This window comes from Eptesicus fuscus, chromosome 1, assembly GCF_027574615.1.
Source record: "Eptesicus fuscus isolate TK198812 chromosome 1, DD_ASM_mEF_20220401, whole genome shotgun sequence".
Taxonomy (NCBI): domain Eukaryota; kingdom Metazoa; phylum Chordata; class Mammalia; order Chiroptera; family Vespertilionidae; genus Eptesicus; species Eptesicus fuscus.
The window spans coordinates 10,361,843-10,650,200 of NC_072473.1; the positions used below are offsets into that span (position 1 = coordinate 10,361,843).

At 41.2% G+C, this 288,358-nt stretch overlaps 3 protein-coding genes and 2 pseudogenes across 3 annotated transcripts in view; 3 read left to right on the forward strand and 2 right to left on the reverse strand.

Moving 5' to 3' along the window:
• Window positions 1-8,239: 8,239 nt before the first annotated feature.
• On the reverse strand, window positions 8,240-69,946 carry PHKA2 (phosphorylase kinase regulatory subunit alpha 2). Its single transcript, XM_008154552.3, has 33 exons — window positions 69,846-69,946; window positions 56,268-56,426; window positions 54,269-54,316; window positions 53,182-53,350; window positions 51,654-51,736; window positions 49,192-49,272; window positions 47,631-47,729; window positions 45,445-45,591; window positions 43,380-43,433; window positions 42,669-42,791; window positions 40,973-41,068; window positions 37,689-37,796; window positions 37,228-37,306; window positions 35,753-35,887; window positions 34,978-35,087; window positions 33,702-33,846; window positions 33,355-33,433; window positions 29,332-29,504; window positions 28,419-28,595; window positions 22,863-22,951; window positions 21,725-21,864; window positions 21,157-21,313; window positions 20,257-20,336; window positions 19,977-20,055; window positions 19,752-19,881; window positions 19,085-19,186; window positions 16,737-16,855; window positions 15,953-15,982; window positions 14,459-14,512; window positions 12,557-12,727; window positions 10,131-10,184; window positions 9,233-9,433; window positions 8,240-8,714 (listed from the first exon to the last, which is right to left on the reverse strand). Exons 1-33 carry the CDS (start codon window positions 69,921-69,923, stop codon window positions 8,544-8,546), a joined length of 3,720 nt encoding a protein of 1,239 aa, XP_008152774.2. The 5' UTR covers window positions 69,924-69,946; the 3' UTR covers window positions 8,240-8,543.
• Window positions 69,947-75,588: 5,642 nt separating this feature from the next.
• On the reverse strand, window positions 75,589-193,259 carry ADGRG2 (adhesion G protein-coupled receptor G2). Its single transcript, XM_054720648.1, has 29 exons — window positions 193,248-193,259; window positions 161,538-161,582; window positions 148,673-148,788; window positions 125,844-125,879; window positions 123,017-123,061; window positions 122,893-122,916; window positions 121,218-121,256; window positions 119,290-119,331; window positions 116,568-116,621; window positions 109,965-110,020; window positions 109,054-109,109; window positions 106,595-106,634; window positions 106,086-106,123; window positions 104,279-104,373; window positions 103,555-103,621; window positions 102,676-103,064; window positions 100,159-100,330; window positions 99,816-99,972; window positions 98,339-98,482; window positions 97,481-97,603; window positions 96,827-96,872; window positions 96,599-96,702; window positions 95,681-95,802; window positions 93,066-93,334; window positions 86,856-86,955; window positions 85,998-86,281; window positions 83,591-83,692; window positions 82,059-82,211; window positions 75,589-77,325 (listed from the first exon to the last, which is right to left on the reverse strand). The coding sequence occupies exons 3-29, from the start codon at window positions 148,785-148,787 to the stop codon at window positions 77,141-77,143; spliced, it is 3,057 nt and encodes a 1,018-aa protein (XP_054576623.1). The 5' UTR covers window position 148,788; window positions 161,538-161,582; window positions 193,248-193,259; the 3' UTR covers window positions 75,589-77,140.
• On the forward strand, window positions 110,585-111,956 carry LOC114227396 (scavenger receptor class B member 1-like; annotated as a pseudogene).
• Window positions 193,260-262,922: 69,663 nt separating the features above from the next.
• On the forward strand, window positions 262,923-263,629 carry LOC103297833 (vesicle transport through interaction with t-SNAREs homolog 1B-like; annotated as a pseudogene).
• Window positions 263,630-275,166: 11,537 nt separating this feature from the next.
• The window catches only part of LOC103297834 (40S ribosomal protein S20-like), a 13,828-nt gene continuing 636 nt past the window's right edge, over window positions 275,167-288,358 (forward strand). The window contains exon 1 of the mRNA XM_054714871.1: window positions 275,167-275,206. Within this exon, the coding sequence (XP_054570846.1) occupies window positions 275,167-275,206 (40 nt within the window). The remainder of the gene's footprint in view (window positions 275,207-288,358) is intronic.

Consider the following 288,358-nt stretch of genomic DNA (forward strand, 5'->3'; position numbering starts at 1 on the left):
GCCGAGGACCCTCAGGGCACAGGCATCAAAGCCCCATTCTCAGAAGTGTGGCAGGCAGAGGCAGGCAATGGCTGGGTACACAAGTGTGTATGTTTGCTTGAAAATGGTTGAAGGACTGCATGGGGTTAGGCCTGAGATAGGGAAGGAGAGTTGAGGAAGAGAACAGGAATAATTTCCCTGTCATTCAACCATTCAATTGCCTCCACTTTCCAGCTACCAGATTCTTACCCCTAAACAGCTGCAAAGCAGAAGCTGCTGCAGGAGCTTCTGAGCCAGCGGAAGGAAGTTCAATTATCTTTGGCACTTGTTCCCTTCCCCTCTCCCCCCCACCCCACACAGTCCCTCCAAACCTGATGTACAATGAAACCCATCTCCCCTCTGCCCTGCGTCTTCCGGTAAAGCAAATATCTTTGGAAGAATTGGCAATGATTGTGTCATTCCTTTGTCTCCTCCCCACCCCCACCCCGCCAAAAGCCAAACTGTAAGCTCTTCCCTTTGATGGCTCCACTTCTGCCCTCTGACCTCCTTCCCCTTCTGCAAACAGATGCATTCCTGCCTGGGGCCTTTGCCCTGACTGTTCCCTCTGCCTGGCATGCTATTCCCCTAGGTGTTGCCTGCCTCCATACCTCACTTCCTCCAGGTCTCAGACCTAATCCAGCTTTATCAGAGATTTTCTCTAACCATCCCATAGGACAGACCCCACAACTTGTAGGCCTCTTTGCCCTTTCTCTACATTATTCTTGTCCTGTCCACAGCTCTTGTCACCCCCAGACGCATTATGCATCTAATTGCTCCTTTGCTTATTGACTGGGAGGAGAGAGGGAGGGGGAGTCAGGGGCTGGTTTCTTAGCCCGCCCCCCCCCCTGGCTGAGCTTCAGGGAAACCTGCAGATGGCCTCACCCAGTTGCTATATCCACCCCACTTCCCCCCAGCACCAGGCTTTGACATCTATCAGTAAGACAAAGTTCTTAAGAAGCTCTTGCTTGAGGCCCAATTTTTCAGGGGCGTATTTTAGTCATCCTTGACCTGCTGTGGGTGGGGAAGACCCATCACATCCAGGGTTTTGAGGAGTCAACAGGTTCCCTCCCATGCAAATCCTTCCTGAGCAGTGCCGGTGTGGCCTTCTCCTTCCCCCTTGTATCATTGAGAAAAGACAGCCGGTCCTGGAGGAGTAGTGCCTGGAATCCAGTGACAGGGCTCTGCTATGGCCTCTCTGACCCTCCCCCCTCTGACCCATCTGGTTCCAACCTCTGCTGGCCCAGGGCTCAGAGTGAACCCTTCCCTGGCTCTGGGCTCCAATTTGACCCCTCTCTCCCTATTGACTTCCTTATTTAGTCTCTTCCCTTACTAGGCCTGGAGCAGTCTACATCGCAGACTGCCAAGCATAGCACCAACCACATAAATGTGTGCTGACAGCGCAAAAGCTACTAGTATCTCTGGTCTCAATCAGGGTACCGGAGAAAGAAACACATATGGCAGGTGTGTATGTGATCACTGCAGCACGCGTCAGCTCACTGCTTTGGGGATTAGAAGCCCAGACACAGCCGGAGATTCAGGCTTTGGGGTCAGCTCAAGCTCCCGTGCTTCATGTCAAGAGCCCACTTAGCCGTTTCTTCATCTCCTGGCACAAACAGCTGCCTCGCCACCCTGGAGCCTCCTGGCCCTTTTGGCTCCAGATCTCTCTCTCTCTCTCTCTCTCCCTCTATATATATACACTTTATTGATTTCAGAGATGAAGAGAGAGGGAGAGAGAGATAGAAAAACATCAGTGATGAGAATCATTGATCAGCTGCCTCCTGCATGCCCCACACTTGGGATTGAGTCCACAACCGGGGCATGTGCCCTGACAGGGAATCAAACCGTCAACTCCTGTTTCATAGGTCGACACTCAACCACCTGAGCCATGCCAGCCGAGCTCTCTCTTTTTAAAATCCTCACCAGAGGATTTGTTTATTGATTTTAGAGAGAGGGGGAGGGAGGGAGAGAGAGAAATTGATCAGTTGCTACCCAACCACCACCCATACAAGCCCTGACCAGAGATCAAACCCAAAACCTAGGTATGTGCACTGACTGGGGATTGAACCTGAAACCTTTTGTTGTAAGGGATGACACTGGATTTGTTGTGGTTAAGGGGGGAGAGGGAACAGCCATGGGAGCTGGTGAGTGGGAGAGGGAGGGGATCAGCAGAGAGAGGCCAGCTTGCCTTGATGGCTGTACTCCCTGGAGCCCAGGAGAGTGACTCGGATGCATGGGAGAACAGTTGAGGGAAATTATCTACAATGTCAGGAGAGAGGCTTACATCTGAAAGCAATTCCAATTCTTTATTTTTAAATCCCCCAGCGGGATAAAGACTTAGAAGGAAAGAGGCAATGATCATTTGTGTCTTGTTCCAGACGAGCTGTCACTCAGGGTCCAGAAAAAGGCTAATGGGGCTGGGCTGGTGGTCACGAAAAACTGTGAGGCCAGGTAATTCCTCCTTAGAAGCTGAGCGCTGGACAGTGGTCTGCTTGGTGGTCTGGGCAGCAGTAGCAGCGACTCAGCCACGATGACTCAGTGACATTTCTACCCAAAAGAGCACTTTCAATTGTCCTAGTGGAGCCCAGAGTGGGCAGTGCGATGGTCTGCACACACCTAGCACACTCCTGCACAGCCTTCACTGCTGCTGCACGACCTTCCCCAAAGGGCACATATACCTCTTAGGTCATTCCTCAGGGCAGACTGAGTGGGGGAGGCACAGGTCCTTCTTTCTGGACAAAGGAATAAAAGCCAAGAGTCCTGGCTATAGTGGACACTTAGTTTTGGGTGCTTGGCATCGAACCCCTTTCTGGGTCTGGGGAATCCCCCCTGTTATGAAGCCAACCCCACCTCCACTTTAGAAGGAGGAACTAGAAGATACTGGCTTTCCCAACCTCCCTCTCAGCTAACAACCTGTCCTCCTCCACCCAAGCTGAGGCAAGACACCTGCCTGAGACTGAATTGACAGCTAGTGGCTGTTGAAATCCACTCTGGTGACAGGTGGCAGCCTCTGTAATGAGTTTCCAAAAGAGCAGAGGCAATGATCCTAGAGATGGTGGCTGGTGTGGGGGCATCTGTGATGTAAGCCCTAGTGTGTAAGCCCGGGAGCACCCAGGAGTGACATGGGGAAGTGCCACACCTGGTGACCATGTGACTTATCCAATACCCTTTAAGAAACATACTTCCTACCCAGCCAGATTTGCTGTAACCTGCAAATAAGAACTCTGACACAGTGCCAAAAGGTGACACTGAGGACATGAAAGATTAGAGCTAATGACAGACTTCTCCTTGGCGTATCTATCCTGGGTTTGTATCTCTAAAAATCTTAAAAAGGAGACATGGAAGGTACAACCACTATCTCATGCCCAATTCAGATGCAGCTTGGTCCCATGTGAACAACCCAAAGTTGTGCCCTTTGCAAAGCCTGGCGCCTCAGTTACACCAGCTGGAGGTGGAAGTGTCTGCAGTCATTCTGCTGAGAAAGAGGCCAAATCTGCTCAGGATTTACTTTTGAGGAGTGGAAGCCCTGGTAGACCAAGCGCTAAGAATGCTTCCACAGGAGGCTTGGAAGTGTCCTTCCTTAGATGTCTTCACAAACAAAAGAGCGATCTTTTTTTCATCTCCCACCACCTTACTCCATGTTACTGCAATGCACAATAAATGCTTTCTGAGCAATTCCTTTTTCAGAATAGTTGACATATTGCAATAAGGCAGAGGGATGAATCACATGACATCAGAGTTCATTGGTTCCAATTATTCCAGTCTTTCTAAGAAGGCATTTTTGCCAAAATTGCACATATGTTCCTTAAAACACACACACACATAATTATTTTCTGATGGAAGTTTTCCCTCTCTCAGACAAACCATCAGTCAAGCACTCCATGCATTAGACTTGAGTACAGTCTCTCTTTCAGGTCTTCTCATTCCTCAGAAAACTGTCTTGGTAACTCAAGGACATGCATTTTCCTAAATGGCTTTCTGAGGGGAACATGGAGGCTCTCAGAAGGTGACAGCAGCTTTACTTTCCTCTCACAAGAAGAGCTCTTGGTGGCCAAGTCTGGGAGAACAGAAGGAATTCTGGGAGCACGCAAAGCGCAGAGATGCACACAACAGACGGCAGGGACTTCAAAAGCGTAAGTCACCTTGAAGAATAATGGTGCTAAGGGAGGGAGTGGGAAGCTTTTGTACCTTCTGACAACAAGGAAGCAGAGAAGACAAAAGCTATTTGCCAGACTTGTGCACAAGTCAATAGAACTGAGACATGGTTCTGTAATTTACATCAAGGGAGGCCAAGTCTCCTGTCTTCTTGTCTAGAAATAAATGGCTTCAATCAACTGACAAACTGTTCTCTTGCCTCCTGATCTTATTTTTTTCTTTTTCTTTCTTTACACAGGGAGCATGTACATGCTCTCTATGCAGGTAGCTAATCGGTAACAGTCTCTTCTTCCTTTCATCACGCCTCAAGTATTGCAGAAGCTCGAACTCAGTGGTTGCCAACCTTTCAGACCTCGCGGACCACCAGTGGTCTGCAAACCACCGTTTGGCGACCATTGCTCTAACTGACCTCCTGACAGACGGCCACCCCGGGAGACACGGCATGACCAGTAGAGCCCAGCCCTGGTCACCAAAAGGCATAGCTGGCCAGAGGTGAGGGAGTTGGGGGTTCCTGTGATTCCTTTGTGCTTACTCCAGTGGCAGTCTGTAGGCTTCTTGCACATTTTCCAGAGGGCTAAGTGGAGACACAAGGCTAAATAACTCACCTAGGTCAGAGCTGGGAGGGAAGGCTGGTTGGAGTCAGAGACAGAACTTTCCTCCTTGCTGCTAGATTCACCTGGGTCAAAGCCAGGGTGAGCAGCAGGTGGGGCAGCTGGCTGCTTTTTGCCTGAGGATGTTAAATGTTTGTTTCTGGTTCTGAGACAAAACATTCTGCCCTGAGTCCCAGCAAAGGTCAAAACTGGCCTCTCCAAATCTTAGCTATGGTGAATTGTGCTGCTAGGAAGTGCCCATCAGCAGGTGAGTGGATTCAAAAACTGTGGTACATCTATACAATGGAATACTATGCTGCAGTAAAAAAGAATGAATTCTTACCATTTGCAACAGCATGGATGGAACTGGAGAGCATTATGCTAAGCCAGTGGTCGGCAAACTCATTAGTCAACAGAGCCAAATATCAACAGTACAACGATGGAAATTGCTTTTGAGAGCCAAATTTTTTTAAACTTAAACTTCTTCTAATGCCACTTCTTCAAAATAGACTCGCCCAGGCTGTGGTATTTTGTGGAAGAGCCACACTCAAGGGGCCAAAGAGCTGCATGTGGCTCACGAGCCACAGTTTGCAGACCACGGTGCTAAGCGAAATAAGCCAGTCAGAGAAAGATAAATATCATATGATCTCACTCATTTGTGGAATATAATGAACAACATAAACTGATGAACAAAAACAGATCCAGAGACAGAGAAGCAGCGATCAGACTGTCAGACCTCAGAGGGAAGGTAGGGGAGGGAGGGGGTAAGAGGGAGAGGTCAACCAAAGGACTTGTATGCATGCGTATAAGCAGAACCAATGGACACAGACACCAGGGGGGTGAGGGCATGAGTTGGGGGGTGGGGGGTCAATGGGGGGATAAGGACACATATGTAGCACTTTAATCAATGAAGAAATAAACTGGCTTTTCTTCTCTGAGGAGGGAGATAGGAAAGTGCACATCCCCCCAACACCACGAGGCCAGGATGGTCGGGACAAGGCCTCCACCATCCCCCTCCACCATCTGTTCCTCTTTGCTGCGTGGGCCTCAACTGCTCGTGAAAGGGATCAAACCTCAGAAGCCTGTTCTCCTTCTTTGAAGCTGACAGTTTGATGCCTGTGGAAATGCAGTACTATTTCAGGATTTCATTTGAAAGAGGTTTCAAAAGAGTGAATTGAGGGCTCGGTTGAATTGCTTATTATGGCTCTTCTCCTGGCCCGCGTCTCAGTTGGTGAGCCCAAACACAGCATCTGTGGCTTTTGCACGTCATCCACAGGCAGGTGATTGTTCTAAATTAGCACCTGGCTCATTTTGGAGGGCCGTAACTCTTCCTGAGCCTTCTCCCAAGACGCAAGCGGAACTTTCACAGCTTGTACCTCTCCTATATTATCTATATTTGAAATGATCCTCCAGGAAGTCTACCAGATAGATTATATGAGCCCTGTTTATGGCAAGCATGTCTTAAGGACACCAAAAATAAAGGCTATGAAAATGCTACTATGAAACCTGGGTGGCTGTGACCCCCGCCCCCCGGACCCTCAAAGGCAAACAGGATAAAACAGGTTTCCCAGGGAAGATACAGTATGAATTGGAAGGCTCTGGGGCACTGCAGGAGCTTGGGGGAAGGGGAGCATGATGCCCACACTGTTGCTGGGATCTGCCCCACCAGTGCCAGTGTTCGGGGCATATTCCACCTTGTCTGCCTCTCTAATACTGCCCCCACCACACTAACGCATGGTCATCTTTTCACACAGGTCTTTCTTGAGTCACGTCTCATTTATCTTTGTATGCCCACACTGGCATAGAGAAGCATTCTCAACACATGCTGATGAATTAAAGAAGGATCCAGTAATCTGAGGGGAACGGTTTTACATACTAACATGAAAAGAGGGGGTGGGGTGTGAAGGAGAGAGAAGGAAGAGAGGGGGAATGTGGATGTCCATGGGAGTAGAAGCTGAGAGCCCGGGGACCTTTTCCTTCAGTAATTACTCTCTACCTTATAAAGGAAAGTACTGTGCGTTTGAAGAAATTGAAAACAGAGGCATTGAGGTTCCCTGTGTACGGTGCCAGTACACCACCACGTCCAGGTAGGTACACCAGGGCTTGTATTCTAGACGGTCTCTCCCAGGGACAACTGCAAAGTATCTGACAAGAGGAACTTCCCTCTGCTTCCAGAATAGCCATCAGTACTACATTTTGACTCTGAGGGGTGTCACACACAGCGATGTCCCCTCAAAGCAGCTAGAGCATCGGCTTTCTCCACCATCACTTAAACTTCCAAGCAAAGATCCAATGACCACATCCCCATTTCAGAGGCGGAGTTATCACAAAACCAACCTATCACTCTCAACCAGCCAGAGTTCCCCATGTGGCCACCAGTTGACTGCCCTTTCAAGTCCTTTATTCACAGAAACTGTTTTTCTGTTGTCCCTCCCCTTCCCAACCCTGAAGACAATGCCTAGAGAGAAACTCCATCCCCCAAGGACATTGGCAAAAGATTGACAAGGCCCTGTTGGGTCAGGATTTATCCTGGCTCCTCTAAAATCAAGGCCACCAACCACACCTCCCTGAGAGTATTAAGATGGAAGTGCTTACAGGAGAAGGGCTTGAGTCCCCAGCCCCCAGGCTGGCTTTATCATAATAGAGAAGCATTATTTTTGTGGGAGCACACCACCACCAATTTCCATGACCTCTGGTGTTGCATACTCATCACCTGGCTCCCCCCAGAGAACAGGGGGAGGTACAGCCGGGGTGGGAGAGTGATGAGGTGGGGCACAGGCCTTCCAGAGGGACTCCCTGCCCGCTTGAGCCCCAAAACAACAGCTGGCCTACCCAATAAGAACAGTTCACTCCGCCGCCACCACCATTCTGTTTTGTTTTGCTAGATTCCGGAAAATGTGGGATTTTTCAGAAGGCAGGAGAAACCCCTAATTCATGGGCAGTCAGGATAAACTCCTTGAAGACCATGAGCCAAAATTAATGAAGGTAGCCATGCCAATGAAACAAGAGGCCAAGAAAGAAAGAAAGCAAGCCACAAGAAAAAACAAACTTCCCCAGAAAGAGTTGCTCTATTTAGAAAACAGTTTGGTCCACAGAAGGACCAAACTACATCCTGTTAAGATGTTCCCCTTGTCAAGGTCTGCCTGTGCAGCTACTGCTACTAGAAGGATCTTCAACATGTGCAGTAGCTCACCAAACCTATTTCGGTAACTCTCTATGAGAGCCAATTTAAGATGGATTTTTAGTTCATTTTGCACTCAAAAGATACCAGTTTCCAATTCCTCCTTAGACTCCAGGAGACCAGATGCTATGACAAAATGTTCCAGCAAAATAGACCTGAACAATAATCCTATGCCACTCCTTGGGGAAGCACAGGATTCCTCAGTTCTTTCTTTGGCTTGGACATATACTGTTTTCAGGCCACTGCCATCTCTGCCTTGCCAGCTTTTTTTTAAAAAATATGTTTTTATTGATTTCAGAGAGAGGAAGGGAGAGGGAGAGAGAGATAGAAACATCAGTGATGAGAGAGAATCATTAATTGGCTGCCTCCTGCACACCCCACATTGGGGATCGAGCCCACAACCTGGGCATGTGCTCTGACTGGGAACTGAACCGTGACCTCCTGGTTCATAGGTTGACGCTCAACCACTGAGCCACGCTGGCCGGGCCCTGCCAGTGTTTCTAATGGGACATGCTTTTGTGACAGCACAGGGGATCTTGGGCAACAGAAGAAAGTTCCCAATGAGGCTAGGGGGCAAGTGACAGACTCACAGCACCAAGGCACTATTGCATCTGGCAGCCTGAATTGGGCAGCAATTCTTGCAAATGAGAAGCCACTGCCTTTGTTAGATAGGTCATTGTCCCATAAGCCCCACTTGGAGCACTGTCGTAAAAGAAGTGGCAAATGCCTGTGGCTTGGTCTTTCTCCAGGGTGTCCATGGCGCCAATCGACATCTGCAGCAGGAAAAGGCAGAGTAAAGAATGAGCAGACTTCAATTTTACAGCCCTGTGATGGCTCTGTGTGCTGCAGGCCCATGGCCCGTGGAGTTCCAGGCCTGGGGAAGGAGAGCCTACAGTGCCCGGGAGGACATTGACCTCTGCTCCGGGCACTGCACTGGGTTCCCACATGCCCCAGTTCACTCTAATAAGTGGATGGCTTCTCCTAATGCAAAGGGAGTGGTTTTGTCTACCCAGGGCTATATATGAGCAGGGGTAGTATTTGCACTAAAACCTATGCTGAAATGGACCAGTCCACTTCAAAGGTCTTTAAATTTCCCAAGTGGCCACTGTGCCATTTTTTAACCAAATAGTTGACATTTTCCACCATCTGTGACGACATTTTCTTTGTTCAAGAACCTTCTTTCCTATTGGACTCAGAATCTCCCATATTGATAAATGCCAGCCTAACTGGCTACCCTGCCTCTGTCCTCACCTTGGCTGTGGGGTGAATGAACAGGCCCGGTCACACCCACCTGGTCCTGCAGGAACAGCTGGTTGGCCATCTGCACGATCTGGTCCACGTGGATGATGCCCCCGATGCTATTCATCTCTGTGTCTGAGAGCAGCGTTAGCACCATGATGGCTTCTACCAGCAGCTGCCGGTACTCGGGTTGAGGCACACGGTTCAGCACTGACTCAACATGGACAGCAAACTTGATCTCCTGCGGAGTCATCTGCCAGAGGGTCCAGTCAGGGGATCAGGAGTGAGCCAGGACAGACACAGCCTGTCACCAACACTAACCACAACACCCACTGGGTTGAGGTCTCAGCTCAAATGTTGCCTCCTTGTTGGTCATTGGCCTGATTCTGCCAGCAGGAACCCTCGGAAACAAGAGGCCGAAACTCTGCTCTGGGAGGCAGTTGGCCTTATCCTAGCTTTATTTACCTAACCCACTGACCTTTGACTTCCTGGGGTCAGGGGCCATTTCATATTTCTCATTCTTCTTCATCATTCTTGTAGCATATAGCATGGTGCCTTGGGTAGGGTAAAAACTAAAAAAATCCATTTTTAAAAGAATGAATAAGAAGAAAGAAACCAGGGAAGATGGCTGCTCTCAGCAGAGAGGGGTCAGAGGAGGCGGCACATGGGTTTGATGAGTGTGGCATGCGGCTTTGCTCTTTTCTCTTAATAGGCTTTTATGGGGCAAATCTAAAGACCTTCACAGTCAGAAATGCTATTTCTGAGAGGAAGGAGAAAAGGTGATGCTAATAAGTGTGGGAAAGAAACTTTGCAAAAATTGAGGATAAGTAAGCTAAAAAGATCGGACCTCCAAATGGCCTGTCTATATATGTAAGAAGCTTGAAAGAGTCCGTGACAGAGCACTTGGTAGAAATGGTGGTAGGCCCTTGTTTGGGTTTTTCCCATCGTACCTCTCGTGTCGTTGAGGACGGGAGCACATAACCATCGATGGACAGGCCATGGCACTGCAGGCAGAACACACACATCACATTTCAGTCCAATTCTAGCATGTGATTGATAAGTATGCACACACATGCGCACACACTCAAGTTGCTCTGCCCTGAAAACCTGCATGAGGGCTGGAACACGCCAGACTGTCATTTATTTTTAGAGAGCTGTTCTCACTGCCCACAGGCTGTGTTTTCGATGGAACAATCCTGGGGAACCAGCAGGCATGTTTCAGATCTCTCACGAACAATGCCCTAGGAGCTGCCGGGTCTTCATACACTTGGCTGAGAGGCCCCCATCGGTGCCATATAAAGGGAGACTTTCATGGCTCCTGCTGGTGAAGTGATACTTCTGTGCCTTTGCAAGGCATCTATTTTTGAGATTTCTAAAATAAGCAGCAATCACACAAAAAAACTCGAGCACATGCACAGACACGCACACGCACACCCATGTATATAAATATCAAGCGCCAACTCAATACAAAATGCTGTTTTTTCATAATAAAAGTGTCTTGGTATTGAGTCAGTGGAAGTCTAGATGAAAGCGTGTGATGCCCCAGGAAGAGTGAGGAGATTTTTCTAGGAACAGTTAGTTCTAGTCTAATTGGCTGCCTTCCAAATCCCCAGTGTCTTGGCCGGCAGCAAATGCCCACCCCTGTCCCTGGGGGGCTGAGGACAGAGTGGCTGCAAACACTAGTGCCCCTGACAAGAGGCAGAGAATGGAGAACTAGAGGCCCCTGTGGGCTCTGAGGGCTCTAATACCACGTGGGGACCAGGAGCCCAGCTGCATAAGGACAGGAACGACTCTGACCGCCCTATGCCCAGCTCAGTAAGAAAGACAGAGAGGCCAAAGGCTCTCTAAGAGTCCACAGAAATACCACAGCTGAGTGATGCTGTGGCTTTAGGAAGGATCTTGTATGCACTCATTTGGGATGACTTTTCTCTCCTCTCCTACTGTGAAATGAGCTAACAGAAATAGCTTATGAAAAAAATCCGTCCTGCCCATTGTTCCTGGTTTGCATAGAAGCTTTTTATTAAATTTCTTTTTTTATTGGGTTTATTGGGGTGACATTGGTTAATAAAAGATTTCACTTATATGTGGAATCTAATTAACAAAATAAACTAACAAAGCAGAGACAGACTCATGGATTTAGAGAGCAGACTGCCAGCTCTCATGGGGGAGGAGAAAGGGGGCTGGGTGAGAAGGGTGAAGGGATTAAACAAAGAAAAAAAACCAGAAAGACTCATAGACACAGAGGACAGTATGGTGATTGCCAGAGGGAAGGGAGGTGGGGGAGGTAGAAAAGGGTAAAGGGGGATAAATGGTGATGCATAGAAGCTTTTAACTGAGGCTGACTGCCCCTCCGGGCAAGAGGAAAGACAAGATCTATTGGGACCCAGGGAGACACAAATGCTCTGGGGTTTATGTAGAAGGGGGACAGAATGTGGGTACAGAGAGCAATGGCCATGGTTTCCCCCACGGACCCCCCCCCACCTTGGCCATAGGCATTTGGGCTGGGCTCTCCTGCACTCAGGTGCATGCAGTGCATGCTGTCTGTGGCTGTCCCCTTACATCTGTTTCTGATGACCTCTGCTAAGATTTTTGCAGGCCACAGGATTAGTGAGCACTAAAGGGAGGGGTCTGAGGTCCCTGACCTCCATGTGGAAGCCCAGGGTATGTAGAGCTTGTGCTTTAGGGCACCTGGGACCTGGAGTCTGACTGGAAGAGCTCAGGACCCAACATGGTGCCCTGCAGATGGGAATTGCTCAATCATGTCACTGACAGACGTGGATACCATGCCTGTCTGGTCATGTAGGAGACTAAGGGATGGGGGCGGGCTGTTCAGGGTCCTCTATGTCATGGTGTTTTCATCCAAAGCCTTCCCTGCCTTCTCTGGTTCTTATGTATCTTCTGACTTTTCTACATTCCTAATATGTCAAAGGGGACGGCCCCACACAACCTGGGCTGTCATCTCATCTAACTTGCTGCGGTTCCAATCAGCAGTTCTCAACCAGGGGTGGTTTGCTGCCCAGGGGACAAATGGAGACATTTTTAGTTGTCACAACTGGGGAAGGGGGTGCTATTGGCATCCAGTGGGTGGGGGCCAGGGATGCTGGTTAATATTCCACAATGCACAGAATAGCCCCCACACAAAAAAAGAATTCCCCAGCCCCAAATGTCAGTGGTGCCAAGATGGAGAAAGCCTGTTCAAGGTATCCAAGGTCAGGGGCTATATGTTCGCTTGTTCTGCAACCACGTGCTACTTGATGATACCAGTAGGTGCCACCATGCCTCACAGAGGGAGTAAGGGGGGATTGGTTCATTTACCTGGGAGTGTGTGTCCCCTCGCCCCAAGGCCTGCGGAATTCATTATAGTGGCCAAGCTCACCTTCTGAAGGATCTTCCACACCTTCTGGTAGAATCCCACAGGCACCCGGTTGATGGCCCCGTCCAGCCTTCTCCTGCGCAGCCACTGGCCCTGTCGCTCCCCCCAGCCAATGTGATGCCCTCCTGAGTCTGATGATGATGTGCCAGTGGGCGAAGGTGGGGTGCTGGACCTCTGCAAGACAGTGCGTGGCCTTCAGAAGCCTCATAGCTGGCGCTGCAAGACAGCTCAGTGAATCAAAACACCAGCTCACCACTTGCCCATAGAGGACTGTGCTGCCTTGATTCGAGCCTAACCATTTCTTGAAGCTGGATTGACTCTTTCCCACACTGGTTTGGTTACTGAACTTGTTTGGTGCACAAGGACCCCCAACCTGAGGGGGAGGCCAAACAGCTGACAGTGTGGGCTCTGGGATCAGCTGCGAATCCCAGCTCAGCACTAGCTGTGGCAAATTCCTGACCCAGACCCTGGCTCCAGGCCTTGACCTCATCTACACCTTGGGACACAGTTGGACTGTCCCGCAGCAGTCACTGAATGAAAATACACAAAACCCCATGAGCACGCACGGCTGGTGGGTAAGTGCCCACGGGGGGCCTTGGAGTACGTGAGACCACCCACCCAGAGGTAATGCAGCCCAGGGAGACAAATGCCAAAGTGCCCACTTCTGCAGTGCCACAGGGAACTGATCAGCTCCCTATAACATGGGGCGAGGGTGTGGTGGGTGGGGGAGGTTTTGGAGCCAAAACCAAAAAGAAAAGGCTGGGGATCCCCATTTAATAGTGAGGACCCCAGAGAGCATTGTATGTGCATTTGTCCTTTTCAATCTGCTCTCGGCCTGTTCTCAGCACAGCGCTTTATCCTAATTTGGGGTAATGGCTGCCTCGGTGCCAGGCAAACATGCTTTGCTGAAGCAGAGGGAAAGATGTCATATCCTGCCCACCTCTCTGCCTGAGGCTAGACTTATTCTGGCCTCTTCGAGGGATGTGCTGGGGCAGGGCCTGCCCATGACCTCAGAGGTGGCTCTGAGAGGCTCCCATCAGGGACCTGGAGACCAGGCCTGAATGTGGGGACCCCCAGAAGCAGATGGGGTGAAGCCATACCGTGCTCCCTCCCCGCAGCAAGGCTCTGGGCCTGCCTTCTTCCCATGGATGGATTCTAAGCACATGGTCTCCAGGTTGGAAAGGGATAACCTACATCCTTACCATTATCTTTGTTCTGGACTACCTGGCATTTTCACTTCTCAGTGCACAATACTAAATTGAAAGGTTTAAAAATGAAATCCGAATGTTAAGCATGCTACTAGGGCAGGAGGCAGGAGTGTTCTCCGTGGACTCATTTTGACTTCATGGGATCTTATTTTGAAAAGGCTGTTAGGCTGGGCTATTCCATTGGGCTCATTACTGCAATTTAAATACGGCAACAATTAGATACAAATAAAAGTAATTACAGCCGCACTCATCAATGACTCAGCTGGTTTCCTCCTTTTCATTTCAGGATGAAGATTCAGACTCGCCTCAGCGATTCCCACACTTCCTAGTCCTCCACTTTATGTGAGGCCTCATGCCAAGCAGAGCATTATGAGCACACAGTGCTAATGAGCACATGCGGGCAATGGTTCACCACCATGGCACCAGGGAGAGGCACAAAACCAATGCCTCAAAGGTTCCAGAAGCTCCTGGACAAACAAAGCTCAGTTCAAGAACTTCTCAAAACCCCACCCCCCGAAAAAAGAACTTCTCAGCTTTCTAGGCTCTATTCCTAATGACAGGCAAATGGAAACATTGAACGCTATTTAAATCTTCAGGAATTAGGGATGAGGTGGGAGCATGAGAAGGGCAAAAGAGGACTGACACTCCACAAACAAGGAGGCGGCAGTGGGGACAAGGGTTGGGACGCATGGTTTACCATAGACTTGAAGCAATGCGAGGTGCTGGATGCGGCCTGGCTCACAGAAAAGAGCTACAAGACAAAGAGAGTCCATTCAGTCATGTGACGTGATACCAAAGGATGCAAGCAGAGAGGAGGAACATAGAACAGTGTGGAAAATACCCACAGAAAGAAGGTGCAGAGGATGCAGGTGGTCAGACGATCTCATTCAGCACCCAGGCAAACAGCCCTAGAGACCAGGCAGGCAGAGATCTGGGCTCTGCGCAGTGAACTTGGGAAATGCTCTTTCTCTCAGTATGAAATGGTACCACGTTCCACTCAGATGTGGAGGGTTCTTCATCAAGTTAGGACCCAATTTATTCCCAAAGTCACAGCCATGAAAAGCTAATCTTTTATGTTAAGAGTTGTGAAAATCTACAGAGAGCAACAAAATACCCATAAACAGCATTTAGCATCTGGCACCTACTGGCATTCAATAGATATTTGTTAAATGAACAAATAAAATCAGGCTGATGACCTTTGGCCAAATAAGTATTTCCTCATCTAAAACTCTAGAATGCACCCTTAATATTTCCTGTCATACACATGTGCACCCACGCGTGGTGTTCTTGCAAAAATGAACAGACATTTCAAATGCCATGGCAGCTATTAAATTTTGGATAGAGAAAATGTTTCCTTGATGGAAGTGGCCAAATACAAAACTTGTACTTGGCTAACTGAGTCTAAAGCCATAAAAAAAAACCAAAGGTGATCATTGTATCCCCATAATATGCAAGGACATTAAATGGAGACAGAAGAAACCACACATATTCCCCCAGAAGGTGCCATGGGGATGTGAGTAAACCAGAGGGATGGTGCCACCGAGTGGCTGGGAAAGGAACATGTTTTGGAAAGTCTTGGAAAGAGCTTACATTTCAATGAGAGAGCAGTGTTTTACCCTGGGACAACACAGAGCCTGCATGTCATTATATGATTCCTCTATACTCTCTGTCATGGAGACATTAAATCATTAGGAAGGTGACTCCCATTTTCTGGAGGAAGGAGAAGGAAGCATGGAACAAGGGTGATATAAAAGAACGGTACCCTTACATTTTTTTCCTTTCAGGGTTAAATCCCCCCAAGCAATCTGGGGATAGGAATAGGGTATTCTTTCTACTGTTATAATCAATGGCCACATTTTACTTTTCCCTATTTATTTCCCTTTTATTTAACAGACACCTCTGATGGAGCAAAGCCCAGAACCATCTCTTTCACAGAGTATCCTACAAAACCCAATAGTTTAATAAATGGACTTGGTTTAAAGGCCGGAGCAAGGCCATTTCTCCTGCTTTCAAGTCCAGCACTCTGCCTGTCCCCAGGGCTGCCTGCCACATCTGTGGAGTTACATCCACCCAAGCCTGACCGTTCTCCAAACGTTCAGACTCTGTATTCATAGCCTTGCTTCCCACATTCGAGCCAGAAAGAACATGAAGCACGCACAGCAAAGGGCGAAACAAGACAAAGATGTTTCACCTGTCCATCGGTACTAAATCGCCTAGTCATCTGAAAGTAAAAATACATCAGGAAATAAATAAACCAGTTTCGAATCAAGGGTGCCCTGCTAGACAACCCAGGGAAGTGCTGTTCCAAATGCGGGGCAAGTGACCCGTTATTGTCTCCTGGACTCTATCTAGTGGGTCATCATTTAAAGTGGAGAAGAAAACCCGAGTGCATTTCACGGTCAGAAGGACACTATTTTCTCCTGTAGATCTTGGTCAAGTCCTAGCACAGTACCAGCACATTTAGACTGAAAAGCTTCTGACTTGTAGTTCTGTGAGGTCAGTTCAGAAGGAATCTATTGTGGATTAAATAAAGGTGAGCAAAGAAAAGAGACACTTGTGACTGGTGGAAAATATAGGTAGCACCAGCATTCCATTCTATTTCTAGATCCCTCTGGTTATTTCATTTGAAGGGCACATTTGATGGAGAGATGATGCAGTTACTTTTTGAACATCTCTATGTTTTAAATGGCTCTGGCCCTCTCAAAAGAGCGATTCTCAGCAACAGAGGCAAACATGGAGAAGGGTGTTTTCTGGAATGTTCACATAACATGTTAAAGCTAAGGATGAGCATGTGTGAGTAGCTCTGGGATATGTGGGTACGGGGTGTGTTCAGATTCCAGGAGAGAAGGAATCTCATCCTCTACAAAGAGCAGGCTGCACCCTACATGCCCTGGGTTTCTATCACTTTCTGAGATGAGCCCAGGTAGGAAAACCACTTCTCTCCTGGCACCGTCGCCACCAACAGCTCTTCTTACCTGTTTCATCTCACTTCTTAGCCTGTTGATGCCACTCCTCTCAGTTTTGGTGACTCCAGTATGTCCCACCTCGTGGATGGAGATGGCAGGGCTGGATGTACAAGAATGGATAGGTCGCACTGGAGGGGAAACACACATGGTTCTTAGAAACTATATAGCATTCACCCTGAGTAAGGAATATGTGCAATGTGCTTATTTTTATCCACATCTCTCTCCCCCACCCCTTGACTATAAACTCCATCAGAGGAGACCTCTTCTGCCCTCCTGGAACCATACCTGCTACACAGCCCAGGCTCAATACGTGTTCGAGTGAGTGGATGAGAGAGAACATCGCTTAAGCAGCATGCAGAAAACACCGGGTGGTCATAATATCCTTCATGAATTGGATATTTTAAAAGTAACTTCTTTACTTCTCCAAAAGCACACCTCCCTCGTAGAAAACAGACCACCCATTTAAGGGGCTTTGGGGCTGGAGAGGGAAGTCTTGGGAGAACAAGCCAAACCAAGGGCTAGAGGCAGAGAAGATGTGGCTGCCTGAGGGTCAGTGCATTGCTGTGTCACAGAAGGGGCAGGGAGGCCTCCATCATCTCACTCTCAGCCTGCTGCACTCACACCTGTTTGTGGCCCTGCCCCCAATACCTGGTTCTCCATGCTGTGATCACAGCGATCACTCTAAAAGGCAAGTGTGATCATGTCACTGCCCACTTGGAATCCTTCCAAGCTTAGCTCTGTCTTCAGGATAAAGCTCAATCAGTCCTCCCAGAGGCACACAGAGCCCTACGGACTTGAGCCCCACCTGCCCCTCTTAGCTCTCCACTCCAGGCTAGTCCCACCTGCTCCTCACTGCCCGGCATATCCTCTCCTTCTGCAGGCCCGATTCAAAGGTCTCTTCCTCAGGCAGCATTCCCTGCACGCCCAGCCTTCCCAACAAACTTACCACTGAAGCCATGCAGTGGAGGACAGTGCCCAGGGGAACAGAGGCAAATAGGGAGCCAGGGGCACCAACATTAAAAGGACAGCAGAGAGGAAGGGACCCACAAAGGAAACAATGATTAGCTGGAGAGGGAGGAGGGACAGGAGGAAAGAAGCCAAAAGGGTCTGGGAGGCGACAGTGGGGCCTGTATGGGGTGAGCATTAGCTGGAAATATTTAACTCAGACATCTCAGGATTTAATCAAAAGTCTAAGACTGTTTGAGTTTTGTAATTTATAAAACTTGAACAATTAAAAAGTACAATTAACAAATGATGTTATAAAAAGACAGGGCCTCTTCTGGCCTTGCTTGCAATTAGACATATTTATGACATGACTCTGTTCCCAGTTTTGTAAGCATCTATAGTTTTATATCTGATAACACAATTTTAGTAATTATCTGTGTCAAAGCATGTATATTATTTTGATGAGCAGAACACATTAAATATTTATCTTGTACATTTACATTTCAAGGATCGGGCATTGAAAGAACTGAAAATTACTTTTGGAAAAGAATCTCAAGCACGCCTTCTTCAGGAAAGGAGAAAAGCCACCAAAACCCCTCTGAAGGCACAATGCGGTCTTTGTTAGCCGGCTGGCGCACACTCTGGGGGAAAATATTAAGTACCCAATGTCCTTCTTATTAAATAAAAAGAATGACAACCCACGCTGCATTTCTTTGGCTTGATTAAATAAATTCACAAATGTGTCTGCAAATCATTTTGCTCTATTATGAGGAGAAATGATAATTGCTTCAATTACAATTAGAGAGCATTTGAGAACAGTATTCCACCAGGACTTGGGTGATTATATTTCCTAACACTGCAAACAGGGTGTGGGTATAGATAAAAACGGAACGGACCATCCGGGGAGGAAGCAAAGTCACTCAGCAAGAAGGCATTGTAAGGTTGCAGAGGGGTCTTCTCCGAGCCCCATAAAGGGGACTAGGATCTGCTTGAGGACACTTCTGTCCAAACCAACGGTGGGGCACTCAGGTGTTCAGAAAAGACAGCCCTTCCATCCTGATACCCTGACTAACTCACCCCTCCTAACACCTGTGCACAGTGACAGTACCTGGACCTGACAGAAGGAGAAAGGCAGCAGACCAAGGTGCAGAGGTGTGCTCACCACACCCATGTGGGACCAGGGCTGTCCCAGCAAGCCTACGAGGGTCACAAAGCCTGACAAGCCGGAACCTTGTCCCTGGGACTTTGTCCATCTCGGTAAAGTAGGAACCTTATCCTTATACATTATGCCCTAAATTGCAATTACTGATGTCAAGTTGTATATAAATGAAGCCATTTCAGGCGATGCTGGATGCATCAGTCAGGCCCTCTCTGCTCTCCTCCCCACAGAGGTAAACTGAGCATTTACTTACTGCTTCTTTCAACGCCAAATTCCTTTCCACTTAGAATATGATGCAGGAGATTTTTCATATCAAAAGGGCTTAGGTTCATCAAACTTTCAGAAGCTTCTTCTCCTAAAAAGAAACATTTTGTAAGTGTCTCAGATACAAGGCTGGTGGTAGGTGAAGGCAGAGTTGGTTGGGCCTTGGGGTGACAAAGGATGCTGTGGCAGGTTTCCCTCCTCAGGATTACCTCTCTACTGCTTCAGGGCTGAATTGTACTGATCCTTGGTGATTCTAAATGCTACTGTTTAAGTTGTGTATTTTCTTAACTGTCACATGCATACTTTCACACTGTAATGATTCTGATATTAGAATGTGTCTTGCAGTTCATTTACAGATTTCAGTTGGTAGGATTTGTCCCAGCAGATGTTATTAAATAGGTGATGACCTCAATGCAAGGAACTACGGTGAGGAACTTAGATGTCAGGAGCAGGACAGAAGATTCTAATGCCTCTTTCCCTGACATGAAATTCAACAGATTGTTCTGGATAGTCTGGTGGAAGTTACATCTAAACCAGAGAACCAGGTGAAGCAACAGCATGTGCAAAGGCACAGAAGCCAGGGTTCCAGAGTGCTTGGGCGGGGTTCCGCTGGACTGACCACAGGAGCCTCCCGAGGGCCCGCCCACACTTCGCACCTGAACAGTTCAGGCTCCGCGCCAGCTCCGTGGCCATCACCTGAATGATCAGTCCGACCCGGAGCCGGAGCATCTCCACGAAGAGGCTGGGCTGAGCCCTGACGTACATGGCCAAGTAGACCACAATCTCCTGCCACAGACACACATGGAGACAGCGTTTCAGAAAGCAGGTGGTGGCGGAGGCCTGGAGAAGGCTGCAGCCCTGCCCCTCCCCAGCCAGCTGACCTGTGTGAGGACGGCGATACTAATGTCCTGCCCGCTGGCTTCGTAGATGAGTTTTGTGAGCTCCTCTGGGGGAAGGGGCCTAGGAAAGAGTGTCAGGACACAAACGCCATGAAAGATACCTACGAGGTGTCTCCTCGCCCTCTGTGGAAGACCCTTATTTTCCTGCTGGAAGCTCCGGAGTGACAGTGTCCTTAAGGAGACCCTCTTCCTGAGTGGCGGATGGCACTGATGTTTTCCCCATGGCCCCCCCAAACCCAAGGCCCCCAGGCTGAAGACTTACGCAGAGATGATCTTCTCCCGAGGCTCTGGCGGCAGGCCCACTGTGAGCTGCGTCTGGTGGGACAGCAGGTCCGTGCAGGCCTACTCATTTAGGGGAATGGGTGAGGGAGAGAGGGAGAAGGGAAGAGAGGGAGAGGAGGAAATGAGCAAATTCAAAGGGGAAAGGGTATTCCAATAAGATCTTAACTTTTTACCTTTACAAAATTTATGACACATGTTGCCATTTATTTGAAAAATTCATTCACAGACCCCAGACTGAGCAACCCAGGCAGGGCTGTATCCCTGTGACCTTTGTGTTCCCAATATGTGGCCCCAGGCTGGCTCTGCAGGCAACTTCTGGTGGGTATTTAATGCCCAGCTACTGCAGCCAATACATTGGATTCCCTGATATGCTACAAGCGGTTGGGCTGTCGGGAGTCCTGAAATACCAATGTTAAGAGTTAATAACCATATTATACTCTTAAATTGTCAGCTTCCCCGTTATTCACATATAATAAATACCATCTCCTTACCATATCACTGAACTTTAATGTCTTAGAAAGCAGTTCTGGATTTTGCAGGGCCATAAGGTTAAAAATATTAATGATGATTATACCGTGGTTGTACAGAAATAAGAGAGCTCTGTTTAAGAGGATGCCAGGCCACAGAGCATTTTTGTTTTACTTCTTAGTAAACCTTTTTTCTGCAGCTAAGAAGGAACAAAATGAATCAACTTCAATTTCATTTCCTCTGCTCGCCTTCCAAGAAGCAGTGGGAGGTCCGGAGAGGAGAGCCCGCTCCACCCGTATATTAAATAACTGGTTTCCTTTACAAATAAGAGGTGCTTGCCTCAAGCTTTCATAAAAGGAAGAGGGCCTGGGGCTAGAAAAGACAGATCGACAGCCAGCACAGTGGCTCTGACCTCAGCCAGGACCTCCACTTTCTTCCTGAGCAGGCCAGAGATGTAGCGGATCAAACCCCACTCCTGGTTCAGGCCGGCTTTCCCATAGAGCTCACTGAGGAGGTTTTGAACCGTGACTCCATGCTGTCCGGAGAGATTTGTGTCCCAGCTGGGGCCCCTGTTGAGAGAAAACCCTAGAAGTGTGGCCCACAACGTTTACAGGCCGGATTCTCTTGCAGCGGAGCTCACTTGGCAGGGAGGGGAATGAATCACTGCACACTCTGCCAATGCTCAGGGCCCTCCTACTGCCTCCGAGTCTCAGGATTGGGTTGAGTCTTACCAATGCATCCCTCTGTCCACTGGAAACAGATGCCTAACATCAGGAAACAGTGAGATTCTGGCTTCACCTAGCCTCCTCGTCCTGAGAGGCCAGCATGAATAGGCAGTAAAGGGGATAGAAGTCTGTTTGCCGTGATCCTGGGTAATTTGGGTAATATATTCATGACCCAGCTTGCCGGAAGGCCAAAGAGACTAAGACAGAATCAAGGAGATGGGGGAAAGCTCGGACTAGCAAAGACCAGAAACTTACTTTATTACATACAGAATGTACAGAATGTCTGCTTGGTCCTGTAGGTTTGAACAGTCTTTCAGCTGCTCGACCAGCCTCTCACAGTCCATATCGCCATGACCATCTCTGGGCCACTGCAAGTCACCTTCGGGGACCGGACCCTACAAAAACCAAAAAGCAGGGGAGAAGAACTGAGCATGCAAACTTTCAGATCCGAAGTGACACATCAACCTGGTCTTGGAACTCTGCCACTGTACTCCAGGTTTTCAGTGAATCTTTTGTAGCTTTTTATGTATGTGCTTTGCTATTTTTGATCAGTGAGTCACTGCATTAGTCAATGTTTGCAAGACACTGGACTGAACAGGTTAAAGTATGGATGAGTTTTATTTATGCCAAGTTCAAAAACAGCAAAACTAACCCCGGGTGTTAGGACTTACGCTATCAGTTACCTTTGGAGTGCAGGGGTGGAAGCGACTGGGAAGGGCACAAAGAGTGGTTGGTCATTTACCTGTGTCTATTGGTGTGGTGATAATTCAGTGAGCTTGTATACTTACACTCTATACACTTTCCTATATATGTTATACTTCAATAAAATATTTTTTAAAAACAAGTGCAAAAATATGTGAGTTTGAAACAACCTAAAATTGAGGTTAGGTTAAAATATTCTCCAATAGATACTGAATCTCTCTATTCATGTGGGATAAAATCAAAGGAGATTTCTGGATTAAAAAAAACAGATATGGGAACCAGTGGGAAACACCCTGAGATTTATTCTCCTGAGGAATCTTTTCTGATTTGGTACCCTATTCTGCATGTTGCCGGCCTTGGCTGGCTGGCACAGACAGGACAGGGCTAGGTAAGTGAGCTAGCTTATTTCCTCCAGTGTGACATAGATTCTGATGAGTGGGCAAAAAGTCAGTAGCATTTTCCCAAATGCAGAAAATAAAGGTTTGCATCAAATTCAAAGTGCATACTGACACAAAGCAGATTTTAGACAACTGAGTGGGTTCATATGGAAAACCAGAACTTCTAATCCTAAAAGTCCTGGATATCAAGAAATATGCTTTCTTTTGAGTTCAACCATTTAAAAGATTTCTTGGGACTACACCAACATCAAAGACTATTACATTTGTTAGCAAAGTGATTCTGAATATTTTACCTGTTTTAGCAGTGGCTGAGGAGAATCAACAAGATTCAGCGATTTACGGTGGGTATTTAGAGCTTTAGTTGGCAAAGTCATGGGAACAACTGGAAAACCAAAGAATAAAGAGCATTCTTTTGAGGAGGAGGAAGGAGAAAATATTTCTTTTAAGAGGTACAGTAGTTACCCCTTATTCAATACAAACCAATTAAAAAAGTGATTATTTAATTAGTTTAACTTCAACAAGAATTTATCATGTAGCTACATCATGTGCTGGAAACACGTGAGCAGGACATGGATCTGCTTTAAGGAGTAAAATTTCACTTTTGCCTCCTGGAATTCAGGGAAAAATTACATAGCGTCTTAGGACTGGACTGAGCCTTAGAAATGATTAAGCCCAATTTCTTTTTCTTTCAGATGAAAAAAACTGAGAATCAGAGAGGGTAGATCATTTATCCAAGGTCACTGGCCTTCTCATAATCAAGGTGTCTGGGCTTCCTATCCAATATGTGTTTCACTTTGCCACTGCCAGGCATTAGGATTTATGTTTTCTAACCACCTTTGGATGTTATCATTATCAGTATTTATTCAGTAAGCCACCTGTGTCTTCCAGGCTATCTCATATCATCTTGGGAAAACAGGAAGTTTTCAAGGTAAAGATGAGACATATATAAAAGGCATTTATATACTTTCAGGTTATATTAATGCATTAAACATACATTTTCATTTTACTTCCTCTCAAATCCCAACTAACACTACAGAAAAAAAATATGTTTTAAAAAAGACAAATCCTCAAGAATAGGGAAAAGCAGGAGAGAAGATATTAGTAACATCATTTTGGAAGTTGGGAACGCTGATGGATGAAAGATAACTGACTTAGCCGACATAAGGCAAGGCAACCACACCACAAGTCTGCAGTGGGGAAAATCAAGAACCAGTCAGATTTGCATCAGAGAATCCTCAGAAGTGTCAGAAGCTTGCTGCACTATGTACCTCTGGAACTGGCAGGGAGAGTCTAGAGGGAATGGTCCAGAATAAGAAAAACTGGATAATTGCTGTGTGAGAAGCAGTGAGCTCCCTAGGTGTCTTCCTCAACACCATACAGCCTGGCAACTGCCTTGTTCCACCTTCCCCCTGACAGAAGAATAGAGGGTAATTTTGAGGAGGGTCCCTGGAGTGGGGGCTGACCGGCATGTCTGAAGGCCTGTGTATATTCCTTAGGGGGAATAAGGACCAGATCCTTACCTGTCAAAGAGGAGAACAGAGTATCTCTGGGAAATCTTCCCAGTCTATACCCATACACCCAACAGGCCCCACCTACATGCTTTGAGATTCTCACGGATGAGCAGATAATCAAGGAGCACCCTGCATTGAAGGAAAGGCTCTAATGTGGAAGATAGAAAAAGAAAGAAACAGGAAAAATTGACTTGGGGGAAATGGAATCCACTCAGGGAGAAGAAAACAAAAGCAAAAACCCTGCCATTAACATTCTTAGAGTAATAAGGTATTATATTGCATATATGAAATAAGAACGAATGCAATTCAGAGAACAAAAAAATTAAAACATGATATCAAAAGTGAGAAAATTCAATTGAGAAGGTGGAACAAAAAGTTGAAGCAACTTCCCTCAGAAAAGAGCAAAAGACAAAAAAAAAAAAAAAAAAAAGGAAGACAGAAGAGAAACGATAAAGACTTCACCAGGAAGTCAACACTGAAATCATAAAGTACCAAAAGATAGAACAGAGAAAATGTAAGGAAGGAAATGAGTCAATAAATTATTCAGAAAAGCTTTACAGGTGTGACAAACATAAATTTCCAGATTGAAAAGGTCCAATGAGTACCCAACACTGTGGAAGAGAAAATACACCCAGATCAAGGTATGTCACTAAAATTTCAGAACCTGGGAGCAGAAAAGATCCTAACATTTTTCAAAGAGAAAAACAGTTTATATTTTAAGGATCAAAAATCAGAATGGGCTTTTTTGAAAGTAACTCTGATATAAGAAGATAATGAAATGATGCTTTAAAAATTATGAAGAAAATTTTATTTTTCAATCTAGAATTTTATATCCAGCCAAACTCTCAAATGGATATAGAGTATTTATAGATATTTTCAGACTTGCAAAGCCTCAACAATTTGAACCACCATGCAATGCTTTTTGGGAAACTACTGGATGTCCCCCATCAAAATCAGAGAGTAAACTAAGGAAAAGTTGAGACACAGAAAACAGAAGAGCCATCACAGGAGACAAGGAATTGTCAAGGAATGCTCCAGGATGATGGTGAAGGAAGATCCCAGGATAAAATCTATATCCTGGACAAGGAGGGCAACCATGCCAAAGGGGCAGTGAATTTCAAAAATTGAGGGTTGTCATCACCATACCCTCTTCCATTATATTATTTTTTTTAACTTACTGGAACTATTCTAAAAGTGCTCCACCAAAGTAATAAATTGAGAAAGAAGAACATGCCAGATTCAGGAAATAGGGAACCCAACTGTAGAGATAAGCAAAGGAGATTCCAAGAATTACAATAAAGAGAAGTCCTAGGGGTGCAACAGGCTTAGAGCCCAATCAGCCAGACAGAAGGAGACTTGTGGATTCTATTTAAAAAAATTAAAAAATAGAAGATGGCAGCATAGGTAAACACCTATACTTGCTGCCTTTCACAACCACATCAAAACTACAACTAAAAGACAAAACAAATATCATCCAGAACCTCGGGAAAGCTGGCTGAGTGGAAGTTCTACAACTAGAAGGAAAGAAAAAAGTGCATTGAGACTGGTAGGAGGTGCAGAGGTGTGGAGGTGCAGAGGTGCGCACGAAACTGGCTGGCAACTGGGTGTGCTGTTGTTGTTTTCAGTCAGGAGGGTGATACAAGCTCCTGATTGCTCTGAACTCCAGTTCCGGACAAGACTCTGGGGACCCAGACTCATACGGGGAGAAAATGGACTGTCTGGCATCTGGCCGGAACACGAGGGCAACTTTCTCTCAGAGGTGCTCACAGCGATCATTGTTCCTGCATGGGGCTGCGGGACACAGAGACCTGGGGACCTCTCCTGGGCAGGGCTGACTGGCAGCTATTGCTGTTTGCTCCACCCTGGTGATTCCCTGAGACTCCACCCCACCCAATTTACAACCCCACCCAAGCTGTGCGTAGCAACTTTTGCATATGAATGGCCTGTCTTTTTGCAACCTAAAACCTAACAAATTGTAGCTGGATCAGAGAGCGCTAAAGCTTCCAAAAGAAGGCCTAAGGCCCTGCAGCAGCAGCCTGCATTGCTTCACAGCTGGGCCTCATCTGGGCACTTCCAAACCCCAAACAAAGAGGAGGAATCTGCAGATCTCTCTGTAGCTCCTGCTGGGTGGCCTCAGGCAGTGGCTGACTTTGCACCTCCTTGGAGATCCAAGAGCCAGTGTACCCAGTGGTCAGTGTGAGACCATACCGGATTACAACTCTTCACATCCATAAGTGACACACTGAAGGGGCAGACTCAGTGAGCACCAAAGCCCCATGAAGCAAGTCCTGCCCCATAAGGGTGTCTCCTGCACAGCAGTTTTCCCATTGTAGACACAACTGGTCCTCACAGCCAATTGACCTGGAGGTCAATTCCTCCCAGTGATACCAACAACAATCAAGGCTTAACTAAAACAAGACTGTGCACACAGCTCACAAAGGGGTGCACCAAGAGTGTCCACCTCAGGTAATTGGGGAGGCTGAGCTACTGGGCCCTATAGGACACCTAGCACACAAAGCCACTCTACCAACTCAGGGAAGCAGCCAAAATGCGGAGAAAAAGAAACATGTCACAAATGAAAGAAATGGAGGAAAGCAAACTACTGGATATAGAGTTTAAAACCACGGTTATAAGGTTACTCAAGAATCTTCTAGAAACCTCTGAGAAATTTAGTGAGACCCTCGAGCATATGAAAAAGGACCAATCAGAAATTAAGCATACACTGACTGAAATAAAGAATATTATACAGAGACCCAACAGCAGACTAGAGGAACCCAAGAATCAAGTCAAAGATTTGAAATACAAAGAAGCAAAAAACACCCAATTGGAAAAGCAAAAAGAAAAAAGAATCCAAAAATATGAAGACAGTGTAAGGAGCCTCTGGGACAACTACAAGCGTACCAACATCTGAATTATGGGGGTCCCAGAAGAAGAGAGAGAGTGAGATACTGAAAACCTATTTGAGGAAATAATGACAGAAAACTTTCCTTACCTGGTGAAAGAAATAGACTTACAAGTCCAGGAAGCACAGAGAACCCCAAACAAGAGGAATCCAAAGAGGAACACACCAAGACACATCATAATTAAAATGCCAAGGGCAAAAGACAATGAGAGAATCTTAAAAGCAGCAAGAGACAAACAGGTAGTTACCTACAAGGGAGTACCCATATGACTGTCAGCTGATTTCTCAACAGAAACTATGCAGGCCAGAAGGGAGTGGCAAGAAATATTCAAAGTGATGAATAGTAAGAACCTACACTAAGATTACTCTACCCAGCAAAGCTATCATTTAGAATTGAAGGTCAGATAAAGAGCTTCACAGATAAGAAAAAGCTAAAGGAGTTCATCACTGCCAAACAAGTATTATATGAAATGCTGAAGGGTATTCTTTAAGAAGAGGAAGAAGAAGAAAAAGGTAAAGATAAAAATTATGAACAACAAAGTGACAACAAGTACATATCTATCAACAAGTGAATCTAAAAACCAAGTGAATAAAAAATCTGATGAACAGAATAAACTGGTGAATATAATAGAATCTGGGCATAGAAAGGGAGTGGACTGACAATTCTCAGGGAGAGGGGGTGTGGGGAGTGCAGGAAGAGATTGGACAAAAATCTTACACCTACGGACGAGGACAGTGGGGGGGTTAAGGACATGGGGTGGGATAGAAACTGGGTGGAGGGGAGCTATGGGGGCAAAAAGAGGAACAAATGTAATAATCTGAACAATAAAGGTTTATTAAAAAATAAATTAAAAAATAGTGAAACAAAAAAATTCCTAGATATGATTGACCTGGTGGAAATTTGTATCGAGAGGCCATTGGAAAGTATAAAAAGGAAGATAGTAAATTAAAAGATAGGGCAACTATTAGCTTTAGAAAAAAAAAGTAAAAAACAATAATATAATCATAGTATACTACAATGCTCAGTTGGGAATAATATTTGCATACAAACAATAGCATAAAGAGTGAGTACTGATTTAACTTCGTTTTAATACAACTATATCTGATGGCTAGGGAAAGTGAAGCAGAGGGAGAGGTGGTGATTTAAGACAGCTAAACCTCACCCCATTAGAGAAAGTCAACAGACACTGAATAAAGTCAATGCATCAAAAGACAGCAGTATACACACATTATTTTAGAATTATCTTAGAAATGTGGAGCTATATAAATGCCAGAAGAAATAAATAAGAGTTGAATGTGGTTGCCTCTAAGAAGGACTGGGGGCAGTAGGGAGGGGAGGGGTGAGGGAGAAAACATCTGCATTTTGTTGTCTCTTTGGCATCTTTGACTTTGATTCAAAATGTATTTTAACAGGCAGAAAAGAGTTAATAACATACATGGAATTTCGAAACCCTTTGCTTTTGCCATCACGGAAAGTATATCCCGAGTGGAGTGGATAGCACTGAAAACATGGCTGTCTTCTGAAGTCTTCTTACGAAGAGAGGGCAGGTAGCACTTCAAGGATGTGCTCTGCAGGAGGTGGTTGATATACTGGTCAAGTTCATCCTGGCTTTCTGTAAGTGGACAGGCAAGCAAAAGGGCCAATGAAAACAAGCTGCAGAAATATTCTAAAGGCATAATAGTGATTATGTGTAGCACACAGCACTAAGTAAATTTAGTGGAAGATATGTGCACCCCTCCCCAGAGTAAAGAGATTTACACAGATAAAGCTACTGTTTGAAGAAAACAACTTCATCCTAGGAAAAGATAGTGTTCATATGAGAGCATCACAACATGAACTGAATATGTAAGGCACCCTGAGGGCCAGCAGCTGACACCTGCTTTTTGTTTTAATTTGTCATGAGTGAGCTAAGTATTATGGAATCCCCAGCCCCAATTCCAAGTACTATCCCAAAGTAAGAAACAGGTCACTTCAACCCCAAATGCTATTCAGTTTGAGAATGTTATACACATAGGATTTCAGCTCTCAGATCCAGCCAAATGTAGATCATTCTACCGTTCCTTTCAAAATTCAAGCCCTGTGTTTTTGTCTTTAGAATACTGTATATTTTGTGAAAAGTCCTCATTCCTGAAACTCTTTGTCACTCTAGGTTTTAAAAAGCCCCACTTTTGTAATTTAGGTTTTTAAAGTGGCATTGTATTCATTTTAATGCCTACAAGTTTCCAAAGCCTTTTTTGTTAGGTTAATTAACAATCATTTTCTGTGTTTGTGTCTTAGGGCAATTCTACCACAATGCTAAGGTTTCAATAAATTCAATGAACAGCCTGCAAAGGCATTCCTAGCTATACCTCGATTGTAAGTCTCTTCGAAATATCCTCCCAACTCTGAATCGCTATCAGGACTGATGCTCCCTTCGCTGGAATCATCATCAAATAACTTTTCATCACAGTCTGGATCCAGGAAGGTCAGATACGTGTAGAAAGACGTGGTGAGAAATTCCGAAAGGCTCCCTAATTTTACTCTGCCAAGGAGACACTATGTTAGAGATATAGGTGCACATGGACAAACTTCCACTAATGAATCATGGAAATACTTTTCAAGAATCAGGTAGCACTTCTGCCAGGATCAATAAATATGTCACTCTGCAGTAGTCAGCCAAGAAATGAAAGTGAAAATTCAATAGCAAGTATAAAGTGGAAGTACACAGCATATTAACAGCCAAAATGAATCACGGTGGTTTCTTATTCCTGAGCCCAACACAAACAGAAGTATATTTTACTGAACCAACCAAAGTTTTACAAAACATACTGAACAAAAAAGAAAGAAAGAAAAAAACATATTGAGAGAACCACTTTTTAACCAGAACCAACCTTTCAGAGGTTTTTTGTTGGACCAGAACAAAACCATAAGCAATGATTCTCTGGGTGTACTTGTGCCATCATTTGAGTCCCTACCATGCAATGGGGTCACACAGGTGCAGATGGCATGTCTCAGAGCCCAAGTTCTGTCTAGAAGGAATGTGATGGGTGGGCCATCCCCAAACCAGAGTAAATGCTCAGAGTGGCCCTAGTATATTACCAGGCTAGGAAAAGTTCCACTGAAAACTGAGAGGTGGCTTTGCCAGTGTGGGGTCCCGCTGCAAAGGCAACCAACAGCCTTTGAGCTCTGCAGGTCCACCCCCAGGTTCGGGGAGTAGTGGGATGTCCACGCTACAGAAAGAAAACCTCTTCTGTGTGCTTCTTAAAATGTTAGATCTGGAGGCAGCAAGATGCCTTGGAGCTACTAGCATCAGATTAGGACTTAGTTGAAATGGCTGAGAGAACCATTTAAGGAATAAATTAAAGCAGTGATGCAAATGAATTCATAGGTGGTTGAGCTTCAATGGGCAAATGGACTACATCATAAACAAGGCCTGAGGACAAGAAAAGCCTTCCCTTCATAAAGGAATAACTTTCCCCCCTAGAGCCCTGGAGTCAGTTCTAGTGATGGTTTTGCCCTGAGGTTGGGGAACAGGACTGGTGAGGCAGAGCCAGGAAAAAAGACAATGGAAAGTTTCCCTCTGATTAAGTTGAAAGGCGTCAGGTCAAAGGTGGAAAGGCAGTAAGTTGATAGCAAGCTACCCCAGCTGGTTCCAGGAAGTAGAGACCAGCATCTAGGGTGAGTTCAGCTTTTACAAGACCCTCAGACCCAAAGGAAAAAGCAAAATGAGATTCAATTATAACTGCAGTGGACGAAAAGGGGCCACACGCTAACCTGACAAGCTCAGGGAAGGCCTGTGTGGCAACCTTGCAAATTCACAGACCTAAAGTAACTACAAAGGAAGGCCTGAAATTAAAGCGTTTTAAACTAAAAGCAGTTTATGGCAGATAGTCATGTCCTAGACAAGAATCTTCCCTAACAAAGGTCAGTCTTTACCTTAACTGAGCCTGTCTATTGTCTTTTGCATCTATGATAACAGAGCTTTATAAAGTCAGGGTAACTTCCCTTTTTTGGGGGGCCCCTCAGGGCATAACCAATGCACCAGAGCAGATACTACAAATCCTCTCATTGTTATTTTTATCATGTTGTTGACTATTAACTATCCCAGGGATGGGCAACCTTTTGAGCTTGGTGTGTCAAACTTCGCCAAAAAACAGAGCATAACTCGGGTAGTGTGTCACTTTAAGGAAAAAACATTATTTCGCAAATGTTTCATCCTCAGGAGCAGCAAATGTTTCACCCTCGGCATGCGGCCGCTTTAGCGGCCGGCCGCGTGTCATCAGAAATGGCTACGCGTGTCAGTGCTGACACGCATGTTCATAGGTTCGCCATCACTGAACTATCCTGTACCCACCTATGTAAAAGCTGTATCACTTTACTTTTCACCCAGTCCCAGAGGTTTCCCTCTTCTGCTTTCTCCTGCCTCCTTAATCTATTACCAATGAATTTCATGTAACCCACTTACACCTTCTCTTTTGATTGTAATGCATAAAATAAGGTGCAAAACTGCCATTCTCTGGAGCTTTATCTGATTATGTTGAGATTTTGCTTCCTGGCAATTGCCACAGTTTGGTTCAAATAAACTCACAGAAATTCTTTACAGGTTTGAATGTTTCTTATGTTGACAGGATCAAGAACTCAGTAGGAAAGGATGCCGATGGAGCCTCAGCATTCCTGTTTGGTTCCCTGGTTCTCTGAACCATTGCCATACTCTGTAAATGGGAGGTTCTCCCGATTCCTATAAGCCCTCCGCCAGCTCCACATGGAATTAGAGCCTGGTTTCTGGATTCACACAGAGCTTCTGCACCCATTTGTCTTGTGTGCTGGCTCTCTGAGGTGACTGCTCCTTCTCTATAAAGTGGGAATACAGCCCACGTGACAAAGTGAAGATTCAATGTGACAATGCGTACCACGCAACAAAGAACACATTGCAAGTGCTCAATTAACTACAGTGTCCTTTTGGCAATGGTTATATTTCAATTAATATATAATTTTGAAAAACAGTTAATTATGGGCATATGGTATTTTCTCCTGGTTAAGATGCTGTACACCAGGTGGTAACTTATTCAAAATGGAGGTAAAATGGATGAATGTGGGTGTTGACTGAAGGTATGGCACTAGCGCTGGAAATGTAGATGGCAAAATGCTGGGGACGGTCTCAGTGACACTCCTGAGAGAGGCCAGGAGCAGCTCAGAGTGAGAGTCACTTCAAATCTAGAGCAAAACTGGCAGTAGGCTCTGTGAGCAGAGGTACCAACCCCAGCACAGTGACTCAACTCTAAAGACATCAGGCTACATGAAATGAGCCAGTCACAAAGAGAGAAATATTGGATGAGTCCACTTGCTACCAAGAGACCGAAAGTAGAATAGTGGTTCCCAGGGGCTGAGGGCAGGGGAAAATGGAGAGTTGTTTAATGAGCACAGAGTTTCAGTTTTACAAGATGAAGAGAGTTCTGGAGGTTGGCTGCACAACAATGTGAATGTACTTAACAGCACTGTACACTTAAAAATGGTTAGTGGTAAATTTTATTTTATGTGGATTTTACCACAATTTGAAAAAGTTAACTATGGCATCAGGGTCTCTAGTATGGGAGGATGTGAGAAGAAGGGCTGATTTTAAGGCCCAATCAAATTTAGCAAGTGGCATTCCATCAGGGACCAAATGGAAGCCTCCCTGAGCCTGGGAGAGGCTGGCTTCCCAATGAGGTTCCCCTAGGGTCCTTCTGGAATATCCCAGGGAATTCAGAGAGGCCAGGGCCTAGATGCTCCAGAGAAAACCTCTGCCTTGTGACAGGCAGAGGGTAAAAAAACCAAAGGGGTTTTACTGGGACGTGAGCCCCCATCACTCAAGATGCTTAACCACAGTATCTGGGAGCTTCTGCCATACCGTGGGCCTACAAAGGAACGGGTATCATTCCACTGAGATGAGGGGACAATGGTCTAGGCACATTCAGGTGCTCTGCTCTTAGGGCCACTAAGTAATTTGTAAAGTTCTGTGAATCATTCTTCAGGTGATAGCACACTCAAGTCAATTCAAGGAGCATTTATTGAGCACCTACTAGATCTTAGGCACTGGGTCTTTTCTTTCACGCCTTTTACTAGAAACAGCACAGAATTCCATACATGCATTCCAGGAATGCCACTTCAGAGAATTGATATGTTTACCTCTCTATGCCCCAGGCCTCCTGGCGCCCACAAAAGCTTCACAAACACCCAATGACTGCTGCTTTAGAGATTATTTCAGTTTCACATGGGTCACTGGAGTCAACAAGTTTTAATTTCCTTCTTACTCTAAAGCACCATGCTTCTATGTTTAGCAATTGACATGAAAAATGGGAGAAAGGCCGCAAAAAGACTTTAAGAAAGTTACTTTTAAAAAAATAATCAATTACCTAGCTCCTCCAAAATATCCATCCTCTAGTTTTCTAATTGTAGAAAGAACTGCAGGATGAATGTCTGAGCCATCATTTGCTAAGAGGGAAAAAGGAAAAGATGAGTTAGTTTATTTCATCTGGGAATACTTTGTGTGTGTGTGGGGGGGAGGCATGCACCGAAATGTTTTCATCAACACAACCTAATTAAATACCTATGTCATAGAAGATTCCTGAGCTAAGAGACTGAACTGCTGAAAAACCCCTTCAATACTTAGCTCTGTCCACAGGAGCCATTTTAAACAGTGTGAAAAGGGCCCAAACCAATAGTGGGATATGATTCAGGCAGATCAAGTGCATGGAGTTACTGAGCATGGTGTGGGTGATCGGGAAGGTGAGCGTGGGTCTGCCCGTCATCCGCCAGCAGGTGCACAGGTAAGCCAGCTCAATCCTCAGCATCTCTACGATCATCTCATTGTCCAGGGCCAGATAGAAGTGATGCTGGTCAGTGAACTGCAAGTCAGAACAGGCCAAGTAAGAGGTTGTCCTTCATTTCCCTCGACACAACCCCAGCTGTCATTCACGGCAGCACTAATCCTTGTGCTATGTTTCCAGAGAAACAGCTCAATCCTGGTTATAATCCACCTATCATGGGGCTCTCAGACAAATCGACCTGTCACCTGCACAGGAGCTGCGGAAGGGAAAGGTGCGCGGCTACATCTATTTACAACTCCTCAGATGAGGATATAAGCACCAGGCCCAATATCCCTGTCTCCTAAAGGAAATCAATAACTCCCTAATTCTTACTCCTCCAGGGCTGCTGGGCTCGGAGATGCTTTCCAAGTGAGGGCACGGAGAGCAACCGAGATGTGGGAATTATGATTACCTGATTGATGGCCTGGCTAATGTGAACTAAAGGCACTGTGACCTGATGTCGATGAAAATCAAATTGGTCTTCTGGCCTCTGGACTAGTCTATGCTCAGTTCATGCTCTGGTCTGAAATTTGTTAGGAACAGAAATAACTCACAAGATTTCAGTGAGCAGTGTGGGTTAGGGTGAAAAAGAACAATCTGGGGCCACTGACCCCTGACTATGTGCCTAGGTAGTGGGGGTGCTGTGCTCCATGTTGACAAAGTGGTACCACAGTTGGTCTTTCTAGCTGCCCAAATGGATGGAAAACGTTTGGTTTGGGTACCAGAGGACAAGGTTTTTTTGGAAACAAAAACTCTGAAAGTTCCATATTCAGTATATTCAGGATCCCATCAAGGGGGTTGGGGGCCTGAAAATCAGACTGGCTGTGTGTTACAGGGGGTCTGATGACAACTTAAGCAAGGGTGAGGGACTCTTATGGTTAGGGACACAAGGGCTATGAGGCAAGTGATATGTTACTAGCAAATTTATAAAGCGGTGTGAATTTCACTACTAATGACTGGAAGTTATGACACACTCAATTCGATTCAAGGCACAATAATTGAGCACCTACGATGAGTAAAGAATTGTACTAGGGTAATGGGTGTCATCCTAAATGTCTCTATTTGAACATATGCATGCACATTCTAGCACATTCAAAATGGCTCACCAGCCAGAAAAGAGAGCTTAATGAAAAGATGCTTGTTGGTTTCCTACTGGCATGCTCTTCTCACCTGAGGTGTGAAAGTAAATATTTGGTTCCTAATCACATATAGTTTAGATGTTCCAAGGACGCCAATGTGCCTATATGGTCGCCCGCTCAATTTCATATTCTTATTCCGTCCTATTTGAAAAAAAAAAAAAGAGAGAGAAATGGTGTTAGAGTAAATACAGTAACATCTAATCCAACTGACTTCAGCTAAGACTGGACATATTTTTATGTCAAGCAACCCATTGTGGGGTTTGGTTTCTCTCAACACCAGTACATCTTTAAATAGGACAAAGAAGAATTAAAAACAAGTCCCACCCCCTTTTCATGAATGTATCGGAGTAGTACCTGATTCAACATCTATATAGAAAAAACCGTTGCAAGGATTTAATTAATGTTTACTTCTAATTTACTAAACGAAGTCAGATTTTAGAAAAAGTAAAGAGAACCCCCTCCTATTTTAATGGGTAAATGACCATTTTTCTGAGACTATAGTTGAAAATTAAAACGTTATCAAGACACAAACCACTGTTCCAATTGTGAATTTTTCAAAGGTGGCTGCATAGTTTACAACAGATTTGGCAAATCACATGGCCAACCTGTAGTGACATCTACTGAACCGGCATGAGGAGAACGTGCTGGTTTGCCCATTCTTCTTCACATGGAAGTGATCAAACCACCTGCTATAGGGCTTTGCCCAAAATTCTAAAGAATTTATACATATCACAGTCTCCCCCCAGATCCAAAGCCTAGAACAGAGATGCCTCCTTGCCAAAAATGCCCTATTTCCCCAAACCTACCAAGCTTGGCGTATATGTGACTAAGGATCCGGCCTGGTTGGACTCGGATTGGGTGAATGTCAGCAATACTCTGGACGTCTATCCCATGCTTCCTCAACAAGTCCTTAATGTGGTTGTTTTCTGCCAGAACAGTAACTGCAAATAAGAAGAACACACAATCTTCATTACATTGTGGCCATTGTCTCCTTACATGGATATATGTATCATTGACTGACCTCTTCTTTGGCCTATGATACACACATTAGCATGCCCTCCATGAACTAGGTGTCTTTGAAAATGACAGCACATGTACTGCTGCTCTTCCTGTTTCTCTCTGGCCTTGCCTCTTCTCAACACTCACGATACATATTTCATGTACTCACAATGTACATGACAGTCTGATAAGAGACTTCTAAAAATGTTCTTCAACAGATCCCATGTCAAATTACCCCATTTCATATGATGTCTTGCTTTCCCCTGGATCTACATGTATTCTAAACCTGCCTGGTGTTCTTTTCATATGTGGTCAGGAATAGACACAGCTCCACATGGAGTACCAGGAGAAACCTGTGCCCCTCCTCCCAAAGGACATAGCTTCCATGCTAGCACATGCCACCTGCGTCACCACAAACATGTGAGTAATGTGTTCCGCTATGATGTTACAAATTAATATACGCTAAAGCATACATATATCATACACACTTAAACAATAAAATAGAAAATCATGGAACATTTGCATTAAAAATACATGGGTTTTCCCAGAAGTGGAATCGCTGGGTCATAAGGCAATTCCATGGGAATCTATCCTAAGAATCCCGAAACAATGATTAGAAGGAATATATGCACCCCTATGTTCATGGCAGTGTTGTTTACAATAGCCAAGATTTTGATGCAACCTAAGTGCCCAACAGTAGGTGAGTGGATAAAAAAGCTGTGGTACATTTACACAAGGGGATATTAATTGGCTATAAAAAAGGAAATCTTACCTTTTGGGACAGCATGGATGGACTGCGAGAGTATTATGCTAAGTGAAATAAGCCAGTCAGAGAAAGACAAGTACCATATGATTTCACTTATATGTGGAATCTAATGAACAAAATAAACTAATAAACAATATAGAGACAGACTCATGGATACAAAGAACATATTGACAGCTGCCAGAGGGAAGGGGGGTTTTGGAGCTGGGTGAAAAAGATGAAAGAATTAAAAAAAAAAACCTCATAGACACAGACTACAGTATGGTGATTGCCAGAGGGAACGGGGGTTAGGGGAAAGTAAAAGAGGGTAAAGGGGGGATAAATGATGATGGAAGGAGACTTGACTTGGGGTGGTGAACACACAATACAAAGTGCAGATGATGTATTATAGAATTGTACACCTGAAACCTATATAATTTTATTAACCAATGTCACCCCAATAAATTCAACAAAAATTCAAGCAAAAAATACACATAGGTTTTACAAAGTTAAATAAAAACAGTAAACAGGCTCACAAACCTTGTACCACAACATCAGGTTTGACGGAAGTGGAAAATCTTCTATTTAAGGGGTCAATTTCACCAGTGGCAAGGAATCCCTAGGGGGAAAAAAAGGAGCATTAACACTATGAAATATTGATTAACCAAAATTTAACCTAAATTTGAAAATGACATATTTTGGGGCTCAAAATATTCAGTATTTATTCCCTTATATATTTCAAGTCTATTGCTTATTTTCTCTGAAACACAGTAGATCATTTAGATAGGCACGGATAAATGTGTTATGATTTCGGCACCTAGCTCCCCACAGCTAGTCAAATATGCCACCATCTTATGTGAGTAAAGAGAACAATGGTAACGAATATTTCAGAGCAGCTGACTTTAAAGCCATGAAGATGCCAAAGACATTCACCGCCATAGTGGAGAGAGAGCCACTGTGCTCTTCTGGTTCCCCATCTGTGAAGCCCCCAAGTTGCCTACCTCTGCCAAAAGTGAGCTGAGGATGTACAAGGACTGACCCCACAGATGGGGCAGCTTCCCCAGAGGAACTCTGTCCACCGTGTGAGGATTCTTATACTCTTCGTCTACCTGGCAAAGAGAGAAAATCCTAAAGTCAGAATGTCAGAGGATAAAAAGGCCAATGTCACCATACACTAGAGAGCACACTGAGGATTTACAAAATGCTACTCATTTGCTCCCCCAGGCCAATTCTGTGTGAGAGCTGGAATTGGGAGGCCAAGGAGGCTAAACCTTTGCGCTGGTGGTAGTGGGTGGGAGGGGTGGTTCACACGTAAAAGCAGCAGAGGCAGAACTCATATCTAGGCCTGGTTCCAGGCCAGTGCTCTGCCCACAAGCACACTGATGGCAAAAGGCAGAGAGACAGACACTGGAAGCCTGGCCAGCCTTCTTTGAGCATAGCTCCAGGCAACAGGAAGTTGCACAGCTCATGCTTCCATCTGGCTGTATTTTGGATACAATGATCTAAAACATCAGCCTTCTGCCATGGCAGTGCCTCAGTGGATGCTAAGTCAGGTTACTTTGATCTTGCTATCCCCAGGAGTTCATAAACTCTGTATGCTTACACAAGAAAATTACCAGAAGGTGGCACTATTTATTGAGAAAAGAACAATTGTACTATTAGATCAGGAAGTTCTCATCAGGGATTCAAAAAGCTGAATCCATTGGGGGCTCTTGACTCATCTAAGTAAGTTACAGTTCTCTTTCTGATGGACAGTGCTGGCTATGCACTATAAGAGTTAGTCTACAACTTTCTCTGTTGTAAACTCCATGCTGACCTTTGGGTTTTTATTCATTACAACGTTGGCTGGGGGTAATGTCAGTGACCACTTTTTTCCTTCCGGAAAATATCAGTCAATCAAAGGAAGTAGAAACATTTATCCTTCTCCAAAGGGGAAAATCACACCACGAGGGCAATCATTCTTTGTGTGTTAATCAGTGATGTTATTAATATACTTAGTAAAATTTTTAAAACTTGCTGTAGTAGTAAACATTAAGAAAACCTGAAGATCATAAACTAAACAGAATTAAACATCACCAGCAATCAAATAATCAAATGGGATACTAGTATGAAATGAGATTCACCAAAATGTCACAGTGGTTATCTTTGGGTAGTAAGATTGGAGATAGGTATTTACTTCTTTTGGCAGAATTCTGGATGTTTTGCAGTGTGCAGGATTACTTTTACAATCAGATTGTATGTTAAAGCTATTGAAATGTAAGTAATGTCCAGAAAGACTGAAAAGATCTAGAATGAGAAATAGTCTATGCAAAGAACAGAAGGCAGGCAAGGTGTCCGGATCACAAGACAGCCTGGCTCTACCCTGTTGCCACCCATGGGCTGGCTCCTGCCTCCCTCTAGTGGCAACTCCTCCCCCTTTTCCACCCCTTCTGATCTGCTTGCAAGTCTTTCAATGCATTAGGTCTTTGCCACTACCACTCCTGTGTCTGCACTCCATCCCTGGACTAGCTCCTCTGACCCCCTACTAGCCTGCAAGCTTGCAGAGGCAGAGCTGGCATTGCAACTCTTTTGTGCCCCAGGATCTAGTCTGGTACCGGGCCCGGAGCAGCTGCTTAATATGTATCTGCTGGGCACACTTGAATTAGTCTCAGGCTATGCAATGGAGGACCCCATGGATGGTGGCCCTTTGTACAAGCATGTCTAGCTGAGGAAGAGTGAGGCGAAAATCCAGGCTTGATGCCACTCTGGCCTGGGGCTGCAGCCACTTCAAGGATGAGGCCCTTTTTCTAATTTGCACAAAGGTGCCATATGGGTCTGGGTGTCCCTATCTTCAGTGGTTTCTTCACGCCACTGTTGTGATGGGTGCACCGTCCCACGTGTTCTCTGGAAGCAGCCTACACACACTGTGTTCGACATAAAATAGTGTTCAAAATAGGTGCCTTGCTTAAAGGTCAGTGCGAAGTTTGGAAGAGAGAAAAGTTGCAGAGTAATTTTTTTACAACATGTAGCCAGCACTGTTCACACCTAGCATTTACTACAGTCAGGAATATTTGCCTTTTAGTAGAACACAGATGGATGGTTATTCTCTACCATAAAATACGTAAAATACCCATGAAGTCATTTATTTCCACTTGCTCTGCTTCCAGGATCCAAATGGCCTCCTATTACTAATTTTGCTAGGCCAAATGCCTCAGTATTGGAAATGGGAAATCTGAACACATAGTTGCTGGGAAATAACTACCCAGACCCGACCATCAGCCCCTCACCAGCAACACATACATATGAACACATGTGCAGGATGCCTAGGTCTCTGACACTTAGAGAGAAAAGAGCCCTTGTAGGCTCCATGGCCTGATCAGTAACCAAAGTGAGGGACTCTCCAACACCTGGAAATGTACTACCCATTATGCGACACCTCGGGTCTGGTCCCAGGTGGACCAGTGCTATCTGAGCACTAACAGGTTCCAGAGCCTCTTTGGGCAGAGGCACACAATTTCGGAGGCCCTACCAGTCCCCTGACCATGTGCTTGTGGGCCTGATTCAACCACAGAACCCCTAAACCCAAGCTATGGCATGACAGCTTCTGCTGGATTATGATCTCCTGCTGTTCCTGTCAATTGGAAATATGCTGCTGTTTGAAGTCTCTACTTCCTGCAAATACAGAAATGGAGCAATAGGAACAGATGAAGGACAAACAGCCTTGAATCAAGAATTCTTTTCTTCTAAACATGACACACATATAGGGAAATCTTCCCACCAAGATATATATAGGTCCATCATGGCCCAATTTAGGAAACTGGATAGAACAAAACTATCTTTAGGCATCTTATTGGAACTGGCCAATTTCTCTCTCCCTGATATAGAATGTCTTCTAAGTGATTACTTGGGCTCTAGCTCTGGAATGGCTTGATTCAAGGGAAGGGATTCTCAACTCTATTTACACATCTCTCCTCCTTCCCTAGGAAGATTCTGTCTGGTTTCTTCTTCTGTGGATATGCGTGAGAACATGGTGTCCAACAGTGTTTTGTGCATTTGAAGGTTCATTTGGCCTTGGGCTCAGGTGAGGAACAGATAGCCTCTGAAGGTCCTCCATTGATGCCTCACTTGGACTCCCCTTTGCAAGCATGGCTCCAAAGCCATAACTTCTGTGATAGACAGGAACACTACTGAAGGCTTTACAAACCACTTCTCCTGGGAAAAAAGTGTTAGTTCTGGAAAGGGGGTGAAAAATATGAAAAGGCCAAGCACCAAGTCACTTTGTTCTCGATAAGCAATGCCTGGTTACCTTATTAGGCGGGATGGCATAGAGTTCTGGCACCAGGTGGATCCCATTCTTGCCCCTGATTAATATTCCCTCCAGGGCCTCTCGGTATTCCTGGACCTGGAAAATAGTCCCACCCCCAATGGTATGAAAGAGGGGTCCTTAATGCTGTAACATCAGTGCAACACAGAAAAACACCTCTCTTGACAACAAACAGATTAGAAGTAGGACACGGGGCCAAGAAATGCACAAATACCTTTAACTCAAAGAGGGCAGGAGGAACTGGGACTCTTGCTGACAGCAAGTGTTAGGAGGAGCGAAACACAACTGGTCTTTTCTGTATGGCCTTTTTCTTTTTTCTCTGTGTGGTCTTTAACCCATGACCTAAGAATTTCACTCTTAACTCCTCACATATTTACATTTTGTCTTGCCCTGGACAGCATGACTCAGTTGGTTAGAGCATTGTCCTGTGGAAGGTCACAGGTTTGATTCCCGGTCAGGGCACATACGTTGGTGGAGGGTTCAATCCCTGGTCAGGGTAAGTAAAGGAGGTAACCGATAGATGTATCTCTCTCACATCAATGTTTTTTTTTCCTCCCTCTCCCTGTCTCCCTCTCTAAAAAAATAAGTAAAAAATAATAAATAAATAAATAAATAAATAAATAACTACAATTTGTCTCACCAGCTAGACTATAGGCTTCTTGGAGTGGAGGCCGGATCATAAGAAGTGCATCCCATTTCCACCTATAGGTAGTTTTACACTACAAGGCCCTCATTCAAATATTTATTGCTCAAGAAACACTTGCTGAACAAATCTCATGTGAGGAAAAGGAAGTATACATACTATGATCGATGTACCCCTATTCTTAGGATGCTGTTGATGTAAACATTTTCATGAAATTAAAAAGGCAATGATAAAAATCTACATATTAAAAGGAAAAAGAAAAAAGAGAGAAAAAAACCTTTAACTAGCCACCTGCTACTTAAGATATTTCATCTTTGGAGAGCCCAGTCAAAGCATGACCAGGGGTGCATCATTTTTTTAAATGTCATTGGGCAGCAAGTAGAAGAGACAGGGTAGGCATAAGTGTAGTAAATTCTATGAGACCTAGAAAATAAGGTACTAAGTACAGTCTTTTGTGTCTCCTTAGTCTTTGTTTGTTTCTGATCATTGTCAAGCTTATTCACAATGGAAATTCCAACTCAATCTTTTTGAGATCTTTCAGTTCTGGGATAAAAAGAAAACATAAGATCCAAGATAATCACTACAGTATAAAAGTGAAAATGAACAACGGGGCAACAGTAATATTTCAAGCTTGCTGTTGTTTCTGCAGCGCCCCCCAGCATTCCTGAGCAGAGGCAGCTTTCAAAAACTAAAATAAATCTTAGATTGTTCACCCCAACCTAGAACACATGATTCAAGCACGTTAAAAAAATGTCAGATCTGAAAGTTAAAAAAAAGCAGCAAATCTTTGAGTTTATCAGTCATGTACATAAGCTTCATAAAGACAGATTTGTTTTGCTCACCAAAGTATGCACAGCAGCAAATGCTAAAGAAACCTGTCTTGAACAAATGAACGCTGCATTAACAAATATTTACTGTGTACTTACTATGTCATAGGCACAGGGAATATGTTGGTGAACTGGATAGAGACCACCTCTAGCAAAGTCCTTTGACAGATAAGTGGAAGATTAAACATAATACCCAGCATCTTCTTACCTGAACAGCGTCACCACTGAAGACCCCATCGATTATGAAATATGTCCAGAACACGGGCCATTCACATTCAATGTTTTCAAAGAGCTTGAGTTCAGCAGGGTCATAATGCAATCGGTTTGGGTCCTGTAATTAAGTAGGTAAACCTTCTAAACGGTGATGTCAGATACATAGATAATACCATTGTACCTTACTGGATTTCCCTCACTTGTCTGTTTCAATGCAGTTTTGAGGTTGGTATACCATAATTAGGATTCTGCTATAATGGGGAGATGCTATTTTTGGCAGTTTTCTATGGTAAAATATCAGAAATGTACACAAGACTCCTTGGTAGTTTATTAAATTATTTCCTATATCTCTAACAAATAAATAGCAATTTATCTCTCACAGTGCTTGGCAGACTTTTATTGATATTATTCTATCAGTCACTATGGCAAAGAAACCCAAGGAGGCAGCCACAGTTGGTATTTAAAAACCCATGTGAGCCACAGAACTGTTTGTCCTGTCTGCAAGCTGGTTTTAAACCACCAGCTTGCTGTCCTCCTAATGATTTTACTATTCTACTGTCTAACTCCAGGCTTGCTGATACCAAAATTAAGACTTCTCTTTGCAATATTCTAACATGTAATTATAATCAATAGAGGGAGAACACCACAGTGGCAACTTAGATATGAAGCAGTTAAGGAATGTTAAGAAACATTATTTAAATACAACCTCTCTTGGGGTTTTATAACCATCTCGAAGGAAGCGACAACATCCATAACGCCCCTAAGAAGATAAAGAAAAACAAACACATTTGAGGACATCAGAAGAATTTCTTTGCCTTTTGATTTTAACTCCAGTCAACCCTTTGCCCCCTTTTCTCATGAATCTTGTAGTACTGAAATGTGTACCAAGTGCTCTTTATTATCGGTACAAAAAGTTATTTTTAAGTCAGTCCTACGTAAAGTAAATTCAGGTTTGAAGACAATTCCAAAATACTACATGAAACTATCAGAGGTGTGAGAATAATCAATCACTGAGAGTTCAGTGAATGACCAGCCTTTCATTCTGATTTGTCATATTATGCAATGAAGCAAAGGGAACCTCACTGCTTGGAAAAGCCACCATTCAGATACCTGGATTGGACTGCTTCTACTTGAAAGACTGGAAAACTAACAGTGCATTCCAGATTCCTTGCAAGTAGGCTCTATTCACAAAATTCATGTCTTCCACTGCAAAGGAGCCTGCATCCTGAAGCCTGACAGGGAGGCAGATGGGGCTTCCTGTGACTTAGAGCTGTCACTTCTGGTTTTCCTGCTGCAGGCTCCAGTGTTCCTGTCCAGCTTTCTGGGTGTCATGAAAGAACGGCAGTGGCAGGGCTCTCTTAATCTGCCTTTCCAAATCCCTGGATAGCAGCTTTGGGTGACCTTTTCCCAATTTCTTAAGTGTGTATGAGTTGCTCTAGTGTAGGCTGTGGAGGCAAGCACTGCCCTAGTGGCCAGTCCCAAATGGCTCTGGGAGACCCAATTAGAATCTGCTCCCTATAAACACTTTATTCCCTGCACTAACTCTGCCTGCTTCAACTATCTAAAGAGGTTCCTTTTCCACCACCGAACCCTGACTGAGAGAGCCACCGTCTTTTGGGGATATGCTTGGAGTCCCTTTAATTCCTTGTTTCCAAGGACGAAAAGCATTTTTCACGGAATCTAAGTAAGATCATAAATGTGAATTTTGGCTTAGGAAACATATTCTTTGATAATTTTACCAATAACTTCAGTTGGCTGGAATTTTTTTAAAAAACTTGTTGCCTGGCTGGTGTGGCTCAATGGCTGTGCATCGACTCATGAACCAAGAGGTCCCTGGTTCCAGTTCAATTCCCAGTCAGAGCACATGCTTGGGTTGCAGACACAATCTCCAGTGGGGAGCATGCAGGAGGCAGCCGATCAGCGTTTCTTTCTCATCCATGTTTCCATCTCTCTCCCTTCCTCTCTCTCTTAAACAAACACACACACACACACACACACACACACACACACACACACACACAAAACTTGTTAATGAAACTTATAATATTTTTTCCCATTGATTTTTTTTTAGAGAAAGAGGAAGGCAGAGAGAGAGAGAGAGAGAAACATTCATGTGACAGAGAAACACTGATTCGCTGCCTTCTGCACAACCCCTACTGGGGATCAAGCCCACAACCCAAGTATGTGCTCTGACTGGGAATTGAACCGGTGACCTTTTGGTGCATGTGATGACTCTCAACCAACTGAGCCATACCAGCCAAGGCTGGCTGGGATATTTAATAACATTCTCACTTTGATGTAATGTATCATAGTTAGTTACTCAGAACAGGGATTTTTAAAAAAATTCAATTTAACTTTGGGATCACTAAGTCCCCTGATATTGTGTGTAAAGTTTGAGGATATTGAGACATGTCTTTTTTTGTCTGGCAGGGACTCTATAGCTTTCAAGACATTTTCAAAGGAGTCTGTGACTTCTAAAGGGTTAAGAAGTTCTGCCTTAGAAGTACAGGAATGGTATGAATTGGGGCTCAAAGATGACGGCTTGAGTCAACCTCTGCAACTTAGGAAGAGAACCAAGTCACTTGATCACTAAGAGACTTAGTTTTGTCACCTGTAGACTCAGCTTTGGATACCTCACTCTATGAGCCTACTTAGATAAACCAAGCTATTAGCCTCACGGAGAACCAAGGCTTGGGTGAGCTGCTCCAAGTCATAGTGTGAAAGTGGCACTTAACACAGGGCAGATCAACACTAGGGTGACCACTGCTTACCTGGAGCTTAGAAATAATTTCATTTTTGGTCACATTCACAAGGTTCATATCTTCCACTGCAAAAGCCGGGAAAGAAATAATAGAAAGAAGTCCAGCATCAATCTCTTTAGACGTCGATGCTCTTGGCAGCATGGAGAACAGAATAGACTGAATGAAAAACAAAGGTGGTTTTAACCTGTGACATACTAATAGTTATGTACAGTATCTAGAAATCATGACCTTTGCCCCAAAGGAACATTCAAATAATTAGAGCTTTGTCCTACCAATATGACCCTGTTGTGCGACCTTGCCCACCCAACCAATGCTTCCTGTTCCTTGGGGGAGAATAAGGAGTTGGCACTGCCTGGAGACCATGCTGAGAACTCCTTGTCTCCCTTCCTTCATGACTTCTGCTGACTTTGCTGGGCCTTCAGGGCATGCAGGGAAGGAACTAGGGGCTACCTGTGTCAGCAGGTTAGGATGTCCTGATGGTGAAGAAAATGAGAGAGAAGAACACACATACAGGGCCACTATAGAGAAATGTCTGGCTTTCATGGAATGTGGCCAGTTGGACTGTAACTGAGAAACCACTTAAAGAAAAAGTCAAATCCAGAAGACCATAAGAACACGCAGGCAAAATGGTAACAACAGTATTTAGTTTAGTCCTAGAGAGAATGGGTTACTTAGTGGCACTATAATATGGCCTCAATTATAAGGTGGTTGGATTAGGCATTGTAAAATAAAGGAAGTTGAGATTACAAGGAAAAGTTTGGGAAGGAAAGAAGCTAATCCTGAGATTTAACATGTAAAGACATGGGGCTAGACCCCTGAAAACATAAGCTTATTAAATCTTCCATATAAAGAAGGAATTCAGGTACTACATCCAATTCACACATGAGGACTCTTAAGACTCTAAGTACAAAGACTCAGTCTAAAGAAATGCAGCCAGTATGTGACAGATCTAGGATTCCCACCCAGGACCAGCTGGCTACAAAGCTCACACAATTTCCACTAGACTATACATCTATTAAGATGCACACTAGCTTGACTCTATTAAACCATACTTCAAGAAATCGCAGATTCCCCACTAACAAATATTTAATGGGGGGAAATGGAGTGAGCTGGACAGTGGGATAAAAATGGGGGGTGAACCTTCAGCTTCAGAGTAAAACCTCATTTTTTATAACCAACTGAACCCTCCCCCCATCCCCGCCCCAAGCTTAGTTCTTTAACTAGTTATTCTTCCCTAGGCTCTCTCTGCCTGGAAACATACACTCCCTCCGGAAGCTCTCTGCTTACAAGTTTTTATGTATCTGACTCCCATAGCCCTAGCACACAGTGGGCCCTCACTAACTAAGAGTTTGGTGATTGACCAGTAGTTGGTGACCTACTATCTGCTTAATCTTCACAAAATCACTCCTTTCTCTGATTTTTATTTCATGAAGGTTCTACTACTTTGCCATTTCTCCCATCTCATCTCTCCACCATTACCCATTCTGCCCATCTCCTCCTCTCTTCCCAAGTGAACTAGCGCTTGATAGTCATTCAATTTGGGGGCATCGTGAAATAAACCTGGGAGAAAACCACCTATGTGCTCAAAACAAATAAAATAGATTTTGTCTTCTGCAAAACAAGGTGTCTTGATTGCTGACTTCATATATACACTGAGTGGCCAGATTATTATGATCTCTGAACGCATAATAATCTGGCCACTCAGTGTATATCCTATATAATAAAAGGCTAATATGCAATTTGTCCCCTCGACCAGGAGTTCGACCAGCAGGCAGGCCGGCCAACCACCTATGTCCCCGCCCCCTGGCCAGGCTGACCGGACCCCACCCATGCATGAATTCATGCACTGAGCCTCTAATATATGTATATATACACTGAGTGACCAGATTATTATGCATTCAGAGATCATAATAATCTGGCCACTCAGTGTATATTATTGTTGTGTCTTATATTTGCATGGTACTTTCTGGCTTACAAAGTACTCTGACAAATTAAGTTGATTTACTCTTATCCTTAGGACCACCTTGTGCAGCAGGAGGAAAAGGGCCCAATATGCCCACTGGATGAATGAGGGAACTAAAACTCAAAGAAGCCAAGTACCACCAAGCTAGAAAGGTAAGGAAAACTGGAGCCCAGGTCTTCCCTTCATGAGTCTCCTATCCAGCTCTCTGGAATGTGAGAGGCTGAGCTGTTACCTGGCAGTGTTCAACCTCATCAGGCAGGACATGGATGACTGACTTGCGTCCTCCATGGGCTCCAAAAAGATCCAGTTCATCAATTGCTTCAAGTGCTGCCTACAAACACAGGTCAGAATTACTTTTCCTTTCTAGTGAACATGCACTCCCATATCTGATACTCCTTTTTCATTAAGCAATCTAGTGTACATGTTTTCCCAAAGGTGATGAAACATTATCTTTAAAATCCAGCTAAAGAGTCCTATGGTCATGTTGTATCCTTATTTTCAGTAGATCAGAGCTTTCCTAAGTGTTGCAGCTCATTGCAGGAACAAGCAGAAGAAAATAAAAATATTTCCCCAAATGAAATGATTATACAAAAATGAAATATTAACAAATTAATAACTCTGTGTGTGTGTGTGTGTGTGTGTGTACGCACGCACATACACACACAGGGGGCACTAAATTCATGGTTGGCTTTTCTTTCTCCTATTTTAGTGATTAATTCCTAACAGCATATCTGGCACTTGAGAAAGTTAATTCTTTTAGTACTAAGTATGTTGTCTGTCAGTTGACCTTAACAGAGCATATTTTTTACTCTTATTATTTATGTACTTATTTTTTATTATGACATTTTTTTTCACTTGTAGTTTGCATTCAATATTATTCTTTATTAGTTTCAGGTATACAGCATAGTGGTTAGATAATCATATACTTTACAAAGTGTTCCCCCCAACATTTCCAGTACCCACCTGGCACCATACATAGTTATTACAATATTATTGACTATATTCCCAATGCTGTACTTTATATCCCCATGATTATTTTGTAACTACCAATCTACTTCTCAATCCCTTCACCTTTTGAACTCTCCTCCCAACCCCCTAGAATCTGGCAACCATCAGTCTGTTCTCTTAACAGAGCATATTTATTGTTGCTTTAACAATTCTAGCACTGGAGTCTTTCCAAAAGTACACTTTGGTATTGAGGAGGAGAGGAAAGCATGCTAAATGTCTAGGACAAGAGATGAAAACTGGTAGCCTGCAGACTGAATCTGCCCCACAGGTGTCTTCTGTTTTGACCTAAGTACGTTTTTAAAATGATTTTGAACTGGAATACCTTTAGAAAATGTCCTCAGTATCCCCAATACCCCTCGATATTTTTCTATCTGGCCAACTTCACATGTTTATATTTTACTTGCCTGGCCCTATAGACTTTTGAACTTGTAAGCCCTGCCCTACAAAGTGGTCATGTTCTTCAGCCCTCTTTATGACCCAGAAAAGAAGAATGAAGATCTACATCCAGCTTCCTAGACAACAGTAAGAGCTTAGACCCGTGGGTGATAACAATGCACAATGAGGAAGGAGTGCCCTTATTTTCAAGCACATGCAGATTTCAGTGCAGGAAACCTACATTCTTTACCTATAATTTCAGTTGGCTGGGTACACGCACCACTTGAATTTCATACTTGCTGTTGACTTTTGAAAAATATACTAATCAGATTAAGTTCATACTTCTAATGAGGACCAAGTCAAAGCAGTAAAAATGCACAGAAGGAAGAACAAGGAGGATGAGCCGTCACCTTGGCCATTCCTACAGAGCTTGCATTCAATTCCGGAATGCCCTGATTAGTCTTATCGCCACGTTCCCACATTCCATAATCCTGCAGGAGAAAAAGGCAGTAATCAGAGCAGGAAAAAGAGGAACATGAGAAGTGCTATGGAAAAATGATTCCTTTATGTTACTGCAGGCATAATGGAACATGAATATCTCTTCTCCAAGACCACCAAATTCATGGTTTTACACACGCAGGCTGTGTTTTTCCTCGATTTCAATTCATTTGACCTTTGTGCAGTGTTAGAAGTAAATACTCAGGTGGAACCAAAAATGCATGCAAAAGTACTCATAATTTTCTTATTCCTAAAAATTATTAATTTGTGAGAAACTCTTGATTTGTAGAAAACAAAATATTTTATCTTAAAATCAAATAAAATGCTGCCCCTCAATTTAGCTAATTCCTTTAAACTTAAATTATAAGATGGAATAAAGAAACTTTAACAAATGGGTTAGAAATAGTTGAAGCCAACCAAACCATTTAAAATAATTTAATATCTTTTTCTAGCATTACTTCTTGGGGGAAGAAATGCTCAGCAAGTAATAGGAGCCCAAGTCAAAACTAAGGCACAGAATACTGAACTTTCTTGGTATTTTAAACTGGTTAATATGAATTGGCTCAGAACACTCGGTCCACATAGAGGACTTGATATATGCATATCTAACTTTTATAATTCATACTTGCTCTTAAGAAACCTAAGCACTGCATACTGTTTTGAAATAATGCTATGTGCACTATTGAAAGATTACAACCCAACAAGAACAGTACCAATGCCAACATTTCAGTATTTATTATCTGGTCTCTAAAGATGAGCATTTTCAAAATGTGAAAATTTCAACTTAGACACACCAGAGTGACTTTAGACTCTTTGCCTTGTAGCTAGGACCTAGGACTCCCTCCTTCAGTATTCCTCACATCTGGGCCTTTCCACATTCCAACCCATCTTCACTCCAACTCAAAAATTACTTTGATCATCTCACTTCCTGCTTAAGAGTCTAAAGTGACAAACTGTTTATACAACCCTAATGGATCCTGTTCAAATCTCTCTCTCTGGATGGCCATACTTCCATTATTTGGCCTCTCCACCTCACCCAGCACACCCACAAATTGACTATTTTCTACCAGTCTAACACTCAACTTTCACCCTAAGTCTACTCCTTCATTCTGCACCCCTTTTCCCCAAGCATCCTCCCAAATACACACACTCAGAGCCTGTTCTTGCCTCTATAACTGCTCTTGCTATTCCCTTAACGCAAACACCCCTTTTCCTCCTTCTGTTTATCTAACTCTACTCATCCTCCAAGGTCCAACTGAAGTCCCACCTTTTACATGAAGATTTCTTGAGTTTCTTTAGACCAGGATTTGTCAACCTCCGCACTATTGACATTTGGGGCCAGATCATTCTTTGTTGTGGGTGCTGTCCTGTGCACTGTAGGATGCTCAGCATAGTCTCTGGACACCACCCTCTATATGTAAGTAGCACCCTCCCCAGTATTACAAAAAAATGTTTCAAGACATTGCCCAATGTCCCCTGCGAGGGGAAGATTGCCCCTGATTGAAAGTTACTGCTTTAGACCTGGGGGTAGTAAACTACAGCCCTCGGATCAAATCTAGTTTGCCACCTGATTTTGTAAGTAAAGTATATTTGAGACACGGCCATGCTCACGTGTTTACATGTTGTCTATGGCTACTTTGGTGCTACCATGGCAGAGGTGAGCTGCAGCAAAAGAGATCATAGGGACCACAAGGCTGAAAATATTTACTCTCTGGCCCTTTGCATATAATGTTTGCTGACCCTTGCTTTATCAGGGGTCCTCAAACTTTTTAAACAGGGGGCCAGTTCACTGTCCCTCAGACCGTTGGAGGGCCGGACTATAGTTTTAAAAAAACTATGAACAAATTCCTATGCAGACTGCACATATCTTATTTTGAAGTAAAAAACCTAAACGGCAAAAACACCCGCATGTGGCCTGCGGGCCGTAGTTTGAGGACGCCTGCTTTAGATCATAGTGGCTTCCTTTTTCAAACCAAACTCTACACTTTCCTTATCACCCTTAAAGTTAATCCTGAAGGAGCTGGGGTTTATGCACATTTGTACCTGCACACACCTGGCCTGGGGCACACATCTGGCTCTGGCCCCTCTACCTGTGGGCTGCATGGGGTGATCACCTTGGCATAGCAGCTCCCACTGAGGTGCTGCTGCTGCCCTTAATCCTGAGTCAGACCAGCCAGAGTTCATGTACATGCCACATGAACTCTGCAATTGTGTCCCAGGACAAAAATGTGCACTTTGTGTGTGGAGGTGACATAATCTTACACTTCTACTTATGCGAAATTTCTGGTCAGCCCCAAATAGCATGGCTCTCGGAGAACCATATGATTTTTTATTCTTTTTGACAACTGAAAACACTACCGGGATTTATACTTACAGCAACTTTATATGCAGCTTCTATATAAAAAACAAGATTCTGTATGAAGGCAACCTCATCGAGGGTGAAAATAATACGTAAGCCTAGTAAAGAAAAGCAAACAATGAAATTATGAAGTTGTGCTGTAAAGAGAGCTGCCAATTACAAATATCACACTAGGGAATGAATCCTTTTACCCCATTTTAATTTTTTCTTTCTTTTTTTTTTAACTTTTATTGATTGCTCAGAGAGGAAGGGAGAGGGAGAGAGAGATAGAAACATCGATGAGAGAGGATCATTGATTGGCTGCCTCCTGCACGTCCCCTACTGGGGATCGATCCCGCAACCCGGGCATGTGTCCTTGACCATAATCGAACCCAGGACCCTTCAGTCTTCAGGCTGACACTCTATCCACTAAGCCAAACTGGCTAGGGCCCCATTTTCACTTTTCTTACTAGAGCATCAAACATTAAGTCTGAAATAAATTTTAACATGATGTCTAGTAGCAGAAAGAGGAAGGAAGGAAGGAAGGAAGGAAGGAAGGAAGGAAGGAAGGAAGGAAGGAAGGAAGGAAGGAAGGAAGGAAGGCAGCCTATGTGTGTGTGCCTACAAACAGAAAGGATTAAAAGGGAAGGTGTGGGGCCTTCTGCACTCCTTGAATGAAATCTAACTAATGGAAGGAAACAAATAGATATGGGTCAAAGTTGGTATTGCAATATTAGTTATAACAGCAAAAAGGAAAAGAATAAAGGAATAGTTAAATTAATTGTAGCATATTCACTGATAAAATCCGGGAGAAGAAAACTTTAAGAGGGGGCATGACACTGCAGAGAGTTGAACTTTTGAAGGTAGATCTCATCTAGGTTGTCACCCAGTAACTAGGTGACAGTGACAGAAAGGAAGCTTTGGAATTAACTACAGAGATGCTAATCAATAGCCCTCATTCTGCAAGTGCTCAGGAGTCTGACTACTGGCATGTCACAGAGTCTGTGCTCATCTATATATATAAAAGCCCAAGCGAACAAATGACTGAACGACTGGTCAACCCATCACTATGATGTGCACTGATCACCAGGGAGCAGATGCTCAAAACAGGAGCTGCCCCCTGGTGGTCAGTGTGCTCCCACAGTGGGAGCACCGCTCAGCTGATCAAGGGGCACAAGACCCCGGGCTCACAGCTGGCAAGCACAGCTGCAGCGGCGCAAGCCTCTCCTGCCTCCGTGGCAGAGCTACCAAGTGCTGGTAGGTGCAGTGGTGCTGGGATGAGCAGGAGTGTCCCAGCACCCAGCCTGGGCTCCTCCCCAGCTGCCTGCTGCTTCGTGCACTACTACATCTCTTTGGGGGTGTCGGATTGCAAGAGGGTGCAGGCCAGGCTGAGGGACCCCACTGGTGCACAAATCTGTGAACCAGGCCTCTAGTAATATTATAAGGAAGCATGCTTTTTCTTTACATAAATAGCTTATTTTGAATACTGATCAATATCTGCCCCTCCCTGCACCCTTCTGGATTGTCACTCCCTGTACAATGGGCTCAAATGGCCTTGGCTCACCTGAAGCAGTCATCTGGGCCAGGAACAGGAGGAAGAGGGAGGTGGCATCCACCTGAAGGTGGCCCCACTGGTCATCACCCACCACGGTGCTGCAGGTGGCAGTGTTGTACTTGGCGTGCAGGCTGTCCTTGGTACTCTGAGTGTGCTTGAACTTCTCCACTTTATCCACCTGAGGGAGAAGGTAAGCCAGCTCTGCATAGCTAAGAGGTTCATGCCTGGCAAAGGCCACACCTAGGTTCAATCTCTTGGATGCAGACCTCTTATATGCTACCTCTGGGAGCCAAAGGGATGGAAAATGGGATTTTCACTAGTGAGCACCACACAGAGGGACTGTGTGGGGGATTCTTCTTGCCCATCTTTAGGAATGTCCAGCCCAGTGAGACTTGAACTAGTTCTGTAGGGGCAAAAGGTCAAGACAAGGGGTTTCCATGCCTGTGTATCCCCAGCATGAGCCTTAACACATGGTAGGCACTCAATGAGAGAAGGAGGAAAAGAGGGTGAGAAGGATAATAGGAAGAGGGCCTGTTATGTTGAAAGAAAAAGAATAACTGTCTTTGAAGACTAGCAGGCACATGCTGATGAAGGGTGGGGACAGTATTGTAGTCATCTTTGTATCTGTTGCAGATCCTAGTATGATGCTCTGTATACAGTATGTGCTCAATGAGTTGTTTTATTTAACCCTTACAGAAAATACCAGTAAATAGTAATGTCAAGTTTTAGAAACTCAAGCATTTCAACTCAAAAGAAACACTTTTATAAACTCAACAGAATAAACAGCAGTACATGGCTTTCTAGGAGTGGCTTTTAAAAACAATATTTTCTTCCCCATTTATTGAAAAAAGATATGTTCTCCTTTTACACAAGCAACTCTTCAAAAGAGATTCTGAGACACAGCATCCTTTGAGTCTGTTAGTCATATAGTGTAATACAAGTATTGAAGATAATTTTAAAGAAAAAAGTAAGCAAAATATTTTCAATTTCTCATCTTGAAAAGTTCAAAACGCTTTAAGAATGTTAGTTGACATCATGAAAATGACAAAATGCCCACTCAGATGATCCACAAACACATTTGTCGTTTTCCACCTACCTGTCTCATCATGCACTGGAGAAGACCCCGCATGAGTTTCACCACGTTCTGTAGAAATAAAGTGGGACCAGTAACAAGACCAGCTTCCCTGCTCCATGAAAACCTCACCAACACTGCCTGGAGACTTCCCTGAGAAGGCAGATGCTGAGTGTATACAAGTATTCTGATTGTTTAGTTATTTCCACCTCTCCACTCCATCACAAAGAAAGAAAATTCTGACAAAGTGACTTATCTCAAATGAAGGAGTTGGACCAGATGGCATCTCCCAGCTCTGAAATCTAGTGACTCCTCACTGATATTTTAGCAAGCAATTGTATAAAGCCTAGTACCCTGGAGCTTTATGGAATAATTCTTAGTAATTTATTTTTGTTATGCAAGGATGAATTAAGTCCACCATCCCTGTCCCAAGTAATACTGCTCTGTGCCAAAATAGCCATTTGTGACACCATTACTGAACTGTTGAGTAAAGTTCTTACAAAATGTAAGTAGCTGCCAAGGTTTCTTAATAATATATATTGTAACAAATTATTATAATTCTTCTTATTATTATTATAAATAGAAATAGTACTTTGATAATCAGATACTATGTCCAGGCATTGTACAAAACACTTTACCTGATTCTCTCTAATTTTTCCAACAATCTTTTGAGGTAGGTATTATTATTACCTCACTTTATAGATGAGGAACCAGAGACTGAGAGAGATGAAGTAACATTGCTAAAGTTTCCCAGTGGATAGAGCAAGGACAGAGTCCAGGCCATTTGACTCCAGAGTTTGAGTTCTGAATCAATACATTTCCTTCACAATTCAGGTCTTAAATGTGAATATTGAAAGACTGATCTTAATATGTCCTATGTTTTGTTAATCTTCACCTGAGGATATTTTTTCCATTGATTTCTTTAGAGAGAGTGGAAGGGAGGGGGAGAGGGAGAGAGAAACATTGATGTGAGAGAGACACATCAACTGGTTGCCTCCAGCACGTGCCCCAACCATGCTGGGGATGGAGCATGAAACTGAGGTTCATGCCCTTGACTGGAATTGAACCTAGGACTGCTTCACAAGTGGCTAGAGAATAGGATTGCTCAAAGTTGCCTGGCTGAAAGAAGCTCACCCAGGGCCATGAGCATCTCCTCTCATGTACATGGTTTGCAGTGAAGGATGTAGTGAAGGGTCATGAAAACTGAAAACACCTCCTGTGCTTAGGGACAGATTATTTACTTACATACTCAATGATGCTAAATCTTTTCTTTGGTGGGTATCTTGGATTCTGATTTTGGAAAACAATAAAAGGACTTCATTGAGCTATATGGCAACATAAGCACAAAAATTGGATAATACCAACATGGGAAATTCCAAACATGTTTTAAACGGTAGCAATACTGTTTGGATGAGCATCCTTTCAACATAACTACTTGAAAGGTGTATACTCTTTAGAATGTGTAGTTCTGGTGTACTGACTTTTAAAAAACAATAATATTAGTTTATATAACCTCATATATAACTACTAGAGGCCCGGTGCTTGAAATTTGTGCATGGGTAGGGTTCCCTAGGCCTGGCCAGTGATCAGGGCCGATTGGGGCCTTCTGGCTGCCAGCTGGGGCCTTCCTTCTGTGCCACCCCCTGGTGATCAGTGCACATCATAGCAAGCGATCAAACTCCTGGTCTCCCAGTTGAACTCCTGAGGGGACACTTTGCATATTAGCTTTTTATATATATAGATATATAAGATTAACAGAACATGTGTGTGAGAAATAGCTAGTTGAAAATTTGAATGCTTTATTTTCCAATTCATTGTGATTATTTTTTGGAAGGAAAAATCTCAAAGGGAAAAACAAATGAGAGGTTGAGACCACTTAAGTGCTTCCCCAAAACATTCTATAGCAGAAATGGATCCAACATCTGCACCAAACTGTTCTGTACACACAGCTACTTCCTTGTAGGCTTTTCAGTTTAAGGAAGAGGTGCTGCACGGCCAACACATGGCTGACAATCAGCATTACCTGCTCCAACTCATAGGCTTTGGCCTTGTCCTCATCCCGGTCGGCATTCTTGCGGTAGGCCATGCCCAGGCCCCACACGGCCAGGATGCTGTAGATATTATCCCGCACCCAGGCATCCTTCTGTTCATGACTGGCAGACAGCAGCCCTGTGATGGGATTCTATTAAAAAAGAGACACAAAATGATTCAACAACACCCTTTACCCAGCTCCTGGACAAGGAATACTTGTCTTCAGAGGCCAAACAAGGGTCAGGATTACAAGTGAAGAAACAGGAGTTTCAGTTCTTGCTCTACCACCAACAGTGTGATCGTGGGCGAGAAGTGACATCACTAAGAAGATCTCTAAGGAATATTGTCACTTTGAAGTTCTTGTTCTTTTGCTTTCAGACCAGATCACACTATTGGAAATGACAAACAGAAAAAAGAGCAAACAGAAAAAGCCTGCAAGACTTTTATAAATATGTGCACTTCGGGCTTTAGGACTTCTTCTGCCTTCATGTATCCACACAAATTGGTAAAACATTGTCACCGATGTGTACAGCAATGCCAAGCCATGCAATGCCATTGCTAAATGATAGTCACCTCTTTTATTCTTTAGCTTGGGCTTAACTGTTGAAGTGGAGTTGGACCCCACTGAAGAAAAAAAGAGATAGAGTGATGGAGTGGGTCTTAGCTGCCTCATCTGTAATCCACACACTTCATGTGCCTAAAAAGAGGTGCTGAGAAAGAGGATAGTGGGAGTGCTATTTAGCTATTATATAACCAGTATTTTAAAGACCAGATGAGTCACGAAAAGGCCAGACCGTCACACATAAAAAGTATATACGATGTTTATAACAGCATTATGCGTAATAGCCCCAAGGAAGAAACAACCCAAATGTCCATCAACTGATGGATAAACAAAATGTGGTCTACACAAATAATGGAATATTATTCAGCAACAGGAAGGAATTAAGTACTGACACATGCTACAACATGGATGAACCTTGAAGACATGATGCTAAGTGAAAGAAGCCTGTCACAAAGGACTACATATTGTATGATCTCATTTATGTGAACTGTCTAGAATAGGCAAATCCCTTGAGATATAAAGTAGATTAGTGGTTATCTAGGGTTGGAGGTAGGGGTGAAGTGAGAGTAAATGGGAAGCAAGTGATGGTTAGCAGGTATTTTTCCCTTTCTCTGGGTGATGAAAATATTCTGAAGTTGATTGTAGTTAATATATTAAAACCATTAAATGGTATACTTTAAAGAGATGAATCATATGATAAGTAAATTATATCTCAATAAAGCTACTGCTTTTTTAAAAGCCAGCCCTAATAAACTCTGTACCTAGAAATAAAATAGATAAGAGGAGTCATAGAAGACTCTGTTGACTTTTCCTGAAAATATGCAAAGAAATATGCATCTAATAAAATACATTATAACAATCAGAGCCTTGCCAGTTTAAAAAAGGGCACCAAATTATTTACAAGAAGGCTCATGAAAAAAAACTCTCTTGGGTACTTTCAAAGTGATACTGCCAAGGTTATTAGGCAAAGAAACATTGGCATAGTTTAAATTTGTCTTACCCAAGGAATTAAATATTCGACTCTCCTCTTTAATCTATGCCCTTAGGAAAAACATCTGAAACTCAACTGATACTGCTCTCGGGGGCAACAGCATTCAGTGTATTGACATAGTTTTACAGCCAACAACTACAAATCAATGATTTTAAAGTCAACTAGAACTGAAATCTAGTTGGTTGACTGAAGGTACAAGTCTTATTCCAATAGTGGACGTCTGGAGTTATTTTTTTTTAATCACTAAGCACCAACAATGTATAACGTAAGTATCTTTATCTGTTCTGAGGCCAGTTGGCTAACCCAGGACAGGAAACCATCAGGACGTCCAGGGAAAGGACGTGGCCCCTTTCTGGCATACCCATCAACCCTGAGTCCACAGAGACAAACAGCCTTGTGATGACACAGCAGGGACTGCTTGCACACAGTGCCAAGTGTGGTTTGGATTATGAAATGTCACTGTCCTGCTAAATGAAAGTCACCTCTTTTATTCTTTAGCTTGGGCTTAACTGTTGAAGTGGATTAGTTCATCCCTACTCAGACTATATTGAACCCCTTGTTGGTGATTCTCACATTCAAAATGCATAAACAAGCCATGCTAAATTGGGGTACTACTGCACTCAACCAAAAGAATACTTACTGTCATGAACTGAATGTTTATGTCTCCCCAAAATTTGCATGTTGAAATCTAATTCCTCCTGTTATGGTATTTTGGAGGTTATGCCTTTGGGAGGTGATTAGGTCATGAAGGCAGAGCCCTCATGAATGGGATTGGTGCCCTCATAAGAGGCCAGAGGAGCCCTAGCCGGCTTGGCTCAGTGGATAGAGCATCGGCCTGAGGACTGAAAGGTCCCAGGTTCGATTCCGGTCAAGGGCATATGCCTGGGTTGCAGGCTTGATCCCCAGTAGGGGGCATGCAGGAGGCAGCCGATCAATGATTTTCTCTCATCATTGATGTTTCTCTCTCTCTCTCTCTCTCTCTCTCTCTCTCTCTCTCTCTCCTCCCTCCCTCCCTCTCCCTTCCTCTCTGAAATCAATAAAAATATATTTTAAAAAAAAGAGGCCAGAGGACTCCCTTGCTCTCCTTCTTCCACGTGAGAAAATAACAAGAAGTCAGCTGTCTGCAACCCAGGAGAGGGCTCTCATCAGAACTCGACTGTGTGGTCGACCTGATATTGGACTTCCCAGCCTCTAGAACTGTGAGGAATAAATTTCTGTTTAAACCACCCAGTCTGTGGTATTTTGTTAGAACAGACTGAGCTGACTAGGACTTGCTTCTCTCTTTAAGTCTATAAAAATGATATATTGTGTTGGAAGAAGATGTGGAAGTGACATTTTGATGTGTTTCATAAAAACTGAAATGACCATAGACTGGGGTATACTTTGTGACCTCCGGCCTGTTGTCCATTCTTTTTTAAAAACTATATTTTTATTGGTTTCAGAGAGGAAGGGAGGGAGAGAGAGAGATAGAAGCATCAATGATGAGAGAGAATCATTGATCAGCTGCCTTTTGCATGCCCCACACTGGGGATCGAGCCTGCAACCCGGGCATGTGCCAGTTGACACTTAACCAATGAGCCACACCAGCCAGGTTGCTGTTCCTTCTTATAAGAATGACCCAGTGGTTTTGTTGTTGAGTTATTCCCCTAGTAGAGGAGGATTGTGCTCTATCATCACTCATAGTCACTGATTTTTGTGAACCACCCAACAGGTCTATCTCTTTAGTGCCCTGGGGTCTCCTGCTTACATTAGTTATCTTAATGGAGGGGGGGACAAAAGGCCTCCATATCTGATGCAATTTTACAAGCTAAACACAAACAGGCAAATTGAAGACAAGAGGAAGGTAGGTATATTTGTCCATGTTAAGCCTATGGCTTCAGATATGTCATTTTAGCTATATGCTACTTTCCAATCTTTTAAAAATTTAATTTGATCTATACCCACACATAACCTTCAATGTATTGTGTTTAAGAACACAGGCTCTGGAAACAGACTGTCTGTGTTCAAAGCTCTACACAATGCAACTGTGACCTTGAACAAATTATTTAATTGTCTCCCCATCTATCAAATGGGGATTAGAGTAGTGCCTGGAACTCATGGGGTTGTTTGTGAGGATTAAATAAAGTAATTCGTATTAAGCATTTTGTCTAGCAGTACAAATCAGTGCTCAATAACTACAAATATATTAATATTATTGACCTATTTGAATAATTTCATTCACATTATTTATTTTTCATATAATTACTTTAGGAAATCAGATGAAGATACATGGTTAGGGGAAGAATCTACAAGTTAGCTCAATGTAACCATCATTATTTTTATTAGGAAAAAAAAATGCCTGGGTGTCCTCTTTTATTTTTACTGTTAATACTGCTAGTTTTATTCCGTTGATATGGTTGAGACAAAAACCCTGGCAACTCTGCACCCTCTCTACCCCCAGCTCTTTGCCTTTCCCCTTCTTTAGGCCTGGGTTTTGCTTACTTATATAAATCATTCCTTTCTGTTTTACTATACTCTGTGTACTTTTCTTGAAAAAATAAATTAATATCAGTGATAAATTCTATAATAAGAGCCACTCTACCACTCGATAACTATTTCCTGAGTTGACAGGTGTGGGGCCATAAAGGAAGAGGATGAGGCAGATCTCAGTCAACGGCAGCTATCAGGAGAGCTACTAGTACAGAGAGTCAATGGTAGTGGCCCAATGCAGTGTTAGAAGAGACAGCACAGACCTGAGCCAAAACCTGATCAGTGCCCCTGCTGCAGGGGAAGTGAGTCATGAAGTGTGAGTCCTCCAACTTTATTCTTTTTTTTCAAGATTATTTTGACCATTCTGGGTCCCTTGCATTTCCATAGGAATTTTATGATCAGCCTGTCAATTTTTGCAAAAAGGCAGCTGGGCTCTTGATAGGAATGCGTTGAATCTGTAGATCAGTTTGGGGAGTAATGCCATCTCAACATTATTAAGATTTCTGTCCACAAATATGGATATCTTGCCTTGGCCCATATGTCTCACTTGGTTGGCACGTCATCCCGTGAACCAGATGGTGGCAGGTTAATTCCCAGTCAGGGCACATACCCAGATTGCAGATTTGGTCCCTGGTCGGGGCATGTGTGGGAGGCAACCAATTGATGCTTCTCTCTCTCTCTCTCTCTCTCAAAAAAATAATTTAAAAATGGGATATCTTTTTGGCACAATCTTAAGTATTGTTTCCATGTTTTAAACTTCCTAAAGGCAAAGTCTGCCTTTTTAGTTTACCACTCTAACCCAAGGTTCTGATCTCATTAGGTGCTAAATAAATAAATGGACAAATATATAATAAGGGTTATATTTTTACTGATTTATAGCCTGAAATATCTTTCCAAAGATATTAAAAGTGCATATATCATCTATCTATATGTGTATTATGTATAGTTAATACAAGTAATTTTCCCTTTAAGAATGCTTGTTTCATTTTTCTACACATTCTTTGGTTTAATCTTTCTTCAGGAAACCCTGAAGAAGCAAATCAGGTTTGTACAACATGAACCTTAGGAATGATTCAAACAGGAGGTAAAACCTCATTTTGCTTTAAAAGTAGAAAAGTGAATAAAACAGGGAGCTGCTTCTAACACAGGAAATGACATTACTAGATGAAGAGAAGAGATAGGTGAAATAGAGAATAATAACCTCACAGGACAGAGGTGAAGTTTGAGAAGGCAGAAGGTAGGGCAGTGAACTTCACAGGAGCTAGGGGTACAATGCTAGAGGGTGACCAGAGAAGATATGGTACATGACTCCCTAGGATGGTATGTGTAGTTTAAAAAGAAATATTCAACATTATTATTATCTCCTTGAAAAAATTTTTTTGTTAATCCTCACCCAAAGATATTTTTCACATTGATATTTTTTAGAGAGAGTGGAAGGGAGTGGGAGAGAGAAGAGAGAGAAACATGAGACACATTGATTGGTTGCCTCCTGCACATGCCCTGACCAGGGCCAGGGATCAAGCCTGAAACCAAGGTACGTGCCCTTAACTGGAAATGAACCAATGACCCTTCAGTCCGAGGGCCGACACTAATCACTGAGAAACCAGCTAGGGCTCTCCTTGAAATTTTTTTAAAAAGCTAAATTCTTCATCATACAAACTCAAGAAACATCACTTACACAATCTTCTTGGCTGGAGGCAATACAAAGATGATTCTCGGAACAAGCAAGGGATAGGGCAGATTTTAACAAAAGGAAAGGGCAGAGATGCTGAAATGGTGATATCTACTGCTCCTAAGAGGGTATGTGCATATAAAGGAAGGGGCATGTATGGGCTGCAAAGTAGGTGCTGAGCCAACACGAGAACAGCAGACTACTTTTGAACTTGAACAATAGGTTGGAACAAACTAGACAGAATTCAACAATAATTTATTTCTTGGGCTCACATGTTTTTATTAGCCATTACTCCCACACTTTTGAGCTGACTCAGCTCCCTATGCACATACACTCCCACTCCCAGGGCTCTAACAAATCTTTAAACAGAACCTCTTCTCCCTTTTCCAAATAAGGCCCCCCTCTCCCACCCTAGCAGCTACCCTGTGACCCAGCCACATCTTACCCTAATACTTAGATGCAAGAAATTTCAACTATAAAACACTGACTACAAGTTTTAACAGCAACCTACCAACAGCATGTGAATGGATACCAAAAGCCAGTGCTGTGTTAATGGAAATAGAGTTTTCAGAACAAGGAAAATGAGAGTTTCACTGAACTGCCAGCCTGGCAGAGTGCATCTGGTGTACTTTGTCACCGACAAGTACCATGTTTCAAAAGGGACATCTGTTATCTGCAACATACCTAGAGGGTGGATCAGGGCTATGAAGAGGCTAAAAGCCAAGTCTCACGGGAATAGAGGAAGAAGATGGGTGTTTAGAGAAGGTCCCATTTACATGTGAATGTGTTCTGTAAGATTCCACAACACTAGGTTAAGGACTGACATCTCACTAATGCCTCACCTTACTATAGCAATTAGTGAGAAGTAAAGAATAAAAATCTCTTAAGAGTGATAAAGCCAGTACATCTACACAGTGGAATACTACGCTGCTACAAAAAAGAAGGAATTCTTACCATTTGCAGCAGCATGGATGGACCTGGAGAGCATTATGTTAAGTGAAATAAGCCAGGCAATGAAAGAAAAATACCACATGATCTCACTCATTTATGGAAAATAAAGAACATTATAACCTGATGAACAAAAAGATAGATACAGAGGCAGTAAAGCACCGAACAGACTGGCAAATTACAGTGGGAAGGCTGGGGAGTGTTGGGGAGGCGGGGAAAGAGATCAACCAAAGGACTTGTATGCATGCATGTAAGCACAACCAATGGACACAAGACACTGGGGGGGGGTTGGGATGAGGGCCATGCGACAGGGGGTAGGGGAGGCTGGGGGAGGGTCAAGGGGGAAAAAAGGAGATATATGTACTACTACATGTAATACTTTAAACAATAAAAAATAAATTTAAAAAAGAGTGATAAAGCCATTTGCACGTTAGAGGCCCAGACTGGGAGTTTTGAAAATTATAAGTTTAAACACCACATATATACCAATAACTCCCAGGTTTTTATCTCCAGTTCAGACCTCTTCCTTGACTTCTAGACTCATATATTCAACTGCCTACTTACCAAAGCTTCACTAAACCCCTTATCTTCTTCCCCAAACTTGCTTCTCTACAAATTTCTCTATCTCAGTAAATAGCAAATCCATTCTACCAGTTGCTCCAGCCCAAAACCTTGGAGTCATTCTTGACTTCTCTTTTTCCCACACACCTTACACTCAATTCACCAGTAAATCCTGTTGTCTCTATCTTTGGAATTTCTCCCAAATTCCACCACTCTCAGCTGTCTCCACTGCAATCACCTTGTCTGAGCTATCATGCTCCAACTGGAGAAGCTTCGTTATTTGGTCACACTGCTTTGCTCCTTTGATTCATTCAATTTCTTTAATGGTTATAGGCCTAATTAGGATTTTATGTTTTTCTTGAGTTAATGTTGGTAACATTTATCTTGAAAACTGTCCATTTACATTTTCAAATTTACTGCCCAAAAGTAGTCATAGTATTTTTTCCATTTTCTCCTATATTGTTGACGTGCCCCTCTCCTCCCATTGCCCTGCCAGTTTACTCATTTATTAGTCTTTTCTAAAAAACAGCTTTTGATTTTGTCAATATTATTAGTTTTATATTACATTATTACTTCTACCTTGTTATTTAATTTCCTCTATTTTCTTGGATGCATCCTGTTGGCCTTTTCTCAATCTTGAGTTTATTAATTTTTAAATTTTTCTTCTTTTCTAATATACACATTTTAAGGTTTTAAATTTCTCTTCAAATCCCACTTTAGCTATATTCCATAAATTTGTGGTTGGAATGTTTTTGTGGTTATTCAGTTCTAGATATTTCATAATTTCCATTTTAATTTCTTCTTAGATCCATGATATGTATATCCATGACCTACTTAGATATATTTAGAAGTGGGCTTAGTAAGATTCCAGACATATTTGGGAGGGCTTTAGCAATTGTTTATTATCGCTCTCCAATTTTCTTGTATTTTGGCACAAAAATGTGGTGTACATAAAGTTGATTTTTCAGTGTTTTTGATACTTTCTTTTTTTGAAAGTATCATAAAGTATGAAAAATCAACTTTTTTGACACTAGAGGGGTGAGGGCATGTGCTTGGGGTGGGGGTGGCCAGCGAGAGGTCAATGGGGGAAAAAGGAGACATATGTAATACTACATGTAATACTTTAAACAATAAATAATTTAAAAAAAAAATATAAATATATATATATATACTTTGAAAGATTGAAAAATTACTATTTCCTATTGGTGGAGCACAGTGTTCTATGTATGCACACTTGATCAAGTTCATTTCTTAGGGTGCTCAAATCTTCTGTCCTAATTATTTCTCTGCTTGATCTATTAGTATCTGAAAAGGGGGAGTTTAAAGACTCCCACTATGATTATGGGCTTAACTTCTACAATTAGGTCAAGTTTTGCTTTATACATTTTGAAGCAATGTTGTTAGTATTCTGTGGGTTTAAAAATGCTTTATTTTCTTGGTGAATTATCCTTCTATCATTTAGTAATAACATTTTAAAATTTTAAAATCTACTGCTTGGTATTAGTATAATTATAACAATTTCTTTTTGGTTTGCATTTGCTTACTATATTTTGTCCCACTAAATTACTTTCAACCTTTCAATATCCTCTGTTTTAGGTTTTGTCTCTTATAAACCACATGTATCTTTATTTACTTTTATTGATTTCAGAGAGGAAGGGAGAGGGAGAAAAAGATAGAAATATCAATGATAGAATCATTGATCAGCTGCCTCCTGCATGCCCCCACACTGGAGATAGAGTCTGCAACCCAGGCATGTGCCCTGACCTGAAATTGAACCATGACCTCCTGGTTCATAGGTTAATGCTCAATCACTGATCCACGCCGGTCAGGCAAACCACATGTATCTTAAAATATTTTTTAAATAATTTCTATTATCTGGCTAATTTTAAAATTTACATTTATTGTGATTACTAATATAGTTGGACTTATTTCCATCTTCTTGTTTTGTTCTTTATGTTTACTATGTGTGTGGGTTTTTTTACTTCCTGTTCTCCCCAAGCATTATTTTCCTTCCTTCTCGTGGAGTTGTCAAATTTTCTTTGTTCCTCCATTGCTTTAAAAGTTATATATTCCACTTATTTTTACTTTAATGCTAATGCTTAAACATGAACTCCTGACTTAAAATATGTAATACCTCTATCTTCCTTCTTAATGTGATAAGGGTCTTAGAATGCTTTACCTCCTGTCTCCTCCCATTCTTCTGCCATATTATTACTTTCCAATATTTAATTTTATCTTTAAAAAATTATTACTATTTTTTCCATTATTCCATGTTTTATTTTTTCCATCCTCATTTTAAATTCCATTGCTGTTAAATAGCATTATTTAGTTACTGTCCTGGTCTCTTAATAATCTGCTTTTTATAACAAACTAGAGGCCCGGTACACGAATTTGTGTACCAGTAGGGTCCCTTGGCTTGGCCTGCAGAAATGGGCTGAAACGGGCTCTCCAACATCCCCTGAGGGGTCCCAGATTGTGAGAGGGTGCAGACCAGGCCAAGGGACCCCACCAGTGCACGATCAGGGCTGGGGAGGGACGCAGGAGGTTGGACAGTCAGGGAGGACCACAGGAGGGCTCCAGGGCATGTCCGGCCTGTCTTGCTCAGTCCTAATTGACCAGACCCCAGCAGCAAGCTAACCTACCAGTCGGAGTGTCTGCCCCCTAGTGATCAGTGCAAGTCATAGCAAGCAGTTGAGCAGCCTTAGGATATCATTAGCATATTACGCTTTGATTGGTTGAATGGATGACCTGACACTTAGCATATTAGGCTTTTATTATATGGGATAATCTGCAATTACAGTGACTACTGCCTTGATCATTATTTTTCTATCTGATCCATATTCTCTTATCATCACTTTGTACTGAACAGTTTTATAAATGAGCCTTCAAATAGAGCTGATCTTGAAGAAATGCACAAAGTTAGTATTTCTTATCTGAGCCAAAATAAATCTAGGAATTTCTTTTTTTTTAAGTCAACAAATATTTGAAGATACTTCCTAGAATACATACTTATACTCTCTCCATATATAAAACCAAACTTGCAAAGGATATTTTTTATAAACATAGCTCTTTCCTTCTTTTATTGAAGATTCAAATAATATTAACCAGCAAATATATTTGGCAAATTACTAATGGAAAAAAATTCTCTTCCACGGATATAGGAAAAGGAATTGGTTGACATGCTAGCTGATATAAACAAACTATTGCCTCTAAAGACTGTTTATGAGTTTGACAGTAACACTGAATGATTTCTAACACGTGAAATCAATGTAAGTTGATCTTGATTTAAAAAGAAAATCAGAAACAGAGTTCAAAGCTGACATTGAAAAAATGCCTCATAAACATCTGCACATATCTACTGTAGATGGGGAGATGTAGCACAAACTTTAGAAAGCATTATTCTAGCTCACTTATTTTCTTATTGTGGAAAAGTATACATAACAAAATTATTCATTCATTTTTACAGAGTGGTTAAGTGGCATGCCTAAGACCACTCAGAAAAGATGAAGCTCGAAATGGGTTGTGGTTCTACAATTGTGAAGACTAGTCGTTGGGGTAGGATGGGTGTGGTTGGGGGAAAGTGGAAAGGAATAGGAATCTACATGTTCAGGCTCATGGGATTTCCCAACAGAACCATACTTGGAGTATTCTGGTTAGCCAGCAGAGCTTGACAATGCAGCCGGGAAGGGGAAAAAGAGGACAAACATGAAGGCTTTTCGCCAATCACCCCCAAAATAAATATAACTAAAGGTTCAGTCCACTTTGTAATCATTAAAATGTTAGAGAGGAAAGTCCAACACTGCAGAATTGCCTTAACAAGAATAGTTCTTTTGCTTCTGGGGGACTGCAAGTCTGGATCAATAGCTAGGTCATTAGGATGGCTCAGTGGCCTGCAGGACTTAAGAGTAACTTTCATTTGTGTGGAGCACTGCTTGATGAAAAGGGAACAAAACTAATGAGGTCTCTATGTTTAAGGATCTCACCATATCAGTGGAAGACATGTGTTCGAAGACCAGAAAGAATCAGTAACTGGATCTGGGCCTTTAAGGAAAGGGAGCAGCGTGGGCCAGGGTGGTAAGGCAAGGACATTTGGCCTGGGTGTGTATGGCCTACATCAAAGTAGTCTTAACACCACAATAGCACTCACTATTTATTTTTTTTTTTTAAATTTTTTTTAAAAAAAATACATTTTATTGATTTTTACAGAGAGGAAGGGAGAGGGATAGAGAGTTAGAAACATCGATGAGAGAGAAACATCGATCAGCTGCCTCCTGCACATCCCCTACTGGGGATGGGCCCGCAACCAAGGTACATGCCCTTGACCGGAATCGAACCTGAGACCTTTCAGTCCGCAGGCCGAGGCTCTATCCACTGAGCCAAACCGGTTTCGGCAGCACTCACTATTTAACAGGCAACAGACTGGGCACTACTTTTTCTTCATAATACTTCAATGGAGGCAGGTGTTATTATTTCCATTGTACAGATGAGGACATGGACTCAGAGAGGTCAAGTACATGGCATTCATTGAAAGCAGGGGTAGGGATTTAAGCAGGTGTGACATAAGAACCAAGCTTTATCAGTTCGCCTTATAGCCCCTTCCATCACAGTAATGGAAGGAACAGCCTTTCAACTTGTATTTTAGAACACTTTCGTTGGCAGGGCTCAGTGGTTGAGCGTCAACCTATGAACCTAGCAGTCAGGGTTCGATTCCCGGTCAGGGCACATGTCTGGGTTGTGGGCTCGATCCCCAGTGGGGGTCATGCAGGAGACAGCCGATTAATGATTCTCTCTCATCAGGGACGTTTCCCCCTCTCCCTCTCTGAAATCAATAAAAATATATAAAAAAAACACTTTGTAGATATAATATATTCGAAAGAGGAAGGCAAAAAATAACCTCCGTTCACCTGCTTACTCCTTCTTTAGTTCTCAATTTGAACATCATCTCTTCCAGGACTCCTCCCCTGCTCCCCAAGCTGGGCTAACCTTCCAAAACAAGAGCCACCATCCTTCATGTGCAATTTCAAAAGCCAATAAGCTCTGAACATTTCAAATGTTTTCCTAAGTTTGCGGCAAGCTCATTTGGTGGCAAAAGATGACCTGAACTGATATGAAACTATTTTCAGTCTTTACTTTTCTACTCAGTGTGAATATTCATATTCTGATGTGGAAATAAGAATGTGTTTGATTAAAGGGTGCTGCTCAGACTCCGTTGCAATTATTATAGAACTAGAGACCCGATGCACGAAATTCATGCAAGAATAGGCCTTCCTTCCCCCTGCTACCAGCACCAGCTTCCCTCTGGCACCCGGGACCCGGGCTTCCCTAGCAGCCCCAGCTTCGTCCTGAAGGGTGTCTGATCTAATTAGCATATTATGCTTTCATTATTATAGATATATAACATATGCATATTACTTTTCTAAAAATCCAAACATTTCTGACTTACAAACCACATCTGGCCCCAGGGGTTTCAGACAATGGATACTGGCCCTATACCCTATGCATAAATCTCACTGCACTACAATAATTTATTCTTCTGTGTGAGTCCAGCCACCTGACAGAGTGCCTTGCATATAATAGGTACACAATATTTCCAGAATGAGGAAACAAGGCTGAGAAATGGTTAGTGGCTTGGGAGTGACCATGGCTCTCAACTCGCAGGCCAGGAATCTAACCTTGGAATGCCACTTCCTTCTCTGACAGGAGGGTCCTATAAATAGTTGCTGTTGATGGAAGGCAAGCAACATAGCTGCTGTCTTCACTAGGAATAAAAATAGTCCAGTTTTCTTATATGATGGGTCCACATATAACATTAGGCTGGTAACACAAAACAGCAGGCATACTCATACTTCAGACCATATGAGCAGCTCAGAGGTCCCCCAGAATTTGGGAGCAGACCTGCATTTGGGTCTGACCCTAGTAACCTTTCTGGCCCGCAGTTTTCTCATCTGTGAAATAGCAACCAGAATAAGTCGTAAGGCCCTGCCAGGTGGGTTGCTAACAAGGTCATCCACGGGAGGGACAGCAGACAGTCGCCCCACACTCCAGGTGAGATGCAACCCTCAGGAGCTTCTTCATTCCTGTCTACTGTCCTCGAAGTTCAGAGTCCATCACTCTCATTCAGTGGGCTCTGTCCAACCCCCACACACCTCCTCTCTCATCCAAAAGAAGCAGAGTCAATGCAAAAAAGACAGTGGGCAAAAAAGTCTGTGAAGATTAGCCACACAGCCTTTTGATCCCCTGACTCACAGAAGATGGGGTGGGATTGGGGGGTTTTAATCACAGGCCAGCAGGATTTAATTTAAAGAGGAAAGCTCTTAACTGCAAAGTCTCACGACCCAAGAGGGGACTGGGGATGATCCCTTCTTACCTGGTAACACAGGATGGTTTGCTGAACCAGCCTAGCGTAACCGTCCAAGCGGACCCCGGAATTGCTCCTGCTCCTCATTTCGGCGATGCTCCCGCGGGGGAGGGGGGGCACTGCACCGGACCTGCTGCGTGGAGGTGGGACGCCGGGGCTGCGGCTGTCAAACGGGCCTGGTTCCCAAACACTCACAGTCTCAGTCAGTTCTTGGGAGGGAGCCCGGCAGTCGTAGGTCGGAGCTAACAAAAAAGATAGGATCTAAGTATGATTGGAAAACAACCAGAGTTTCATGAAGCTGGAAGGCGCGGGGGCGGGGACGGCGGCTGGCGCTCTGGCGGCCCCGCAGGAGAATCGGGGAACTGGATTCAGGGCGTGGGGCTAGGACACCCCCGCCGAGCCTTTTTCGTCTAAAGACGGTCGGGAGGAGGCCCGGGGGAGGACCCCGAGCCCGATCCTACTCGACAGCCGCGGCCCTGCCCCCACCACCGAACAGAACTGCCTGAGGGGAAGGGGAATAGGGAGATCTGCGGAAGCAGCGGGGAACCCGGCTCCCTCCCGGAGCCCCTTACCTACCCGCAACCTTCCGATCGCTGCGGGGGCTGGAGAAGTCAAGCGGCTCGCTGCAGCCACCTAGAATGCCCCGACCCTGCCTGGGCCCCGCCCATGGGCCCGCCCCCGCTCCCGCCCCCGACGCGGAGCGGAACTCGCGGAGCAAGGTAGGCGTGGGCTCCGCTAGGGGCCCAAGACGCCCCCAAATCCCTGCGGCGCGACTGGTCCCGCCTTTCCGAGGTGAGTTTACAGTCTGGCACCTGGTCCCGCCCTCTAGTCCCGCCCCCAGGTCTGTCCCCACCAGCGGAGCGGAACCCTCCAAGGGCGTGGGGTGTAAAGGAGGGCTCCGGGCTGGGCCAGTGGCAGCCTGAAGGAGGCTCCCAGGATGAGCTGCCAATCTCACCAGAGGCGGGAAAAATAAACCCGCCCACTGCGGCCTCCCGGGCGCCCCTCTGCGGGCCAGGTTCCTTGCCAGGCCCTTGGCTGAGTCTCCCGGGGCCGAGCGGAAGTCGAATAGTGGGGTCCAGTAGGGAAGAGAAAAGGGGGTGGCTGAGACAGGGTCCCTAGCGCCCCCAGTCCCACTCCGAGTCATCTGGACGCTGCTCACCTGGCCAGGCCTGCAGTTAATCTCCATAGGCCTACAATTTGAAACTTAGATTAGTTTATTGTGGCCCATAATTACCTACACTTCGTAATTATTGGCCCAGTATTCATTTTCCACCAAAATCTGGCCCCACATGAATTCCACTGGACAGCTTCTCGAATGTAATCATTGTTTCCACGAGCCCATGGCTAGTCTCCATACATTTACTGTATGCTTGCTTCACCCAACCTCCTTGCCTATCTGAAGCCTATCTTTCCTTTAAACGTTTGCACAGTTCCTCCCTCCACTTAGCCCTCCCTATTCTCTGGATTCCCATAACAATTTCTTTACTAAGAGCTTAGGTCTTGGAGTGAATTTAAATTGACTTTAAATTCCAGATCTGCCATGTACAAGTGGTGTGAGCTTAGGCATGCTGTTTTAGCTGTTTCAAATTCACTGTTTTCATCTGTAAAATGGGGGTAATAATAGGGTGGTTATGAAGCTTAAGAGGATGACTGTAAAGCACTTAGCACCATGCCTGGTTCCTAGAAAAGTACTTCATAAATCATAGGTGTTTTCATCATCATGTACAGAATGCTTTTCTAACTGGATTGTAAATTATATATGGAAACCGTCTTTGGTATTTCCTACCATGTCTGCTATAGTGTTGAACATTAATTGAACGAATGAATGAATGAATGAATGAATTAAAATCAGTCCTGCTCAGCTGGGTCCCCCTATGTATAATTCCTGATCAGGTTCATTTAAAAAATTCTGTAACCTAAATCTGTGTCACTCAACTAAAGTGCCAAACCCTTCATCTCTCACATAGTTGTTTGTTTTTTTTCTTTTCTTACTTAACTGGATAACTTTCTTTCTTTTTTTTCTTTTTTTTTTTTTTTTTTTGAATTCTTGATCTTCTACTTTATTTATCCAGATTGTCCCCAGGCCAGTGGGAGATCCACCAAGGGAAGTTTGTGACCTGGAAGTTCTTGAGCTCATAAACCTTTTACGGATAGCTCAAACCTCCCCCATATAATCTTTGCCCAAACTTCTAAACTCCACCCTAGTCTCTCCTCTCTCAAAACCGTATGGCTTCTTTCTCTTTAATACACACTTATCTCCAATTTTGCTGGATGAGCCATGATTTTGCCAATGCAGCATTTCTAATTCTGACTACAGATTCCATATATTCTATTTCTACCGTCAAAGCTTATCACAGAAATCATCCCCAAACACAAATGACAACATAAACATAGCATTTTACGTACTTTTTAAAAAATGTGTATATAGAAATCTTTTTTGTACTTTTTATTTTATTTTTTATTCTTTATTGATTAAGGTATTACATATGTGTTCTTATCCCCCCAGTGTCCCCCACCCCCCAGTTCGTACCCTCACCCCCCTAGTGTCTGTGTCCATTGGTTATGCTTATATGCATGCCTGCAAGTCCTTTGATTGATCTTTCCCCGTCGCCCCCACCCTCCCCTGCCTTCCCTCTGAGGTTTGACGGTCTGATGGATGTTTCTCTGTCTCTGGATCTGTTTTGTTCATCAGTTTATGTTGCTCATTATATTCCACAAATGAGTGAGATCATGTGATATTTATTTTTCTCTGACTGACTTACTTCGCTTAGCATAATGTTCTCCAGGTCCATTGGATAACTTTCTTAAATTATGCAGCGATTCATGTGATGTACCTCCATGCAGAATTTACTATGGTCTAGGGGTAAATAAAACTAGACATTAAGTTATCGCCAATTAAATCTCTTTTGGAATCTGAATATGTATTCTTACTAGAACTCTCATATATTCTTCTGCATCTAAGAGCTGGGATCATTGCTTCTTTTCATTACTGCTTTGCTCACAATGAGTGCTTCTTCAAGAGTCCATTTTGCAGCCATAATAAATAACTGATGACCTTTGTTCATTACCTGGCATTTCCATCCAGTATAGAAACATTTTCAGTTTCCTGATCTCATTCTTTACACATATACACCCTTTTTGGCATATACCCAGCTTTGGTCTGTGCGTCATATGAGCTATATTTTTCAATAAGCTTGAAATTTAGGAATAAAACCAAGAAGGAAGACAACTACTTATTAGCTTTTAAATTTTCAAGTGAATTTTAGTGACTAGATTCATTTTGGACTAGAAGCTGTGCTATATTAAAAATGAGACATTTTAGTATCCTTTTGTCCCTGAGATACAAAACCTCTACATCTTGGTCCCCATATCCATGAAGCCTTTTTCTGGTTGGGATCCAGTAGAAACCTGTTTCTTGATCATTTCTCAAATTTTTGTCAAGAATCACATATGGAATGTGATGGGGTATGTTGTTGTTTCTGAAGCTGGTTCATGATCTTCATAAAGGTGAAAACCCAGAACTGGATCCTGGAGTAACAGCATGTCTGATTTCTCTGATTCCAATCAGAGTGTCTACCCACTGTCTTGCTACAGGGACTTCAGCCAAGGAAGTTCCCAGAGAACCACATGTCAGCATCCAAAACAGAAACCAATAAATATTTCTCTTAGCGGGTTCAGATCTTTGACTTTAAAGAAAGGCATTCCACTCCATCTTTGACACAGCAGAGAGGGTCCATTCTGGACCAGTTTGCTGAAAATAGCCAATTAGCCACATTTAGTTATTTCTATGGCACTTGAAGTTTAATTGACTGGAAATAATTTTGTTTTTCATCACTGCTCCAGCTTCCTATAGCTAGTTTGAGATTGAGAGGTAAAGAGAGGAAACATCAGGAAGCATAAGATTTCTTCACGGTGAAGAATATATGTATTTAAAAGGACATATTCTCAAGCAATGTATTCAATTTTTGTCTGCCTTAACTTTTTGATACTGTACCTAGGACTGAGGTAAAAAGAAAAAACGAAAAGACTGATAAGAATTCTTCCTGTTCAAAGTTATGTTCATATGACCAGACTTTCCTTTTTCCTATCATTCATACTCCAACCATAGCAGCAAGGAGCTGAGGCAGAGATAAACTGAATAGTCTTTAAAATGCTGTTATGGAGACAAAATGACAACATACAACTCCACTTGATAAAGCGTCCTTTTAGTAAATTAGCTCTTTTCAAAATGGCCTTCAACAAAATAACCTGTCTCCTAGGTAACCTCGTTAGACACAACCAAGTATCCCAAATGAAGCCATTTCACCATTGTTGCCGAGAGCTGCTCATTGAAGTTAATAGAATTGCTTTAGGAATTAATGATTGCAGTGTGTTTGGGGAAAAAAACTTCTTGAATGTTCTGAGGAAATATTTCAAATACTGGCCACTCCTGTGACACTCCTCACCTCCTCGTATTGGCACCACCTCTGTCTCCTTCAGTAGAGTCTCAGATTGTGGGGCCAATTTTAAACCCAAAGGAGGATGCTTCTCAGGAACATTCTCTGTCCCGCCCCTTATCAGTCTGAAGTAAAACAAACAAACAGACAAGACAATTTGACTTAAGGACACAAACACAATAGGAAAAATAAGGGGGGTGGGATCTAAAGGACACCAGACATTGTGCATCCTGCTGTGTACACTTTGGTTACATAATCGGCTTCAGATTTGGTTTCGGAGACCTTACCCCCCAAATCTAGAGTGTCTCACCATCTCCCTTAATACTCAACAATACTCTTTGAAGCTGCTGAGTATTGTGGAAGGAGAGATTGCTCAGAGACCTCTTGTGGTTGAGGCCAGCTTTCCCCATTTGTGGCTCTCATAAACTAATCAGGTCCCCAGAAACCCCAAATCCTGTGCTTCTTGAAATCCTACTGTTCAATGCTTAAGGAGCAGGCACTTGGAGGGGATCCATATCTGGGGCTCATGTGGACCAATGGCAACATGCTAATGCCGTGACCCTTTAATACAGTTCCTCATGTTGTGGTGACCCCCCAACCATAAAATTATTTTCGTTGCTACTTCTTAACTGTAATTTTGCTACTGTTATGAATCATAATGTAAATATCTGTGTTTTCTGATGGTCTTAGGTGACCCTGTTAGCGGTTTTCAACCTGTGGGTCGCGAAATTACAGTTATGAAGTAGCAACTAAAGTAATTTTATGGTTGGGGGTCACCACAACATGAGGAACTGTATTAAAGGGTCGCGGCATTAGAAAGGTTGAGAACCACTGTGTTAAAGAGATAAGCTTGAAAGAATAAGAGGAAAATGAGAGAAATCAGAAAGTGATTCTCATGAGACAGAATAAACCTTGCTCTAACTTCGAAGTCACAGTGTGCCTGTTTGCCAAAGAATGTTACTGTTATGGTCATCTTAATCTGGGCTGTCCTCCTACTTCCATGCCACACCTCCAGGGAAAGGACCTGAAATGTTTTCTCTTTGTGAAAGCTTTCAAACTTAAAAGAGTTAACTGCAAATTTCTGGTTTAAATGTATTTTTATTGATTTCAGAAAGGAAGGGAGAGGGAGAGAGAGATAGAAACGTCAATGATGAGAGAGAGTCATTGATCGACTGCCTCCTGCATGCCCCACACTGATGATCCAGCCTGCAACCCCGGGCATGTGCCCTGACCGGGAATTGAATCATGACCTCCTGGTTCTTAGGTCGACGCTCAACCACTGAGTCATGCCAGCCAGGCTGCAAATTTATTTTGTCAATTTATTATTTTGGTCAATTTTAACATTTAAATACAAGACAATTAAATAAATTGGCGAAGAAATATTGCAAAGGCAAATCAGCACTCATAGAAGTACATTACATTATTACTGTGGTTAATCTGGGATACAACATTCACTTGAAATATATGCGAGGGAACCTTAGTGAAAGACTCAACTGAAGGGTTTTGATTAACTAAAGAGTTTTGAAATGCTCCTAATAAGAACACACTTGAGGCACTGCTCACACAGCTTTAGGTGGGAAGCAAGATAGACGCTCTATAACTAGGAGCAATAAGGGTTTGATACATATGAAAATAATAGCATTGCAGGATAGTTCACCATTCCCAATAGCTATTCCCCCTTGTCACTATACACTCTTTGAGACTAGAGCTCTTATTAAAAAATAACTATAGCTCTGGCTGGGCCACAGTGTACCAGTCATAACAATCAACAAAGTACCATGCAATTGCTTTTAAAGAACAGCAATATGACTTTATATACATCTCATTTAAAAAGTAATCCTTATGCTACTCCCCTTTTCTGAAAGGCTCTGGGGATTTGAGAAGAGACAATGTATGTATCTCCTCCCCATTCACGATTTTCCTGACATATGGTCTAGATTATACTTCCATCCCTCTCTGTGGCCATGGTATTAAGCTAAACATCTTGGTGCAGATTCCATAATTTAATGATTAGGGATAAGGCCAGGAGATGGGTATTGGATGCCATGTTTCCTGGTGTATACAATTTACACCCTGTACAAGGGTGTACCCTAGTGGGTGAGTGGGGCTAAAATATGGCCCTCACTCTGCCAAACCATGAGCCCATGGGGCTGTGTCTGTCTAGTGGGGTACCTTTTTTTTTTTTTAACTTGCTCAAAGGTATTGTATAAGCTAATTGTGGCACCATCTGCTTACATTTTTTCCAGTTTGGCTAGCATCATTATTTCTTGATTTGAATGAAGTTTCTGTATTTCACATCCCATGTAATCTCCAAAAGGAGTTTTATAACTCAGTGAACCAGCAAGAAATTTTTTTTGAGTTATCACATTAGACACAACAACACAACCATGATTCTACAAAGAAATAAATTTACACACTAGAAAATAAATACAAAAAATGTAGAAGTAAGATTGCTGATGTGTGGGTCACTAGAATTTAGCTTATTTACAACAAAGGCATGCACAATTAAACTCACCAACAGGCTGAAGTCAACAGTTGCTTTATATGATGTTATCAAAGATAACATAACTTAACCTCTTTAAAATGTGGCTGGAAATGAACTACTTATATTTTCTTTAAACGAATCTTTAGGAAGTTGTTTAAAACCAATCTTCTTTTAAAATGAAGGATAAGAAACCAAGTTGCAAATGTCTCAAAATGTCTTGGCTTTCTCTTCCAATTGTAACCACTGCCCTCAATTAGCTTATGCTCCTCCAGAAGTTGCTGAGTATAAAATTAATTGATTTTCATACATCTCACATTGTGGAAAAGGTAAAAATGGACATTTTCACACTATCAAGCATCATGCTTTGATTTCAGAGAAAGGAATCACATTTGCTCAATAAAGTGTAAGCTTCCTCGTTTTGAAGTCCTTCTGAGAGCGATACGACTTTTACCATTACAGGAATCTTCTTTCTCATTAAACATGTGCTGTTTTCCAGTGAAATCATGAAGGCACACGTCTCCATTCTGAACACTGAAAGAAACACCATTCTTCTCTGTAGGAGCACTCCCTATGTAATGAAAACCAAAATTGGTGTCATGAAGTATCCACAGAAAGCATTTTAAAAATACACAATCTTCAACATCACTTTAGTCTTAAGTATATATACACACACATAGAATGTTTTAAAAATGTTCATGATATATTATAATATTTTATTTACTTTCATTCCTTCCCTAAGGCCACTCAAAGTAAGCAAAACAAATTGGAGAATGTTTCCTCTATGGCTGTTTTTCAAAATGAAATGCTCAAAATATGAAGCAAAACAATATATTTGATTTTAAAGGGCCCATTTCCTAACTCTGGTTGAACATACTAGTATATTGACTTCAAGTGCTAGCCTATATTTAATAGAACCTAATATAATATTATGATCTACCCCAAAAGGTTAAGGTTAACAGAGATTCCCATATGTCTTCTTACAAGGTTCTTAGTTCCCTAAGCTTCCTATAAAATAAAACTTTGTGCCAGAGAAATCCAGAGCGACAACAGTTATGGCAAGAAAAAAAAATCATTTCTTGTAAACTACTAGTAAACCAGCACCTCTAACTGGACCAGGATAGGCCTGATTCCCAAGGGGAAACCACCAATTCCAACAATAGAGTCTAGGCCAGGGAGCAGCTGGGCATTCAGAAACTGTGGTTTGGATCTGGGCCTCCCTGACCCCAAGATGACCCTGAATTGTGTGTGTGTGTGTGTGTGTGTAGGGGGTGGCGAGGGGACATGCACAGCAGCTGAGACCCTCTGGCTACTTTATAGCATCCTTTTGACTATTATACCATTAGAAGACAATGTGGAAAGCTGAATAATAAGCCAATTTGTTAGTTCATGCCATAACTATAATAATGATAACAGTGCTGAGAACCTTATAAGTATTATGTCATTTATTACCCTACCGGATAGTGCAATTATTATCTCCATCTCAAGGTGATGATGAAACTAAGGTTTCCAAATTTAAGTGCTTTGCTTAAGGTTAAATGGCTCAGAAGTGATGGAGTCAACACGTGATGTTTCTTCCAAACTGAGCTTGTAGCCCCGTGTATCAAGTGAGATGGCTGTTGGTACACAAACCTTTAAGGCAGCCCATAACTGAAATATGTAATATTCATACAAACTACGTGATAAATATTGTTAACACAGCTCCATCTCTGACATAGCTGAGGCAGCTGTCCTGAGTTAAGCATTTTGATTTGAGGACATTTTGGTGCAGGAACAATTTTACCTGGTATAATGAAGCATTACATTACCAGAATTTTTGAAAGTGCCTATCCCATCCCTTGCCCATTCCAGATCCTGGTGTGCAGATTGAGGAGTCGGGGATATCCATCTGACATGCATTTTATGTGGTATTAAACACTTGGCCATTTTGGTGGCCTAAAATGCAACCCCACTCTCATCATCAGGCATCAAAAATAGCTGTGTCAAATCAGCCATGTCAGACAGCTGTGCAAACTGTGCTGCTTCCCTGAAGGATGGCAACATATTGATCGGCTAGACCAGTGGTCGGCAAACTGCGGCTCGTGAGCCGCGGTTTGCCGCTCTGTTGACTAATGAGTTTGCCGACCACTGGGATAGGGGCTTAATCACAAGGAACAACAACAGCCTGTAATTATTGGAATCGAGAGTCGAGGTCAGTGGTCGGCAAACTCATTAGTCAACAGAGCGGCAAACTGCCGCAGTTTGCCGAGCCACAGTTTGCCGACCACTGGTCAACAGAGCCAAATATCAACAGTACAATGATTGAAATTTCTTTTGAGAGCCAAATTTTTTAAACTTAAACTATATAAGTAGGTACATTGTTATTAACTTAATTAGGGTACTCCTTCAATCTCACTGTACGTGTGCGCCCGCACATGGTATTTTGTGGAAGAGCCGCACTCAAGGGGCCAAAGAGCCGCATGCGGCTCACGAGCCGCAGTTTGCCGACCACTGGGCTAGGCAAATGAGGCTACATCTCAGCTCTTCTAGAATATGCAAAATTCTGGCTTTTAAGAGCCCCTAGCACTTCTATCTAAGCCAGTAGGCTTTAATGATATGTTGTGATTCTTGATTCACCTCGCACCTCTGATTTGTCTACTTTGAACTTGCTTTGTCATAATAACTTATGAATCAGCACTGTCACGGCCTCTACTCTGTTTACCTACATTGAGTCATTGCTGATATAGCCATTTGGCATAGAGGCCAGAGCTCTCCCCCAGTCTCTATAGTAAAGAGCTAAGGCCATGTGGCAGCAGTTTCTCATCTGATATAGCATCTAGTGGCCTGGTGCATGGATTCACGCACATTGAAAGGAAATTAATTAGAAGAAAGATTTGTGCAGTAATTTCATTAAAGCAAAAATTTACATGTCAAAATAGTATATATAATATAGTATTATAAAATTAAAATACAAAATATTTTAATATTGCTATTCGCCCTTTCTCTATAATAGAAGTGTCAGAGATGAAAGAAAATTAGTAAAATGTGTATGAAAATAATATATAAAGTGATTAATAAACAACAACATGGTATAAAACAACAAAGACATGATATAAAAACAACAAAAACATGATATAAAAATAACATTGATAAAAACAATGACTGATAAATTGATTAAACTTATTCTAATATCTCCCTGTACACTACATTAAGAGTGAAAACACTTAATGCTAGATCAGCACCAGTGAGAGCTTTATATGTATCGCGAATGCGCTAGTCATTTATTTTTAAACTAGAGGCCCAGTGCATGAAATTCATGCACTGGTAGGTTCCCTAGCAACTGCCAGCCGGGTACTCTCCCCCTTCCCCCAGCCACCTGCTGCCACCAGCTGGGGCCTCTCTCCCTTCCCCTGGCTGCCTGCCAGTGCCCTTCCCCTAGCTGGCCTGCCCCCTGGTCGAATTCCCGGAAGAACTCCAGTTGAGGGGACAATTTGCATACTATGCTTTTATTATATAGGATTGCCAGTGCACACAATATATATAGACTGGTCGGTCAAATGGTCAGATGGATGTACAGTCGGTCTCTTATCCTTTTATATATAGACTAGAGGCCTGGTGCATAAAATTCATGCAACAAGGGTGTGTGTCCCTCAGCCCAGCCTGCACCCTCTCCAATCTGGGACCCCTCGAGGGATGTCCAACTGCCCATTTAGGCCCGATCCTACTGGGCAGTCACAATCCAGGACTGCTGGCTCCCAACTGCTCGCCTGCCTGCCTTCCTGATTGCCCCTAACCGATTCTGCATGCCAGCCTGATCACCCCCTAACCACTCCCCTGCCAGCATGATTGATGCCTAACTGCTTCCATGCCATCCTGTTTGCCCCTAACTGCCTTCCCCTGCAGGCCTGGGTCCCCTCCAACTGCCCTTCCCTGCAGGCTTGGTCGCCCCCAACTTCCCTCCTCTGCTGGCCTGGTCACCCCTAACTGACCTCTCCTGCAGGCTTGATTGCCCCCAACTGCCCTCCCTTGCAGGCCTGGTCCCTCCCAACTGCCCTCCCCTGCTGGCCTGGTCGCCCACAACTGCCCTCCCTTGCAGGCCTGATCCCTCCCATCTGCCCTCCCCTGCTGGCCATCTTGTGGTGGCCATCTTGTGTCCACATGGGGGCAGCCACCTTGTGTGTTGGAGTGATGGTCAATTTGCACATTACTCTTTTATTAGATAGGATAGTTCTCAATGATGGGGTGGGGTGGGATTTTACTGGCCCACCCTGCACAGAGGACATTTCCCAATGTCTAAAGACATTTTTAATTGTCACAACTGGGGGTGAATGGGGAGGGTTCTACTGGTATTGGGTGGGTGGAGCCAGGGATGTTGGTAAACATCCCAGAATGCACAGGTCAAGTCCCCCGCAACAAGGACTTACCTAGCTCCAAATGTCAACTGTGCTAAGGTTGAGAAATCTCAACTTAGAGGCATCTTCAGGGAGGTTGGAAAACTATTTGGTAGGTGTATGTATGAACTTACAAATTTATTTGAATTCATCATGAAAATAACTAATATCCTAGAACAATGAATAAAGGCAAAATCTCCAGGGAAGGAGAAAGTATATAAGCATCATTTAAGTTATTATAAAAATGCAGAAGATATATTAAGAAGCCAAAGAAGACAAAGCTTTTATGAGTAATAAACAATACAGTCTTGTGAAAGAAAGAAAAGGCAATGGAAGTTTTAGCTAGAAGAGTCAGAATTAATGAGTAAGTCAGGTGCAGCAGCAATAATCTGTTCATATATTGGTGACATATGTTGTCACCAATACTGGTTACAGTATTTGATATATTTGTGGGGATTTGGGCACTGTCACAAGTCAGCTACACTGTGGCTGATAAGTGAAAGATAAGTGAAAAATAGGAAGGTTTAAAAGGGTGAAAAATAGGAAGGTTTAAAAGGGTCCAAGATGTGTATGACTATAGATAAAGTAAATTTGATATAATTTTATCAATTATCTTAGGTACTGCTTGCTCAGATTTAACACAGAAGTCTTTGGGTAATACTTAAATCAGGATTTTCAATGTTAAAACTTTTAGATTGTCATGAATTCCCATCACAAAAAAACTGAATCTTAAAAAAAACACTTGTCCAGGTATTGGCTCTAAAGTGAATACATTTGGATTAATAATCTTTCTATTTTATAAGGTAACCACACTTTGACCCACTTGCCATATATGTAATTGCTCACTTTGCTTAGCAAAAATGTCAGTATAAGATAATAATACTTTAATAAAATAAACACTAGCTTGAGAAATACTATATTGAGAAATACATACCATTCCCGCTCACAAGTCCTGAGCAATCATTATTCACTAGCAGAGTGGTGGAGTGGGTGGAGTTACTATTTGACTGTAGGGAATTTGAAGAGCTGGACACTCCTTGGTTTACAGTCTGCTTCTTTAAACCATTAGTAGCAGTTTTACTCCAGTCTGTAGTTGAATAAGCATTACGGAAAAACAGGGTGGAATGTTGAAATTCAAAGGCAAGAGACAGATCACATGTAACTTGTTCTAGCAACTTATCTCCCACTTCCAGATCTTATAGAGAAGTCATATATTTCACAAGTTGGTGTGATAACATGTATTTTCATTTAAGGCTATATATATTTGTCCTTTAAATGACTACCTGGTTAAAAGTAACATATATTCTCATGGAACTAAAGGCCAAGTTAATTTGATTATGTCTATATACACTGAGTGGCCAGATTATTATGATCTCTGAATACATAATAATCTGGCCACTCAGTGCAGTGTGTGTGTGTGTGTGTGTGTGTGTTGTGTGTGTGTGTGTTCATATATATATATATATATATATATATATATATATATATATATATTTTGTTGTTTTTTATATCATGTCTTTGTTGTTTTATACCATGTTGTTGTTTATATAAATAAAAGGCCTGGTGCATGAATTCGTGCATTCGTGCATGGGTGGGGTCTGGCCAGCCTGGCCAGGGGAAGGGGACATGGGCAGTTGGCCGGCCTGCCTGCTGGTCGAACTCCTGGTTGAGGGGATAATTTGCATATTAGCCTATTATTATATAGGATATACACTGAGTGGCCAGATTATTATGTGTTCAGAGATCATAATAATCTGGCCACTCAGTGTATATCCACTGAATTAGGTAGTACTTCAGAGCCAAGGACTGTTGTAAGAACATATTGACCATGTTGTGATGACTCATGGTTCTTAAATCCATGCAAATGACTAAACTACATTTACTGTTATTTTCTAAATATAGATCTTGTGCAACCAGATTTTGCAGTATGACAAAGGTTATATTCATGGGTGGTAATCATGCAAAAGGAATTTAGTTTTCAGACAGTACTTAATTTTTCTTATTTTCCTAAAAATGACCTATTTGCTCTACAAGCCAACAGGACCTGAAAATATTATAACTTCAAAATAACCAAATGTATGCTATAACCAAACAACCAAATGTATGTTAAAGTTTATATACAAGGTTGAGTCAAGACTTAAAAAGTTATGAAGGTAAATATTAAAAATTACTTTGAGTAAATGGGAAACATTAGCTCAAAAGGATATAAATTCTAAAATTTTCACTGTTGTTTCAATCAAGAAGCCAGACATTAATTCTATTGCTCACTAAGTTTCCATATATGAATAATTATTTTTTAATTCTTTAGTTATTTTGCCCCTAATGTGCACAATCAATATTTTTTATTGTGCATGTTCCATTCATTGATTTCCATATCCAATAGCCCTTTGGCATATATTGCTTTGAATCTTAACTTATACTTTTTCCTCAAGATTTAGAAGGATAAAAAGTAAAGTAAATCGTTACCAGAATTTTCAGCCAGCCGTAACTTTCCACAACAAAGATACCGCCTCCATTGCTTTCTGACATTCTCTTTTGCTACACAGTAAAAGATGAAGATGAAGAATCCTACGGGGGAGAAAAAGACCCATAACACAATGAATTCCAAATTATGACCTTAACGTCATGAGCTTCCTTTGCACAAAAGATAAAATTGTTGACAGCTATAGGCAAAGTGAAATTTACAAATTGAAAAAAAAAATTCAAAGTCTTGGTAAGTTTGCTTATCAAAAGGCACCCTGGGATACTTTCTATGTATGATGAAATATATTTATAAAAGGAATGATGATTCTGTATTTCTAATATTAAGCTCACTGCCTCTCCTCACATTCTGTCTGTGGCCTTCCCTGTCTTTGGAAGTACAAGCTATCCACCCAGGATGCCTGCTCAGACCTAGGCTCCTACCTCCCAGCTCCTCCATATTTATAATTGACTTCCAAGCTCTGTCAAATGCCACAATAGGTCTCAGATCCCTTGCTCCTCCTTTCAGGCCCTTGCCAGGTCTTCTCCCTCTTCCTCTCAAGCCTGAGGCACTGCAGCATTATCCCCCTGCCTTCCTCTAACCTTCTCAAGGAAATTTTCCACTGGCATCCTGGCTAAGAAGAAAACAGCACTCCAATCTTGAATAGGCCCTCAGGCTCCACCTCCTACCTACCTCTGTCCTAGTCTTGCAGTCACAGGGCTCACCACACAGCCCCATTACTGTGATTCCTCAGTGCTTTCCCCAATAAATATTTGCTGAATGAAGGGGAAAATTTGGAGTTCTCCGTCTCCCCAAATCCCAATCTATCTACTTTAAAAATCCTCATTTTAAAACATGAGGTGTGCCTTTTCAGATGCCTACTCTAAAGACTGGTATCTTGAATACTGCATGCACACCTTTGTTCATTTGCCGCCCTGGGTGGCTACTCTTGGTTGCCTTAGGGGAGAAGTAGCATGTATGAAAGAGATCAAAATGGGGTTAGGCAAGTCCCAAACAGAGCCTATACCTATGTCTCCTTTAATCAACACCAAAGCCCTGCAGATTAGGTTCCCTTTTATAAATGAAACAGTACATTTCTTCTATCCATTCATATTCTAATGAAAAGACATTCTGGGGAAATGAAGAGAAAGTCAGGTTCAGTTTTTCTTCCCTGCATAGGCTGATGCTCTAACCACTGAGAGCACTGGCCAGGGCGGCAGTTCCATTTTTAATTTTTCGAGGAAACTCCATACTGTTTTCCACAGTAGATGCAGCCGTCCGCATTCCCACCAGCAGTGTGCTAGGGTTCCCTTTTGTCCACATTCTCGCCAGCACTTCTTGTTTGTTTTATTTTTTCTCTCTTAAAGTGTCTCTTACTTATAGCATGCCATTGTTGGCAAATAAAACTTTTCTATTTAATACTATGTAGTGCAGCATCTAGATATACCAATTCAGGAACTGGTACATTGTAGGTTAAAATTAATAATTGTATGTAAGCAACAAGCATATTAGACATTTGAATTCATTCTCAGGTTGGGTTTACTTTGAAAACAAGCAAATTGATCTCTTGCCTAAGAACTACAGGAGAACGTTATGGGAGCTAAAAGTAGCAGGAAAAGATGAAAACAAGCTGATGAAAATGCAATTAAAAGGCATCCCAACCGAGGCTTTGGAATAAAAGGGAACTAAGGGATATGGATTATTGTTATGTAATGTAAACCTATTAGGCTGCTTGGCTTTTAATGCCAAAGTACTGTACTTCCATTAAAAATTAATCAGAGCTGAGTCTTTGGTAACACTGGTCTAAAAGAATTAGTATTTTTGCTTTTCCAAAGAATATAGCTAAGAGGGTTCGAAATGATTCCAGCTGGGCTTCATTAACAAATGGGAAGCTCTGAAGTAAAGGTGACACACAGAGCCTGACCCTTTCCTGCTGCATGTCCCAGCAGAGCGATGTCTCAGGATTAGCCACTGGGTCAGGCTGCTGCCACTTGGGTCTGTATATTGACTCCAAATTTATCATTGTTTCCCAAACACAGCCCAGGGAGGTCAGAGTGGTGAGACCTTACAGGAACATTTATGGCACGTGTAGTTTTCTCTATGGATGTTCCATTTCAATAAGAAAACTTTTTTTTTAAAGTAAGAAGCCAAGTGAAGGAAGAATAATTGACTCTCAGAAAGAGTTCCTGGCAGGTTGCCTTCAGTATGTTCTCTTTGAGGGGATGATGGAAAAGGTGGGAAAAAAGTACCACTTGTTGAATTGAATGAACATCTCTCTTCCAAGGATCTCAAAGTGTCCTTTCAAGAATGTATCTTAAGCAACTAAATAAACCATGTTGATACTCTTTTAGTAGTGATATTTTTAAGTTCAACTGTGATCATTCAGTGCAGATTTAGTACTGTAGAGCTTACCTTGTAAAGTGTTAAAGATGGCAAAAAGATACATGAAGGTGATGTTAACTGGTCCCCAGGCAAAGAAGGCAAAGCCCCAAGTAATTCCCAGTAAAAATGTAAGGCCAGCAACGCTCCGCAGGTCTTGAATACTGGTTTTTCGCTGGGCTCCCAGTTGCTTCTTCTTTTTAATTCGACAGAGTTGGATCAGGACCACAATGAACATGCTGACATTCAGCAGAAATATTACACAGAAATATCCCACAACTGTAATATAGAATACAGCATTGCTGTTGATCCAGCAACTGTAATTTGGAGGGCAAAAACAGGGAAAAACATATTATCATGCTGAAATATGGTTCAAAATGCTGCAATGAATTTATATCAGTTTACTGAAACATTTCTACAAGTAAAAAAGAGAAAAGAACATGATAAAACCACTGTTCTCCACAATCATTTATACCTCTAGGGAAAAAACCTAAAATAATTTATTTTAGGACACTTGGTGGCTGAAAGTATTTAAAAATTATTCTTTGATAACATTCAGGATTTTGCTCCCTTTAAATCCTAGTGACTTTATTTCATGAGTTTTTACTAACATAATGTAACTGGTATGTCATTTTTATCAGAGGCTTATAAAAGTATTTTCAAAATACTTCCTTCTAATTTGTTTGTTTTAATGCTTAACTAGTAGCATGGCATTTCCAACTAGTTTATCTAACTTCATATATATATATATAATCTGCGAAGGTTGCTGTAAATATTACTGGATTTTATTAGCATGAGAGCTGGAGTCAATATGCTGATTAGACCCTCCACTTTCTTGGGGAATTCTGTTTTCCACTTCACTAAATATTCCCTTGGGGGCTTTGTACTTACAAGTCATCGGATGAGCCACTGGGAAATTTCCCATAGGATCCAAGCCCGTAGTTGTCTGGGGATATAGTCAGGACAATGGTCACAATCACGGCTGGTAATCCTGGAAGATGGGAAACATTGGTCACACATAGTTCTAATAACCATAGGTGGTGAGAAGAAAGAATAGAGATCACAGTTTATTTTCTTCTGGCAAAAGGGCTGGTGAACTGTTCACCAAATCCAGTTTCTCTTCCTCATTGGCACACAGAGGGACATCTCCCAGCCTCCCTTGCAGTTAGGTGTATGTGGCCACATGACTAGGTCTTGGCTTATGGAATATGGACAAGTGATCTACTCCACCTTTAGTCCTGTTGCATAAAAGCCTCTTGTGACACCTTCCACTCTCTTCTCCCAAATTCAGGGCAATCTTGGAAGCCCTGTGTTGAGACAGAGCCGAGTCTCCAGAGGCCTGGATCCTGAATAACTACAAAACAAGTTAACTGCTTCTGCTAACTGTACTGTTCATGTGTGAGAAATTATCCTCTTCTGAGATTTCAGGGTTTGTCTATTACAGTGGCTAGTATTACGCTTATACATGCCTGGAATGTAATTTTAAGTTTCACATGGGAGGCAAAGTAGACTCCAAAATGTATGAAAAATGTGAGTCATAGTCAACTTATTAGGAATACCAAGAACTCCTGGCAAATCTTTCATTATGAACTCAAAAGTCCTTGACTGATTATCTGGAACCCATTGATAGATTGAGGAGACTAACCTGGTCGATTTGAGGGTAATGACTGTCAATATGCTGGGTTTCTGAAGGGCCCAAAGGCACTTCCATTAAGAGGATGCTAATGAGAAGGTTACTCCCAGCTTAAAATGGCTTTTGGCTGGGAAAGAGTCCTACTCCCCTATACCCCATCACCCTCCACCCGAACCCATGCAGACACCTCACACAGACCATCCTAACATCAAATCTAAGGCTCTGGGATATAAAAAAACAATTCATTTTCACAGATAGGTTGGGGTTCCTGGTACAACCTAACATAATATTTCATTTAACTTTTATATTTGTACCTTCTGGATACACTGACATATGACTTCCAAAGCGAGACACTCCTAAAAATAAGATATTGGGAGTATGGAGCTAGTCCTTAACAATAGAATCTGACCTTTCAGGATTCTACAAAGAAGATAGAATTTGACAGAATTTGTGCCAATGTCAGAAGCAGTGGCTTATTTTTCTGGGAAAAAGTGACATCTTTCTGGAAAGGTGTTCTCTTATTCTTCACAAAGATATAATGACAGGTGGGGTGACAAAGGTGGTAAAGAGTCTTAAATACTGTTGTGTAGGGAATATCTGAAGGAATATTTAGCCTGAGGAAGGGGAGGGAGCTTGGGAGGTATAGAATCTATAATACAGTGGAAGGGGTACTCATAGAAACCAGAAAGCCAGGCTCAGTTGGTCTTGAGATGTGTGAATTGTGGTAAATCATGTCATCATTTCGAGTCAGTTTCTTTACCTGAAGTTATTAATGACTGCCTTGTTAACTTCACTAACTTGTCTTTCATGGAGTTACTTGTGTGAAAATAACATTGAAAATGGAGCATTGTACATAATGTTATATATTACTTGTAGATTATCTAAAGGACTTTTTGGCAGAAGAGATGTCAGCTTATTTTTATTTTATTTTTTTTTTTTTGCCTGAGAGAGTAAAACAAGACCACTGGGTAAATGCCAACAGAGAGCCAAATGAACTTAATGGGAAAATAGAACTGTAAAGCTTTAGAAATTTGTTACTGGCTTCCTTGTAAAGTATTAACAACACATCAACAGGCCCCAAATGGAGTCACTTATGCTAAGCCCCATGTCACCAAACAGTCTTAATTGCAGTTTCGGCTCTCCCAGAAATGGAATCTTACACCAATCAATCAGGAATTGCCTTATCAGCACTAGTTAGGTAATCTGCCTGGTAGACCCCTGCCATCCCCTAGAGCAGTGGTTCTCAACCTTTCTTTTAATATATATTTTATTGATTTTTCACAGAGAGGAAGGGAGAGGGATAGTTAGAAACGTCGATGAGAGAGAAACATCGACCAGCTGCCTCCTGCACATCCCCCACTGGGGATGTGCCCGCAACCAAGGTACATGCCCTTGACCGGAATCGAACCTGGGACCTTTCAGTCCGCAGACCGACGCTCTATCCACTGAGCCAAACCGGTTTCGGCGGTTCTCAACCTTTCTAATGCCACGACCCTTTAATACAGTTCCTCATGTTGTGGTGACCCCAAACCATAAAATTATTTTCGTTGCTACTTCATAACTGTAATTTTGCTACTGTTAATGCATCGTAATGTAAATATCTGTGTTTTCTGATGGTCTTAGGCTATACAGCAGCGGTTCTCAACCTGCCCGCAGCTGGCCCTGACCCCTGCCACCACCCACACCTGGTTCCCTATTTGCCATAGGGCAATCGGAGCCTTCAGGCCAGGGGGAGGGAGCGAGAGGTCAGCCATTCCTGCCTGCTCACTGGTCACACCCCCACCATGGGTCGCCCTCTGTGTGTGAGGCAACTAGCAGGGCAGGGGGCCCTGGCCTGGCACCACCCACGTCCCCCACCACCCACCCCCAGTTCCCTGTTCACCATTGGGTGATGGGAGCCTGCCGGCTGGGGAAAGGGACCAAGAGTTGGTCAGTGCACCTCATAGTGACTGGTCAAGTGGTCATTCTGGTCGTTCCACCGTTAGGGTCAATTTGCATATTATCCTTTTATTATATAAGATGATTGATTGTATTCCCTATGCCAGTGATGGGCAACCTTTTGAGCTTGGTGTGTCAAACTTCGCCAAAAAACTGAGCATAACTTGGGTAGTGTGTCACTGAGGAAAAAACATTATTTTGCAAATGTTTCATCCTCAGGAGTAGCAAATGTTTCATCCTCGGCATGCGGCCGCCTCAGCGGCCACGTGTCATCAGAAATGGCTACGCATGTCAGTGCTGACACGCGTGTCATAGGTTCGCCATCACTGCCTATACTTTACATCCCCTTGACTATTTTGTAACTACCAATTTGTACTACTTAATCCCTTCACATTTTACACTCAGCCCCCTTCCAACCTTCTCCCCTCTGGCAACCTTCAAAATGTTCTTTGTATCTATGAGACTGTTTCTGTTTTATTTTGTTCTTTAGACTCTGATTATAAGTGAAATCATATGATATTTGAGTCTGGCTTATTTTATTCAGTACAATACCAAGCAAATGGCAAGATTTAATTCCTTTTTATGGCTGAGTAATATTCCATTGTGTATATATACCACATCTTCTTTATTCACTTGTCTATTGATGGGCACTTAAGTTGATTCCATATCTTGGCTATTGTAAATAATGCTGCAATGAACATATGGATGCATATGTCTTTTAAAATTAGTGTTTTGGGTTTCTTTGGATAAATACCCAGAAGTGGAATTGCTGGGTCCTTCTTTGTCTGTTGTTATAGCCTTTAAAATGTTTTTATTATTATATTTTTTAGAGAGGGAGGAAGGGCAAGAGAGAGAGAGAGAGAGAGAGAGAGAGATGAGAGAGGCATATCGATCGGTTGCCTCCCATATACACCTTGACTGGGGAATAAACCTGCAATCTAGGTATGTGCCAAAACCCTCAAACTTCTGGTGTACAGGATGATGCTCCAACCAACTGAGCCACACTGGCCAGGGCTATAGTCTTTGTTTTAAAGTCTATTCTGTCTGATATAAGTATTGCTACCCCAGCTTTTTTTCATTCTATTTTAATGAAACATCTTTTTACATCCTCTTACTTTCTGTCTGTGTATGTCTTTCAATATGAAATGAGTTTCTTGTAGATAGCATATGTATGGGTCTTGTTTTCTTATCCACTCAGCCCCCCTGTGTCTTTTTATTGGAACATTTAATCCATCTGCATTTAAAGTAATTATTGATAGAAATGTATTTATTGCTATTTTATTCATATTTTGTCCTTTTTTCTTCTTCTTAAAGAAGATCCTTTAACATTTCTTATAATACTGGTTTGGTGGTGATGAACTCCTTTAGCTTTCTCTTGTCTGGGAAGCTTTTCATCTGTTCTTCAATTCTAAATGATAGCCTTGCTGGGTAGAGTAATCTTGGTTGTAGGTCCTTGATTTCATCACTTTGAATAATTCTTGCCAATCTTTTATGGCCTGCAAACTTTCTTTGGAGAAATTAGCTGACAGTCTTCTTGGAGTTCCCTTGTAGGTAACTAACTGCTTTTTCTTGCTGCTTTTAAGGTTCTCTCTTTGTCTTTAGCCTTTGGCATTTTAATTATGATGTGTCTTGGTGTGGGCCTCTTTGGATTCATCTGGCTTGGGACTCTGTGAACTTCCTGGACTTGTGTATCTATTTCCTTTGCCAAGTTAGGGAAGATTTCTGTCATTATTTTTTCCAAATAGGTTTTAAATTCTTTTCTCTCACTCTTCTTCCGGCACCCACATGATGTGAATATTGGTATGCTTGCTGTTGTCCCAGCAGCCCCTTAAACTATCCTCACTTGGGGGAGGGGGGGTCTTTTTCTTTTTGCTGTTCTAATTGGGTGTTTTCTGCTACCTTATCTTTCAAGTTGCTTATTTGATCCTCTGCTTCATCTAATCTACTGTTGATTCCTTCTAGTGTATTCTTCATTTCTGACTGGTCCTTTTTTATGTTTCCTATTTCTTTGTTGAAATTCTCACTGAGTTGATATATTCTCCCCCTAAGTTCATTGAGCAACCTTATAACCAGTGTTTTGAACTCTGCATCTGATAGATTGCTTGTCTCCATAGTGTTTAGTTCTTTCTCTGGAGTTTTGCCCAGTTTTTTCATTTAGTACATGTTTCTTTATCTCCTCATTTTGGCTGCCTCCCTGTGTTTCTATGTTTTTGCTAGAGCTGCTACATTTCCCAGTCTTGGTAAGGTGGCCTTATGTAGTAGATGTCCTGTGGGGCTCAGTGGTACAGCCTCCCTAGTTACCCTAGCTGGGTACTCCAGATGTATCCCATGTGGAGGCTATATGCACCCTCCTGTTGTAGTTGAGCCTTGATTGCTATTAGCACCTCAACTGGAGGGGTTAACCCCCAGACCAATTGGCAAGGACTGGTTGCAACCACAGTGGAGGAGCTACTGTGCAGGAGCTCACTCCACAGAGCAAGACTTGCTTTAGTCCACCCCCTTGACTGTGTTGCTCGTGGAGGTGGTTGGGTGGTGCTCTGGTGTGGTCTGAGGCTGTCCAGAGGGGTAGGCCAAATTTAGCCACTGCCTGTGCTCTGGCTAGTGCCACCCAACATGAGCTAGAAAGTGATCTGCAGATGGTTGTCACTTGTACTGGACTTGGAGGTGCCTGAGAGAGGCAAAGCTGAGAATTAGAGGCCAGCTGTCACTAGTGCAAGGAGCATGGGGCATGCCAAGGCCAGATGCCACTTGTTTGGGATTTGTGAACCTTTGAGAGGTTTTAGAAAAGTCTGCAGCATGAGCCAAGACAGGCTTTTAAATGGAAAAGCCACTGGAAGCAGCTTGGGTGAGCCCACAAGTTTGGTGGGACAGGGGTCTCAAAAAATTACCCGGTTGGGGTGAACAGTGTTAGCCAGGTTGATGAAGACTCAGGTATGGTGCCCACCTCTGCCTGTAGCGGGAGCAATCTGAAAGGGAACAATGGCTTTTGCCATTACTTCTGTCTGGGGGAAAGTTGCTCCTCCAGGCCTCACCCTGAAGCCAGACAAGTCAATACCTCTCATATGTCCCTGGTGCCTTAAAGTGAGTTGCTGCCCCTACACTGGAGGGACCATCTTGTTCCACATCTCTGCCCCTCCTACCAGTCTTGAGGTGGCTTCTTTATATCCTTAGATATAGGACTTCTGTTCAGCTAGACTTCAAGTGGTTCTCAATGATGGCTATTCTGTAGTTTAGTTGTAATTTTGATGTCATGGGAGGAGGTGAGTGCTGCATTTACCTACTCCATCATCTTGACTAGAAGCCCTCCTAAGAGTTTTGTGTTCATAAACAATCCAGGGGAAATATACAGGCATTCTAGAAAGAGACATGACAAGGTTGCTCTTTGGGCAATGCAACATATAAGAAGAATAAAGCTGTTTTAGAAGCCTGCCAACTATGACCTGTTTCATCAGCCTCTATGTGATTAAAAATCACTACACTTAAGATGAAGCAGAGAAAGCCAAGGCAATGTGTAAGCAAATGATACGTACCCCAACCGACGATGCAGAATTTAAGGATGTATTTTCGGATGTAAGTATTAAACACTTTGACAAGGGCCAGATACATATGGAATGCTTCTAGGCCCATCCATGTAAATGAGACCAAGAGAAAATAGTGCAAAAATACAGCTGCCGAGATGCAGAGGCCTCGCCAGTCATACAGAGCAACCCATGAGTCCAAGAGGAAAACCAGGTTCAGCAGGAGCAGAGCTGCACAAAGCTGGATGAGAATTTTGGAAGGATAATCCCTCCGGATCTTTCTAAAAGGAAAGGACGATAAAAGAATTAGCATCATATTCTCCTTGTGCGTCCATATATGAGTTTTAAGCAATTTAATTTTATTCTTCAGTAAACCCCTATAGTAGTCCCTCCTTACCTAACAGGAATACGTTCTAAGACCTCCCCCCTCCCCCCATGGATGCTTGAAGCTGTGGATAGTGCCAAATTTTATATATACTATGTTTTTGCTATAAATACATACCTTGATAAAGTTGAATGTATAAGTTAGGTCTAGTAAGAGATTTAAAAAATAACTAATAATAAAATAGAACAATTATGACAATATAGTAATAAAAGTCATGTGACTTTTTATATTTTTCAGTTCAAACCTATTCCTGGATCTGTTAACCATCCCTTACTTGGCTTGGTGTCACTTGTTTCGGGACATCTCTTGCTGAAGTCTTCATACAGTAGGTTCAATGCTTTCTGGTACAACATGTTGCCATCAATCAGAACACGTTTTCTGTTCATGTCTTCCACTCACAAATGTAATGCCTTTTGCATCTTAACTAAGCACTTATCATGCACTTGTGGCTATACCTTTTATAATTTGAGGTATGACAGCAAAACTAGCACAAATTACTTTTCCTTCTTCATAATTTCACAGATAGAAGATTCGTTCTTACTGTAGATCTTAGCAACCTCAGCATACAATTTTTTTCTTGACTTATTAAGTTGAAAACTTTTACCTTTTCACTTAAAAGGAAGCACTTTACAGCTTCTCTTTCGCATGTCTCAATTTCCAACATCACTACTCTTATGCTTTGGAGCCAGTATTAAGTAAAATAAGTGTTACTTGAACACAAACACTGAGATAACCAAGACAGCTACTAAATGACTAATGGGCGGGTAGTGTACTAGTATACAGTGTGGATATACCAGACAAAGGGATGATTCATTTCCTGGACAGGATTGAGGAGTATGGTGTGATATTTCATCACGTTATTCACTCAGAACACTGAGCAACTTAAAACTTATGAATTGTTTATTTCTATAATTTTCCATTTAATACTTTTGGACTGGAGTTGACCACGGGTACCTGAAAACTGCAGAGAGCAAAGCCGTGGATAAGAGGGGACTATTGCATGTGGGTAAATTTCCTCTCTTTGAGTATCTCTGTAGGCATTAAAACCAACAACAAAGGGAAAATCTAAACAGAATCATTGGTGGAACCATATGGGAAATTTGTGGTTGTACTTCTGTGGAACCTTTTACATGCTGACTGTTGACCCATCCTTTTAAATAGTTTGTAGTGGAATCTACTGAGCAACCCCCTCCCCCATTTCTCCCAAACTACTTCTAGAAGCATTGCTACTGCTTCTCATACAATAAGTTCCTATATTCAGATCTTTAAAACATAGCCAGATTTCCCTGTTATCTTATGTTGTTAGTGAAAATGAGATCATGGAAAGAAGAGTTTATACTATACCTAAATGAAACAGGCATAGGAAAATACAGCTAATTGATGACAAGTGCATATTTATATGTGTGAAATTAGATCTGGTGAAATCATTCTGAGTAATGGTTGGCCTTATGGTAATTTAGTCTCATTAATAATATTTTCAAAGGTCCACTAAAAGATCTGTATTCACAGCTGGACCTTAAGTTTGGCATTTAAAGTAAATTTGTGCATTTCTTGATCAGGGTCCAAAATCTACATTTCAGAACTTACATATTGTTTCACTTAATGTAAGAAAAAATACATATTTTCTTCTTTTCTAACAGAATTTGTTGGAATTCTCCCCCAAAAAAGTGACCAAAGGGACCCTTCTGTAAGCTGAGAAAGAGATGCTATTACTTGGAATGTTATTCTTGCTTTGACCTACAAAGCCACACTTATCAAGTATCTATATTTTTAAAAAAAGTATCTATATTTTTCAGTGAAGCTTTACATTCGTTATTCTTCTTCAGCCAACATGTGTTAATATATTAATCTTTTGTGTTTGCTAAGTATAATTTAGAAACATATTATATTAAACATAGCTCTTATTTCATACATGAATCTATAGTCTCTTTCAGATTTAAGCTATTGGGTTTCTGGGTCTTCATCCGTCTTTCATTTCACACTTATTGTCAACTAAGTACCAGGAATCATTTTAGGGTACAAAGATGACTAAGGCACAACCCTTGCCTTCAGAGAGTGCATAGACTAATGGAAGGAATCAAGTGTATAAACCAAAAAGAATCATGAAGTTTTACATATAGGTGGCTCCACTAGATGGTTGTACAGGATAAGGTAGGCTGAGGAGTGCACTTAATTAATATATTTTGGCAATGGAGGTGAGCACTGTATCATATCATTCAAGTTTCCAGTTATGGATACTCACTCAAAGGCTATGTAGGTTATAAGAGTAACTGACAGAAAAATTGATGAAAGCCCGCAACCAATATATGTGATAAACGTCAGAGCCATCATTTGAGCTGCTGGCAAGGATGTTCGAGATAGGTCCTAGAAAATAAAATATTGTTTTCAAGACCAAATATTTTCAAGTAAATAAAAGAGTCATAACGTACATTGATTGAGTATTCTAAGTGCCCATCCATAGTTCATTCAATAACTGGTAAGGTAGCCACAATTGTTATCATTAAGTAAAGATAATGAAATTGAGGCCCAGAGAGATTAAGTAAATTGTCCAAGGTCACACAGCTACGAAGTAGAGGAGCCAGGAACCAAATTCAGGTCTTTCTGACTCCAAAGCCCATGTGCTTGATCAGTGTCTTATGGTACACCAGAGAAGCACTGGGCTAGGAATCTAAAGACTTGAATTTGGCTTCTAGGTCTTATATTTCTTAGTTCTATGACTGTGGACAATTACCTAACAAATGAGTCTTAATTCTGACTTCATTAAAATGACAGTAACAATGCCCCATTCTACCTGTCTTGCAGGACTGTTGGGGAGATTTAAATAAGATAATTGATATCAATGTGTTTTATAAAAATGTAAAGTGCATTGCAAACTAAACAATTTTATTACCCACTTTAATCTGAATTTCCTAGTCCTCCTAGCTATTTAAATGAGTAAAACTTAAATGTAAAAATAGAATGGGAAAAAATACTTCCATGTTCAAGTATTTTCCTTCAAGTACACTTGCTTATTAGAAGAGTAATTTCATTGGTCAATAACTTTGCCACAATACCATATCTGCTGATTTATGAAAGTCATCTAGCAGATTAGACATTATGGTATCATGCCCAGCTACCCCTCAGACCCAGAATCTAAGGCCAGGTAATTTGGGAATATTACCAGTAGGACGCCAAAGCTCGTAAGGTGGCTGCAGCTACAGATGGTTTCATTCAGCCTCCTGTCTTTGACGGAGCAGCCATTGGATGACCAGCCTCCTCTGCCACCTGTTGGCATTGGGAAGGGTATTTGTTCAATCAGCAAGGCCACAGCACTAAGGACTGCCCTTTTGCCCTTATACCCCTCCCCCCACCCACTCCAGACTTTGAAAAAGGTATGACTGGAACCTACCGTTTCTGCCCAAGTCCCAAAATACGCATCTTACTGTTAAGTAATCCTGCAGTAGAAAGATACATCACAAATAATTAATTTACTGTACTGAAAAAAGAAAAGCCTTTGGAAAAATAACTGATTTTTTAAAGAATTTCAGAATCTCATTCTTAATTTTTGGAAACTTCTTATTTTACACTGGTCCCTAGGAGCAACTTGGGAGTCTTTTATAGGTCAGCACTTCTTACACTCAGCAATTGTGCATAAGAATCACCTTGAGGCATTATTAAAATGCACATTCTGATTTAGTGGGTCTGGAGTGGGGCCTAAGAGTGCAGACTCCACTTTGAGTAGCGAGATCATAGATGATGCTCAATGTGAACTGAAGTGTTTTGTTTTCTCTTTGGAGGTGAGAATCAGACCTGCAGCCACACGTTGAAATGTACTGAAATTTGGCAGTTGATAAGAGCTTGCTTTTGCATTGTTCCTTTTGGAGATTAGGTGGTCAGATATTAGGCATGCTAAAACCCAACAGAGTGACTAAGTGATTCTAGTCTTACACACTGCCCTGAGTTTTTAGGTTCTGCTGGATTTTTTTTTTCAGGCCAAGTCTTCCAGGTATAGTTTGCACAAGGTGTTTCTGGTCAGTGAACAGCCCAGACAGGACTCTCCCACCTGGCTTTGGTCGATGTGCTTTAATGTAACTGTCACGTTTCTTGTCAAGTTCTTGACAGTCAGGTTCGCAACACTTGATGATATGACATAGCTGATCAGAGAGAGGTTCTCCAGAGAAGGGTCCTAGCACACAGAAGAATCAACAGGATGACAAGGGAAAACGAAAGGTTATCATAGAGTTTTAGAGCTTGAAGGGACCCGAAGGACTATTTAGTCCATATGTTTATTTTATGACTTAGGTCAGAAATTGAGGGTCAGGGAATAAAGTGACTTTATTAGAACCATAATTAGAAGAACCATAATTAGAAGCAGAGCTTGTTGCACTCTACAGTGCTCTAAATACCAAGTTAAGTTTCACAGATTGACCCAATAGGGCCTTCATGAATATTTTTTTAAATTTCTTTATTGATTAAGGTGTTACATATGTGTCCTTCATGAATATTAAAGGGAACATAACATTAAGCCATTTAATATATGTGCTGCCAAAGGGAGCACGACATTAAGCCATTTAAGCTGTATGTCCTTGAGCAAGTTACTTAACCTCTCTGTGCACACATGTCTTCATCTATAAAATGGGAATAATATATAGTTTAATAGTTCCTTCCTCACAGAGTTGTTGAGAGTATTAGAGTTAACATTTATAAGAGCTTAGGATAGTGCTCAGCATTGGTAAACATAAGTATCAGTTATTGTTATGTATCATCACTAGCACCCTTAGGTCCTGTTTAAAAATAAATTGCAGCTTTTCAGCAATTCTTTTTACTTATACCAGACTTAAGATATGTGAGGATTAAAAGAAGCATAAGTTCCCCACTCCCAAATAAAACTTAAACCAAAACCAGTTCACGGCAACTTTACCTGAAACAGGGCAGGTGTTTCAAAAAAGTTGAACTGAACCCTGGAAGCTAGCTCTGCATCATTAGCTGGTAAATTACTCATCAGCGATGAGGGCAGAGAAATAACACCAATACTATTCTCAGGAGCCTCAGTTTCCAGAGAAACCTGAAAACCAAGTAAAAGATAATAAAAATGTCTGGGGCTGGTATAATAAGGAGTTAGAAAACACAACTAATCAAGATGAAGAATCATGTAGGGGCATTTATGTGTGGTGTCTCTATGTATAATCAGTTTTTATTTCTTTGCTGCAAAATTAGAGAGGACATGTAATAGGGAGTGGAGGCTTTGAAGCAGGAAAGAAAATATTTTAAATATACACAGAAACAGTCAGAAACTATAGGATACTATATGTCAATTATATTGCAATAAAGTTGGGGAGGGGGTTGCAGGATAACTGTAGACCCCAAGGAGACCACAGCAGCAATACACCAACGTGGTGACTTGTTAAGGCAAAGTCTTCATAGAACCACATGCACTAAACTTGTAAAAGGACGACTATAAAATTAAATTAATAGGCAGGACTTGGTTTTATGTGGGTGTTTCCAGCCCCTAATCCCTCTAATAGGTGGATAGAAAACAATTAGAAGCAAGATTGCTATTCAGTACCACTATTCACACCAGGGTAGGCATAACATTTGTTAAAATATTGGAGTGGGTTGATAAGTAGCTGATGCCCCTGCACTCTCCCAGCTATCTAGAACCCTCCACTGGATACTTCCCCCAACTCACCCCACCCCAACTTCCACAATCCAACTGCTAAAGGGTTAACTCTAGGTGTATCAGTGACCTCTGAGACCAGCCAAAACCAATGCCCTTGTTTTTATTATGTTTTTATTGATTTGATTTGATTTTATTTTTTTCAAACTGTAATAGAACATTTATTGGGAAAATTACAGGGGTAGAAGAAGTAATTCCTAGAAGAAATGGTCTTAGGAAATGAGTTATGGAGGTAAAGGAAGGGTCCTTGGAGCTTAGGAGTGAGGAAGCTAATGGTGCCTGGGAGAGGGAAAGGGAAGGGAAAGGGAAAGGCATGGGTATGCTCCCTGGAGGGGAGCTGTTTTTACTAATTTTAGAGACAGAGGAAGGGAGAGGGATAGTAATAGAGAAACACCAATGAGAGAGAAACATGGATCGGCTGCCTCCTGCACACCCGCTACTGGGGATCAAGCCCAAAACCCAGCATGTGCCCTGACTGGGAATCGAACTGGTAACCTCTTGGCTCATGGGTAGACACTCAACCACTGAACCACACAGGCTAGGCAATGTCCTTTTTTTTATTATTATTCTGTGGTGACTCATTGTTCTAGATTTTAAATATTTTTAATATTATCCCTGACTATAAGCAGTAATTGCTTCAATTATATACTCTATCATATATCATGATATATGATAAGTCATATACAAGAAAAGGCTGTTTCCACATTAAATTAGGATGTACCTGAAGATTAGTAGGGTCTTGAGCAGCAAAGGTAGTCATGTTGAAATTACTGGAATTCACTCTGATCACGGCCAGAGCCAAAGAAGGGGAGGTTAGACTTATGGTTTTGGTTGAAAAATTCAGCTGTAAACCAATGCCATCCACTACTTTTAGCAATCTGTAAAGATAAGTGGCAGTTCAAATTCAACATTCCCTCTTTGTTTTCCCCAGTCTAAGCAGAAAGAACACAGAGTAGCAACTTAACAAGTCATTATGAAACCCATATGGGAGAAAAATACTTGGCTGTAATTAATCATGTAAGAAGCATTGTTATCACTATATGGGTCAGTTTACTAAGTCATACCTTTGGGCCAGAGGGGCCAGCAAAGTGGGTGGGGAATGGAGGAGTTTGCTGACTTGATTTATCATGTCTCCTGCAAGGTTAGGCTCCAAGCTGCCTAAGGACAGAATTTTCTCCATCTGAGCCACTTGGCTCTCAAGGTCAGAAACAGTGATGCTGCTGGTATGAACAGTTTCTACAACAGAGAACCAAATCATTTTATGAACACATAATGAAAGAAATCATTAATAAAAAGAAACATAGACCTTGTGATCTAGCAAACCCACTGCTATGTATTCACCCCAGGAAAGTGAAAACATGTCTTAAGAAGACATGTTCATGAATGTTTATTGTAGCCTTTTCCAGCTTTGTTTCCAAAGTGGAAACAAACCAAATGTTCAACTGCAGAATGGATAAACAAACTGTGGTCCACCATACAACGGACCACATTATTCAGTAATAAAAAGGGATGAGCTACTTATATATGCAACAACATGGATGGAGCTCCAATGTATTATATTACGTGAAATAAAAGCCAGACTCAAAAGGCTACATACTGTATGATTCTCTTCATATGAAATTCTAGAAAAAACAAAAGTACAGTATAGGGAAACAAAACAGATTAGTAGTGGCCAGGGGATGGGCAAAGTGGGTAGAAGTTTGACTACAAAGGGATAGGAGGAAACTCTTGGGATAGTGGAAATGTTATATATTTTGATGGTGGTTACATAACTGTGGTGTTTTTTTCAACCTCATAGAACTATAAAATTTTCATTCATCCATAAGAACTGGATAAATTTTAATGTGCATACATTGTACTTCATGTATACAATGTACATTATACATTGACATCTGTAATACTGTCAACAGTAAAAAATATATTTAAAAAGAAACCTAACTAAAAAAAATGTCAAAGCATATCAGTGTATTTAGTGTATATTCATACAAGCATAAATATGCTTATATTTAATTTTTATCATGCATATAGGAATTTATATGGGTAACTAGAAGTGCTTTTTATGGAAAAGAGAATGTTATTAAAATTACAAGCTGTAAGCCTTATTTTTAAAGTGTTTTTAATTGGGAAACAATGATACAGACCTATCTAACAACAAAAAAGTCTCTTAATTTGACCACTTAACATCCTATTTCTTATTTTGCATGTTCCTTTCTAATCTTTATCCATGTGTTATAATATACTGTTATAAACATGGCATGCAAACTATTTATTATTATTTTCACTTCACTCAAGACTTGAGAAATGCCCCAAGTTTTTGTCTAGCTGTTCTTATGCACAGTTGTGTAATAGTCATTTTGTTATGTGAGTCATTGTGAGAATATCATATTTCATCATCCTTCTCCTATGGAAACATTAAGTTATATCCATTTTTTAGCTCCCAGATAATACTCCAACACATCTGTTATGTATATGCTACTTTTCTTCCTCATTGCCTGAAACCCAATTATTGAGTGGAAGCACAGTCGCAAGAGGCAACCTTGCTGACCTTTCTGTGTAGCCTGTTAGGTTGATTCTAAGGATGGAAGGGGTTAGCTTTGGAAAGGTAGACAATTTCAGGCTAATGAACTTTAATTTTACTTTATTTTTCGTCAGCCACTAGACTAGAGCTCCAATGACTTTATATGGCCTAAAATGTCCATATTTATTTTAAAAATTACTTAGAGAGAGCAGTGCAAATCTGAAGAAATATCAAGTCATTTGGCAGAAGTCTAAACCTCCTGGGGATGCTGGCACGGTGGTGGAAGGGGCAGGGATCTCAACCTGAGCTCCAATCTCATGTCACCAAGAATTTGGTTTTGCCTTGAAACATCTAAATTCTAGAGGAAGAGCTGCTTCTCACTCACTGAATTGAAATTCTGGAGCGTGTCCAGAATTCTTTCTGCTTTCTTCCTTCTTCCATTTAGCCTTTATCCCTATACCTACTTTGTTTCTGGGGAGCCCTTTGCAGTTTCCAGGGCTTCTCATGTATGCCATTGTTCTCAACCAAGTGCTGTTAGTGTGATTATTTTATCTTTAATTTAATAGGCTGAGTCAGGAGGAGCAAAATGGTTTATCCCAGATCACACTACCAGTTAGAGCCCATGCAGACCCATGACTAGGCCTTCTGAATGTTTTTCTCTTCCTTGTGGCTACCTTGGCTCAGTCCCAGCTCTGTCACTCTGTGACTGACTGATTTTCGAGAACACCAGTTTTTATTGTTTTCTGTCTAAATGGGGTTACTGTGTTTAACAGTTCAAAAGTTTTCTCTTCAGAATGTTTAAAAGAGTGACCCAAAAAACCTTTTGTAGGAGAAAGAAAACTATAAAATAACTCAGCTCGATGAAATGAGATCTGCGTTTGCCTCAAAGCTGTTTCTCCATTCTACGAATGCCTGGAAGAAATCTCTTGAAATAAGAAGACATCATAAAAAGAAAGGATCAGTGTGATCTTATTACAGATATCTTCATTTACAGACTGGCAGCTGCATTTCAGGTACCCAGAATTAAAACAAAATTAGGAGCAGCTTAGCTCCTCATATTTACCTGTCTTGTCAGGAGGTGTGCTGGTCATGATGACATTCACCAGGGCAGATGTGGTGGGAGTGGGAAATGAGGATTTCCCGGGTAACAGGGTGTAGGAAAGATCAGTTTGGGGACTAGGGGTAGAGAGAGTTCCAGATTGGGGGAGCGTGTCAATGGTAGGGCTAGAAGCTATGGGAGTTGAAGACTGGACAGAAGTCAGGTGATTCACCCCTGTTGGGCTCTGGGAGATGACAGCTGGAGAATTTAGAGGCGTAGCTAAAGAGAGGGCACTGGAGACCTGGGAAAGAACTGTGGCCTGAGGAGCAACTGGGATAGAATTGCTGGAAGAAGAAACTGCTGGGCCATGTGGATAACCACCAGCAAGACACGTAATTGGATCCTGCAAGTCACTAAAGGGAAGAATCAGAGAGATGCATGTGAGACAAATGAGCTACAGAGAAGTGAATCTCCTCCTCTGGCAACCATCTGATACCACCCGGAACCCTGGGCTGCACCCCAGACCAATGACATCATTATCTCTGAGGGTGGGAGGCAGGCATTAATGTTTTCAAAACTCCCCAGATAATCCTAATGTGCAACCAGGTCTGAGAACCGCTGCACTATAGTCTGGACCCCTGCTACTTAAAATGGAGTCCATGAACCAGCAGCATTTGCTTCACTGGGAAGCCTGTTCGAAATGCAGAATCTCAGGTCCTGCCCAGACCTACTGATCAGAATCTGCATTTTAACAAGATCCTCGGTGATTGATATTTGCAGTAATGTTTGAGAAGTGTTGAAATTGAAAGCCCTTATTCATTGTCAAATTTCAAAAATTCCTTAGCCAACATGGCAATTAAATGTTATTTTGTTAGGAAAAGCGTCAGCATGTTTGCTACATACCACTGCAGTTTTTCTAATTCTTCTGGGGAGGAAGGGCAGGGTATTCTGACAGAACAGCAGCACTGTTCTGGAGGAGACAAAAGGAAAGAGAAGAAAATGCATGGTTAAGAATATGGCAAGAGAGAAGCTCAGATCCATCAAGTATTATGGTCCTTACATTGACTGCATTTTAAAGAGTATTTGTCTAAAACAGGTGATAGAATAAATTGGATATCATTATATTGAGTGAATTATTTTGGGGAGGGTTATATGCACATAATATCAATCACTCTTCAGCAATTTCTAAGAGGAATTCAGAAGTAAACAGATTCCAGTAGCAAGTGATTCAACACTCCAAAGAGATCTTTCCTTCTCAACAGGGTTTATAATGTTTTCAAAAAGTATACTGAAATTTTATTAAGAAAGAAAAGCCCGGCTGGTGTTGCTCAGTGGTTAAGTGTCAACCTATGAACCAGGAGGTCATGGTTTGATTTCCAGTCAGAGCACATGCCTGGGTTGTGGGCTCGGTCCACACTGTGGAGCATGTAGGAGGCAGCCAGTCTGTGATTCTCTCTCATCATTGATGTTTCTACTTCTCTCTCCCTGTCCCTTCCTCTCTGAAATCAATAAAAACATATTTTAAAAATAAAGAAAGGAAAAATCACCTTTTAGAGCTCCCTTCAGTTTTAAAAAGAATGCATCAAAGCCTTATGAAAATGAACACAGCAACATAGAGGCAACTTACCCATCGGGTGAATCTTTACTCTTTTCAAAGCCATCATTACGGCACATATGTTCCTCGTCTTATTCAGTTTTATTGTGAATGTGCAATTTAGTGTGCTATAAAAAGAAAAATATACAACTAGAATGTTACTAAATTGGAAACCTGTCTACATATTTGTAATTGCTTTTTGAAACTTAGAGTGAGGAAAAGAGACAGTGACAATGTTAACTTGCAGTGTCACCTATAAGCTTGTAAACACCCAGTTACCATGGTCTGAACTTTATCCAAAATATTTTACAGGATAAGAAATTTATAGGGGTTTCCATTCATAGAGGTTGCAAAGCAGAGAGCCTCTGACCACACACAGCTGCTGATTCATTTTGTCTGCCTGCACAATGAACAGGCAAGGGTGAAACTTGGCTGCAAATACAAGCATCTTGACATCTAGAGTCTTACCCCCAGCTGTAGGCATTTGAGTTTCCATTGTAAGAGCCCTTTCAAATACCAGCCTAGATGAATATCAAGGTCTTTTAAATCCAAAATCTCTCTGGCAATCCAATCTGGATTATCAGATAACTAAGAATTTAAGACATTCTCTCTGTTTCTTTCTACTTTAATCTTGGCTTATGTGGAAAAAATATTAATATTGCAAAGAACAAAAAGAGGTAAGTGAAATGAACTAAATACATATAGTGGATAGGGATTTGATGTACAATATCATGGAAGACTTGCCATTATTTGTATCAATGAGTAGTTTGATGAGTAGAAATCTGTCATTTTCTAGAATTTCTACTCTCATAGAATACTGAAGGTTCAGGTAGTGAGATTATTGACCTATAAGCTTGTTGGTTTATGCAGTCAGGACAACCAATGGACACAATTTTAGACGATAATCTGCGCATCCTCAAATAATTGTCGGGCAATCTCAAATTCACCTCTGCATGCACTTTTTAATTTTTTCTTTTCTCTTTCTTTCCTATCCTTTCCTCCCTCTCCATCTTCTCCCGTGTTCCAGATTATGTTCCTTCTTCTTTGACTGTTCTTATCTCTGACTGGACCACTGTGAGCCATTTCTTGGTCATATTGGTGGCCCTTGGGGCTAAGGAACTGATGATCCTTAGCCTCATAAAACAGAGGCCAGCAGCCCCAACAGAACCTCCCTCTGTGTTTCACAAAGAAATGAGAAGATACTTGTGACAGACTGATGAATGTTTGGAAGAATAAAAATACATATATCCAAAATGTCATTAATATATGTTTATTTTGAAGAATACCTTCAAATTTACAACCTAAGACTCCTCAATACTTTATTACTCATGAGTCAAGAATAACCTATATATATAAAAGCCTAAGCGACCAAATGACTGAATGACCGCTCAACTGGTCACTATGATGTGCACTGACCACCAGGGGGCAGATGCTCAATACAGGAGCTGCCCCCTGGTGGTCAGTGTGCTCCCACAGCGGTAGCGCTGCTCAGCTGACCAATGGGCAACAGACACAGGGCTCATGGCTGGTGAGCACACTGCGGCAGTGCAAGCCTCTCCTAATTGATAGGGACTGAATGGGCACGGGCCTAACTGAGTGCAAACCCACAGCAAGCACAGCAGGGCTGGGGTAAGGGGGAGCAGCAGGAAGGAGCTGCAGGTGGTGTTGGACTGCCAGTTTCAGCCCGACCCCCGCAGGCTGGGCCAAAACTGGCAGTCTGACATCCCACAAGGGTCACAGATTGCAAGAGGGCACAGGCCAGGCTGAGGGACCCCACTGGTGCATGAATCCGTGCACTGGGCCTCTAGTGATAGTTATAAAAGTATTAAAAATAACTGACCTTTGAGCTTCTGCTGTGGCACACACTATAAAATAAGTCTGAAACAAACGAAAAATATATACGTTACTTTGACAGTTGAAAGTGTCAGACAAGACAACCCTGGACTAATCACAGCATCACTGAACCTTAGAGCCACAAGAACTCCTAGGGATCACCCAATTCACATTTCTACCAGATTTCTGATTTATGATCAAAGCTATTCAGGCTATACAGCCTCTGCTTAGATAGATATCTCTAATGTCAGGGAGCTCATTACCACACAAAAGAGCTCATTTTTCTGGGTCCTTGTTTTAAGAAACTTTCAGTTTTACATGAAGGAAAATTCACCTCCTTGTAATGTTCATCCATTGTGCCTAGTTTTGATTTTTGGAGTAATGGAACTAGTCCATTCACTATTTTACATGACAGATTTGAGGTGATTTGAATACATATCTCCCCAGGAATGCAGAACTCCATGCTTTCCCCCCAAATAACAATTATATGCAAAGTACAGGGTGTACTATGATTACCTCACTTAGGGTTTGCAGGGTTTTGTTGAGCTCTGTTCTTCTGTTAATAAAATGAAAGAAATTGACATGAAGAAGGCTGTTGGTGATGTTAAATTCAAAACAAGTTAGATTTTTAGCAAATGCATTAGTCATATAGTATTTATTGCTTGCAGTATTCACTTTGAAGAGATACTGGGTATATTAAGAGATTCCTATGTGGAAAAAATAAATTATTTATATGACAAGGGAAACTAACCAGACAGAAGCTGTATAGGTACTAGCCAACAGTTGCAAGATAGAAATTTATGGTTGAACAATCGTGTTATTCATTAAATTACTGCAACTCCCAGGCAGCCTCTGGCAGAAGGCCTGGGGAAGAGCTGGCTGGCCCAAGGCAAAATTTCTGAGACAGGCCCGCCGCTCACCCTGGAAGCTCTGGGCCTATGATTTCTTCATTCTCTCTCCAACTGACCCTACCACCCTCTAGCACTCTCCAGCCCTGCCTTCTCCTCCTCACAACTTCTCTTTAGGAACCTCCCTCATTCCTCTCCTCCAATTGCACTCTTATAACATTTGCATTTTTCCAATGTGGCAGAGCTTCATGTGAGCTTAAAATGAAATAAATCTAGTTTAAAAATTCGTCTATGGCCACACCATCCTGAATGTGCCTGATTTCATCAAATCTAGTTTTAAAAAATCACTCTAAGGCAGTGGTTCTCAACCTGGGGTGACTCTGCACCTCAGGGACATCTGGAAATATCTAGAGACATTTTTTTTCTTGTCACAATTGGGGGTGAGGTGCTACTGGCATCTAGTGGGTGGAGACCAGGGATCTGTTACACATCCCATAATGTATAGGACAATCCCATATGACAAAGAGCTATCAGGCTCAAAATGCCAATAGTACTAAGGTTGAGAAACCCTGCTCCAAGGAATGGGCAATAGTTCTTGGTTGCTCCAGGAAAGGTCTGGAGGGAAGAAGAAGGGAAGGATGGTGGCAGTAACTACTTACTCTTCCATAACTATGCTCAGAGACCACCTTCTTTTTGGGGTTTCCCTGACCATTCCAGTCATGTCCAATCTGTTCTACATTCAGACAGTTAGAACATGCTTTGGTACCTTGTAAATGTGTCCTTCATTATAGGGATCATACTCTAGTGTTATCATCTGTTCCCATTCTGCCTCTTTCCTACCAGACTCCAGACTCCTTCTTCTCAAAATGGCCTCATGCTGGAACCACCAGCGGAACACTCAGTCCCCAAATCCTGATTTAATTGATATGGAGTGTGCCTGGGCATCAGTGTTTTTAAAAGCTCCCCAAGTGATTTTAATTTGCAATCTAGTTTTCTATTTCAGAGAGTTGAGGTTATTCCCATTTGTATTCCCCAGCACATAGTAGGTGCTCAACAAATATTTAGTGGCTTTAAATGAACTATTTCAAGTCTAGTAATTAAGATGAATTGCAAGTATGCTAAGTTGTATTCTATTTATAAATTTGTGAGTTTAAAAAAATGTTTCCTATCACTACTATTGCCCATCTATAGTTTAAAATCCTACTAAGACACTGGTTATTTCACACATATTCTTTGAATAGTTAGAAAAGCTAGATTTTTATCAAGAGGCAAGAAAAAAATAGACATATAAAGGACATGAATGACACCCCTGCCCATCCCAATTATCACTATAACTTTTTGCCGCTATAAACTCACAAGAGCACTAGGAATGTTTGATATCTACCACATGGAACCATGAATTATTTTTTTCTCTACCTAGGCACTACTGAATCAACAGGTCAAAATGCTAATTAAAGAATGAGCCTTAAAAACAGTTTTGTTTTGTTTAATTTGACCTAGGGAAGGTTTTTCTCTTCAGTGTTATCACAGATACTCACCAGAGCTTTTAAATTTGGTTAAAAACTTATGAAAACTTCATTTGAGAGGTAGTAGTAAGGTGGAGAATAGATGAATTTTGTCTCTGAGGCTGCTGCTTCCCTGCCATGAGGGCAAAGACATGAAGTTTCTCCTGCCAGTGGACAGGGTAAGACTGTCCTGGCCTAAGCCAACTGCTGGCCCATATTTTGATCTGTTGTCTAACTGGGGGCATCTATTGGTAAACTGAGGTCTATTCAAAAAAGACCTCTCTCTGAGTTATGAATCACTGATGCTTCATGAAAGCATGAACAAATGGTATACATGAAGTCTTACCTTGAACCCTTCTTTCAACCTTGATGGCTATCAAGTCATATTACTCAAATAGTAATTCAAATGGAGGTAATTTAATAGCATCAAAGAGAACAGCCTCACAGGGATATTAATTGATGACAGGTAATTATGGTTATAGTTTGCAAAGAACTCAAGAACCAATTCTCTATAACCTTTAGGTCTCTTTCCTATTCACAGTTTTCCAAAGCAAAGATAGCTTAACAAGTATCTTTCCATAGTTGATTTCTTAAGATTTAAATCAAACAGCACATTACTCACTTCAATTCACTTAGAGACAGGACTCCAGTCAAGGTGCCATTAGCCATATTTGGATTCTGTTAGAAGCACAAAATCATTAAGAATACAACAAATATTGTTTTTCATACTCTCATACAAGAAGTTGTTCTTTAGTTTTGTTGACCACTCAAAGAACTACACCCTAAAGACTATAAATACTAACTGCATGAAATACTACCTAGCAAATGATCAAATCTATATAGACTGAGCCAGTTTTTTTTAAATATTCTGAATCAACAAGTGTGATGTGCCAATAATTTCCGTTTTTTTTGTTATTCTATTTTGTCTTTCATTATTCCCCCAAAAGAATACTATTAAAGCTCTCTACATTAAAGGCCCCAGACTTAAGTAAAAGATCCCAATGTAAAGGGGGAACTTGGTAGCAGTCATCATTATATATCTAGAACCTAGCTCTTTGCCAGGCATATAGTAGGTACTCAATAAATATTCACTGAATGAACAAACCACGTGTAGCTGAGATCCTCTGAAGCAATCTAGGTTACAGAAGGCTGATACTACTATATCTGAATCCCCCATAGGGCAAATAAGATAAGTTTAAGAGACTGTTCTTAGATTCAATATATATTATATTTCTTCTTGTTAGGAGTTTCTAATATAATTTCACATTTTGACTGGTCATAGAATTACATCATATAAACATTCAGAAGAAAGCCTAGTGAAAACTAAAATATAATTATTAACATAATACCATAATTATTATGAAGTCAAGCTCTCTTATCAAAACTAGGGATTCAACAAGAAAATTTATTTATACTTGGCCATAAAAGTAAATAAATATGCCAAATATCATAAATCTAAGCCTTAAACAAATATTAAATACATCTGAATTCATTTTTTTAAGATTGTAATAAGGAAAAATCTTTAAAACCTACCTGGGTAACATTGCTTTCTTCATCATATTGAAACATTATCTCACCTCTGAAAAATTCTAAAAATAAATTTTTAAAAATAAAATTGAGACTTGCATCCTTAGAGCTTGAGTATTAATATCACACAGAAAAAGATTATCAAATTACTTTATAAACAAAGTTTCATCACATTTTTTTTGCTGTTACTCACATTTACTCTCTTTTATTTTTTTTAATTTTAGATTTTTTTCTTTTATTATTGTTTAAAGTATTACATATAGTAGTACATATATCTCATTTTCCCCATTGACTTTCCCCAAGCCTCCCCTACTCTCTTTTATATCAGAAAGTTACTCAATATAATTTTCAGAAGATATAAATTATAAATTTTATGTAGGAATGCAGAAAGAGGGAACGCTTGTTCCCTTGTCAAGAAATTTTATCCCAGCCTACTTGAATCCCAGTGCCCGGGATTTGACCTGTCCAAAGGCACCCTCGATAAAACCGCTGGCCACCTGCCAGGTCACTCCTTGGTGTACTGCTTTCCAAGGCCCACCATGCCCCTGTGGCCAGTGGCCCCAGGGTCGCAGCCTCTGTGGGCTCTACCAAGACCCTGTTCCCTTCAGGTGCCAGGGCACGCAGACATGGGCAGCCACACCAGAGCGCTCTGCGTAGCTGGGCACTGGACTTCACCAGGCTCCTGTGTGCCATGCTGGGCATTGTGGTGATCATAATGGTGCCCTCCATTATCAACCTGCAGGTCCACAAGAGTGTGTGTATTGACTCCAGTAGCCTGTCCTTTGGCATATGGAAGGAGATTCCTGTTCCCTTCTCTATCTCCATCTACTTCTTCGACATTGTCAACCCCAAGGAGATCCTCCAGGGCAAGAAGCCGCTGTTGTGGGAGCGCAGGCCCTATGTGTAAAGGGAGTTCCAGCACAAGAGCAACATCACCTTCAATGACAATGACACAGTGTCCTTCCTCGAGTATTGCAACTTCCAATTCCAGCGAGAAGTCCAGTGGCTTGGAGAGCTACTACATCGTCAAGCCCAACATCCTGGTCCTGAGTGCAGCACTGATGATGGAGAATAAGCCTATGGGCCTGAAACTGTTCATGACCTTGGCATTCACTACCTTGGTGAGTGTGCCTTCATGAACTGCACTGTAGGCAAGATCATGTGGGGCTATGACCACCCCCTCATGCACCTTATCATAAATACTTCCCAGACATGTTCCTCTTAAAGGGCAAGTTCGGGTTATTTGCTGAGCTCAACCACTCCAATTCTGGGCTCTTCACCATGTTCACAGGGATCAAAAACTTCAGCCATATCCACCTCATGGACAAGTGGAACTGGCTCAGCAAGCTCAACTTTTGGCACTCGAATCCATGCAACATGATTGACAGGACTTCAGGGCAGATGTGGGCCCTGTTTATGACTCACGAATATCACTGGAATTCTATAGCTGCTGATTTAGGAAAGAGGCCTGCTGAACCATAAAGGTCATCTACAATGAAGTAGGCATGCTCAAAGGCATCCCTGCCTTTTGCTTCATACACCTTATTTGCCAGTGGGTCTGTCTATCCACCTAACAGAGGCTTCTGCCTGTGCCTGGAGTGTGGAATGCAGAATGTCAACATTTGCAGGTTCAGTGCATCCTTGTTTCTTTCCCATCCTCACTTCTACAATTCCTACCCTGTCCTGGCAGAGGCAGTGATCAGCCTCCACTCCAATGAGAAAAAACATTCCCTATCCCTGGACATGCACTCTTTCACAGGAACCCCTATGAACTGTTCTGTGAAGCTACAGCTGAGCCTCTACATCAAGGCTGTCAAAGGCATTGGATAAACAGGGAAGATCAAGGTAGTGGTCCTGTCACTAGTGTGGTTTGAGGAAGAGAAATGCTATTTATTTGGGAGTAGTAGTAAAAAGGGCTCAATGGATAAGGAAGCCATACAGACCTATTCTGAATCCCTGATGTTATCAGCCCCAGTTCTGCAAGAAGCAAGACTGTAGGGTTCTGGAGATGCTCAGAGCCAGCCTAGCCCAACCACTCAGCCAGACCAGCTCCCCAGCCCCTATACCCTGCTTCTTCAGGACTCCCTCAGAGAACAGTCTGCCAGGCATAAAGTCTGAGCTTCCCAATTGCCACACAAGTGTGTCCACACACTGCATACAACCCCACACATGTATGTATATGCCTGTCTGTAGGTATGTACAGACACACTCACGAATAGAGATGTTTATGAGGGGACTCAAGGAGAGGCTCACCCAACAAGGACTATTTCAGAACCTTCTCTCCAAGGCACCCACAAGTGTGTGGGCATTGGGTCCTGTCCCTGTGGTGAGCCTGTTCAGCCATTGGGCCACTTCTCCCCAGTTTCCCTCTCCATTAGTCTGAAAATACTGCAGCCCCTGTTTGATGGTTCACCCAGAAGCACTGGGCTTTTACTCTGAGGGGCGAGCCACTGTCCTGAAACTCAGCCCAAGAGTTGTAGACTTCTTGTGCCAAAGCCATGGGCACAGGGAGCAGTGGGCTCAGGGCTCAGCCTGAATCAAGACCTTTGACCTCTCTGCACCCATCTGGGCTGGGGGCAAAGCCCCTTCACACAGGCCTCAGAAACCAGCATGAGTGAGAGATGTCCCATGTGGCTGCCCTACTGTATCCTCATCCCCCACAGGATTTTGATCTCCCCAAAGTCTACATAGGCACTGGATTTGGGTGTCTGGGGCCCCTTCTCTCCAGCTAAACAGACATCATCCTGTATACTGAGTGGGCCACTCCCTGGCTGGGGTGGTGGAGGCTCTGTCCCAAGTTTCCCTCCAGGAGGGCCCTAATCTTTTAGGTGCCAAGCCAGAGGTAGACAGGTCTGGGCCCTGTCAGCCTGGGTGTCTGGTCAGGTGGGAGACCTGTCCACCCATAGCTTCTGGTCTCAGGGCAAGCCTCTGTCTCTTTTCTACTGGAAGAAAATGAGTTTTATCATCTTTTAGAAATAATTCACTATTGAAGAAATAAACCTTTTCTAAAAGTGGGAAGAAAATAAAATTTATTCTTACATGCTTCTCATCAGAATTTTTTTCTTTAAAGATGCTAAATGGGTCTAAAGTTAATGTTTAAAAACAATCTTTTAAAGTTGTTATATTTGCAGTTACATAGATAAGGGAGGGAAGGAAGAGTGTTTCTCAGAAGCTTAGCAACCTTATGGAAGTCCATTTATTCCTTGCTGGTGTTTTTTTTTTTTTTTTTTTTTTTTTGTTTGTTTTGTTTTAAAACTACAACTACCAATTGCCAGTATCTTTCCTAGGAACAAAGTTGAGATTTTGCTTTGAAACCTGAATAGGTTGCAGGGCAAATCTTTTCTTCAGTTGAATAATTCATTGGGACTTTCATCCCATATATGCCAGAAAATCCTTTTTATAAATGCTCATGTTGGGTAACATTGAAGTAATTTTTAGTTAACCTATTTTCTGCAGGGTATACTTGGAGGGCCTTTGACTGTATCTGGAAACAAATAAAATAGAGACCCCTTAACAGGTACATTGTGTGTATTTCATAATACAGAGACAAAAAACTGGCCTCTTTAGCAAAAGGGCAAGGATATCATACAAACTAGAGCATAGGTCAGCCAACATTTTTGTGAAGTATCAGACAGATAATAAATATTTGAGGTTTTGTGGGTCTTACAGACTCTGTTGAAACTATTCAACTTTGTAGTGCAAAAGTAGCCATAGACAATATGGAAATGAATAGGCATGGCTGTGTTCCAATAAAACTTTACTTACAAAAACAGGTGGAAAACATATTTGGACTATGGGCAGTAGTTTACCAACTCCTGAGCTAGAGTGTTGAAGGCCTCCTCATCTTTTTTATTGTACCCCAAAGTACAACTGATTCCCATAGCCCAGTTCCCAATGGTCCACTTACACTTAAAACAGCCAACAAAGCCATTAGACCAAAGATTAACATGATTTATCAGTTTAAGCAACTTTTCTACCAAGAACTTCAACTCTGATACTGAAATTTCAATTAATACAGTATATAAGTATTAAAAGTAAAAACTCTTGATATATGCATAAAATTACTTATCCATTTTTAAAATTTTTAAATTTCTTTATTGATTAAGGTATTACATATGTGTCCTTATCCCCCCCAATGCCCCCCTACCCCCACTCTCTGTTTAAAAATCAATAAAATATAAAAAAATTTAATATATTTTATTGATTTTTAAACAGAGAGGATGGGGGAGGGATAGAGAGATAGAAACATAGATGACAAGGAAACATCATTGATTGGCTGCTTCCTGCATGCCTCCAAGCTCTAGCATGTGCCATGACCAGGAATTGAACCAGTGACCTCTTGGTTCCTGGGTCAATGCTCAACTGCTGAGCCACACCATCCAGGCTATTACTTTTCACGTTTTGAAAATAAATCTTGCTTGTATAAACTGATTTAGTGTGTGTGCATATAGTCGACACCTATAATTTCTTTCCCTCACCCCTCTATTCTTCAAGTTCATCCTTTAGTCTTGTTGAGGGCATGGTGAGTTCATAAATGTGCTGGGAGCACAGTAGTAGCAGAGCAACGAGGAAACAACCTCCTTTTTACTTTTAGCCTAACTGTGGCTAGTCAGCTCCCATTTCTGCATTAGTCTCCATTTCCCTTAAGGAATATAGATTGAAACCTGCAAGAAGTGGAGGCTTCTAGTTTCTGGCAGGATATCATGGGATTTCTGGTGCCAAAAGAGTTGGTTCCCTGGTGAGGTTGTTTTCAACAGACACTAAAACAAACAATCAATTCATCTACTTAATTAGGGAAAGCATTACTCTAACCAGCTTTCTGACATCTGTTATTCAAGATGACCAGTTTTTTTTATTTTTTACTAAATGTTCAATTTTCAAATAGTTATCAAACATCTTGTAAACACAACACTAAAGTAGACATTAGTCACCAGTTCAAATATAGATGAAGCACAAAAATAATGAAATTATGGAGAATTCAGTAAAGAGGAGGGAGGAAGAAGAAGAGTTACACAATATATGAAAGTAAAATGTGTTGTTGTTTTTCTTGAATCAAAACCAGATGATATTTTTCTACTATATTCTACCAGGAGCATACTATCAGGAGAAAGCTCACATAAGCAAATTTCACACTCACACAAATACAAAGTCTTTGTGGAGCATTCTTTCAACAGAAAGTTTTCTTGTTTTCTAAATTATCCAACCTTAACTTGTTTTACTTGCAATTGTTTCTTATGTTCTCCTTTTTTTTTTTTTTGTATATTTTCAAATGTGCATTAGTTCCATTGACTGAATGTTCCTATGTTTTTCAAAAAAATTATTAAACTACTAGAGGCCCGGTGCATGAATCCATGCACCAGTGGGGTCCCTTGGCCTGGCCTACGGGATCAGGCCAAAATCAGCTCTCCGACATCCCCCAAGGGGTCCCAGATTGTGAGAGGGTGCAGGCCAGGCCAAGGGATTCCACCAGTGCATGATTAGCGGGGAAGGATGCGGGAGGTTGGCCAGTCTGGGAGGGACTGTGGCAGGTCTCCAGGGCGTGTCTGGCCCATCTTGCTCAGTTACGGTCGGCCGGACCCCAGCAGCAAGCTAACCTACCAGTCAGAGCGTCTTCCTCCTGGTGGTCAGTGCATGTCATAGCAAGCAGTTGAATGGTTTAGAATATCATTAGCATATTAGACTTTGATTGGTTGAACAGGCGACCAAATGACCAGACACTTAGCATATTAGGCTTTTATTATATAGGATTAAAGGGAACAGAATAAAATGATTCATTCCTCTGATGAGTATTTCTTTTTATATCAATGGAGTCATACTAAGACTTGGATAATCTAAAATATTTTGTTACCTTCCTCTTCTCTCTTCCCATGATCCAATTCTGACCTGCCACACCATGTTTTTCTGTTTTTTACATCGGCTTTCATAGGTTTCAACAAAGAAGGGAGCCCAGAGAGCCAAACCAATGTGAGACAAGTGGTTGTTTCATTCTTTCTGGCCCAAGGCAGGAGGGAAAATATCCTCATTTCAAAAATAGCATGTTCTCAAGAGATTTTCCATCTCAATTTTTAAAAATAGTGGGCAGTCTTAGCTCAAGATGGCAAAATCTACTATGGCACTCCTGGAATTAGCACCCAATTAACTAGGTGTACGTGAGGTTTTCAACATTCTAGTAGAGCGGTTTGTTTTCGTTTTAGAAAAAGACAATATCCTGTTTCTAAGCTATAATAATACTTGAGGTCCTATGGAAAAGCTTGAAGGATTTGTATACAAGAAGTGGCTTTCAATAATTAAGTTCATTATTAATTATGTTCATGAGTCAACGCTAAGTGCATTAGTTATGGATTTAAAGCTGTGGTGAAAAATGTTTTGTGCACAGCTTCATGTTCTCATATTAAAGAAGTTAAGCCTTCATTTCACTAGGCAATGGGAAGATAATTCCAGCCAAATCTAAACTTTGCTTTTGTTTTAATTCAGGATTCATAGTAGCCAGGTGGTATGAAAAGAGACAGGTCAAAGAGGCACACGTCACACACTCTCCAGGAGAAAAGCAACCATTTTTCTCTATGAAGCTAATTTATCTGGTAACATATAATGTGCATAAGAACTAACCTGAGTCATTGCAAATAGATGACAAATTGCAGCTATTTCTCTGGGGTTTGACTCCTGCAAAGGAAACACAACCCAGCTGATTAAGCATGTCAACACCTTCACTTGTATATACTAGTACATTGTCAAGAGAATTAATAAATTTAAGCATCAAATGTGGACCAAAAATGTTATAAGTTGGATATAATTGGCTGGATGAATTCCACAAAGACTAAAGGAAGGAGAGTTTCCATTTCTTAGTTGGTTAGCTATGAACTTAATTCTTTACTATTCTTTAGTATGTTAGTGTCTGATCCCCTACTCCTCCCTGTAATTTCTTGTCCCATTCCCAATTAATCCCTCTCCTGTCCAATACAACAGAACAGTATGAATACAAATCTCTCATATAGGCTTTAAATGAAATAGCCCTTACTCTTACATTCTGCTTTCTTTCCAGGTAGGGGAGTACATTCTAATGATGGTCTCAGCTCCTCATGCAAATGTATGTGTGAAATAACATCAAAGTCATGATATCATTTCACATGGGCAAAACTATAAAATTCAAAAATATTTGCTAATTTCTACCATATTCTGTAGGCTTTATGAGGTTCTAAATATGGATCCTGCCCTCAAGGAGCTTACAATCTAATGCGTGATACTAGGCAGTTAAAAAAAAGTTATAGTAAAGACAAAATGGAGTAATGACCAGGACAACAGACTACACAGGCATACACAGTAGGCAGAGATGAATGGGAGATGAAACAAGCCACATTAGAACAAAAAGCCAGATATATTAACCTGAAAAACATTTTCACCAAAGGTGAAAAGAGAAGTACATCTCTGATTTGAAAAGAGTTCAGGGTTTACTACTCTAAGAATCTTTCCTTCATTAATTACATCCTTTTGGCAGAGTATAAGAAATCTTCATTAAATGTGAGGGGAAAATGCTACTAAGCAAACTACCAAGGGGAAAAGGTTGTTATAGTAAGGAATATTTTTGTATCTTGCTATGTCTGGTTCTGTCAAAATTATGTACACAGTGCTTGATTGCTATTTTATTTCCTTTGCAGTTTATGAGTGCTTAATTCTTTCCTAAGAGAACTAGTTTGAACATGAACTAAAATTACAATTTAAATTAGTGTGTATGATATGAATTAGTGTATGATATGAATGTGTATGAATTAGTGTGTCTGCCAGAATGATTTGGTTGACATTTGGTGTGTAGGCATCATGGTTCAGCTAAAGTTTTGACTATGTGAGCAAACTAAATTTAGGTGCCAAAAGTTACCAGACACGTAGTGTTCTATGTTGTTCCACAGCAAAGTGACCCATATCAAAAGAGAAAGATTTCATTTTAAATATACTTGCTAATGGATATAACTCACTAGAAATATACTATGCAATTAGACAATATATAGATGGTGAGTAATAGTGCTTTAATGTTTCTTACAACTATTGGTCTATTGCTTACTAAGCTTTTCATTCTATCACATCTCATCTTTCTCTAAATTTTAGTGGCTCCTTCATTTCCAGTGCTGTTTGTCTTCTGCTTATTTATACTGAGAATTTTCTTTCCTATTGCTAGGACTATTATATCTGTAACTAGAGGCCCAGTGCATGATTGAATCATGCACATTTAGGGGGGGAGCTGGGTGCCTGTCCGCTGGTGCACCAGGCCTTTCAGAAGCCTCCGGCGCAGCAGAGGCTTCTGAAAGGCCTGGTGCCTGAGCGGACAGGCACCCAGCTCCCCCGCTTTTGATGGTCCGCGGTGGGACGTGAGCTCGCTGCCCCAGAGGCCCCTTCTGTGCCGCAGCACAGCCATGGCGCAGACGCTGAGCTCGAGCCGCCGCTGGCAACGCGAGCTCAGTGTCCCGCCGGCCCAATCAGCCACCCGGCCACCCCAAGTCCCGCCCCCTTGCACCTCCTGGCCAATCGGGGGCACAGCGAAGGCATGGTCAATTTGCATATTTGTCTATTATTAGGTAGGATTTCCTCCAAGTACATGGCCACAGGTTGTCCTTCAAATCATCAGTGAGAAAACTTTGTCTGTAAAGGGTCAAACAGTAAATATTTTAGGCTTTGTGGGCCATCTAATCCCCATTGCAACTACTCAACCCTATCATTCATTATAGTGGAAAAGTAGCCATAAGACAATATGTAAAAAAAAAATGGGCACAGTACTTTTCTAATAAAACTTTATTTACGAAAAAGAAAAAAAAAGTGGATTTGGCCCATAGCTCATAGTTTGCCAATCTCTGCTTTAAATCAATCAGAAACTTTTAAGTATATCATGTATCCCTAGTCTTGCACTAGGTACTTAAAAGCACATCTTTTTTTATTACTTAAAAAAGAGATTGGGATTCACTTCTTTAAGAATCTTTCCTTCATAAAATGCATCCCATTGATAATTGTCAGTCCTTCTATCTCCTATGCTTCTTAACCATGTCAGAAATAGTTGCCTTTATGTTCACACTACATGTTCATGTTAATTATCTGTTTATTTGCCTTATCTCACCGCACAGACTAGAAGATTCTTGAGGGTGGGCATTGTGCCTAATCATTGCTATTATAACCACAAACACTTAGTACAACTTCAGGTACCCAGTGAATAAACATCTATTCATTAAAAACCAGTTTCATTTTTTAAAAGGTAGGAAAAAGAGAGAAAGAAAACATTAACATGAACCATTTGTTTAATTTTACTTTAGTTATAAAAAAAGAAAGTCTTGATATTGATAAGTCATACCTGATGCATTGAAGGTTTTTACTATAGTGATTTTAGTTTTTTCTGCAAAGAAGCAATTTAAATATTAGAGCAGAATTGTTGCTTGTTTTTTAAAAAAACAATTTGCCATGAGTATAATTTTGGTGAAGTGCTAAGAAAATCATACTGTTGATACCTTTAAGACACTATTGGTCATCTCAGCAGAATGAATGGGAATCACATACACAGGTCATATAGCATTGGCACAGGGTAGGTCTGGGATTTAGATTCCCATGTTTACCCAGTTAGATCACACCCATTACACACCCACTGCTTGTGTAATTCTACTGCAGTTTCCATGCTCTGCTGCTGCTAGACAAATTAATGCAGACTTATACTTCAGATATGTAAAATTAAGTCACTATCAGGACCTTCAGGTATTAGGTTGTAAAGAGCAGTGTTTCAGAATAAAAATTAAAGGTAACAGTAAGCACAGAATCTAAAATATTGCTATCATGTTCTACAATCAAGGAATTGCCCTGCCATTTTCTCTAAGAGTTAATACAATACTATTCCAATCTTATTGATAGATAAAATTATTCTCAGAGAGGGCGAGACTATCCAACTACAGTCATACAACAGGCTCACAGCAGAACCAAGACATAACTGTTCAGTCAGTGACTCACAGGTTAATATTAAAACACACTGAAAAAGCAAATCTTAGAAATATCTTTCCAACACACTTTTGGGACAGAGCCCATGGTTCATTTCCCAGATTATGGAGAACCAGGTTCATAAATCCTGGCTCTAAGGATGGTCAATTAGAAGAAGCTGTGTTCAGGGCACATATTTATAAAGAAGCTCTGTCTCCTAGGGTGAATGACAAATTCTGAAGAAAACACAAAGCTCAGATCTTAGAAAAGCACTTAAGAATTATGTCGTTAAAGTGACACTTTCAGAAACCTCATTTGTGTGTGCGTTATTGATGAGTTTCTGTTTCAATGTGTGACTGACCCATCGGCAATGATTGGTGGTAATTATAGAGGCTGCTAGCATTTATATTATCACAAAGAATCCTTTAAATACATTATTTTGTTTACCCTATACTTTCCTTTCTAGAATAATCAAGATACAACTGCAAAATGAGCTTCTAGTTCTAGTAATTCAATCTCACTAATCAAAAATTCAAAATAGAACTTATGGAATTGAGAGAAAGTTTAATAATATATGATACAGACTCCGCTTTCAGCAAAGGTACAGCAACATGGACATTCATGTCCACTATCATGCCCGGTACAAGCTTTCTAGAAGGTAACTGGGCAGTAGGTATCAAGGGCTCTAAGATATCAAAATGCTGACCCATTAAATCCAATCCTTGGTATGCATCCTATGGAAACCAGGATGAATGCAAAGATGTTAGCACAAGGATATTTATAGCAACAATTTCTACTAAAAAATAGAAACAACTCTGATAATGGAGTATTATCAGGTCATTAATAGCAAGGGACTCTAGAAAATACTTATAACTTAATATGAAGTCAAAAGGGTGAGATATAACAATGTACTTAAACTATGACAGTGTATATGTACATATGATACTGAATGGAAATATACCAAATTAACAGTAATAGTCTTAGGAAAATAACACTAAAGATGAGTTACATTTTCTTTATTTTTTGTATATTTTCCATTTTTATGAGCTAAGATATTATTATTATTATTATTATTATTATTATACTAAAAATATTATTTTAAGTGGAGTGCTATTGCCATAGCAGTTTGGAAGATCAGGAGTGTGTGGACACCAGAATTACAGTCCAATGTCAAAATAAAACAAGTAATAAATCAACAGCTGAAGGCATAGGAAGTGGGCAAGGAGATAACCTTTACTAATCCAAAAGACCACACAAGTGAGAAACTCAAGAAGCCACAGAAGACAGATATTATGTTTATAAATAACTTGATATTACCTGTCTTGTTTAAAGTAGATAACACGGTTGAAGTAGCATCTGAAATAAAATAATAAAAATTAACCTAACCATTGGCATGATTAATAAACACATGCATCTTCCTAGGTTCCCTAAACATTTCACTCTTCCCCAAACCCTGGAGAAGTTAGAGCATGTTGCAAAAGCCAACTGACATTACCAAATGTATTTGCTGCCCTCCCCTTCACAACACTATCCATTCTCCAACCCCCAGAGACAATTCCTGAGAAAATATTCATTTGTTCAAAATGTGTTTCCTAAACACATGTTATATGTCTAAAACATAGCAACACTCCTGTAATTATTACATTTAAATAAACTCATTTATATAGTTTAATATTTTGTCCTTTTTTCTCTATTATAATGAAAGTCCATAAGGGATATGATATTTTTACAGTTAATACTAACTTTATAGTACTCTGGTTGCTTAATATATTTTTACCTAATGTAGTTCATTCTTATGAAAGTAATTCTAGTTTAAATTTGGAATTCTTGATTATATTCAACTAAATTTTAGGGAAACCTCATTTTCATCTTGTTTCACTTAAAATTCAATTTAAAATCTATTCTATTGGTATTTATTTTAATGGAAAGCATTCTAGAATTTATTATTCTGGATGAAACTTTAGGGGGGAACGGCATGTATTACATTATCACACTTTTTAACCACACAAAATAGGACCCAAAAATTACTGCCAAAGCTATTTTGAAGATGTGCTTTCACTGTAAAAAGTAATTGCATATAAAAATGACAATGCCTGGCCCTTCCCATTAGATCAAAATTGAATTTATACCAGTTTCGATCAGTGTGAGCTGCATTTATGATTGTTTAGCTCTTAGCTGCCAAACACATAGTGAGCTTTTATTTTGACTAAAGGGATTGTGAAAAGTATTGGGTTTTGACTGCAATAAGATGGAAGGCTATCTACCCACAAAGGGGAGGGAACAGAATGTGCTGCCCTGCCCACCTCCCTCGAATATAACCCAGTTCTTTGTCCTTTTCTTCAGCATAATGGGGCTTGTTTTTTATTTTATTTTATACTATTTTAAAATGATAAATCATCTGTAAAAAGGCTGTCTTTGAACACTTTGTGCCTCCAAATCCATGCTGAATCATATTGAAGTCACTGGATGTGCTTTTCACATTTAAACAATCTGTCATATAAAAAAATGTGTTGGAATTGTGTTGGTGAGCAAGCGAAATGGGGTACTCAAAATGTGGTCAAAATTTCTTTTAAAAAATAGATTTTTATTGCTTTCAGAGAGGAACGGAGAGAGAAATAGAAACATCGATGAGAGAGAATCATTGATTGGCTGCCTCCTGCACACCCTACACTGAGACCGCAACCTGGGCATGTGCCCTGAATGTGACCTCCTGGTTCATAGATCAATGCTCAACCACTAAGCCATGCTGGCAGGGCAACATTTATTTTCTCTTACAGAACAGTTAGAATGATGGAGGGCTGTCTTCCCTCCTTGATAATAAGAATTTTCTCATTTAAACAGAAAGTTTAGATTGCCCTCTAGGTTGTCAGTCTTGGGTTTCTTTGGGTTTTTCTTTTTTATTATTTGAATATGGAAGCCTGCAACACCATTCATTATACTTATATTCATATTAATGGTTATCAATTTTCACTTGCTTCAGAAAAATTCTTACCATTTAGGCTTGTAGTTTCAACCTCTTTTGTCCCAAGGGGAAAAAAACAATACAAAGATATAATTAAATAAAAAATTTAACAAATTGGGCTAAATCTAGATTTAAATTTTTTTCAAAATCTTGCCTGGAGTACCATTGGAGTATGGGACAAAACCAATAGGAGAGTCAGCTGCAGGAGAAAACACACACGTTTTTCAAATTAATACTTTGAAACAATTATTTATTGAATTTTAAGGAGTTAGATTTTGAGATATAATCATGAAAAGAAGTGGAAAACATGAGCCCAATATGTAATTAAATCTGCAAGTCCTATAATCACTTAGTATGCCTTTAATCAGAGAATTATAGAGAAAGAACCCAAGAGATGAAATGAGTGCAACTGTATCATTTTACAGATGAAGAACCTGAGGCTCATGATCACAAAGCCTGCTCCTACTTATGGGATATTATGGAAATAAGTTTAGGAACAACAACAAAATATAAGATATACTACTTTCAAAAATTTTCAGCCAAAGAGTTCTAAAAAACATTTTATACTTTAAATATTTTTCAAGCTACAATTATGACACATATTGGTACATTGGGTCCATTTGGTTATAATGACACCAAGCAATTCTTCCCATAGGATTAAAAAACAAAACAAAACATTGCTACACTCAATACTGTACTACCTAACACAATTTCCTGGTATGTTATTTAAAAATATGGCTGCTATTAAGACAATCAAGTTATAAATTTACTGTAGAATAATTCCACTTATGCTAAGGGCTCAGTCTACTACACACACTTTGCCAGTTTATATATTAAAAAGATCCAATGGCTTGACCTCTACATATACACAAGAAAAGTAAACACAAATATTTTACGGGGAAGCCAAGCTTTGCAGTAGGGAGTGTGATATTTAGCCCGTAAGGACAACATTTGGGTGTGTCAAGGCACTTGGCTGGACTGTCTGTTTTAGACCGCTCTTGCCTTGGCTGAAACACACACACCCTGTCTGTCCTACATTATTCATTCCATATTTTGTCATTTACTACATTTTTTAAATTACCAAGGATATTTTTTTTTTCAGAAGTAAGACAGTTCCTGAGCAGTAAGATTCAAAGTGTGGGCATGGAATCCTTTGCTCTTGTGGCAGAACAAAATAATTGGTCAAAGCTGGTTTTTAATTAATGACTCTCGGTTCTTCTAAATATCGATGACTGGTGGTGCCATCCAAAGAAGAGGCCTGCAGGCACAGCTGCCCTTCCATCCCTGATGTGCACTGGCTCTTACCTTCCAATTAGTGCAGCTCTCCCCCAGACACCCAGAACCCAGGCTGTGACCGGACCCAAAGCCCCATATACCATTCCATGGAAACAGAATTTTGCAAAGATATTGCTCTGATTAAGTCTGATGAAGGCTATTGTACCAGAAGAAACATACAGTGGTTTATTTTACCCTAGAAGTTTCACAATGAGGGGGCAAAATGGCACAGTAAAAAGAGCTTGGGATTTGGAGACTTGCAATCCTGAGTTTGAATCTTTGCCCCATTGCTTAATAGCCCAGATAGTTATTACTTATTGAGGATTTACTCCATGCCAGGCACATGTTTTATCTCATTTAATCTCCAAAATTACCCTATGAAACAGTTACTATCGTTCTTCCCAATTTACAAAGAAGAAACAGAGGCACAAGAAAGGTGAAGGAACTTGCCCAAAGTCACACAGCTAGCAATGGGGGTAGGAGAATGGTGGCTGAATTCAAACCCAAGTAGTCTGGCTTCAGAGAATGTGTGAACATGGACAAGTTTTATCCTCTCTGACCCACAGTTTTTCATCTCTAACATCAATATAATGATTCCTATGTTGCAAGATTGGAAGCAAAATGAAACGTCTGAAGACTCCCAGACATGTAGTACATGCACTGAGAAGTAATAGCTATTATTATTTTGTTTAAATGAATTAATAACAATAGAATCTCATTTTCACACAACTAAGAATACAGTGTGAGGTGACTCACTCCTTACCACAAAAGATTGTTCTGTAATATATGGTATACCAGAAAGAATACAGAAGTAAGAGTCAGAGAAGCCACCTCTGTGTGATGTGGGGCAAGAACTGTGTGACCCTAGACAAGGTACTCAGGTGCTCCACGCTTCATGTCATCAACTAAGTAATGTGGGGCTGGACCACTTTATCCCTGAGGTCCCATTCCAGCTAACAGTCTTGAATATAGGTTCTGTTCCTGGGTCCTAGGTTATAAATTTCTCTTTACTGTGTTTGCCTCCCCATTCTTATGAGTGCTAAGCTCTCATAAGCCCTTTGAAAAATATTCATTCAATGAGGGTACATAGGAAGTTTAAGAGAACATCTCATCCTTCAAATATAGGAACATTAGCATGTTTATGTTCTTTTTTAAAAATATATATTTCTTTATTGATTTCAGAGAGGAAGGGAGAGGGAGAGAGAGATAGAAACATCAATGATGAGAGAGAATCATTGACCGGCTGCCTCCTGCACATCCCCTACTGGGGTTTGAGCCTACAACCCAGGCATGTGCCCTTGGCTGGAATCGAACCCAGGACCCTTCAGTCCGCAGGCTGATGCTCTATCCACTGAGCCAAACCAGCTAGGGCAGCATGTTTATGTTCTTGATGCTCTTTAGGAGACTTGTGAACTATAATACTAAAAACAACATTGAAGAACTTAAACAGTTACTGTAATGAAAATCCACAGTTTACTCCCCAGCTTTGTCCAGCAATGTGTGGGAACAATATGCTTGTCCTCTTATGTTTGCTACTGGCTTTTCAGTTATAGATTTAATTCAGAGTTTAACGTAATTAAGAGTCATGAAAAAACAACCACAACACCACAACAATTTTGTTGTATCTGACTACATGCCATATTGCATGGAGAACTTTTAGACTATTTTCCTGAAATTTCCCAAAAGTCATGAAATAACAGTCTTACCAGACGGTGTTAACAAACTGGGATTATCAGCATTGTCTGTTGAGGAAAAAGGTGATTTAAAATTAGTTTAGTTTGTATAAATCCATAGGAGAGTAACATCTAAAAAGGGAGTGAATGTAAAATGAGTTGCAAATAGCTACCAAAAGAGGACAGTATGTTAATTTACTATTATTTTTAACAGCCTTATCAGTACTTCTTTTCAATTCTCTATAAAGGCATATCTCAGGTGAAGCAATTCTTCCAATTAACTGTTAACCGTGTCTATATACTTTGTTATATAATGGTTTAGTATGTTTTAAACTAAAAATGATTAATAAGACCTTTAGTTGTTGGCTAACATTCATTATAATTTGTAAAAGTAAGTGTATACATCTGCATAAATTAAATTCCCATTAACTGTGCTTCCATTTATACCTATTAGCACAGACTTTATATTATTAAGCTACTTCTTTCTTATGAGTTAAACTAAATCAGACACCTCTGGGTGTATAATCTACAAGAACTGCTGTATTATTTATTTGGGGGGGATAGTCAGATTCCGTAAAAGCAAAGTAATTCTATTTTTTATCTATGAACAATAATACATACTTATTGGAGAAACTTCAGAAATTATAGATAAACAAAAAGGAGAAAATTAAAACCACCTATAATTTCACCCCAGAGATAAATTACATTAACATTCTGACATATATTCTTTTCTCTTTCTATGTATATATGTATATGTGTATATGTGTATGTATATCTAAATCTATATCTATATCTAAATCTATATCTATATCTATATCTATATCTATATCTATATCTATATCTATATCTATCTATATATATATATCTATACTGTTAACCCTAGAATAAAGTGGAGATTAGAGGCAACAATCTCCCGCTCAGTTGAAAACCCACATATAACTTTTGACTCCCAAAAAACTTAACTGGTAATAGCCTACTGTTGACCAGAAGAGGCCTTACTAATACATAAACAGTTGATTAACACATTTTTGTATATGTATTATGTGCTGTATTCTTACATAATGTAAAGTAAGCTAGAGAAAAGAAAATGTTATTAAGAAAATCATAAGGAAAATACATTTACAGTATTTATTGAAAATATCCACATATAAATGGATATAGTTCAAACCCATTTTGTTCAAGTTCAACTGTATATAGATAAATGGATATATATATATACATATATATGCATTTATATGTATGATAAGAAAGATCATTTCACACAAACTATAACCTGATTTTTCTCCATGTACCCAGAGTAGTTAATGACTTGATAGCTTAATTTAGTTGAAATTGCCTCCTCTTAGTCTCTTCCCCTCAATATATCCCTCATATTACTTTAATATTCTACCAGTCAAAGAATATGTTGAGTTAGCAGAAGTTTAATTTTTAAAATACTCTTGGAAAAGAGCTGGTTCTTTGAAAAGATAAACAAGAATGATAAACCTTTAACTAGACTTATCAAGAAAATAAGAGAGAGGACCCAAATAAATCAAATCAGAAATATAAGAGAGGCTATAACAACTGACACCACAGAAACACAGAGGATTACACAACAATATTATGAACAACTATATACCAATAAACTGGACAACCTGCAAGAAATATATAATCTCCCAAAACTGAATCAAGAATAAACAGAAAATCTGAACAGACCAATTACAACCAATGAAGTAGAAGCAGTAATCAAAAAACTTCCAATAACTTCCTAGACCACAGTTGAATTTTACCAAACATTCAAAGAAGAATTAAGATCAATCTTTCTCAAACTATTCCACAAAATTCAAGAGGAGGGAAGACTCCCAAACTCATTTTATGAGGCCAGCATTATCCTAATTCCAAAACCAGATAAAGACACTACAAAGAAAAAAAAAAAGTATAGGCCAATATCCCTGATGAACATAGATGCCAAAATCCTCATCAAAATATTAGCAAATCAAATCTAATAATACATTTAAAAGATCATAAATCGTGATCAAGTGGGATTTAGTCCTAGGATGCAAGGTTGGTACAATATCTACAAATCAAGTAATATGATACACCACACTGAGGAAGAGTTGAGTTCCAGGAAAGAAGGATAAAGAGTGATGCTGAAGGGCAAAAGAGGCTAATAATGGCTGCCATAGCCACCAATGGTTCCAACCTTCTCCATTGCTAAATCCTTTGAACAGAGCTGTGATTTGAGTTTCACCTCTTTCTTAGATGTTAGAGGACATGTACTAGTCAAGCATAAAATTGGTTGACCATCTCTGGGTTGGATAGGCATGGACTTACAATCAGGAGGTAAAACCTGATGAAAATTTAGCCCAATGGTTAGACCAGTCTAACCCACATGCAGAGCTGGCCTCTTCCATCATGGAACTTACAGAGCTCCCAGCAGCAATGTACAGTGATGAAGGGAGGGAATCTTGTAAATAGAAGCTAGAGATTTAAAAACTGTTTCTGCCCATTTTTTTTTCTTTTGTCATTTTTTTTTTCTTCTTCTAGGGGACTGATTGCTCAGTGACTAACATTTTATTCACTTTCTGCCTCTCATTATGATGCTCCACATCACTCCTCCTGTTGTAACATAGAGATGTCCCCATAGGCCTTACATTTCCTGAGTATCAGCCTCTGTTCTCTTGGGCTCTCTCCTAACTCACTTCCCATTTATTATAACCAAAGAGGTGGTCGTCATTTCCAGTGAGTCATATATTTGAGTTCCATGCTACTCTTAGGAGACAAAATATTTCCATTGTTAAAACGATTCATAAACAAAGAAAGGGAAAACAGTTAAATTTTTCAGATTTTCCTTTGGAAACCAACAAAGAGAAAATTTTAAAGCATTATTCATTTATTGACGTCTTGATTTAAGTCAATAAATAAAATTATTGTGATGTGTCTATAAAATTTACTCAGTATGACTCCCTAGTGATTTTTTTTTTTAAAAAAAAACAAAGTCCATATATTCCAATTATGATGAGCAGGAGTTTGGCACGCATAAACTTAGCATGGAAGCCAAACAGAGGAATTGGAAACTCAAGAAACTGGCTCCACTAATGGAGCCTCTTTCCCTAGTTTCCTCCCTGACACTTTGTTTCAAAATTATTGCTACCTCCCAAACTCCAATCCCACATGGCCAAGTGTGGTCTGACCACTGCCATGTAAATGCCTTACTGTCATTGCCTCTCCAACTCCATATATCTAAGAACTTATCTTTCATCACCTCACATCATTTTCATATCTAATCAGTTCTTGAATTTGACAGTATTGCTGGTAAAACCAGCCAAATAATTTAAGCTGGAAATTTCAGTATATTAGTTTCCTGTTGCTGTTGTAACAAATTGCCACAAATTTAGTGGTTTAAGACAACACAAACTTGTTATGTTAGAGTTCTATAGGTCACAAGTCTACTACATGTTTCATAAGACTAAAATCAAGGTGTTGACAGACTGTGTTCCTTTCTGGAGGCTCTAGTGGAGAATATACGTTCTGCTTTTTGAGGGTTTTGACAGAATTCAGTACCTTGAGGTTGTAGGACTGAGGTCCTCATTTTCTCACTAGCTTTAAATTGAGGAATTTACCAAAATCTGGAAGCCACCCACATTTCTCATGCCCCATTCTTCCATCTTCAAAGCTAGCAACTGTGGGATTGGGTGGGGAGTCCTTCTCATGTGGCATCCTTCTGACTCACTCTTCTTCCTTCCTCTTCCACTTTTAAGAACTCTTGTGATTAGACTGGGCCCATCTCCCAGTCCTTAACTTTAATTACACCCAGAAAGTCCCTTTTGCCATGTAAAATAATATATTTACAGATTCTAGGCATTGGGACATGGACATTTTGGGGGAGCCATTATTCTTCCTATCATACTCAGAAAGCCAGTATTTTAAAATTATGAAGAATATGAGTTACAAGGGTCCGCTTTTTATAAAGAAAAATCCCACAAGTGTTAAGCAAAGGATCCAGAAATTCAGAGTTAGTTTCAGCAATAGAGCTGAGTCTACAAACCAAATTGCTCCCAACTCCTCTCATTCCTCACCTTCCATCTCCATATCCAGTCAACCATCCTGTGCATTCTTTTCACTGTAACTTGGGATTGTTGCAAAGATTAGAGACATATTATGTATGTGTGATAATAGTGAAAAATGACTCCTGTGATCCAGGCTTAATGTACTAAGAGCTTCTTACACATTTTATTATTTAACTACCCAACAACTCTTTGAGATCTGTGAATTTATTAGCCTCAATCCTTTTTAGTGCTTGGGAAACTAAGGCTGGCAAAGTTTTGTTGTTGTTTTTTTTACTTTTTTAAAAAAATTTATTTTATTGATTTTTTACAGAGAGGAAGGGAGAAGGATAGAGAGTTAGAAACATCGATGAGAGAGAAACATCGATCAGCTGCCTCCTGCACACTCCCCTACTGGGGATGTGCCCACAACCAAGGTACATGCCCTTGACCGGAATCGAACCTGGGACCTTTCAGTCCGCAGGCCAACGCTCTATCCACTGAGCCAAACCGGTTTCAGCTGGCAAAGTTTATTGATGTGTTCATGGCCTCACCAGCAATTCACTGTAGAGCTGGGATTTGAACCCAGGTAGTCTGATATCAGAGCCTACCCTGTGAGCCTCTATTCTATCATGCTTTCAGTAACAAACCCTGCAGACCATAAACTAGTATATAAATATATGGTATTATTATAAATATTCTATAATCTCTCTCTCCTCTGTTCCTTTTCCCCAAGCTCACTGTCCCCTCCTGAGCCTAAGCCTTGACTGCCTCATACATGAGTGAAATATTAGAACCCTGGAATCTTTTCATTGGAAGGGATCTTAACATTCTTTGCCTCCAACTTCTTACCCAATGCAGTAAGCCATCCACCAAATGCACACCATTGGCTGACAATCCCAATTTAGCTCCTAAACAAGTTCTATCTTGCCTACACAGTGGGAATCACAGTGAAGTTTTTGAAAGTTTTAATTTCTTACCAACATTTATAAATCAGGAGATTTCAAATAAAATTTCAAACTTTCACCCTTCCAAAATTAGAAAGTTTAGAAGATGACTCCTTTATGTCAGCTCTCTAGCCCACTAAAGTATGTCCTGGCTACGGAAGCCAATGAAGATGGCTCTCTCATCTTTATATAGTAAAGTTTATTCACTGACTACATCATCTACTTGGCATTTGAATATACAGTATACTCTTAGGCATTGTTATTTAACTTTGTCATTTTATGTCTTGTTTTCCTAACTAGATGCTAAGCTGCTTGGTGCTTTATTTATTATCCTCCAGGAATTCAGTCCAGTGCCTTGTATCTAGTAGATGTTAAAAAAACATTTTTTGATTGATGACATTATTAAAGAGTCTCTATCAATCAGAGGTCAGTCAGGAACCCATGGCAGGTAGTTCAAGAGCAGGCATTTAATCCAAATATTGCAAGGGGTCAGGTCCCTGTGATATAAAGCAGAGCAGGGGAAAGATGAGGAATGGATCTGAGAGCCATGAAGCAGAATCCATGAATGAAAGAATTGAGAATTCTTTTTGGATGAACATTATTCAGAATCTGAAGTTTAGAGTAGTAGTTATAACTGCCAGTCACAGCAGATAGATTGCTTAACAAATTTTATACATGTGTGTTAAAATGATCCTTCAAGTATAGATCACACACAGTGACCTCAATAATGTACCTTTAATCAACTTTCCCTCTTTCCTTAATGCCCTCTCCCTGGTCCCTCACTCCTGATCCCTAGAATCATCTCCCAAACAAACTACCTGCACCCAAGTCATGCAGGTCATGTGTGGATGTTTCTGAAATTTACATTTTCCTCCCCACTGTTCGATACTATGGAGTATAAGACTTAAAATGTGGACTGGTTGGTTGTCTTAAACCTGTGACTGTGCTAATACTAATGAGTATTTACTTCCAATACATTCATCGCCAGGTTGGATGAGAAAGATAAAGGTTTAATCTTTATTAGTGGATCTAAAGAGGATCTGACTAACCCCCCTTGTGTGAATATTTTAGACCCAGCCAAAACTTGTAATCTGGTGGCAGTCCTTCTCTGGATTGAATTACTGTTTCATAGAGAGATGATCAAACTGAGGTGCCACGCCTAGGCAATCTTATATGGGAACCCTAAAAACAATATTATTTTGTTACTAGAGGCCCAGTGCATGATATTTGTGCACTGGGTGTAAGGGTCCCTCAGCCGGGCCTGCGCTCTCTTGCAGTCTGGGACCCCTCACTCCTTACTGTCCGCCTGCTCACTGTTCCTTACCACTCGGTTGGCTTCTCCTTAGTGCTGCCGTGAAGGTGGGAGAGGCTCCCGCCACCGCCACTGCGCTTGCCAGCTGTGAGCCAGGCTTCTGGCTGAGCAGCGCTCCCCCTGTGAGAGCACACTGACCACCAGGGGGCATCTCCTGCGTTGAACGTCTTCCCCCTGGTGGTCAGTGCGCATCATAGCGACTGGTTGTTCTGGTCATTCTGCCGTAACAGTTGCCTAGGCTTTTATTATATAGGCTAGAGGCCTGTTGCACAAAATTTGTGCAAGGGGCTCAGCCCCTGCTGCCGCAGTGGCTGCCTTGGCACCCGGCACCACAGCAGCCTCCTCTGCCGCCTCTGCCTCAGCCCCCGCCATTGCGGCTTCATCCTGATGGTTGTCCACAAGGATGTCTGGTCAATTAGCATATTAGGCTTTTATTATTATAGCTTATATTGTTGCTTCAGAGCTTGGGACAACACTCTTCCAAGAACTGCATTTTCAGGTTTTACTATATAACCAACAACATGAATGAAAACATTTCTTCTTTGTCATAGCCTAAATGTGTTTACTTGAGCTGTGACCATTTCATGTCAAACTGCTCAATAAATACTCTGACATAACATTTTTATCAAATGATTAGTAATGACATCATTTAAGAAAACTTCAGTTTCTGGCTGATGGAACTTCCCAAACTACAAATGATTGACAATTCTAGGTGGGCCTTGGCCAAATGGGAAGAGAGTAAGATGTGTTCTAGGTCCCCCGGCTCCTGTTTTTTGCTCTTCTCCAATCCTCTCACAGTGCCACCCACCCATCTCCTTGTCCTTTCCTCCTCCAGAACTGATCTTGGCTCTCTCAGGGGTTTATGGGCCACCCCTCCTCCAAGGGTCAAGAGATGCATTTCAGAGTATCCATACATTCCCTGAAATAGAATACAAATTTCTGTGTGTATTCATATGCATTTTTTTTCAGGGAAGAGTAGAGTCCCAAAAAAGAGTCAATATTTAATTAATAAGCATTTATATAGCATTACTATGACCAGGCATTCCATAAATATTAATTCATTTGGTCCTCATAAAAAACATATTAAGTAAGTTACCCTTATTTTACAGGTAGGGGCAGAAACTGAGGCACAAGGAGGTCAAGTAATGTGACCAAGATTACTAGTAAAAGGACAGAACTAGAATCTAAACATAGGTACTCTAGCCCCACACTACACTGGACTACTTATTTTTGGCTGGGGTCTGAAAAACTAAAGCACCACTGACCTACTGGCTATCCATTCTGTTCCCCAGGGATGGATGTGCACTTTAGGGAGGATAAGGTGGAGGATATTGGGGCATTATCCCCCCTTCCTTGTGCCCCTGAAGTTAGATACATAGACAGTAATCTAGGCTGCTGGTCAAGGCTAGTGCACATAATGCTAGCCATGATTTGTGTTCACTCTACTTGTGAAGGCTGGTAGCTTCTGGAACTATTTCAGTCCAATATGTAAATGTGGCTTAGTGCTACAGGGGCCTGGCTGGCTAGAGGGAGGCAGACTGCCTTTATTGAACACTTACTACACTGGTGTTATACCCTGCTTCTTCGTGGAATCTCCCTACATTCCCATGAAACAAATGACCCTCTACCCAGACCTCATCTCCCCTTTCCCTCTCCTCACTCAGCCATACTGGTTTCCCTGCTGTTTCCCTACACACAGGGCATATCCCCATTTTAGTGCTTTTACACTTGCTGGTCCCTCTGCCTGGGTCACTGTTCCTCTAGAGAGCCCCTTGGTTTGCCCTGGCACCTCCTTCAAATTTTGCTCAAATGTCACCTTTTCTAAGGAGTTGATCCAGACCACTCTATTTAAAAACCACATCACTTTCCCCCTTAGCCTGATCATTTCCATACTCTTATTCACAGCACTCCTTGCCAACTAATGAGTACATATATTATAACCTATGTGTGTACAAATACACATAAAGCCCCAAAAGTGGGTGTCTTCTAACATTTTGTGCCCTAGACCCCTCACTTGCTTCATCCTAGTCCCAGCCCTCCGTAATATAGAAGACTTTTTTTTGCCTAGAAAAAACAATTTTCACCCCCATGGGACAATATTGCCCCCGTAGAGAATGCATACTCTAGGATTATCTCTGTTTCCTCCTGAAAAGATACAGCTTATAAAAGCAATACTTGCTTGGGTGCACCCTCCTCCCTGAGTCCCACTAATGTCTAGGGTGACTCTGCTATTGGTTGACATATTCTTTCATGCCAAAGCACCTATAATTTATGGGTTAGTGTGAGTTTCTTATGGTAGAGTTTTGAGTGCAGAAGCACTTGGTAAGATGGAGGTGAGGGCACTAGGGGTGAGGATATGGAGTTTCTGGTATCCCTTAGATCACACCACTCTTTGCCAGCTCTCAGTTGAGCAATAATCCCTTGGCATCTTAGTTTAGGTTATCTGGGGGTGCAGAGTCTATGATAAGGACTCAGTAACAAATGGACTCTCCATTCTCCCTTCTCCCCAGCCCTGCCCCATTATCCCCTATCCCCAGCCCCTGATACAGAACAATATTTTTATATAGCTATGAAATAAACAAGGAGCATGATCTGAAGTGGGAAGGCCAGAGTGGGCTACTGCAATAAATTGGGCAAGACATGATGAGGACTTGAACCTGTGTTTCAAAACCTGGCATGAAAAGAGAAGTTCAACAGATACTTCTAAGGTAAGATGAGAGGATCTGTGGGTGGGGGTCATTGGGATGTGGGGGTGAGGGGGATGCAAGATTTATCTGCCAATGGTTAACCTCTCAAACCCCAGCAGTCCATGTGACATTGCCCTGAACCCCTCAAGTGTGGTAGGAAGGTTAAGATCCTAGACTCTGAAACTCAGACAGCCTAGGTCCAAATCCACCACTTGTTAATTTTGTACAACTTTTGTAACTTTGGGTAACTTACATAATCCACCTGACACTTCAATTTCCCATCTAGAAAATAGGGGTGAAGGTAATCATAACAGGACATACCTTATAGGTACTACTATTACAGCATTGAGAAGAATACGCAGTAAATACTGCTCATGTAAGTAATTAGTACAGTGATGTTCTCTCTATTTCTCATTTTCCTAGTGACTTTTTAAAAAATGATTTCTCCCTTCGATTGAGCAAGACTGCCACTTCAGTTTCTTTTCTCTTTATATTACTTGTTTCAAACTGCCCTTGGGATTTTCAAAATGCCCTTGGGGTCATTTTGGAAACATGTGAGGAAAGAGGCAGAAGTCAAAGGGTTTCAGATCTGGTGATCATACCTTGTTTCCTAAGTTCTTGTATAAAAGTCAAGACTCAGCAAAGTTTCAGGGAAAAATTGTAAAGCACAGCTGATCATAATGTTATTAGGTTGTCCTCTAGTTGGGTGCACAGTCTCCCTAGGTGCCAGAAGCCAGTTCCAGCATGTCATAATTGCAAGAGTTTCATCAAAAGGTTGATGGAACTTGGGGACTCAACAAGGGCTGAGTCACATATGTTATCACCTGTTGGGAATGGCTAAAGGCATTTCCCTGAACCTGAAAAGGATGATTGTTTGCTGCCAGACTTCTCAGGGCATCTTAATCTATATGTTATTGCCTCCTGTTGGCCAAACACCTGAACAGCTGAAGGCAATTCCCCAATCTGACCATGCTTCTGTACGAAACCCTACCCTTTGAAGTGTATATCTCCACCTTGCCTTAGGACAATTTGTGTTAATAAAAAGCAAGGGGTCCTGAGACAAGGAGAACTTGGTTTCTTCAGCCAAGCTCCTCTGCTAAGTGTATATCTCCACCTTGCCTTAGGACAATTTGTGTTAATAAAAAGCAAGGGGTCCTGAGACAAGGAGAACTTGGTTTCTTCAGCCAAGCTCCTCTGCTAAGTGTATATCTCCACCTTGCCTTAGGACAATTTGTGTTAATAAAAAGCAAGGGGTCCTGAGACAAGGAGAACTTGGTTTCTTCAGCCAAGCTCCTCTGCCCCCCCCCCCCATATGCCTTTCAAAATTATGTTTTGTCTCCGGACTCTTATTTAATCTATGCACAACCCCTACTCCAGATTCCAGAACCCTTCTAGATGCTGGATCAATACCACTGGCATTAAATTGTGCTCAACGTCTCTGGTATTACCTAGGGGTCATAAACTGGTTTCTAAAAATTAACATTAATTTCTTTTCTGATTATAATAATGTGGGTTTACTAGGATGTGGAGAAAATTCTAAACCACAGAACAAATGAAAAATAATAACTTTTAAAAAATAATGTTGGCTTGTTGTATGGATCTTCAGAATATCTTTGGGCCAGTTTTCAGAACAGAAACAACTAAATACAGCCTTGGGAGATGTTAGTATCATGTTTTATTTAGAAGTATTAACAGATACAAAATTGAGCTCATTAGCTTTCTAGTATGTGTGCTGGCTTTGTAATGTAACATCATGGCTAGGCTGAGCTACGTTTCCAGAATTCCTTTTTCTGTATGTTTCTGGGTAGTGTGGAACACAAGAGAGCTTCTTGTGGGAAATTTGGGTAGAAGTAAAGTAGCAGCCATTGTGTAGCTCTCACATGTTGACATTTATCAAGTGCTTCATGTCATTAATATGAGGGAGCAAACTGCTTTGGCTTCTCTGACTCCTGGGCCAGGTATGTATTTAATTTTGTGCCAAAGGGCTCAGCTTCTGCAGAAAGGTCACAGGCAATAAGAACTAACACGGTTTTCAGTCTGTTTTGTGGCTACAACTCATGCTTGTGGTTTCAGCTTGTTCTTGCTCTCCCCATCTTATATACATGCTCCCTTCTCTGCTGCCTGCCTTTCATAGATGTCAAGTTCTAGCATCAGATATGAATATAACAGCTTTACAGAGACTGCTTAACCAGCTTCCACAGTTGTATAAGATCAAATCCCTTTGACAAATGTGTGTGTGTGTGTGTGTGTGTGTGTGTCTAGTGATTCTTATTCTGCAATTGAACCCAGACTTATACAGTATGAAATAGAAAAGTTCTGAAGCAATTAGAGCAAATAGTTTATAGCCACACTGTTCAATACAGTAGCTACATGTGGCTATTTAAATTTAAAATAATTAAAGTTAAATAAAATTTAAAATTCAGTTCTTCAGTCACTTTTCAAGTGCTCAACAGCACTTGAGCCACATGTGGTTGGTGGCTACTGTATTTGGCAGTATAGATATCTGACACTTCCACTATCATAAAAAAATTATATTAGACAGTGATGGTCTCTAGTGATAATGGCTAGTATTTCCTGAATGTTTACAATGTCTCAGATGCATTACAGGCATCTGTTTTACATGCATGCATTAACTCATTTAATCTGCATATAACTATGAGAGGGGTACTGCTACTTTATAATAAAGAAACTGAAGCACAATGACCTTGTTACAGTCAGAGTTACATGCCATACTGTGAAGGTCCCAGTGGCCTAGGTTGACACAAAGGGAGTAGGTGGCTCTGGTGGAGGCTCCTGCTCTCAAATGACTCTCTTCTGATTGGATAATGAGCAGCTCAGCAGTGACCATAATGGACTTTTTCTTAGATTGTATAGACCTGGTGTCCTATGTGATCTCAAAAAGAAGAGATGCCTATCTCACCCCCCGAACCACTTCCAACAGCACAATGAGATGTACCAACAACCCTGGTGAAAAAGGGTCACACTCAAATTTATTAATTAAGATAAGGCAAGTTGCTGCAATAAATAAACCTGAAATCTCAGGGGCTTAAAAAAGTAGAAGTTTATTTTCCATGTGTAAAGTGCAATCAGTAGCCTAGAGTGGAAGAAAGAGTGGGGCAGAGAGAGGGGTATCTGCTCCATACAGTCATTCAGGGACCCAGATTGACAGAGAACCTGCCACCTTCAACATGAAGATTCCAAATTTGCTCTGGAGAGCAACATGCAACAGGCAAACAGTGAGGGGAATTAGGTGGGAGATATTTAATGGCTAGACCTGGAAGTGGCAAACATTGCTTCTGCCCACATCCATTGGCCAGAACTCAGTCACATGGCCACTGATTGCAAAGAAGGCTGAGAAATGTAGTCTTTACATGTGCTGAAGAAAAAAAAGTTTGGTGAGCTTCCATATCAGATTTAATTTGAATGCTGTGGAGTAATTAATACCCATTAAACTAATAATGGAACAAAATTAATGCTAAAATCACTCTTCCCACCTACTGTTTTCTCTCTTGTTCTTTGTCATGACATTGACAAGGTCAAAAGTCAGGTAATCAATGTGAATCAGAGAAGTATTTTGCCACTTTGAGAGTAAATATAAATCCCCCCTTTTTTGTGACTCATCTCCCAGGCTTTGTTCCCAGCAGATGTCCATATTATGGTTTTGTCATGAACCTCAAGAGTAGGATTTCCACATGATGAACCAGTTTTATAAATAGATACATACTAGTAAAAGGTGCTACAGAAGGCTGGGATTATGGATAGTTATGCTGCATCCTACTTAGTTAGAAATGTAGTATTTCTGAGTTGCCTCTATTTTGAAGACTAATCTTTGCTGTAGCACTTCTGGGTAGAAGATCCTTAGCAGGCCCTTAGGCCTTTGTAATGTTTGTGACTCCTGTTCTAATGTCTTCTTATATGTCTTTAGCTTGTCATGAGCCTTGAAAGTCTGACCTGGGATTTCTCACTTTAAATAACATCTAATTCTTGACTTGGTAATCTTTTTTATATGAATAAAATGTGCATGTCCATTTATTTCCAATGGATGAGTGAGTATACCTCCTTAACCAAGCTTTAAATGTGATTAAGAGACTGAGTTCTTGAGAGAGACCAAGTTGGGTTTAAATCCTAGCTCTGTATTGAGTAAGTTTCTAACATTTCTCTACTTATATTTCTTCATCTGTAAAATGGGGTTGATTACTTTTAACATAATTACATTACATTTATAAAGTATTTTATCACAGTTCCAACAATAAGTTACAATGATTATTAATTCAGACTATATGATTTTGTGTCCCTGGATAAAGTTTACATTTATGTAATAAACTGTTTTGCATCAAGTAAAAAAGATTGTTACTTTCCAAGATTTGCATGCATATGATTTTCATTCTGGCTATAAAACATTCTTATCTATTCACTAATGCTTGGTTAGTGAGGGTATCTATATATATAAAAGCCTAATATGCTAAGTGTCCGACTGACCTGTCGACCGATTGGTCAACTGCTCGACCAGTTGCTGTGACATACACTGACCACAAGAGGGTGGATGCTCCGACAGGTAGGTTACTTTGCTGCTGGAGTCCGGCCGATGGGGACTGGACGAGATGGGGCTGGACATGCCCTGGAGCCCTTCCACAATCCCTTCCCGTCTGGCCGGCCCCCATTGGCCCCAATCGGGACTGGGTGAGACAGCCCCGATTGCCGGCCAGGCTGAGGGACCCCACCTGTGCATGAATTCATGCACCAGGCCTCTAGTCCATTGTAAAACTGTGTTTATCTAATTTAAGTTTCAATAGCTTAGGACCATAGGAAGGACTCTTATAAAGACCATGGAGTTCCATCTCTTCACATTACATATCAGGAAACTAAGTTCATATAAATCCATTTCAAAGAGGCTTGAAGATGACCTGGTACAATACTGTAAATCTAGAAAACTGGCAAAGGTAGTCCCTTATATTACATTTCATTATTTCAAAAATTGTTTATTTACCCACAATAGACAGCATGAAAAATTTAGAGTGTGATGTTTGCTTTGTTTGAAGTTACGCCTGTACTGTTTTTCTGCTGCTGATTATACACACTGGATACAGTTATATATGTCTTTGCTCAACATATAAATGGGAAAATTTTTACTTAAATCACTTGAAAGTTAGTATCTTATAAGACTTGGAGTTCACTAGAAGAAAAGAATTACAAAATAGGCCATAAGTGGGGAAAAGACTAGATACCAAGCTAGTCTACAAGTAAGGAAACAAGCTCAGAAATGTGAAGAGATTTGCCCAAAATTTATTTATTTATTCCAATTTTTGAAGGCCTACTATATGCCAGACACTGGGCTTATAGCAGGGAATAAAACAAAGCTCATGGCCTCAAATAGAGTTTTTATCCTGGTAATATTGTACAACCCACTTGAAAGTGTTAAAATTCTACTTTGAAAAAATCCTATAACTGAAAATTCTTCAATAATTCAAACTCATCTCCCCATGCCTATACACCAAAACCCAGAATTTGTTAGACTTAATGTGAATTCAATTCACTGTAATAATAAATCATATTTTCTAGTAGGAACAAGGCAAAAAAAGCCTATATAGTTGAAACGCAACACAGCCCTGTGTTCAGTTCTTGTTTATTCAGTTAATCAGATAATTATAAGCAATTCTAATTTATTCACTAAAGCAAGACTACTGTCCATTTTATATTCCTAATTTCTCTCTTCTTAGAATTTACAAAATTCCATCCTATATCAAATGCTATAGTAACAAGAGAATGACTTTTACTTTATGCTGTGTGAGTTCCTGAAAGGAAAGAAGAGGAAAGGATAAAGGTCATATAGAATACTGATAGTGAAAACTAGCATAATTACCATAGACATCATTGCAAAAGCATCCTCAATTTATCTTGATGGTTTTTTATAGCACTGTGATCTTATAACACAAGACTTCTTGCCAAGAGCAATGTATTTCCTTAAAGATGTACCCACATCAAGGTACATTTCAACAGTTGTGTTCTCTTGGAACATCAACTTATTCTAATAGATTACTTTAGGTACTCAATGTCCTCTCCAGAGATCTCCCTCACGCTGCAGGGTTCCAGGGTATCCAACTGGCATCAACTGCCAAAGGCTGTGTCCAGTGGGCACCATGGTCTAGTTTCTCGGAATCCTACCATGGCCTGGGGTTCCTCTTTAATTGACCCAGGTGTAAACTTTCAGTACTATCTGTCACATCCTCCATGTGGCCCTTGGTCTAAGTTGTCCACACCATCATCTTTGCAGTTCTGTTCCTGTCTCTGGCTCTCAATAAACCTAGCCACTAGGGACATGAGGACAATTTAGAGTCCCTACCCTACCATACAAGATATGAGAAAGACTTAGAGAGAATACCATGTCCAGCCTTCTCTCTACCTAAATACACCGTGCCACCATTTCTCATCTCTATCATTGCCCTGTGCTGATATACAGGATCCTGTGAGGAGTTCTCACCAGTTTTAAGTAGAAAGTGGGACACAATTTTCTCTGCTTCAGTACCACCTCAACCTATCTAGAGCATCTATTATTCCTTGTCACCACTTCTACCTGCCAGTGAAAGGATCAGGGCGCAACAGAAGTGGCCTCATGCCTATGTGCGGGGAGTGAGATTTTGGGGGTTGCAAGATTGGCTGAGGATCAGATCAATGCCATGGTATTTATAACCTCATCTTTATTGATACAGAATTGAGAGAGAAAGGGACCAGCACTAGGTTTAGTATTGGAGGACAAAGTCAAACAAGACAGGTGCCCTGCTGCCAAATGGGAGGGGTGTTGAGGAGATGGGTAGAAAAAAGTGAAAGGAATTAAGAAGTACAAAATGCCAGTTATAAAAAATAGGGGGATATAAAGTACAGCATAGGGTATATAGTCAGTAATATTGTAATAACTAGGTGGGTACTAGAAATATCAGGGACATCACTTTCTAAGGTATATAACTGTCTAATCACTGTTGTATACCTGAAATTAATTTAATACTATATTTCAACTGTAATTGGAAAATAATTTTTTAAAAGATAGGTGTCCTGCCTTTTAGGATCATTTACTCTACCTCCTACAGCTCTAACATGTGCTGCATGAGGAAAAACCAAGACAGATGGACAAAGCATGAGAGGGTAAGAGGAAACAAGACAGTGAGGCCTTGAAGAACAGGGAATTATAGAGGAATCTATTACTGGAAATTCCTGCAGCACAGAAAGATCTAGGTCCAGCCCAGAGAAAGAGTATGTTGGGGATTATAGCTTATGAGATCACCAAATTGGCTCAAATTTGTAATTGTTTCCAAATGGGGAAGACAATTCTGCAAGAATGAAATTATAACTATCTTCCACTATTATGTCATCTCACCCTCTGGAAAATAGTTGTACCTAAAAGAAGACCTCCTTCAAAGACTTCGAAAGAAAGAAAGAAAGAAAGAAAGAAAGAAAGAAAGAAAGAAAGAAAGAAAGAAAGAAAGAAAGAAAGAAAGAAAGAAAGAAAGAAAGGAAGGAAGGAAGGAAGGAAGGAAGGAAGGAAGGAAGGAAGGAAGGAAGGAAGGAAGGAAGGAAGGAAAGAAAGGAAGAAAGGAAGAAAGGAAGAAAGGAAGAAATAAAGAAAGGAAGAAATAAAGAAAGAAAGGAGTTGGCATGGTCTGGAAGAGCTAGAGGCTAGATGTAAGTATAGCTACCTGCCCATTTGGGCTTCTGGTAAATCAAGAATGACTCCTTTAAACAACACTAAATCACACAACTGAAAGTACTAAATTCTAAGGATTCTCTCTATTGGCCAGTGGCCTAACAAGAGAGGGTCAGACGCATCTCTCCTTGCTGTCAAGAGCTACTGAATCATCTCTCAGGCTTCCAGTGTAAAGCTACTGTGTTTGCAGTCCAGATTCCCCAGAGCCAGGGGGAATGACTGCTCTCCAGCGGAATGACATACCCCAGGCTCCCTCTTCATCTTCTCCTCATGCCTTAGTGACATGTTCATTCAGTCTTCAGACACTTACTGAGCAGCCTGGTATAGTATAAAGAGTACAGGCTACAGATTCCAATTGGGTATCCTCTAAGCTGCGTGACTCTGGGCAAATCACCTCATCTCTTTAATGCTCAGTTTCTTCATCTGCACACTGAGACTAAAAATACTTGGTTTTTAGGAAGAGTTTTTATGAAGATTAAATGAGATTATGTACATAAAGTACCTAAAAGGGCCTGGCCTTGAGCAGGCCCTTAGTGCTCATTCATTTTCCTCCCATTAGTTTCCCACCCACCTCATCAAACCTCCATTCTCCCTTCTCACCTGACACTAACAATGCACTGCAAAGAGTCATGATGCCAAGGAAGTACATAATGGCATGATACAAAGTGACAAGTATAAAAAGATATGTATGGGGGGAAAGGAGCACTGGGGAGAGAGATTTAATTCTTCTGAAGAGGTCAGGGCAGGTTTTATAGAGGTAGTAATATTTGGCTGGACCTTGGAAAATGGGTGTGTTTACAAATGGGGATGACCCTTCAGAGGGAGGAAGTAGGGAAGTGATATGAGAAAGGAAGTAAAGTGAATAATGGGCATATTAATGAGCAGGTTACTACTATGGGAAGCTAGCATATGTAAATACCAACTCCCATCTCTCACTGTTGTGGGGTGTTAACTCCCTGGTACTTCCGGCTTTTTCTATGTATAGGTTAAACATGGTCCCATGGGCAAAGATCATTCTCAGTCAGAGAGACATGGCAGCCATCAGCATATACAGGTTCTGTCTGTAGGTGACCTCTGGGGTGGGCCAGGCGATATGGACAGGGATATTCATCAAAGACCAGACCTAAGCCATTCTGAACTGAAGAGAACCTGCCTCAGTTCGAAGCTGCTCAGGGAGATGGTGTCTGTGAGCCATCTGGATGATCCAATCTAGCATTCAGTGATTCTCATAATTATGGATTCCCCCATTATTATTAATCTACTAGAGGCCCAGTGCATGAAATTCATGCACGTGTGTGTGTATGTGTGTGTGTGTGTGTGTGTGTGTGTGTGTGTGTGTGTTCCTCAGCGCAGCCTGCACCCTCTCCAATCTGGGACCCCTTGAGGGACATCCCTCTCACAATCCAGGACTGCTGGCTCCCAATCGCTTGCCTGCCTGCCTGCCTGATTGCCCCTAACTGCTTCTGCCTGCCAGCCTGATCACGCCCTAATGACTCCCCTGCCAGCCTGATCAACACCTAATTGCTCCCCTGCCAGCCCGATTGCCCCTAACTGCCCTCCCCTGCTGGCCTGATCACCCCTAACTGTCCTCCTCTGCAGGCCTGGTTGCCCCCAACTGCCCTCCCCTGCCAGCCCAGTCACCCCTAACTGGTTGCCCCCAACTGCCCTCCCCTGCTGGCCCGGTCACCCCTAACTTCCCTCCTTTGCCAGCCTGGTCGCCCCTAACTGCCCTCCCCTGCCAGCCTGGTTGCTCCTAACTGTCCTCCCCTGCAGGCCTGGTCCCCCCCAACTGCCCTTCCCTGCAGGCCTGGTCCCCCCCACCAACTGCCCTCCCTTTCAGGCCTAGTCCCTTTCAACTGCCTTCCCCTGCAGGCCATCTTGTGGTGGCCATCTTGTGTCCACATGGGGGTGGCTATCTTGTGTGTTGGAGTGATGGTCAATTTGCATATTACCTCTTTATTATATAGGATAGGTGCATTACCACCAAGCTACTGAGTCTAGTATAGCAGAGAGGTTAAGATAGTGCAATACTTAAATACATAAAGATTGGGTCATATGGCCTGAGTTTGAATTGCAGCTCTGCAACTGAAATGATTAATCTAGGGCAACTTGCTTACCTTCTCTGTGCCTCAGTTTCCTCATCTATAAAATGGAGCTAATAATAGTGCCTACTTCAAAGGGTTATTGAGTGAGCTTTAAATGAGTTAGCCTTTTATAAGGGCTCAGAAGAGTGGCTGGGACATGGTGATATCAAGGTGATTATTAAATAATGAACTCTTAGTAGGAGTTCTGAAAGACAATAATAAACTTCTATTTAGCCCTTTCTAGATCCCTAAACACATAATTCAGAAAAACCATTACATATACAATGTTATATGCTAATTATATGACAATAAAGCTGGAGAGGAGTGGGAGAAAAATGTTTGTCTTCATGGGGCTTTCTTTTTTTAAGCATAGAGAGTCTTACAAGAACCCATTGGGGAGCTCATGGTAGCCCCAATTTTGAAGAAGAAGAAATAGAGGTTCTGGTGGTCTAGTGGCAAATCAAAATTATGCAAATAGCAGGTGGCATGGGGAAGGCTCTAACCCTAAAGCTCACCACCTTTCTACTATATCATACTGTCAGCAGTAATATTTTAACCAATTCTTCACTTTGGGCATTCATCAGCATCACCTGGAAGGCTGATTAAAACACAGACTGCTGGGAGCCACCACCAGAGTTTCCAATTCAGCAGGTCTAGAATGAGCCTGACAATCAGCACTTTTAAAAACTCCGAGGTGATGCTGATACTGCTTGTCTGGGGCCACACTTTGGGAACCACTGCTTTCAGAAATCAATTCATATGACAATCAGAGCAAGAAATTCAGCCCTGGCTGGTGGCTCACATGCTTGGAACATAGTCCCATACACCAAAAGGTTGCAGGTTCAATTCCCAGTCAGGGCACATGCCCAGGTTGTGGGGTGCCTACGGGAGGCGACTGATTGATGTTCCTCTCTTATATTGGTCTCTCACCCCCTCTCCCTTTCTCTCAAAAAAAAAATAGAAAGAGAGGGAGAGAGAGAGAGAGAGAGAGAGAGAGAGAGAGAGAGAGAGAGAGAGAGAAAGAAAGAAAGAAAGAAAGAAAGAAAGAAAGAAAGAAAGAAAGAAAGAAAGAAAGAAAGAAAGAAAGAAAGAAAGAAAGAAAGAGAAAAAAAAACATTCAGCAGCCTTAAGCATCCACTTAGGTTTTCCCTACTCAGGTTTGTTTCAGAGCTATGCACTTTCTGGTTTACCTGCCCTGTTTCACCATTTTTGAATATACTTTTCCAAAAAGACTTATTTCTACCAAGCAGCTTTCATTTTGGTGGTTTTCCCCTGCTGTTCCACTTTCATTCCTCATCTACCCCTGTGGTGGAAAAAGCACTGAAACGTGAGACCAACGATCTAGTATCTAGTCTGGCTCCACCACTTCTTAACCAATGATGCCCTGGGGACATTTACTCATCCGTAAAGTAGGGATATTTGATTTTTGCTCTGCCAATCCCACAGCGAGATGATATATGTGAGCATAGTTGACATGAATGTCACATGGCCACACCAGAATTTGTATCCCATGATGGATATCTGGAGGAGTTTGCTCTCTCTACTTCTGCCAGTTGAACCAACATTGCCTGGGAGCTTGTTAGAAATGTCTATTCTCAGGTCCACCCCAGCCCTACTACATTTTGGGAAAGGACCCAGAGATCTGTGTTTTAACAAGCTCTCAAGGTGATTCTCATGCACATTCCCTGGTTTTGTGATTTTGAGCACAAAATTCAGAGGTAGGGACAAATCCTTGCTTAGACACTTCTTTGAGCAAGTTACTTATCTCTCTGAGCCTCAGTTTCTTGATCTAAGAAATGCGGCTAAGACTAGAATCTCCCTTTCATAGAATTGGTTGAGAAGCTTAAGAAAGTGAATGCATGTAAAGCACATAGGGACCTGGCACACTGTAAGCAGTCAGTGCAAGTTTAGCTCTTATCATTTTTTAAATAAACTATTGTGGCTTCTTGACAACATGCCCCAGTGTCTACTTTTTGAAGGACTACTTTACCCTGTTGGAAAGTTCTCCATAGATTTTATGTGCATGTATGTGTGTTGTGTGTATGTTTTATTTATGCTATTGTTTAGTTGGAGATAGTAAATATTTGCTTTAGCCAATGAAGACTTCTTGGTCCTGCTACTTTTTTGAATAAGAAAGGTATTTCTCTGTCATTAATAATGCCTTTTTAAATAACATTCCTAGGGAGTGTTTTTTACATTTGCATCGCACTGTATTATTTTGGCAGTTGTACCCATAGATACTGCAGCCCCAGGATTTCTAGCCTTTTTACTGCCTTCCTCGGATGCCTTTTCTCCTTGTTTCATAATATAAAGATCCTGTTTTCTGAAATATATGCTGCTTCATTTGGCTGGTTCTCTACCTCTCTTAAATTTCCATGCAGAAGTGTCTTCAAATAGATACTTTAAAAAAAACACAATTAAATACCAGAAACAAACCCTCACATATGTGGCCATTTGTTATTTTACAAAGGTGCCCATATAATTCGATGGGGAAAAGACAGTCTTTTCAACAAATGGTGCTGGGAAAACTGGATATACACGTGCTAGAGAATGAAGTTGGACCCTTATGTTATACCATATACACAAAATGAACTCAAAGTAGATTAAAGTGTCTAAACATAAGAGCTAAAACTATGCTAAGTGAAATAAGTCAGTCAGAGAAAGATAAATATCACATGGTCTCACTCATTTGCGGATTATAATGAACAACATAAACAGATTCAGAGACAGAGAAGCATCGATCAGATACTCAAACCTCAGACGGAAGGTAGGGGAGGGTGGGGGTTAGGGGAAGAGATCAACCAAAAGACTTGTATGCATGCATATAAGCATAACTAATGGACAGAGACAGCAGGGGGGTGAGGGCATGTACAGGAGTGGGGTGGGGGGCAATGGGGGATATGGACACATATGTAATACTTAATAAAAAATCAATTAAAAAAGAGCTAAAACTATAAAACTCTTAGAAGAAAACAAAGCAGGAAATCATGACATTGGACTTGGCTATGATTTCTTAGATATGACAGCAAAAGCACAGGCAACAAAATAAAAATATATAAACTGGGCTTCATCAAAATTAAAAACTTTTGTGCATCAGAGGACACTATTAAGAGAGTGAAAAGACAACCCACAGAATAGGAAAAAACACTTATAAATCATAAATCTGATAAAGGATTAATATCCAGAATATATACAGAACTCCTAAAACTCAACAACAAAAAATCCCCAACAACCCAATTAAAAAATGGGCCAAAGATTTGAAGAAATTTCTCCAAAAGAGATAAACAAATGGGTAATAAGCATATGAAAGGTGATCAACATCACTAATAATTAAGGAAATGCAAGTCAAAACCACAATGATATACCATTTCACACCCATTATCAAAACAACAGAAAATAACAAGTGATGGTGAAGATATAGAGAAACTGGAATCCTTGTGCCTTGATGGTAGGAATGTAAAATGGTACAGCCACTGTCCAAAACAGTTTGGTAGATCCTCAAAAAGTAAAACATAGAACTACCAAATAACCCAGAAATTCCACTAATATATATATATCTCCATCCAAAAGAATTGAAAGCAGGGACTCAAACAGATACTTGTACACCAATGTTCAAGGTATTATTTACAATAGCCAAAGGTGGAAATAATCCAAATGTCCATCAAAAATGAATGGGTAAACAAAATGTAGAGTATTATTCAGCCTTTAAAAAGAATGAAATTTTGATACATGCTACAATATGGATGAACATCAGAAACATTATACTAAGTAAAATAAGTCAGACACAAAAGAATAAATATTGTATGATTCCACTGATATGGCAAATTCATAGCAACAGAAAGAATAGAGGTTATCAGAGACTGGGGGAAGGGAGAATGGGAAGTTATTGTTTAATGGGTATAGAGTTTCAATTTGAAATGATGAAAATGTTTTGGAAATGAGCAGTGGTGATGTGTGCACAAAATTGCAAATATATTTAATGCCAGTGATTTGTATACTTTAAAATGTTTAAAATGGTAAGTTTTATGTTATGTTTATTTTACCACAGTAAGAAATTCTTAAATAAACACACACATGCTTACACACCAATGAAAGAAAACAAGTACCTTACCTTCCAGGGATGTAGCCAAAATAACATGAAGATGAATGACAAGGAATATCTTGAATATCAGTAAAAGTTCTTCAGGTCTGCCAACATGGCCACACTGCCCGCCAGAGAAAAACATCCTGGAATAAAATAAGGGGAAAATATATCATCACATCTTGCCATAATCACAACAAAGCAATACCAAAAGGTCACGTCTTCAACCAGGCAAACTGCAGTCCTGCTTCCTTTAAATAACTATAGTTATAAATCATTGGCAATGCCAGGTGGCCACTGGCTACAAAAAAGCAAAACCTATGTTTATTATGGGAGGACCACCCAATGGGATGTTATATTATGTTAAAAAATGACAAGCAAGATTGACCATGTGGATTTATGGAAATCATCAACACATGCAAAATATCAAGAAGAAGTTAAAAACCAAAATACTGCATATATAAGGTGTCCCCAAAAATGTATACACACACTTTATTTTTAAAAATATATTTTATTGGTTGCAGAGAGGAATGGAGAGAGAGAGGGAGAGAGAAACATCAATGATGAGAGAGAATCACTGATTAGTTGCCTCCTGCATGCCCCACACTGGAAATCGAGCCTGCAACCAGGGCACATGCCCTAATGGGTAATTTAACCATGACCTCCTGGTTCACAGGTTGATGCTCAATCATTGAGCCATGCTGGCTGGGCTGTACACACACACTTTAAATTATTATAAAGGCAGTGTTTATTAAAATACATTTCATTTTCAAAATTGAGATATAAGCTGGTAAAGTGTGTATACATTTTTTGGGGACACCCTGTATAATTATTACCAAATAAAATCTAGTTAAAAACTATGCTAAGAATTAGAAGGGATCACAGAATCTTACAAATAATCTACTCCTGTTTATGTCTTAGATTATAAAAGGATGGGTACATTGCATTTCCTCTTAATTACATATTAGTTCATTATTATCGCTTTCATTCTTAGTAGTCAAGAGGACAGTCAACATTTTTTAAAAAAGCAAAGTTTACATCAGAACTGAATCTAAAAACCTCATTTACCAGTCATTTATTCATTCATTCAACAGATATTTATTGAAGGCCAACATTCACCAGATGAGATATGAGGTCTGAATAGGAGTTAACTAGACAAGATACATGTGGTGGAGGTAGGACAGAGGCTTAGGGGAGCTAGGCACACGGAATTAGAATTGCAAGTGCTAAGTCTGTGTCTGTTCCTTTCACAGCAGGAGGCAATGACAGCCCAATGAGAAGGCTTCCTCTATGTGACCACAGGGGAAGTGGCTGGGACAGTCCAGGCTGTGTGTTCTCAGCTGGTAGAGCTCCAGGCCACAGAGCACCTATGAACCCTGCCAACTCTGCCTTCTACCAAATTAAGATAGAGTGTGTGTGTGCAGCAGTGAAGACTAAAGAGAGGAGTTCACAGGTCCTGGCCACTCAATGTCTGAGTGACATTGGACAGGTTATGTACAATGGCCAAGATTCCCCATTTAACAAATTGTAATAAGAGCACAAACCTACCTGATAGTGTTCTTGTATTGAGTAAACAAGAGATCTTTGCATATAGTGAAGGCACTATAAATACTAGTTGTACTCTTCACTCATTCAGTCAAATCATATTTATTTTGCACCTAGTATGTACAGGGTCAGAGAGTGCAGGGGTTATAGGGTTGAGGGCATATAAAGATTGGGATAAATCACAAATTCTTAGTCTCAAAGAAAAGTGGGCAATTTTTAAGAATCCTATAATTTATAGCCATCACCAGTACCAGGGTGGTGATACTTTCCTGGTCTCAGACCAGGAGGTAAATCCTTCTTCCAAAGAGGGCTTACATGTTTTCAATCAATAAATTGTTACATATTAATCTCTATATATAAAAGCCCAATATGCAGATTGTCCCCTTGAGAGTTTGACCAGGAGACTGAGAGTTCAATCGCTCGCTGTGACATGTGCTGACCACCAGGGGGCGGTGCAGAACAAAGGAAGGCCCTCATTGGCCCTGATTGCGGGCCAGGCCAAGGGACCCTACCTGTACAAGAATTTCATGCACCAGGCCTCTAGTATATTAATAATATACTACATTAATATATTGTAAACTGCCTGTGGTTTGTTGTTCCTCTTCAGCACTTTTATCCTCTCTCTGTTCATAATGGCATATTATTGATCCTCCCAAATGAGTCACTCAAAAGAGAATGCTAATATAATTGTGCAAAAATGTAGCAATGTCTCTCTGGAGGAAAATGTGTCTGCTACAGCTACACACAATATTGATGAATCTTAGACATAAAAGAATGCACATTGTACATGATTCCATTCATATGAGGAACAAAAGCAAACAAAACTAATCGATGGAGTAGGAAGTTGGAAGAGTAGTTATCCTTGGAAGAAGGAGGGGGTGTAATAATTAGGAGTGGGCACAAGGGGGTTTCTGTTACATGGATGTGTTCAGTCCCTGAAATTCACTGAATTGTACACTTATATGTATATCATAAAAAGCTTCATTTAAAAATTAAAAATATTAATTTATATCTTATTTCTGAACTCAGTTCCCCTGAGATTTTGTTTCATTAGAGAGAGAGAGAGAGAGAGAGAGAGAGAGAGAGAGAGAGAGAAATGGGAGAGAGAAACATCGATGTGAGAGAGAACATTGATCATTGCCTTCTCTATTTGCCCCGACCAGGGATCAAACCCACAATCTAGGTATGTGCTCTGACAGGGAATCAAATCCACAACTTTTCAGTATATGGGCTGACACTCCAATGAACTGAGCTACACTGGCCATGGCTGCAAACACGTTCTTAAGTTTTGCCATCTCCTAGGGTAGGACCTAAATGGCATATAAAATATTGTCAGTTAAATTAGTCATGGTACACAGTGACTAGTTATTATGGGCTAGAGCTTGGGCCTCTGATCAAAATAAACCATGTCTTTCATTGAAGAGAGCTTGTACTCTCAAATGAGAGCAGGAAATGCCAGAATGAAGGGTGATTCCAGCCATCATCCTGAAAAGAGAATAAGGATCATGAAGAGCATAGTACAGCCCAGCTGGCATGGCTCAGTGGTTGAGCATCGACCTATGAACCAGGAGGTCACAGTTTGATTCCCAGTCAGGGCACATGCCCAGGTTGTGGGCTCAATCCCCAGTGTGGGGCGTACAGGAGGCAGCAAATCAATGATTCTCTTTCATCATTGATGTTTCTATCTCCCTCTTCCTCTCCCTTCCTCTTTGAAATCAATAAAGGTATATTAAAAGAAAGAGCTTAGTAAAGACCAGGCACCATTGAAAAGATTGCTTTCAGTTGTTAAGCCTGAAATATGTTTCCTTAAAGCTGAATATATACTTCATAATCAGAGAAGTTTTATGGTATTTGAAGTAATATAGGATCTTTGATCAAAGAGAAAAATCTGTGGCTTTTTAAACTCTTACTCATTATACATTTAAGACATTTTAATCTTTTCAGCTAGAACTTTTCTTCATCTTCTGGTGCAAGTTGTATTAACTCAATGCTATCTAGGTAATCAATAAAAATGATTTGAATAGTTACTGGTTCTTAGCAAATTTTTAAGTTGCTAAAGATGGCTGGTGAGAGTATCAATTACGGAGAAAACTATTTGCTAGCAGTTTAAATAGTGAAATCTAGACCTTGACACTGGACAACTTCTCATTAAAGATTATCCCAGAATTATCTTGGTCCAGGGCCCCCTTTTATGGTTGTGGACTCTTATGTAAGTGGCAACATCTAGGATTGTATAGTGCACAAGCTACATGACTGTATGCCATGGCCCTGCTTGTAACATTCTAAGAAATTGTTCTAGATCTCTTCAATTTTATTTTAAACTAGTAGCCCATTTGCACGAAGATTCGTGCAATAGACCTTCATTCACCTGGCTGCCTGCACCAGTTTTCTGCCGGCACCGGGGACCCAGGCCTTGGCTGTGGCCACCGCCTTCTACCTTCTTTCAGGGTCCCAGTGCCGGTAGAAAACTGGTGCAGGTGAAAACTGCACCCCAGAGTCCCTGCGACCCGATCGGAGCACGCACCCGGCTGGCGCCCAAGGCCCGGAAAGCCCCGGGCGGCTTTCCAGGCCTTGGGCTCCGCCGCACCCCAGCTTCCCTGCGACCCAATCGCAGGAGTGGGTTCGGCTCGCTCCTGTGATCGGAGCAGGCGCTTCCCTGCAACGGTTTCCTGGTGGGCGTGGTTGATGGGCGTGGCTTGGTTGATGGGCGTGGCTTGGGCGTAGCGAAGGTGCGGTCAATTTGCATATTTGTCTATTATAAGGTAAGGTAGTATCACTATCATATTTTTAAAATCTGTATCAGTGTAAGCTTGAATGGCAATGAATGATAAATCTATCCTTAGATATAGAATAAAGGATAAGATTAAAAGGGGGAAATAATTTGATAGCATTGTAGGACAGGTATGGGTGAGATTTACTCTGTTACCTCTAGTCAACTGGCATACTTTGATTATAACATGGCTGCTGTGATGAATGCAATGATCAATATTTTTACTTGAATAATAAGACATATGATAATTGTTTGCTAAGTTTTCTAAAAAACTTTATGCCTTTGAGATATTTACATTGAGTCTTAAGTGTTGGCTAGCAAGACTAGCATAAGGGGAAATTAAAAAGGGAGATGACTGAAGAGGTTCTCAGTGCAGATAAAGCAAGAACTAAAAGGTGAAAAAACAATTAAGTTAGATCATTCAACTGTCAAAGAAGTCAGAGAAATTCAGGGTTGTTTTAGATTTTTTTAGAGTCTTTGGTTTCATTACTTTTTTAAAAGAATCAGGAAACTTAGTAAAAGCATAATTAAATTTTGATTGAGCTCTTAAGACCCTGATACAGCAAATATCTCAGAAAAAAATGTCTTCAGTGTTCCAGGAATATGTTAGATTAAATTATTTTGACCAAACCTTCTGCTAAAGAAAATAAAAAAGGCATTTTTCTTAAACATATCAAAGACTTGACAAGATAGAAAAGAATCACCAGGCCAAAGGTGAAGCCAAAGCAGGAACTCGGAAGGGTAATCTATGCAAAGGAGCTGCTTTTGCCTGAGGATATGAATCTACTGAGGCAAACTTGAGCTCCAGATATGAAATACAAAAGAAAAGTTCAAAGACATGAAGAAAAGTTTAACATGTACTTAAATTAAATTCAAAGAGGAGAGTATGGGGCAGAGTCAATGTTTGAAATGATAATAACTGAATGACCCCAAACTAGTGAAAAACACCTACCCACAGATTCAGGAAGCCCAAATAATCTCTACAATAAATAAAAGAGATCTACAGCTAGTGAAATTGAAAAGAAAAAAAAACACAACAACAACAAAGAGAAAATCTTGAAAGTAGCCAGAGAAAACAAGACAGTTAATCTTCAAAGGACTGGATGTTAGACATTCAGCTATTTTCTCAGAAGCAACAATGGAAGCCAGAAAACAAACAAAATTGTTACATTGTTCGTTGCCTTCAAATATTTACTGAAATAAATCCTAAAGGATATATTCAGGAAAAAGTTGTAAGATATGAGATGCAACAAGGAATAAAGAACAAAGAAAGTGGTTAGTATGTGACCAGGCCCATTCCTAACATTTGTAATACACAGCTCAAGAATTTAAAAGGAGGTCCAGTTTGCCCTTATCCTTCCATTGAGCCTCCTTCTCAAACTACAAGAGGCCTTGTGCACATTTATGAATACCCCAATCCACATATCCAAACCCCCCTATCTCCTAAAAGCAGTGTCATCCTTTGTACACCTGGCAACATGGCTTGCCCTGGGTAAGAGGCCTGCAGGTCCTAGAAATAGGTACATAATGTTTCAATAGGGAATTCTAGGGTCCTGGATTCCCAGAGCAAGATCTAGAAGCAAGGGTTAGGAGAGAGGGAGGGAGGTTCCAGGTGGGAATGTCTTCTTTGTCTCACAGACTTCTCACCCTCTAGAGCAGGCGTCCTCAAACTACGGCCTGTGGGCCACATGCGGGTGTTTTTGCCGTTTTGTTTTTTTACTTCAAAATAAGATATGTGCAGTGTGCATAGGAATTTGTTCATAGTTTTTTTAAACTATAGTCCGGCCCTCCAATGGTCTGAGGGACAGTGAACTGGCCCCCTGTTTAAAAAGTTTGAGGACCCCTGCTCTAGAGAGGTATATGACTAGGAAGGGCCAGAGGACCTATAAAACACGAGGCACAGGCCAGAGACCCACATTGCCCAGAGTTAAGGATGGCACTATATATTGGTATATCCAAATTAACTGACCATATAAAACATCTATAATTATAAAAGGGTAATATGCTAATTAGACTGGATATCCTTCCAGATGTCCTCCCTTCTGAACAAAGCTGCAGTGGGCAGGGGCCGTGGCAGAGGCTCTTGCACAAATTTCATGCATCGGGCCTCTAGTCTATATAATAAAAGCCTAAGCAACCGTTTGCTGTGATGTGCACTGACCACCAGGAGGCAGACGCTCAATGCAGGAGCTCACCCCTGGTGGTCAGTGTGCTCCCAGAGGGGGAGCGCCACTCAGCCAGAAGCCGGGTTCACGGCTGGCTGGTGCAGTGGCGGTGGTGAGAGCCTCTCCTTCCTCCACAGCAGCACTAAGGAGCAGCAAGCAGAGCAGTAAGGAGCAGTGAGCAGACAGGCGGTAAGGATCAAGGGGTCCTGGCCTACAAGAGGGTGCAGGCCGGGCTGAGGGACCCCCGCCCCCCACCAAGGGCACAAATTTCATGCACTGGGCCTCTAGTTAATAATAATATCTTATAGAGATAACTGAAACATGATAGAATAAAAATATGACAAACTATATATAAATGTATACTAGGTGTACCAGTTAATAATGGCGGATTTTATAATCAAAGAAAACATGATAATTTCAAGAGAAACATCAAAAGTGCTTTATTCAAAGTAATGTCCATCACTAGCTACACATATAAGAAATAATATATGTCAATTAGGAAATGAAAAATAAAATTAGTCTTCCAGGATCTTTGTATTATCTTAGAGGAGACTAAAGGTATTGATTATCTTTCGACATTGTAATCTCTATAGTAGCTACTAAAAAATAGAAGTGAACTATATAATTTTCTAACTAATGGAGGAGGGGAAATGGTTTTCAGAATATTTAGTCAATCTGAAAGAAGAGAAGAAAAAATAAAGAATGGTTAGAAAAGTAGAAGATGGTAAATTTAAACAATAAAAATCAATGATTCATTCGCCGAAACCGGTTTGGCTCAGTGGATAGAGCGTCGGCCTGCGGACTCAAGGGTCCCAGGTTCGATTCCGGTCAAGGGCATGTACCTTAGTTGCGGGCACATCCCCAGTGGGGGTGTGCAAGAGGCAGCTGATCGATGTTTCTCTCTCATCGATGTTTCTAACTCTCTATCCCTCTCTCTTCCTCTCTGTAAAATATCAATAAAATATATTTTAAAAAATCAATGATTCATTAAATATAAATGGACTAAATTATTCAATTAAAAGGCAAAATTATCAGACTGGAAAAAATACAAAATCCAACTATATATGCTAAATATGCTATTTACAAAGACACAACTAGAACATGACAAAGAAAGTTGGAAAATAAAAAGATGGAAAAGATATGCAATGCCAATATTAATAAAAAGAAAATTAATATGTTTATACTAATATCAGACAAATTATACTTTAAACCAGTGGTCAGCAAACTGCAGCTCAGGAGCCACATGCGGCTCTTTGGCCCCTTGAGTGTGGCTTTTCCACAAAATACCACATGCAGGCACGCATGTACAGTGCGATTGAAACTTCGTGGCCCATGCGCAGAAGTCAGTTTTCGGCTCTCAAAAGAAATTTCAATCGTTGTACTGTTGATATTTGGCTCTGTTGACTAATAAGTTTGCCGACCACTGCTTTAAACCATTACCTATAAATCAAATGGTTCATTCATAAAAGGTTCAATTCAATGGGAGCTGAACAAATTTACATGTGAATGCAACTAATAATATAACCTCAAATACACAAAGAAGTATTTTTGACAGAAATCAAGGAGAAAGAGAAAAAGGTCACAATCATATTGAGAGATATTCATGCATCTGTATCAGCAATAGATAAAATTCAAACTAAAAAGTCACAAAAGATATAGAATATTTCAATATTTAACCAACTTGACTTAAAGCCCATAGAGTACATAATCATTTCAAGTGCGCATGGAATATTTATGAAAGCCAACCAAGCCAAAAAGAAGTTTCAAAAATGTTTTACAGAATTGGAAATAGAAAAGGAGAATGTTCTCTGACCACAACACAATCAAGTTGTCACAACAAAAAGTTAAATTGTTATTAAACAAATAACTTAGGTGTCAAAGAAGAAGTCATAACATATATTAGAAAATATTTGACTTGATCAATAATAATAACACCATAATCAAGACATGGGGATAGAGCTAATGATCTTTAGTGTGAAATTTATATTTTAAATGTACATATTAGAAAAAGAGAATGGCTTAAAATTAATAAGTTAAGCTCCTTCTCAGGAAGATTTTAAAATAACAGCAAAATAAACCCAAAGGAGAAGAAATGAAATAATAAAAATAAAAGCATGAAATAATGATATAGGGATAAAACAACAAAGTTTATTAACAAAGCCAAGGTTGTTCTTTGTAAAGAGGAGGGGAGGAAGGGAAGAGGGAAAGAGAGGGATGAAAATAAAGTGTAAACAAATAACCAATAGAAAGAATTTCAAAAGCAACTTAACTGAAGATGCTATCAAAAATGATAAAAGGATCTTAGGGACAACTTTATTAATGTTGGAATCTAGATAAAGATGGGCAAATTTTTAGAAAAATATAACTTACCAAGAAGTAATCAAGAAGAAAGAATAAACCTGAATAGACATATAACCATTAAAAGTCTCAAAATTTTCCCCACAAAGAAAACTACAGGCCCAGACATTTTCACATTTGCTCTATCGAATACTTAAAGAATAAGAATTCCAATCTCACAAGAACTCAAAAACTAGAGAAAGAGCATAACCTAACTCATTTTTACCAGGCTAGCATAACCCTGGTGCCAAAACCTGACAAGGAAAGTCCTCACAGTTTTACCCATTTTATAAATCAAATGAGACTATTTACAAAATTCTCTGGAATGCTCACAAAAATGTCTAGCAGCAATTTTGAATCTTGTAAATTGGGGTGATTCGAATAAATATAGGACAAAATGAATTATTTTGAACTTCAACAACAACATTTTTGGAAGATCAAGTCACCAAGAACTAAAGCCAACAATGCTGTAGTAAGATAAATGGCATCCCATATGAAAGAGAAAAAAAAAACCCACAAAAACAAACAAAAAACCCCACAAAACAATGTCCTAAAGACGACAGAAACTGGGTTAACTGGTAAGTGCTGGATATGAACTCCCAAATGGCAGCTTTGTATATAATTTGTCATAGCACAAAGTAAAGTCAATGGTGAAGTAGACAGGATGATTGTAATATAAAGCTTTCACATCTCTAGAAGCAAATGGAAGGAAAATTATTTGTTTGGTCTTTACAGTGCAAAATGATTTTCTTAATTAGCATTAAGTGCTTTCTAAAGGGAAAAAGTAGTTTTACTAAAAAAAAACAAGTGAATCAGTATCAGACATCAAGATTAGAAGTAAATTATGCCATTAAAGTAAATAAATATTCATAAAACCTTGTGAAAGGTGTTATATTCTTCAACTCCCTTGCTTATCTCCAAATTTCCCCTACTTGCAATCTACCATCCTCGTGGTTACCCATGTGTGAATTACCCAAGGCAAAATGAAAGCCTACTTTATCTCTCTCCCTTCACTCTTCAGGATCCTCTCCCAATGTTCATAGTAAATGTGTTCAACAACACAAACAAGCAGAATAGCATAGGATACAAGAGCATGAATGGTAGAGCCATATGCCTTTCTTCAAATCCAAGCTCCACCACTTACAGCATAACCTTGGCCTGTTCATTAACCTCTCTGGACCTACGTTCTTCATCTGAAACAGGGAGGTAATGACTGGATCTACCTCATAAGGTTCCTGTAGAGATGAAATGAGGTAATAAATATATTGAAGGTCCTAGTATAATTAAGAAATATTAATACAAATGTAATTAAAAGACAAGTTTACAGTACACTCCTGGGCTAAATGTAAATAGATTTTAGAATTATTTTCTGCAGTCATTCATCTTCAGAAACCTGACAAGGAAATAACCAATATCTATTTTTTTAATAGTAGTTTTTTTAAAATAAATCTTTATTGTTCAGATTATTACAGTTGTTCCTCTTTTTTGCCCTCCACCTGGTTCCCACCCCATCCTCTGCCCTTACCGCCCCCCCCCCCCCACATACTGTCTTCATCCATAGGTGTACTATTTTTGTCCAGTCTCTTCCTGCACCCCCACACCCCCTTCCCCCCGAGAATTGTCAGTCCACTCCCTTTCTATGTCCCTGATTCTATTATATTCACCAGTTTATTCTGTTCATCAGATTTTTTATTCACTTGATTTTTAGATTCACTTGTTGATAGATCTGTATTTGTTGTCACTTTGTTGTTCATAATTTTTATCTTTACCTTTTTCTTCTGCTTCCTCTTCTTAAAGAATACCCTTCAGCATTTCATATAATACTGGTTTGGCGGTGGGTGATGAACTCCTTTAGCTTTTTCTTATCTGTGAAGCTCTTTATCTGACCTTCCATTCTGAATGATAGCTTTGCTGGGTAGAATAATCTTGGTTGTAGGTTCTTGCTATTCATCACTTTGAATATTTCTTGCAACTCCCTTCTGACCTGCATAGTTTCTGTTTAGAAATCAGCTGACATTCGTATGGGTACTCTCTTGTAGGTAACTAACTGTTTTTCTCTTACTGCTTTTAATAATCTCTCTTTGTCTTTTGCTCTTGGCATTTTAATTATGATGTGTCTTGGTGTGGTCCTCTTTGGATTCCTTTCGTTTGGGGTTCTCTGTACTTCCTGGACTTGTAAGTCTATTTCTTTCACCAGGTAGGGGAAGTTTTCTGTCATTATTTCTTCAAATAGGTTTTCAATATCTTGCTCTCTCTCTTCTTCTGGCACCCCCATAATTCAGATGTTGGTACGCTTGAAGTTGTCCCAGAGCCTTCTTACACTATCTTCATATTTTTGGATTCTTTTTTTCTGTTTGCTTTTCCGGTTGGGTGTTTTTTGCTTCTTCATATTTCAATTCTTTGACTTGATTCTTGCGATCCTCTAGTCTGCTGTTGGATCTCTGTATATTATTCTTTATTTCAATCAGTGTATACTTAATTTCTAGTTGGTCCTTTTTCATATCCTTGAGGGTCTCACTAAATTTCTCAGAGGTTTCTAGAAGATTCTTGAGTAACCTGATAACCGTGGTTTTGAACTCTATGTCCAGTATTTTGCTTTCCTCCGTTTCTTTCATTTGTGACCTGTTTCTTTGTCTCCGCATTTTGGCTGCTTCCCTGAGTTGATAGAGTGGCTTTGTGTGCTAGGTGTCCTATAGGGCCCAGTGGCTCAGCCTCCCCAATTACCTGAGGTGGACACTCTTGGTGCACCCCTTTGTGGGCTGTGTGCACAGTCTTGTTTTAGTTAAGCCTTGATTGTTGTTGGTATCACTGGGAGGAATTGACCTCCAGGACAATTGGCTGTGAGGATCAGTTGTGTCTGTGATGGGAGAACCTCTGTTCTAGAGACACCCTTATGGGGCAAGACTTGTTTCAGTGGGGCTTTGGCGCTCACTGAGTCTTCCCCCTGAGTGTGTCTCTTATGGATCTGAAGAATTATAATCTGGATGGTCTCACTCTGACCACTGGGTGCATTGGCTCTTGGATCTCCAAGGAAGTGCAAAGTCAGCAACTGCCTAAGGCCACCCAGCAGGAGCTACAGAGAGATCTGCAGGTTCCTCCTCTTTGTTTGGGTTTTGGAGGCGCCCAGATGAGGCCCAGCTGTGAAGCAATGCAAGCTTCTGTGGAGCCTTGGGCCTTCTTTTGGAAGTTCTGGGGCTTTCTGACCCAGCTGCAGTTTGTTAGGTAATTTTAGATTGCAAAAGGCCAGCCCATTCATATGCAAAAGCCTCTGGGCGCAGCTTTGGTGGGATTATAAATTGGGAGGGGTGGGGTCTCAGGGAATCACCAGGGCAGAGCAAACAGCAAATGGCTGACTGTCAGCCCCGCCTTGAAGAGGCCCCCAGGTCTCTGTGCCCCATAATATGCTTTTATTATATAGTATTATAATAGAATAATTATAATTTAGAATAATTACAATAAGTACTTGTATTGTTATAAAATTTCTATTATTCATACCAATTAAGTCCCAGAAATAACCACTATTTATGAGTCTCAAAGGAACAGGAAGTATACATCAATAGTGGCTTCAGAATTTCTATGTAGAAGGGAATTAGGAGCAGAAATCTGGTTGGGAGGAGCCTTTGGAAGCTGCATACACACAACACTTTAGGTAAGAGAGAGAACATTTCAATGCTTTATTTCAAAACAGGAGAAAAGCTGTTGGAAATAAGGAAGCCAGTCCAGAGAGAAAGAAAAGGGAAACAGTGAAACAAAATCCCAAAGTGTTCTATGTACTAGTAAATGATCACTCTCCTTCCCTAGATTTTACTGCACTATGTCATTTCAAAATCTGTACCTATAAAAACAGTGGGATTACAGAAAAGAAATGGCTCAGCCATGGAATCCCCAAGGAAAAGAAGATGTCTGAAGAGAAGAAGGCTCCAAGTGGGTGGGAGTGAGTAGTTAAAAGCAAAACAAAAAAGAATACAGCAGTTAAGGGGGTGGGAATTTGGAATGAAGGAGAGTAATTTGAAAGAGAAAAAAAACAACCAAATAGTTCATTATTTCTACATTACTTCTTAGAAATAGCCTCACTTACCTGACAGGAAGTTCAGAAGGAAGGATGGAGAAATTCTGCACAAATCTGAAAATGAAGAAAAGAAAAAAAAAATAGATGAATGAAAAGTGGACCTTCTTAGCACCGTAATGCTTCAATACTATAATCAGCACATCAAGCAGAGGCCATACAGAGCCTCCTGCTATATACCAAGGCTTGAACTTGGCAGCAGAGTTACAAAAGAAACAGAGGATGCAAACCCTGCTCTTAAGGAAATATTACAAATTGGAAAACAAGCCAAAGCCAGTTTGGGGGCTGACCTTGTAAATGTTTTAGTAGCATTGTGTTATCGCTCAGTCTCAGGCTTCATTAACAGCATCACACAATGGTATCCTCTCATGTTAAATATAAACATAATAAATTTTAAATCAAGATTTGCCAGAAGAAACCATCTACAGGGTGATCTTGGAACCAACTGACCTGGCTTCAGTCAATAGACTGTTATGACAGAAGTTCAATGCTCAAGGAGGAATCCAGAATATAAATTCAAAGAAGAAATAAGGAGTCATGGTGAGTTTCTATTGATCACACTGTGTTCTTTAAGAGAAACAAAAGGAGTAGTTCTTAGCAGATTAAAGTCCAATATGCCAGAGAAACTTCATTAAGCAATGTTTAAAGAAGACAAAAAGGAAGGCCAAGCATGTTGTCCTGTTCTAGGATGAACAAATTACAAACACATGTCTCAGTGCTCAATGTAGAACGAATGTAGAATTAACAACTGAAAAACATTAAAATAATCAAACAAACTAATCAACTGTGACTTGAATACAGAAATAATTTCACTCCACATTTGTGTGAATAAGGATTTTCTACATAGATATTTTTTATGAAATTTCACAACTCAAGCACATTGCCTCTTCCAAAACCTTATTGATAACCACAAATAAGCAAACTTAATATTTCCCAGTTATCCAGTTTATTAATATAAATGATCACAAGACTCTCTTTGATCCTTTGGAACACTTTCAAGTAGAAAAATAGGCAAGTAACAATGAAATGTGTTGCCCTCTGGATGAAAAAATGTTAAAAGCTTACTAGTATCCAAAGTTAGAGAGCATGTGGGAAAATGAAGCCTTACATACACTATTGGTGTAAATGTAAACTTTGAGAGAATAGTTTAGCTATGTTTCAAAATTTTAAATGTGCATACATTTTGATCAAAATTCTAATTGCAGAGATGGTCTCTACAGAAATATTGACACATATACACAAAAATATACAAACATTGTCATTGCAACTTTAAGTGAGGGGAAAGAAATCCTGAGTATCAATCAGTAGATGAATAGTTAAATGAATGAGGGTATAGCCACATTATAGAATATATTTAATTCTTTAAAAATGAAGTTGGCCTATATGTATTTGTGTATTGACATATAAAGATTGTCAATACATATAAGTCAAATGAAAAAAATCAAGTTTCTTAAAATATATATGAGAATATGTTAAGCAATATATATATATATATATATATATATATATATAATGCTTATTTATATAGTGACAATAGTGACTGTATCCAAAAATGCCCTGAAGTAAACCCATCAAGGCTCCACAGATAGAAGTGTGATGGAGAAAAGGATTAAGCCCAATTTTTCCTCCATGCAAAATAGACATGTATTCATATCTCACTTACACAATTAAATATATTTCTTCTAGCAGAGAAAAGCAGAACAAAGGGAGAGCCAAGACATTCAGGTTCTCCAAACGGAGCTCCTAAATCAAGCTCAGAGAGAGGCTAACTGGGAGGTAATGCCATCACTTGCTCAGCTGATGCCATCTCCCCTGGCCCTGCTCTAACCCAATTAGAAAGGCTCTATTGAAAGCCCTAGGATTTCTGGTGTCAGAGCCAAGAAACCAGCTTTCCAGTTGAGGAGCAGGAACTCACTTGAGCAAGTTGTGGAAAAGAATGTCAAAAGCAATGATGTGAAAATGTCTGATGGACACAGAGGTCTAAACTTAATTAAAGAACTATACATCCTTCAGCCTGCAGATGCCTCCTTGTCACTATCGCCACCACACACCCACCAACCTGTATCTCCTAAAAAACTAGACAGGAATCAGGATCCGATCAGCACCAGCACTCCAGTAACAAAACATAGTCACTGCCAATGTTTGGATTTCTTACATCATTGAAAGAAAAGGGCAAGTCAAAAAAGGAACCATATGGACTTATGTAAGACATGGCAAGGAACAGAGAAGCTTCTCAGAGAAGAACGGCAAACTAACCAATTGCTAGGATTAACTGAAACCTCCCCCAGTTTCGGAATGCCCCAAAGGATGACATCAGGGAGGCTAGAAATGCATCCAATTTCCTCTATTTACCAAGCTGGCTAAAACCCAGGGCAATACCAGCATGACCAGAAAAAAAAAAAAAAGGTGAAGGGGGGAGGGGGGACAAGTAGACTGTACAAGTGGTTTGGGTGGGAAGAAAATTAAATCTCTATGTACTTAGAGCTCTCCAGTGTAGAGGAAGCTCTCAGAAAAGCTGTATCCAAAAACCAGAACTCTTGTGCTCAGAGGCCTGCTCAGAAGCCCTGGGTGTCTGCTACAGGGCCCATAAATCCTGGGGATAATGAACAAAACAATGAGCAAAATACACAGGTAACAGCAGCCACAGGCATTTGTCCCACTGCCTTGGGGTAATGTGATTCCAGCCCCAGGATCAACCAAAGACAAACCCAGTGGCACGCAGAGTCCTGGAGGGCTCACCACTTCATTTAGAACCTAATGATTAATTAGTGGCCCAAATTAAGGAGCAGAGTCTCTCCTAGTTCCTGGCAATAACACCGATACCATAGAAGAAAGGACCAGAAGAAAATGAGGCCTTGAAAAATTGGGAATGGGGACAAATATACGCAAAGAGAAACTTCTCCACAATAGTAGGAAAAGCAAATTGCACAGATAGAAATGATGGTGAAGGTTAGGCTTGTGGACATATACAGGAAATGGTTGGGGATATGCAGGTTCTTGACTGAAGAGTGGTAGGTATGCCATTGAGGAACAAATAAGTGTGGTTCTAGAACTTTGTGGTGGCCCCACTACTAATGAGACCCTGTCTAATAGGACCTTTACCTGCACACAATGGTTTGTTCAGTTCTGGATGCCATGTTTCAAGAGGAGTTAAACTGTGAGATGACTCTGGAAAACCAAAGCTAATTCATTCAACAAACACTTACTGAATGCCTACTATGTACCAAAAACATGGCCACTCTGTATGGTTGTGCAGGTTGTGCTCTGCACAAGGGCATTTGGCCAAGAGGACCATTAGAGTCTGAATCCAGAATGCCAGGCTTTATGGAAGTGGCATATGAGCCAGCTGTGAGCTCTGTCACAGGTATAACGGGAGCTCTAAAGAAGGACACCTAATCCAGTGTAAGGAAATGTATCCAGGAAAATTTCCTCAAGGAGGTAACAGTTATGCTGCCTCCTAAATGATGTGCAACTCCCTTTGTGTGAAGAAATGGAAAAGGGCATTCCAAAGCGAGGAAATGGCCTAAACCAAGACATGGAGCCAGAGACTGGCATTAAGTGGGCATGACTCAGAATCAGTTTGATGTTTCTGAAGCATAAAGAGCAAAACAAATGCTGGCCAGAAGGGACCATGGAGATATGGAGCAGAAACCTGATGGAACATATTAAAAATATAGTCTGTGAACAGACTGGGAAAAATCCACTGTCCAGATGGAGGTTGTGATGGATTGTGAATAATATCCACTATGTATACAAGGCACTCACAGAAAGAAAATGGTAACTAGGTATACTCTGTCTCTGCTATGGGCAGAGATGGTATCTAAAAGGTGGTTTAAACCACAGCCCAAGGGATTTATTAAACAGCAGGAAGAATGTACTGGTATTGATCATTATTATATTGTAGAAGTGACTGAGAGAGCCTTCGGAATTGCTTTCTGAGACATCGAAAAGATGACATATTAATCACTGGCAAGGCTGCATGCTGAGGTGGAATGAACCAGGCCAGGAAAAACAGCTGGTGGACCTCTTGCAACTGTTGGTACCAAGCTGTTTTTCTGCAGCAATGAAAGCTTTATTTTCTCACCTCCCCTTTCTCCTGTCTTCTATTTGTCTCTTCCCTTCTTCTACTCTCTCATCCTACACTTTCCATCTTTCCCTTCCCTCCCCTTACCTAGCTTGAGACTTGCCAAACATACTCCAGGGACTAGAATGTTGCTGGTTACCTCTGCCCAGAGCTGAAGAAGAGGGAACAGTATTAAAGACCACCTGGTGAGAAATCCACTTTGAATGACTCCATAATCAACAGACCCATCCCTCCTAGTGAGGCAACCACAGCCCTCCACCCTACATGTTGGAAGTAAAGGTGTTTCAAAGCAGCATGACTTTCTTTAGGGTGTAAATAGTCACCACCTTAAAAGTTAAGTGCACATGCAAGAACATACCAATTAATTCCTTCTCGGAGCATTAATTTGCTATTTCACAAAAATGCAAGTCTTACATTAAGCTGTATTCATACAAAGTTAACTAGAGGTAAACTTTCTTCATTTGTACAAAAACACTTTATCAGGGAAACTGAATTTAGATAATTACTGCAACCTTAAATCCACCTCAATTTCCATGCTTGATATTTTTCTAATTAACTCGTAACTTCTCTTTCCACTGGGAAGCAACAAATACTGAGCATTTTCCTCTATTTAAGCTGTTTTTATATTGTATTTTCAATAATGAAATAAAACACACTAAAAAATACATATATGAAAAACAAACAAACAAACAATTGTACAAGTAGGATGGGCCCCACGAAGTAACTAAGAAAACCACCATGTCAGTTTTTCCTTTGTTAAGTTTTTGTTGTATATTTGACACTTGGGCTAGAAATTAAGGCTGGTGCATTCAAATTTTTCTGTTTCCAAATTTATTTGCCACTTGAGATGTACTAAACACTTAACTGCTTCTTCGTCCAATCCAGGGAGAAAAAGACGAGGAAACTTTTAGCCATAAAGTTTTTATTGTTCCCACTGGAAATGAGTAAGAAGTTACATTATTATCTAGCCCTATTTGACAGATAAACTATGGAAGATAGGCACTTGGTGATTTATTGATACCATTTTTTAAATTCAATGTGAGAGCCTCATATTCAATCTCTACACTGTTGTGCCTCGGTCAACTTTTCCAGCATAAGAAATTACTAGCCCTTTCCCTTTTGTGGTGAATTACAAAAATGGCCATAAATTCTCCCTATCCCAGTATGCCTGTCCATATGCAATGTGACTGCAGCTATACTTATCAAAAGGTGATCTTTTTCTCCACCCCCTAACGTGGGCCGGCCTTGCCAATTGCTTTGCCCAATGGGACATTAGCAAATGTGATACTAGCACTGGTTTACAAAGTGTTTGTACATGTAAGTTTGCTTCTTGCTGCTCCTGGAACCTCAAGCCACCTTGTAAGCATGCAAACAAGCCTGAGCTGGCCTGACAGATGGTGAACGGCACATGTCCAGTCACCATCACTGGGCCAACCCCCTACTGACTGGCCACTGACTAAAGGCGCCCGAGTGAGCCCAACTGAGACCATCAGGACCATCCAGCGGAGCCCAGCCCAGATTGCAGGCTCCAGAATTGGGAACTAATGAGATGGATGTGGCTTTATTGAAGCCCCCAAATTTGGGGTGTTTTGCGTCACAGAAAAAGCTAACTTGTATACCTTCCTCTTCATTCTTTCTCTTCCTCTCTATTCTTTCTCTTCCTGTCCATCTACCCTTCATCCCCGCCTCTTCCCCTCCCCCCCCCATGCCTCTTGCTTCCTTTTTGTCCTTCTAAATAACTACAAGTACACATTTAAGGCCCCACTGGGTATAAGACACTAGCCTGGGCTAGTTCTAATTCAAAGCATGCCTCATTTTCTTCTAACCTACACTCTCTGAAGCCCATATAAGCAGACTCTGCAGACCTTGCATGATCTATGGGCCCCACTCATGAAATGATTCAGCAAGGTATCTCTGGGGACCAGAAGGCCACAGTGTTGACTCTTGGCAGTTGGCAGCCCATCTCTAGGCATTTGCTGGTGATTATCTCCCTGGGAGAGTCATTTGTCACTGTGACCTACTGAATGGACTACTGAGGTATACTCTAGCCCAGTGGTCGGCAAACTGCGGCTCGCGAGCCTCGGTTTGCCGCTCTGTTGACTAATGAATGAGTTTGCCGACCACTGGGATAGAGGCTTAATCACAAGGAACAACAACAGCCTGTAATTATTGGAATCGAGAGTCTAGGTCAGTGGTCGGCAAACTCATTAGTTAACAGAGCGGCAAACCGTGGCTCGAGAGCCGCAGTTTGCCGACCACTGCTCTAGCCGAACCCTCTGCTCCTTGCCACCAAAGGAGAAGTATAATAAGAAGATGGACCTTTTTAAGCCAAATACCCAAGGGTTAAGGAGTATACCCCTTCTCTTACATGGCTGCCCTGGCTGCCCAGGCTACTTGAGCAGAAAATATATTTATAACTATAGGAAACAATCCACTGTGAGTGGTAAAACGCTTAGCTTTCCATTTGTTTACTACACGAATAAAAGAAAATCAATAGGCTCATCTGGCTAATGACATCAAATCGCTCAATATAACTCAGAAGCCAGAAAGAAGGTCATTTCTTAAAACGCTTTTCTTCCTCTCCCATATTTAGAGTGTACTTTAGCCCCATTCTAACTTATTTTTCCCCTGAATGATGGTTTTTTCAGACTTTTAAAAAGCTTACTTTTACCTCATGTCCTGGAACCTGCCATTTGTGGTTACAACATTAATGTTTAGAAAGGTCAATTTAGGTTTCGGGGTTGAATAAATGTTCATTTTTTTATATGATTTTTAAATGGGACTCTCTTTCCCTCAGAATGCCCTGGAGAAGTTTTCTTCTTTTATAGGTACATGTATAAGTGTATTTTGAAACAGAACACCAAAATGTCAGGTGGACAGAGATTTTACAAGCTTCCATCAACAAATGAAAATCAGAGGTATACCCACTGGAGTACATCTCTTTTTCTCAATTTCTCAATGCAGTTTTCTGGCAGAGGAAAACTGTTTTGCCTCAAAGGTCTTTCAGTGTCTCCCTTTCTATGTTCTGTTTATAGAGCCTCCCTGTTTGAAGAGAATTATTTTTCTCCTTCTCACCTGTTCTTGATAGGAATAATGCCTTCCATTTGTACAGTGATTTATGGTAGACAAGATGCCTTCATATACATTATCCCAGTTTGGACACAAATGTTTACAGAGTAGCTGCCAGGCAAATTCCTAGTCTCATGCTAGGTATTAGGGATACACTAGAAAGTAAAATAAGCCATGCCTTCAGGAAGCTTATCATCTATGGGGAAACAAAGATGTGATACAAAAATTAACAGCAAGAAATGCAAAACTGCAACTGTGATCAATGCCACCAAGAAAAGTGTGTGGACCTCTGAGTGAACACAGTGGGATTTGACCTACAGAGTCACAGCAAAGAGGCAGGGAAAGACCATACCGAGTAGAGAAAGCAGTACGTGCAAAGGCACTGTGGTGGGAGGTAGTCCAGCCCATGTAAGGAACTAAAAAAAAAAAAAAAAGGCCAGAGTGAACAGGACACAGAGGGGTAAGGAAAGCACTCTGATAAATTAGGCTGAAGGAGTAAGCAAGGCTCAAATCATACTGGGGCTTAGTGGTCAAGGTGAAGATTTGTGTCTTGTTCTGAGAGCAAAGAAAAGTCATTAAAAGGATTTTAAACTGAGTGATGTGTTCACATTTTGACAAGTTTGTTCTAGCCGTTGAGTGGAAAATGGATTAGAGTGGGACAGAGTGGAAGTGTGGTTCCAATTTGGGATTTCTTCTCCCTGCTCTCATACATTGTTCTGAAGGTCTGAGCAATCATTAAAACAAAAATCCAAACTAAGAGGTATAATCAAGGAAAGGGTGACTATAGGTTTGTTTATGTCATGTTACACACATGAAGATCTACTGAAATAGTATGGAAATTACAGTTCCAAAAAGGAGGAAGATTCAAAATAATTATACAAGTCAGTTTTCCCTTTGCACCAGGAGTCAGCAAACTTTATCTGTAAAGGGTTAGATAATAAATATTTCCAGCTTTGAAGGCTGTGGGACCTTTGCTGCAACTACTCAACTCTACCACTAGCAAAACAGACATAGGCAAAAATGTAAATGAATGGGCGTGACATTAAAAGGTAACCAGTTCAATTCCCTGTCAAGGCACATGCCCAGGTTGCAGGTTTGATCCCCAGTTGGGGCACATGTGGGAGGCAACCAGTCAGTGTTTCTCCTTCATATCAATGCTTCTCTCTCTTTTCTCCCTTTCCCTTTCTCTCTCTCTCTCTCTCTCTCTCAAAAAAAAAAATATCTCTGCTCAACTCCTATGTGTGGATGGATGGTATTTTAAAATGTGCTCATAGTCATAAGAACCTGTGTTTGGGAGGTAGAGGGCATAGAAACATATTCTACATCAGAGGGACTGAAGGAGATGATGGTGACCTAGAAAGCCTATTAAAGCTTGTGTGGAGTAGGACTTCTCTCCTACTCTGAAAGCTCTTAATTTTTGAGATATGTAAAAGACCACTTCTCAAAGCTTATTTTTGGTAAGGTATTGCAACTCATTAACGAATACAAATTTCAGTTACATTGATCATTAACAGATGAGTTTGACTTAATTAATCAGGCCAGCTTTGATTGTGAGGAGGGAGACTATAGGCAAGGATGATTGAGGAGGGCTCAATGGAGTCAGGCCTGGACAACGTGGGAGCACTAAGATGGTATCCTGCTGCTAGCTCAAGAGGGCAAAGGGGGAGGGATGAGGAAGATACTTCCAAGGAAGGGCTTTGCCTACATTATAGGTCTGCTCAGCTGGTCCTTAGAAACCAAAAGGCAATGCCATTCTCCTATATCCAGGAAAATGTCCCAGTTGTTAACTGGCCTTCTCATTTTATGATTTTTCCTCCCTCATAAGGATGTTCTCTTAAAGAATCAACATTGCCTTCTCCTTTTGCTTACGTTGCCTTCAAATGACTACTTGGCTCCACCGGAAGTGGAGTTATTTTTGCAGACTGGATGGTGTGAAGTAGGGTGGGGAAAGCCTCTGATGATGGAAATTCCTCTCTCACCGGAGAATTTGGCTGCGGCACCGAGCCCTGGCCTCACCAGAGCAGAGCCATCCACTTTCTTTTTTTAGAACTATTCTCGTTGACCCGCCCAGTGCTGAGATTTGTCAGTGTGTTTTTCCAGGATACCTGGCAAACAACAACTTGACAAGTTCAATGATTTTCATTGACAACCCCAAAGGAGTCCTCTGAAAACTGCAAAGCTAGACACACAAATAGCCCATAAAAAATCATACCTCCCACAAGTGTCTGGACCCTGCCTTTTCCTAAATGACTCCCTCCAGCACTGATGCAGCATGGGTGGCTTTGCAGTATTTTTTAAAATGATTTTTCCAAAACTGAGGTGTTCCAACTAGTGTGGGAGTATTATTTTTCCCCCTTGCAGTAAGATACCAACTCCCCAGATAGTTTGGGAAAATGGGAGAAGACCACATGAGTGAAATAACTCCCAAAGCTAATCTCTTGCCACCAGACCCCAAAATCTGCATGAACCATGAGGTGCACTGGGCCCGCCTGGTACAAGGTGTGTAACTCACTTTAATACACTGCAGGGAAAGTAGTGTGGTATTGTGTGTGCACCAGTTAGTTTGACCTTGAACTCTAAGAGGGGTCAGCAAACTTGATAGCAGAAAAGACCACTCTCCAGAAGCAGTTTCTACAAGTCCTTCTGCCACCCAGACCTGGACCAACAATCTACGCTTTGCTAATCAGAGTATATATGGAAAAAAAACATTCAACTAGTGAAACTAATGACTCAACTAGAATGATAAATACAATGCCATGGAAAATAATAACATTATTTCTCCATCTGAAGTATAATAGTCACATAGGTTAGTCTCAGGGATGGATGAACATTTTTATAGTAAAAAAAAAAAAAGTGTAGGGTGAATATAAAACAGAATCTTTCTGTTAGTCTCCTGGCCTCTCATTGGGAGGAGTTGGGTTGAAAGGAAATGGACCAAAATGGGAAAGTCAGGTTACAACTAGTGGAATTCTTCAGAAAGTAATCCTATCTAATAATAGAGTAACATGTAAATTACCATCACTCCGCTACGCCCACGATTGGGCGGCGGGAGGCTGGGGGGCGGGACTTGGGGTGGCCTATCCGGCCATTGAGAGGCACGGATCCGCTGCCACTGAGGGGGGCTACCCTGCTGTTGGGAGGCGCAGGGGGCTGGACTCCCGCTCCCTGTGCCTCTCAACGGCCAGATCCGCGGCCACTGAGGGGGCCTGCCCCGGACACCCAGCTGCGCCTCTCAACGGCAGGGTAGCCAGGTGTCCGCGGCATCCCCCTCAGCGACTTTTGAGAGGCGCAGGGTAGCCCCCCTCAGCGGCCGCAGACCATCAAAAGTGGGGGAGCTGAGTGCCTGTCTGCTCCGGCACCAGCAGACAGGCACCCAGCTCCACCGCGACAAGCGAAAGCGTGTAGGGGACCCTACACGTGCATGATTCAATCATGCACTGGGCCTCTAGTATTCAATAATTTCCTAACTCCTTGTGAATTGTCAATAAATATTAACCATAGGAAATAAAGGTTGCTGCACCCAATCATGAAGCAAATGGCAGAGTGTTTCAAGGAGCATAAGTCCCTGCCTTTGAATTCTGGCTTTGCCATTTGCTGGCCCTAAAACCTCAGGCAAGTAACTCAGTTTCTCTGTGTGCCTTAGTTTCTCCATCTGTAAAATGGAGATAATATCAATACTGCCCATCTCCCAATTATTGGTACACATAAATATGTCAATCCATATAATATGCCTAAAACAAGTCCTTGCACATAGCAAATGCTCAATAAGTAGTAATTATCAGCATCATAGTTAGAAATATAGATTGAAAAACAGTACTTAATGTAAAAATGATCCTGCCTGAATAAAGCTGTAGTCCGTTCATGCAAATAAAAATGGATGTACAATATCTCCAAATCTTTACTCATAAAACTCACATTCAAAAGTATTATAAAGTGATTTTATTCTATAGTAATAATGCCAAATCATTGGCAAAATTGCCAAAGCGTTTTTACATACAGGATATTGCAGGGAAAAGGGAGGTGTAGCAAGGTAGTGAGATATTTTTACTGAGTTATGATAAGAATGACCAATAGCCCTAACCGGTTTGGCTCAGTGGATAGAGCATCGGCCTGCAGACTGAAAGGTCCCAGGTTCGATTCCGGTCAAGGGCATGTACCTTTTTGCGGGCACATCCCCAGTAGGAGGTGTGCAGTAGGCAGCTGATCGATGTTTCTTTCTCATCGATGTTTCTAGCTCTCTATCTCTCTCCCTTCCTCTCTGTAAAAAATCAATAAAATATATTTTAAAAAAAGAAAGGAAAAAAAAAGAATGACCAATAGTTAATTTTAGCCAATCACAAGTTTCAGGGTGAAGTAGTCACAGATATTTAAATGCCTCTATCTCTACCTCAAGATTCCTTACCTATATTTGTGTCTGGAAATTCTAATGAAGGAGTAGTAAGTATAGAAAAAGTGCTCAGCTATTAGTGTTTTCACCATCATTAACTGCTCAAGTGTGTCAGGTGCTCAGCTACTAGTATTTGCTTCACATGCCTGGGTTGTGGGTGAAATTGAATGTGCTTCTCCAGAAGACACTGTGTAGGCGGTGGGCCCACTACCCTTTCTGTACCCTTTCCTCCATGACCATCCCCACTAGCCCAGCCCCTATTCTGCCTCCCTTTACTGCGTTCTTCTCCTCATTCCCATCCTATCACAAATGCCCCCCAAAATGTAGCTAATATCTATTCTTGATTCCTGAGTGTGAAGGCGTTAATGAGCTTCCAGTCTTAAATGGCACTGGCACTTTAAACCAACTGCATGGTTAAATTAGTGACTTTGTCATTTGTAAGAGGAATTTGAGACCTGGGGGAGAAAGTGAGGATGATGTTTGAGGGGCCAGCACCCCCTTTCAGGGGTTCATTCTCTCACAGCCAAAGACCTTGCACATGGGTTGTTCCCCCACTGGCCCAAGTGGAGTGCAGCCCCACGGCATGGAGGGTGAGTGTGCCTGCCATTCTCAAGTGCCTTCCAATTCAATAAATATTTAATAAGTAAATACCACATGCCAGGCACTACATGAGGGGCTAGGAACATGCTAGTGAGCAAGACAGCTACAACTGTGCCCTTCTGGACTGTACATGACAGTGGGGCACTCAAACAAATAAAAATGTAAATGGACAAATATATGAAGCAATTTTAAATTTTAAATAAGGCTGGGAAGCAAACACATAAGGAGCTGAATTATATTCTTCAGTGAGACAATGACACAAGAAGAATGTGCAACTTGCTCTATATATTAAAATAAGTCAGCAAATAGGAAGTCTCTACATGATCATTTCTATTAAGATGTTCATATTGGCAGGAGTCAGGCTTTGCAAACACTCCAAGAAACCTTAACTCCAAGTGGGGGAACATTAGTTTTCATTCAACTTCTCTTCCACTATTTTTTTTTTTTACTTCTAGAGATGGAACTAGGCTGGACAGTGCTTTGATATTTTCTTTCAGACCAGTTTCAGATGAAAACATGAAGGATAAAAGTTTATCTTAAAGGAATCAAAATTATAATAATTATAGAACAGAGGAAACCTTCATTTGCTTATAAGCCACTTAGCTAAACTTAAATGATTAAAGTAGAAAATACATTCCCTCTAGTGCTGGTATAAAATTGTTTTCCTAATACACTTCAAAATGCCAACTCTGAGGGCAGGAGTGGGACTATGGGTGGATTATATTTATTTCACTGCAGTTTTCTGTAATTTCTACAGCCCTAATGATCAAAATACATTATTTTTTAAACCAGAAAAATAAATCTTACAGGCATAGTGAATTTTGTGGTTTTTATCTACCAACTAACAGCAACACAAAACTATACTAAAGCATTATTAGCTGCTCAATAGAATTTGCATTATTAGTAACAAGTATTAAGTACAAAACTAAAGCGAGGAAGTAGGTATAAAGTGTGGGCGGTGGTGACAATTTTTGAGAGGTGGCCTGTGAAAACATCATGAGAAGAGGACATCTGAGCCTAGACCTGCTAAAGGAGGTCAGGGAGTGAACCAGGATGCTCAGTGGGGGATAAGCACTGCAGACAGAAGATACTGTGCCCTGGAAGAAAGATCCTTGATGGACTGTTTACCCAGACATGCAAAATTGCTTAAGAAAGGAATCAGTCTGGACTTAATGAAACCAAGAGTCAGAAGAAAATTAAGTGATAGGTGGCATGGCATTGAGATAAGAAATGACAGCCAAGGTCTAGTAAATGCAGGCTATAGTTGGGCAAAATTCTAAGTGTTTTATTTGTACTAACTCAATCCCTTAATGCCCAGGATAGGGTACCTGAAAGTTAAATGAAACACTATTAATGCAGAAAAAAGCAGGCATAAATCAGGGGTGCCTCAGGCAAACTGGGATATGTCACCACCCTACCCAAAAGGCATACTATTATAACTGCTTTATAGAAAAGGAAGCTGAGGCATAGCACAGAGGTTACATAATTTGCCTGAGGTCACAGAGGTACAAGATTTGAACTTAGCCAAGCTTCAGAGCCCACACTCTTGATGCCTACACAGTATTACCTTTCTGTGTTTTGTATACTACAAAAGCTCCTGGTGCTAAAAATCTGGGTTATATTTATCATCAGGAATAGGAGATTAAGCTGGAAAAAAAACACCAGCTTCTAGAGTTAAATACCAAGTCAGCAGCCCTGGAGAACCTCTCCAAGCAACTGAGACCTGCCTTACAACACCGCTGCAACACTCAGATGAGGCAGTGTTTGTGAAAATGCATTGGAAGCTGAAATGCACATCATGAATATTCTATAAAAATATAAAAATATGTAAAATCTGCCTTTTCTCTGTGTAGAGCCAAAAAGTAATATTTTCTGTGAAAGGCCAAACAGTAAATATTTCAGGCTTTGCAGACCACATGGTCTCTGTCACAACTACTCAACTCTTCTGTTGTAGAATGAAAGCAGTCATAGACAATCTGTAAATGAAGGTGTGTGTCTGTGTGCCAATATAACTTTATTTACAGAAACAGGTAGAGGGCCACAAGAACATAGTTAGCCAACCACTGACTCAGAGAAATACTATTTAAAACTGCAACCCCTCGATGCTCCCTGTGTCTCTTCTGATTCATTTTTCTTCATAGGTAGCACTGTTACCATCTAACATGATATGTATTTTACTTATTTATTATTTGATTCCCCCACTAGAAAATAATCTTTGTCTGTTTGTTTCACTGTTGATTCTCCAGTGCCTACAAAAGTGCCTGACACATAGTAGGAACTTTATAAATATTTATCAAAAGAATGCATGGATGAATGAGTGGAAAATTTTTGAAGGAGGTGAACATACTATTGGAAAACAGGGGCAAATTCATGGCAAATAAAAAGAAAAAAAGGAAACAGAGAACAATATCCGAAAACCTAGGAGAAGAAAAACTACTGAAAATTAACTGAAACTCAGCATTGTGATTCCTTGCAGGGAAAGGGAAAAGGATTATTTCCAAAACCAATTTTGTGAGTTGTGAGCTAAAGCCTTACAAAAAAATTTCCAAAATACCTGGTTAAAATCTAAAGGAATTATTGGCTTGATTTAGGCTAAGAAAATAGCTTGAGGTTTGTTCCAGATCAACTAATTATGTGTGTGTGTGTGTGTGTGTGTGTGTGTGTGTGTGTGTGTGTGTTTAATCCCTCCTCCCTCCTCAACACTATCCTGGCAAATATGGGTTCAGTTGCTCACTGGGAATGGTCTGGGGAGTGGTATGAAATTGATTCAGCAGGCTTTGCACGGGAACATATATACTGAGTGGCCAGATTATTATGATCACTGAACGCATAATAAACTGGCCACTCAGTGTATATCCTATATAATAAAAGGCTAATATGCAAATTGTCCCCTCGACCAGGAGTTCGACCAGCAGGCAGGCCAACCAACTGCCCATGTCCCCTTCCCCTGGCCAGGCTGGCCAGACCCCACCCATGCACGAATTCATGCACCAGGCCTCTAATACACACACACACACACACACACACACACACACACACACACACACACACACACTAAGTGGCCAGATTATTATGCATTCAGAGACCATAATAATCTGGCCACTCAGTGTATACTGGTGTCGTTTAGTTCAGGGCTTGACAAATTGTAGTGTCAGTCATTCTAATTTATCTTCATAGTTCAATGCAAGCTCATGGTTAAAATTAACAGCAAAATTTTACTTAACTGAAGAGGAACTTTTCTAAAGGAGAAGGGTTCTTTACATAGGGTGCTTTATGTGACTCTTTTAAACTAAGATCTGTATAACACATTCATTCGACTGATGTTACCTCATGTTCACTGGAAGAAACACTACTTCTACAAAAGTGTGCATATCTAATGTACAGCTCACAACCTAAACAATATTCAGCTTTTCAGACACAGTGCTTAGCAAAAGTTTGGAAAGTTTCTTCTGAAGAACTTTGATGCTAATCCTCTAATCTGGTGCACTCGGCTCAATGTTCGAGTGCCTATTGCATGCCAACAGGGAGTGAGGCTGAAGAACTTCATTGTTAGGCTCATCCTATATAATAAAACCCTAATATGCAAATCGACCGAACAGCAGAATGACCAGTGGAACGACTGGTTGCTATGATGTGCACTGACTACTAGGGGGCAGACGCTCAATGCAGGAGCTGCCCTGTGGTGGTCAGTGCGCTCCCGCAGGGGGAGCACTGCTCAGCCAGAAGCTGAGCTCATGGCTGGCAAGCACAGCCATGGTGGTGGGAGCCTCTTCCGCCTCCACTGCAGGAGGGTGGTAAGGAGCAAGGGGTCCTGGATTGCCAGAGCCCTGGACTGTGAGAGGGATGTCTGACTGCCAGCTTGAGAGCCCTGGACTGCAAGAGGGATGTCTGACTGCCAGCTTAGGCCCGATCCCCCCGAGGACATCCCCCTGGCCCGATCCCCACAGCAGGCAGACATCCCCCAAGGGGGTCCTGGACTGCGAGAGGGTGCAGGCTGGCTGAGGGACCCCTACCATCACCACCACCAGTGCATGACTTTCATGCACCGGGCCTCTAGTGAGTAATAATTTCATTGTGTCCTTAGCTTCTTGAAGAAACGAATTTCTACTTACTGACTGATTTAATATGTAACTGTGAAAAGAGCACTGTATTTAAGGTCAAAAGACTTGGCTATGCCTGGCCAGTGTGGCTCAGTGGTTGAGCATAGACCTATGAACTAAGAGATCACCCTTAGATTCCAGTCAGGTACATGCCTGGGTTGCAGGCTCCAATCCCAGTGGGAGGTGGGGGCATGCAGGAGGCAATTGATCAATGATTCTTTCTCATTATTGATGTTTCTATCTTTTTCTCCCTCTCCCTTCCTCTCTGAAATCAGTAAAAATATTTTTTAAAAAAAGACTTGGCTAAAAATAAAAACAAGACTTTGCTAAAGGACTTAAGGAATGAAGAAAAAGAAATGGAATGAAACATAAAAGATGAAAATGAAGAAAAGAAAAAAGGAATGGAGTTCTGAATCATCACATGGAAGACTCTTGTGAAAGAAGCCAAACACAGAAGGCCACACATCATATGATTCCATTTATATAAAATGTTCAGAAAAGGCAAATTTATAGAGACAGAAAGTAGATTAGTGGTTGCCAGGGTCTGGGGGAAAGGAGGAAGACATAGGCAGTGACTGCTAAGGAGTCAGGGCTTCTCTGTGAGGTGATGAAAATATTCTGCAATTAGATAGTGGTGATGGTTATACAACCCTGTGGATGTTCTAAAAACCATTGAATTGTACACTTTAAAAGGGTGAATTTTATGGTATTTGAATTATTTCTCAAGCAAAGGAAAAGGGGTAAAAAAAGTTCCGTTTTGTTTTGTTTTAAAGATCTGACTGCTATTGACTGTGGACAAGACATTTAACCTACCTCCCATTTTGTTGGCAAGACACAAATTAGATATCTATATGCAAGTAATTTTGGAAAAAAAATGTATAATGCTGCAAATTCAAGGCAATTTCACTCAAAATCTTAATAAGGTTTTTCATGGAAATGTATGCTAATTCTAAGGTACTTTTGTAAAAGCAAGTGGCCAAGACAATTTGAGAAAGAACAAGAAATGATGGCTTGACTTACCAGCTCCAAGACTCATTAGAAAGGTACAGCAATCAAATATAGTATTCCCTCAGGGTTAGACAAATATGCCAGGAAGCCAAATTTGAGTGAGCTGGAAGCTGAGTCACGCTTATATGGACACATATAACAAAGGAGGTGCCAGGTAGATGCAGTTTAGGAGGGCAAGCATCAGCTCTTCAATAAAGGATACTGGGATAACTGGTTTTCCACATGGAAAAACTACAGACAGATTGCTCCTTCAATTCCAATTAGACTAAAGTTATTTCAAAAGCCAACATTTAAAACTTTCAGGAGAAAATATAGAAAAATACCTTTATAGCTTTGAAATAGGAACACAAAATATACAAAACATAAAAGAAAAGAAGAAATTTGGCTACATTAAAAGTAGGAACTTTATCAGAAAACACCATAAAAAGTGAAAAAATAAGCCAAAACTGGGAGACATTATCTATAACATATATCACTAAAAATTAGTATCCAGAATATAAAAAGAATATCTATAAATCAATAAAAAATAGACAATCTGATCCCCTCCCCCCAAATGGGCCAAAAACCTGAAATTTATTTGTTATTGTTTTCAATATATGTTTATTGATTTCAGAGAGGAAGGGAGAAGGAAAGAGAGATAGAAACATCAATGATGAGAGAGAATCATTGATTGGCTGCCTCCTGCATGCCCCTATTGGGGATCAAGCCCACAACCCTGGGCATGTGCCCTGACCAGGAATCAAACCATGACCTCCTGGTTCATAGGTTGACACTCAACCACTGAGCCATGTCAGCTGGGCTAAAGATGAAATCTAAATAGCCAATGAACACTGGTACTCAGAAATGCAAATCAAAACTAAAAGAGATAAAATATCATACCTATTATTTTAGCTATATTGAAAAGTCTGATTATGCTAAGTATTAGCAAGGATGCTGAGCAACAGGTAGATTCTTACACTGTTGCTTAGGAAGTAATCTGGCAACATCCAGTACAGTTGAAGAGGCATGTACCCTGCCATTCAAAACCTCCATTCTTAGATATAATCCCTAGAGAAACATTCCTAAATTAGTACAAGAAAACACGTTCAAGGCTGTTAATAGCAGCCCCATTTTTAATACCAAAATCTAAAACAACTTAAATGACCATCAACAGAAAAATGTATAAATATATTATACTGGAGGCCTGTTGTATGAAGATTCGTGCAACAGGCCTTCCTTCCCCTGGCTGCCAGCACCAATTTTCCTCCCGTAACCAGGACCTAGGCCTTCGCTCCAGCCAGAGCCTTCAGTCTTCGCTCCAGCCGGAGCGCCACTCTTGTAGCTCCCTCCACCCCCAGCCATCCCCATCATAGCAGGCATCCCGCCCTGCCTGGCCACTCCACACCTGCATGCGTGCTGCCCAGAGGCCCAGAGCGGCTGGGGGACGGGGCCACCTACATCTTTGGTTAATTTGCATACTCACTCCTGATTGGCTGGTGGGTGTCACAAAGTGATGGTCAATTTGCATGTTTCTCTTTTATTAGTGTAGATATCTATGTAATGAAATACTACAGAGCAAAGAAAAAGAATTGAACTAGAGGTAGATGTAGCAACAAGGAAAAACCTTACAAAAATAACTGATTGAAAATGAAAGTTGCAGAAGAATTTGACAGTGAAAAACCTATCATCTAAAGTTTAAAAGCATGCAAGTAGCTCTCTTGCTGAGAGCCATATTCATATCTATAGTAATAAAAGCATAATATGCAAATCGACTGAACAGCAGAATGACCATCCGGATGACCTTCCAGATGACCACGCTATGATACTCACTGGCACCAGGCCATCCGAAGAGAGTGCGATGCGATTGGTCAGGGGCCTGGCCATTGCCCCATGATCGCCCTGCAGAGGGAGGCCCAGGCCACCAGATGGCTGGGTGATTGATCAATCGGGGGGCTCCACAATCGCCCCAAAGAGGGAGGCCCAGGCTACCCAGCCAGCGGCACTACAGTGGGTAGCGTGGGCCTCCCTCTGCAGGGGCGATCCATCAAGGAGCCCTGGCTGGGTGGTCGAGGCCTACGTCTTTGGGGCAATCGATCGTGGGGCTCCCAGACTGTGAGAGGGCACAGGCCAGGCTGAGCTCCCCCCCACTCCAGTGCACTAATTTCGTGCATCGGGCCTCTAGTATAGAATAAGTATAAAGAAATGTCTGAGAAGATAAACACCAATTTCAGGATAGTGCTTACCTCTTTGTTAGATTAAAAATGTTTTCACTTTTTTAACCTAATATATGGCCAGGATTGAAAACCTCTGACACCATTGGTGGAGCATGGAGATGGAATTCCATGCACTTTCCTCAGCAGAACTGAACCAGCACTCACCCACCATCAGTGGGTTCCCATAGGAGCAAAGGTCACATAGGGGTCAAAGCCATGTGCCAGACTGATAGTGTACTGATTACCTGAACTAATTATCCACAAGTAGCTGATCCCAGCAATAACAAGCCACAAGAAGGGCTCACTTTGCCATTTTGATGCTAGCAAAGGAGGAAGATGAAGTATTCAAGTGGACATATCCTGGTTGATAAAGGATTGCCATTTAGTAACAAACAGTAACCAAGACTTTATCAAAATCACAGTTAATATGAAAATCATCCCATACATAATTTAATCTTTGATGATTCAAAAAGTACATAATAATCTTTACTGCAAATATCTGTTGTCATTATACATAATTTTCTGGCTATTAAAAAGTTTGTGTTATAGAAGGCTGGATAAATGAATGAGAAGTTGTACTACTTTCTTTTGTATACAGTCAATTAGACTAGTTAAAAGGCAATGTCTTTCAAATTGCTCATAGATCCAAGGAGACAAGATTAAATAGCCAAGTCTTTGATTTTAAGGGTTATTTTTGGGAAAAAAAAAAAGATAAGAAAATGATTCTGAGGAGTTGAACAGGTCTTGCCAAAGTGAACAATAGGACACATTGCTTTGAGAAAAACGACTTCCATTTTAGTGCCCTTTCTCTCCCCTAGGTGGAGCCCATTCCCAACCTATAGGTGCCCAGTGACCTACTTTTTGAACCCTGATCTGCTCTCTGGAGACCTCACATAGAGGCACACCAACCAAAATCTGTGCCCATTTACATTTTAACAATTCCTTAAACCAAACAAATTAATCTCTAATTGTGTATTTTCAAGATTCAGCTAGATAAATAGGTGAAATGTTGGTGAGGGAAAGGAGGGGGGGGGCGGAGGGGGGCGGGGGTGGCGGGGGGAGGGGGCGGGGAGGCGGGAGGAGCAGGGAAGCTGGGCAAAGTTATTGCTATGGACCAATCCTGCCTGGTGTTCTGGTATGGGTTCAAAATTCATATGTTGAAGGCCTAACCTCCCATGTGACTATCTGAAGACAGGGTTTTAGGTGGTAATTAAGATTAAATGAGGTAATAAGGGTGGGGCCCTAATCCAATAGGACCATGGCCTTATAAGAGAAAGATTCTCTCTCTCTCTCTCTCTCTCTCTCTCTCTCTCTCTCTCTCTCTCCCTCTCTCCCCCCATTCATCCCCTCCTTCTCCCCACTCTCTCTACCATTTGAGGACACAGCAAGAAGGTGGCAGTCTGCAAGCCAGGAAGAGAGCTCAAAGTCCCAGCAAAGCATTCACCTTGATGTTTTCACAGATGATTTACATCAAAACTATCCTGGCTAATGTACTATGTACCCTTAAAATACCAAATCCCAAGAGGTCAAAACAAAGACGTGGATGTTCAGCCTGGCGAGCAGTACACCCTGGTAGAGATACAGTGCGACTATGAGAAATTCAGTCAGGAGTTCCAGCTCAGGCCACCTTCCCAAATATCACTGCCTGATGTGGGCTCCAAATATGTGAAGAACCACAGAATGGAGAATTCTGTGCATAAGATCTTGAGGGAAGAAAGTTGGGTTATAGTATCCTTCTGAACATACAGAAAGTCTAAGAACGCCCATCTGGGTGCAGGAAGCTCTAAAATGCCCTTAGAGGCTTACATTATGCAAAGGTTTGGATTCACTTCCAATGTGGGGAAGAATGCAGGAGGAAAGGGACAAGCTAAAGAAACAGTTAGTATGAGCATTGATCATTGATGCAAAGCTTGGAAAACAGGTATGGGCACGTCTTTGAAACTTAATGTTAGGAGCCTCCACACAATAAAGGTCCAAGAAAGGACTCCTTGTCTCAAGGGTATGGGCAGAGAGTCCACAGTAGAGACCCTCAGGAAGGGAGGAGGATGGGAGTAGGATACAGCCAGGATAAGATAGACCCTCCTATGAAGAGGAGCATGGCAGTAGGATACAGCCAGGATAAGGTTTGCAGAGGCCACAAAATGTGGTCAAGGGCTCTGAGACAAAACTCAAAGAAATCTCCCCCACCCCCCGAGAGAGTCAGAATAATCAGAATCAGCTCTGCTGGGGAGCCCAGAATATCAACTCTGTTGACCTAGTGCCCAAATAGCCCAGGAACACGGAAGTATTCTCTCCATTATCGGGCTTATTTCCAGCCATTCGAATGGTTGGTGTCATGCCAACAGAACTAGACACTAGTGAACACCACCCCCCCTCAAAAAAAAAAAAAAACACCAAACAAACCATGGAGCTCCCTGTTGTTTTCTTGCAATGGGGTTTTACTAAAATGAACAAAAGTACTTCCTGACTGTTGGCTTCAAACAGCTATAGCTTCTGTTCCTCCAGAAGGTAACTCTGAGGCAAGGATTCAAAAACAAAAAGTTTATTTAGGATGTGATCCCAGGAAACAGGAGAATGGGGAAGTGAGAGCAGCAGGAAGGCAGCTAATACAGACAGATGTATTATCAAGCCAGTTACCACTGGAGCAACTGAAGCTCAGTCCTGGGAGCCCGGGAGTGTAGAGTGCCTATCCCTCCCTCTCAGAGTTATCCCACTATAGGGCAAAGGATCTGGGCTGTTTATCTACCAGCTTTCACTGAGGGCTACTGCCAGGGTGGGGTTGGGAGGGGAGGGGAGTGTTAATTCAGTGTTAATTCCCTGGCACTCCCAGTCTGCCACAAGGGCGGGTAGAGCAGGCTCATGGGCAGAGAAATGCTCAACGAGTGGCTGGAAGGGGGCTGGTGTGTACTCAAGTGGTCAGGGTCAGGGCTGTTGAAATGGATACACAGTCTCTCTGGAATGAATGAGGAAGTGCAAAATATTGAAGCCAGGCAAGAAGAGGGTGGTTCCATGCCTGCCCTGCCCCACTCCTTTCTTCAGGCCAGGCTGGGAGGACAAGTCCAGAGAGGCACTTGAGCAGGGATATTTATCATCTGAAAATGGGCAATAGGCAAAGGTTTCAGGTAATCCCCAGATGTGCTCTAAAGCCTCACTATTCAAGGTGTGGTTCTCAAACAGCAGAAATCTCTGGCCCCACCCCAGAGCTACAGAATCCACATCTGCATTTTATCGAGATCCCCAGGTGATCGATTTGTACATTTGAAAGGCATTGTTGTAGATACTATTGGGGCTCTCTGCACAGAGTACATTCATCCACTGTCTCCTACCAAAACCAAGTGGAAGGTATTTGCTCGATTTTATACTGTATTTGCTCTATCCAGTTTGTCAAATTAACTTCAGATTTGCTGAATGGAGTTATGCAATTTAGCACAAAAGGAGATACTAGTATCAACTTGCCCACCTGAGTGTAATCACAGCAAAATAAAGTATACTTGAGTTTTTTAAAACATCCCTCATTTACTTCATTCCCCTCCCTTTTCCCCCTTGCCATTTTTTGAGATATTTTTAAATGACATTTTTATATAGGTACTTGATAAAGGAATAAATGAGCATAGAAACAGACTTTTAGGGAAAAAGTAGAAAAACAACTGATGCTAAAACTTAATAAAAAGCCTCAACATTGTACTAGTATATAAATACAGATGTGTCTGTCCAGAGGTGGCTATTAATGCTAACTGTATTCAGAGGAAAAAATAATTGAAAACTGTGAAAAAAAATAGAAATAGATTTAAAGTATTCCTTTAGGGGGAACAGAATATGGCATCACAATATATGCCTATTTGGCATAAGGATTATCTTGAGGTTGATTCTTTTTAAGAAACAAGACCCAGCCCTAACCAGTTTGGCTCAATGGATAGAGCATCAGCCTGTGGACTGAAGGGTCCCAGGTTTGATTCTGGTCAAGGGCATGTACCTTGGTTGTGGGCACATCCCCAGTAGGGGGTGTGCAGGAGGCAGCTGATCGATGTTTCTCTCTCATCGATGTTTCTAACTCTCTATCCCTCTCCCTTCTTCTCTGTAAAAAAAATCAATAAAATATTTATATATAAAAAAAGAAAAAAGACCCAGGAGAAACTCTAAAAACTAAGTAGAAGTTACCCTCTTGTAAGAGACATTTACATTTATAAGGAACATCTGCATTTCTAAGTGTGTCTCCCTGTCCATACCAGGAAGAGGAGATGACTCTAAATCTTTAGAAACTCTAATAAATGGAGAGGGCACTGATCTAAATCTAGGCTGTGGCTTGGGCCATTTGGGGGAGTTACTCAATTTTCCTGGTTCTCTCCCATGTATACAGGAGGTATTCATGTTATTAAACTTGCTTATTTTTCTCCCCTTAATCTAACTTTTATTATAAGTGGGGTCTCAGCCAAAAACCTAGAAGGGTAGAGGAAAAATTATTTTTCCTCCTCCACAATGCCAGTCATTAAACACACACACACACACACACACACACACACACACACACACACACACACACAGAGAAAGGATGTGGAGATGTTCCAGATTAAAAGAGGCTAAGAGACCTGACAAATAAATGGCATAACAACTCTAGACCGGATCCTGTACTAAAAGTAAAAATGCTGTAAAAGTAAAAATGCTGTAAAGGATGTTATCAGGTCTATTGTCAAAATGGGAATCAAATGGCAGATTAGATAAACAGTTACTATACACTGAGTGGCCAGATTATTATGATCTTTGAACGCATAATAATCTGGCCACTCGGTGTGTGTGTGTGTGTGTGTGTGTGTGTGTGTGTGTGTGTGTGTTTGAGGCCTGGTGCATGAATTCGTGCATGGGGGGGGTCTGGCCAGCCTGGCCAGGGGGAGGGGACATGGGCGGTTGGCCGGCCTGCCTGCTGGTCGAACTCCTGGTCGAGGGGACAATTTGCATATTAGCCTTTTATCATATAGGATATACACTGAGTGGCCAGATTATTATGCGTTCAAAGATCATAATAATCTGGCCACTCAGTGTAGTTGATAATAGTACTGTGGTTTTGTTAGAGAATATTCTTTTTCTTAGTATATCCATACTGAAGTGCTTAAGCATAAAGGCCATAATACATGTAACCTTACCCTCAAATGTTCAGAAAAAATTTGTGTGTGACTGTGAATGCAAATGATAAAGCAAATGGGGTAAAATGTTGCAACAGATGAATCTGAATAAAGGGTATATGGGTATTCTTTGCACCATTTTTAGTTTTTGCAACTTATTTGTAAAATTTGACATTTCCAAATAAAAAGTATCTTTAATTATAAAGAAAAGAATATGTCCAGAGCTCAGAAAAGAAGCCAGTCTTACTAGTAGACACATTGGGGATGGTTCATTCGGGTTCACAATAGTGGGGGGTACGTGAGTATTTGTACAAATGTGGGTATGGTAGGAGTTTGGGTGGTGAGACTATGAGGAGGTTGTTGTCTAATGAGAAGCTGATGTAGGAGTGGCAGAGGAAATAAAGGAAGGTATAAAACAGCTGTTTTGGACAACAGAAATGCAAACTCACTATGCAAGCATGGTAGGATCGCTGGGCAATGCTAAAGGCCCACTTGAGATTTAATTAAGGTCAGGAACTGGACCGAGATATCAGTATTTATTCTGAAAACAACCCCACTGATTCGAATGGGCTTTCAGAACTGCTGTGCTAAGGCAGCGTTTCTCAACCTCAGCACTATGGACCACTGAGCCAGGTAATTATTTGTCGGGGAGTAAGGGGGTCAAGGGAGAGGGTCCTCTGCATTATAGGATGTTTAGCAACATTCTTGGCCTCTACCTACTAGATGCCAGTAGCTCTGCCACCTATGCCAGTCACGACAACCAAAAATGTCTCCAAATATTACCAAATGACCACAGAGGGCAAAATCTGCCCTCGTTGAGAACCACTATGCTAAGGGAACAAAGGCCATAAACATTACATGTGTATACAGGTCAGGAATTGTGTGTACTCTTGGTTGCTATGAGCATTGTGGTTAAGAACACTGGCTCTGAAATCAGATGGTCTGTGTTCAAACCCCAGATCTACTAGTTACCTTTTGTATGGCCTTGGACAAGCTACTTAACATCTCTGTGCCTCCGTTTCCTCATTCGTAAAATAATAATATTATTACGTGCCTCAAGAGGTTGGAAGGATTAAATAAGTTAATATATAAAGCAGTGCCTTCTCAATAAATATTAGCTATTTGCTATTGTTATTTTTATCACAGAGCCAGAAACATAGTGGACACCAAATGTCTGTTGATTAACTGCTTACATTAAAATATACTTCATGCTTTACCTAATTAAGTTTCCACATTAAAATTGAACAGAAAGGCAGAGTGCATTGAATTTCTCTTAAGATTAGTGCTTGAGTTTTTCCTAGATTTTAGGTGCACTCATCATCCATTTGACAAATACTTATTGATTACTTACTGTGCACTATTCCAGATCCTGAGCATACAACAATCAGTGAGCAAGATATACAAAGTCCTTGCCCTCTTGGAACTTATTTCCAAGGGTGAGGGAAGACATGGAATCAGAAAACAAGTAATTCAATAATATATAACCACAGATTATAGTGGTACAAAGAATACAAAAGTGGGATGAGGGGGATGGAGATTTATAGTGGTAGGTGGCAAATTCCATTTTAGAATGAGGGTTAGAGAAGGCCCAAGTGAAATACTAGTAAGGGAACAAGTTATGTGAACACCTGATGAAATGGTGCAAAGGCTGGGAGGCAGGCAAATGCTTGGCTTGAGTGAGGATTACTTAGGAGACTGGTGTGTTTGAAGAAGTGTGAAAAGAATAGGGGTAAATGCCATATAGGGCCTCAGAGGCTACAGTGAGGATTGAAAGGTTTATTCTAAGTGGGTTAGAGATTATTAAAGGGTTTTGAGCAGTGGGTTTATAAGACTACATTTACTGGATATTCTGTTGGGTCAAAGGTGGATGCTGGGAGATTGGTTTAGAAGGTACACAGTAATTCAAGAGAGAAATGTGGATAGCTATGATTAACTGAGAGTATTATAATTCAACTCACTTTGCATTATAGCAAGATCTGATATAAAATGAATTTGTCCTGGCCCTAACTGGTTTGGCTCAGTGGATAAGAGCATCGGCTTACGGACCAAAGGGTCCCAGGTACAATTCCAGTCAAGGGCATGTACCTTGGTTGCAGGCTCCTCCCTGACCCATGCCCTGGTGAGGGCGTTTGTAGAAGGCAACCAATCGATATGTTTCTCTCACATTGATGTTTCTCTCTGACTTACCCTCTTTCTTCCACTCTCCCTAAAAATCAATGGAAAAATATCCTCGGGTGAGGATTAACCAAAAAAAAAAAAAAAAGAATTTCACAGTTCAGCAGTTTGGGGCTTAAAAACTAAACCAACAATTTTATAAAACAGTGTTTTATGAAAGAATGGTCAAATCAATTTAGAGGGTCATGATGATTGTTTTAAAATGATATAGAACGGCCTAGCCAATATGGCTCAGTGGTTGAGTCTCAACCTATGAACCAGGAGGCACAGTTCCATTCCTGGTCCAGGCACATGCCAGGGTTGCCAACTCAGTCCCCAGTAGGGGATTGGGGATGGGGGAGATGATTCTGTCTCATCATTGATGTTTCTATCCCTCTCTCCCTCTCCCTCTCTAAAATCAATAAAAATATATTTAATAAATAAATAAAATGAAATAAAACAAAGGGAAGAGAATTGAAAATATCAGCATATACTGTACAAAGGCAAAGTGTATATTTTGTGAGATTCATAACACTGTAAGATTTTTGTTTCAATTATATGTACATATGTTCATTCTGGTTTGAAATTTAAAATATGCATCTCAATTTTAATAATGGGCAGGAACATTTGAAAAACACTACAAAAAAGCTATCTTATTTATGCATAAGTAGGTTATAAGCCATCCTTTTATTCTCTCTCATCCTCACTGTACCTTGCATCCCCTCAAATAGTAATATTATTAAAAACTCTAAAGGTAGTTTCTTCATAGTCTAAATAAAGTGAATTGACTTATGCTATACTATCTTCTCCTATGGGGAGATCAAAATTTGACCATCCAAAGCTGAGAAGACTGACTCATCTCTAAACTGTCAAAATTTTCAATGAAAAAAATCCAAGCAAAACAAGAAATTTTAAAATGAAATTTTAGACATTTAGAAGCTAAAAATGGAAAGAAACCGTCTGGAAGTCATAAAGGAAACTACCAGAACTCTACAAAAAGCATAATTAATACCTAGTGATACAATATTAGAAGCATCCCCACCCAAATAACTGCCCTAGAGGGAAGCTTAGCCACTAAGACAGGCAAAAAATAAAAATAAAAAAAAATGAGGAGGCAAATAAAAGAAAATTGGGGGAGTGGAGTCCCTAAGTTATTGCCATTTGCAGACAGTTTGATTATCTACTTTGGAAATCCAAGAAAGTTGACTGAAAAACTATGAGCTAACAAAAGTTCAGCAACATGACATGAATATGATAAACCTACAAAAAGTTAGCCTTTCTGTACAATAGTATAATAATTATAAAATAAAATGAGAAAAATATATAATTTCTAAAAGCAATAAAAATTACACACAAAAGACAATCTAAGAATTCATCTCACAAGAATGTGTAAAACCTACAATGTGGTATTTGTATAAGTATAGATGTACAGATCAATGGAACAGAATAGAGTTCAAAAGTAAGCTCACACTTATTCAGTCTATCAATTTTTGACAAAAGAGCCAAGAGGATATAATGGGGGAAAGTACAGTCTTTTCAACAAATAGTGTTGGGACAACTGGCTATCAATATAGAAAAGTGAACTCTGACCCATAAAAATTAACTCAAAATGAAGCCATAAACCTACATATAAATGATATAACTATTAAATGTCAAAAAGAAAGTAGAGGGGAAAATCTTGGTAAACTTGAGGTAGACAAAGACTTATCAGACAGGTTATTTACAGTACTATCCACAGAAGAAAAGTAACCTAATAAATTAGACTTTATAAAAATTTAAAATTTTTGCTCTTTAAAAAAAATCACTAATTCCACTTTGTATAAGTCAAATAAAATAGTGTAGCCACCTGAGAAAAGTTTGGCCGTTCTTATAAAGTTAAATTTACCACACAATATAGAAATCCTACTTTTAGTTATTTACCTGAGTGAAATGAAAAGTATGTTCCGCAAAAAGCTGTATGTGAATGTTTATATTATAATCACTGAAAGTTGGTGAGTGAATAAATGAACTGTGAAATACTACTCAGCAATGAAAAGGAACAAATTATTGATTCACCCAACAATAGGGAGGAATCTCGAATGCATTGTGCTATGAAAGAAATCAGACTCAAAAGGCTATGCTGTGTATGAATCCATTCACAGGACATTCTGGAAAAGACAAATTTATAGGGACAGAAAACAAATCAGTGCTTGCCAGGGGCTGAGAGTACTGGGAGGGATTGACTACAAAGGGTCAATAAGGATTTATTGGAGTGATGGAATTCTCTCCATCTTCTAAAAAAGGTGAATGTTATTATAAATAAATTGTACCTCAATTTTTAAAACATGGAGTCAACTCATGAATTAAGTAGATTTATAAAATGGAACAGTGTTCATAGAATCTTATTTGATTATGGTCATTTATTTTGTGATAACTTCCCCCAATTGTTTAGCCCATTTCTTAACTTCCAGTACCCCTTCAACTCATATCATACCCCCAAAATAAGTTCCATGTGAATTAAAGACCCACATATTTTTAAAACCATACACATTTTTACAAAATCTAAAAGAAAATTGTTTTCTCTGTCTTAAAGTAGGGAAGGCCTTTCCCAGTGAGGCATAAAAACCAGCTCCCAAGTTTTTTACTAAAGGCAGAACTCTCCTTTCTATCTTCAGAATTATCAACATCACAGAATCATTCTCCCCCAACCCCTTTTAATTTAGTGGTGTTCTTCCCACTTTGTAGTGTGTATTTGAAAGTTACTTGTCACCCTCAGACAGCAAAATGGAAAATGTATTTGTCAGTTCCATGTGAATAGTGAAGGCACCAGAAACCTACATAGTTATGTCCCCGTTCTGAGTCCTAAACCAGACTCAGCCACACCACAGCCATACCAGAGGCCCCAGAATGACCACGTCAGCCATGGAAAAGCAGCTTCTTTACTGGCTCTGCCTAACACCTGAGCAAACTCACTTTGCAATTTCTGGAAGGCTGTTCATGGTACCAAAAACATAGCGGCTCTCCTTTCCCTGCCAAACCCGCCAATGAAATTCCATTTCTCGGACTTATTCTCCCTCTGTGGAACAAAATCATATCCAAAATTAAAGTTCAATTTTTTCTTTTCTGTGTTTCCAAAAAAAATTTTTTTTTCTAGAAAAGAACACACACACCTGGAATCTGTGGGGTTGGGGCAAGAATTATTCATGGAGAAAACACTGATGCTAGCCTTGCATTTCTTCGGTAGTTTTCAATAGCAAAAACTGCTCTATTCCCCCTTTTAATGAAAGTCACCTTGCAGGGTGTGGGGAATGATAAAAGCAGAGGGAATCCGATAGGGGCTGGCATCAAGCTGAGGCCTTGTAAAACAATACCCCTGGAACAGCTACAAAATGTGGGCATTTTTGTTTTCCAGCTTCGAATTGGAGTCTAAAAGCAGCCAAACCAAGCAATGTCCAGCTCATTTTAGATCTTAACTAAACAAAACTTTGAGACACTAAAAAGGACTCCCCCAAATCCTTTGGAAATGACACACACTTTGCCAGTTTACAAATTATTACAACATCAAATTTAATTGTGTTGTCATTAATAATTAAGTTCTTAATAAACTGTTTATTGCTAACATGAATAAAACAATAAATATTGTCATGCTGTGTATAAATGAGATTATACTCATAGGCGTACCTCTTAAAATAGTTGAAGAGAAATTGAGAAAGATGGAACAGCAACATCCAGCTAGTCTCTGCTTAATAAACCTTCACTCTCCATCACCCACCAGCTCTGAACCCCGTTAGAAGAAATGGATCCTTTTTCTGCCTACGGTGACTATTAGACAGGATAAGCTACATAATCTGAGGGGCCCAGTGCAAAATGAAAACGCAGAGCCCCTTATTCAAAATTATTCAGAAATGTGACAGTAGAGCCTTAAACCAAACACAGGTCGCATGCCCATGGAGCCAGCTCTACTATGAGAGCATGTATCTAGCTAGTAACAGGTAAGAAAAGTAAAGCTTGTCGCTACTAAATGAGTAGCAATCGTTTTAATGTGTGTATTTGGCGTGGCAGTGGGATTGCAAAGTCTTAGGACCTCCTCTCTCAATGTCCCGCTTTTCCTAAGGTTTTCAGACCGTTGGACAAAATGTACGTCCGCAGGGCCTGTCATGTAAGTGTGGTCCATGGAGCAGCAGCTGCAGCATCTGGGAGCTTGTTAGAAGCGCAGACTGTCAGGCTCCACCCCAGAACCCCCTGAATCAGATGCATTTTAACGAGACCCCCAAGGGATTCATGCGCACGGTACATACAAAGAAGAGTCACAGTGTCACCCTCTGAAGCAGCCACGGAAGACTGCTGCTAGGAAGCTGCCGCTTGCCTCATCTAGATCTCTGGAGGCCTGTCAGCTCTCCTTCTCCTCCTCACCTATCCAGTTCCGGAGCCTCGAAACAAGTCCCTAATCTAAACGCTCTCAGCTGAAACCTCCAGCCTTCTCCTTCCCTCATGCTCACCCCTGGACTCCGGGCTGCCGCCCCTTCCCGCCGCGCCGGGCCACCTGTTCTGGGTGCCACACCAAGCCTTCCAGGGCCCCGGGCGCCGTTAGCGCTCCCCAGGCTCCGCCGCACCCACTGACCGGAGCGGTAAACTGAGCGCACTCGAGTCGAGTCTCGAAGAGCGACAGTGAGACCAAGACTCGTGGCTCCGTTTCCCAGAGCGATGGGGAGAGTTTGAGCCCGTCGGAAGTTTTTGGATACACAGTCATCCCCTCGGACAACGCGTCTCAGGAGCCCCCTTTCCCCAAGGCGCGCACTCCCCCACACTGTCAGGGTGTCGGCCCTCGAAGCTTGGTCATTTGCCTCTGCCTTTCAAGGCGGCCTTGGGCCCCAGCTCAGAGCCGCAGCTGGGCGGAGGGAGCGTTCGCCCCGCTGTCCCACAGCGCTGCAAGTCCAGGCGCTGAGCGGGAACCGCCCGCGCCCGTCGCCAGCTCCCAGAGCTGGGTCCCAGAACCCGAGGGGATAGACCCATCCCGGCACCACGCGCTTACCTGCCGGTCCCCACCGACGGGCTGGCTGCTGACGCCCTCCGGCCCTTCTTTTTCCCTTTCCCTCCCTCCGCGTCCCGCCTCCCGCCTCCCGCGGGCTGGGCGCCGCCCCCGCCGCTCCCGGCTCGTTCGCCCGCCCGCTCCCCGCTCTCCAGCTGCCCAGCGGCGCGGTGCGTCCAGTGCTCGGCGGCAACGAGGCTGGGCGCCCAGGCTGGACGCGGAGGTGGGGAGCGGGCGGGGCACAGCGGGGAGGAGGGTATGAAGGAGCAGTGTGGCGGGCCGAAGCCCTGCGGGGAGCTCCGGGCTGAGGGTGGGAAGAGAAGTGGAGGCTGTGGGCCAGCCGAGGCCCCTGCGGCGCTTCTGGACTCCCTGAACCGTGATATCCTCAACTGCCTGGCGTCCCGATAAGGCGCGCTTCCTAGGGGAACCCAACCTCGCTCACCTTTAGGGGTCGCCCTGATACCCTAATGCCTGTTCCGCCACTTTCAGCACTGTGCACTGGGTTGGGTGGGAACCCCCCCCCCCGGATGGGATGGCTCCTCTGCCACATTTCTGATGTCAGACCACTTGGAGGGGGGTTTCCAAAAGATCAGTAAAAGGAAAAGGTCCTGAAAAGGATTCAGCTTGATAGTTATCTGGTGAAGGACATGTTACATCGGATACCTAAAAACTGGGATCCCCAGCGCTCTGCCTGCTGGGTGGAGTCAGTTGTTTCTGGTCCCCTCTACCTTTTCTGTGTCAGCATCTCCTCTATCTGCCCCTTCATAGACTAAAAACTAGATTTGGATAGGACTTCCAGATCACCTAACCAGCTTGTCAAAGTGACCCATATCACAGATGCCCAAAACCAGAGGCCTAGAGGGGCTTGGCTCTGTTTTGCTTACAATCAGTTGCAGGGACCAGGAAAAGAATAAACTCTGTCAATTCCTTCTCTGGCGCATTTTACAGCCCCCACAACCCTCTCCAGCCCTCCCCTTTATAGTCAAATAACTCCTATATTTGCAAAATGCTTTATCGTTTTAAAACCACCATTCTCTTCTGTTCAAACCCGCAGAGAATATTCCATTTTTCTTTACCACCAAAACAAAATTCTACATTATGAATTGCATTCACATCTCTGGAGAGGATGTTCACAAAAGTGCAGTTTACAGAGCTCATCAGGGCTGACTGCCATATTAGACACAAGGGTGAAATCCATACCTTGCTTTGCAGGAGGGGTTGAATTTGTTTTGCAAACAAAACCTTATTAACACTCACAACATTCTAGCTGTATTCATGAATGGAAAGTGTTTTCAGAGAGACTTTTGACTGGTTAGAGGGAGTGGAGATCAGGAAGCTCATCCAGTTTACATAAGAAGTTTGAGGCAGACTTACGATGAGGGGGAAAAAACAGTATTTTAATCATCAGAATCCATGTTACTCCAAAGGGTTAAATGTAACCTTTTGAAGTAGCTTAACACTTGCATATGTTTGACTTATTACAAAATAGACTTCATATTGTGTAGAGCCACCAGAACTCTCATCCACTGCCACTGGTAGTGTAAATTATGCAAGCACTTTGGAAAACTATCTGGCAGAATCTAATAAAATTGAGCATATAGCTACCCTATGTCAAGCAATTCCCCTTCTATGTGCACACTCAATACAAATGAGTGCATATGTTTACCAAAGGATATGAATGAGAATGTTCATGGCAGTGTATTTGAATAACCCCTGGAATAGAAGCTACCCAAATGTCTATCAACAGTAGAATGGATTGTGGTGGTATGGTCACAAAATGGAATACCAGACAGCAGTGAAAATGCATGAACCACTTTCTGCGCTGAGTATAGACAGACTTTATAAACAATATTGAGCAAAGGAAGTCAGACATGAAATCATACATACTATATGACTCCATTTATAGGACAGGCAAAAACAATCTATGAAATTAGAAGTCATGATGGTGGTCATTGGGGTTTGGTGACTAAAGGGATACAAGGGAGGTAAGAAGAGTTTATGGAACACAAGTAATATCTTGTTTCTTGACTTGAGTGCTACTTACGTGGATCATTAAGTTTGTGAAAATTGATTGATCTGGTCATCTATGATGTGTGTACTTTTCTCCATCTATGTTTTACTTCAATAAAAAGCTAAAATATGTATAGCTCATATGAAAAGTTGCTTTCGTTTCTAAAGAATTATACCAAAGTAAGTATGCTTTTCCTTTAAGCAACCTTGCTGTTTTTAAAAAGTCACTTTAAGGAAATAAAGGCACTCCTTAGCCTAAAATTAAAAATTCACATTTTGATGCACTTCCAGCCAAACTTTCATTCTCTGTGACACACACTCTCAGGTCAATATAACTCTACCATCAGGACCCACAGAAGAGGAAAGAGGCTTAGACTGAGGGGGGTACCCCAGCTCTCCATCCAGGGGCTCTTAGTGTTTTCCATGAGAGGGATCCCTGGTCACATGCCTCCTACACAGTCACTGTCTGGTGACATGAAAGAAAGTGGTGGGTGCTTAGGACTTGTGGTTAAATATTAGCCAAAACCTACAGGTTGATGTCCCAGCAATTGAAGAGGGGGCGACTTTGAGCTGGTGATAGAGTGTGATTCCCAAGCATCAGTAAGTCAGGAAACATGACAGAGACTGAGTAGGAAGGGCAGAAGTCCTTGTCGCATTTCCCTCTCCCATTGGTGGACCTCTTAGTGTAGGCTCTCAGCAAAGAGAGGTAGGTGGGTGTCAGAGGAGAACAGCTCACCAGTGCTCAGGGCCAAGCCCTGTCCTTAGAACTTCAAAGGCAACTTTACCTGTAGCCAAATAATCTAAAAATATACCACACAATGGTCTCAAATAGATTCATTATTTTCCAAGGGAAATTATAAAAAAGAGAATATGGGCCTTAGCCGGTTTGGCTCAGTGGATAGAGCGTTGGCCTGCAGACTGAAGGGTCCCAGGTTTGATTCCAGTCAAGGGCACATGCCCAGGTTGCAGGCTGGATCCCCAGTGTGGGGTGTGCAGGAGGCAGCTGATCAATGATTCTCTCTCATCATTGAGGTTTCTATCTCTCTCTCCCTCTCCCTTCCTCTCTGAAATCAATAAAAAATATTTTTTTAAAAAAAAAAAGAGATAACATGGGACTGAGGTATAAGTCAAGATAGTGAGATCGGGAATTTAAATGATGATGATTATAGTGATAATTATTAACATTATAGTTACTGTGTGCTGGGCATGTTAGCTTTTTTATACTTTATACTTTGTTACTAAATCTGCATGATAACCCACTGAAGATTGATTGTCCAGATGAGGAAACTGAGGCACAGAGAAGTTAAATAGCATCTCTCAAGGTCACAGCTAGTAAGTGGTAGAGCCAGGACTGGAATCAGTAGGAGGGTGACTCTGAAGCTTCTGCTGTCTCAATGACTGGGTATTAAAGGTGGAATGTTGGGATAGAAAAAGCACCAGAGAGAGAATCAGGAAACAAGGGTTTGGTGTTTATCATGTTTTTTACTAACTAATCAGTGTTGTCACTAAGACTACACTGGGTCTGGCCCTCAGTTCCCCATTTGTAAAATTGTGGGGGCAACAAGGTCCATCTAAACTCCAGTGGTAGTGCCAAGGGTTGGTTTGGGTATTTTAGGCCCCCAATAATTTCCATCAACACTCTAATACCGCAAATAAAAGACATCTAACAAAAATAGTGTACAGTACTATACAAACAAAACAAGAAAAATCCCCTAGCCAACATAGCCTCCACTTCCCACACAATTATAATCAGATTATGATGCCTGAATTTTTCCTTAATAGAAATTCTAAAGTTGCCCAGCTGTCATGGCTCAGTGGTTGAGCGTCGACCTATGAACCAGGAGGCCAAGGTTCGATTCCCAGTCAGGGCACATGCCTAGGTTGTGGGCTCGATCCCTAGTGTGGGGGCGTGTGGGAGGCCGCTGATCAATGATTCTCATCATTCATGTTCCTATCTCTCTCTCCCTCTCCCTTCCTCTCTGAAATTAATAAAAATATTTTTAAAAGAAATTCTAAAGTTGTCACTACTCAGAAGTCCTTTCTGGCTTAAGTCATCCATTCATTCAACAAACATTTATTTTATGCCTATGGTATCAGTGAGGATAGCCTAGGTTATGTTGCAGTAACAAACAGTTCTTGAAATCTTTGTGGTTAACACAACAAAGGTTTATGTCTTACATTACATGTTTATCATAGGTTTGGGTAGGGGGCTCACTTATTGCAGTCACTCAGGGACCCAGGCTGACTGAGTAGCCACCTCTCAAATGTTGCTGATTGCTGAGCTAGAAGGAAAAGAGAATTCTGGACCACAAGTATTTAAATGCTTCAGCCCAGAAGTGATGTGTAACACTTCTACTCCCAACTCTTCAGCTGGAACTATTCACATAGTTGTACTCAGGCACAGAAAATGCAGCCTACAGGACTGGAGGAAATGCAGCCCTACGAGGACCCAGAAGGTGGAGATGCAGAAGTATTGGTGAATAGTACTGATGACTACCACACTCACTATGTGCCAGATTCTGGGCAGATGAAGAGGGGCAAGATGTGGTCCCAGCCCTCTAAAGACTCACAATCATACCAGAGAAATATCTGGAGATGTGATTTCATCCCTTGTGGTGTAGACTTTCGTGGATCTAGTAAAAGACCAATCACTGCCAATGCGAGTGAAGTCACTGTGTGACACAGCACAATTTTTCTCCAGAACATTGAGCTATTTGTAATGGTGGTGAACCTATTGCACAATGGAGGAGATAAATAAATCACACACTCCCTTGGGAGGCAAAAAGGCTCTCCTTGTGAAAATACTGAATGAAGACAGTTGGGCATGTTGTCATTCTGGTCGATGAAAGTTACAAATGACAGTTTAATGAAAAATGAAACCAGACTTTGGCCTCAACCAAGATGAGGATGGTGGGACCAGCCCTTTCTGAGAATGTGTTCCAACTTGGGAAGAGCTGAGCGTGGCCCTGTGCCAACACAAATAACCCAAGGACCCAGAGGAAACTAAACGCATACCAGTAGATCTGCACACTGGCATTAGCGTGTGCAACTCACCACCACCTTGTCTGTGTGGAGCAATCCTAGGGTAGAGACTGGGTGAAGGAAAACGAGCCCATTAGGTTCTTCAGTAGTGAGACAGGGGACAACTTGCTGGGCCAGACTACATTCAACTCAGTCTTACTTAATCAAGGGTCTCTGAATAGCGATGGCCTTTTTTGTTTCTTGGAGGAACCCGTGAAGTCCTGGCCATGTGATTTTAAACTGAATTTATTGGTTTACCTGCCTCTGAACCCACAGGGCATATTTCAGGGGAGAAATTCTGGATAGACACACCCCTATAGCACCCTAGTTTGTCTTATGTCTCTTTTCCTCTTTGGGGAAGATACTTTGAGGCTATGCAAATACCCTGTTCCTCCTCAAGCCTTCTCCCATCAATTTTAGCATCCATTAGTGGATCGTGCCTGCAACAATGATTACTGTGGTGTTCTAAGAGGAATTTTCTATTTCCCTCATTCTTTCTGATTACAGTAATTCATTGGGATTCTTCCACAGGGAAGAACCGTACCTTCACTCCCATTTCTTTATTTATTCAATTATTTATTTAAGTATAGACTCATGGGTAATTATTTTAGTCTTTGGGTTATAATTCAATGTTATAATTATTTATTTTGTTGTCCAATTGTTTTGGCTTCAGTCACTGTGAGCTCTTTCAGGTTGGCTCCTGTGTCCCATCCTTTTTGGAACATTTCCTTACTTTCCAGAACCACAATATATTCAGGACTCATATTGTATAATACTCCTTTTTTTATTTCACCTCAAAATGTACCTTAAGTCCCTCTCTCTTTTAAACAAAATTATTTGTGTATTTTTAGCCAATTCACCAGTGGGGGCCCACTGCATGAAGTAATGCTTCATTTTATTTGTCCTAAGTTGCCTTTTTCAAGCTGTAACAGTTATTCTACTTGGATTTAGTGTCTGGGAACGTGGTGAAAAACAAAACCAAACACGGCTGTTACCTAAATACATCTTTCATCATCCTAGAATATTTTTGGTATGCCCATTGATCCCATACTTCCTTGGTCTTACCTGTAGTTATGACATTTTTGGCTATAAGCACAAGAAACTACAAATGCAACCAGCTTACATCATAAGAAAAGGAAATGTGTTATTTCAGGGAACAGGAAGAGCAGAGGCACAGTGCAAGGAGTCTGGCTCCTTTTTCTATAATCCTTTCAGCTCTGCCATCAGCCTGCTTTACTTTATGGGTATATGCTGGCAGTCAGCAGTAAAGAAGGAACAAGCTACCTTGGTTGTGCCCATCAAGAAGGGTAAGGAGTCCTAGCATGTTTGGCTAAATGAACAGAGTGTTTGGCTGAATGAACAGAGTGTCGGACTGTAGGAGCCCGGGTTTGATTCTGGTCAAGAGCATGTACCTTGGTTACAGGCTGGATCCCCAGCCCTGGTCAGGGTGCATCCAGGAGGCAACCAATCAATGTATCTCACTCACATCCATGTTCTCTCTCTCCCTTGATTCCAATCTTGATAAAAATAAATAGGAAAATATCCTTGAGTGAGGGTTAACAACAACAACAACAACAACAACAAAGGTAAGGAGCCGAAACCGGTTTGGCTCAGTGGATAGAGCATCGGCCTTCGGACTCAAGGGTCCCGGGTTCGATTCCGGTCAAGGGCATGTACCTTGGTTGCGGGCACATCCCCAGTGGGGGGTGTGCAGGAGGCAGCTGATCGATGTTTCTCTCTCATCGATGTTTCTAACTCTCTATCCCTCTCTCTTCCTCTCTGTAAAAAATCAATAAAATATATTATAAAAAAAAGAGCAGGTCATGGGTCATGGAAGAGGAAGAAGAAAAAAAAACCTTTCTTCAACTGTGTAGTAAATAGCCTTCTCTTCAATCTGATTGGGCCAACTCAGGTCACATGACCACCTCTGAACCAATTCAGCTGCCAGGAAAATGCTAGGCACTAATTGGCTTGAACCTGGGTTCACGAACCAATCACTATGAAAGGAAATGTGATTAACATGATTGGTGAGGACAAGTGGTTCTCAAATATAAGCCTGCATCAGAATCAACAGGAAGGCTTATTTAAATACAAATCGCAGGGCCCCAGCCCCAGAGTTTCTGATTCAGTAATTTTGAGTGGGGCCTGAGAATTTACACTTTTGCTGTACATTTCTAACAAGTTTCCAAATAATGCTGATGTTGTTAGCCTGGGAGCCACAGTTTAGAGAACCACTTGGGTAGACTCATCAGACTAACTCTGTAGCTGGAGATGGGATCACTATAACCTGAGTCACATGGACTACATGAAGGAGGGGTGAATGCCAAACCAGTGTTCCTCAAGCTTGAATGTGCATGGGGATTTTGTTAAAATGCATATTATCTTTTAGTAGGTCTGGGTTGGAGTCTGAGATTCTGTATTTCTACCAAGCAATGCTAATGCTGGTTCATAGACCCAAGTCTGAAGGAGGAGGCACTACAATACCCTTTCCCTGGTTCAGCCTTTTACTCCCTCACAGCTACATGCTGCAATAGCTTCCTAAGAAAGTCACCTGAATCTCAAATGTGAGTGGTCCAATTGTCCTCTTAGATCAGTCCACAAGACTACTACAGAATCCAGCCCAGACTCTTAGCTTGGCATTTAATGCCCTTTGGGATCTGTCCTCAACTGAGTCCCCTGCGTGAATCCTCAATTCCAGTTAGAATCCCTGTACACTCTGCCTGTAATGTGCCTTGCCCATTCCCATAACTTCATCTTTGCCTTTGCTCTCTTCCTCACCTACTGTCCTTCCTCATCCTTTGCCTCTTTGAATGCTGCACTTTTCTCAGAGTAAGTTCAAAATCTTCTTCTTCAATGCCTCCTCTGTCCTCTCCTCAAAGGATTCTACAATTATTTGCTAGTCCCAAAGCTCTGGGCAGCTTCAGATATCCTTTCCCCCTTGAATTCCTCAAACCCTCATTGTCTGCACCACTCATTAATCTCTGATAATTTAAGGCTTTGGATGTTGAGTTTAAGTCGCAGTTTTAGTCTTCATCTACAATATAAATTTCTTGAGGGCAAGCTCTGCCACTTTCTTTTTTTCCTTACAGTGTTCACACCTGTATCTGGGTATAGTACATGTATTTGTCAAATAAAGTTAGGCTAGGCTGCAGTGGCAACCCTAAAATTCAATGGCTTGGCTTGACAAAGGTGAATTTCTCCCTCACATGGAGTCAGAGGTAGGACAGGATACCCTCCTCCACTTTGTGCCAACAAGATGGCTGAGGCAAGGAAGAGAAGGGGAAAGGAGGTACCTGGACTTTTAACTGCCTCAGCCCCAAAGTAACTTCTGCTCATAGTCGATTTGCCTTTACTAGTGCTATGGCTCCAATTTAACTACAGGGAAGTCTGGGAAATGTAGGGAAGCACATGGAATATTTGATGAGCACTTGTCCATACCATAGTAAGAATCAGTAGATATTTCTTGACTGATAGTTTGAATCTCTTTCTCTGGGTCTTTTCCAGTTTCAAGATATCTTTCTTGAGTGTTAATGGCCAAGACCACACTGGAGTCCAGTGAGGACTTCTCTGACCACCCTATTTATTTATACTTTCAAATTCCCTCCTTCACTACCCCCAGCTCTTTCCACTCTTTCCCTCTGTTTTATTTTTTTCTCCATAGCAGGAATTGCAAACCAACTTATATTACTTGCTTGTTTTGTTTATCCCCTATCTCCCTGAAGAGAGAGAAAGTAAGCTTCATAAGGGCAAGAATTTTATTTCACTGTTTTTTGCTATAAATTGTTACTACTGTCTCACCAATGCCTCAACCAGTTGCTGGCACATAGTTGGTGTTCAATACATAATTGATGAATGAGTGCATGAATGAATGAATGATCATCTAATTATATAAAAGGTGATGCTTTTGGTGTTTTTCTTTAACCAGGTACCTTTCTTAATGGCATTTTCCTTGCCTAGGTAGATGTATCAAAGGAAAAGTATACATTATTAAAAGCTCGTACTTTCTAAAATTGGTAGTGTCAGCAACTTCCCTTGATCCTTTCATTTGCTCCCTACTATGCCCATCTGATCAAGATTAGGAGAAGGAGAGAGTAAGAGAAGCCTTCAGAAATATTAGTGCCAGGGCCTTTCTTAGGTTTGCCTCTGGATGGACCACATCCTTAAGGCAAGCTGGGCAAATCATCGGAAAGCAGGCTACCAAATAGAGTTTCCAGGGACATTCTGGAATACTGCTGTTCTCTTCCTCCACCTGAAAAACAGGCTAAAAAACACAAATTACTCTCCAAGTCACCAGGTTAGATGCCCAGTTTCCCTCTGGGGAACTTCTGCCCTGGCAAGAACAACAATAAGATCCCTTTCTCCCAACTGGAGAGGTGGGACTCGGGAATAACTGCAATCCCTTGCTTTTTGTTTCATCCTCTTTATTCCTTCACTCCACAAAGCGAAATGTGATAGTGGCATAATTTCTGTAGCTTTTCTAAGAAATTCCTCTTTGCTGGCATATAGAAATGACTCTCCTGGATTCCTGCCATTGGCCATGGAGTTTTAACACATTGTTGTTGGCTCAGCTGGGGAGCCAAGATGAGTAAAATATTCTCTAAACTCCTGTGGAAACACACAGCAAGTGTTTCCAACCATACTGTATTATTTGACCCAAAATATTTCCCCCCTCCTATATGCCAATCCATGTGTTACTTCTCTCAAAACTCGAAGTAGCCCTTCTTTCCCAAACCCCTTTGCATTACTAAGAGGATCTGGGGTCACCTCTAACTGGCTTTGTGATCTTCAGCAAGTTACCTCTCTTTTCTGGACTTCTAGTTTCATATCTCATATAAAGGAATATATTAGAACAGAGTTTTTCAAACTCTAGTGTGGATCAAAATCATCTGCAAGACTTGTTAAAATAGATGGCTAGGCCCTCCCTTCAGACTTAGATTCAGTAGGTTTGGAGTAGGATTCCAGGATTTGCATCTCTAACAAGTTCTCACATGAAGCCGAGGCTGCTGATTTAGGGATCACACTGTGAGAGCCACTGGATTAGATGACTCTGAGGTTCGTGTTACTTGTTCATTCAGTGAGTCTATAAGTCTGAGTCAGGGCTCTTTTGGTTGTAAGTGACAGAAACTTGACTCAAACTAGCTAAGTAACAAAAGGAATTTATCAGCTTACAAATCTGGGAAGGACATAGATGAAGTAGATTCTAGATACGGGAATTCAAATTATGTCATCATAATTTCTCTTTCTCCCCTCAACCCCCCTCCTCCCTCTATACAGGGCTTCTTCATGTTAAGTGGCATGAGGCATGGCTGTAGACACCTCCAGCTTATATTAGCCTAGATAGCAGTCCCAGAAAAGAAAGAGAACTCCTGTTCCCTAGTTCAATGTATATTAATCCCAGGGAAGGACTCTCATTGCCTGGCTTGGACCATCACATGGTGAGGATATAGTGTTATGATTGGCTAAGACTAGGTCACATGCCTCCTCTCAAAGAGGGAGCTAGAGCATTAGGATCAGCAGGAACCCTCTCAGACTATATATAACCTTTATGTCTGTTCTGTTCATTGCCATATTTTCAAGATATAGTGCCTAGCACACAGCAGGTGCTTAACAAACATTCGCTGAATGAATAGATAAATCATTTCATGGAGAGTGTAAACTTTTCTTAGTGTATCTAAAAATCTTCAAAATTGGTGATCCTAAGCATTCTGCGGGTAGATGTGAAATTTCTGCAGATTTTCAAACAATTATACTGTACCCAACCAGTTTACTGTTCTTATCTTTTTTTAAAATCCTAATAGAGACCAGAGGGATTATGCTATGACCCAGCGTATCCAATTTATATTCTTTTGGGTTTCTGAGGCTCATTCTGATCCTACTTTGTCTTTGGAAACACAGTTATATACTCTTTATTCTGAAAATAATGGAAATTAGTTTTAATTTATATCTTCTTTATTCTTTTTAGTACCCTGTAGGCTTTTGTTGTTAGTTTAATAAGGTTTAAATTATAGCTTTTTTTTTTTGACAAAGATAAACATTCACCTTCCTTCCAACCCCAACCGGTATTTAGGATATTTACTGAATCAGACACCTGTATTATTTGTGATAAACACTGACTCTTTGGGGGAGGGGGATAATGTTCTTATTTGCAAAAAATGGGTTTGACCCAGATCAATAGTACTCAGACTTGACTGACCATAAGAACCACAAGCTTAAAACAAATACCAATGCTTAGGTACTATCTTCAGAGAATCTGATTTAAATTGTGGGCGCGCTACTATTGTGAAAACTCTCAAGGTGGGTCTCATGTGCAGCCAGAGTTGAGAACCACTGGCTAGATTATTCTAATTTTAAAATGTAGACTTAGAATCCAAATTCCAGCTCCACTGCTTGGAACAATTGTGTAATATCCCTAGGACTCAGTTTCTCTGTCTGTAAAATGGAGACATTAATAGTACATAGGGTTATTGTGAGAATTCCATGAGATGATCCAACTAGAACCTTGCTATTAGAAAGGTGGTTTATATCCCAGCAGTATCTGCATCACTGGGGTGCTTCTTAGAAATGCAGGATCTCAAGTCCCTCCCCAGACTAACTGAAGCAGACTCTTCATTTTAATAAGATCCCCAGATTATTCTTTGCACATTACAATTTGAGAAGTCTCAGTGTTGAGGATTTAGTAGCTTAGCTAGCATATAGTAAATGTCTGATCTATATTAGTCATTGCTAATGTTTATACTAATAACTCTCAAGGTAAATCATTCTATTTCCATACCTGCCTCTCAAATTTTTTCTAGACCTAGCTTTAATATTTTATTCTTTGGACTGTTCTTTAAAATAAACATTTATTCCCAAAGCTACTCATTATTAAAGATGTAAAATACAAATGTGTTTTCATTATAAGGAGAAATACTCCAGAACCCAGTGTTGTTGTTGTTTTTTGTTGTTATTGTTTTTTTGTAAATTAAATAAAATCTATTTCTGCATTGCTTATCTTTAGTGCACTTGACAACTGTACAGTTCTTTTCCAGTTTAGAAAAATAAAAATGTATTTCACATAAGTAAGATTGTTCTTTAAAACTCCTGTGTTTGGTATATTTTACATAAAAGCAAAGTTTACTAAGATAACAAGAACATGATTATTCGTTTAATTTTTTTAAATATTTTTTTTTCGCTCGACTGGTGTGGCTCAGTAATTGAGCTTCAACCTATGCACCAGGACGTCGTGGTTCGAGGCCTAGTCAGGACACATGCCTGGCTTGCGGGCTCGAATGTGCAGAAGGCAGCCATTAATGATTCTCTCTCATCATTGATGTTTCTATTTCTCTCTCCCTCACCCTTCCTATCTGAAAGCAATAATAACATATTTTAAAAAAACATTTTTGTTTCAAATGTTGTATCTTTATTCTGAGGATAACTGTATACAAGTAAAATTTGACAACCTAAAACCTACTGACATTATGATAAAAGAAGAATAGATTTATGTTTTCTGGACTTAGTATTCACCTTATTATCAAACAGATTCAGAAATCAACACAACCCTAAATCTCAAGGTCATTGAATGTGGCATTTGCCACCTGAGACTTCACCAGATTAGTCTCATAAGGTTATTTTCTGATTTTTTATTTTTACTTTTTTGCCTAGAAAATTGTTAAATATTTTTATTGACCATGAATTTTCAGAACAGACTCATTTCTTTCACATTCTCAAGACTCAACCAGGAATAGAAGTCAGACCCTGAGATGCAAAGACTTTGATGTTTTTTGGGAAGAAAAGAAATCCTATACTTCCTTGGTCCAACATATGCCTCTATTAGCATCTATATGAATGAAGCAAGTGACCATCTAAGATCCTCCTCAAACCTCTCCTTGCAATTATGAGGGTAGAAGTTCTTTTGGTTAGAAGTTATTTTGCTTATGAAAGTTAAGGATATTCTTGTCTTGAATGAACAGAATTATAATGCCTGATCCTCTGACTTCTTGCAATTTCAGGCATAGTCCTGGAATTAGTTTTGGCACCATCACCTGGAGGCTTGTTAGAAATTCATATTCTCAGGCCCACTCCAGACCTACTGCATTAGAATTTGTGTGTTTTTCAATAGTACAGCATATATATTTTTAAATAAAATAAGCAAATTTAACTATAAACAAAGCTCTCTTGAAAATTAGTTGTGCTACTTTCTTAAACAATTTAATTTTTAAAAAATTTCCCCCCAGATTTACCAAGATATAGTCAACACATAATATTGTGTGAGTTTAAGATGTACAAAATGTTAATTTGGTACATTTATATATTGTGAAATGATTACCACCATAGCATTAGCTACCACTGCCATCCCCTCACATAGCAGACTGGATATTTTCACAAGATTCCCAAGTGATTCATATACACATTCATATTTAAGAAATACTGTTTTATATACTTTTATACAATATCTTCCTATTTAATATTTTAAAAATTGATTTAGGAGAGTATTGACACCTATCCCAAATATTTTTTCCTTCAATAAATTTAAAAAAGTTAATGCCTTCCATTTTTTTCTCATTTTGAAGGAATACTTTTCCCCACATTATCCCCCTTGATTTTCTCACTTTTAGTCAGACATTTTATTCATCATTCCAGAAAGTGATTCTCTGAAATAAGAGGAGGACATAACACTGTTTGTTCCTGAGAACCCTTGGGGACTATGTGTAAATCCATTGGTCACACCCCTTATGAGGCAACTAACTTCTCATTGTCATTGTGAAGTTCTTTTGTGGCCTCAGGATGGCTTTTGTACACAGAAAATATTATTCAGAGGCTAATTCAGTTCTTGGAAATAACATTTGATTCAAATTAAATTAACAAATTAAATAACTGAGATCTTACGTCTTAAGATCAATTTATAAATGTTTTCTTTATAAATATAATTGCATGTTAACAATAATTTTACAGAGGCTTTTACAATTAAGTTCTTTTAAGTAGTTTTAAACCAAATTTATACATTTAAAAATTTTATTTTCTATTTAAATATATCAATTGTTTTCTAACAAACCAAGAATGTTTTCTAACATCCTCAAGAATGTTACTGATTCTAATAAATTTCATAAATTAAACTTCTAAATAAGTTCTTCAGTCAAATTTCTAATACTGTTTGCAAACTTGGTAAACTGGTAAGCCTAAATCAATTACTCGTGTAGACATTTTATTTTATTTTACCTTTAAATATGCCTTTTTTTCTTTAACTTTTTAAAAATTAAATTTATTGGTGTGACATTGGTTAATAAGATTATATAGATTTCAAGTATAGATTTCTATGATACATGCTCTGTATATTGATTGCACTGTGTACCCATCACCCAAAGTCAAGTCTTCTTCTGTCACCATATATTTGACTCCCTTTACCCTTTACTACCTCCCCCATTCCCTTTCCCTCTGGTAACCACCATACTGTTGTCTGTGTCTATGAGTTTCAGTTTTATATCCTACATATGAGTGAAATCATATGGTTCTTAGCTGTTTCTGACTGACTTATTTCACTTAGCATAGTATTCTCAAAGTCCATCCATGTTGTCACAAATGGCAGTATTTCATCTTTTCTTATGGCTGAGTAGTATTCCATAGTATATATTGAAGGACACTTTGGTTGTTTCCATGTCTTGGCCACCATGAATAGTGCTGCAATGAGCACAGAGGTACATATATCCTTGCAAATAAATGTTTTCACTTTTGGGGGGTAGATGTTCATAAGGGGGATTGCTAGGTTATATGATAACTCAACTCCTAATTTTTTGAGGATCTGTCATATTCTTTTCCATAGTGACTATACCAGTTTACATTCCCACCCCAGTGAATAAGGGTTTCTTTTTCTCCACAACCTCTCCAACACTGCTATTACTTGTCTTGTTGATAATAGCCATTCTAACAGGTGTGAGGTGGTAGTTTTGATTTGCATTTCACTAATAGCTAGTGAAGTTGAGCATCGTTTCATGTATCTGTTGGTCATTTGTATGTCTTCTTGGGAGAAGTGTCTATTCAAGTCCTCTGCCCATTTTTGAATTGGATTGTTTGTTTATTTGGTGTTGAGTCATATGAGTTCTTTATATATTTTGGATATTAACCCCTTTTGGAGCTGTTGTTTGCAAATATCACCTCTCATTTGGTTGGTTGCCTTTTTGTTTTGTTGGTGGCTTCTTTTGTTGAGTAGAAGCTTTTTAGTTTCATATAATACCATTCATTTATGTTTGCTTTTACTTCCCTTGCCGTTGAGGTTTATTTCTTTCTCTTGCCTTATTGCTCTGACTAGGACTTCCAGAACTATGTGGAATAAGATTTGTAAAATCTTCTCTAAGACCAAGGTCCATGAGTTTAGTACCTATGTTTTCTTCTATGTAATTTATTGTTTCAGATCTTATATTTAGGTATTTGATCCATTCTGAATTAATTTTTGTATATGGAGACAAACTTTAGTCTGGTTTCATTCTTTTGCATGTGTCTTTCCAATTTTTCCCAGCACCATTTATTGAAGCGACTTTCTTTTCTCAATTGTGTGTTTTTTGCTCCTTTGTAACAAATTATTTGCCCATACACATGTAGTTTTATTTTACATGTATATGATTGCCTAGTAGATTGCCTTGGACCAGATTTGGGCTCTCAATTCTGTTCCATTGGTCTGTGTGTCTGTTTTTTCTACCAATACCATGCTATTTTGATTACTCTTGCTCTGTAGTATGATTTGAAGTTATGTGGTATACTACCTCTGGCTTCATTACTTTTTTCTCAGGATTGCTTTGGCTATTTGGGGTCTTTTGCAGTTCCATACAAATCTGATTTTTTTTTGTTCTATTTCTTTAAAAAATGACATTTGGGATTTTGATGGTGATTGCATTACATCTGTATGTTGCGTTGGGCAATATAGCCATTTTAACTATGTTGATTCTTCCAATCCATGAGCACGGGATGTTTTTCCATTTTGTTTTGTCTTTTTCAAACTCTTTTAATAATGCTTTGTAATTTTCAGTATATAGGTCTTTCACGTTCTTTGTTAAGTTTATTCCTAGGTATTTTATTCTTTTGGTTGCAATTGCAAACTGAATTGTGTGTTTTTTCATTTCTTTCTCTGAAATTTTGGTGTTAGTATACAGGAAGGCAATAGATTTTTGTGCATTGATTTTTTTATCCTGAAACTTGACTGTATTTGTTTATTGTTTCTAATAGGTTTTTGGTGGAGTCTTTAGGGTGTTCTATATACAGAATCCTGTCATCTGCAAAAAATGGCAGTTTTAGTTCTTTTGTCCCTATTTGGATACCTTTTATTTCTTTCTCTTGCCTTATTGCTCTGACTAGGACTTCCAGAACTATGTGGAATAAGAGCCGTGAGAGCAGATATCCTTGTCTTGTTCCTGATCTACTCCCCCAAATGAAAACATGTGTCCACACAATAACTTGCACATGAATGTTCATAGCAGCATTATTCATAATAGCCAAAAAGGGGAACAGCTCAAATGTCCATCAACTGATGAGTGGATAAACAAAATAAGGCATATCCATACAATAAAATATTATTTGGCCACAAAAAGGGAATGAGGTACTGATTCATGCTACAAAATGGGTGATCCTTGAAAACATGATGCTAAGTGAAAGAAGCCAGTCAAAAAAGGCCACACATTATATACTGCATGATTTCATTATATAAAATGTCCAACATAGGCAAATCTATGCAGACAGAGAGTAGATTGCCTAGGACCAGATCTGGGGCAAAAGGGAGAGGTTTGAGGAAAAATGGGAAGAAATTACTAATTGGTATGGGGTTTCTTTTTAGGCTGATGATATGTTCTAAAATTTATTGTGGTGATGGTTGCACAACTGTGTGAACATACCAAAACCCATTGAATGTTATACTTTAAGTGGGTGAATTATATGATATATGAATAATATCTTAATAAAGCTGTTATTGAAAAATAATTTTTAAGAAGGCATTGATTAAGTCCATATCTGCTGGAATGATCTAGAACTAATTTACCAAAATGAATATATCAGTGATCTCTAGGGTGATCAAAATTGTAAAACCCTACACAAAGTATTTCTTCATAAGTTATTTCTATAGGAAAACAAAGTATTTGTTATGTGCACACATATGTGCATATTTATATACAATTTCATGTAGTCCATATGTTCAAACAATAACACATGAAAACTCCAAAAAATATTGGGAGCCACTGCTTCTAAAAATTTTTATGCATTGTAAGAAATACCTTCAGATTTGCCCCAGTATTCCAAAAGACAAATTATTTTTGAAGTTTCAATGTCTTCCAGCAGGTTTGCTCAGAATTAAGAAATTTTATAAAAGAAGAAAATATTAAAATAAAGAGAGAGAGGGAAACAAACAGATAATGGGGAAAGAAAATTGTCCACATTCCTTACTTTGGCCTTCTCTTTTCTATTCTTCTGGTATTTTTAGAAATAATACTTTTTCAAACTTCTCTCCTGCTTAAATTCTGCCTTTATCTCTGTTCTCTCATTCATCAACTATCTTTGCATTGACCTTTGTATTAAGATGAATGCATTCTGGAGTGGGCAGATGGAGTTCATTTGCTGTCTGACATAGATGGTGAGAGCAGGGGTTAGAGCCAGTCCCTAACTGTGATATTAATAAATTATTGTTGTATCTTTGGACTTTTCTCTATGAATCTGTCCCTCTGGACATTATTTATTGATTCAACAAACATTCATTTACCTTCTGAGTACCAGGTACTATGCTAGGTTCCAGGAATCCTGTATAATAAAAGGCTAATATGCAAATTGTCCCCTCGACCAGGAGTTCAAACTGGAGTTCGATCAGGGGCGGGTCCAGCCCACCAACTGCCCACGGCCGCTCCCCCTGGCCGGCCTGGCTCGATCGGGGTGGGCCGGCTGGACCCCACCCGTGCACGAATTCGTGCACCGGGCCTCTAGTACAAAATAAATGAGAGAGAATTCTTTCCAGACTTTAAGGTTGGCCAAGTTTAGTGTAGTGTTTCTCAATCCCCTCCCCTTTTTCTCTTCCTAAAGAGCTTTTGTAGACCTTTTTCCCAAAAAAGACCCCCCTCCATCATGAAATTTCAAATCCACAGATACATTTTTTATTTGTTATGTATTTGTGGCCCTTTGGAGGGCCATAAATCATTGTCATATGTAAGATTTTTGGCACCTTGGAGGTCTATTGCTCCAATTGAGAGTGTGTGGTTTAGTGAAAGAGAGTGATATAAACAGGGAGATGACAAAATGATGTGACATTATTAAGGTAGAACAAAATATATCAGACCTGAAAGAAAGGAGAGACTTTACATCCCAAACTACTTTAATGACAAGAGCTGGTACTAGGGGATAGAAAACAGGTCTCTATCTTCAAAGTATTTTCAAAAGAGCGGTCCTTTCTTCCTCCCTCCCTTCCTCCCTCCCTTCCTTCCTTAATCTCTTCCCACTTCCTTCCACAATTGTTCTTGATAGCTAGTAAGTTCCAAGCACTGAATATTTTCTTTAGCTTTCTTTCCCTAATCCAGTTTTGCTCCCTTCCTTCTACTCTTCTCAGATCCCAGTGCTCTTCTACTCTCTCCTAAAATAATTTATTCAGGTCCTTATCTCCATGAATGCTTAAATTACTGATAAAAGATAGAAAATTGTATCCTTTTGTGGTTGAGATCACTCATAATCTTCCTTCCTTGGGTACAGAATCTTAATGTTATTCTGGATCTCAATGAGACCAGTGACAAGACTATATTACCCAACCTACTTCAGCTAGGGTTGACAGTTGTGATATAAAGAATTGTTGGATGGGATGTTCAGGAAGCCTCTTTAGAAGGAGAAAGAAGCTGGCATAGGCCTTTTGGCACTCTCTCCCATTCTTTTCCTTCTCCTCCCACTCTTCCTCTTCATCTTCCTCCCCTTTTACTTTCTTCTCCTCCTTCTCCTCCTCCTCCTCCTCCTCCTCCTCCTCCTCCTCCTCCCCCTCCTCCTTCTTTTTCTTCTTTCCTGCTTGCTGAATACATATATAAGGACTTGAGCTCTACCCAACGTGTACACTGAGTGTATCTTGGAGATGGAATGCATGTGCTTAGGATGATAAAGCAAAAATACTAAAAAGAACTAGGTTTTTGGTGACTATGTGACTTCCTTCCCAACATTGGACTTCCCACTTCAGGACTTATTATGCATAAGGGAAAAAATAAACTCCTTTGTGTTTAATGACTGCTATTTTGGATTTTCTGTTACATGCAGCCAAATATAATACAAACCACTAACCTCCAGTGATGGTATTTGCATTCCAACAGGCATTAAGAGTTTAACCTAAAAGAATGAAACTCTATCCCAAAGTTTCAAGCATAAATCAGCAGATAGGATTTTGAGGTCTTAGAGCTTTTTTGAGATCCCTTTTGGAATACAGTCCTAAAATCTATAAAATTAATAACTGTATTTTACAATTATTTTCTACTTTATCAACTCTGCAACATTATCCTATCTAATAAAAAGGTAATATGCAAATTAACCGTCACTCCACAACAAATGGCTGCGCCCATGGCCACAAGATGGCGGCGCCCAGTCCTCTTAGCCCTGAGCCCCAGCGGAGTCCCTAAGTCTGCCCAGCAGTGGCAGTCCAGGGTGTCTAGCTGGGAGGCGCCCACCCCCCACACAGCAATTCCTGCCCAGTGGCGGCAGTCCGGGGTGTCCAGCTGGTCGCCTCCGAGCCGCATGTGATCGGGGTGAAGCAGGCCGCAGGGCTTTTGGCCGGTGTGTCAGGCTAGCAGCGCCCCGCCCCCCGAACCGCGCGCCCTCCGGGACAAAGCAGGCCGCAAGGCTTTTGGCCCGAGTGTCAGACCGGCAGCGACCCGCCCCCAAGACAAGCGCGATCCGGGGTGAAGCAGGCCACAGGGCTTTTTGCCTGGGGTGTCAGGCTGGCAGCAACCCACCCCCGAGCCGAGCATGATCTGGGGCGAAGCAGACAGCGGGGCTTTTGGCCGGTGTGTCAGGCCAGCAGCGACCTGATCCCCCGAGCCGCGCGTGATCCGGGGCGAAGCAGGCCTCGGGGCTTTTGGCCGGGGTGTCAGGCTGGCAGCGACCCACCCCCAAGCCACGCACGATCCGGGGTGAAGCGGGCCATGGGGCTTGGGGCTGGGGGGTCAGGCCAGCAGCGCAGTGCACCCCCAATGCGCAATCTTCAGGCCAGGGAAGGCACCCACCGGGCTATCTGCAGCCAGACTGAGATGGGGTGTCCTCTGGGTAGGCTGAGGCAGCAGCCTTGGGCTGGGATCTCAGCCTGGCCAGGGCCAGAACCCCTCCAGCAGTGGCAGCCTGGGGTCTCAACCATTGAGTCACACCAGCCAGGCAGATATGGAGGAATCTTAAATGTTTCTTTTTTTATAATATATATTTTATTGATTTTTTACACAGAGGAAGGGAAAGGGATAGAGAGCTAGAAACATCTATGAGAAAGAAACATCGATCAACTGCCTCCTGCAAACTCCCGACTGGGTATGTGCCCCCAACCAAGGTACATGCCCTTGACCAGAATCGAACCTAGGACCCTTGAATCTGCAGGCCAGTGCTCCATCCACTGAGCCAAACCAGTTAGAACTGTCCAATATGCTAAAGAAAAAACCCTATCTAATAAAGAGGGAGTATGCAAACCCTATCTAATAAAGAGGGAATATGGGGGTGACCGGGGTGTCAGGGGAGGGCAGTTAGGCATCGATCGGGCTGGCAGGGGAGTGGTTAGGGGGTGATCAGGCTGGCAGGCAGAGCAGTTAGGAGCAATCAGGAAGGCAAGCAGGCGAGTAGTTGGGAACCAGCAGTCCTAGATTGTGAAAGGGATGTCTGATCCCATGGATCGGGCCTAAACAAGCAGTCAGACATCCCCCAAGGGGTCCCAGATTGGAGAGGGTGCAGGTTGGGCTGAAAGACACCCCTCCCCCCACCCCGTGCACGAATTTCGTGCACCGGGCCTCTAGTTCAATCTATAAAATAACATTTAGATGGTTAAATACAAAAAGAACACTTTAAAGTAAGTATATAAATGTTTACCAAGTTGATTGGTTTTGATAAAAATCCTGTACCTTCCTTAAAACTGCAATTCAGACTGTGTTTTATGTTTACTTGTTTCCTTCCTGGGTTTGTGTTGGGGAAATTAAAATCTAGAATTGAACTTTGATAAGTCACAATTATTATAACATATGCATGCCCATGACAGAACATATTCAGGTGGTGAGCTGGTGCCTGGAGCAACATAGCTCTAGCAAGAAGCTATCTCTGCTTAGTCACAGCACCATTAAAAAAAAAGTCAATCTTACCAACTGGAAGCTATATGTAGGAATTCCAGTGGCTAAGTCAAAATGAATCATGAAGGTTGGGAAAAGGAAAATCGGATTACATTTGTGATATTTTGTGTGGTTGTCTTATACATTGTTTGATACTGAGTTACATCTCAGGATATACTAGTAGATTCTAGGACAAGGTTTTAAATATATTTTGTTAACCTCTGGGATAGCTTTTTTCAACCCTTTTTTTTTTTTCATCTCATGGCACACATAAACTAATTACTAAAAATCTGTGGCACACACAAAAATATATTTTTTGTTGATCTGACCAAAAAAAGGTATAATTTTAATTCATTCACACCAGGTGGCTATTGTTGTGTTGGCTGTCATCATTTTTTTAATTTGATAACTAAGGAAAAAGAGGTCAGTGTCCATGACTAAATAGTCAGGTATTGCATGTTTTAAAAATTATTGCGGCACCCCAGTGTGCCATGGCACACCAGTTGAAAATCGTTGCTCTAAGAAATTGGGAGCCAGTGTGAAGCTGCAACTCAAGCCTCTATTTCCAATCCATGCTCTGAGTTTTTAAAAGCATATTATTTTGCCCAAGCACAAGAACATTTATCCATCTATAAGATCATATTGTAAATATTCAAATTTTCCAAGGAGTGCAGTTGTGCTACTGAGCCCTTGAGCTACCAATGAAGAAAGTCCTTATTGCACAGACCTCTCTAAAGCTATGAATAGCATCTTGCTGAAATTTGCCTAATTATATTTTCCAGAAATGCCCCCAAATGTTTATTTTGGTTTAAAGGGATAAAAATTGCTTGCCTGTGATTATAATATGTGTTGATGTCAAACTGAACATCAGCCCTTGAGACTTCCTAGTTACATTCATGAATAAGAAGTAACAATCCCATGGAGAGGATCAATAGCCATGAATATGTATATATAGCTACAGAAGATAGTTCCTACAATCAAGGGTCAAAATTACCATTGCTGACCTGAAAAATAGGTACCTTTATGTGTGAGATCAGCTTCCTTCAAAAACCCAAATGGACATTTCAAAACAAATAAAAGTATAGCATTTAGAAGAAGGCGGTAAGTAAAGAAGTTAAGTGGACAGGATCTTTGGCAGATAGTTCTGAGCTCTAATATTAACTTATTAGTCAGAGTTCCACCAGGAAACAGAAGGCACACTCAGCTAGGATCTGTGAGGATGATTTAATGAAGAGACTATTTTATGGAGTTGTGGGCAGGGCTGAGGGAACCACCATGAGATGTCAGGACACCCAGAGACCAGCAACAGCAGGAAGCTCTTAACTACCCTTGGGCTGGAAAGGAGAAAGGCAAGAAATGGTGGTTCCAGCTCCCAGTGAGAGCTGGAGCTATAGAGATGGGACAACTAACAGAAGCTATAGTTGTGAAGGGAGGCAGTTACTGCCATAACCATATAGATGGGAGTCTCCTGTGGTGACCCTCATTGGCCAAACCCAAACAGAATCCAGAGGATAAGGAAGTCCCAGGGACAGAGCAGGGCCAAGAGTAGATTAGGAATGAAGATTCAAGGAGAGACTACCTAGCTGTAAAATGTGTAAATGGGAATAAAAGCAGTACCTACCTCCTAAATTTGTTGTGAGGATTAAACAAGACGGTGTATAATTCTTAACACAATATCTGGTTTAGAAGAAGCATACAACTAATGCTAGCTAGCTAGCATTTTTATTGTATTGACTGTTGAAGATACAAACTTACTTATTTGTTTCAAGAATGACCAGTTTATCAATGTTAAGAAGTATGACCTCATGGACATAATTCTGAAAGTTGGCTTACATGGAAGTCTTCAAGCTGTCTTTTCCTATTAAACTGCATGCATGACTTTATATTTCATAGCATAATAAGTGATACAGCAGACAGAAACTTCATCTAATTTAAGCCTGTACACTCATACAATCCATTTAAATCACAAAGCAGAAACCAAAGAAAAAAAAATGTAGAAGAACTTCTTCCCACTCTGGAAAAATATGTTCAAGTTCATTTTTTTCTTTTGATTTTCAGGTGGACTCATAAAACATTAGTATTCTAGATTCTTCAGTTCCCAAAATTGTTCCCCACCTGCCTTGATGCCTGTAATTCTTCCATAAAGGAATAAGCTTTCCTTCTACAACTCAAGTCAAAAGATGAAATTAAAATGGCCCTTCGGAAAAGAGCATATTGACTAAGAGTTCAGATGCTTCCTAGGCAGCAAATTTTGATACAGGCAGAAAAAGAGTGGACAGGCTTCCTTAACTACCCAGGCCCTGCTGAGACTGACAGAAACAAGATAAGTAGGAGTGCCCCCCACTGGCTGTGCCAGGGAAGGAAGGTTCTCCAGGACTGGGCTGAAATAAAAGGGGTGTGGCTCAAGGCAGTCTGAGGCGGTGCATGGGAGAACCAGAATAGTTCTTGTCTGGAACCCAGGTCAGAGCTGGGAAGTCAATTTCATGTGTGCCATTTAAAAGGTGAGGCCAGGACAGAAGACTTAGTATGGGATGTGAACTGTGCCTAGGGGTGATGGTCAAAATATTTAATAACAAGTGAAATATTATAGAGATACATATGTAGAAATATATGTTTATATATTAGTAGAGGCCCAGTGCACGGATTCGTGCACATTGAAAAGAAATTAATTAGGAGGTGGCCGGCGGGGTGGGACTGGGCAAGATGGGCCGGACACGCCCTGGAGCCAACCTCCCTCGATCCCTCCCTGGTCGCACCTGAGGCGGCGAAAAACTGCTTATTAAATCATTCATCAAATAGTTCATAATTTCTAAATTATATCTTGATTTTTAGAAAATCTTGATGGGGTCTTTTGTTTGCATGGGCTGTTACTGCCAAATAATGGCCAAGTGAGCAGTGATTTGACGCAGGGAGCAACATCAATTTCTTCTAATAACTATACCGTTGAATTGGTTGTCATTAGGTAACTTGCAGTCTCAATTCATAGATAATTCATCTTATTATCATATTGCTCATGGTGCTAACCCCTTTTCCCTTTTCAACTATTGCTGAACTTATAGCATTGACATCTGGAAACCTCCTCACTTCTATAATTCTGGTTGAGGATTTTATAGATTCAACAAGGTTTTTATTTTCATGACATTTAATGACTAAGTCCTGAAAATCATTTATTAGAATTTTATATAAAATTAGTTGTCTTAATTTTAAAAATTTTGTTCTCTTAAAATTCAAAGAGACTCAAAGTATCATTTGATCAAATTTCAGGTTGTAATATTATGTTTTTCTCTCATATTTATCATTAAACAACAAATTTTTAAAGAATTTTAAAGGCAAATGAATAGTTTTCTTGGAATTGGTATTTGCATAATGTCAAAGGGTATGTCCTAATTCTTTATCTCTAATGATATCATCCACCTCTCTTTTATACTTTGATATTTTATATATGCAATAACTATTCCCTTTCATCTAATTAATCTTCCAGTTTTAATATCAAAATATTTTTTCTTGCAGAGCTAAAGAAAGTTACTGATACCTTAGTTGGAATATCATTGACTTAAGCCAAATCTCTTAAATATTATTTTCCAAATATTTAATTAATTCCATTTAATAATTGTTATTAAGGTGATTAAACTTTAGGCTAGATATCATCTCCAAACTTTTGTAGCTTCTAGTCCTTCAGACTGCCTAGAAAATCCAAATATTCTCTTTTTCATTATTTCAATTTCCAGATGTTTTATTTAATTCTTTCCAATTATTATTTTTGCATGGTAGTATATTACAAAATTTATGGGGAAAGGATTTTAAATATTTTACTTCAGAGACTGTTGAACTTTTTTGTAATGGGCCAGATGGTAAATGTTTTAGGCTTTGCAGGACACAGGGTGCCTGTATTAACTATTCAACTCTGCTGTTGTAGCGTGAAAACAGTCACAGACAACATGTGAATGAATTGGCATGGCTGGGTTCTAATAAAACTTTAATTCAGATGTGCTGAGCATGAGCACATCCAAATGGAACTGTCCAGATGGGTTGACTCCATGGGTCTGGAATTCAGGAGAATGTTCTAGGCAGTTGAATATAGATTTCAGAGGGGAGGGTCATCTAAATATGGGTGGTAGTTGAAATCTTGGGAATGGACTCATATATGGGAAAAGGACTGGATGGGGAAAGGAAGAAAAAGAGAAAAGTAGAAATGAGAAGTGTGGAAGTAAAAGGAGAGGTGTGGAGAATGGATGGAAAGGGAGAGGAGGAGAGGAATGGGAAAGACTGAGTACAGGACCTTGGAGAACAGCAATATTTAAGGAGAGGGGAGGCAACCACAAGAAGCCCACAAAGAAGACAAAGAAGGACAAATCAAAGATCAGGAGGGACATGAGGAGAGGATGAGGATGGTCACAGAAATCAACAAGAGTCCTGAAAAGAAGGCAGTGGCCAGCACTATGGTATGAACTGGATTTGGCAATAACATCCTTAACTGCCTAAGTATGAGCAGTTGCAGGAACTTGCTAGGGGCTGAAGAAAAATCAAAGTGGTTTGAATAATGAATAGAAGGGAAAATCATAATAAAGAAGTTGGATTGAAAGAGAAGGAAAAAAATGGATGTGGCAAGATGTGATAGATAGTAAAAAAAAAGGGGGAGGTTTGATTTGAAAGTGTTTATAACCTAGATCAGTGGTCGACAAACTCATTAGTCAACAGAGCCAAATATCAACAGTACAATGATTGAAATTTCTTTTGAGAGCCAAATTTTTTAAACTTAAACTTCTTCTAACGCCACTTCTTCAAAATAGACTCGCCCAGGCCATGGTATTTTGTGGAAAAGCCACACTCAAGGGGCCAAAGAGCCGCATGTGGCTCGTGAGCCGCAGTTTGCCGACCACGGACCTAGATGAATAAAAGGCGGAGGAGATATGAGGGTTGAAGATACAGGAGAATCAGGTAACTGAAATACCTGTAAGGGAGGGGAACCCCTGCCCAGGTGAATGTAAAGTGGACACCCCCTCACAGAAATGGATTATGAGGTAGGAGGGAGAGATAATCTGTTTAGCATGTGAGGGTAGCATGAAGAAAATGGCTTTCTTTTTGTCTTCTATACTTTGTGTCATATGAGGAGATCATATGCTTGAAGAAGAGAATGGAAAATGTATGTGAAAGTTTGAAAGAGTTGTTGTGAACAGTGGAAGAGGGAGGATGAGATCAGGAAGTGGAACTGTGGAGTTGAAGATTTTAAGATTCTGGATAAGTGCCTCTACTTCTCACCAATTACCTTGCCCTGGCTTTACTGATATTGCCAAACTGTGATGTCATCAAACAGGAAATTAAAACTCAATAGCCTATATCTTGTGCCTGGGATTTTCCTACACCTGGCCAGCCATGTAACATTGAGAATCACCTCTCAACAGTGACTTACAGAATCCTAATTGGGAATAGGGAGGGAACAACCAAGCAGAGCCCCAATATCCCCCCATCAACCTTACAGCATTATGAGTCCCAAAACAATTCTACTTGGGTTCTTTGTCCACCAATTTCACACAATCCAGTTACCAGCCACTGGAGTCCTTTCCTTGGACTTGTGACCGGATTCTCCATAGGCCCCTGAGTGAGTGGTTCTCTTTATACAGTGACTAGAGGCCCGGTGCATGAAATTCGTGCACAGGGGAGGGTGTCCCCTCAGCCCAGCCTGCACCCTCTCCAATCCGGGACCCCTTGGGGGATGTCCCAACTGCCAGTTTAGGCCCGATCCCCTAAACCGGCAGTCAGGACATCCCTCTCACAATCCTGGACCTCTGGCTCCTAATTGCTCACCTGCCTACCTGCTTGGTCGCCCCTAACTGGCCCCCCTGCCGGACTGATCACCCCTCACTGCCTCTGTATGCTGGCCTGATCACCCCTAACTGCACCCCTGCCAGCCTGGTGGCCCCACACAGCCTGCTGTTAAGTTGTTTGGTCGTCCCTCACTAACCCCCCCTGCTGGCCTGGTGGCCCCACACAGCCTGCTTGTTCAGTCGTTTGGTCGTCCCTCACTAACACCCCTGCTGGCCTGGTCATAGGAAGCCATCCTGTGAGAGCGTGATGGTCAATTTGCATATTACCTCTTTATTATATAGGATATTAAGTGTCCTTGAAAAAAAAAGTGTCCTTGAGGTCTGATTTCCAAAGTTACCAATCCAAGTAAGGCCCCTTAAGTACTCCTCCAGTCCCAACAGATGTGAGCTCTCTCAGAGCCTTGTGATTACTCCTGGGGTCTGGATGCTGTTTGGGCTTTTCTCAATGAGCCAATACCCTTCTTTGCTTGGATACACCACACCACCACCATCAAGTGGGCTCCACTGGGCATGGCATCCCCTGACCAGTTCCACTCATGAGATTCACTTTAGCAGGTGCTTTCCAGCAGCAGCAGCCCCTTGAAGCTAGAGTCACACTGCCCCCTGTGCATGCATTCCATAGACTAGCATGACTCTACTCTGGTTTCCCAGAGTCCTGAGGCTCCAGGGGGGACCCAGCCCAGCACATCCAGGTGGTACAACCTCACACTCCCTGGCCTCCCAAATGCCTCGTCTAAAATTTGTGGGGGTGTCTGTCCCCTCACTCTATCTCCAGTAATCACTTAGCTTCTGGAAGCAGACAGACCCATGGCTCTAGGCACTTGGCAATAGAATACCCATTCTTTCTGGTGAGCAGGCCTACCATGTCACTGGCTGTAGGCTCTCCAACCAGGCAGTTACCACCAAGTGACTGAAGGTCTGCATTTGCAGCAAAGAATTGAAAATGTTTCTCCATCTTTGAGGGACCTATCCACCAGTCAAGGCAAAGACTGAATGCTACCTCCTCCATGCAGCCTTCCCTCATGCCTATGAATAAATGTCATTTTCACCTTCTCTAAACAGCCACAGAGTCTCACCTTTGCTTCAAGTTCATTCATTCATTCAGTAAATATTTATTGAGAATCTTCTGGGACCAGTCTCAGTGCCATGTACTAGAACACAAGTCTCCTACCTCATAGAACTTTCGATAGTAACTGAGAAACAGTTGTGTACATGAAAAAATTGAATATTAAAAATTATTGTGTGGTATATAGAACAGTTAAGAGTGTGGGCTCTGAAGCCAAACTGCTTGGATTTGAATCTCAACTCCATCACTGACTGGCTGTGTAAAATTGGGCAAATGTTTTAACCCTCTCTGTGTCTTAGCTTCAACATTTGCAAGATAAGATAGCAATAATACTTACCACATAGAGACTGTTGAAAGTGCTCTATACGTGGGCTCCTGTTGTTGTTGTTGTTGTTGTTGTTGTTGTTATAGTTGTTTTAACAGTTACAAGTACAGAGGGATGTTAGAGCATGGGAGGAGCATTTAGTCCTCTTGATTTATATTAAAGTTCTTTGTGTGAATCTTATTTCCCCTACCCAATTCTAAGTCCTCCAGAGCAGATTATTTACAAATGAAATAACATTTGAATCAGTTCCTTACACTTATTAGGTGCTCAATAAATATCTACCTACCTGTTTAATGAAAATGGATTCACCCAGATTTGGGTCAGCCCCCAGGCCACTTCATTTGGGTGTGAAAGTAACAGGAGTTGCCCCTGCCCTCCAGACAAAATCCTGAGGGTCTGCATGGGTCTGTGGATAGGGAAAAGGGACAAATGAAAATGAAGAAAAAACTGCCTTACCCAGAGATGCCACATATTCATCCTGGGTTTTACAATTATTTATTCCTTCACATGAAGGCCATCTCAGGTTTGGCGTTTCTACTTCCATGATGTAAACGTTCCAAGGGTTGGTTATTTGGCTTTGGAGTTTACTGGGTGGACCTCAGCACTCAAAAATCTATCCTGGGAGCTGTTAGCACTTTCCCACTCCCTATCTCCTTAATAAGCTCACTGAAAGAGAACAAAAAAGTGAGTTTTAAGATCCACAAATACAAGTAAGCTATTGTTTTCCTAAGAAAGTCACTTCTCACCCTGGCCAGGTAGCTCAGTTGGTTAGAGCATTGTGCCAATACACCAAGGTTGCAGGTTCAATCCCCAGTCAGGGAATATACAAGAATCAACCAATGAATGCGTAAATAACCTGTGGACACAGACAATGGGGTGGTGAGGGTTTGTGGGGGGAACAGGAACAGGCTGGCAGAGGTTAATGGGAGGGAAGGGAGGAGAACCTATGTAATACTGTCAACAATAAAGATTAAAGAATAATAATAAGTGGAACAAATCCATATTTTCTCTCTCTAAAAGAATCAATAAATTTTAAAAAAGAAAGTCATTTCTCTCCTTATTTTTTTCTTTCTATAAAAATTTATCTTTAGCACAGCCGGCGTGTCTCAGTGATTGAGGGGCAACATATAAACCAGGAAGTCAAGGTTTAATTCCTGGTCAGGGCACATGCCCAGGGTTGCAAGCTCAATCCCCAGTAGGGGGAGTGCAAGAGGCAGCTGACCAATGATTCTCTCTCATTGATGTTTCTATCTTTCTCTCCCTTTCCCTCTCTCTCTGAAATAAATAAAAATATATATTTTAAAAAATTATCTTTATTGGTGAAAGTATTACATATGCCCCCCTTTTACCCCATTGATACCCTCTAGGCCACCCCCGCCTCCCCTGTCACCCTCTCTCCCCATCCCAGGCCTTCCTTCACCACACTGTTGTCTGTGCCCATGAGTTATGCATATCCTATATAATAAAAGGCTAATATGCAAATAGACCAAACAGTCAAACAAGCAAACAACCGGTCACTATGACGTGCAATGACCACCAGGGGGTGCACATGGAACATGGAGGGCATCAGCAGCAAGCAGCAGAGCGCAGAACATGGTGGGCATCGGCCATGGCAGGATGGTGGAGCAGGTGAGCGGGGGCACCAGACCAAGGCAGGGTGCCAGTCGCTATCATCAGGGCGAGCCTCTGGTAGTTACTGAAAATTCTTTGCTCCCGTGCACTGTGGTCCTGCCTGGTGCTTGCACCTGCTGCTGGCGCCAGCCCTGCTCACACCTGCTGCCAGCACCAGAGCTGCCTCTTGCACCCACTGCCGGCACCCAGCACCCACCTCAATTGCCCTTCAGGGCTTCTCCACTTCCCCCTGCTCCTGAGGGGCAATCAGTGCCAGCAGCTGTTGCTCACACCCACTGCTGGCACCGGCCCTGCTTGCACCTGCAACTGGAGCCAGAACTACCACTTGCACTTACTAATGGCACCGGCCCCCAAACGCTCCATGCCATCAGCGGGTGCGAGCAGGGCCAGTGCCATCAGCACGTGGGAGTGGTGATGGTGGGAACGGGGGGCTGCCAGCAGACAGGGGACCAGGGGCCATGGTGGGAGGGGCTGGGCAGGGGCATGGAGGATGGGCCGAGATCCGCCCTGTGCCCACTACAGCCTCACAGCCTTTCAAGGTGCATGAATTCGTGCACCGGGCCTCTAGTGTGCATATAAATTCTTTGGTTGATCTCTTCCCACACACCCACCCTCACCTGCCTTCCCTCTGAGATTCAACAGTGTCTGTTCCATGCTTTTAAGTCTCTGGATCTATTTTGTTCATCAGCTTATTTTGTTTATTAGATTCCACATATCAGTGAGATCATGTGATACTTGTCTATATCTGACTGGTAGGTCCCTCCATGCTATCTCAAAGGGTAAGAAATTCTTTTTTACTCCTGCATAGTATTCCATGGTATAAATGTACCACAGCTTTTTTATCCACTCATCCACTGATGAGCACTTGGGCTGTTTCCAGATCTTAGCTTTGTAAATTGTGCTGCTGTGAACATAGGGGTGCATATATTATTTCTGAATGCTGTTTCAGGTTTATTAGGATATATTCCCAGAAGTGGGATCACCAAGTCAAATGGCAATCCCATATTTAATTTTTTGTGAAAACTCCATACTGTTTTCCACAGTGGCTGCACCAGTCTGCACTCCCACCAGCAGTGTACTAGGGTTCCCTTTTCTCCACATCCTCACCAGCTCTTGTCATTTATTGATTTGTTGATGGTAGCCATTCTGATAGGTGTGAGGTGATACCTCATTGTCCTTTTAATTTGCATTTCCCTGATAATCAGTGACTTTGAGCATTTTTTCATGTCTCTTGGTCATCTGTATGTCCACTTTGGAGAAGTGTCTGTTTAGGTCCTTTGCCCATTTTTATTGGATTGTTGGTGCTAGAACAGGCATATAGATCAGTGGAACAGAGCAGAGACCCCAGAAATTGACCCAAACCATTCTGCTCAATTAATATTTGACAAAAGAGGCAAGAGCATACAATAAAGACAGTCTCTTCAATAAATGGTGTTGGGAAAATTGGACAGGTACATGAAAAAAAAATGAAACTAGACCAGCAACTTACGCCATACATAAGAATAAACTAAAAATGGATAAAAGACATAAATATAAGTCATGAAACCATAAAAATCCTAGAAGAAACCATAGGCAGCAAAATCTCAGACGCCTCTCATAGCAATATGTTTGCCAGTACATTTCCTAGGGCAAGGGAAATGAAAGAGAAAATAAACAAATGGGACTACATCAAAATAAAAAGCTTCTGCACAGCAAAAGAAACCATCAACAAAATAAAAAGAGAAACCACTATATGGGAGAACATATTTGCCAATGATACATCTAATAAGGGGTTAATATCAATTTCTCTCTTCTTGAAGTTAGTCTTCATTGACCTAATATGGAATTTTCCAGAAATTCCTCAAATTTCTGAAATTTTGACTTGTGTGGTTCTGCAAAGAAAATATGTCATGCATGGTTTTGAAGTCCTGGCAAGTTTTTATTCTGGATTGAACCCTAGACGGACTTTGAATTAATTCTAGTAAATGATGGAGTGGATTGCTTGCCAGTTGTCAACTTCACTGAAGTTAAGGCAAGCTGAGTTAATATGTTTTTCTTTCCTACCTTGGGTATCACATGCCTGACTAATACCTTCATTACTATAATTTCCAGTCTCCTGTAATCTCATTAGAGAAGCATCTTTAAAATACAATTTCATAAAACATATGCTGGATAGTAATCACACGTTCCTCAAGTAAATTTGCATTATGGCGTAGGATTTTAAAAGGGGCACGGATTAAAAACTGGGACTAAATATAGCAAGAATGCAATGGGTGCTTATAGGCAGGGTGGCCTATTTTTTAAGATGAAGGAGTCACAGAATCTGGAGAAGAAAATAAGATAAGAGGTCTTCCCACCCAACTAGTTATAGCAACAGTATGCAGGACTGCTTAAGTACCTCTAGGGAGAACCAAGCGTCTGTGTAGCAGACTCTGTTGGTGCTCTACCCATGCTCCCTTCATATTCATCCCTCCACTTATGGACGTCTGTGACTCTCCCTGAGGACATTTTTGCTGGAGCGCATTTGCCCACATACAGGGCAAGCCTGGAGTGCTGGAGAGTTAGTGCTTTTGGAAGCAGTTCTAAATCAGTGGTGGATTTGGTGAATAAGTCCTCCACCTTCCTGATGCCTTGCAGGGACAACTCTGAGGTATGCTCTCCTCTGTCTCCCAGAGCTCCCCTGGAGGATAGAACTCCAGTCACCCACACCAGCAACTGGCTTGCTAACACATTTGTTGTTGTCTTCCTTTCTTTCCTGGCCTCACTTCCTCTCTCTCCAACCAGTATTTCCTGGGATCACCTTTCAAAGAAACTTTTTACACATGAATCTTCGTCTTAGGGTCTGCATTGGGAAGATCCCAAACTAAGATAATTTTTACTTCTGCAATTCTAGTTAGGTCTTCCCACTTCTGTCCTTGATGATTCTATATATTTCCCAGCTGGTCTCTGGCTTACAATCTCTTTTCCTTCCTTTCTTACCATCCATTGCTCCCAGATTATCCTTCCTCCTGAAGTATTGCTTGAATGTATCATCCCCCCTACTCTTTTACTATTAACCACCTTCTAAGTAGGAACAAAAGTCAAACCCCCTCTCATAATCTAGCCCATACCCCTCCCCAGACTTTGACCCACAACACTTTTGAATGTGTCAGGTGCTCCTGCTGACCTATCCTGTCCACAGTTGCTAAATATTTGTAGAATCAAAAAGCTTAAAGGAAAGTGAGAAAAATCAGCTGGACATTATACTCTTACCTTTATTCTACTTAAGAGAAGTTCAAAGTACTTCTTTGCACTTAGAAATTTTTCTGTAAATAGATTAGAAACAGTCCCCCCGCTCCCCCGCCCCAGTTCTTTCATCCAGAACTAGGACTCTTATCAGTACAATTAGAACAAAATTCCACATGTGAATGTCCTCCTTTAGTCTCTTATACTGCAATTTAATTTTAATTCCAGATAGGAATTAATCCACTGATTTTCCAGACTTTGTTGGTACTCTACCCATATTCCTTTCACATTCACCCTCCCATTTCTGGACATCTGTGACTCTCTTCCTGAGGACACTTTTGTTGGAGCACATTTGGCTAATGGATTTTCTATTTTGTTAAGCCAAAACAGGTACTGTAATGATAAACATTTCACAAATGCAGACAGAGGAAGAGAGATGGTGTGCTGTATTGGACTGGATTCTATAAGAGGCCTCAGCTCTACCCTGGCTCTGCTCATTATAGCTTGGGTAATATTGAACAAGTCATGTAACTTCTCTGAACCTCAGTTTCCTCATCTGTAAAACAAGAAGGTTGTCTCTAAGATCCATTTTAGAGCTAACATGCTACTAACATGCTGCTATGATTTGAAGCTGTGGTTTCTGGGACTGAATTGGTGGGTATAGTCAAATGTTTACAGACAAATCTAAATTTGTTCATGCATCCCATAGTTTTAGTTTAATCAGTCCAAAATTCCACTTAATTTTTGAAGTCCATAAAAATGATCAATGAGTGTTACCTATTGGGACATGAACTAAAGCCAGCCACAGATTTTGCTTCCCCCCAAAACCCTTGTCTCTCCCCCTCCACCAGTACCTTCCTGACCTTCAGTCTGAATGACTATAACATGCCTAACTTCATCCTGGTTTCCTCTTGAGAAAAATAAATATTAAATGTGAAATGAAAACCACACATGTAATAATGTTGGGATTAACGAGGTGCTGAATTGTATTCTTACTTTGCTATTGTTGGCAAGTGTGGTATTCAGCCGAATTCAAAACTGTGGAAACATTCGTAAAGCAGAAATGTTAGTCCAAAGTTTTGCATTCACCATGTGGCTTATTATTCTACTGAATGGAATGGTAATGCCCTCAACATCTGGGAGCCAGGGCAAGCAGTATTGGCATGATGTAGTCTCCATTCTCAGCCAGTCAGAGAGGAGAGGAGAGGAGAGGAGAGGAGAGGAGAGGAGAGGAGAGGAGAGGAGAGGAGAGGAGAGGAGAGGAGAGGAGAGGAGAGGAGAGGAGAGGAGAGAAAATGGAAGAGGATTGTTCCCACTTACCTATCTCTAGTAAAGGTTGCTAGATTAACTAGTCTCAAAGCAGAGCTGTAAAGAGATATAAATTTCGCTTCATAGTGCTATTTCTCACATAGTCATTCCAATAGCTCTTTGGGAAGTGTCATTAGACATATGAAGAAACCAGGTCTTAGAAAAATAAGTGACTCACTAAAGTCACATAATTAGCAAACCAGTGTTTAAACCAAGCCTTTCTGCTTGTAACTCCAACAAGTCAGTGCAGCTACCACCCATCCTACCCTCAGAAACATATAGAATGTTTTCTGAAATGAGCCTTTTCTACTATCCTATGTTACAGGTGGGAGTGAATATTGGAACCACCTTTGAGAAAAGTAATATGAATTATCTATCAAGACCCTCTAAAATGTTTATACCTTCTGATTGTGTCATTCCACTGTTAGAAATCTTTCTGAAAGAAATTATCTAAGATGTGGATGGTTACCAGAGAATAGTGCAAAAAGATGTTAATACAGTATTATTTTTAATAGTGAAGTGCTCTAAAATTCCCTTACTAGGAGAATGGCTAAATCACTGTGGCAGAAGCTCCAGTTAAGCCTGAACATAGGCTCATATATGTTGGGTGTCTCCACTCTTTGAGTATAGGTTTGAATTAACTGATACACATGGGCACTGAAGCAGAAAAAGCATTAACTCAAGCCCACAGTTAGAGTTTAGATATATATGTGTAGACATGCCATGTAGACTCAGTAGGGAGGAGGAGGATGCCAATAGAATCCAACTTATAGGGGAGGACTATAGCCCCCACCCCTCAAATAATTGGTCCTAGAAAAGAAGGAATTTGGTGTGATACAGTGGATTCAGCAACACAGTTTGAGATTCCAGGAGAAATGGCTACTATATACCATAGCATGTTGCAATGCTGGAGGGGGCGAGTGGTCTGATGGCTGTGTGAACTAGTGGTGTGTGAACTAAGAGAGCTAGCTCACTAATTTCTGTACACTTAGGGCCCATGCAATGTTGCTGTGGTACCCCCTCCTCTGAAGGAATGTAATGCAGAAAGGATCCCAACACAGAATGTATCACATCTTAGGAGGCTGCTGGGTAATTGAAGCATGTCAGGAGTGGGATTTTGAGTGGCAAACTTAATCTCCAGGAATTTGTCCCTTTATAGGGTAGAGCCTGGGTAGAAGCAGAAATCCTTTCCAAATAGGGCAGCAAAGGCTATGACAGAACTTAGTGAAGCAGAAGTCAACAGAGTGTCATGGCCCAGACTGATGGTTGCGAACACATGGAGTGTCCCTTGCTTTTCCCAGACACTCAGGAAAGATTTCACAAGGGACTGAAATTTTTGAATGAGTAAGTGAGGCTTAGGGGGTATGAGATACAAGTATTCATGTTAAAGTTATTTGTCGGTACCCACAGACTATGAGGCCTGAGATTCAGGCCTTATGGCATATTTTGCCTATTTCTTGCTAGTACAGTTAATCTCCTGGAACAAATTTCTCCCCTCCCCAATATTCTATCCCACTGTTTATCAACTACCAGCATTGGACCTTCTCTTGGTCTGTTGTCCTGATGATCACCTTATCCCTTGTTTGTATACTACCCTTTTGATTTGAGTCCCACCCTGGACTGCCATCTCCCTCCTTCCATCAAACACACGGGAATAAATATCTAGTATCCATGAAAAATAATGCTTAGGAAGAGTTTTAAGTGTAATGGTAAGAGTTTTGGATATAATCTTAAGTAATGCAGGATAAAAAAACTATATATAGGATGATTATCATTATAAAATGCATTATTAAAAACATTGGAAGGAAATATGCTAATGCCTAAAAGTGGGTAGTGGGGTTATGGATGATATATATTTTACTTTTCACTTTCCATGAACAGGAAGGGATTATTTTATTCTTACAAAGGGAGGCATTAAGAATGTGCTCTTTCTCTCCCTCCTAAGGCTAACAAATGAAAAAAGTCATGCAGTGCACAAATCTATTAAATTTGGGTTGAAAATAGATGGAACTGGCCTGGAAGTCACTAAAGCAGCCCATCTGGTTTAGCTGTATTGGCTGAGAACTGGTTGATTGCTTAATTTGGCATTGGTTTGGGACACTTGTGCTTTTATGAAACCACAGGAGAGAATTAAGCTGTTCCATATCTGGAAAACTGAAATTGTACCATCCTGATATAGGTGGTCCAAGGGGAATAATTTTGTATGATGTGGCAAGTTAATATTTGCACAGAAAATTCTGTTCTGTTCTTCAAGTATCCTTAAAAATAGCTTATTGAGACTAGACAGCCTCTCTCCCTGTCCAATTTCAAAAGAATTTTCAGTTCTTATTTACGATGAGTGAGCCTTGAATCAAACACTGACCAATAAGCCAAATGTGATTGTGAGGATTTTTGTTAGATATTAATATAAGCAAGCACATACATTTGTATTTTAAATTCAGAATTTACTACTTGAATCTAACCAACTTCTCTTTTCACTAAGTTAAAAGTAATGTATTTTTTATTTTTTTATTTTTTGTGTGTATTTTATTTTATTTTTTATTGAGGTATTATATGTGTACATATCTTACCATTGCCCCCCCGACCCCACACCCATACATGCCCTCACCCCCCAGAGTTTTGCGTCTATTGGTTATGCTTATATGCATGCATACAAGTCCTTCGTTTGATCTCTTATCTCCCCCACCTCTCCCTAACTTTCACCCTGTAATTTGACAGTCTGTTTGATGCTTTACTGTCTCTGTATCTATCTTTTTGTTCATCAGTTTATAATGTTCTTTACTATCCATAAATGAGTGAGATTATGTGGTATTTTTCTTTCATTGACTGGCTTATTTCACTTAGCATAATGTTCTCCAATTCCATCCAGGTTGCTGCAAATGATGAGAATTCCTTCTTTTTTATGGCAGCATAGTATTCCATTGTGTAGATGTACCACAGTTTTCTGATCCAGTCATCTGCTGACGGGCACCTAGGCTGTTTCCAAATCTTAGCTATGGTAAATTGTGCTGCTATGAACATAGGGATGCATATATCCTTTCTGATTGGTGTTTCTAGTTTCTTCGGATATATTCCCAGGAGTGGGATTACTGGGTCAAATGGGAGTTCCATTTTCAGTTTTTTGAGGAAACTCCATACTGTTCTCCACAGTGGCTGCACCAGTCTGCATTCCCACCAGCAGTGCACGAGGGTTCCTTTTTCTCCGCATCCTCGCCAACACTTGTCATTTGTTGATTTGTTGATGATAGCCATTTTGACAGGTGTGAGATGGTACCGCATTGTTGTTTTGATTTGCATCTCTCGGATAATAAGTGACTTGGAGCATGTTTTCATGTGTCTCTTGGCCTTCCTTCTGTCTTCTTTTGAAAATATTCTGTTTAGGTCCGTTGCCCATTTTTTTATTGGATAATTTATCTTCCTTTTATTAAGTTGCATAAGCTGCCTGTTGATGTTGGAGATTAAACCTTTATCAGTGATAGCATTTGCAAATATGTTCTCCCATGCAGTGGGCTTTCTTGTTGTTTTGTTGATGGTTTATTTTGCTGTAAAAAAGCTTTTTATTTTGATGTAGTCCCATTTGTTAATTTTCTCTTTAGCTTCCATTGCCCTAGGGGCAGTGTCAGTGAAGAAGTTCTTTTGGCGTATGTCTGAGATTTTGTTGCCTGTGGATTCCTCTAGTATTTTTATGGTTTCCCGTCTTATGTTTAAGTCCTGTATCCATTTTGAGTTTATTTTTGTGTATGGTGTAAGTTGGTGATCTAGTTTCATTTTTTTGCATGTATCTGTCCAATTTTCCCAACACCATTTATTGAAGAGACTGTCTTGACTCCATTGTATGTTCATGCCTCCTTTGTCAAATATTAATTGAGCATAGTGGTTTGGGTCGATATCTGGATTCTCTATTCTGTTCCATTGATCCATATGTCTGTTCTTGTGCCAGTACCAGGCTGTTTTGAGAACAGTGGCTTTGTAATACAGCTTGAGGTCTGGTATTGAGATGCCTCCTACTTTATTCTTCTTTCTCAGGATTGCTGTGGCTATTCGGGGTCGTTTTTTATTCCAGATGAATTTTTGGAGAGTTCTTTCTAGGTCTGTGAATTATGCTGTTGGTATTTTGATGGGGAGTGCATTGAATCTGTAGATTGCTTTGGGTAGTATGGACATTTTAACGATGTTGATTCTACCAATCCATGAACATGGTATGTTCTTCCATCTGTTTACATCTTCCTCTATCTCTTTTTTCCAGTGTCCTGTAATTTTCCATGTATAGGTCTTTTACCTCCTTAATTAAGTTTATTCCTAGGTATCTTAGTTTTTTTGGTGTGATGGTCAATGGGATTACTTTTTTGTAAGTTCACTATTGGTGTATAGAAATGCCACAGATTTCTTGGCATTAATTTTGTATCCTGCTACATTGCCGAATTCATTTATTAAGTCTATTAGTTTTTTGATGGATTCTTTTGGGTTTTTTATGTACAATATCATGTCATCTACAAATAAGGACAGCTTTACTTCTTCTTTTCCAATTTGGATGCCTCTTATTTCTTCTTCTTGTCTAATTGCAATAGCTAATACTTCCAGTACTATGTCAAACAGGAGTGGTGAGAGTGGGCATCCCTGTCTTGTTCCTGTTCTTAGGGGAAATTGTTTTAGTTTTTGCCCATTGAGTATGATGTTTGCTGTGGGTTTATCATATATAGCTTTTATTATGTTGAGGTATGATCCTTCTATTCCCACCTTGTTGAGAGTTTTTATCAAGAAAGGGTGTTGGATTTTGTCAAATGCTTTTTCTGCATCTATTGATATGACTATGTGATTTTTATCACTCAATTTGTTTATGTGATGTATCACGTTTATTGATTTGCGAATATTGTACCATCCTTGCATTCCTGGGATAAAACCTACTTGGTCATGGTGTATGATCTTTCTGATGTACTTCTGGAGCCGATTTGCTAGAATTTTGTTGAGGATTTTGGCATCTATGTTCATGAGGGATATTGGTCTGTAATTCTCTTTCATTGTGTTGTCTTTATCTGGTTTTGGTATTAGGGTGATGCTGGCTTCATAGAAGGAGCCTGGAAGTGTTCCTTCCTCTTGAATCTTTTGGAATAGTCTGAGGAGGATAGGTTTTAGTTCTTCCTTGAATGTTTGGTAAAACTCTCCTGTAAAGCCGTCTGGCCCCGGGCTTTTGTTTACCGGAAGCTTTTTGATGACTGCTTCAATTTCTTCCATAGTTACTGGCCTGTTGAGCTGATTAGATTCTTCCTGATTGAGTTTTGGAAGGTTATATTTTTCTAGGAATATGTCCATTTCCTCCAGGTTGTCCAGTTTGTTGGAATAGAGTTGTTTGTAGTATTTTGTAACAATCCTTTGTATTTCGGCGTGGCCTGTTGTTATCTCACCACTTTCATTTCTGATTTTGTTTATTTGGGTCCTCTCTCTTTGCTTCTTGGTGAGCCTGGCTAGAGGTTCATCAATCTTGTTTATCCTTTCAAAGAACCAACTCTTGGTTTTGTTGATCTTTTGTATTGTTTCTTTGGTCTCTATGTCGTTTATCTCCGCTCTGATCTTTATTATTTCCTTCCTTCTGCTTACACTGGGCTTTTCTTGTTGCTCTCTCTCTAACTCTTTGAGTTGTTGGGTTAGGTAATTTATTACCATTGTTTCTTGTTTTTTGCAGTAGGCTTGTAGAGCTATGAACTTCCCTCTCAGGACTGCTTTCGCTGTGTCCCATAGATTTTAGATTGTTGTGTTTTCATTGTCATTTGTTGCCATGATGTTTTTTATTTCTTCTTTGATGTCTTTGGTAACCCAGTCATTGTTTAATAGCATGTTGTTTAGTCTCCATGTGTTTGATTTCTTTGGATTGTTTTTATTGTAGTTGATTTCCAGTTTTATGCTGCTGTGATCTGAGAAGATACTTGATATGATTTCTATCTTCTTAAATTTGGAGAGACTTTGCCTATGTCCTAACATATGGTCTATCTTTGAAAATGAACCATGTGCACTTGAGAAGAATGTATATTCTGTGGCTTTGGGATGAAATGTTCTGAAGATGTCGATTAATTCCATCTGGTCTAGTGAGTCATTTAGGATTGATGTTTCTTTGCTGATTTTTTTGTTTAGAGGATTTGTACAATGGTGATAGTGGGGTATTAAAGTCTCCTACTATGATTGTATTGCTGTCAATCTCTCCTTTGATATCTTCCAGGAGTTTTTTTATGTATTTTGGTGCTCCTGTATTGGGTGCGTATATGTTTACCAAAGTTATTTCTTCTTGTTGGATTGCTCCCTTTAGTATTATGAAGTGGCCTTCATCATCTCTTGTTATGTCCTTCACTTTGCGATCTAATTTGTCAGATATAAGTATTGCTACCCCAGCTTTTTTTCCATTTCCATTCTCCTGGAAAACCTTTTTCCATCCCTTCACTCTCAGTCTGTATGCGCCTTTTTTTCTGAGGTGGGTTTCCTGTAGACAGCAGATATATGGGTTTTGTTTTCTTATCCAATCTGTTACCCTGTGTCTTTTGATTGGGGCATTCAATCCATTTACATTTAAAGTTATTATTGATAGGTACTTATTTGTCGCCATTTTTATTCTATACCCCTGTGTTCCTTCTTTGCTTCCTATTTCTTTTTTTTACAGCAGACCCTTTAGCATTTCTTGCATTGCTGGTTTGGTGGTGATAAACTCCCTTAGTCCTTTTTTGTCTGTGAAGCTCCTGATTTCACCTTCAATTTTGATTGATAGCCTTTCTGGGTACAGTATTCTCGAATTGAGACCCTTGCTTTGCATGACGTTGTATATTTCATTCCATTCCCTTCTTGCCTGATGAGTTTCTGTTGAGAAATCAGTTGCTAGTCTGATGAGGGTTCCTTTGTATGTAACTTTCTGTCTCTCTCTGGCTGCTTTTAAGATTCTTACTTTGTCATTGGTGTTTGCCAATTTAATTATAATGTGCCTTGGCGTCAGTCTTTTGGGGTTCATTTTGCTTGGGACTCTGTGAGCTTCTTGGATTTGGGTGGGTTTTTTCTTCCCTATATCAGCGAAGTTTTCCATTATTATTTCTTCAAACAGGTTTTCTATTCCTTGCTCAGTTTCCTTTCCTTCTGGTACCCCTATTATTTGGATGTTGTTTTGTTTTGTGTTGTCCCGAAGTTCCCTTAGGCTCTCCTCATGCTTTCTAATTTTTTTTCCAGAAGCTGTTCTATTTGGGTATTTTTTTCCATCTTGTCTTCTAGCTCACTTATGTGGTCCTCTGCTTCTTCTAGTCTACTCTTGATGCTTTCTATTGAGTTCTTTACAGCAGCAATGTCATTTTTCATTTCTTCTTGGTTCTTCTTCATTTCCTCTTGGTTCTTACTCATATTGTTGAATTTGTCTTCCATTCTTTTCAGCCACCTTATGACCATTTCTCTGAATTCTTTCTCTGATAGGTTGCTGGCCTCTAATTCATTTATTTCCTTTTCTGGTGATACCTGCTTTTCTTTCCTATGTGGGCTGTTTCTTTGTCTCCCCATGGTCTCTCTTTTCCGGATGTCTGGTTATATAGTTCTCTCTCTCCTTATCCCAGGCGAAATCTGACCTTTCCTTGGTGCAGTGAAGAGTTCCTTTGAATTCGCGTGTTTGCACCATTTGGGGACAGGTACTCTGGTGCTCACAGCTGTTCAGTGTTTGCTGTTGTCGCGAAAAGTCAGGCTCCGATCTTGGTTGCAGGCTCCTCACTGGCCTGGGCCCTGGTTGGGCTCCTGCAGGAGGCAACCAATCGATGTGTTTCTGTCACATCGATGTTTCTCTGTCTTTCCTTCTCTCTTCTACTCTCTCTAAAAAGTCAATGGAAAAATATCCTCCGGTGAGGACTAAAAGTTTCAACCCTCATCTCATTAGTAATGTATTTTTTAAAGATTTTTTTTATTGATCTTTTCTGAGAGAGGGAGAGAAACATTGATGTGACATCAAGACATCGATCAGTTGCCTCCTGCACGCTCCCTCTCAGAGATCAAGCCCACAACCCAGGCATGTGCCCTGACAGGGAATTGAACCGGCAAACCCTCTCTGCATCAGACAATACCCAACCAATTGAGCCAGACCGGCCAGGGCAGCAGTAATTTATTTTTAATGTGTTTTATGCTTCCATTTTTTATTTAGTCAAAGAACCATTAGCATTCATGTATTTTGAATTGTTGCTTTATACAAAGTCAAAATAATGCATATTTTTGTTTAACTATTATTATGATTATGCTTTTAATTATGTACATTTCCTCCTCTGTACCTAAATATTCACTGTACATCATAGGTACTTGTTGAATATATAAGTTGAATATATAAGAACAAAAGGATTTGGTGCACTCTAATCAGCATCTCCAGTTTTATGGTACCATTTCCCCTCTCTGAATTTTTATTTCCCTATCCCCAATCTATTTCATTTGCTGTTGTTTGATTAGCTGATTAAGAAAAGCAATTTTTAAAAACTGTCACAGGCTTCTTAATCCAGCATATAAACACATTAATGTCTCTACCATCCTAAAACAACACTATAAGAAAATAGTTCCAGGTTAAAATGGAGACCAGATATTGATAAGCTAGGGGCAAGTGCGTTTCTCCTTGGCCTCCAAACCTCCAAGGGTGGGAAAGAAGAAGAACCCCAAAGCTTTGAGTGCCCCTAGTAAGAGCCACCACCTCTAACACTCATAACTTGACCGTCACAATCTGCCTTGAAGACTATTGGGACTCATGCCCTCCTGCTCTCTTTGTGTTATGGGCTGAATTGTCTCCAACATTCATATGGTAAAGTCCCAACCCCTGGTACTTCTGAATATGACCATATTTGAAGATCAGGTCTTTAATGAGGTGGTTAAGTTAAAATGATGCTATAAGGTGGGGCTCTATTCCAAAAGAATATAAGATGAGGAAGAGATACCAGAAGAGCAACCCTGTGAAAAGGCAGCAGGATGGTGCCATCTGCATACCAAGGAGAGAGAACTTAGGGGAAACCAACCCTGCCAGTATCTTGATCTTGGACTTCTGGCCTCCAGAACTGTGAGAAAATAAGTTCCTATTGGTTTAAGCCATCTAGTTTGTGGTATTTTGTTATGGCAGCCCAAGCAGACTGATGCAGCCTCCATCTCTGTGTCTAAAGCCTAGCACTCCTAAGTCACCCCCTCTTCACTCAAACACTCCAACCCAGGGGTCCTCAAACTTTTTAAACAGGGGGCCAGTTCACTGTCCCTCAGCCTGTTGGAGGGCCGTACTATAGTTTAAAAAAAACTATGAACAAATTCCTATGCACACTGCACATATCTTATTTTGAAGTAAAAAAAACAAAATGGCAAAAACACCCACATATGGCCCGCGGGCCGTAGTTTGAGGACGCCTGCTCCAACCCATGTGGCTCCATACAACTCCTAATCCAGTGTTTTCAAGCTGCACAGTGGAACTCAGTAGTGGGTTATGACATCAATTTAATGAATTTCAACCAACATATGAAAAATTAAATAGAATAAAATAGAAGATAATAAACAGATGGCACAGAAGAGAATAGAATAAAATAGGAAATAGAAGAATGCACTACATGTAGTGAAGGTATTATTCCTCTTATGCAATCTTTATTTCCATTATATATGTATATTTGTGTATAACGGGTCATGCTATAAACTGTATTTTATACTGTGGGTCATGGTAAAAGTAAATGTGAAACCAAATGACCTACTTTGACCCCATATTCTGTCTCTCTCCAATTCCCAAAGTACTTTAATTCTAGCCCATCATCAGCAAAATCACCCATGTATTAAACCTCCTCTCAATGTTCTGTTTATCTTGCTCAAACCAATTATTTAAAAACACAAGTCACATTAACATAATATAACTGTGTCATATTATCCTATATAATAAAGATGTAATATGCAAATGGTTGTTATGCCGTGAAGCGTACGACCGACCGCGTAATGACTGGATCACGGATCAGCAGGAGGGTGGGGCAGCGAGCTACAAGCGGTCAGCAGAGAACTACAGGAGGGGGGAAGGCAGCAAGCTATCGGGGGGGGGCAGGGGGTCGGAGGGAGCTACAGGAGGGTGGCAGTGAGCTACAAGAGTGGGCAGGGCAGCAAGCTATGAAGGGGTTAGGGAGAAGGGGGTGGGGGGAGCTACAGGAGGGTGGGACAGCGGGGTGAAGAGCTACTGGAGGGTGGCAGCGAGCTACTGGCGCACAGATTCATGTGCAGGACTACTAGTAACATGATAAAACCTCATCTTGACTCACATTGGATTTATATAGAATAACTTTGTATTCATTTTCAAATGAGAGAACAAAATTTAAAACTAAATGTGAAAGGCTAAAAATGTCTTAGAAAATTATGTCTAAAAGTAAAGAACAAATTTCACAATCATAACTTTTCATTGAATTTCTTGTTTCCTAGGATGTTGGTAATTGTAAGATGGACCATTAATTTCACAATGGCTTGTAAGGCAAGAAAGAAACCCTATAGAGTTGTGCTATCCAATATGCTAGCCACTAGCCACATGTGACTACTTAAATTTAAATTAATTAAAATTAAGACTGCAGTTTGTCTTACTAGCTACATGTCAACTGCTTGGTAGCTACATATTTCATATTGTAGAATATTTCAATCATCACACAAAGTTGTACTGGACATTACTGCTTTAGAGTTTTAATGAATGAGGGATGATAAAGAAGGTTTGAGGGCAGCTGTGGCTTGTGAAAGCAACAGAGAGCAAGTTGGTTAGGAGGAAATTGATTTTTAACAAGTAGTGTGTATGGGTTATACTTGGCTCTTTACTTACTTCAAAAGAAGGAAGTAAAAATTGGAATTGCATAATAATAGAACCCTACAACAATAGACATATCAATATAAAATAGCAATTATAATAATTTTTATTAAGAGCTTGCTGTTGTCAAGGATCATGCTAAGTGCTTTGTAGATTATCTATGATTACAACTCTAGAAAGTAAGAATCAACCATTTTTTTTACAGATGGGAAAATTGAGGGTCAAGAAGTAAGTAACTTGTTCCAGAGTGGACCAAGAAAGTGGTAGGACAAGGATTTGAAGCCAGTTTCCAAACCTCATTCTCCCTCTGTTACACCAGTCATTCCCAACTAGAGATGGGGGAAGTGAGAAGCAGTGGTCAAGAGGAGCTTTAAGCATCACTTAGACTTAATGGAAAATCTAAGTTTTCCTACTCCCAGAAAACCCTTTCAAAAGTCCTCTTTTACCCCCCTCCATTATCTGTCCTACAATTTCTTCTATTGTAGCCATTCAGAGTCTACAATTCTCAGAATGCAATAGGGCTGAGGCCAGAGTGGGATCAGACAAATGCTGTCACAGACACATAGAATTAGAATCTCTAAATGGGAATGTAAAGCCAGGGGATGTGAATTTACCAAAAACTTTGTGGGTGATTCTCATTTGCATGCTCTAGTGGAGGAAATTGTACCACACCATAAAAAGATTGGCAGCAAACTTGAAAGTCAATTAAATATTTAGTTAAATGAAAATAATTGTTGTAAATATGGTTACTAAACTGAGTGAAAAATTCAAAGCCAAACAACATTTGCATAATAAATATAGCATAATAGTTGTCTGAGTTTTATAACCCCAGATTACATTAGTGAAGACAGGAATTTGTGGGCAGTAAAAGCAAAACACAAACAAAAATAAAACCCACTTAATTGTTAAATGGATGACTTAAACAATTACTCTTTTGCCCTTTGTTTTGACAACTATAGGTTCAGGGCTACATTTAATAAAGTTAAACGTAATCACTACTAGAATTAAAAACCACCTTATAAATTACTACTGGAGAAGGGAAAAACAAAAAACAGTGCAAATGACAAGGGCAAGAAAATAGCAAATAAGCCTAAAAGAGTATAAAAAAGATACCAGAGCCCAACCAGTGTGGCCCAGTGGTTGAGTATTGATCTATGAACCAGGAGGTCATTATTTGATTCCCATTCAGGGCATATGCCTGGGTTGTGGGTTCAATCCCAGTGTGGGGTGAAGCATGCAGGAGGCAACCGATCAACAATTCTCTCTAATCATTGATGTTTCTCTCTTTCTCCCTCTCATATATATATATTTTTTAAAGTTACCCAGAAATAGGAGCAAATGTATCAGTTCTTATGCTAATTGTAAATGTTTTACTAGTATACTGTAATAAAAAGCAGAGATATTCACTTTGGGCTAAAAACAAACAAAATGTTATGTGCTGCTTATAAAAGGCAACCTAAAACAAAATTACACTGAAAAGTTAAAATTAAAAGGGTGAATAAAAATATAACTAAAGATGAGCAAAAGAAAGTATCAGTGGCAATATTCTAAGCAGAGGATTCAAGACAAAAACACTATTCAAAATGAATATTAATTAAATACTGGAAGAATGAGGACTTTATAAGTTTAAAACAATGAAAAACTCCTCAAAGATCTTTTCATAAGGAAAAAGTTTATGGACTTAACTATAAAAAAATTTAAAATGTTTGAATACCTAAAAGCAACACAATCCATTAAAAAGGAAAACAACAGAGAAATATTTTCAACAAAGGTAGCAGGTTAATATCATATATAATAAAAGCCTAATATGCTAAGTGTCTGGTCAACTGGTCAGCTATTCAACCAATCAAAGCGCAATATGCTAATGATATGCTAAGGCTGCTCAACTGCTTGCTATGATGTGCACTGACCACCAGGAGGCAGCCACTCTGACTGGTAGGTTATCTTGCTGCTGGGGTCTGGCCGATCAGGACTGAGCTAGACAGGCCAGACACACCCTGGAGCCCTCCAGCGGTCGCTCTACAGCTAGCCAACCTCCCATGTCTCTCCCTGGCTCCAATTGTGCACTGATGGGATCCCTTGGCCTGGCTTGTGCCCTCTTGCAATCCAGGACCCCTCAGGGGATGTTGGAGAGCCAGTTTTAGCCAGATTCTGCCGTGAGAGTGCTACTCAGCCAGAAGCCAGGCTCAGGGTTGGCAAGTGCAGCAGTGGTGGTGGGAGCCTCTTCCACCTCTGCGGCAGCACTAAGGATGTCCAACTGCCAAGGGGAGTGGGCCTAAGCCAGCAATTGGACATCCCCTGAGGGCACGTGGACTGCAAGAGGACATAGGCTGGGCTGAGGGACCCCCTCCCTTGAGTGCACGAATTTCATGCACCGGGCCTCTAGTCTTTAATATATACAGAGATTTTTATCCCTTAGAAAAAATATTAATACGAAGATAATTCTAAAAGAAGAAAGAATCAATCTAAATAAAAGAAATTAGGCTAGCAATAAGATAACTTCTCTCACATTCACCATTTTAAAATTCCCATCAAGAGCACTGGTGGAAATACCAATTGATACCTTATTATCTGGAGATGATCCTGGCACTAGCTCTCCAGAGCTTTGAAAATGTTCATTCCTTTTGAGACAGTAACTCCACTTCTGGGAATCAAGCCTACAGTCAAAATCAGAATGTCCAGACCAATATTTATGAACAAAGATATTCAGGAAAATATATTTTATGATAGAGAGAATTTTGAGAGAGCCAGAACATTAAATGTGAGTGGCAAATTTTAGAAAAGTATGGTATATGCATACTTTTGGTATAAGACTGAATATTCTCAATCATCAAAATTATATTTGAGAAGTTGTTATTAAAGAAACTAGAGGCCTGGTGCATGAAATTCATGCATGACAGGGGGGCCCCTCAGCCCAGCCTTTACCCTCTCCAATCTGGGACCCCTTGGGGGATGTCTGACATCCCTAACACAATCCTGGACCACTGGCTCCTAATCGCTCACCTGCCTGCCTGCCTGGTCGCCCCTAACTGCCCCCCCCCTGCCAGTCTGATCACCCCTCACTGACTCTGCGTGCCAGCCTGATCACCCCTAACTGGCTCCCCTGCCGGCCTGGTTGCCCCTAACTGCCCCCTGCTACTGGTCAGGTTGCCTCCAACTGCCCCCTCCCTGCTGGCCTGGTCACTCCTAACTGTCCCCCTTCTGGCCTGGTCACCCCTTACTGCCCCTTTCTGCTGGCCTGGGTGCCCCTAACTGCCCCCCATTCTGTCCTGGTCGCCCCTCACAGCCCCCCTACCAGCCTGGTTGCCCCATGCAGCCTGCTGTTCAGTCATTTGGTCATCACTCACTAACCCCCCTGCTGGCCTGGTCATAGGCAGCCATCTTGTGATGGTGTGAGGGTTAATTTGCATATTACCTCTTTATTATATAGGATGGTATATGGTGTAATGTTAAGTAAAAAAGAAAAGGTATGCCATAATCTATAAAGTGGCTACTAAATTGCATAATGGTATTGTCCAAAAAAAGTAATAGTTTTTGCCTTTGAGTAATGGGATTATAAGGGTTTGGGGTTTTTTGCTTCAGAATACTTGTATGTACTTTCTCAGCTTTCTACATTGAGCACAGGTTATTTTTTAAATCAAAAAGAAAATATGAATAGTCTCTTTAACCCTTTGCACTCGCTTGCTTTTTTCTCGATTCCTTTATTCTAATGCTAACCATGTCGAGTCACACTCGACATCTGAGTGCAAAAGGTTAATAAATGGTGCTGGGAAAATTGGACATTCATATGTAAAGAAATGACATTGTACCCTTATCTTATACCACTCACAAAAATTAACTTGAAACAGAATAGACTTAAATGTAAGACCTCAAACTGTAAAACTAGAAGAAAACATAGGGGGAAACTCCTTGACATTATTCTTGGCAATGATTTTTTTTGGAGATGGCACCAAAAGCACAAGCAACAAAATAAAAAATAAACAAGTGGGGCTACATCAAACTAAAAAGCTCTGCACAGCAAAAGAATCAATAAAATGAAAAGTTAATCTATGGAACGAGAGAAAATATTTGCAAACTATATATCAGATAAAGGGTTAATACCCAAAATATATAAGGAACTTAAACAACTCAATAGCATAAAAACCAAGTAATCTGATTTTAAAATGGGCAGAGGCCCTAAATGGACATTTTTCCAAAGAAGACATATAAATGGCCCTCAGGTACATGAAAAGGTGTTCCATATCACTAATCGTCAGAGAAATGCAAATCAAAACCACAAATCAAAACTTTAGACCTGTTAGAATAGCTATTATCAAAAAGTCAAGAAATAACAGTGCTTGGCTAGGATGTGGAGAAAAGGGAACCTTAATGCACTATTGGTATGAATGTAAATTGGTATGGCCACTTCAAAAACAATATGGAAGTTACTAAAAAAATTAATAGAACTACCATACAACCCAGCAATACCACTTCTGGGTATCTATCCAAAGGATATGATTTATGTATCTCAAAGAGATAGCTGCACCCTCATGTTAATTGTAGCAGTGTTCACAAAAGCAAGATATGGAAACAACCTAAGGGTCTATCAACAGATGAATGGATAAAGAAAGTGATATATATATGTGTGTGTGTGTGTGTGTGTGTATATATATATATATAAAAGCCTAAGCCACCAAACAACCAACTGGTCACTGTGATGCACACTGACCACCAGGGGGAAGACGCTCAATGCAGGAGCTACCCCCTGGTGGTCAGTGTGCTCCCACAGCAGGAATGCCGCTCAGCTGACCGGCCCATCCAGGTGGCCCACCATCCAGGCAGCAGACACTCACTCCCTCAGCATCTCAGTATTCCTGCAGGTCCAATCTCTGGAGAATAGGCCAGGCACCGACAGACCAGCACCACTGGCACAATTCTGACAGCGCCACCAGCCTCCTGGAAGTCAGCCTCAGGCACCGTGGCTGCTTCCCCTCCCTAGACACTCCACAAGGAAGAAAAGATATAAAAGTGGCCGCCAAGTGGCTCCTGACAACTGGCATGAACATCAGCAGGATGGATCCAGATCCCAGGCCTCAAGGGAATCCCACCGCCCCCCAGAGGGCCGATCAAGTCCCACCCCCTGACCCTCCTCAGGTCAGGTGCCAGATGCTGGGCTCTTGGCTAGCGAGCACAAATGTGTCGGAGTGAGCCTCTCCTGATCAGGACTGACTTGGCGTGAGCCCACAGCAGGCACAGCGGGGCCAGATTGAGTGGGAGGGGCAGGTGGCATTGGATTGCCGGTTTCTGCCTAATCCCTGCAGGCCACACTGAGGTGCACGAATTCATGCACTGGGCCTCTAGTGTGTGTGTGTGTGTGTGTGTGTGTGTGTGTGTGTGTGTGTGTAATGAATATTATTCAGCCATAAAAAGAAGGAAATACTACCATATGTAACAACATGGATGGACCTTGAGGCCATTGCACTAAATGAGATGTCAGGCAGAGAAAAACAAATACTATATGATCTCACTTATATATGGAATCTTTAAAAAAGCCGAATTCATAGAAACCGAGAATAGAATGGTAGTTGCCAGGGTCTGGGTAGTGGGAGAAACAGAGAGCTATTGGTCACAGCTTAGAAACTTACAGTTATAAGATGAATTAGTTCTGTGGGTCTAATGTACGGAATGATGACCACAGTTAATAATACTCTATTATATTAAATATTAAAGCTGCTAAGAGTAAATCTTTAATGTTCTCACCATACATACACAAAAAAATATAATCATGTGAGTTGAAGGATGTATTCATTAACCTTATTGTGGTAATCATTTCACAGTAATGATTGTGAAATGTGTGTGTGTGTATGAAATCAGAATGTACACAAACTTACACAATGTTAAATATCAATTACATCTCATAAAGTTGGGGGGAGAGAAAACCCCTAAAAGTGCAATAAATGTAGCTTTAGATTATAAGATAATAACAAAAGAAAAGAAAAATATCTGAGTAGAAACATCCCTTTCACTCTGTGTAATCTTTAGTTACCGTCTTCTTTTTATTAATCAGGATTCTTGGCTGCAGAAACTGCCTCTAGCAATCTTTAGCAAAAGTTAATTTGTTACAAAGATTTGACACAAAAAAAAACTGTCTTGGAAAAGCCTGGTTAGCAATAGGGTGCTGTGATAAATGACCTCTAACCAGTCTTCATATTTTTATATCACTCAGGCTTCAAAGACCTGGGAGGGGGTGTCCCATGGCCTAGTCTGGGTCACCTGCCTGCATTGGAATGAGGGAGCTAGACCATTAACTTCCTCTGGGAAAGGCAAATACCACCTCTCTCCAAAACAAGACAGACTGGGAGAAAAGTGAGTCCCCAAAACTATTAGAGTGCTGTTAGAAAGGGGGATTAAATCCTATTCGACTGAAATGTGATGTCACTACTATATACCTTTTCTGTTGGTAATTTTGCTTCTTAAGTGTCTTCTCCATATTTCCTATTAATTTATTTCCCTGAAATGTGGTCCGTCTCCCTTCTCTATTTCAACTTTCTCACTCAAGCCACCAACTGAACTGACTGGTAGATCCAATGGATGTTTCTCAGGTCTTATCTCTCTAGACATCTTAGTTTGGGTTCCACCAAAAGCTGAATCTGAGACAAGAATTTGAATATAAGCAGTTTATTTGGGAGGTGACCTCAGGAAAGGATATGGCAGCTTGCCATATCCAAGGTCAGAGCAGACTCTGGAAGCCAGAGAAAGTCCAGAATAAAAAAGATACAGGTACTGGTAGTTGGAAGTCTGGCCACATACCACTGATAATTGGTGAGGAAATATGAGCTTGACCAATAGAATTTGCTTTAATAGGCATTTCTGTGTTGCTCGTGACTCTTCAATAAAATTTTCCTTCCCTTGGATACTGGAACATACCACCCCACTTTTTTTTTTTTTTTTTTTGCCTTCTTCTCTGACCACTTTCTTCGTCATAAGGTTCATATCTTTTCCTCTATACTTAGGTATTGGTAATCAGCCAATTATTGTCTTCTCATCCCACACAGTCTCCCCATCAACTTCAACACATCTTTGCCACAAAAGCCCATCTATGTAATGACTGATCCAGATTGATATTTCTAGCCCTGCTCTCTTTTGTGGAGTCTAGACCCACAGCTTAATGAATATCTCCACTTGGGTCTACCATGAGCAACTTAACCCTAAGGAGTCCAAAACTTACCTCTCTAAATCTTAATCTCCTCTGAACAACCTCTTTCAAAATGGCAGTGCTATCCATCTGGGTTCCCAAGCCAAAGACCTGGGATCATCATTCCTTAACTCTTTCTTCTCCTCACCTCTGATGCTAAATTGGTCACAAAGTCTTGACAATTTTAACTTCTAAAGTTCTCTTTTTTGCCCTTTCTACTTTTGAGGCAGACTACCTTTATGCACAAGGGTCAATATGGTCAATTACAGCAAGGTATAGAAGTACTCCTAGCTTTCTCCCCATCTTCTGTTTGCTCCTTTTGGGCTCATTCCAGTTCCTAAGCCTTTGTTGACTTCATTCCTGCCACTTTGGCTTGGCAAGACCTCGGCTTCTCTGGTTCATCTCAGTGTTTGCTGCAGCTTTAAAGTTGGACTTATCCTCAGAATCTTTGCACTCTTGTTAGGATTCTGAATCAGTCAGGATCCAGTTTGGTTGTGAATTACTGAAATAAAAAATAACTGGGCCTTACATAGACTGGAAGTGTATTCATTTTTTATTTTTTTAATATATTTTTAAATATAGTTTATTGATTTTTTACAGAGAGGAAGGGAGAGGGAGAGAAAGTTAGAAACACCGATGAGAGAGAAACATCGATCAGCTGCCTCCTGCACACTCCCCACTGGGGATGTGCCCGCAACCAAGGTACATGCCCTTGACCGGAATCGAACCTGGGACCCTCCAGTCTGCAGGCTGACACTCTATCCACTGAGCCAAACCGGCTAGGGCTGTATTCATTTTTTATATTAAAATCTCCAAAGGAAATTGGTCTAGGGCTTGTGTGGTTCCCCATAGTGTCTCAGTTTCTGATTTTGAGGAAACCCAAATTAAGACAAAGGGATAAAAATTTACTTAAGGCTTTTTATTCAAAATAAGAATTATCATTAGCACAGTTATTTAACAACTTGATTAAATTTCAAGTGAACAGAAACCTGTGGATGGCAGAAGCCCTAGGAAGATTTTCAATGAGTTACTTTTCCATGTGGAACCATCACATACATATACTGCTATGCAACAGCTTAGGGGAAGCTTGGTTCTGAGGGTAATCAGAGAATGTGACTTTTTCCTTCTGAGGTTCCCTGGTATATTCCTGCCCACAGTTTCTCCCACCACCAGCATCACCAAGTTCTAACTTCTCGGCATCTTTCTTCACCTCTTTCCCTTAGGCCTACTTATTCTGGAGTCTAGCAACTAGCTCATTGGCTTGCTCAGGGTCTTATTCCACCTGCCTCTTCAAGGTTCAAAACTCTTTTTTTGCATTTTAATTTCTTTATTGATTGAGGTATTACATATTTGTCCTCATCCCCCCATTACCTTCCCAACCTCCCCCGCCCCCACTCATGCCCTCACCCCCCTGTTGTCTGTGTCCACTGGTTAGGCTTATACGCATGCATACAAGTCCTTTGGTTGATCTCTCCCCCTTACTCCCACCCTCCCCACCTTCCCTTAGAGGTTTGACAGTCTGATGGATGCTTCTCTGTTATCCAAGCCAGAGAGATGTCACTGAGCTCTCCGGCCATAAGAGCTGATAGCTTAAACACTTGAGATTTTAAGAGTTGACAATAGCTTACTGAGTTCACCCCATCCAGGGAATATTTACATCTTAATGAGAACAATTTTCACAACTTGGCTCTCAAAAATTATCTGAATAGCGCCCTAGGGTACATAGATGAGACTACTCATGGCCATAGGCTACCAATGCAGGAATTGTAGCCAATCCTAGAGCCCCACCCTCTGCCTTAGGCCCCACTGACAGCTCCAAGGGCTAAGGGGGTCTTTATCTCAGCCACACCTGTAATCCATTCTGGCACTGGAAGGGAAACAACCTAACACCATTGATGGAGGAATGGAGCCAGACTGTTGTTCAAGAGGGAATGAAGGAAAGTAGGGAGGGGAGGAGGGAAGGAGGGAGAGGGGAGAGAGGGAGGGAAGGGAAGGGAAGGGAAGGGAAAGGAAAGGAAGGGAAGGGAAGGAAAATATTTTTCTTATATAACCATAATGCTATTATCACAGTTAAAGCAAAATTAACAATTCATAAATATCATCTATCACTCAGTCCATATTTAAATTTTAAAACAATTTCAAAAACAGAGGAGTACTTTTTAAATGGTGGAACTGTTTTACATCAGAGCAGACAGATTTGTAGGAATAAATTAGGGGAGCAGAGATTGTACCCTCTTAGACCCTCTCAGGACATCCAGTTGACCCAAACTAAGATGGTGGAGTCTTAAGCTGAAAAACCAAATAATCTCTTTATACTTCTTCAGTCCAATCAAAAGTAAAAGAGCTTTTCCCAGTTTTTCCCTGTGCTTCTATTCACAGGATTTTGTATAAGTACTGGAAGGTTACTTCTACCCACTTCAAAGGGCACATATCAGTCACCCTCTGAAACAATGTGAATAAAAGACTCATTGTACATTCTAAAGGGGAACATTACAGTGTCCGCTTGTCGTTCTTTATATCAAAGGCTCAGGAAAGACATGAAGATTTGTACATTTATACATGAGCCAAGAATTGTCCATTAACTTTCTAAATGATCCAGTCACAGTCTACTGAATTTGGAAGAACTGCCAAGGATGAAACAGCTTTTTCTGCTCAACTGGAACTAAGGGAAAGTGGTTTGGGACAGAGAGTGACAAGTCAGAGAAAGATAAAAATCACATCTCCTACCAACTTGCCTAAAAGAGAGTTTGCTTTAATTTTATCTGTTTGATCTTCTTGCTTGAGAATTAGTGTTTTCTAATTATAGCTAACATTTTTTTAGTTTTTATTATGTCCCACGCTCTATTCTCAGGACTTGATATGTTTTAGCTCATTTCATCCTCATAACCCTATGGAGTAACTATAAGTATTATTCTCATTTTTATAAATGAGGAAACAGATGTGCAGAGAATTATGCAAACTTGCCCAAGATTGCATAGCCAGTAATAATTGGAAGATGTGTGATGGAGGAAGAAATTTTCCTCTACTCGTCTAGGTTCTTTTGGCTGGTCTAATAATTAAAGCTACATGAGACAGATTAACAAGAGAAAATAACTAAATTTAATTACATGTGTATGTATGGGGACCTCACATATAGGAAAGACTCAGGGACCCCCACATATATGAGAGGTTAGAGACAGAAAGGTAAAATGATGTATATATGACATCCTGGGCCAGGAAGTAAGGTGAGGCAACTGGGGCTTCAAAGGAGAGATGAGTTATTTGCAGAACTATAAGAAGAGCAGATATTTAGTAATTAGAAGTTTTTCTTGCCCTATAGATTGGTCATGAAAGTAATTTCTGGTGATAACCCTTATTGTGGGCAACGCCCCCAATTTAAATTTTTTAAGGGAGAGGTAAAAGTTTCTCTTGAATCTGCAAGGTCTCGATTGCCTTCAGCTCAAAATAACCTACATGCCGAAGTGGCCCATCTTGCGGGAGGCTTGTTCTGAACCCCTTCAGAGACAAAGCTTATACTCAGGGCATCTGGCTGTAGCCTGCACTAATAACCACTAGGTTATACCACCTTGAGGTGAAATGCTGTGATTTTTATATACATAGTCTCATCTGATATCATTGCTTTCATTACCTAGCTCTGTCCCCGCACTTTCTTTTTTTTTCTTTTTTTTACATTTTTTTTATTGAGGTATTATATGTGTACATATCTTACCATTACCCCCCACCCCACACCCATACATGCCCTCACCCCCCAGAGTTTTGCGTCCATTGTTTATGCTTATATGCATGCATACAAGTCCTTCGTTTGATTTCATATCTCCCCCACCTCTCCCTTACTTTCCCCCTGTAATTTGAAAGTCTGTTTGATGCTTTACTGTCTCTGTATCTATCTTTTTGTTCATCAGATTATAATGTTCTTTACTATCCATAAATGAGTGAGATCATGTGGTATTTTTCTTTCATTGACTGGCTTATTTCACTTAGCATAATGTTCTCCAATTCCATCCAGGTTGCTGCACTTTCACACTGCTTTAATTAATGATGCTTCCTCTCCTTTTTTTTTTTTAATGAAGCTATGAGCTACTTGAAAGCAATGACTATTATGTCTTAAATGGCAGACATTCGTTAAATGTATGCAACAGAACAAGGACTCAGGTTAGGAGAGTGAGGCACTCACCCCCGGTGCAAAATTTAAGACGGAAAAAAAAAAAAAACCCTCAGCAATGAAGATGAATAATATTTTAATGCAATTTTTAAAAAATCAGGATCCATATTGGAGCCTGAGGCAAAAGGAAAAATAAGCAAGAGTGATCCTATCTTTAAATGTTAATATCTTGGTCATCATGAATTGTTTGCATTAATTTTGATTTTTTAAAAACATTGCACTAAAATATTACTTTCCTTAATTATTAAGGTTTTTTGTGCCTCCCCCACCTCCACCTTACATTTTGCTCTTGACATGAGTGCCTCACTTGTCTCATCCTCGCTCACCTAGGTATAGGTGAATAAATGGTTGAGCTCACATGCCATTTACATTTTACAGATGAAAAAATGAGACCAAGGTGCAGAAAAGTAGAAAGCTGTATATAAGGTCACACAACTAACTGGTGTTGATTCTTTTGGAATTGGAACATAAACTTTGGAACTTCTGGTATCTCAAACTTAATATCTTAAAAATGGCTATCTTATGCTCTGGCTTCAAACAATGAATGGCAGAAATAAATGAAATTCACAGGTGGGACAAAAATGTGAGCCAATGGTTTTAGAGGTTGCTCTAACAAATGTATTATAAGCTACTTACATATGATAATATATAAAAAGGAGATTTGATTGCCATCATTTATAATCATTAATTTATCCAGCAAATATTTATTCAGTACCTACCATGGAATCATGGAATATTTTTCCTTTTTTATTTTTTATTAGTATGCCTAACTGGGCCATAAGATGAGCCCCAAAACACAAGTAATTGCTAATTTTATTAGATTAACCTCTGGATAAAACAGCATTAAATGATATAACCATGTTTATGTGTATGAAATGACCAGAGCATAGTTGCTACTCAATAAATAATGGAAAAGACAAATATAGAAACACATATTAAATCAACTTAAAGTTGTAAGAAACATTGTTTCTAGGAAATTCTTTGTGTTTGCCTGACTCATCTGAAGTTGGTTATCTCAGTTATTTCAAGCAGGTTGTTAATAAGGTCACAGTCATTGACTAACACTCTTAAAAAGCCCCTCAAAGAGCATGTCCTGCTAACAATGACTCATTCATCAAACACTTACTGAGCACCTTCCATGTACCAGATTGTGTATTAAATGCTGGAGATACAGAGATGTAGAGGCAGGGCCTGCTTTCAAGTTGGGTGGAAGTGGGGAGAAGGTCAACAGGCAAGAGTTCAGAAGATGTAAACTGACCATTTTAAATATCTGCTCTTCTTATAGTTTCTTTGTCTTATTTTATAAGTAATACAGATCTCAAGCAGGGAGTTATCTATTGGACCCTTTCAAAGGTAACTCCCTGCTTGAGATCTGTATGAACCCCAAAATTAAACTCACCCACCCACCCAGCATCCTCAGACCAAATCAGACCTTGACCACAGAGGAACAAAGCCTGCCTCTGGAACACTGGGAGAGAATGGTGAGCAGCTTGAACCCAAAAAGGAGGGTTTGGACCATGTGTGCCCGTGTATGTTTGTATGGTATAAATTGTGTAATGTTAATGTGTAAATGTGTAAAGTGAACTTTAATCCTTAGAGATGGTTAGTTAGCATTTGAAATACCTAATCAAGAATCCACATTCCAGAGAGGTTTAAGCACTAGAAATACTGTTATATAAATCTATATCCAGAGGATTTGTTAATAAATAACATTAGAAATAATTTTTCATTGGTGAAATGACTGGCATTATATATATATATATATATATATATATATATATAAATATATATATATAAAAGCCTAAGCGACCATCTGACTGTTCGACCGGTAGCAATGATGCACACTGGCCACCAGGGGGCAGAAGCTCAACGCACAGGCATGGAAACATGGAACAAACTGATGAATCTCAGAGGGAAGCGGGGAGGGGGGAGGGCAGGAAGAGATTAACCAAAAATCTTATATGCATACTAGAGGCCTGGTGCATGGATTCGTGCACCAGTGGGGTCCCTCGGCCTGAACTGCGGGGATCAGGCCGAAACCGGCTCTCTGACAATGAGGTATAAGAATCTGGCCTGTTGAGCAGTCTAATATCTTTAGAGCAGTACCCTAGGTGTAAAGCTTCATTGGTTCTGTGTCCACGATGTTATGGAAAACTAACTTAGAGACTTAACTGTTGGATTGGCTGGTCTCGTCATCAGAATTTTGTTGTATCTATCTTGGAGTGAACCTTTCCTGTAAGGTGCTTGTTGGGATGTAAAAGGCAGAGAGTGGGACTTCCACAAGTTTACAAGACCATGTTACATGGCTGTTTTTTTTTCCTAGTTGTTAATAAATATACATTTAGTAGGCTTTGGTCTAAGCCTTGTTTTTATTATAACAGACCAACTAATAGCTTACTTGTAGGGGTACAGATGTCTATTTCACCGTTCTACTTTTCTTGGGTAGAGGTAACCAAACAAAACAAAAGAGCCTGACCACTAAAGAATGGCCAAATTGGCTTGGGTCAGTTCACCTTATTTTTCCCAAACTCACCAACCAGGTAAGTCATTTCTCTCCAAAGCAGGTGTGTCCCTTCACATGGAAAGGAAACTCAGTAGTAGAGAATAAGTGTTCCCCACCATCAGTGGACAAACCAATGTTCCAGGCAATAGGAATAGAATGTATAAAAGCACAGAGGCCTGATTAGCACATTCAATAAATTATACATTATTCAATATTCTTGGAGTATAAAGGGCATCAGGAGGAATGGGGGGAGGGGCGCTGAAGGCAGACATCTAGGCAGGGATCCGTCACAAATCCATACAAAAAACTTAAGAACCATCAAGCAATTCTAAGTAGCATGAAAACAGGGTAGGATTTGCATATTAGAAAAATCATTTGGTTGGCAGTATGGAGAATAGAGTGTGAGAGGAAGGCAGCAAGACCAAGAAAGTAAGGAAATGCCAAGAAAAGATGATGAAATTTTCTGAACTAAAAGAGTGAAAGGGAGATGGCAAATGAGGAAAGAACATGAATGATATTTAGAAAGGAGAACTAAAAAGATCTAGCGATTGAGTGGATATACTGGATAATGGAGGGTCTTATATGTTTGGGGTGTTATAACAGACTGAGTAGCTTATAAACACCAGAAATTTATTTCTCACAATTCTGGAAGTTGTAAGTCTAAGATCAAGACATTGGCAGATTTGATGTCTGGTTCATAGAAGGCTAGCTTCTCGCTATGTCCTCCCGTGGCGGAAGAGGCAACGGAGCTCTCTTTTCTATGCCCTCAAGAGAGCTTCACCTTCATGACCTAATCACCTCCCAAAGGTCACACATCTTAAAACCATCACATTGGGAATTAGGTTTTAATATACGAATTGGGGGAAGCATGGCACATAAATATCCAGTCTATAGCAGGAGGGAAGCTTATATTGTCATCTCTATTTTTATTTTCTTTTTTAAAATATATTTTATTGATTTCAGAGAGGAAGGGAGAGGGAGAGAGAGATAGAGACATCGATGATGAGAGGGAATCATTGATTGGCTGTCTCCTACACACCCCCTATTAGGATTCAAGCCTGCAACCCCAGCATGTGCCCTTGACCAGAATCGAACCCGGGGACCCTTCAGTCCATAGGCCAACCTTCTATTCACTGAGCCAAACCAGCTAGGGATCATTTCTATTTTTAAAGTACATAAATGGGCACAATTCATAGAGAAGTATTCAATCTACAAATATTTATTGAGCCACTAATATATAAATAGAAAATGTGTAGTAGTAACTATAGGTGGTAGATTATATTTCCAAAGATGATTGCCACAAACACTAATTTCCAAGGTTAAAATTCTTCTCTGTGTGCTATGTACAGAGTGCCCTGAAACTAGGAGTGCCTTAATATGTTTCTTATGTTTATAGATGATTAACCTCTGCTTAGGCAGTGCCTGACATGTGGTAGTTTCCCAATAAATACCTACTAAATAAATGGGGGCATACACTAGAAGAAGCATAATACCCCTGTGTGTTAGTTAGCCATTGCTGTGTAGCAAATTACTCCAAAACTTAATATCTTTAAACAATGAACATTTATTATCTCACAGTTTCTATGAATGAAGAATCAAGGAACTACTTGGCTGGGTGGCTCTGGCTCAAGGTGTCTCACAATGCTACAATCAAGTTGTCAGTCTGACTACAGCTGTCTGAGACTTATAAGGCTATAGGAACCCTTTCCAAGGATACTCACAAGGCTGTTGACCAGAGCCCTTAGTTCCTTGTCATGTAGGCCTCTCCATTGAGCTGCCCACATGTGGCAGCTGGCTTGCCTCAGAGCTGATGATGATGATGATGATGATGATGATGACGACAATGATGATATGTGTGTGTATGTGTATGTCTGTGAGAAAGAGAGAGAGAAGGAAAGAGAGAGAGAAAAAGAGAACATTGCCTTTTATGATCAAGTCTAAAGTCACCATCACTGTACTTTATTCTTTAAAAACAGGTAAGGGGGAGAGATCAACCAAATGACTTATATGCATGCATATAAGCATAACCAATGGACACAGACACCAGGGGGGTGAGGGCATGAGCAGGGGAAGGGGGGCAATGTGGGGATAAGGACACATATGTAATACCTTAATCAATAAGGAAAGAAAAAAACAAAAACAAGTCACTACTAACTATATCCAGCTCCCACTCACTCCAGGGAAAAATATTACACAATACCAGGGGATCTCTGGAGACTATCTTGGAGGCTACCTACCACACCTTGTGAATTGTTAACTGACTGTGCAAATAGCAGCCTCCAAATGCTGTGAAAGTGGTTATAAATTACTTATGAACCTTTCTTTCATAGTTTTGAAAACATGGCAACATTATCATCTCTTTGCTCTTAAAATGCAAAGGGCATTCCAGCAGGTAAATGGACAGTAATAAAAACTACCTTTGCACTGCAAAGATTCCAGGGAGGTTCTGATGAATTGCTTTGAGGCAGTTTTTGTTTGTGTCTTTGGAGCACACTATTGTTCTTTAACTAGAATGAAAGGTTTGTATTTCTCAAGCCCATCTCCACCAACCCAGCAAAACTAGATATCAGCCCAGCTGGTGTGGCTCAGTGGTTGAGCATCGGCCCATGTACTAAGAGATCACCTGTTCGATTCCTGATCAGGGCACATGCCTGGTTTGTGGGCTCAATCCCCAGCAGGAGGCAGCCAATCCATGTTAATGTTTCTCTCTACATGGATGTTTCTATCTCTCCCTCTCCATTCCTCTCTCTTTCTAAAATCAATAAAAACATGTTTTTAAAAAACTAGATACCAGTTTAAGCATAAAAATACTATTGACTAATAGTTCATTTTATTTAAACCATTGTTCTAAGATGGCCTGTGAAGACAAGTAAAGTGTCATTATAATCAGGCATTTTTGAGTGAGTGGTCAGTATTTTCCAAAGAACAAAATGTGGGTTTGCTTTAAGGAAGGGAAAGTTTTTTTTCCTTGGTTTTAAAACACACACACTTTCTCTCTCATGATAAAATTAAAGTTAAAAAAAAACTAAATGCTTTGCTTTTTAATGAATTTACTAAACAAGAGATTTTGGCTGAGTTAGCCAGAGGCAAACATGGTCTCATGTGAGTATTTTCTAACTGGTAAACCTATATAGTCCTTTGATGTGTTAGAGATATGGGCCCTTTGTCTAATTTTAGCTCATTATTTCTCAGCCTCCGCCAGTGCCTGTGCAACTTCATTCTGTGGGATGAAGCTTTTTGTGTCAATTCCAGATAGAGTCTCAGAATAAGCAATTGAATGTTCATGGGGAACACACATGGTAAAGTGGAAAAAAAAAACCCACAATTTTCCTCTTACAAGACATTTGAATCAAATTATTCCAGAAGAGAAATGAAATTTGTATCAAACATACAAAGAAGAAAGGAAATTTTGCCAAATATGCTGTGGGTGTGAACATTTTCACAAAGCCTTTCCCCCCACACAATTTTGCACAGTGGCTGCCAACCCTGGCCCAGATGTTTCACATCAATCTTTGGAGATCACATCTTCCCTAGGCCAGCAAAAACTCAGTGCTTGCTCTGGTTGAATTCCCCTAAACTCTGTACCTCTAAGACAAAAAGCATCTTAGGCCTTTGAGTTTTGTACCACCTTGGCAAGCTCTGTGTGGCTGGTAACCTTAACCATAAAAATGCTTTTAAATCATTTCTGTGATAATTAGACTAAGGTTTGCCCTTTGAAGTCTGCCTCTAGTTGGCATTTTGGGTATCACTTAACAAACCCATACCCAGCTTTTGTGCTCATATGTTGGCCCCGTGGCCATAGGGCCTATTAAGTTTTTATTTCAAGGCTGGATTAGTGGATAAGAGCAAGTTTATCAAGACAAATAGATCTTTGAGTAAGGTGCTTTTATCAGGTAGCATTTTCTCCTTTTCTCAACCAGCTCTTTTCTGTCAGATGTTTAAATAACAATTCATGTTGGCCTAGACTAGTGCTTCTCAAACACTAAAATGCATATATAAATCACAAAACATCTTGTTAAAATGCAACTTCTGATTTAGTTAGATCTAGGATGGGACCTGAGATTCTGCATTTCTATTGAGTATCCAGATTATGCTGGTGTTGCTAATTCAAGACCTATTTAGAGTCTCAAGGGCCAACAACTAAATCAATAGTGATTAGAGGCAAAGCTTGCTTTCCTGTAATAGAAACTGGGTGATCTCTTTCTGTCACAAGGCAAACTCTTGAATTTTTTTCCAGCTACATGGGTTTGAATAAAGAAAATACTGCTTGAGCCACTTTCGTTCGATAAACATATTTCTTATTTCTAATGACTGTAGTAAGTAATAGAAATTGTATGGACATTTTTAGCACTTGTCTTTTTAAAACGTCAGCACATTAGCTGTGGTTTACTTTGTTTGAAGTGACCTCCACTGCTGCTCAGGAAACACTCTACAAGTTACTTTAAGATAATTAATCATATTGAATTAGTGTTTGGATTTTAAAAGCCTCTCTAATGCCAACACATTCTCAAGGACTTTCAATGTCATTTCATCTCTCTCTCTCTCTCTCTCTCTCTCTCTCTCTCTCTCTCTCTCTCACACACACACACACACACACACACACACACACACACACACACAATTGTACCATGTCCTACAGACTTCAGAAAGGTTCCCACTTGACTAATACTAATAATTGGAAGTATCACGATAGAGGAGCCCCATTTCCTTAAGGATGCTCTATCTAGCTCTAAGATGCAAATTGGCTAAAAGAGACTAGAGATGGGGCATCAACTGTCAGAGGATTAGCAGGCTAGAGAAAAATTTCCTTTGCTTGTCACTGAAGAGTTTCAGACAATTCCAGAGGACTGGCCACACTCAGTTTTACATACTACCTAATTTTTCAGAACATGTTGCCTTTTAGGTGTTTCTTGTACTTGTTAGGTGTTTCTTATACTTGTTAGGTGTTTCTTGTGCTTGAAGGGCGTGGGCTCTGCAGACAGGGAAAAGCAAATGATTCCCACTGAATCTCTTTTTTGGGTTGGATTTACTTGCCAGGATCTTGTAGAGCAAATAATACAATTTTACAATTTCTGTCTAAGTTATTCCAATGTCTTGGCAGGTCTAGAACATTCAGTTTTTTTATTATTCTAATAAGGGAGATCTGTAGGTGACTTTCTTTGAGTTGTCATTTGAGGATTGACCATTTCCTTTACTTCTATGAAAAAAAAAAGTAGTATCTACCTTTATGCTACATTGCCCTAAGTAGAGGAGCCTCAGGAACCACATTAGCTGGGTTCAAATCACTGTTTCATTCCTTAAGTCACCTCATTTTCCTCATCTAAAAAATGGGGATAATAAAAACACTTCTACAGAGAGTTTGCAGGAATACTATCTGGCACAAAAAAAAAGTGCTCAATAAAAGTTACTGATTATTTTAATCCAAATCAATACAATTAGTTGCAAAATGGCCAACACAGATTATTGCAACATAACCTACTACCATATGCTGCCTATCTGATTCTAAAAACAGCTGATCAATTGCTTGCATAAAGTCAGTTCAATGGTTTGGTAGTGTGACAAGGCAGCCATGTGTGCCCAGAACATCAGAGGATACCAGTTGTTTCTTCCCAACCCATGAGGGCTTGAGGAAGAACATAAGTGATGAAAATGCTTTGGAGAGTTGAATGCCCATACCAAAAACAAAAACAAACAACACACACACACACACACACACACACACACACATGCACAATAGTAATTGCTATAAACTATATTAATATACTACAACCCTGGATTTTATCTTTAGTTTCTGGTTTTCTAAAACCCTATATGGTACATGTCAACCAATATCCAAGTGTGTATTAGATCCACTGCTCTGAATTAGTTGTTATAAGAATGTCAAAGATGATGTAAGACAAGATTTCTGTCCTCAAAGGTTTGGCAATCTGTATACGGGATAGATCAAGTATCTGCAATTCACTACAAAGATGGGGAGAGGTGCTCCAGTACAGATTCATGGTGGTTTTTGAAATGTTATCTTAATAATGAAATATCACCTGGAGCATCCCTATTTAGAACTCAGCTTTACATCTTAGGTAATTCTGGTTCACTCCTGAAAAACTATGTGTGTGTATGCAAATTTGCTGCCCTAGTCCAGTCTAAAGCCACTATTTTTCTTTTCTTATTTTTATTCATTCAACAAATACTGATTAAGAGCATATTATGCTTGCTAGAAATTTTGCCCTATTTATTCTAGTCACAATTGTACAAAATGGTCTTGAGTTCCTCAGGCCATAGCCTTTACTAAAATGAATAAATTAGGATAAAATATGTCACTCCTCAATTAAGCAAAATATCTAGATAGGCCAGTTGTAAGGTGCAAGATTCGTTTTAGAAATAGTCATCAAGACGTTAGTGGAGAAATCCAAAGTTTATGTATTATTCTTAATACCTTTTACAGTAAAAGCAGAGAGTTGTTGCCTGTCTGATTGTTCCAATGTCATTCCATCAATAATAATTTTATTTTAGGGTATTAATAGCTACCAAAAGAAAATAGAATCCAGTTACAATCAGACGCTTACTTCAATTTGCTGGATGCCGCGGGTAAAATCGCCAGGCAACCAAACAGATGGGGCCATTTTTATTCAGCTATAGCACATTCAACCTTTGACATAAGATCTGTTTATGAACCAAGAAATGTTAGCTTAAACCCCAGGGCCTCTTAAACACTTAACTTCTCGAAAAATGGTGGAGGGTATGTTGAGGCAAATAGTTTAGGAAAGTTCAAAATAGAAATCAATGCTGGATGAACATATATGAACCCTTGACATTTCAGCCCTGTTGGTCAAGGGACATCTAGCTATTTTCACAGGGAAATCTTTTTTCTCTTGAAATCACTTTGGAAATAACTATTTTTTTCTTGCCACTCAAAAAAAAAATATCTTTATTTGTCATAAAACAAAGTGAAAAAAAAAAAAAAAACCGAGCCCAAGCATATAAAAGCCTTAAATGCGTAAGCCTTATCATTGTCTTTCCTACTATAGTTCTGTTAGTCCTTAAATGTAATGGTGCTGAAAATGGTCTTTTTGAATTTATTTTCTAGATTGTTTCCTGTCAGAGCAATGGTTACGAGTCTTTTAGAAAGACTTCTATTTGTTAATTGGATTACAGGGGAGATAACAAGAGGGTGTGTTTTTTTCAATATCCTGGGACATTCTTAATCTGGGAAACACTTGTTCCCACACCTTTTTGAATCTTTGTGTGTTCAGTGATTAAGTAAGAAGGTTTAAGAATCTCCCAAATGGTTCAAATTCATTTTTCACATAGTTTGAAGTTGGAAACATTAATATGAAAGCCTTGAACTTTAAAGGTAATAAACAGAAGGTGAAAGAAGGTGGAAAAGGTAGGAATTTATCGACTTGTTCTTTGATGTTGTTTTCTATATTTCTCTCAGTTCTCAAAATCATCCTTCAGTTTATTTATTGAAGCAGTTAATGCTTTTTATTATCCCACGCACACAGATAAAAATATTAAGATGCACTTACTAAGTAGGACATGAAAGATAGTTCTGACTTAGGTGGTCACACTTCCTTCACTCTACAGAGTTATTGTACCTAAAACACTATTTTAAAAGGCAGTCTGCCCGACAGGCATGCTTCAGTGGTTGAGTGTTGACCTATGAACCAGGAGGTCATGGTTCAATTCCCAGTCAGGGCATCCAGTCAGTGCATATGACTGGGTTGCAGGTTCGATCCACAGTGTGTGGGACGTGCAGGAGGCAGCCAATGATTCTCTGTCATCATTGATGTTTCTCTCTCTCTCTCCCTTTCCCTTCCTTTCTGAAATAAATAAAAGAATATATATATATATATATATATATATATATATATATATATATATATATATATATATTTTAAAGGCAGTTTATCATCTATCCATTACCAAAAAAATTGCTCAATTTAACACAGAGATAAAACTTTCTCCTGTCCTTCAGAATAACAGTGTCTCTTAACTTGCTTTTCTTTCACCCAACAGTGTTTATATAAGTTTTCTAGGGCATTGGTATTTGAGAAAATGGGAAGAAATAGTTGTTTTATTATCAAAATAAATATCTTAATGAAATAATGTGGTATCTAATGTTCAAGTTGTGGTGTGTGTTTTTTAAAGGCACAAAAATCTTATTACAATAATACCCTTGTTGAAAATTTTTAAACAAATTTAGTATTTTTTAAGTTCAGTAATAATAATAATGGGGAAAATCTTTCCACTGCCTTTATCAGTGAGACTGATTAACCTGGCATTATAGAAACCATAACCAATACTCAGAATCCAAGATGTGCAGGACCTTTGTCTATATTTGATGTTTTACAAAAGCTTTGATGTGCATAAAATGTAGATTCTCTGGTCCTGTACCCAAAGATGCCAATTCATTAAGTCTAGAGGTTCACCTGGGAATCTGCACTTTTACTGAACAGTTGTAGGTGATTTTGATGTTGGCGGTCCAAGGATCATTCCTGGAGAAGATGGTTCTGTAGCTCCTTTTGACATGGTAACAATGCAACCTAGTGCTGCATGCCGCTCTCTGGTGGCATGGCTGTTACTGAAGATCCTTCAACAAAGATCTTCAGGGGGTGACTTTATTGCAGTTTGACATTTTGAAATACATTCTGAATTATCCTCAATTATAACAGTTGTTTTTGGTTCAACACCTTTGATTTATTCACTAAAATCCTCCTGCCAATTAATGAATATGCAAGAGCATATCTGGTAACTCTCCATAGCCACAATACATGTTTGGCCAGAATACGCTGGTTAGATAATAGAGGTGGGGCTGCCTATTCACCCAGTTTTGAAATCCAAATGAAATGTTAGAATTCAAATAAAGGGCTCTTAGCTTATCACCATTATACATCAGAAAAGCAATTATGTCATTTACAGCAAATACTCATAGATGGTGCCTACACATTAAAAAGATGTTGAAACGGTAAAAAGAAGGGGTTGAATTTGGACAAAGATAGGGTTATTTTGACAATTGGTATATAGTGTTGTCTGTTTTGCTGAATTTCATCAACTACTGCTTCTGTTAATTTTGTGTTGATGCAAGCAAGATTTGAGAAGGCTTCTGGTGAATTCTAGACTGTGTCTGAGTAGCGTATCCTTCATCATAAACACCTGGAGCAGGGAGGGGTCAGGAAGTTGCTGCACCAGAGAATGGCTTTTCTCCCGCTGCATGAGGGCTGGACTATCTCTACAAGGAGGCCAGATAAACTCTCACAAATGAGTTACAAGGTAGAGTTCTGTGAGAGCCAACTATTTACTTCCTCCCTTCTTACCCCTCTTTTTTTCTCTGTTGGCATCCTGCAGAAGGTAAGGGAAGTGTGGTAGAATGTATTATTCGTTTACAATTCTTCTTTCTATTCCCTTCACTGTGTCATGACTTCACTAGGTAGATTATGCTTCTCTGTCCCGTTGACTGAGCTTGGCCATATGACTTGCTCTGGCCAGGAGAAAGTGGGCAGAAGTTATGAATGAGTTCTGAGCTGAGATGGTAAATGGCATTGAAAATTTCTGCTAGGTTCTTCTTATATCTGTCATCTACCATGAGAAGAGCATGCCTTGGGAAGCTGATGGTTCCAGAATTAGATACATGTGGAACAGGCCTGGATCTGATTCATAGCCTTAAGCAGAGCTGCCATAACTGACCCAGAGACACATGAGTGAAAACAATACTGTAAATGTTGTTTTAGTAAGCCACTAGGGTTTTGAACGGGGGGTGTTTGTTATACAGCAGCATCATAGCATTAACTAATACAGGAAGGTAACCTCCATTTACTCAGGATTCTATCCTTGCCAAATACTATTTACATTAGCTCATTTAATCTACAAAATTTCCTTCTGAGTTCTGAGTACTCCCATGTTTCATGAAAAATCTGCTCAGAGAGGCCAAGAACCCACAGCTAATAAGCAGCTGAACCAGAAGTTCAAATTCACATGTCCAAATAGAGTGATTATTTAATGGCTTTTTTCCATCTTACTGCAGTTAACACTACAGGTGATAACAACAACATAAATGTAATCCCACTCTTTTATGAAGGGCTTTACAGTCCAATGCACTTTCATATTATCTTTTTTCATCAATAAAAAATGTCCAATTACTAATTGGGATATTTAGTTCTATTTAGTTATGCTCTATATTAAATCACAGCCCATGTGATTTGAAATAGTTAGGGAAGTATTGTGCTTTAGAAACCACAGGAAGGCTTAAAATAGACTGGAATGAAGCACCTCTTCCTAGGTGGCCGCGGTGGTGGTGGTGGTGGTAGCTGTGATGCCTGCAGGGCTGGGCAGCTGACTGCTGGGGTAGGAGAGGGCCTGGGCCCGAATCTCGGTACTGCTGCCGAAGTGCAGCCTGCGCCATGGCCACCTCCACTGCCTCCTCAGAGCATTTCGAGAGAAACTGCATGAGATTTTCCATGGCCTCCATAAAGACCTACGCGGAGGGGGAGGGAGGGAATGCTGGAGCAGCTAGGGGCTCGGGGGACAGAAGAGAAGAAGAAATTGATCAGAGATTTTGATGAAAAGCAACAGGAAGCATATGAAATGCTGACAGAGATGGAAGAGGAACTATGTTACGCACTCCTATCTTTTCGTAACCCTATGTCTAAGCTTTGAAACTACCGGAAGGACCTTGCCAAACTCCACCGGGGAGTGAAAAGCACGCCTTTGACAGCCACACCTGGGGGCCGAGGAGACATGAAATATGGCACATACACTGTAGAGAATGAGCATATGAATCAGCTACAGTCTCAGGGTATTGCTTTTGCAAGGCACTGACAGTCTGAACAGGGCCACCCAGAGTATTGAGAGTTCTTATCGGATTACCACAAAGACTAACCAGATTGGCTTGGAAATTATAGAACAGCTGGGAAAGCATTGTGACCACTTGTAATATACCAAGAATAGACTGGTAAATACAAATGAAAACTTGAGCAAAAGTCAAAAGATTCTCCAGTCAATGTCCAGAAAAGTGACAACCAACAAGCTGCTACTTTCCATTGTCATCTTACTAGAGATAGCCATCCTGGGAGGCCTGGCTTATTACATATTCTTTCACAAGCATTGAACTTCCTGCACGGAAGGGTTTGTGGACCAGAACTTTGACCCTGAGAATGAATGGTGTTAGAAATGTGGAATAAGCATATAGTTGCTGTGAGCTAACGGTTCAAGGATGCACTGTGTAGCCAGACTGTGGGAAGAGGGAGGGAAGACAGAAAGAACATTATAAACTGATGAACAAAAAGATAGATACAGAGGCAGTAAAGCATCAAACAGACTGTCAAATTACAACGGGAAGGTTAGGGAGAGGTGGGGGAGATAAGAGATCAACCGAAGGACTTGCATGCATGCATATAAGCATAACCAATGGGGGGACGCAAAACACTGGGGGGTGAGGGCATGTATGGGAGTGGGGTGGGGGGGCAATGGTAAGATATGTACACGTATAATACCTTAATAAAAAAAAATGGGGGAAAAAGAAACAGCAACAAAACCAGTGTGATATACCAAGGTAATCAATGTTATTTATGACTTCTTTAAAAATAAATAAATAAATAAATAAATAAATAAATAAATAAATAAATAAATAAAAGTGGAATATTCCTAGGTTATAGGTATGAGAGAAAATATACTAGATGAAAACTAATTGAGAGGGAGAAACCAAGATGGCGCCATAGGTTAAACACCTAACCCGCAGCCGGGCACAACAATTTCAAAAATACAACTAGAGGTCAGAACGGTCATCGTCCAGAACCACAGGAAAGCTGGCGGACTGAAATGCCCACAGCTGGGGAGAAGGAGAAGGCCACGGGGACAGTCGGGGGAGCCGCAAAAGCCTGAGGTATGGAGAAACGGACGGAGACACGAGCACGCGCGCCTGCGGGGAGGATGGAGCCGGAGAGGAAGGGGCGGCTGACGGCCTGGCCGGCGTTCACTGGCAGGAAGGAGATAAAGGCTCCGGATTGCGCTGAGCGCCGGCTCCGACTGCACTGAACCCCGTTCCGGGCGAAACCCTGGGAAGCCAGGCGCAGGCTGGGGGAATGAATCTGGGCTGTGGGGCGCAGGCACAGAGGAGCGGCGGAAGGCAGAGCTCCAGAGGCGCGCGCAGGAAGGGGCGCAAAGGACGGACTGTTGCCTGCGCCACTGAACTGCCCTAGCGGGAAGGAGACAAGGGCTCCGGACCGTGCTGAACCCCAGATCCGACTGCACTGAACCCCAGTTCCGGGCGAAACCCTGGGAAGCCAGGCACATGCTGGGGGAATGAATTTGGCCTGTGGGGCAGAGGCACAGAGGAGCGGCGGCTCCAGAGGCGCACACGGGAGGGCGCGCAGAGGAGGGACTGTTGCCTGCGCCACTGAATGGCCCTGCTGGGAAGGAGACAAAGGCGCCAGACTGCGCTGAGACCCAGTTCCAACTACATTGAAACCCAGTTCCAGGCAGCGGGCGAAACTCCAGGGCGCGTTTCTCTCAGAGGTGTTTGCAAGGAATACAGAGGGACACAGACACAGGAGCCTCATGTCTCCTGCACAGCAACTCTTCCTATATAGACAAAGAGGGTCCTCATGGACAATTGGCCTGGAGGACAATTCCTCCTAGTGACACCAACAACAATCAAGACTTAACTGTAGATACTCACTCAGTTTCGCAACTGCGCCGCCCCCGCAGGCCGCCCAGCCCGGGGCACTGGGGACGCCGCGGCGGCAGCGGCGCCCGGAGCCCGGCGGCCGCCCAGCGCCCATCCCCGCCGCGAGGCCCCCGCGCGCCTGGTTCCGCGGGCCGCGCGCCCCGCACACCGGACGGAGGCCCGGGCGCCCTCTCCGTGCACCTCCCGGCGCCACTAGACCTCAGTAGAGTTGACTGAATTCAAGGGATTAAGAAGAACAAATTGGGGAATTCGAAAAAGATGACGGCGGAGGTGAAGGCTGATGTGTTGCCTCACATGGCAGTTTCGGAAATACAACTGGAACATGGACTAGTGAGGGTGGCGACTGCTGCTCGCGTCTCCCCAGACCGGGCGGCTGCTCCTCTCAGTCAGCACCGCAGCCGGGGCCATGGGCTCGTGGGCGCCGCAGCAGCTGCTGTGGCGGCGGCCGCGGACTCGGCGCAGCGGCTCTCTGTGAAGGAAGAGACCATCTTTCTGCAGGAGGGGCGCATCCGCGCCACCGACCTGGCCGAACTGCGCAGTGAGATCCTCGAGGCCCCGGAGGCCGCCAACACCAATTTGGAGGATTCTTAGGAGTTCTCATCTTACATTCAAGCCCTTTAAGCCATTTTGACAGAGGAGAATCAAGAAGGCGGCTAAGTTAAACAAAGGAACTGCGAACTCCACCGCGCACAGCAATTTCAGGGGCACGAATGGAGGACAGAGCCTCTGCCATCCAGAACTACAGGAGAGATGGCTGAATGGTAGATTTATAACTAAGAGGGAAGAGGAAACCAGCGAAATCGGAGGGGATGAGGTGTGGAGGCGCGTGGGTCTGGTTGGTGGCGGGGGAAAGGGGCTTTTGTTCCAAACCTAGGGGAGATTAGCTCTCCATCACACTGAAATCCAGCTTCTGGGGACCCGTGGGAGACCCAGATGCCTGCGGGGAGAGGCGGGACTCTTGCGGAGGTGCCAAGCGCCCCTGGGTCTGGGGGAGGCCGCGCTCCCCTGGGTCCGAGTGAGGCCAGGGGTCCATAGATCCAGGTGAGGCCTCGCGCATCTAGGCCCGGGTGAGCCCAAGTGGCCCTGGGTCTGGGAGAGGCCAAACATCCCTGGGTCCAGGTGAGACCATGTGTCCCTGGATCGGGTGAGGCCTCATGAACCTAGGCCCGGGTGAGCCCAAGTGGCCCTGGGTCTGGGAGAGGCCAAGCGTCCCTGGGTCCGGGTGAGACCATGTGTCCCTGGATCCGGGTGAGGCCTCGTGCACCTAGGCCCAGGTGAGCCCAAGTGGCCCTGGGTCTGGGAGATGCCAATCGTCCCTGTGTCCGGGTGAGACCATGCGTCCCTGGATCCAGATGAGGCCTCGTGCACCTAGGCCCGGGTGAGCCCAAGTGGCCCTGGGTCTGGGAGAGGCCAAGCGTCCCTGGGTCCGGGTGAGACCATGTGTCCCTGGATCCGGGTGAGGCCTCGAGCACCTAGGCCCGGGTGAGGCCACGTGCCCCTGGGTCTGGAAAAGACCAAGCGCCCCTGGGTCCAGGTGAGACCATGTGTCCCTGGATCCGGGTGAGGCCTCGTGCACCTAGGCCCGGGTGAGCCCAAGTGGCCCTGGGTCTGGGAGAGGTCAAGCGTCCCTGGGTCCGGGTGAGACCATGCGTCCCTGGATCCGGATGAGGCCTCGTGCACCTAGGCCCGGGTGAGCCCAAGTGGCCCTGGGTCTGGGAGAGGCCAAGCGTCCCTGGGTCCGGGTGAGACCATGTGTCCCTGGATCCGGGTGAGGCCTCGTGCACCTAGGCCCGGGTGAGCCCAAGTGGCCCTGGGTCTGGGAGAAGCCAAGCGTCCCTGGGTCCGGGTGAGACCATGCGTCCCTGGATCCGGATGAGGCCTCGTGCACCTAGGTCCGGGTGAGCCCAAGTGGCCCTGGGTCTGGGAGAGGCCAAGCGTCCCTGTGTCCGGGTGAGACCATGTGTCCCTGGATCCGGGTGAGGCCTCGTGCACCTAGGCCCGGGTGAGGCCACGTGCCCCTGGGTCTGGGAGAGGCCAAGCGTCCCTGGGTCCGGGTGCGACCATGTGTCCCTGGATCCAGATGAGGCCTCGTGCACCTAGGCCCGGGTGAGCCCAAGTGGCCCTGGGTCTGGGAGAGGCCAAGCGTCCCTGGGTCCGGGTGCGACCATGTGTCCCTGGATCCAGATGAGGCCTCGTGCACCTAGGTCCGGGTGAGCCCAAGTGGCCCTGGGTCTGGGAGAGGCCAAGCGTCCCTGGGTCCGGGTGAGACCATGTGTTCCTGGATCCAGATGAGGCCTCGTGCACCTAGGCCCGGGTGAGCCCAAGTGGCCCTGGGTCTGGGAGAGGCCAAGCGTCCCTGGGTCCGGGTGCGACCATGTGTCCCTGGATCCGGATGAGGCTTCGTGCACCTAGGCCCGGGTGAGCCCAAGTGGCCCTGGGTCTGGGAGAGGCCAAGTGTCCCTGTGTCCGGGTGAGACCATGTGTCCCTGGATTCGGGTGAGGCCTCGTGCACCTAGGCCCGGGTGAGCCCAAGTGACCCTGGGTCTGGGAGAGGCCAAGTGTCCCTGGGTCCGGGTGCGACCATGTGTCCCTGGATCCAGATGAGGCCTCGTGCACCTAGGTCCGGGTGAGCCCAAGTGGCCCTGGGTCTGGGAGAGGCCAAGCGTCCCTGGGTCCGGGTGCGACCATGTGTCCCTGGATCCAGATGAGGCCTCGTGCACCTAGGCCCGGGTGAGCCCAAGTGGCCCTGGGTCTGGGAGAGGCCAACTGTCCCTGGGTCCGGGTGAAGCCAGAGCCTGGGTCCGGGTGAGGCCGTGTGCCCCTGGATCCATCCGGGTGAGGCTGGGTCCCAGGCCCGGGTGAGACCACGCGCCCCTTGGGTATGGGTGAGGCCACGTGCCCCTTAGTCCGGGTGACGCCGTGCCCCTGGGTTCGGCCGAGACCAAACCAGAGGGAGTCGGACCTCCGTTACCGCCATTTGTCCACCATCCAGAGCTGGGGGGTCAGTGCTGACATGTACACATAAGGAACTACTGGACATTGAAATTGAGTCTCAAAAGAACTGTTGGTCCAGGGGGAAGCTCGCTACAGACTGATTCATTTGCCTGTCAGCATAACTATTATTGCTCGTCTCACATTCAGTGCTTATTAGTATATATCTAGTGACATATGATCTCGCTCATCTAGGGGAAATGATGAACAACATAGACTGAGGAACAAGAACAGAACCAGAAGCAAGGAGGCATCGATCGGACTATCGGGCCTCAGAGGGAGGATAGGGGAGGGTAGGGGGAGGGTGGGGGGAGGGGGAGAGTTCAACCAAAGGACCTGTATGCATGCATATAAGCCTATCCAACGGTTAAGTTCAACAGGGGATTGGGGCATGCGTGGGGAGAGGGGTGGGATGGGAATGGGGGGATGAGGACAAATATGTGACACCTTAATCAATAAAGAAATTAAAATAAAAAAAATAAAAAAATAAAAAAAATAAAAAAATAAAAAAAAAAAGAAAACTAATTGAGCCAGTAGTTGGAGCTTTTTGATCAAAGCAGACAGACTCCATAGAAACTATTCAGGACCACTCCTCTGACCTTACTGGAGGAGAAAACACTCAAAAGGCACCGCCAATATTGTCACTACTGCTACTCAGAAAGAACAATATTTTCCAAGTCTGTCTGCACCTTAGAATCACTTGGGAAGCTTAAGCAAAAGAAGCACCTGGGCCCTGCTGCCAAACATACACCATCAGAATTGCTAGGTGCAAGATTAGGCATCTATGTTTTTTAAAGTTCCCACAGTGATTCTAACAGCAGCCAGAGTTGCAGCTCATTAAACTGGAAGATAGGACACATAAGATGTATTTTATAACATTTAATGTTAAAAACAAATTCCAGTCTGGAGATTGGAGTGAGGTTCAGCTTTGTGTGTCTTTGAACTTACGGCTCAGTGCCCTCCTATTATTTTTTATTATTTCTCTTTTCTCCATTGGATATGTACTGAATCCATATTTATTAACTGAAATCCATACCTGTGTCAATTCCTGAAACAGTATTTAGCAAGTGCTAGAGTGTAAAAGTCTGTAGAGTTTGTAAGGAATTCACTGAAACTGAAGTCACTAATTTAATGGGAGTTATATCACTGGCTTACTAGACAAATAAAATTAATAATTTTTAAAAGCAAAGGCTATCATATTGATTCTATACATGAGTCACAGTCTCCTGTAATTATTTCAAAGCATTGACATTCTGGTTTAATTTGCACCTTCAAGTTCCCAAGAATCAGTTTTGATTGGCATAGCACAAGATTAAGATTTTGTATGCTGACTTGCTCCTGCATACAGAGACCCCTTGTGGCACTTATCTGAGTGCCTCCCCAGGTTATGTGGAAATTTTTCTGTCTTGTTGTTGTTTATAATAAGACACAAGTCCCTTACTGCACTGGTGGCAATTAATTTCAATACATTTGAATGAAAACAATATCTAACATTTATGAAGTACTTTCTATGTGCCAGGTACTGTTCTTAGTATTCTATGTGCATTAATTCATTTAATCCTTAACCTAATGAGGTAGGTAATTTATTATCCCCATTTTACAGATTTAAAAAACCTGAGACACAGAAAAGTTAAGGTGCCCAAGGTCACACACTTACTACATGATAAAGCTGGAATTTGAACCCAGAAAGTTTAGTTTCAGAATCTGGATTTTTAGCAACCAAAATATACAACATCCCTTAGTGTGTAGGTACATTTTAGGAGAGGATGTAGAGCAACTGGTACTCTCCTCACTGGTAGTGGAAATGCAAATTCATACAACTACAAACAAATTGTTTGGTAGTATCTACTAAAGCTAAATGAATGCTTACTCTGGCTTAGTAATTCCTGGTTATATACCCTACGAAAATGTATACTTATGTTGATTAAAAGACATGAATTTGAATGTTTATAGAAGCACCACTCATAACAACACTGAACTGGAAACTACCGAAATGTCCATCACAGAAATTCTGGTGTATTTTTAGCACTATGCAGCAATGAGAATAACCAGTCTATAACTACACAGAGTAGTAAGGATGGAACTCAAATATAATGTTGACTGAAAGAAGTCAGGAAAAAAATGTCTAATGCTATTTATAAAAAGTTCAAAAACAGGCAAAAAGGTTCCCCACTATTAGGGTTCAGGCAATTGGTTACCCTTAGGGGTAGGAGTTATGACTGGAAGGAGTATTTGGGAAAGGAGACTTTTGGGGTGCAGGGAAGTCCTCTTTCTTGATATGGGTACTGACCACAAGCATGTGTTTAAGTTTTGAAAATTCAGTGAGCTGCACATTTAGGTTATATGCACTTTTCTGAATATATACTACATATCAATAAAAACTTTGAAAGGGTAATATCTGTGATCAAATATTTAGAATTAGGAGATTTAGGTAAATATTTTAAAATAAACAATACATATTTAAGGAAAAGTCATTCCAGGCAATCAAAGAATACATTTCTTTTTTTTTTTAAGAATAAGTTTCTGATATCCCTAGTTCTGCCCTGCTGTCCCACTTCTTATCATAAATGCCAACCTGATGAGCCAATAATAATAAGAGAAAATGATCGAGTCAATGAGGCACATAAAATGAGTTCAGTGTGCTCCTGCTCACATCTGGACAGGGGTTCAAAGGCAAGGTGACCCATGTCAGCTGTAAGGTGCAGTTGGTAGGAGGCATCAGAATAAAGCGTCCCTGGCTTGCTCGCTTTTATGTCTTCTGGAACATCCAGTTATACGGGTGTGCAGAGCAGTGAAAGCAGGAGATAGATTTCTTTTATAGAAATTTTCAAAAATGAGGAAATTGAGGTCTAGAGTAAAAAGCAACTCCACATGGTATTCTACTGAAGGGCAATACCTCTTAAATGGAAGTGGGTGGTGATGGCTTTCCTAAGAATTCTTATTACTCCTGCACACCCCCTCCCCACCCAGGGAATCAAATAATAAGCCACCCCCTACACAATTGAGAGGTACAGGCTAATCCACAAAGCCCCATTTATGCCATTTATGCCTTTGAGAGAGAAAGACTTAATCAGCTATCACAAAGGCAATGCTTTGTCAGGGAAAACACTATTTTTGTTTGCTTAAGAAGCAAGACTATAAAAAAACTTTCATCACTTCAGATTCTTTAACTAAGTTCTTAGTTCCATAAGAAGAACTTTTAAATATAGATCAAAATTTGTAATTAAAACAGCCATAAAATTTACCTCTGTATCAGTCAAGACAATGGTTCCCTTCACTGTCCTTTCATTGTCCCAGCCTATGAATCTGTAGAAGCCATGAAGCCACAACCTCTGTTTTCCTGCTCTTCCTCTGTGCATGGCACAGAATTATGGATAATTAAATATGAGAAAACTTTGACAAATACTTTTCTTAGAGTTCTGTTGATTATTCTCAAGGGGAAATTACAGTAAAAGGAACTAATTTGATTTAATTACTGAATTCATCCAATCACTTAGTGAATTTGTTTCTAGGCTTGATTTTCAGTTGCTATTTTCAGAATCAGATTCATTCCCCTTTATTCTTCCCATCATGTCTCCCGTCCATCTTCCTCTCTTTCCATTGCAAACTCGCCAACTACCCATCTGAAGTCTTTTTTCCCCATAAGGACTTAGTGGGACTAAAGCTGAGAATTCTAATACGGTCTCAGTGGTGGGAAGATTTCCCTATAGATGGGTCTGAATATTCAAATATTTTAAAAATGCTTCAGCTCCCTTCTGGTCTACTGCCTGGGGACATTGTTCACTACCTCAGCCCAGTGGTTTGGTGCCCATGGTTTGGATATGAGAATAATCACCAACTTTCAAATCCTTTCAATGTCCTTATGACATCAGAGTTGTGGCTTCCAACTTCCATTATTACTGCAGACTGGATTTACTGAGGAGCTACAGAGGGGGCATGAAGGACACTCATGAAGCAAGGTGTCCCAGCTGAGTCGTGGTTTTCCTTAAGTTGATTTGAGGTGCTTTTCATTTGGGAGCAAAAAGAGGAGGAAATACCTCTGGAGAGAGGGGCAAAGGGAGACAAATCCTTGGCCTAGTGTCTGCCCTGTGCCTGATCTAATGAGTGTTCTAAGATCCTAGAAAGAGAGGTGTCAAGGCCTAAGGCTGAAGGGGCTCCGTTCATCAGATTCTCTTATATGATGAACCCCAGAAGGGGCCGCGCTTTCCCAGCCCTACTCTGCCACAGACCGCCACTTAGCATTGGCACCCTAAGGCCTTGGAGTGGCCACTAATGGAAAATGGCAGCTCACAGAAGAGAAACAGATCAGGAACTAGATACTCGACAAGAACAGCTCAGAAGAATGTACTTGTAATTCACTTGTCCTACAAAGGGATTGTGGGGGGGGGTGGAGCAGGTAGTGGTGGGCTAGGAGTCCATAATTTGGGCATAAATGTTAATATAATATCAGTCATACCCCAAACTGCTAAGGTCTGGGAATATTTTAATTGTTCTAGAAAAGGCTGTGCTTCCCAATCTCCTTGAAAAAGATTATACAGATAGTTTTGTCAGACTACTTCTATAATATTAAAGTACTCTGTGAAAAGAATATTTAGTAGTCGAAATAGTTTGAGAAATACTATATTAAATAACATCAAGCAGATTTTATACTGAAAAACTGCTAATCTTCTTTAATGTGGTAATGGGGTAGTGATTTCCTGAATCAGTCAGGATAGGCTAGGTTATGCTGCAACAAAAATTGACTCCAAAATCTCAGTGGCTTACATCAGCAAAGGTTTATTTCTTACTAGTTCTGTTGGACATCATCTTCACTTTGGGACCTAGACTGAAGGAGCAGACTATTGTTTTTATTTATTTGTAGAAAATACTCTACTTTTACATAATAATAAAATGCATAGGTATTTTATATGCAGAAGTACAGGAAATTTAATGCCTGTCAGGAAAACTTTGACCCATGGGAGATGGGTGATGGCAGAGTCAACAGATAAGATCCCTATCCATTCTCACTCTCCTGGACTGTATGAGGCACAGTTCTTTCATTTAGCCATGGGGTGCACCTGAGAGCGTCAGCTGTGTCTCACACAGTTTGTTAAAAAGTTTGTTGGGAAGAAGTGGCAATGCAACAAGTCATCATCTTATATTTGAATCTCCTATTCTGTTCTCACTTTAACTGTCCTAAATTATACCTCCCATGAAAGCATTAGCATTTAAGCCTTACCTCAAGCTCCGTTTTTCAAGGCACTCAGAATAATACAATGTGGAAAACTATTAGGATTTCTGGTCTCCTAGACAGAGCAGTGGAGTTGCTATCTTAGGCCTCCTTGCTATTTCTCCATTTACAAAGTACACTCCCAGCTTTGGTACATGCTGTTTCTCTATGGAACATTCTTCCTTCAGACGTATGCATGGCTTACTCCCTCACTTTCTTCAGGTCATTGCCCAAATATTACCTTCTGGTTCTAAATTATGAGCAGATATAAAAGTGAAGGACACCCTATACCAGGGGAGTGTTTTCAGGAAACAACTTTTATGGCAATTTTGCAAAATAGTATTTTTATTACCACATTGGTTTTAATTAGACAAATTCCCAGAAAATATGTATAATATTACTAAGCTCAAATGAGTTTTACAAGGCAGGAAATGAATGTATGATGTATTGACTGTATTCCAAATGCACTCTATGCAATGTGATGTTGTATTTCACAAATAATATAGGTTCTTTTTCTCTATGGTTCATTGTCTTTGAAAGCTAGGACAATCGACTGTCAAGTGCAGAGAAAAGAGCCAGTCGATAAACAACATTGGGTTTATTTTATTCAATAATTTACTTATCACAGAATTCGATCAATGCTTTTAAAATGCCTTTGATGATGACAAAGAAAATGGTGGTATTTGAGAACCTGCTAGGGGACTCCAAGCTTAGAGTGAGTAGGGTGTGGGGGAGTTTTGTGGATATAGACACAGGGCAGACAGAAATAAAAGCAGCACCCAGCATGGTCCTAGTGCCACCCTTGCCTCAGAATACTGGACTCAAAAATCAGCAGATGTGCTGGGGGCTTTGGGTTATCAAATCTTTCTATAAGTCAATGCACTCAAAATCCAAAGCTTCTCCATTTCAAAGGTATATGAATAGGGTTAATTAGGGTCTAGAAAATTCTGCATGAAGAGTTCTCAAAACATTTAAGAGTTTGTCAGCGGACGATGTCTCCCCTTCACGCTTGCTGAGGTAAGTTTGGGATGCAAAGTATGAATTTAGGGTGTGTAGACTTTTAAAATTCTGCTGTGAAAGATACAGTCCATACCTGCTAGGAGTTTATCCTCATTAGGCAGGCAGCAAAAACACTATGTAGAAATTCAGAAGTAGATGAAACATAAATAAGTATAAAGAAAATGGAGTTATGCTGAGACCCCATATTTTCAACTTTGGATTTCAGTTCTGAGGAGCCAGGGGTTTTAGGAGCATATGGTTAGTGTCACCCCTGGAGGCCTTCCTTTGGGAACATTTTTAAAGGATATTGCATGGGTAGTTGCATGGGTGTCTGATTAGTGCTGTTGACCTGTGCTCAGAAGGGCCCTGACTGTGGCTTAACTCTCTATTGTTGTCATATTAAATAGTTTTATCTTTGAATTTGTGTTTTGTAAGTTAAGTCCTATGAGACAATAGAATATATGAGGGCTAGGGGTTTAGAGCCTGGCCCACTTTAAATCTACTTCTTACCACCTCAACACCTCCCTGGATGGGTTATTTACCACCCCCTTTCCTCTACCCACTGGATTCCCGGTCCTGCCTGGCCTCTCCTCTGCCCTGTGACCACTGCTACCTTCTACCTGGGTAGTGGAAGTAGCATTTGGGGGATGGGGTGGAGTGAAGTGGGTAAGGTGAGGTAGGGGATGGGGGAGGGAGATGCCAGGAATATTGGGGTGGGTGGGGCTTGGACATGTGCCCCATATGGAGTCTCAGGTGGGGCATGACAGAAGCCTTCCTCACCTTGGACTGGCAATACCATGGTGAGTTCAGCAGGCAACTAGGTAGGTATGAGTCTCTAGTCCACCCCTGATCCAGGTGTGAAAGTTGCAATCCCTTGAGGGTTGGCCATCTGCCATGGGTTGGGACAGTGGACTGTGGGGAGGGAGAATTGACTTCCCAGCTAGGACAGGACTGGACTGGGACTTGATGTAGGTCCAGTAGCTGGTGGGAGGGGGAGCCTGGCAAAAAGTGGACCACATGCACCTCATCACAGAAAGGGACTTCCAGGAGTTTGTGAGGGTTTAGCATGACCTTAATAGGAACTAAAAAGGAGAGAGAGAACACAGAGGGAAGGAAATATGTTATATTTAATACCTTTAATGACACTGTTTTTCTGCTTTTTTAAAACAAGGGGCCCTGCATTTTTAATTTGCACTAGGCCCAGCAAATTATATAGCTGGCCCTAGACTACAATGTATTTTCAATAGTTTCAATGAAAGGAAAGGGAGCCATATCTTAACACACCATTCTTCTATATTTTGCTCCTGAATTCTGCTGGCTATGGGTCCACATGGTGCTGCCTGCTAGAAGACCTGGCAGCAAGAATTGGAGTTGTACTTGCTACTGGTCCTGATCCTAAACTTTACATTCTAAATCTCATTGTTTTGCATTTAAACCATTGTGGGCTCTCTCCAGCTCCCTCTTGCCTTCGTGCCTTCAGAATGCATGTGCTTTGCTTGCCTTCCAAACCAGATGGAACATACCAGCTAACATCCAGGCACAGACAAAACACATTTTAAATGGTTTTGCCCCACAGGAAGGTGATAGCAGGACAGAGATGTTCATGAGACTCCCTTGAATAGCCATGTTGGAGTAGTATTTGGTGGAGAGGAAAGAAAAGGAGGAAAAGGGCAAAACATTTATAAAACAATACATAGTAACTACCATTTTTTAAGTGTTAAAATGTAGGTCTAGTCATTTATCTGATAATTAAGCAAAGCACATACGTCAATGGACAAGCCCAAGTGGAACCTGACGATGTCAGGCAGTAATAGGGGGGAAACAAACTTTCTGCTGTGAGAGAGTTAGAAGCGCTTTCCATTCCAAACTAACAAACAAAACAAAAGAAAATACTCCAGATGCACTTGAGTTTCAGGATTCATGAGTAGTTCAGGAAAGAACTGTTGGGCTATCTCAGCTATGCAGAACATTTTCTTCAGTTACTCCCATCAGTGACTGAGCTCATCAGTTTTGGAAGGTATCCTAGGATGTCTCATAGGCTGTTTGAAACTATTGATGTCAGATGATAGCACTGTTACCCCTTTTTCATCGCTAATTAATGGATTAAAAGTCCACTATAACAATGTTAGAATCTATAGCCCAGGAAGAAGGTGGTCCTGGACTGTTGCCTAGTTGTGTCGGACAGCATCCAAGGCTGCCAATGCCTGGCCATCAGTGTGCATTATAAGGGAGACAACAAACCCACCAATAATACTTCTGGAGTGGTTGCTAAGATTAGAAGCATCCATTAGTGGACTCTTGTTTTCAACGGAATGGAAATTTGTTATTTAGAAATTTTGTTTTGAATTATTAATTTATATAGAAATAAGAAATGCTTGGGTTTTTTAAGCCAGATCAGCTTGGGTCCACAAAGTCATTCTGCCTATTTTAAGATGAGGAAAGTCCATCTGTTTGTCTGGAAGACTAGCTCATGAGTACCTTGTTAAGTAGCAAATAATGGGCCATTTAGATGGTTGGTTTAGTTAAGTCTAGAGACTGCCTATTCTATATTTTAGCTCTTTATATATTTTGCCCATAATGTTGTAAAATGAGCATAAACCCTAATTCTGGTGGCATCTGGCTGTTCATGGCCCTTGCTTAATACCTCTAATTCTAACAGTAATAGCTTCCACTTACTCAGTTCTTGCTATGACCCAGGAATCACATTAAATGCTTTCAATATGCTGTTTTATCTTATGAGCTAAATGTTATTATCCCCATTTTGCAGATTAGGAAACTACCATTTAATGAGGTTAAGTAATCTGCCCAGGGTCACACAGCCATTAAGGAACAGAGACATGGCTTTACCATGTTTGCAGACTTCTAAATACAGGTTTGAAGAAAAAGGGAAAAGGCCATATAAAAATTATTATTGAGTTCTACACTTTCAAGTGGTAAAACTTAGATGATCCTCAAAGGACTAGTTCTCAGTTCTTCTGCTGTATTTCCAAACCTGGCAGAATCTATCTTGTTCAGGAGGAGGAGTGCATATGCACACGCGCGCGCGCGCACACACACACACACACAAATACACTTTTCTACATATGCACATATACATAACAGCCCTTGGTCATTCACACCAAAGCAGTCAGTAGACACCCTATTCTGGGATCCTTAAATCTCACAATCAAGTTAAAAGTTAAGCCAACTAGACAAGTGCTCTTAGACCAATCTCTGAGGACAATAATATTCCCAGTGGAAATCAGAAATATGGTACTATTTAACTCAGATCTCCACATATGACTACTTCTATAACCATCAAAATATAAATTGGTCCCACTCCAGCCAAGCAGACAGTGGAAATGAAAAAAAAATTATCTTGGTGCCAGCTCTGATTCCCCACTAAATAACTGTGACATTAATATTGAAAGTATATCATCTGAAGTACAAATTCTAAGTCTGCCTTGAGGACCAACATGTCTTGGTCCAGAACTGTTTGTGCTATGGGTGGTAGACCTCACTTCTGGCACCAAAGTGCTGGAATCTCAAGCATTATGTCTAGTCTTCCATCCCAACTACACTGTCCTCTTGCTCTCATGTATGGTCCAGTGCATGAAGTCCAGTGCTTTGTTTCTGTACTTGGACTTTTCCGCTGATCCAGTATGGAATCTAGGGAACAAATCTTGATTGCTCTGCTGGCCTTCAAGCTTCTCCCAAAGTTTGACTTTACATAGTAGATTTTCATTTTGACTTAGAGAAAACTACTTTTCTTGTTACATAGCCAACAGGCATGCTGCTGGGTCCATCCAGCCTGGCCTAGCCTAACATTTGGCCTGGGTTTCTCACAGCATGTTGACTATATCCCAACAGGGAGGCAGCTGGAGAGCAGGTGTTCAAAGAGAACTAGGCAGAAGCTGCAATGCTTTTTCTGACAAGGCCTTGGAAGCCGCATGGCATCACTTCTGCCACAGGCCAGATTCAAGATGGTGGAAGGGGAGAATTAGGCCCTACGAATTTATGGAAGGAGTGTCAAAGAATTTGTGGCCATATTTTTTATGAGAGAGAGAGAGAGAGAGAGAGAGAGAGAGAGAGAGAGAGAGAGAGAGAGATTTGTTGTTCCATTTATTTATGCATTCATTGGTTGATTATTGTATGTTCCCTGACCGAGGGTTGACCCACAACTGAGCTACCCAGCCAGGGCTGTAGCCATCTTTTAAGTTCCACAACAGTGTTAGCACTGGACACATAAATGAAAGAATGAAAGATGCCTATGTAAGCATGTCTGATAGATGTGCTTTCTAAAAGCTTCACTTCTATTAAAACATTGCATTTATTCTGAAATATTCTTAGATCCAAAATTAAGACAGTGATTTTATTTGAGAAAGGGTCTACTTATGCTAACTTCTTAGCATAAGGTAAAAGTAAAGAAAGAAGAGGAATGCAATGAGAGGCAGAGCAGCTATCCTCCTCTTCAGATATCCACCCCCTTTCACTATTTCCATGCCTGAAATTCCTCCAATAAAGGCTTTTTTCTATTGGATCTTGAGGAATTAATTTCTATCTATAGAAATTATCAGTCACTGATCATCAGAGAGATGCAAAATAAAATGACAATAAGGTATCACCTCACACCAGTTAGAATGGCTACCATCAACAAATCAACAAATGACAAGTGCTGGTGAGGATGTGGAGAAAAGGGAACCCTAGTACAATGCTGGTGAGAATACAGATTGCTGCAGCCATTATGAAAAACAGTATGGAGTTTCATCAAAAAATTAAATATGGAACTGCCATTTGACCGGGTGATCCCACTTATAGGAATATATCCTAAGAAACATGAAACATTAATCAGAAAGAACGTATGCACCCATATGTTTATAGCAGTGCAATTTACAATAGCTAAGATCTAGAAGCAGCTCAAGTCCCATCAGTAGATGAGTGGATAAAAAAAGCTGTGGTACATTTATACCATGGAATACTAAGCAGCAGTAAAAAAGAAGTATCTCTTACCCTTTGAGACAGCATGGAGGGACCTGGAGAGTATCATGCTAAGTGAAATAAATCAGTCAGAGAAAGAGAAGTATCACATGATCTCACTCATATGTGGAATCTAATTAACAAAATAAACTGATGAACAATATGGATTCAGAGACATGGAAGCATGGAACAGAGTGTGGAATCTCTGAGGAAAGGTGGGGGAGAGTGGGTAGGTGGGTGGGGAGGTAATCAACCAAAGACCTTGAATGCATATATGCATAACTCATAGATGCAGACAGTGGGGTGGTGAGGGCCTGGGATGGGGGGTGGGGGTGGGCTGGAGGGAGTCAATGGGGGAGAAAGAGGGACATTTGTAATACTTTCAACAATAAAGATTTTAAAAAACAAAACAACAACAAAAAAGAAACCATCCATCATGATACAGACACCATTTACAGAAGAATAACATCCTAGTTTTTTTTACATCTCACCCCTTCAGGTAAGGAGGAAATAGAAATGTTGAAGAGGAAATAGAAATGTTGGGCTTTCTTAGGTATGCGTTGGACACCGTTTCTCTCTATCTCTGCAGGAAATACTTCCAAAACTCCCAAGCAGCCCTTCAGAAGTCTTCCCCACACTGCTAACAGTGAAGGAGGTTGTGGTCCTTCCACCCTTAAAGCACAGCAAGAGCTCTCTTCATAGAAACCTTTTCATACCCTGACTTCTTTTGATGCCCTTGTTCTGGTGGAGGGTCCCAGCATCACAGAAACAACTTGAATGCTTCCACTGTGGTTTCTGCCTGTGGGGTTTCACCTTCTGCTCACTTTAGTATCTGATATCTGCAGTATTGACACCTCAGCTGAATCTGAGGTGGGACAAGTTCCATTCTAACTAACTGTTATGTAGGTTACACTGTTGTGTTAAAGCTAACAATAAGTGATTTTTTAAAATCATAATTCCTCCACAGCCAACATCATACTCAATGGGCAAAAACTGAAACCATTTCCACTAAGAACAGGAACAAGACAGGGATGCCCACTCTCACCACTCCTGTTCGACATAGTACTGGAAGTACTAGCCATTGCGATTAGACAACAAGAAGAAATAAAAGGCATCCAAATTGTAAAAAAAAAAGAAGTAAAGCTTTCCTTATTTGCAGATGACATGATACTGTACATAGAAAACCCAAAAGACTCCATCAAAAAACTATTAGACTTAATAAATGAATTCGGCAATGTAGCAGGATACCAAATTAACACCAAGAAATCTATGGCATTTCTATACACCAATAGTGAACTTACAGAAAGAGAGACTAAAAAAGCAATCTCATTTACCATCCCACCAAAAAAATTAAGATACCTAGGAATAAACTTAGCTAAGATTTGGAAACAGCCTAAGTGCCCATCAGCAGATGAGTGGATTAAAAAACTGTGGTACATCTACACAATGGAATACTACACTGCAGGTAAGAAGGAAGGAATTCTTACCATTTGCCACAGCATGGATGGAACTGGAGAGCATTATGCTAAGTGAAATAAGCCAGTCAGAGAAAGATAAATATCACATGATCTCACTCATTTATGGAATATAATGAACAACATAAACTGATGAACAAAAACAGATCCAGAGACAGAGAAGCATCAATCAGACCATCAAACCTCAGAGGAAAGGTAGGGGAGGGTGGGGGTAAGGAGGAGAGATCAACTAAAGGACTTGTATACATGCATATAAGCCTAACCAATGGACACAGACAACAGGGGGGTGAGGGCATGAGTTGGGGGGGTGCAATGGGGAGATAAGGACACATATGTAATACCTTCATCAATAAAGAAATTTTAAAAAATAAAATAATAAGTCCTGCATTCTAAAAATATCTCAGCCAACAGTTTACCAAGTTCCATGTTATTTAAGACTCTTGTTTGCCCTAGCTGGTTTGGGTCAGTGGATAGTGTTGGCCTTTGGACCAAAGGATTCCAGGTTCAATTCCAGTCAAGGGCACGTACCTTGGTTGCAGGCTCCTCCCCAGCCTGGGCCCCGGTTAGGGATCATGCAGGAGGCAACCAATTGATGTGTTTCTCTCACATCAGTGTTTCTCTCTGTCTTTCCCTCTCTCTTCCAATCGCTCTAAAAATCAATGAAAAAATAACCTCGGGGGAGGATTAAAAAAAAAAAAAAGACTAGTTTCTTCAACTCAGTCCTATTGATATGCTGACAGTATACTTTTTCTCTGCTCTTTGGCAATTTTTTATCAAGAGATCACTTTTCATCATATAACTGATACAGTCATTTCCAAGCCACCCCTGAGATTTGTAGGATCAAGTACAATGCGTTAAATTTTTGCATTTCCTACTCCAAATAAATAAACCTAAATGGAGGAGAAGTCCACTGGGAAACAAGTTCTGAGGAACAAAAGCAATTTCAAGTGACCTGTCTGAACCAGTTCTAGTGCCAACACTACTTTGTGTGGACTTGTTTATTAGTGGAATCCTATAAAATAAAAGCCTAATATGTAAATTGACCATCACTCCAACACAAGATTGCCGCCCTCATGTGGACACAAGATGGCCACCACAAAATGGCAAGCAGGGGAGGGCAGTTAGGGGTGACCAGGCCGTCAGGGGAGGGCAGTTGGGCGAGACAAGGCCTGCAGGGGAGGGCAGTTGGGTGGGACCAGGCCGGCAGGGGAGGGCAGTTGGGCGAGACAAGGCCTGCAGGGGAGGGCAGTTGGGTGGGACCAGGCCGGCAGGGGAGGGCAGTTAGGGGTGACTGGGCCAGCAGGAGAGGGCAGTTGGAGGTGACCAGGCCTGCAGGGGAAGACAGTTAGGGGCAACCAGGCTGGCAGGGGAGAGCAGCTAGGGGCAACCAGACTAGGAGGAGAGGGCAGTTGGGGGGGACTGGGCCAGCAGGGGAGGGTTGTTAGGGGCAATCAGGCCAGCAGGGGAGCAATTAGGCATCGATCAGCCTGGCAGGGGAGTGGCTAGGGGGTGATCAGGCTGGCAGGCAGAAGCGGTTAGGGGTAATCAGGCAGGCAGGGAGGCGAGCGGTTGGGAGCCAGCAGTCCTGGATTGTGAGAGGGATGTCTGACTGCCCGTTTAGGCCCGATTCCTTGAGGGGGTTCCAGATTGGAGAGGGTGCAAGCTGAGCTGAGGGACACCCCCGCCCCGTGCACAAATTTCATGCACCAGGCCTCTAGTGTTTAACATAAATGTGTTCACAAAAGTCATGCTTAAACAGACATTTAATTATAGAGGGAAGAATGTTTATCTCTGGATATTTTTTTCTTAGTGGTTTTTACATATTCCACTGTTTTAAAAGAGAACATATATTACTTTGATAATCAGGATATACACATGTCTATGTTTATTTACACATGTCTGTGTTTACATACAACACATAGGAACACTTAAAGAGTGAAAGAGTGGGGTAGAACATTGAAATGGTCTTTACAGCATTGTCCATAAGAAATATGTTGCTAAACACACAATGTAAATTGAAGTTGTCTAGTAACCACATTAAATAAATGAGAACTTAGCTCTGGCCAGGTGGCATCGTCCTGGACACCAAAAAGGTTACGGGTTTGATTCCCAATCAGGGCACATACCTAGGTTGTAGATCCGATCCCCAGTCAAGGCATGTATGAGAGGCAACCAATCTATGTTTCTCTCTGACATCAATGTTGATCTCTCTCTGTCTCTCCTGCCTCTCTCTAAAACATATCCTCTGGTGAGGATATTTAAAAAGTGATAACTTAATTTCAATTATACATTTTATTTAACCCAATGTATTCAAAATATCATTTCAACATGTAATCAATATAAAAAGTATTAAGAAAATGCTACATTATTTTTTTCATACTAAGTCTTTGAAATCTGGTGTGTACATTACACTTACAGCACATCTCAACTCACACTAGCCTCATTTCAATAGCTTAAAAGCCTCATATTTATAGTGGCTACCAAATAGGACAGCACAGCTCTATAATCTCTATGATGGTCTCCTTATAAAAGATTAATATCAAAGATATAATTAGCATGGATTTGTTCTCATGTGCTTGATCAAAATTCTAAGAAAATGAAAAATTTTGTTAAAAAAAAGAGCAAAGCATTCTTGTATTTGCTACTCTACAAAAGTTATATTTATGAACTGAACCTTCCATGCCCTTTAATGATTTGTTAAATCCCAAAGCAGTGTCTATATAAACAGTAAATTGCATCTCAAAAGCATGAGTAAACCCTAAAGGACAATAGATCAGTTCACATCATCTTTGAAAGTACAGAGACTATTGCTCTCCAATCTTTATTGGTACTTATCTTTTGAAGTAACACCTTCAAATCAATAGTTCTTTTCTATTTTTAATGTTCTTCTGCCATTAATCTGTCCTCATTGCCAATTTTTCTTGCTCAGCAAAGATTTGTACAGGTCCTGAGTGTTTCTCTAGGTTTTTTCCCTCTGTATGAGCAAATTGTATTTCATTTGGAGTGTGTTAAGTCATGTTGGTATTTAAAGATTGGCAGTACACCTTCATTTTGGACAAAAGGACAGTAATTCTTAGAGCTGATGCACGAAAAATAAAACTTGGGTCTTATGTGTCTTTTTTAAATTATGGTAGCAAAACAGCATAGAATATTAAGTTTGCCATCTCAACCACTTTTAAGTGTACAGTTCAGTAGTGTTAAGTATAGTCACATTTTTGTGCAACATTATGTGTCTTGGTGTACTTTTCTGGTAGATCTTAGTCAGAGAAACAAGTAGCCTTCCACCCTGCGTAAACAGGTTTATTTGACTTCTCAGGCCTCACAGATGGTTGGATAGGAATTTTACAGTTAGTTCATGGGCCTGTAGGGAACCAGGGAGGCATTAACTCCATTCGACCCACTGTGCAGTGGAGGCAGACAAGCTTTCCTCTCTTGAGGCTCCAAGATGGGGTGTCATCTTTTCTATGTTGCTATTTGAGTTTGAGAACACTCTGTGAAATGGTCAGGATGGTTATCTATGCCCCTATTGTTTCTCCTGTGACACTCTCAGTCAGCATGCACCCTTTGCTTTTGGACATCAGTAGATGTGGAAGACTTACCTGATGGTGACTAAGCCAGAATAAACACACCAAGTTTCAAAAAATCAGGTCTTTCAATTAAACCACATGTTAATACCACCTGTTTAGAGTGACCCAATAAAGGGCAGTGATGTTCAGAAATTTATATCTTAATAAGATCCTACATTAAACAGTGTTGTATTGTGACTCTCCTAAAAAGTAATTCTTACTGATAGAACTTTACTGACCAATGAAGTAATAGTTGTTCCTATTTTTGACATGCTACTGATCAAATGATGCTATGAAACTGCATGAATTTTATAATGCAACTGTTGACCTCAATTTAGCAATCTCATTAAACTATTTCTTAGTTTTCTAGAGATATTTTATTGTGATCACCTTTTTATTTTGAACAAGTTAAAACCTAACAGAGAAGTTGCTAAAATATTACAATGAATTCCCAATGGCCTGTACCTAGAGCTATAGATTGTTTTGCCATATTGTTTTCTCTCCCTCCTAGAGATATATTTTCTTTATTGAGGTGAAATTTACATAACATAAAATTAACCATTTTAAGTGAATAATTCAGTAGCATTTAGTGCATTCACATGTTGTATAACCACCACCTCTGTCTAGTTTCAAAACATTTGCATTACCTCAAAATAAAATCCTATATCCAGTAAGCAGTTACTCCCCATTTGCCTTCCCCTCAGCCTCTGGGAACCACCAAACTACTTTCTGTGTGATTTGCCTATTTTGGATATTTCATATAGATGGAATCATACAACATGTGACCTTTTTGCGTCTGGCTTCTTAGCATAATGTACTGAACGTTCATCTACAATGTAGAATGTATCCATACTTTCATCACAGATACTTTTCATTGAAGTTGTAAGTTGACTATAGAAGAACATTCCATCACCTGTGTTCACCTGCTCCCACTTCACCCCACAAATGGGTTGGATAGGATCGCAAAGACTCTTAAGACCCATAGTTCCTTTTAAATCAAGCACCCCTTGGGAGAAAGGGTGGATGTTTACTCGAGTACATGTGCATTTACATCCTATAATCTTATTGAATAGTATAAAATGGGCATAAAGAAGAAAATATCCAAAGATAACCACACTAAATAGCTATATCGCTCTGGATATGTCACAATCTCTCCTGTCTTCAGTTTCTTTATCTACAGAATGACGAGACTGCATCCAAGCCCTAATAGCCATTATGATGAGAATTGTATGATTCTATTCCCCAGACCAGTGGTTGGCAAACTGTGGCTCTCAAGCCACATGCGGCTCTTTGGCCCCTTGAGTGTGGCTTTTCCACAAAATACCACAGCCTGGGTGAGTCTATTTTGAAGAAGTGGCGTTAGAAGAAGTTGAAGTTTAAAAAATTTGGCTCTCAAAAGAAATTTCAATTGTTGTACTATTGATATTTGGCTCTGGTGACTAATGAGTTTGCCGACCACTGCCCCAGACAATCCAGCTTACACTTTCTTTAAATTTGTTATTCCAGAGAGCTACTTTTCCTCTGTGGTTTATTAGAGCAAAGTTGATATTGATGAACCATGGGGTTTGTGACTCTGGAGGTTACAAACTATAGATTGACAGCTTAACAGGATTGTGGAAATCAAACATCAGGAATATATTAAAGAATTAGCTGCCTAAAAAAAACACTATAGCTTGAATGAGTTTACAATTCAGTTGGAACTTAGGGATAGATGACCATGTGACAATAGAGATATTCATAACCAGAGGAAAAATCTTGTTAATAGAGATTAACTATTCAGCATAAACCACATATATATCCAGTAAGGAAATTGGTTAAAATGCCAACAAGAAATATCAGCCTGCTCTCACTCTTCACATGTCACTGCCCTCTTTGATTTGACCAGTCATCTGTGGGTCAAATGGTTACAGATGCTTCTGAAAAGTAAGTGGCAACTTAAGATTAAAGTTGACCTAACTGGTACACCAGACAGAACACTCTTTCTTGAATTAATTTTAGTGCTGCATTTATCTTTATTTGTTCCAATATCTATAATAATAAAAGTGTAATATGCTAATTAGACCAGACGTCCTTCCGGAAGGTCTTCAGGACGAAGCCAGGGCTGTAAGGGAAGCCCGGGTCCCAGGTGCCAGAGGGAAACTGGTGCCGGCAGCTGGGGGAAGGAAGGCCTACTCTTGCATGAATTTCATGCATTGGGCCTCTAGTCTATACTAATAAAAGGGTAATATGCTAATTAGACTATGAGACCTTCCGGACATCCTTCCATACAAAGCCATGGTGGCGGGGCTGAGGCAGAGGCGGTTAGGGTTGATCAGTTGGGGGTGATCAGGCTGGCGGGGGAGCAGTTGGGGCAATCAGGCTGGTAGGGGGGGCAGTTGGGGCAAGCATGCCAGCAGGGGGGCAGTTGGGGGTGAGCAGGCCAGCAGGCAGAGTGGTTAGGGGCGATCAAGCAGGCAGGCAGGTGAGCGGGCCTAAATCAGCAGTCGGACATCCCTCATGGGGTCCCAGATTGGAGAGGGTACAGGCTGAGCTGAGGGACACACACACACACACACACACACACACCGTGCATGAATTTCGTGCACTGGGCCACTAGTTGTATTATAAAACTTCAAACACACAGCAAAGTTTAAATAATTTTACAGTGAATCCCTCATGGAGTCTACCATCAACATTTTACTATACTTGTTATATCACATATTCATCTATCCTTTAATCTATTCATTCATCCATCTTATTTTTTGAATGATTTCAAAGTAAATTACAGACACCAGCATAAATGTCATTATGAAGCAGTAGTTCATTTTCACTGTATTTATGTATAAAACATAATTTATTTATACATTCTTGCAGTATAAATTGGAATTTTTTTTCAATTTTTTACTATTAAAAGTATCGCTCTTGTGAATATTCATCAAAAAATGTCCTAGTTCTAGCATACATACCTAGGACTGGGATTGCTACACCAGAAGGTGAGTGAATCTTCAACTTTACTAGAAAATACCAAATTGTTTCTGGAAGTGGTTATACCAACTTACACTTACACGATTAATGTAGAAGAGTTCTAATTGCTTCATATCCTTGCCAATAGTTAATTTCATCTCCATTTCAATTATTGTTAATTAGGAGGGTATGAGTGATATTATATTGTGGTTTTAATGTGCATTGCTCTGGTTATTAATGCAGTCAAGCAATATTTTCATGTTTCTTAAAAACTTATATTTCTTCTATTGCATGCCTGCTCAAGTCTTTTGTCCACTTTTTTACATTAGTGTTTGTCATTTTTCTTATTTACATATAGAAGTTCTTGGTATATTCTGAATACCAATATTTTTTTTGTTATGTTTGAAATATCTTCTCCCAGTTTGTGGTTTTTCTTTTTCATGTTTTTTAAAAGTATCTTTTATTGAACAGAAGATCTTAATCTTAATGTAACTTTGTTCTTATTTAAGAAAGTCATCTCTATTCTGAAGTCATACAGATATTTAGAGATCTTATTATCTCCTAAAAGTTTTGGGGTATTGCCTTTTGCATTTAACTTTTTAATCCATCCAAAATTTATTTCAGTGTTTTCTCATATGGAAAACCATCTGGACCTGGTGTGTTTTCTTTGTGGAAAAATCTGACTGATGATTCAACTCATTTAATGATTATAAGGCTACTCAGGTTTTCTATTTCTTCTTGAATCAAGTTAGGTAAATTATATATTTCTAGGATTTTGTCCTTTTCATCTACATTTAAAAGTTTATTGCCTTAGCCCTAGCTGGTTTGCTCAGTGGGTAGAGCAGCAACCTGCAGACTGAAGGGTCCCAGGTTCCATTCCAGTCAAGGGCACATGCCAGGGTTGCCGGCTCAATCCCCAGTAGGATGATGAATGCAGGTGGCAGCCCATCAATGATTCTCTCTCATCATTATGTTTCTATCTCTCTCTCTCCCCCTCCCTTCCTCTCTGAAA

What these genes read in the sequence shown, in the direction of transcription:
- PHKA2 (XM_008154552.3), bottom strand. Translation starts at nt 69,923, where the DNA reads ATGAGGAGCAGGAGCAATTCCGGGGTCCGCTTGGACGGTTACGCTAGG. An exon ending in GTATCGCCGTCCTCACACAG is followed by an intron (nt 19,882 to 19,976) that starts GTCAGCTGGCTG and finishes TGTCTGTGGCAG; the next exon opens with GAGATTGTGGTCTACTTGGC. An exon ending in ATTTGGCGTTGAAAGAAGCA is followed by an intron (nt 16,856 to 19,084) that starts GTAAGTAAATGC and finishes TTTCCCCTCCAG; the next exon opens with TGCGACCTATCCATTCTTGT.
- ADGRG2 (XM_054720648.1), bottom strand. Translation starts at nt 148,787, where the DNA reads ATGTTTTTCTCTGGCGGGCAGTGTGGCCATGTTGGCAGACCTGAAGAA. An exon ending in CACACCTCCTGACAAGACAG is followed by an intron (nt 100,331 to 102,675) that starts GTAAATATGAGG and finishes TCTCTGTTGTAG; the next exon opens with AAACTGTTCATACCAGCAGC. An exon ending in ATTCTGCATCGTCGGTTGGG is followed by an intron (nt 86,956 to 93,065) that starts GTACGTATCATT and finishes CCCATCTTCCAG; the next exon opens with GATTACCAGCCGTGATTGTG.